The sequence below is a fragment of the Bos indicus genome, chromosome 13 (assembly GCF_029378745.1).
Source record: "Bos indicus isolate NIAB-ARS_2022 breed Sahiwal x Tharparkar chromosome 13, NIAB-ARS_B.indTharparkar_mat_pri_1.0, whole genome shotgun sequence".
Lineage (NCBI taxonomy): Eukaryota > Metazoa > Chordata > Mammalia > Artiodactyla > Bovidae > Bos > Bos indicus.
Genome location: NC_091772.1, coordinates 23,651,868 through 23,940,225, shown reverse-complemented (window position 1 = coordinate 23,940,225; position 288,358 = coordinate 23,651,868). Strand labels below are relative to the sequence as shown.

General features: G+C 42.1%; 1 protein-coding gene, 1 long non-coding RNA gene and 1 pseudogene across 4 annotated transcripts in view; 2 read left to right on the top strand and 1 right to left on the bottom strand.

Annotated features, from left to right (window-relative positions):
• Nucleotides 1–16,315, top strand: part of LOC139186456 (uncharacterized) — a 331,485-nt gene extending 315,170 nt beyond the window's left edge. For 2 of the 3 annotated variants that reach the window (XR_011570011.1, XR_011570009.1), the window contains one exon: nucleotides 16,103–16,315. This is a non-coding gene — a long non-coding RNA (uncharacterized lncRNA). Of the gene's footprint in view, nucleotides 1–11,348; nucleotides 11,393–16,102 lie in introns of all 3 variants that reach the window. The other variant, XR_011570010.1, reaches the window with a different exon arrangement.
• A 64,424-nt stretch (nucleotides 16,316–80,739) lies between these two features.
• On the top strand, nucleotides 80,740–267,377 carry PIP4K2A (phosphatidylinositol-5-phosphate 4-kinase type 2 alpha). Its single transcript, XM_019973034.2, has 10 exons — nucleotides 80,740–81,128; nucleotides 191,596–191,693; nucleotides 193,391–193,487; nucleotides 209,048–209,200; nucleotides 228,515–228,661; nucleotides 233,316–233,354; nucleotides 253,373–253,486; nucleotides 260,981–261,221; nucleotides 262,636–262,739; nucleotides 265,172–267,377. The coding sequence occupies exons 1-10, from the start codon at nucleotides 80,985–80,987 to the stop codon at nucleotides 265,250–265,252; spliced, it is 1,218 nt and encodes a 405-aa protein (XP_019828593.1). The 5' UTR covers nucleotides 80,740–80,984; the 3' UTR covers nucleotides 265,253–267,377.
• LOC139186688 (U5 spliceosomal RNA) lies at nucleotides 93,134–93,239 on the bottom strand (annotated as a pseudogene).
• Nucleotides 267,378–288,358: the final 20,981 nt, after the last annotated feature.

The window sequence follows — 288,358 nt, the reverse complement described above, 5'->3', positions numbered from 1 at the left end:
TAGGACCAACGGAAAACAAATGACCAAGTAGTAAATTTAAACCTAATCACATCAATAATAACAGTGAATATAAATCGTCTAAACAAGCCATTATTACATAGATCAAATCATTATGTTGTACACCTAAAACTAATATGTTATATATCAAGTATAATGCAATTTTTTTAAAAAAGCACTCCATTAAAAGACAGAGATTGTCAGATTGGATAAGAAAAATAGAGACCCGACTATATCCTGTCTAGAAGAAACTGACTGTAATATAAAGATATGAGCAGGTTAAAAACAAAGGGCAATTTTTAAATTATCTAAAAATTTTACAAAAGAGAGTAAAAAGATAAATCCATGCCACAGAAGCACTATGTAAATATCATCCACTGGCTATATGGTTACATACATTGTAGAAAACTCTAAGGAATCTACCAAAAAGCAATTAGAATTAAGTGGATCAGAATTTGTAAAGAATTCACAAAATAGTAATAGGACAAAGACAACCTGATTTTATAAATGGGCAAAAGATTTGAATAGACACTTCACCAAAGATATACTGGTGGCAGATAAACACAAGGGGGAAAACACCCATCATCGATCATATTGGAAATGCAAATAAAACCACAAAAGGTTATCACTCTCCATCCTCATAATAACCACAGTTTTTTTAGATGGGCAATATCGAATGTGGACAAGGATATGAAGCAACTAAGGCCCTCATACACAGCTGATAGAAATGCAAAGTGGTACAGCCACTTTGGAGAACTCTTTGTCAATTTCTCATGAAGTTAAATATAGATTTACCATATGACCTAGAATCTGCTTCTACGTATTCACCCAAGAGAAATGAAGATGGACATCCACATAAAGACAGCAATGTTCATAACTGCTTTCTCCATAATAGTCTGAAAACTAAAAACACACTACTTGCTGTCAACAGCTGACTAGAACAAATTATAGACCACTCCCTGGCAATGTAAAGGGACAAACTCTTGAGATGTGAAATGACATGCCACACTGAAATTGGGATTTGTTCTTGTTCTGTCACTGCCTCCCCACCATACACACACACACACACACACACACACACACACACTCACACACCCCTCTGCCACTATATACCCCTTGAGATCAGGAACTGTTTCCTCTTCCTTCTTATTCCCAGTGCCTAGCACAGAGCCTGACCTACAGTGATTGCCCAGAAATTATGTATTGAATGAAAGAATATTATTGCTGTTCAATGTTCATGATGTTCTTTTTTTAAAAAAATATTAATGTATATAATGGGCTTTTTCAAACTTATTTCTTTGGCTGCATCGAGCTTTAGTTGCGGCTTGTGGGCTCTGCATTCCGTCATGCAGGCTTCTCTCTGGTAGTGATGCAGGGGCTCAGGAGTTGTGGCTCACAGGTTTAGCTGCCCTGAGGCATGTGGGATCTTAGTTCCCCAACCAGGGATCAAACCCGGATCCCCTGCATTGGAGGGTGGATCCTTAACCACTAGACCACCAGGGAAGTCCTCATAATGTTCTTATTAATGCCAAGTCAGCCTGCATATTTCTGAGGGCTTTGGGCTCTTTTCTCGTGGATTCTGTTTGATGAAGCACACACTCCACTTTGACTTCCAGATGCCTGGTCGGCAGAGTTGACAAGGGCAGTAATGGAAGCTTCTGCACTCCTGCTCCAGCCTTTCCTCTTGATCCTCAAAGGGTTGGAGCCAAGGTTTCTTCCATTCCTCCTTTGGGTTCAGGCGCAGCGCCAGCCTCAGCCCCAGCATTTGAATCATATGCTCCTTTGGCCAAGTTTTAAGAGCCAACTTGCACTTTGGCTGTTGCAATATGTTCTGACTCCTTCGCGTGTGGTTTGGGCTCATTGATATTCAAGAACTTGCAAACAGGAGACCTGTCTCACCGGGAGGCTGGGCAGTGGATGAAGGGCCACTTCCTGGTCTCCCTATGGTGTTGGCCAGGCTGCTGTGCCCACTAAAAATAGCCCAGATGCTCCCAGAGGAATTCTTTAAGCCCCTGTCCAGATGGAACAGATCTTTCTTCATTGAGCTTTGGGTATTTTGGCCTCCAGAGATGAGTACCCAGAAGCCCATGTCACCCTGGAAGATACTAACTGCGTTTTCACTTCTTGGGGCCCCTGATATGTATTCGATTCAGTTAAAACTGTGTTCCCAGGTCCAGTGTTATACAGCAGCTGAGAAGGAACACCAGAGCAGAGAGTAATGTCCACGGTGGCAGAGGTTGCTGCAGTTCCATGGGCCAGCAGCCAAGGAGATTGCTTTTTCTTGGAATAGGTTAATATTTCTGCTTTTTATTTTCCTGGTTAGGTCATAGACTCATAGTACAAGCATGTCTTTGCTTCCCTTAGTTTAGCTAAGCCGTTTTCCAGAATAAGCACTCTAGCTCCTCAATTGTATACTGTTATGTCACATGCGTGTGTATATGTGTATGTATATGTGTGTGCAAATAATGTAGGGGTCTTACCTAGACCAGCCACACTTTCAGGGAGTTCCAACACATGAGGTCCCCCTGCTAGTTACCATAAAATCGGAGTACTGGAATTACTATCTTCAGATTTATAGTACATGCTATGTACTAGGCACTTTGTTTCATACTTTTCAAGGTTTATCTGCTTAAATCCTTATGAGGACCCTGTGAGATAGGCCAGTCTTAGCCCCATTTCACAGATAAGGAAACTAAGGTTAATCAAGGGAAGTAATTTGCCCAAAGTCACACCTGCAGAAGAGATGGAGCTGATTTTCTTTCCTTCTTTTTTAAAATGTATATTTGTCTACTTATGTGGCTGTGTTGGGTCTTAGTTGTGGCACGTGGGATCTTGCTTGCATCATGCAGGATCTTTCGTTGTGGTGCACAGACTCTCTAGTTGTGGCTTATGGGCTTAGTTCCTCTGAAGCAGGTGGGATCTTAGTTCCCTGATGAGGGATTGGAAGCACATCCTTTGCAATCCAAGGTGGGGTCTTAATGATTAGACCACCAGAGAAGTCCCATGATGAAGCTGATTTTCAACCTCAGCAATCTGGCTTCAGAACCATGATTTTTATTGCCACATGCAGAGACTGATGGGTCAGCCCTTGGAATAACACCATTAAATAAAGAGTGTGGACAGCAGCCAAGTCTAATTTTATATTGTTGGACATAGATGAACTCCCTTCTGCTCAAAGCTAAGGGCACAAGTGTCTGGACTCTGACTTACAGCGCTGGTTAATTTTGTGCCGATGAAACAGTTTGGTGTTTCTCCAACATCCTCCAACCTAGATGCACAGGAACTTGACCAAGGTTCCTTGATGTGGAAAGGTGGTAATGTTTTTTCTAGGAGATTGTGAAGAACTGTAACTCTGGTGGGAAGGTAGACCTCCTGACTTCTGAGAAAGCAAGGGTGGCAGCCATTCCTTTATTTGGTCATCAGATATTTTTAAGCACCTCTTTTGTTGGGGAGAGAAAGGCAGCAACAGACCCTGCCTTCATAGAGCCTACCATCTGGCAGAGAAGATAGCAGTTCAACGAGCAATTGCAGAGACGTGCCTTGAGAGCAAAGCTATAGACAGAGCTGGGAACTATGGGTGTGTGAGCCTGGAGGACACTGTCTCCCATTGAGAATTCACATCAAAGTCAAGGTCGGGAGACTGGAAAGGTACAAAGGCAAACTCCAGGATCAGCCCAATGATGAAGAGAGGTAGATTAAGAACACAAGGGGGCTGAGGAGTGCTTCATCTGTCCTCCTTCCAGGACATTTTAAGTGACCACCAAAATATGTTGTGAGCTCTCGTGGGCACCAGAGCAAAAGACCTGGGAAGTTTCAGGGTTCTGGTGTTTCTGCTGGTATGCTGCAAGGGAACACTCTTGCACTGTTGGTGGGAATGTAAATTGATAGAGCCACTATGGAAGACGGTATGGAGATCCCTTAAAAAACTAGAAATAAAACCACTATATGACCCAGCAATCCCACTCCTAGGCATATTCCCTGAGGAATCTAAAATTGAAAGAGACACATGTATCCCATTGTTCATTGTAGCACTATTTACAATAGCTAGAACATGGAAGCAACCAAGATGTCCATCAACAGATGAATGGATAAAGAAGTTGTGGTATATATACACAATGGAATATTACTCAGCCATAAAAAGGAACACATTTGAGTCAGTTCTGATGAGATGGATGAAACTAGCACTATTATACAGAGTGAAGTGAGTCAGAAAGAGAAAGATAAATATCATTTTCTAACACATATATATGGAATCTAGAAAAATGGTATTGAAGAATTTATTTACAGGGCAGCAATGGAGAAACAGACATAGAGAATAAACTTATGGACATGGGGAGAGGGGAGGAGAGGGTGAGATTAAAAAAAAAAAAAAAACACCAGGGTGCTGAGGAGTGCCTCGTCTGTCCTCCTTCCAGGACATTTTAAGTGACCACCAAAATATGTTGTGAGCTCTCATGGGCACCAGAGCAAAAGGCCTGGGGAGTTTCAGGGGTCTGGTGTTCCTGCTGGTAAGCATGAAGAGCCAAGACATTTCTTATTCTCATTGCTAACATCCACCACCCTGCTAATTGGCTTTGATCTGTAGAAACTTGATTACATCAAGCCATTGCTAAAAGAAGTTTCCTTTTTTCCCCTAAATATCAAAGTTTGTTTTTTTTTTCATATATTGGATCTGCCATCCTCCCAGGGAGAGTAATTCATTTTCCAGAGTTGACTTGTTCTAAGAAGTAAATTTTCATCCATTTTGAAAGCCTACCACAAAGTGACTTGGCAAAACCCAGAGAACAATTGCAATAATTAAAGACAGCATTTCAGGTTTTCTCCCAACTTTTCATCAAGTGCTCCCACAACAGAGGAGAGTCAAACCCTTGCCCCTGGGAAGTTTGGAACATCCTTACAGCTCTCATAAATTTCTTCGAAGTTTTTTGTTTTATTTTGAAATACCAACATTAATGAATTTTGCAATTAACTCTGTAACATATGCAATTATTTTAATATGAAAACAGTATATTGCAGATGAAATGTTGCCATTTGCAACAACATGGATAGACCTTAAAGGTAATATGCTAAGTGAAATAAGTCAGACAAAGGAAGACAAATACCATGTGATTTCGCTCACATGGGGAATATAAAAAACTAGTACATAAGTGAAAAAACCCAAACAAACATAGATACAGAGGACAGAGGAGTAATGGTGACCAGAAGGAAAGGGGAAAAGAGGGAGTGAGAAATAGGTAAAAAGGATTAACTGTACGGTGACAGGTAGAAAGGAAAACTTTGGGTGGTGAGCATGCTGCAGTGTATACAGAAGTGGAAAAATAATGTCGGACACATGAAACTTACATAATGTAATAAATCAAACTTACCTCGATAAAAGACAAGACAGACAAGCTGTATTTGCCTCCAAATCTTTGACTAGTTGATGCTCCAGAAAAATGAGCAGGCTGAATGCTCCAGGGCAAGAAAATCCTTCTCACTTATTTTCATTACACGGTGCTCTTTTTTATTTTTTGACCATAAAAACCACCAGTAAGTATAAAAAATTTATAGTGAAATTTGAAAATATTCCACAACACTTAACAATGGTTTCCTCACTACTTTGGGCTGGAGATCACAAATTTAACCCAGAAGGCTGAAATTCATCCTAGATCTCTTTGAATCTGTTTTTATTTATTTATTTGGCTGTGCTGGGTCTTGGTTGTGGCATGTGAGATCTTCGATCTTCCTTTCGGCATGCTAAATATTAAATTTTGGCATGCAAACTCTTAGTTGTAGCATGTGGGATCTAGTTCCCCGACCAGGGATCAAACCTGGGCCCTCTACATTGGGAGCGTGGAGTCCAGTTTAGCCACTGGACTGGTTCAACTTAGCCACTGGACCACCAGGAAAGTCCCCTGTTTTTGTTTTTAATCTTTACCATGGGGACAAAAATGTTTGCCCCAAAAGATTGTTACAAGGACTAAATTGAATCAGCATATGTAAAGTATTGGGAGATCAAACCAGTCAATCCAAAAGGAAATCAGTCCTGAATATTCGTTGGAGGGACTGATGCTGAAGCTGAAGCTCCAATACTTTGGCCACCTGATGTGAAGAACTGACTCATTGGAAAAGACCCTGATGCAGGGAAAGATTGAAGGCCGGAGAAGAAGGGGATGACAGAGGATGAGATGGTTGGATGGCATCACTGACTCAATTTTGAGTTTGAGCAAGCTCCAGGAGTTGGAGATGGACAGGGAGGCCTGGCATGCTGCATTCCATGGACATGACTGAGCGACTGAATGGAACCGAACTGAAAGTATTAGGCAATGGACTTCCCTGGTGGCTCAGACAGTAAAGAATTTGCCTGCAATACAGTAGACCTGGATTTGTTCCTTGGGTTGGAAAGAGAATGGCTACCCACTCCAGTATTCTTGCCTAGAGAATTCCATGGACAGAGGAGCCTGGTGGGCTACAGTCCATGAGGTCACAAAGAGTCACAGTTGCTCGGTCACAGGACTGAGCAACCACTTTCACTTTTTTCCAAAATATTAGGCAATAATGGATACCCCATAGAAATCTGTTTCTTTCCCGTAGGTACATCTCAGTGCAATTTAGACAAAATTCAAAGAAAAAAATCAGTCTTGCTAAGTCCAGGAAAGTCAAAATACTTAACATTTAAAACAGATGATCAAGATTGGGGAAATTTCATTTCTGTTTTCAACTCCTCTGCTAACAATAAAAAATTTATTCATTCTTCCTGTGCTGTGGCCTTACCATCCAAAAGTCACAGTGGGAATTCTGACTCCTTATGGAAATAAACGGATGAAAGACACTTTACACATACATCAGTGACTGCCCCGTGTATCATCCTTGACCATGGTTTTCTAAGTTTGATGGGCCCCATCCTGGTAGAATGAGAATTACTCTCCTTCTAGGAACAGAAGAGAAATACAGGGAAAGTGGGTAGCAAACCTGCCCCAGGTGATTAAGTGACCCCTGAGCTGGCCATGATGGGGACATTAACAGCCCTGACTTCCACATGTCACAGAGACCAGTCCATCTATGTAGGCTGATGCTAGGATGGAAATTTGGAACAGATAGTCAAAGGCTCCCTGAGCAACTTTTTTTTTTTAAATTATTGAACAAGAAGACTGAAAAAAGTGAAGGAAAAATGTCATTGGACCTCCAATCTCTAACTTATAAATTCTGTATCATCAAATGACATTTAAAAGAAGAATCAATGATCATATATGATTAAAATAAATGTACATGTTCTGTTTTTAAAAAGTGCTATGAGGCCTAAAATGAGTTATGTAATGCAATAAATGAATTCAATAGGACTGTGAATGAGATAAACCTTCCTATTACAATTTTTGCACAGTAACTTGTAATATGTTATTATTTTCTTATAAACAATCAGGGAATTTTTAATTATGTGGGTATAAGTTACTGAGAATTATTTTTAAAGCCATATTCCCTTAAAATAAATGTGCTAACTTTAACCATATTAAATGAAGGACTGTTGCAAAAGATTCATTAGACAGTGTTGCAAAAAACAAAGCAAAATCCTCTAAGGCACACTCCTCTTCTTACCTTGGTAAAGAGAGGAAAATATTGCATAAATTACTATGATGCCCTGAACAATGATTACATTTCTTTGATAAATATGATAGATGGAAATGGTCTAGAAAACAATAAGCTGAATATACAGAGTGACATTTTATTGTGCACATAGAATTCTCATTAGTTATGGGTTAGATGTATTTAGACCATACAACTGTCGTTGGCATTTTCCTTAATCTATTTTGCTCGTTTACTGCCTTCATAATAACCACAGCGCCCTGCAAGTAGAGTCTCACAAATTTAATCTTTTCCTATTCGATTGCGTTTTCATATTTACAAGGCTATTTGGAAAGAAGAAGACCAGAGGAAAACTTAGATGCCAGATTGTCACATGAAATTAAATCTGTGTCCTTAAAAATGAAATGGTGCAGTCAGCGCGTGGCTGTGCTCTTTGCAGAATTAGATCTAGCTTTGTTTCTGGTTTTTCATGTTACTACAAACTATTTCTCGGTGTCTGGAAACTGCCTTTCTCAAATGATCTGTGCCATATTTCATTTAAATTGCAAGACAGGATAATCGTCTGTAGCTCACTAACATTTCTAGAACAATTGTGTATATAGCTACATCGGCTTAAAGACAGAACACTAGCTCCTATCAGTAGTAAGAGACAGATAGAAAATGCACTATATTTCTGCATAGCCATCTAAGGCTGATGTTAATTATCGAGTACAGTCTTTTGTCTTGAGTTGAGCTGTTAACACTTGAAAATCTATTTCCTGAAATTGGCTTCTTGTTATGAATATCAAGGCAAGTGAATCTCAAATAAACATAGAGGAGACAGAACCATTTTAATTTCCTTAGAGTCACAATCAGATGGTTATTTTTCCCCATTTGGCTGCACCGGGTCTTCGTGGCAGCCTGAAGGATCTTCCAGTTGCAGCATTTGAATTCAGTTCTGGCATGTGAGCTCTAGTTCCCTGACGAGAGATCAAACCCAGGCCCCCGGCATTGGGAGCATGAAGTCTTAGCCACTGGACCACCAGGGAAGTACCCAGATGTTTCATATAATGTTGGGAATGATGTGAATTTGTTGAATGCCCCCTATGTGCCAGGCATTGTGGTCGAGATTTTTCATGATTTCTTTCCTTTAATTGGCAAAATTGTACAAAGTAAACACTCTTCTCCCCATTTCACAGATGAGGAAATGGAGGTTTTGTGTCATTGAACAACTTGCCCGAGGTTATACAGTCAATAAATGTTGAAACAAGGATTCAAAATGAGACATTTTGACTTCGGCTCTCACACTCTTAAACTGCTATTCTACCTCAAAAATGTTTTTTTCTGGGTAACTTTGAAAGATACATCCCATGTATTAAAAGAACATAAATTTAGAGCATGTGAGAAAGAGAACAGTGAATAGAGAACAGGAATGTCAATGGAGCCAAAAATTAGGCCAATACATGAAGTGGACAGGATTCATTTAGCTTGAACCACAGTTTTATTCTACACCTTCTAGCATTCTTTGCAGAGACCAAACCCAATGACGGGGCCTATATTATCAAACCAAACCAATCGATCAAGAGAAGCACAAGTGTTCTTAATAGTCAGATGATCAAGACAGGCTCTTAAAGATCCTCATAAACAGAACTCCATGTAATGAAATGAAGCCTATTTTCAATAGCATCCTTATAGTAAATGTGATGGTGCATTTTGCAGGACTCTCTCTCACCGGTCTGCCAACACGGGCGAATAGCACAATTCATTTAAAGCAATTCTCCAGAAGACCAGCACCACACAGTCCAGATATCCCAGGGCCATCAGCAAGACTGATGGGCACTCATGAACCAAGCAATTTGCTTTTGAAATAGAAAGCTAAACTGAAACACAAATAATAACTTTACTGCTTAGTTTTCCCTCATTAAAGATAACAGCTTTTTGTCTGTAGTTGTGATATATATACAATATTTTTCAAGAAGTACCAGTGATGAAGCATAGAATTGATATTTTAAGCAAGGGGGAGTTAAAAATAGTGTGTGGTCACTGGGAGTTCGATCCCTTGGTCAGCAAAGCCTCCTGGAGAAGGAAATGGCAACCCATTCCAGTAGTCTTGCCTGGGAAATCCCACGGATAGAGGAGCCTGGCGGGCTACAGTCCATGGGGTTGCAAAAGATTTGGACACAACTTAGTGACTAAACAACAACAACCTTTACAGGTATTCATGACTATTGTTGTTGTTGTTCCTTAGTCACTAAGTCACGTCAGACTCTTTTGCAACTCTTTCCTTCTCCAGGGGGTCTTCTAGGACCAGGGACTGAACCCAAGTCTCTTGCATTGGCAGGAAGTTTCTATACCGCTGAGACACCAGGGAAGCCCTTTAGAAACACCTAATTGTTTACACCTACTGCTACACATTCCTCTCTTCATTTGTCCATCTCTTCCATGTGACCATGGCAGGAAACACTGTGGAAAATCATACGGAGTTTCTAGAAACCTGAAGATACAGAAGTAGACAAAAAAGAAGTTATAAAAATCAGTTGAGGGTACTTCCCTGGTGGTCCAGTGGTTAAGAGTTCAACTTTTAATGCATGGGATGTGGGTTCGATTCCTGGTTGGGGAGCAAAGAGCCCATGTGCCTCATGGCCAAAAAACCAAACCCTAAATCAGAACTAATATTAGAACGAATTCAATAAACACTTTGAAAATGGTCCCCATCAAGAAAATCTTTTTTAAAAAAACAGTCAGTTGAAAAAAACCCTACTTAGGAGATTGTATCATAAGGTCAAATTTCAAGACAAAGCTGACCTTTTTAGTAATCTTTGTTCCCAGATTATTTTGCCCCACACTATCTGAATTGTTTCATGTTACCTTGTTAGACTACCAAAAAAAAAAAAAAAAACCAGGAGAAATGGTTTGGGGCTAGCAAGAATCCTCTTCTTAAAAACTACAGTTTCTTCTAGCTAAGTTAATGATTTTTGAGCCGTTCCTATGTAAATATGAATTAGTTTAATCAACAACAGTTCTATCACTTAGCAGAGGAGAATTTTCTGGGGGAAATACAAATACACAAGGTATTTCAAGGCCTCGGAAAGGGAAGAAGGCAGATGCCTGATTGTTTTAGGATTTTTCCCAAGGTAAACTATTCTTTTACCCAAGGGAAAGAGAAACAAATATTTTCTTCTATCATCCTCCTTTTTCTCTGCTAAGCAGCAAACACAAAAGTAATCTGAGTAAAGGTAGCATAGGGCTTCGGTCCCTCGCTTTTTGGAACCAGGGACCAGTTTTGTGGAAGACAGTTTTTTCACGGATGGGGGTGAGCGGGTGGTTTCGGGATGGTGCAAGCACATCACGTTTGTTGTGCACTTTATCTCTATTATTGTTACATCAGCTCCACCTCAGACCATCAGGTGTTAGATCCCAGAGGCTGGGGACCCCTGCCATAGGGGACAGATTTGCAAGTGACAGAACACATCTGTATCTTGACTGTGGTGGGTGTTACATGAATATATACATGTGATAAAACGGCATGAAATGAATGCACACATACAAGTGCGTGCAAAACTAGTGAAATCTGAATACGGTGGGTGCACTGTGCCAATGTGAATTCTCTGGTTGTGACACTGTAGTCTTACAAGATGTTACCCTTGAGGGAAGAAGTGGGGTGATGAATATAAGAGATCTCACTGTATTCTTTCTTATGATTGCATGTGAGTCTACAATTATCTCAAATATAAAGGTTTTTAAGAGAAAAAATAAGTTTAAATCTTCAAAATAGATTTTCTTCTCTTCCTTTTATTTTGTATCTTTACAAGATGATGGACATTCACTAAACTGTGGTCATCGTTTCACAATATAGGTAAGTCAAATCGTTATGCTATCCACCCTAAACTTATACAGTGCTGCCTGTCAATTACATATCAATAAAACTAGAAGAAAATTAATCTTACAAATGGATCTTTTTAAATTCCTGGTGCAGTTGTTGACCAAACTCACCCTGTGATTTCCCATTGCCTTTGTTTATCTAGTTTGTCTTCAATTTGTCTTCAATTCTCATATATACCTTTTTATTTTTTCCCTACCTGAAAAAAAAGCTTACCCTTTATGATGCAGCTTCAAAAACTCTTCTACAGATTTTTCTCTGACTCTGCTCACCTAACAGAATAAGTCTTACCTTTGCTTCCTTAGTACCTGGAATAGATTAATAAAAGCTGGTACATATTGAGCCCTTACGGTACACCAGGCACTTTAATCTTTACAACAAGTCAGTGAGCAAGACATCGTACTCTCGCCGTTTGACTGACGGAGGAATTGAGGCATTGAATTTGCCCAGTGTCACACAGAGAGCAGGTGGCAGAGTCAGCTTACGTAGCTGACCAGTCTAACTCCAGAGCCCACAGGGCAACTGATATGCATCCTGCCTTTTCTATGAACCACTGGTTATCGCTTAGCACATGGTATTGAGGTATTTAATTCTCAACTCTCTCCCTTCTTCCAAAGGAAGAGTTGCCCACACTAGCTTTCTCCCCTTCTTCATCCCCCATTCATTAGGATCTGGGTTTTGTTCCCATCACTCCCTTGAAACTAGAATTTGGCTCTCTATATCCACAAGATTCAACCAACCACGGATCAAAAATATTTGAGGGACTTCCCTGGTGGTCCACTGGTTAAAAATCCACCTTGCAATGCAAGAGACACAGGTTCAATCCCTAGCTGGGGAACAAAGATCCCACATGTGGTGGAGAAACTAAGTCCATGCACTGCAAGGAAAGATCCCACATAATGCAAGGAAGAGCTCACATGCCACAACTAAGACCCAACACGGCCAAATAAATATCTTTATATTTGAAAGAAACCCAGAAAGTTCCAAAAAGTAAGACTTGGATTTGCCACTCACCTGTGAACTATTCCCATAGTATTTACACTGCATTAGGTATTCTAAATAATCTAAGGGCTTCCCTGACAGCTCAGTTGGTAAAGAATCCACCTGCAATGTAGGAGACCCCGGTTCGATTCCTGGGTCAGGAAGATCTGCTGGAGGAGGGATAGGTACCCACTCAAGTATTCTGGCCTGGAGAATGCCATGGACTGTATAGTCTAATCAAATAGATTAATAAACTAATCTAAATAATCTAAGGATGATTTAAAGTCTATAATACGGTGTGCCTAAGTTATATCGGAGAAGGCAATGGCACCCCACACCGGTACTCTTGCCTGGAAAATCCCATGGATGGAGGAGCCTGGTAGGCTGCAGTCCATGGGGTCACTAGGAGTCGGACACGACTGAGCAACTTCACTTTCACTTTTCACTTTCATGCATTGGAGAAGGAAATGGCAACCCACTCCAGTGTTCTTGCCTGGAGAACCCCAGGGACAGGTGAGCCTGGTGGGCTGCCATCTCTGGGGTCGCACAGAGTCGGACATGACTGAAGCGACTTAGCAGCAGCAGCAGCAGCAGGTTATATAGGAGCACAGTACCACTTTATATAAGAGACTTGAGCATCTGTGGACTTTGGTATCCTGGGGGTTGGGAGTGGAGGGAGGGCTGGTCCTGGAGCCAATGCCCCAGGGAGACTAAGGAACAATTATATACTCACCATGGTCACCAGTGACCTAAAGGTTCTCAACACTTTTCTGTTTTCTCCTGACTTCTCAGTTGTGTCAGGCACTTCTGAGCCCTCTCCCTGTCTAGAAACAATCTCTTCCCTTGGTTCCCCTGAGCCCCTGCTTTCTGTTTCTTCTACTATTGGCTGCTCCCCCATCTCCTTAGTCTCCTTGGCTGCCAACCCTTAAACTTTCATCCCTTCCTTTCCCTGCCCCAGTTCATTCTTAATGTTCATCCCTTTTCCCTCTACATCCTCTTCCTAGGTAGTCTCCTCCACTCCCAATTATTTCTTCCAACCCAGATATTTCTTTCGACCTTAACATCCATAAAGCCAGGTGTTTCTACCCCCAACTCTATTTTTTCCTATGTAGACCTTTACCACAGCACCTCTTTTTTAAATTTATTTTTTCTTAGCACCTGGCATAGAGCAGGTGTTCAATAAATGTATTTTTTAATAAGAGAACTTAGGTAAAAACAGATTAGAGGGTATTTTGGTAAATCAGGCCAAAATGATGATGCTATAAACCATAAAACTCTGCTGGAGAAGAAACTGGATTTAAAGACAGAACAGGCCGGCCTTTGGGGACTGATTAAATGCAGAGCTGGAAGCGAGAAACAAACATTAACTTACATGTGTCTGGCTGTAAAGTGTGCAAAGAGAGAAGGTTGGCCCTCTTCTTTGGTCAGCTTTCCAGATAATTGCCAATATTTCATTTTATTTTGTTTTGTGCTGAATAAGAAAGATGTAGGGCTTCCCAGGTGGCGCTAAGTGGTAAAAAACCTGCCTGCCAATGCAAGAAACACAAGAGATGCTGGTTCAATCCCTGGATAGGAAAGATCCCCAGGAGAAGGAAATGGCAACCACTCCAGTATCCTTGCCTGGAAAATTCTATGAACAGGGGAGCCTGGCAGGCTACAGTCCATGGAGTTGCAAAAGGAGGAAGATCTTCTCCCTAAGCCGTTAGTTAACTGCACCAGCTCCACCAGCCTATAAGCTCCATGAGAACAGAGATCCTGGCTGTCTTGTCCGGGGACCAGGATATCCCAGGCATGCAACAAATATGTATCATCTTCTGCTGAGTATCTTCTATGTACCAGGAACTACACTACATGCTTTACGTATATTTTCTTTTTAAGAAATATTTATCTATTTATTTGGTTGTGCCAGGTCTTAGCTATGGCACTCAGGATCTTTGATCTTCACTGAGGCATGCGGGGTCTTTAGTTTCATCATTTGGGATCTTGTTCCCCGACCAGGATTGAACCCAGGTTCCCTGCATTGGGATTAGGGAGTCTTAGCCACTGGACCACCAGGGAAGTCCTTATATTTTATTTTCTTCTTTAATACTCTCTACAATTCTGACACCAAATTCTGATGTGTGGGGTTTTCATCCCACACCAAGCAATTCCTGAACACCAACCGAATGTCCTGTAATTCAACTCAGTTCTGACACTATCTCCTTGAAGATAGATAGTGTCAGACCCAATGGGTTAAGGGCTCAGTCTTACAAGACTGCCGCTCACTAAAACGCCCATGTCAAGCCCAAGTTATCACCTATGCTTCAGACTTGGGCTATAGATTCAAGGTCCTACAACTGCTCTTTGGTCCTCTTGATTTGCTAGAGCAGCTTACAGAACTTAGAGAAATATTTTACTCTGAGTTCAGTTTGTTATAAGAGGATGTGACTCAGGAAGAACCCTGTGGTACAGATGTTTAGGGCAGGGTACAGGCTAAGGGCACAGAGCTCCCAAGGCCTCTGGGTAGACTACTCTCCCTGAATCCCCAGTGTGTCCACCGACCTGGAAGCTTTCTTAACTCCATCCTTTGAGGTTTTTATTGAAGACTCATTAGCTGCTTTCCTGATGGCTCAGAGGTAAAGAATCCACCTGCCAAGCAGACATGGGTTCCATCTCTGTGTTGGGAAGATCCCCTGGAGTAAGAAATGGCAACCTGCTCCAGCATTCTTGCCTGAAGAATCCCATGGACAGAGGAGCCTGGTGGGCTACAGTCCATGAGGTCACAAAAGAGTTGGACACGACTTAGCAACTAAACAACAACAAGAGGCTTCATTACTCAGCATGATTGATTAAATCATTGGCCACTAGGAACTGATTTGACTTCCAGCCCCACTGCCCCTCCCCAGAAGTCAGGGACTGGGACTGAAAGTTCCAACTCTCCAGTCACGTGGTTGCTTCTCCTGGCAACCAGCCCCCATCCTCAGGTACAATTCAAAAGTCACCTCATTCATGTTACAGAAAACATTGTGCTTGTTCTCTCATCCCAGGAAATTCTGAGTGTTTTAGGAGTTCTGTGCCAGAAACTGTACAAAAACCAAACGTATATTTTTTACTATGCATCACAGTATCACACTCATCAAAAAAAAAGAAAAAGACTCATTTCAGGAGTGAAGATGGTTTGGAAGGTTTAGTTGGCTTGTTCAAGTTTGTACTGCAAGTAAAGTAGCTAAGGCAGGAGTTAAACGTAAATGGGCCTTTAAATCAACTATACCTCAATTTTTAAAAAATTGTTTAAGTGGGGGGGAAAATAGCTAAATGGGTCTGATTCCAAAGGCTGCCCTTTAATGGAATGCTATATATCCTTCGTGTGTGTGTGTGTGTGTCAGTCGCTCAGTCATGTCCAACTCTTTGAGACCCCCTGAACCGTAGCCCGCCACACTCCTCTGTCCATGGAATTCTCCAGGCAAGAATACTGGAGTGGGTTGCCATTCCCTTCTCCAGGGGATCTTCCTGACCCATGGATCGAACCCAGGTCTCCTGCATTGCAGGCAGATTCTTCCAGAGAAATAAATTTGTATAATAGGGAAGAAACTTTGTCTACTATTATAAGTTTATTACTAAAAGGATGTTGCCTATAAGCTTAAATCGTACATAGTAGCCCATCTCTGGGAACCCTGCCTCCCAGGTAATGATCTTTAAGCCAAATTACCTCTGTTTACTTCACAGGAAGATCCTGAAGAGGCCCATCTGTGAACGACTGCACAGAGGAAGAAACTAACAGATCCCCTCCAGAGTGTGGCCGGACCAGGACTTCATCCCTCCTCTTTTAGTGTAAAAGAAGCCTGAATTCTAACTTGGGCAAGATGCTCCTTTAGAACATGAGTTTGCCATCTTCTCTGTCTTCTGACTTGCAGAATAAAATTGCTGTTCCTTGCCCAACTCCTCGTATCCTGATTGACTGACCTGTCCTGCAGTGAGTGTGATGAGCTTGAACTTAGTAACACATTTTGGTGAGGCCAGCCAGGAGTCCTTCTGCTTGTGACCAGCTGGCCTGGCAATGAGGAACTCTCAGGTAAGGCCATAGCAGCTGCTGGCGCCACTTGTCGTAAGTATCTTCCCTTCAGAATTACCCAAAGCAACCCTGGCTGCCCCAGCGCTTGGCAACTGGAGCAAGGAATTGGCATCTGGGAGCCGAGGGGCTCCATACAGTAGGGTAAGTGCTCTGGTATGTATAGACAGAACTTTAATTTGCTTCTTTTGGGGTCTTTTCCCCTCCAGAATAAGCTGATTTGTTTTATTTTAGAGTGGGGTACCCTGTTGGAGAGAGAAAATAATTGCTGGGCTTTTACCCAGTTTGTGGACTAGTTTATTTGGATGCTAACATTTGTTTGTCTTGTATTTAGCAATGCTTGGCCTCGGTACCTGTTAGGATCTCTGCAAGAAGGTTTCGGCAGGGTTATCTGAGACCTTGTGTGCTGCGTAGCATCACCCTTGCTGTGTTAATTATGTCGTTGGCGGGCTCCTGTGTTGTTGGCCCAGTTCCAACAGCTCTCCAAAGAGTCATGTTGCAAGAGGGGTTGAGTTGATGGTTCTTGCGATATATAAAGCCCTCAGACCAAACTTGAAAGTTTATTCAGGATATTCTATTTTGTTCTTTGGGTTTGTTTTTTTTTATAATTTTGTTTTGGTACCATTTCTCCATTTACAGACTGATGTCAAGTGGAAGAAAGGAACTGCAACCAAAAAACCTGTCTGTTCTTGTCTGAATGTGGGACATTTTCAGGGAGAAGACAAAGATTCCACCTGGTTCCTTAAATCACCAAAAGACCCATCCAAGAATTCAGCCTGGTTGGTTGATGCCAAAGCAAAAGGGCTTCCATTTAATGGTTAGAGATGATTGATTGCTCTTTGTGGCTTTATGGTGGCCTTTGGATGGCTCTATAGCTATTCTGTGAAGAATGATGAAATCAATCCTCTAATGGGCAAGCATTTGAGCTATTGCATTAGTGTAGGAGGAGGTCAGACAGTCGTCACCTCGTGGTAAAAGGAACCCACGGGAAAATCTTCACACAGGAAGGAAGTAAAAGGAGTGCATGAGGGCTAAGTTGCTTCGGTCGTGTCCCACTCTTTGTGACCGCATGGACTGTAGCCCGCCAGGCTCTTTGGTCTATGGGATTCTCCAGGCAAGAATACTGGAATGGATTGCCATGCCCTCCTCCAAGGGTTCTTCCCAAGCCAGGGTTGAATCTGCAGCTCTTACGTCTCCTGCATTGGCAGGTGGATTCTTTACCACTAGTGCCCCAAAAAGGAAGCCCAAAAAAGGTGGGTGAGGCTGTATTGCTGCAACCTCCTGCTGAGCTGGCCGTCCCAGCTGCTCCAGGGGTTATGCCATCCAGCCCCAGTTCCCAACACTGGGGCTTGGGAAGTGCTTGGACTGGCTCTCTCTCCTTATCGGGATCAGCTGGAAAATCCTTTCTTAGCTCCTGGGGCACGGGGCCCTGGTCTGGTATCCCCGTCTAAGACCCAACAGAGCACACAGTTTGGGCCAGGAGCCATTCCCAGGGCAAGGCACTTTCCCTTACGTTGTATCCCGGAAGGCAGCGGTCCCCAGTCTTTTTGGCACCAGGGACTAGTTTCATGGAAGACAGTTTTTCCATGGGCCAGGAAGGGGGCAATGGTTTGGGGATGATTCAAACACATTACATTTATTGTCCACTTTATTTCTATTACTATTACATCATCTCTACCCCAGATCATCAGGCATCAGATCCCAGAGGTTGGTGAGCCCTGCCATAGGGGACCTAAATACAAACAACCAGCTGGCTGGGTGTCTATGCAGAGTCCTTTCTCCACCAATTGTTTAATTGGACAATCCTTCTTATGGGGAGGAGCCTCTCCAAACGACAGAATTGCTCTCTTCTACTTTTTTAATTGTTTTTTAAAAACTTTATATTTTGTATTGGGGTATCACCAATTAACAATGTTTGATAGTTTCAGATGGACAGCAAAGGGACTCAGTCATACATATACATGTATCCATTCTCCCCCAAGCTCCCCTCCCATCCAAGCAGCCACATGGCATTGAGCAGAGTTTCCTGTGGTATGTAGTAGGTCCTTGTTGGTTATCCATTTTAAAATATAGCAGTGTATATACATCAATCCCAAACTCCCCATCTTTCCCCTCTGGCAATCATAAGTTCGTTCTCTAAGTCTGTGCTTATTTCTGTTTTTGCTACCCACCACCCTTCATGGACAGACATACACATTCTTCTCAATGTAATACTTACAGGAGATGAAAAGAGAATGGTCATTGATAAGGCCAGGGAGTCAGCATACCAGCTCCACCTAACACACCCAAATGGTGCACCTGAAGCCCACTTGACAGTACCTACTACTCAACCAAACTGGGGCCCCCATGAGGGAGGGAAGTCCTTATTAGAGCACTACTGTAAGTGTATCTCACCAGGCTTTGAAAGAGTTTGAACAAGATTCAAGAATTTGAACAGAAACCAAATGAAGACCCCCTCTGAATTTTTGAAAAAGATTTATCAGGCCTACAGATGTTACACTGATGCAGATCCCAAGGTCCCTGAAAATACTGGAATGATAATTCAGAGCAGCTCAGATGTCAGGAGAAAGTTGCAAAGATTAGATGGCACATTCAAAATGAACGATTCTCAATCAGAGATGTTGCTTTTAAAGTGTTCCAAAGGGAAGGACAGAAGAAAGAAGATGCAAAATGGAGCACCATTTTTCTGGCATTGGATCCCCAGAAGGAGAGTAAACTCCATAAAGGCAACTAGGAGACCTCACCCTGAAGCATAGTTTCTTGTGTTTGCTGAGTGTTCTATCCCACTTTTGAGTTGAGATCTCCTTTGTAGAAAAAAACAAAGAGAGACCCAAAGAGTGGAGTTTCACTCTTGATCACACCTCGACTGGCTGAAAATGTAGGGCACAGGGAATTGTTTGGATTCTCGCAGCATTCTTGGCAGTGTGGTACAGCACATTCATACTAAAACACATTACAGGAGAGGTGCCACCTTACAGTGTATTCAAAAGTCTATAATGGGGTCTAACCTATAGAAGACTACCCAGCAAGGCACTCAGAAGTGCATGATTTGTGCTACAAATAACCCAAAGTCTGCTATCAAACCTCCCAGAAGGGACACAACACAGAGAAACCCACCCCACCAAGGACTGGCAGGTACTCTTCACTCAAGTGCCTGGAGGTGCAGGGAATCTCAGATACCTGCTAATGTTTGTGGACACTTTTCCAGGATGGACAGAAGCATATCTTGCCTGGACAGAAAATCCTCTGAAGTTGCTATAATCCTCCTTAAGGAAATTAGCCTCCGATTTGAATGAAAGCATTACAAATTACCCAATTTTGATGTTTTTTATTGCAAGAGTAATGTCTAAAAATGAGCCCACGAGATAAAAAAAAGATTATTTTTATCCTAAAAGAGTGAAATTGGAAAGCCTACTAAGTCATTTCCTATTTATATGATCTCCCCTTCTTTAAAAAAAAAAAAAAAAAAGGAAAAAGAAACCTGTTGTTTAATGTCCCAGAAAGTTTTAAAAAACAAGCAGTTTGTCCCTTCTTTTCTAAGCACCAGGCCAAAAATAGGAATTATTTGGCTTTCTCTTCTGAGGCAGATCTGTGTAAACCTAGCCTGAGAAAATCCTCCTTGCCCATTAACTAAGGGAGCTGTCACAATGGAATTCTGGGAATCATGATATGCATTTATACACAGACCGTCTGAACAGGAAACAAAGCTTGACCTGGTTTTCTTCAGAACCAGACCACACTTCTTTTCCTCTGCTTCCTTTAAAGATGAGAGGGGAAACAGCTTCAAACCAACACTGCTATCTTCTCCTAAATGCTATCAACTTGAGTCACCAAAGGGAAGATGGTCAGCTATCTGGTGAAGTCTGATAGTATAGATATATGGCCTCTTGATTGAATGAAAACATGTTGCTTATCAAAAAAGCACATTTACTAAAAATAGCTCATCTTTGCTGTGGGCTTCTAAGGCTCCTGGCCCCCACTATCCTAAGCACTGCATGTGCTATTTCATTTAATTTTCACAATCCTGTAAGGAAGTGTCATTTTACAGATGGCTAAACTGAGGCTCAGAGAAGTTGAATAAGGTGGTTACAGTTAGTGGCAAAGGCCAGTTTTAAACCCAGGCAATGGGACTAGAGCCATCACTCTTGGGTACTGGGCTCTAAACGTATGTTATGGAGCCAGAAAAAGAACCTACAAATATTTTTTTTTAATGTTTATGGAAGTACAGTTGATAAATAATATTATGTAAGTTACAAGTGTACAATAGAGTGATTCGCAATTTTTAAAGGTTATACTTCATTTGTAATTATTATACAATATTGGGTTTTTACCCCATGTTGTACAATATATCCTTGTAGCTTATTCTATACCTAGTAGTTTGTGCCTCTTAATCCCCTACCCATATACGGCCCCTCCACACCATTGGTTTGTTCTCTATATGTGTGAGCCTGCTTCTTTTTTTTATTATATTCACTAGTTTGTGGGCTTCCCTGGTGGCTCAGCTGGTAGAGAGTCTGCCTGCAATGTGGGAGACCTGGTTTTGATCCCTGGGTTGGGAAGATCCCCTGGAGAAGGGAAAGGCTACGCACTCCAGTATTCTGGCCTCGAGAATTCCACGCACTGTATAGTCCATGGCATTGCAAAGAGCTGGACACGACTGAGCGACTCTCACTTCACTTCAGCTTGTTGTTTTTTCTTAGATTCCACCTACAAATGGTATCTTATAGTATTTGTCTTTTTCTGTCTGACATAACACCACTTGGCATATGCTTTATGCCAAATCAATGGGATGAACAGAGCTACCTATACAGAGCCCAGAAAGAGGATGCTTTCCCAAAGTCCCTAAGTATCCCTCCCCGCCCTCCCCCAGCAACTGTAAATTTGTTTTGTAAGTCTGTGAATCTCTTTCTGTTTCATAAGTAAGCTCTTTTGTATCATTTCTTTTTAGATTTCACATATAAGGAATGTCAAATGATATTTCTTCTTTGTCTGACTTACTTCACTCAGTATGACGCTGTCTAGATCCATCCATGTTGCTGCAAATGGCATTATTTTACTCTTTTTAATGGCTGAGTAATACAAAGAAAGCTGAGCGCAGAAGAATTGATGCTTTTGAACTGTGGTGTTGGAGAAGACTTTTTTTTTTTTCTGTTTTCTTTCTTTTTTTTTTTATTTTATTTTTAAACTTTACATAATTGTATTAGTTTTGCCAAATATCAAAATGAATCCTCCACAGATATACATGTGTTCCCCATCCTGAACCCTCCTCCCTCCTCCCTCCCCATACCATCCCTCTGGGTCGTCCCAGCACACTAGCCCCAAGCATCCAGCATCATGCATCGAACCTGGACTGGCAACTCGTTTCATACATGATATTTTACATGTTTCAATGCCATTTTCCCAAATCTCCCCACCCTCTCCCTCTCCCACAGAGTCCATAAGACTGATCTATACATCAGTGTCTCTTTTGCTGTCTCGTACACAGGGTTATTGTTACCATCTTTCTAAATTCCATATATATGCGTTAGTATACTGTATTGGTATTTTTCTTTCTGGCTTACTTCACTCTGTATAATAGGTTCCAATTTCATCCACCTCATTAGAACTGATTCAAATGTATTCTTTTTAATGGCTGAGTAATACTCCATTGTGTATATGTACCACAGCTTTCTTATCCATTCATCTGCTGATGGACATCTAGGTTGCTTCCATGTCCTGGCTATTATAAACAGTGCTGCGATGAACATTGGGGTACACGTGTCTCTTTCCCTTCTGGTTTCCTCAGTGTGTATGCCCAGCAGTGGGATTGCTGGATCATAAGGCAATTCTATTTCCAGTTTTTTCAGGAATCTCCACACTGTTCTCCATAGTGGCTGTACTAGTTTGCATTCCCACCAACAGTGTAAGAGGGTTCCCTTTTCTCCACACCGTCTCCAACATTCATTATTTGTAGACTTTTGGATCGCAGCCATTCTGACTGGCATGAAATGGTACCTCATTGTGGTTTTGATTTGCATTTCTCTGATAATGAGTGATGTTGAGCATCTTTTCATGTGTTTGTTAGCCATCTGTATGTCTTCTTTGGAGAAATGTCTATTTAGTTCTTTGGCCCATTTTTTGATTGGGTCATTTATTTTTCTGGAGTTGAGCTATAGGAGTTGCTTGTATATTTTTGAGATTAGTTGTTTGTCAGTTGCTTCATTTGCTATTATTTTCTCCCATTCTGAAGGCTGTCTTTTCACCCTGCTAATAGTTTCCTTTGATGTGCAGAAGCTTTTAAGGTTAATTAGGTCCCATCTGTTTATTTTTGCTTTTATTTCCAATATTCTGGGAGGTGAGTCATAGAGGATCCTGCTGTGATGTATGTCAGAGAGTGTTGGAGAAGACTCTTGAGTCCCTTGGATTGCAAGGAGATCCAACCAGTCCATCCTAAAAGAGATCAGTCCTGGGTGATTGGTAGGACTGATGTTGAAGCTGAAACTCCAGTACTTTGGCCACCTGATGCGAAGAGCTGACTCATTTGAAAAGACCCTGATGCTTTGAAAGATTGAGGGGAAGAGGAGAAGGGGATGGCAGAGGATGAGATGGTTGGATGGCATCACTGACACAATGGACATGGGTTTGGGTGGACTCTGGGAGTTGGTGGTTGACAGGGAGGCCTGGCGTGCTGAGGTTCATGGGGTTGCAAAGAGTCAGACTGAGCGACTGAACTGAACTGAATATTCCATTGTATATATGTACCACAGACTTTGGAATTATTATGTACACACTGCTATATTTAAAATGGATAACTAACAAAGACCTAGTGTATAGCCACACGGAACTCTGCTCAGTGTTATGAGTCAGCCTGGGTGGGAGAGGATGTTGCGAGGAAAATGGATACTTGTATATATATGGCTGAGTCCCTTTGCTGTTCACCTGAAGCTGTTCAGCTGAAACTACCACAACATTGTTAATCAGCTATCTGTTATTGTTCAGTCACCCAACTGTGTCTATTTGTGATCCCCCATGGACTGCAGCACACCAGGCCTCCCTGTCCCTCACCATCTCCCAAAGTTTGCCCAAGTTCATGTCCATCGCTTCAATGATTCCATCTAGCCATCTCATCCTCTGACACCCTCTTCTCCTTCTGCCCTTAAGAATCAGCTATACCCCAATACAAAATGAGTTTTAAAGTTAAAAAAAGAAAAAGGATGCTTTCAGTGCAGCCAAGACCGGAGACTAGAAGGACTGGTTTCTGGCTGACTGGCTGTACTGATGCTTCCACCAGCGTCCTCCACCCAGGAGTGGTAATAAAAACCTCTTTGGCAGGCTAGGAAGGGAGTCATTTTTTTACAGACACTTTACATTGTTCTCTATGTGCAAAACCAGTGCAATGAACAGGGGTTCAATCCCAAGAGATGTGTGTAGAGAAAACATCAGTTTGCCATTGCAAACCTCTTTAATTCTCCCCCCTCTCACCCACTGGAGAGGCAGGTTCTTGGCCCTCAAGCCACTTCCGCTGTGGCCATGAGTTTTCTGGGTTGTCAGTTTCTAGTGAAGGAAAGTTCAAAATAAAATGTGACTGATTATATGCCCTCATCTTGAACAGAAAGAGGAAAGGGTCTTTTTTCTTCTCTCATTTAAAATTGTCATGTCTTCTCTGCAATTTTTGGCAGAACTTTCAGGAAATGTTAAGTTAGGCTAAAAATTCAGAGATTCCAGTAACTTTCTGGGCTACTTTTAAATATCCACTGTATTATGAATACAGTCTAAAATCATCAAAACATTGATTCTACATATTTCAGTAAATACAGCAACTACCTAGAATCAGAAAGGAGAACAGTAATCAACTAAGGGGAAAAAGGAATTTTTATGGGAGCTAAAATGTCTTATGTGATAGAACTATTTTAATAACTGCCAACCACCTTACCCCACACAAATACTGACTTCAAAGAATTCGCAACATTAAAATTTTTTACTTCCTCCTTGCTGTCCTACACAGAATATAGGACTTAACTCTAGTACAGTTAGATTTTTTTAAAGTGTCGACCATTTAACACAGCAACTGCAGCAGCCTGAATTGCAAATAAGGATTACTGCTGGGAGTGCACAGGCAGCTTGTCTTCAGAGGACAGATTTGGAATAAAAGAAAAGGAAGTGATGAAGACAGCTTCATCTTCAGATGTAGCAACAACCAGGGTGTAACCAAATGGGAATTTGAGGGAGTCTCATATTTTACACAATACATCACTTTTTGCTTTTTGGGGCCCATTTCATGCAAATACGGTAAGATGTCACAACTACAGGCAATTTACAAGTGAGGAAACTTTTCTCCCATCTAATTCAAGCCTATGCGAATCGTATGCTTCTCCTTCACCTCACCATTGATCAGACTCTGCCAGCCACTAAACTGTGATGAAACATCTCCTTTATTGAAATAACCTGTTAGCATTTCATGAACAAGCCCCAAATATTCGTGAACTATTTTCAGTCATACTACCTATGAAACTATTTAAAACCCATTACTCTTGCCATCTCTTTCATAAGCTGAGTAGTAAGCACAGGTTATTTATATCTTGGCCCTAGAGGCACTAGTAATTTTGATCTGGAGGATATTTGCCTTTAAGATACATCATGCAACTGGATCAGTTTATTTAACATTATGTTTACACTCTTAATCTGTTGGTAGCAATTCTAGTTAGTTCTTGTAAAGGGTTGTATAGAGGGAATATATCATGTCTTTATTTGATGGATGTAATTCAAGTGTCTTATGCTTCGAAGTAAGAATGGAGCGGTCTCTGGAGAAATCTGAGTTGGACATTTACTGTCAACCATTAAACCGGACCAGGAAGCAAATAGGACTTACCCCAGAACAAAAATTATCCTGAGTTCTTTCCCTTTAAAAAGAGTCTCAAACTTCCCATTCTGTGTGGAATAGATGGAGAACATGTTAGAACTGACATATACACGTCATAGAGAGAAAAATAAACATTTGGGGGCATCAAAAGGCCTATTAGCATCTGGTCCAAAGTGTTAAACACACGTTGTATTCTTCCAGTTAACTTCAAATGACACACCTGTGTGTGTGTGTGTGTGTGTGTGTGTGAGAGAGAGAGAGAGAGAGAGAGAGAGAGAGGTTAAATAATGCCAGCCTGAATGACGCTAGCCTCCTTCTCCATGGGTCTACTGTCTCATTTTTCAGAAGCTCTTGCCTGAGAGCACGTTTGGGCAGCAGCCTTAGTATGTGAAGAAGTTACAGTGATGAGTGTACAAGCACTTGAAAACAGTCCAGGACGAGTTAGTGTTCGGCAGAATTGGAAGTCCTGGTCTTAGAAGGTGGAGCTCCTGTTCCTGGTGCCCTAGTTATTCTCCTTGATTCTTCTTTTTTAAAAAACATTTTTGGCTGTGCTGTGTCTTTGTTGCTTTTTTATTTTTTTGCACGGACTTTCTCTAGTTGCTGTGAGAGGGCGCTACTCTTCGCTGTTGTGCCCGGGCTTCTCATTGCAGTGGCTTCTCTTGTTGCACCTCCCAGGCTCTAGGGCACATGGGGGCTCAGGAGTTGCAGCTCCCAGGCTCTAGAGAACAGGCTCAGGAGTTGCGGCACACAGGCTTAGTTGCTCTGTGGCTTGTGGGATCTTCCTAGACCAAGGACCAAACCTGTATGCTCTGCGCTGGCAAGCAGATTCTTATCCACTGTGCCGCAAGGGAAGTCCCTGTTTTCCTTGATTCTTGATCCTCAGAACCCAACCCCTCTCTGTCGTGGATCATTACCTGTAGCCATCGCCTTGGACTTCTTATTTTAGGCTTTTTTTGTCCATGCTATTATTTTGATTTGCTAATTAGGTCAAAACTGGCAATAACAGAGTGAATCCTAAGTACCAAAACTAAACCATACAAATGACCCTAGACCTCTTTCTCTCCCCACCTGTCACATCCAGTTTATCACTTCCTCCTGTTGAATGTACTTCCTAAGCCCTTGTGAAATCTGCCCTCAAGGCTCCATGATCACCATCAGTTCACCTTCGGGCCTAGTCACCCCTTACCTGGATAACTGCTCAGGGTCCTCTCTGACCATCTCTGTATGCTCCACCTCCAGCCCCTCCTCCCCGGAACGTCACGTGGGGAGATGCTCCAAAGCAAAACTGCGATTCTAACTATGCCTTGGATAGGATACAGAGCCCTTCCTCCGCTCCCATGGCACTGAGAAGGTGTTAATGCAGCCGGCTGTGCCCTTCAGCCTCTTTCCAGTCTCTTGGCCCCTCCTTCCTCTGACACCCCTAGACCACACACACCAAGCACCTTATACCCTAGGCTCCTGCGCGCCCACAATGTTGTGATAATTTCAGATGAAGGGCGAAAGGACTCAGCCATGTATATACAGATGTCCTTTCTCCCCCAAACTCCCCTCCCATCCAGGCTGCCGCATCACGTGGAGCAGAGTTCCCTGGGGCACTTGCTCTTTTGTACATGGCGTTCCCTGGGCCTTGGGATCTTGTTCGTCGTCCTGCAACTATGAGAGCATGCATCATACTGTAGAGTTATTGAGACACAGTAAAACTGGGTTGGGGGCGGGGGGACGCATAGCTAGTATACCTATTAGAAATCAGGAAGAAAACTCAGGGCTCCATCAAAAACATCTCATCCAAAGTGAATGCTGTTATTGTTTAAAGCAAGTAAAGGGATAAAAATAATGTTTTCAAAGAACTCGAACATTTGAATTCTAGCCTTAAGAATGGTTTTTCTGCTCAAAGGAACAACTTACTGGAATATCTCCCCAGCTCTTTGTCGTCTGAAAGGCCTCTCTAAGCCCGTAATGACTACAAGATAACAATGTGTAAGAATTTTTTTCACCTCAGTCAACCTGGGTTTGGTGGGTACAGCAAGGCCACAGTCACAGCTTTATATTCATTTTAAAAATGAATTCAGAATGGACAGACTTTCTCCCCCAGATATACAAGCAATTGATATCCATACAATCAATGAGCTTAAAGGGCATAAGAAGAAAAAAAAAAGTGTGATATTAAGAGGCATTTTGAGGAAATATCTAGTTGACAAGTCAGATAGATATCCTGGCATGTTCATCTCTCACCCTGGGAAGGGTTTGGTTTCAATTCCTCCTCTGCCCTCATCCCTGCCTCTCAATTTAGACTGAAACAAAGAAGAGATGGAAAGATTAAACAAATAGATCTTTGTGAAACAACAGAGAAGAAACAAAGAGGAACAGTGGGATCTTGGCGTGGGAGGAGAGGGTGGAGACTGTGTCTGCTTGCCTTCCTGGCTTGGGGCTAGGAGAAGAGACGCAGCTGCTCCCAGGAGTCAGAGGAGGAGTGCCCACCTCCCCCATCAGACCCTAACCTCAGCCTTTGGTGATGGGCTGCTCTTTAAATCCAAGAGTGTCCAATTTAGAGAGTCTTGGGCTGATACTACAGGGTGATTCTGATGCTAGGCTACCCAGGACAGGTTCCGAATCTCCACCTACCAGTTAAATGACCCAGGACAAATTTTTTAACTTTTTGGAGCCTTAGTCTCCTCATCTCTAACATGGACATGAAATCACACCAACCTCCTGGGGTTGCTCAGCTAGTAACAGAGTTAAGATAAACAGAAAGCATTCCGATGTTGGCTTCCCAGGTGGCCCTACTCGTAAAGAATCTACCTGCCAATACAGGAGACACAAGAGACTTAGATTCAATCCCTGGGTTGGGGAGATCCCTTGGAGAAGGAAATGGCACTCCTGTATTCTTGCCTAGAAAATCCCATGTACAGAGGAGACTGGTGGGCTACAGTCCGTGAAGTTGCAAGGAGTCAGACATGACCAAGGGCACACACATGTGCACATTGAGAAGATGAGGTCCAGGAAAAGTTAGCTATTACTATGTTAAGCAAGTTAGTTAATTATCCTGGGCCTTGATTTTTCAACCTATAAACTTGAATTTGTTTTTACGGACTGGTCATTAAAAAAATTAGAGTATTATGTAAAAGCTGGAAAAATATAAACTAGTATGTCAACTTGGGAGACGTACTGAGAAAGACTCTTAGTCACCAAAGTGTTTAACAAACAAGGCTAAAAAAAAAAAAAAAAAAACACCTGTTCACACTTAATCTTACTTCTTTCAAACACTTCACCCTAGAGATAGCATTCATTCTAGCTGCTCAACACATCAGCAATCAGAAAGGACAGCCATCTGCTTTGAAGAGATGAAAATGGAGTTTCTTCATCAACCCCTCAAGTTCCCATGAAATCCCAGTCCAGATGAGAGGCTGAGTTTGTGTTCTTTTGAGCAAACTGTCTGAAAATTTAGAAGTTAACAATGAGCTAGAATTTAAGTACAGACAGTCCCCAACTTGATGATGGTTTGACATTGAGACATTTTTGACTTTACAATGGGGTGAAAACAACCCAAGTTCAGCAGAGACCATGCTGTAAATTTTGAATTATGACTTTTTCCCTGGACTAATGATATGAGGTCCAATCTTCTGTCTTGATGCTGGACAATGGCCAGGGCTTCCAGTCAGTCACCAGTCACGAGGATGGACAACTAATACACTTAACAACCATTCCAGACCCAGACAGAAAGGTTTTTTAGTTTCTTTCTGTTTTTCAATTTCGGTACGGTATTAGTCACATGAGATAGTCAACAACTTATCATGGAATAGACTTTGTGTTAGATGACTTTACACAACTGTTGAGTACTGTAAGTGCTCTGAGCATGTCTAAAGTAAGCTGGGTTAAGCCTTGGTGTCCCGGAGAGTAGATGTAAGTGCATTTTCAACTTTCGGTCATGATCAGTTTACTGGGACGTGATTCCATTGTTAGTCGAGGAGGATATGTACATTTTATGCCAGATAATGCATTAGCTATATTACACGCCTACCGAGAGGAACCTTATAAGTAGAACTATAGTCTCCCATTTTACAGAGGAAACACTAAGGTGACAAAAGGCTGAGAATTAATAAATGGGCAGGTCTGTCTGACTCCACACCCTTTGGCTCAACCACTGTATTATACTGCCTCTTTTGCTCCTAAGTATCTAGATAATTATATATATACAAAAAATATATATATATATATATACTATATAAGTATGTTGGGAGGGGGAAATTTCCTTCTCTACCCTTCTTGAGTTTTTGTGGCTGGACTAATAATAAAATTCATATAAGACAGATTAACAGGAGGAAAAAACAAAGTTTCATTTGTGCAAACAGAGGTCTCAGGGCAATAAGACTTCTCAGGTGGTCCAGTGGTTACGAGTCTGCCTGCAATGCAGGGTACACGGGTTCAATCCCCGGTCCAGAAAGATTCCACATGCCTTGGGGCAACTAAGCCCACACGCTCTAAGGCCTGTGCTCCACAGTAAGAGGAGCCCTCACACCACATCTAGAGAGTGGCCCGGCTCACCACAGCTAGCAAAAGCCTGTACACAGCAACCAAGACCCATACAGTCAAAAACAAATAAGTAAATGTATGTATATATAATGTATATACTTATTATATATATTATATATTAATATATATTAAAGTGGTCAAAGCAGTCAGCTCTTATACTTTTTAGACAATGGAACAATAAATTTGTGAGAAATTAACAAAGAAACTTAGGTTTTGCGTGCCTAAGGAGTGAAGAATTTAAACAGAGTTTGGGCTTGGGGTCATAAATTAAAGAAGTAATTTAATTTGTTTATACAGCCTTCTTGGTCTGAATTCCTCTCTCTGGAGATAAGGGTACCCTTGCTCCACAAGATGCTGGGAAAGTACCTTTCTTATGGGAGATCGATTTCCTGCTTTCAGGGAGACAGAAAGGAGGGTCAAGTGTCCCTCTTGCATTAGTCATTTTTAAAGTAATTTAATTCAAAATAAGGAGAATGTAATGGCACCCCACTCCAGTACTCTTGCCTGGAAAATCCCATGGGTGGAGGAGCCTGGTAGGCTGCAGTCCGTGGGGTCGCAAAGAATCGGACACGACTGAGCGACTTCACTTTCACTTTTCACTTTCATGCATTAGAGAAGGAAATGGCAACCCACTCCAGCGTTCTTGGCTGGAGAATCCCAGGGACGGGGGAGCCTGGTGGGCTGCTGTCTATGGGGTCGCACAGAGTCGGACACGACTGAAGAGACTTAGCAGCAGCAATTCAAAATAATCAATATACTATTGTGGCATATTTTGGAGCAGCCCACCCTGAGCTCCAAGAAGTGCAACATTTGATATTACTAATTTTGAAGTATTTTTTGTTGCCAAATCCATATTCTGAGAAACATTTACAGATTTACTAAATGTGCTTTCCCAAGAAGGCCTGTTCTTCTAAGATGACATCTTTTGTACACATGTGGACTAAGTGCCCTTCTGAAACACGAAATAGTGGTCTCAGGCTGTGCTATAGTCATGAATGTTTCTGTCCCTTCAAAATTCATACGTTAAAATCCTAGCCCCTAACTTAATGCTCCTAGGAGGTGGGGCCTTTGAGAAGTGGCTAGCTCAAGAAAGTGGAACCCTCACAAATGGGATTTGTACCCTTATAAAAGAGGACCCACCTCCTAATACCATCACAATGGGGGTTAAGTTTCAACAGGAATTTTGAGAGGAAACATTCAGCTCATAACACGGTGTTTTGCATGCTTCATGCTAAGTTGCTTCAGTTGTGTCCAACTCTTTGCAACCCTTTAGACCATAGCCCACCAGGCTCCTCTGTCCATGGGATTCTCCGGGCAAGAATAGTGGAGTGGGTTGCCTTGCTCACCTTCAGGGGATCTTCCTGACCTAGGGATCAAACCTACATCCCTTATGTCTCGCATTGGCAGGCGGGTTCTTTACCACTAGTACCACCTGTGAAGCCCCATAACATGGCGTTAGTAGATAGTAAATTATCCTTCTTTTTAAAAAGAAAAAAACAAAAATAACTTCTTATGGATCTTGCCAATTATTTCTTTTAATTGACAGGCTATAAAACTATTAACATTGGAACATCCTTTGCAAAATCTTCACTAGTATTTAGATTGAAAACCTCATCTCTTTTTCATTGCTTTGCTTTCTGAAATCACAAGAACTTGCTCAGACATTTTATTAACATGTATGCTCATAATTTGATTTGAACAAACCAAATGAAAAAAAGATATTTTTTAAGCAACTAGGGAAATTAATTATGGACTGATTCACATGATGCCAAAGAATTATTGTTACTTTATAAGGTATGAGAATGGCATTGCTTTTCGTTGTTTTTTTTTTAAGTCCATAGTTTTCGGAGACAGATACTGATATATGTAGGGGTAAAATGACAGACCTGGGTGTTCCTTCAAACTATTTCAGCAAACTGGAAAAGGAAAAGGAAAAAGGGAGAGAGGACGCAAACATGTTGGTCTTGATGATCATTTAATGTGGTTGTAAAGAGACATTTGTGATTATTTGGACTTTTTCATAATAAAGATGAATATCCGTGTGTGTGCGCTAAGTCCTCCAGGGGATCTTCCCGAGCAGAGATCAAACCTGTGCCTTTGCCATCTCCTGCGATGGCAGGCAGGTTCTCAACCCCTAGCACCACTTGGGAAGCCCAAAGATGAATATAATCACGTGTAATTATTCAAATCCTGTTGTCAGGTGCCACTAATTGTTTTCTATTATTAGCTTTATGGACTTGAATGATTTCCTCTCCTTTAAAAACGAGGTGAGGGACTTCCCTGGTGATCCAGTGGCTAAGATTCCAAACTCCCAATGCAGGGGATCCAGGTCCCATCCCTGGTCAAAGAGCTAGATCCTGCATGCCACAGCTAAGACCCAGCACAGCCAATAAATAAATAAATAAATAAAAGTATTTTAAAATAAAATTAAAGTGTTGCTCAGAAATTAATTTTTAAGAAATTCTGAATCCTTTAAGAGTTTTATTTTATTAAAATTTTTGTCATAAGTATATTTTATTAGTTAATGTTTATACAACTAAAGTATAGCTCATTATGTTGCACTGGAAAATTCCTTTGACCTGTGTCACAATCAAATTGATTAAATTTCTTCTTAATTTAATACAATTTTATGAAATTCCTCTGAAATTGTGATACTGAAAATATAGCAATTTTTCTGTAGCAAAAAAGATAGGTTTCTCTATTACTATAAATTCTTAGTAATTTTTACAGGTGTATTCACTCTTTTATTTGTGTACTATGTTAAGATTCTTAATGAAATAATAAAGAATAATGTCTAAATTAGAGAAAAGATTTTGAAGGATGTGATGAATCAGAGTTGAAAGAGATATGTTAAGGAGAAAACTTATCCAGAAGGCATGTTTTTTTCCTAGCTTATTTCTCAGATCATCCTATTGATTATTGAGTGTAAATACAGTGTCATAAAAGGTACTCTTTTTTTTTTAATTCACAGAAGAACCAATATGTTGTCTATACTTTTGCCACATGGACATTTTTTTAAAAATTTCAATTAAGACCTAACATTTATCTTCACTAGCACACTCATGTGCCCAGACCCTTTTAAAGGGCATTGGAACAATTTCATAAGTTAAACCCTGTCAAAAATAACCTATCAAGCAGATGACAAAAGGAACCCTTGCTTTGAAGCTTGGGGGAAAAAAATTGCCTTTCACTCTGAAAAATCATCTGTCTTTAGGATCTGTTTCATGTTTCTTCAAACGTTTCGTGTCAACCTTTCCTCAGAGCAAAATTTGAGATGAAACTGCGTAATTTATTGTCATGCTTTAAACATATTATATTTATTCTTCCCTTTGATATCTTTTTTCTCTGAGGTCCTTGGAAACATTGAGATCACAATGAATTGACTCTTCCTGTGGATATTAGGAAAGGGAACAGGATTAGCAGTAAGTGAGAAGATGGCAGGAATAGGAGGTGGTAGACCAAGCATGAGGAGAGTGGAAGGTAAAGTTTCTGGGCCTAAAAATAGAAGGTCAACCCAGAAGTATACAATTACAGATATCAACAAGGGTATGGTCTTTGCATCTTCAAGAAACCAAGCCAAGTCCAATAGTCTGTTTCAAAGCAGTCAAAGGAGGAAAGGGCCTATTTAATGGGTGTCATGAACTGTGGGCAGTAGGTTCTTTCCGTGTTTGTCTTATGACAAACATCTTCATGACAACCCCATGAAATAGCTGCCCCTTTCTCCATACATAAATTAAAGACTGTGCTCAAAGCTCTTAAGTGACCTTTGTGCCACAGTAGAACTCCGTCTGCTCATTCTAAAGCGTGTGATTCTCTCCCAGCAGAAATCACCTTGCTGCAACATCAAAGTCCTATTCTGTCTATGACTTGTCATTTTACTCAATTGTGATCCCAAATCAATCAACAGAGTATGAAAGAATGGATGTAAGAAAAACCTGAAAACTGAAGTCTTTTAAGCCAGAAGTTAAAGAAAATCAATGAGGAAATGCATCCAAATGGAGTGGAAACAAAAATCAGTAAATTTAGTGAGATGCTTTAAATGACCCATTTATTACCTGAATTCATGTTTCTTTTTCTTTGTTTGGATCATAGGACCCTTGGAGATTCTGAGGACAGCTATGAAAGTTCCTACAAACTTTCATAGGACTTAAGGACCACCACTTAAGTTTATTTGTGTTAATAGCTCTATTTTATATTATTCAGAGTTTAAAATGCCTTTAAATATGATAATGTTTATGCATACAAATGAAGGACTTTGCAGATACTTTTACGTGCTCTGCAACACAAATTGCCTGGGCTTGATTATTGGTAATTGTATAGCTTTTGAATGGACCAGATGTTCAAGCTGGTTTTAGAAAAGGCAGAAGAACCAGAGATCAAATTGCCAACACCTGCTGGATCATCAAAAAAGCAAGAGAGTTCCAGAAAAACATCTATTTCTGCTTTATTGACTACATCAAAGCCTTTAACTGTGTGGATCACAATAAACTGTGGAAAATTCTGAAAGAGATGGGAATACCAGACCACCTGACCTGCCTCTTGAGAAACCTGTATGCAAGTCAGGAAGCAACAGTTAGAACTGGACATGGAACAACAGACTGGTTCCAAATAGGAAAAGGAGTACATCAAGGCTGTATATTGTCACCCTGCTTATTTAACTTATATGCAGAGTACATCATGAGAAACGTTGGGCTGGAAGAAGCACAAGCTGGAATCAAGATTGCTGGGAGAACTATCAATAACTTCAGATATGCAGATGACACCACCCTTATGGCAGAAAGTGCAGAAGAACTAAAGAGCCTCTTGATGAGAGTGAAAGAGGAGAGTGAAAATGTTGGCTTAAAGCTCAACATTCAGAAAACTAAGATCATAGCATCTGGTCCCATCACTTCATGGGAAATAGATGGGGAAACAGTGGAAACAGTGTCAGACATTATTTTTGGGGGCTCCAAAATTACTGCAGATGGTAATTACAGCCATGAAATTAAAACACACTTACTCCTTGGAAGGAAAGTTATGACCAACCTAGATAGCATATTCAAAAGCAGAGACATTACTTTGCCAACAAAGGTCCGTCTAGTCAAGGCTATGGTTTTTCCAGTAGTCATGTATGGATGTGAGAGTTGGACTGTGAAGAAAGCTGAGCGCCGAAGTATTGCTGCTTTTGAACTGTGGTGTTGGAGAAGACTCTTGAGAGTCCCTTGGACTGCAAGGAGATCCAACCAGTCCATCCTAAAGGAGATTAGTCCTGGGTGTACATTGGTAGGACTGATGTTGAAGCTGAAACTCCAAAACTTTGGCCACCGGATGCAAAGAGCTGACTCATTGGAAAAGACCCTGATGCTGGGAAAGATTGAAGGCAGGAGGAGAAGGGGACGACAGAGGATGAGATGGTTGGATGGCATCACTGACTCAATGGACTTGTGTTTTGGTGGACTCCGGGAGTTGGTGATGGACAGGGAGGCCTGGAGTGCTGGAGGCCTCAGTTCATGGGGTTGCAAAGAGTCAGACACAACTGAGCGACTGAATTGAACTGAACTGAACTGAATGGACCATTGGTGACTGGCCTCATTTTGGACCCATCAATGTCAAGTGTTATTTGAGATTTGAACCATAAATTGGTCCATCTTAAGGAAACTGCATTAGAAGGGGGCCATCTAAGAAGACTGCTGCTGGTATATAAAAACAGTATCACACCCCTCAAAGTTCTAGGGGAATATACCCAAGAGTGCATGGGAACTCAGTTGTTAATTTCATTTTCACCTGTTAGATGAAGTGACATCCTAATTATTTCATGTAAATTAGTACATGACAGGGCAGGCCTGACCCAAGAGTCTAAAACCTGGTAGTGACAGTCCCCAGGCATTGAATGTACTAGTTGGCTTTCTCCCAAAGGAGAAGGGAGTTGTGAGAGGAATAGGAACTTCACCGCCCACCACCACTTCTCTTCCCCAAAAAGTGAGAAGCAGCTAAAAAAGCACAGGAGAAAAGTAAGGCAGTAGATTGAGACAACAAGACAGTCTCCACACACAATGTTTTTTAAAAAGGATGGTGCTGGAACTTCCATGGTGGTCCAGGGGATTACGAATCCACCTTGAAATGCGGAGGATGCAGGTTTGATTCCTGATTGGGAACTAAGGTGCCACATGCATTGAAGCAACTAAGCTGGCACCCTGCAATTAGAGAGTCCCTGCTCCAAAACAAAAGATCCCACATGATCCTGTGTGCACAACCATGACCTGATGCAGCCAAATAAACAGCTTAATAATTGATTTTTAAAAATAGCTTCTTGCACTGTTGGTGGGAATACAATGACTATGAAGAACAGTATGGATATTCATTAAAAAATAATTGGAATAAAACTACCATGTGACCCAACAATCCCCTGAGAAAAAACATAATTCTAAGAGACACGTGTACCCTGATGTTCATTGCAATACTATCTACAATAGCCAGGACATGGAATCAACCTAGATTTCCTTCCACAGATGAATAAATACAGAAGTTGTGGTACATATATACAATGAAATATTGGTCGGCCATAAAAAGAAACGAATTTGAGTCAGTGGAACTGAGGTGGACAAACCTAGAACCTGTTATACAGAGTAAAGTAAGTCGGAAAGAGAAAAACAAATATTGCATATTAATGCATATAAATGGAATCTAGAAAAATGGTACTGATGAACCTATTTGCAGGGCAGGAATGGAGATGCAGACATAGAGAAAGGACTTGTGGACACAGCAGGGAAGGAGAGGATGAGAGAAATATACACACTACCATGTGTAAAGTAGACAACTAATGGGAAGTTGCTGCATAACACAGGGAGCTCAGCCTGGTGCTCTGTTTTGACCTAGAGGGGTGGGTGGGAGGGGTGGGAGGGAGGCTCAGGAGGGAGAGGATATATGTATACATATAGCTGACTCACGTTGTTATTCATGAGTCTGAGTGAACTCCGGGAGTTGGTGATGGACAGGGAGGCCTGGTGTGCTGCAGTCCATGGGGTCGCAGAGTCGGACACGACTGAGCGACTGAACTGAACCAACAGCAGAAACTAACACAACATTGTAAAGCAATTATCCTCCAATTTTAAGAACACATAAGGGAAAAAAAAAAAAAGGATGGTGGTGAATAAGGTGGGGCTTGTCAAACAGCTCTACAGTCATCATACACATTCTTAGGTTAGAAAAACTCCAAAAACTGGTTTACAAACACAGCACTTGAGGAAAATGAAACCAGCAAGTTAAATTAGTTTACCTTCATTCACTGTTATTACTCAGCTTCCCATGTTTTTACACAAAGCGTCTAGTATTTAATAGTACCACCAGCAGGGTGGTTTCTAGCTTTGGCTCTGCCACCAGTTTGCTCTGAAAACTCAAGAACTTCTTTTACACATGAAGGGAACAGGACTTTTCAGTTTCTCTAGTTGTTCTGAGAGTCTGTAGTCTGCTGCAGATACATACGGAAAATTTTCCAGTGGTACAACAAAAACAGGAAATAGGAAACTGCTGGGCCAATTCAGATGAAGATTATTCTCTGTCCCTCCCTGCCTGAACGAAGGGGACAACCAGAAGTTGGTTGGTGCCAGTGGGAGTGGGGTGGGGGCAGGAGGGCGGGAAATGGATGTGTGAATGGGTCATTTTTTCCCATCTAAATTAAAATTAAAGTCTTGAGACAAATTCTCAAAGTAGGCAGTTTATTCCCGGCACCACTCGACTCTCTGCCTCTCTGTCCCAACTTTGGAGCCCCTGGCTGCATCTTTTCTCCAATTCTTCCCACCCTTCCCCCATGAAAAGCATGGGAGCACTTTGCAGACTCAGCAAGCCCAAGCCCTCTGAAGTCTTCCAGAACCCCAGCAAACTTGGTACCCTGTATTTTTTAGATACTTTTAAAATGAGCAACCTTCTTGAGCCCATTTACATCAAGATATGAATGACTTAGAGTCTTGTAACATTCAAAGGTATTTGCATTTTTAAACACTATGGTTTAGACAGTAAAGAATCTGTCCACAATGCAGGAGACCCTGGTTCAATCCCTGGGTCAGGAAGATCCCCGGGAGAAGGAAACGGCAACCTACTCCAGTATTCTTGCCTAAGAAACCTGGCAGGCTGCCGTTCATAGTGTCACAAAGAGTGGGACATGACTGAGCGATTAACACTTTCACTTTTCACTTGCATTCTAGAGAGAAAGAGAGAGATGGAGAGGGAGAAGAGCAAGTCAGCTTTTCAACAGGTAGGATGTCAGGGAAAGTAAAATGAGATTTTAAAAGAGAAAGGCAGAAAGAGAAAAGTCTTTAGTTTGAGAGAGATCTGAGCACATGAATGTACCAGAGCTGAAGTATTAGATTCCTATACCTGCTTTACAGGGCTCCTTTTCTGAAACTGGAAAAACTAAATGCTCCTTCCTGACCCCACCCCTGCACGCCCACACCTCGATGCTTGACAGCTGAGGCTCCATCGGGTAGATAAAGAATAAACATTTGCAATTGTCTGTTATTTATAAGTTAGGAAATGTTTATATTTATAAGCGTTCTAAAATTCCACTTCCAAAATTGTGACTAATAATTCCTTTCTCAAACAGCATCTTAACATTCAAACAGCAACTCAAGGAGTGGAAAAGCATATCTCTTTGAGTCATTTTGCTCTTACACTGTTTCTGGTCTTCTGAAATAGTCAAAGGTGGAAGAGGGAAAAACACAGAAATTAAAAGAGATTCGTGGTGTCTGATTAGTTAAGAATTGACAAGTGCACAATTTGGGAAATCACCCAAATTGCAATGTTTATATGTCCCCTTGAGATTTATAAAAGTGATTTGGAAGCACATGTGTGTGCTCAGTCACTTTAGTCGTGTTCCAACTCTTTGAGACCCTATGGACTGTAACCCGCCTAGCTCCTCTGTCCATGGGATTCTCCAGCCAAGAATATTGGAGTGGGTTGGCATGCCCTCCTCCAGGAGATCTTTCCAACCCAGGAATTAGATCTGCGTCTCCTGCATTGCAGGCAGATTCTTTACTGCTGAGCCACCAGGGAAGCCCCATGTATACATATATATGTTTGTGTGTATATCCAGACACACATCTAAGTCTACATATTTTATCATCCAAATTATCCCACTCATATTAATGGATAACATAATTTTGTAATTCTTTGTATTAGAATACAAACATTTAAAAACTATTGGTCACAGAAGATGAAAGCAGCAAATATGCTGAACATTGGGCTGAAATGAAAATTCTAGCTTGCATCCTTACCACACAGTTCTATTAACATCCAAACCTTAAAACTATTATGTAAATAACTGTCAACAGAAATAAAATATGCAATTGCTATTGCTCGTGGCCTATTTTGAGATCTGATTCAATCTGTGGTCTAGCAAAGGTTATTTCTATTATAGGCCATAGGCACAATAACCAGAATATCAAACACATACAACTGTGTTTCCAAATATTTGGAATTGTCTTAATCTGAACTTTTAAAGGGCCCTTCTCTACTGGATCAGCAAAAAGTCAAGTTGCTAGACAGGAAGACTGTTTAGGTGGTAGAAACTTCATAAAAACTTAAGAGAAAGCAATATAGTTTTTTCTTTATTTTTTTGGTAAGATCTCATCCTCAATGATAGATGTATAAATTGTTACTAGTAAGAGAACATTTTTCCTACAAAAGGGCAAAGAAAAGTATAAAAAGTCCCTAGGCTTCCCTTTGTCTATGATAAGCTTTTCTTTTTTTTTCTAGTTATATAACCTTTCCCTTGACATTGGGCTAGATCACCATTTAGTGCAGTGACAGCACCCCCAACCTTTTTGGCACCAGGGGTCAGTTTCATGGAAGACAATTTTTCCACAGGCTGGGGGTGGGGGTGGGGGTGGGGGAAGGTGATGGTTATGGTGCACTTTATTTCTATTAATATTTTTTAATCTTTTAGATTTTTTATTATTTACTTATTATTTTTTATATTTGGCTGCACTGGGTCTTTGTTGCTTTGCATGGGCTTTCTCTGATTGCAGTGATCAGGGGCTGCTCCTCATTGTAGTCCTCGGGCTTCTCATTGCGGTGGCTTGCCTTGTTACGGAGCACAGGCTGTAGGCACTTGGGCTTCATTCCCTGCAGCACACAGGCTCAGTAGTTGTGGTGCATGGGCTTAGTTGCCCCATGGCATGTGGAATCTTCCTGGACCAGGGATTGAACCCATGCCCCTTGCATTGGCAGGCAGATTCTTATCCACTGAGCCACCAGAGAAGTCCTATTTCAGCTCCGTCTCAGGTCATCAGGCATTAGATCCCAGAGGTTGGTGACCCCTGATTTAATGAGTATATAGTCCCCTATACAGCAATCTGATGTGCTCTGAAGTTCACACTCTCAGCACTAGGAAGACACAGGTTTTCTCTGCACAATCTAGACGCAGGTTGGATCAAGGGTAGCAGCATCAGGTAGGAGTAAGCATCTGGAGTCAGAGATGGCTGAATTCAGATCCTGCTTTCTCCACTCATGAGCTATGTGACCAAATGCACTTCCTGAACCTCAGTTTTCTCATCTGTATAATGGGGATAAGAGCCTATCTCACGGGTTGCATGTTCATTAATATGCATGATGCACCTAACATATAGCAGTAGGGTGGCTGTCGTTCTTCTTAGAATGGCATGATATGATATAATGATACAAGAGCTCTAGTCTACCCTAATCTACTCTCTGTAATCTGTGAGGATTTCATGGCCTTTGTGCATAGGGCCATTCTGGGAAAACTGTCATGACAGAATAACTAAGTCCCCTGCATAGGCTCTTCAAAGAGGAAGCACAAGGAATAGGAACGGGACGATGTACTATTAAGTCTGAACCGTCACCTAATAAGTTACTTTAAAGTGCTAGCAAAATGGTGTAGCCAAGAGTATGGAATCTGTGCCCTCTTGATTGGCTCCCATTAGAAGTTCTGGATTTAAACCCAATTCCATCCACTATTAGCAGAGTAACACAGAACAAGTTCCTTTACATTTTAAAACTTCAGTTTTCTCATATGCAAAAAAAGCCTGCTATAAGCATTCAAATAAAATAGTATAGATACAAGAGCTGTGTAAGCATAGAGTTCTAAACACATATGATTACCTTTGTAGCAAAAATTAGCCTTTCCACAATGATATTCAAACCTTGCTATAAAATTACTCCCTAATCACAGAATTTAATATAAGCCAGATCTTTCTCAAAGCTCATCAAAGATAATTGATGTAAAGAAGTACCTCATTGACCCCATTTAAGGGGCTACGGAATATGGATTGGGATTATTGTATGGGAAGGCTCTTCTTATTTACCATACTGTGTGACACAAGTCTTTTTCATATTTGAATTTTAAAAGTAATTAGTACAAGCCCAATAATGAACTCATTGAATATGACTGTTAATTAAAATGATTGCCTTTTTAAAAATGCTTTTTTCTTTATTTCAAAAAGCATATGTATGTATATATATACATACACACAATTTTGGAAAAACACTTTAGAAGTTACAAATAAGCAAAGATTTTTAATCATTTGGAATCTCACTACTCAGAGGGTAACCATTATTAATATTTTAAGTTATAGATTTCATATCTTTTAATATATATAAATGTATTTAGAGAGATAAATATAGATATCAGCTATAGAGATAATTAAAATGTTGTCTGAACTTTATCTCATAATCTGACTTTTTTGTTCAAGAATATTTCCATACCACTGCATTACCATTTTAGTAGCTTTCTAATATTTCATTGAGGGCACAGCCCACAATTATTCAGCTTAGACTACACTGTGAAATGTTTTGTTTATTTTCATTTCTTTCTGTTTTGAACAGCAATGTCATAAACATTCTTGCAGCTATATTTTTCTTACCTAGTCTTGGTTATTTCTGTAGAAGAAATTGCGAAAAAAGAAATTACTGATTCAAAGTGTGTGTGAAATATTACAGCTTCTGGCAAGTATTGCTAAATTCCCCTTCTAAAGTAATATGCCAAACTGATGCCATCATTAGTGTTTTATTAGAGTGCCTATTGGAGAAGGCAATGGCACCCCACTCCAGTACTCTTGCCTGGAAAATCCCATGGACGAAGGAGCCTGGTAGGCTCCAGTCCATGGGGTCGCTAAGAGTCGGACACGACTGAGCGACTTCACTTTCACTTTTCACTTTCACACATTGGAGAAGGAAATGGCAACCCACTCCAGTGTTCTTGCCTGGAGAATCCCAGGGACAGGGGAGCCTGGTGGGCTGCTGTTTATGGGGTCGCACAGAGTTGGCCACAACTGAAGCAACTTAGCAACAGCAGCAGCAGCAGAGTGCCTATTTCTTCCTATTATCTCTCTCTCTTTTTTTTACCATTACTGTATATTTTTATAACATATTCATTGAAGAATGCTTCAGTTCAGTTCAGTCGCTCAGTCATGTCTGACTCTTCACGACCCCATGGACCACAGCACACCAGGCCTCCTTGTCCATCACCAACTCCCGGAGTCTACTCAAACTCTTCTCCATTGAGTCGGTGATGCCATCCAGCCATCTCATCCTCTGTCATCCCCTTCTCCTGTTTTCAATCTTTCCCAGCATCAGGGTCTTTTCAAATGAGTCAGCTTAAGCATAAGTAAACAGAAAAGATTAAAATTTTTATAATCTCAAGTACATGATTAACCACTGTTAACATTTTCCCATACATCTTTTTAGTCTTTAGAAATATTTATATTTACATTTATATTTCAATGTGTATATTGTGACTTTTTACTTCTTTGGTGTATTTATTTTTCTTGTGAATTCATAAAAGCCCTCTTATGAAATACAAGTTACAATTTTTTTCCTGTTTTTTTAATCCTCTAAATTTTGTTCATGGTATATCTTGATGTACATTGAGTTTTTATTTTCATTATCCATGTCTATCCTTTAACCTTTTGTGTTATGCTAGAAAGGCCTTCTATATCTGATAAAAGTTTCTTTTTTGCTAATTCTTTTTTTTTTTTAAGTTAGCTTCTTAATCCACCTGGAATCAATTTGACATCTAGTGTGAGGCTGAGAAACTTTAACTGGCAATCCACTCCAGTATTCTGGCCTGGAGAATCGCAAGGACAGAGGAGCCTGGTGGGCTACAGTCCATGGGATCTCACACATGAAGCGACACAACAGAAATGACTTAGCACATGAGGCTGAAAATCAATTTTTTTCTTAACTAGCTAGCCAGTTGCTGTAATGCATTGATTTTTTTATTTTAATCATCCTTTTGCGATCAGTGGAAAGGTCTTCATCTTCCTTGGACTTTTATGCTGTGTTACTCTGTTTAACTGAGCTTTCTGGCTAGTACTGTGCCAGTACCACTGGTTCAATTATTTCAGCTTCATCATAAAATTGTCTACAGGAACATAGCAAATTTTGCCTTGTTATTTCTCCTTGGGAATTTTTCTTAGCTTTGCCAGAATGCTAGTATTACCAATATAATAATTGCCTTTAAAAAATATTTTGACAGCATGTTTAGAGTCTTATGATGTCACGCTAATAGAAAAAACCTTTTTTTCTAGCTAGAAATAAGTGTGTCAAGTATGCTCTGTCCTCTGTCCTCCCCTGTGTCCTGTGTATGATGCTGAGGGACACCTGGTCTTTTGTTTTAAAGTTTCTTCACGTCGTCGTCTCCTCACCAGGATGACCTTCTTGTGGGAAAAAGACTTTACTTTGTTTCTGGTCATGAGTTCCCCACCACCTGGCACTTCTCACATTTTAGGCAATCAAAAAATTTTTAAGCTTGCTGAATAAATAAATATCTAAGTAGAATACATCACTTGAAAATATTTCATTACTCTCTAAGAGAGCTAACTTTGTATCATAAACTCCACTTCTATTTCCTTCCTTTAAAAAAATAGATATAAACACACACACACACACACTCGAAGGATTATACAGAAACAGAATTGAGGGCCTCAGGGAGTCACTCCAATTTCCCAAATGAAAAAAAAAAAAAAAAAAAGGCAGAGGGAAACAAAACTTCCAAAATATGTGGGAAACCAATTACATGTGGAAAATAGCCATTTTTATATTTTCCCTGATAATTTGCATCATTTATTTTCATGAAGATAGAAAACAAAGCAAGGAAAATCTGATCTGTTGTAACTCAATGGCTGATGATGCTTCAGTTGCATCAGCTCTGTCCCGCCCCCGTTCTGACAACCCCAAGCCTCTTATTGACTCAGGTTGCTACATGCAGTGTTGGCACTAATTGGCTCATAGCTTCCTTACTCTTCTTCAGTGGTTCTTACGATTTCTTTATCAGTAACTCTAATTTTTGAAAATTATTTTTAAAGAAATGATTCTACCCATTTTCCACCAAAAAATTCTAAGCATTTCTTCTCAATCCCACCCTCCATCCATCAAGTGGAATTCCAAATAGTAGAAGCATAGAATAATTTAGTATTTCATTTTCTTCAATAACTAATCATTACACATCTATGATTAATACATATTAGAGAATTATGCAATTTAAAGCCAGGATCCTATCCATAGTATGAAATCTCACCAAAATAAATGATGGATAATATCAAACAAAATTTACCTACCAAGTACAAAAAGGTTTTTTGCAACTCAGAAACTTTTTAAAGCTTTGATACTTAGATTTTTTTGTTTGAAATACAATATTATACATAAAACCAGCATTTAGGTAGTGTTTACCATGTGCCAAAAATTGTTCTAAGTGCTTTTCTCATCCTAATGACCAATGCTAAAAATGAATCCTAAGATGCCTGTACTGTCATTATCTCAGTTTTACGGATGAGAAAATTGAAGTGCAGAGAGATTAAATAACCTGCCCAAGGGCACACAGCTAGTCAGCATAGGCCTGGGGTCCAAATCGAGATAGCCAGGTCGAGCTTAACCATTACACTGTTTACCAGTTCTGGGTTTAAAATGCAGAAACACTCAGAGACCATGAAAGCAGGGACTTTTATGTGAAAATACTGCATTGTTGGCCTGAAGGTGATAATGAAACATGACCAATAAATTCGGAAATTACCTGAAACTCAGAGCTAAAACTTTTTCTCTCTTAATCTAGTGTTTTACTGAGAATAAAAGTAATAGGTTGGAAAATTGGAAATAATCGAGAAAGTAAAAATTGATACATATGGAAATGTATGAATTTTTGAGGTAAAATATTCGGAATAATAAAGACAGAAATGTCGCAGGGCATCGTCAGTGAACTCAATGTTCTTGAGTTTATTCAAAGAAATGTGATGAGAGATGGATGGCAGAATGCAAGAACAGCTGTCAATGTGTATAACACACACCCAGAAAATATCCCAGGCCACATTCAATAAAGCTCAGACTTTAAATGCAACATGATGTGACTGCTCTACAAGGCTTGACCTCATCGACAGCAAAGCAGACTCGATGTGAATTACGACAGATGGCCAGCCTAATGAAGGCAGTGCCAACAGGAGGGAACATTTTAGAATTAAGTGTGGCGAAGAAGAGCCAAGAATGTTAAATGAACATCGTCAATAGATGGGTCTAATGATCACAAGGATTTGTGAGACTATTTTAAAACCTAAAAATACTTTCAATGTTACTAATTGTATATACAATAAAATTTGCCCATCTGTAAAGAAATTACCAAATTTTTTAAGTAATTATATGTGGAATATAGGTATAAAAATGTTGTATACTTTATAAAAAAAATACATTGGACTTTATACTATATTTTATTAGCTGTGGCAGAGAAGTTTCTGGAGATTATTAGAACACTGGGAATTGTGTCAAAGACTTTCACACAGGAGTTCAGTGAATCCAGTGGTTGATGGATAATTGCTTTTCAGATTTGGGTTTATCCTTTGTTTCCAAATTTTTATTATGTGCTAACATTACAGAAATTCTTTCTGAAGAACGTCAAAATGAAACCAAAGATATTTTTCTTTGTCTTCTAAACCCGAAGCAATATTTTGTTGTTTATCACCTGAATGAAATGATGAATATTTTTAAAATCATTTAGAAGAGAATTGGTGAATAATGCCAAAATAACCTCAAAGAGTTTCAAAGTGAAATAAACCCTTTCAAAGGAAAAGACAAATTCTAAGAAAAATAGATAATGGCTATTTGTATACTTCCTAAGAAGAACAGAAAAAATTATTAGTCCTAACTGAGAACTGAGTGCTCTAGTATGGAATTTAAATATTTTTAGAAAGTAATTATAATGACATGAAATAAATTCGAGGTTTCACTACTTAAATGGAGTGAGCCATGAAATATAGCAATGACAAACATGTATAACTATTTTACAAGCATGAGGCAAATATGATCCTAGAACTTCAACTTGAATGCAGCTACCAAAAGCTCGATTTCTGCTGCCATAGTATCGGCCTAAATGACCCTGGCTGGTTATTTAACCCAATCTTTGTTATAGTGCTTTTGTGCCTGCTCAGAGTTATTATTTATTGCTTTGATTTGGCCAATCACCAAAGCAGATGCAACCCATTTTTAAAGCTTTTCTTCCTTAAGACCTATTTTGAAGATTTACAGTACAGTCAAGGAAATAAAAGTATTTCCATAAGGGCAGGGGCGGGGATGTCAATGGCAAGACTTAAGATTGGGAAAGTCCATGGCTACAGGCAGAAAGCTTTTGAAAGTTGTCACTAGGAGCTGGTGCTTTATCCTTAGAGTACTTTGGGATAGTGATATTGTCAGATAGGCATTTAAACAAAAGCACTCTGACAGCTGTCTAAAAAATGTATTGGGGGGAAAAGAAAACTAGAGGCAAAGAGGTAAATGAGGAGGCCAGAAATAGACCAAGAAAGGCGTGATGAGGGAATGGAAGAATTCAAGAGAAGTGCAAATGTTAGGCAGCTCCTAACAGTTGGAGACATAAGCTGAAGAGGAAATAACTTCTGAGTATTTAAGTGCATCGTTGTAAGGAAGAGTACAAAAGCCATTGTTTCCGTGTACCCCCAAATGATTTCAAAATCACTGGTTGCCAGGGGTTGGGAGGGGAGAGAGGATGAAGAGGTAGAGAACAGAGGGTTTGTAGGGCAGTGAAAATGCTTCAGATGATACTATAACGATAGATACATGTCAGTACATATTTGTCCAAGCCCACAGAATGTACAGCACCAAGAATGAACCCTAACATAAATTATAGACGTCGGGTGATTATGTTGTGTCTGTGTAGTCTTATCAATTGTGGAAACCATGCTACTCTGGTTAGGGGCGTGTTGATAATGGGGGAGGCTACGCGTGTGTGGGGGTAGAGGGCATAAAGAATCTTGCTGTAAGCCTAAAATGACTTTTTAAAACATAGATTCTAAGGACTTGCCTGGCAGTCCAGTGGTGAAGACTCCACGCTTCCAACTCAGGGGGGCATAGTTTGATCCCCGGTCGGGGAACTAGGATCCCACATGCCATGTGGCACAGTCAAAAAACAAAAATAAATAAGTAAATAAATAATAGATCCTAAAGCAAATTAAAACTTTTTAAAAAATTAATCATGATGCTCTTTAGACTGTATAGGTGTGAAAACACATAATTTGAAGAAAAAAAAAAAACCTAGCCATCACCTTTGATAAGCCCTTAGAAACCTTCGATTTGGAATATCATATCAGTTAGCAACAGGGACTTCCCTTGTGCTCCAGTGGTTAAGAATCTACCTGGGGCAACACTGAGGTCCAGTCACCATCCACCATCCTAGCATGCAATGGTATGATCTCTGGCCTGATTGCTGCAACACTTTCCCTGTTCTATTCTGGCCCCTTGAATCTGTTCTCCATGCTTTAGACAAATTACAAAACCCACATCTAGCTATGTATCCTTCCTGTTTAAAACCTCCCATTGCTTGTAGAATCAAGACTCAAGTCCTTAACACAGTCTCGCAGGGTGTGCACAGCCCCACCCCTCCCTACTCAGCCCCAAGCTGTTTCTGATCCATTCCCACCATCTTCTTTCAGTCTCCAGATCCACTGTGCTCCTGCTCACTCGGCTCATCACAGGACAGGTCAATAAATCCTGGAGATGAGGAGTTGAGGCAAGAGATATGGCTTTATTCCAAAAGTCTACTGACCAAGAGGATGGCAGGCTAACTTCCCAAAATAACTATCTTGTTGGAGTCTGGATGCCAGGTTCTTTTATAGAACAGAGAGAGAGAGGGGATGAGGAACTAATGTCAAAAGGCAGAAAGAATAGAGGGAGAGGCAGTGAACTTTGCAAAACATCTCCGGAAATAGCCAGCCTTTGGAAGAAATGTGTTCATCTCTTCTTTTCACAGGTGAGCAAGGTCCTCTGAGGCAGCCATTATGTATAATAACACCAGCAGCAAAAAGCGAGTCAAAGATACAGCTCCAACATGGAGTCAAAATTGGTTCATCTCTGCAACACTCCCTCCGCTCCCTGGGATTTGCACATGTGGTCCTCTGTCTATAATACAAAGCTCTTTGCTGGTTAATTCCTATCCATCTGTTATCAGCCAGCCCTTATGGCTGATAAATACTTCAAAACTCAGTCTCTTAAAACCACAAATACTTGATCGTGGCTCACATCGTTGGGTCAGCTGATAGTTCAGCTGCTCTGGGCCAGGCTAGACTGATCTCAGCTGGCTCACATCTGTGTGTCTGCGCTTGCTTAACAGGTCAGCCGGGGCCTGGCTGGTCTTGGGTGGCCTCATCCACATGTCTGGCAGTTAGCTGGTTGACTGGGCCAGGTGTCTCTTAATATCCAGGAGCCTAGCTCAGCTTATTCATATAGTGATGTCAGAATTTTCAGAGGGTGAACCATGAACCCCCTTAAGGCCTAAGTTCAGAACTGACTCACTGTCATGTCTTCCTCTTTCTATCAGCTAAGAAGCATCAGAGTCAGCTCAGATAAAGACAGTTATGGAAAAAATTCTCCTGATGGCAGGAGTTGCAAGTCACCTTGCAAAAGGACAGAAATAATTGGGACAATTTTGCAATCATCTCCCACATTATCTTTTAGATATTGGCTCTGGATAAGCTTCCTTGGGGGGAAAGCCCAGATTAAATCACACCATTACAAGCTCGCTCCAGGAACCACTGCCTCATTGCACTTGGCACAGTTGGAATTTCACATGTATTTGTGTGATTTCTTTCTTTCTTTTTTTTTTGCTTGAGATCTGTTTCTCCCTGTCTCTACCCTGCTTCTGCCTAGACTTAGAGACAAATGTCCATTTGTGCTGTCCCAGCACCTAGCACACAGAAGGTACTCAATAAATATTTGATTAATGAATTATTTTATTTCTCATTGTGCTCTTTTTAGAATAGATTCCCTGTCTCCTAATAAAATGTTTTTAAAATGTGACCTTTTGCTTATTTGGGAGAGAAAGCCAGAGGGTATTGAGTCCTGTCCACAGCAGACTCCCCACCAAGTGATAATGTGAGAATTATCACCTTTGGGGGGCATGTGGTCCAAAAAGAAAGAACTGCATGGGAAGCCGCTGGGGGCTATGAAGTAGTTTCAGAACTTAGTCTATTAAGACTCTCAGGTCTTCTCGTTTAAGCAACACACATGCATGGACACGTGTGTGCGTGCACACACACTGGAAAAGCAGCAGGTTATTGAGAAAATAAAATGAGTTTAACATGCCCAGAGAACATCCAGGAATTTAACACTCGGGAGAGAGCTCAAGATTAAGGAGGAGATTGGTGGGTTTACAGTGTGGACATTGGTGGTAATTGCAGATGGCAAAGTCGATGAATTTGGACGGGGAAAGAGAAGAAGGCTAAGGATGGATCCCAAAGGATGATAATATTTAAGAGGCAAAAGGAACAAGCAAGGAGCATGAGGGACACTCAGAGAAATGAAAGCAGAACTAAGAAACAACCAGTCTCAGAAGTTAAAGGAGGAAAGAGCCTCAAGAAGGAAGTGGCCTCTAGCTCCAAATGCAGTTGAGAGGTCACGAAGATAAGACGCAAGAAAGACTGGTTTCCAAACGACAACTGCTTTAAGGTTATGAATTCTCTTCCTTCAAAGGATTATTTCCATTGACGTTTATATTCTAAAAATCTTAAATGTTGTGTAAGTTGCAAGAAGACAATTTACAATCACTGCAATTCACATACTGCCATTTTGTGGACAGATTTCTACTTTCGATGATGAGATAAGCCCTGTTCAAACTCCTTTCCCCTTCCCCCCATGCTATTTGGCCTCTCATTGATATACATGGGTGAAATAAGTTATTTTGGAAATGTTCACGGCCCCTGTGGCAGTAAAAAATACTGGTGTAGCTTAAGGATAATTTATTCCCATATTCTACTTCGGTTAAATATCACTGTGGCAAAATATCTCTACGAACACATTTTTTTTTTTTTTTAAGAAAAGCAAGACTGTTTAATAAAGCAAATAGGACATGTCCCATTTCTACCCCCAAGTGAGAAGTCTCCTGCCAAACTTGATACAAATTCATTCATTTGTTTAATAAATGTTGGCTGTTGCCCTGTCAACTGAAAAATGTTTCCCTAAGTTCTGTCTTTTTAGAGAATTGCAGTACAATCCATGAAAAGAGAGGAAATAGTAAGAAATACTGAACATTCCCAGTATTAAGGAAGCCCATGTCTTCCTTTGTAGAAAGGTTTCTAACATTGAGCTAATCGGAACCACAACTGTTCAGCAACTTGTTTTAAAAAAAGGCTTTTTAGAAGTTTTATCAAAAGGTTTTCAAATGGGACTTCCCTGGTGATCCAGTGGCTAAGACTCCGTGCTCCCATTGCAGGGAGCCCGGGTTTGATCCCTGGTCAGGGGACTAGATCCCACATGCCACAACTAAGACCCAGTACAGCCAAATAAACAAACAAATAAAAAGGTTTTCAGATCTATTATTTCATTTTATTATATTTTTAAGTAGTATTGAGCTGTAACAAAAGAGACATGTAGTGAAAGGAAAATAGCCGGACTTCCATCTGCGATCAGGTAGCTACACAAAAATTTTTCCAGTCGTTGAGCCTCTAACCAAAGACTTTGCTATTTCTACTCTTAGAGAGACCTGGGTTTCGGTTTTGGCATAAATTTATTCCTGAAAAAAAAAATTTTAATTTCACTGTTGAAATAAAACCAGTGACTTTGTTCCCCAGAACATCCATTCTATAAAGAAACTGAGCCTTCACAGGATTAAGTGATTTGTCTAAAATTGCAAAGAGTACAGACAAAACTAAGATTAGCCCCAAGTCTTCTACCTCCTGGTTTCCGCACTCACCATATAAGGATTTATGCATGCATGCGTGCTCAGGCATGTCTGACTCTTTGCAACCCCATGGACTGTAACCTGCCAGGCTCCTCTGTCCATGGGATTTTCCAGGCAAGACACTGGAGTGGGTTGCCATTTCTTCTTCCAGGGGATCTTCCCGACCCAGGGATCCAATTCAGGCCTTCTGCGTCTCCTGCATAGCAGACAGATTCTTTACTGCTGAGCTGCTGGGGGAGCCCCATAAGTATTTATAGTAATATGTAAATAAATTTAATAAATCAAAAGTTATTTTAATCTAATAGGATAACATTATTTAAGAAGAATAACTTTTTAAACAAAGAAGACTTTTACAATGTTGCTATCTTGTTCTTGAGGTTGTTGTTACTTGTTTTTAACAATGTATATCGGTAAGAGATTACACAGTTTTTGCATTTCAAATAATTCATTAGAAAACATTTCAACATTTACACTCAACCAGAGACTCTGATAATATTATCTCACAATGAAAATGTTAATGAGAACTTGGTGCTACACTATGGTAAATAATACTTCCTAAATTCAGACTTAAATTGAAGAAAGTAGGGAAAACCACTAGACCATTCACGTATGACCTAAATCAAATCCCTTATGAGTATACAGTGGAAGTGAGAAATAGATTTAAGGGCCTAGATCTGATAGATAGAGTGCCTGATGAACTATGGAATGAGGTTCGTGACATTGTACAGGAGACAGGGATCAAGACCATCCCCATGGAAAAGAAATGCAAAAAAGTAAAATGGCTGTCTGGGGAGGCCTTACAAATAGCTGTGAGAAGAAGAGAAGCGAAAAGCAAAGGAGAAAAGGAAAGATATAAGCATCTGAATGCAGAGTTCCAAAGAATAGCAAGAAGAGATAAGAGAGCCTTCTTCAGCGATCAATGCAAAGAAATAGAGGAAAACAACAGAATGGGAAAGACTAGAGACCTCTTCAAGAAAATCAGAGATACCAAGGGAACATTTCATGCAAAGATGGGCTCGATAAAGGGCAGAAATGGTATGGACCTAACAGAAGCAGAAGATATTAAGAAGAGATGTCAAGAATACACAGAAAAACTGTACAAAAAAGATCTTCACGACCCAGATAATCACGATGGTGTGATCACTCACCTAGAGCCAGACATCCTGGAATGGGAAGTCAAGTGGGCCTTAGAAAGTATCCACTATGAACAAAGCTAGTGGAGGTGATGGAATTCCAGTTGAGCTATTTCGAATCCTGAAAGATGATGCTGTGAAACTGCTGCACTCAATATGCCAGCAAATTTGGAAAACTCAGCAGTGGCCACAGGACTGGAAAAGGTCAGTTTTCATTCCAATCCCAAAGAAAGGCAATGCCAAAGAATGCTCAAACTACTGCACGATTGCACTCATCTCACACGCTAGTAAAGTAATGCTCAAAATTCTCCAAGCCAGGCTTCAGCAATATGTGAACCGTGAACTTCCTGATGTTCAAGCTGGTTTTAGAAAAGGCAGAGGAACCAGAGATCAAATTGTCAACATCCACTGGATCATGGAAAAAGCAAGAGAGTTCCAGAAAAACATCTATTTCTGCTTTATTGACTATGCCAAAGCCTTTGACTGTGTGGATCACAACAAATGGTGGAAAATTCTGAAAGAGATGGGAATACCAGACCACCTGATCTGCCTCTTGAGAAATTTGTATGCAGGTCAGGAAGCAACAGTTAGAACTGGACATGGAACAACAGACTGGTTCCAAATAGGAAAAGAAGTACGTCAAGGCTGTATATTGTCACCCTGCTTATTTAACTTATACACAGAGTACATCATGAGAAACGCTGGACTGGAAGAAGCACAAGCTGGAATCAAGATTGCCGGGAGCAATATCAATAACCTCAGATATGCAGATGACACCACCCTTATGGCAGAAAGTGAGGAGGAACTAAGGAGCCTCTTGATGAAAGTGAAAGTGGAGAGTGAAAAAGTTGGCTTAAAGCTCAACATTCAGAAAACGAAGATCATGGCATCCGGTCCCATCACTTCATGGGAAATAGATGGGGAAACAGTGGAAACAGTGTCAGACTTTATTTTTCTGGGTTCCAAAATCACTGCAGATGGTGACTGCAGCCATGAAATTAAAAGACGCTTACTCCTTGGAAGGAAAGTTATGACCAACCTAGATAGCATATTCAAAAGCAGAGACATTACTTTGCCAACAAAGGTTCGTCTAGTCAAGGCTATGGTTTTTCCTGTGGTCATGTATGGATGTGAGAGTTGGACTGTGAGGAAGGCTGAGCGCCGAAGAATTGCTGCTTTTGAACTGTGGTGTTGGAGAAGACTCTTGAGAGTCCCTTGGACTGCAAGGAGATCCAACCAATCCATTCTGAAGGAGATCAGCCCTGGGTGTTCTTTGGAAGGAATGATGCTAAAGCTGAAACTCCAGTACTTTGGCCACCTCATGTGAAGAGTTGACTCATTGGAAAAGACTCTGATGCTGGGAGGGATTGGGGGCAGGAGGAGAAGTGGACGACAGAGGATGAGATGGCTGGATGGCATCACCGACTCGATGGACGTGAGTCTGAGTGAATCCGGGAGTTGGTGATGGGCAGGGAGGCCTGGCATGGTGCGATTCATGGGGTCGCAAAGAGTTGGACACGACTGAAAGACTGATCTGTTCTGATCTGAACATAATGATTTAATATATGTATATATAGTGAAATGACTAAAGTTTAATTAATATCTTTCATTCCACCTAGATATAATTTTTTTTCTGGTATAAGAATGTTTAAGATTTACTCTCTTAGCAACTTTCAAATAAACGCTGCGCTCTGCTGTCCTCAGTTGCCTCAGTCGTGTCAGACTCTTTGTGACCCTGTGGACGGTAGCCCACCAGTCCAGGCTCCTCTGTCCATGGGATTCTCCAGGCCGGAATACTGGAGTGGGAAGCCTATCCCTTCTCCAATGGATCCTTCCAACCCAGGGATTGAACCAGGGTCTCCTGAATTTCAGGCAGATTCTTTACCAACTGAGCCACCAGGGAAGCCCTGTCTTCTGTTAGTTTCCCCATATATTTACATTCCCAAAGTTTTCCAGGCCTAAAAGCCTAAACCTCTTTTCCTTTGTCTTCCCAATTTTCTCCACAAATGTATTATTATTTGTTAATATGATATATAAACCCCATGTTCTAATAGCACTTCGAATTTCTCATCATTAAATTTCTACCATGAGTGTTAGTTAATTGTTTTTTCTCTTGTTGATCTATTTTTGTCAGTTTAATTTGCTAGGATCCAGTCAAAACCTAGGAAGACAGAGGAAACTTTTTTCTTTCCTCTCTCCTATAGTGTATATATTTAAAAAAATACATATAAAATAATCCTATATATTATTTATGGAGACATATATATGTAAATAAAAATATAAAAAGAGGGATATTCACTATTGTAGTAAGGACAATTGTTAAGATAAATGGTTGTTACCAAGCCCCCATTTGGGTTCCCTGAGTCATACAGGAACAGAGATAAATAGGATAAGAAAAAGTTGCTGTACTTGTAGCATTTTATTTCTCAAAAACATAAGTAAGAACTGCTTTAATATAAAAAGAAACTTGACAAAACATTTTACAAGTAAATAGATTAGAAAATAAGTTAAAATATTGGGAATTAAATTTATATAATCAATACACTTAATAGAAGAAATACTGGAGGTGATCTGAAACAATTACAGAATAGTAATGGGAACACAGCTGTTATATAAGCTATTTTGATTTTTTTGTTCCATAATCTTTATTATAAACATTATTAAGCCAGGCTTCAACAGTATGTGAACTGTGAACTTGCAGATGTTCAAGCTGGATTTAGAAAAGGCAGAAGAACCAGAGATCAAACTGCTAACATTCACTGGATCATTGAAAAAGCAAGAGAGTTCCAGCAAAACATCTACTATTTATTGACTATGCCAAAGCCTTTGACTGTGTGGATCACAACAAACTGTGGAAAATTCTTCAAAAGATGGGAATACCAGACCACCTTACCTGCCTCCTGAGAAATCTGTATGCAGGTCAAGAAGCAACAGTTAGAACCAGACATGGTACAACAGACTGGTTCCAAATCGGGAAAGGAGTACATCAAGGCTGTATATTGTCATCCTGTTTATTTAACTTATATGCAGAGTACATCATGAGAAATGCCAGGCTGGATGAAGCACAAGCTGGAATCAAGATTGCCGGGAGAAATATCAATAACCTCAGATATGCAGATGGCACCACTCTCATGACAGAAAGCAAAGAAGAACTAAAGAGCCTCTTGATGAAAGTGAAAGAGGAAAATGAAAAAGTTGGCTTAAAACTCAATGTTCAAAAAACTAAGATCATGGCATCTGGTTCCATCACTTCATAGCAAGATGGGGAAACAATGGAAACAGTGAGAGACTTTATTTGGGGGGACTCCAAATCACTGCAGATGGTGACTGCAGCCATGGAATTAAAAGATCCTTGCTCCTTGGAAGAAAAGTTACAACCAACCTAGATAGCATATTAAAAAGCAGAGACATTACTTTGCCAACAACGGTCCATCTAGTCAAAGCTATTGTTCTTTCAGTAATCATGTATGGATGTGAGAGTTGGACTATAAAGAAAGTTGAGCACTGAAGAATTGATGCTTTTGAACTGTGGTGTTGGAGAAGACTCTTGAGAGTCCCTTGGACTGCAAGGAGATCCAACCAGTCCATCCTAAAGGAAATCAGTCCTGAATATTCACTGGAAGTACTAAGGCTGAAGCTGAAACTCCAATACTTTGACCACCTGATGCAAAGAACTGACTCGTTTGAAAAGACCCTGATGCTGGGAAAGATTGAAGGCAGGAGGAGAAGGGGATGACAGAGGATGAAATGTTTGGATGGTATCACTAACTGGATGGAGACGAGTTTGAGCAAGTTCCGGGAGTTGGTAATGGACAGGGAGGCCTGGCGTGCGGCAGTCTATGGAGGTCGCAAAAAGTCGGAAAGGACTGAGTGACTGAACTGAACTGAAATCTTTATTATATTAAAAATGCAGGGACTTCTCTGCTGGTCCACTGGTCAGGACTCTGTGCTTCCAGTGCAGGGGTCACAGGTGTGATCCCTGGTTGGAGAACTAAGACTCCACATGCTGTACAGGGTGAGAAAATAAATAAATAAATAAAACCTTTGAGAAAGTTGTAGGACTTCATTGTGCTTTAATTTCCTGTTTCATATAAAAAGTAGAAAATGCTTTTCTTTCCAATTTAGCTTTGTTTACCAAGCATTAATTTATCTCTGATGATTTCTGTTCTCTTTCCCTGTATGAGTTAGGTTTTGCTGGGTAACAAATCACACCACAACTTAGTGGCTTCAATTAGTTCACAGGTCTGTTGATTAGTAATTTGCACTGAGCTCAGTTCTACTGGTCTTGGCTGGACTCACCCATGGATCTGTGGTCAGTATCCCCGTATGCTGGGAGCTCGGTAGTCTTGGAGGCTCATCTCTTAGCTGGGAGTCACACCACCTAGTATCTCATTCACCAGGATAATATCCCAGGCTTTTCCACATGGTTGTGGAGCCTCCAGGAACTGAAAGAGAGCTGAATCTAAGGTACAAGTGCTTTTCAAGTCTCCACTTGGATCATGTTGGTTGATGCTACATTGCCCAGAGCAAGTCACATGGCCAAGCCCAGAGTCAAAGAGTGGAGAAACAGACTTCATCGCCCCAGCTGGAGAATCTATAAAGTCACTTCACAAGGGCATGCATGCAGGGAGGGAAGAATCCATGGCTATTTTCACAATCTATTCGTTCTCTAAAGATTCATATTACATTGATCAGATGAGAACAGATCAGTCTCTCATTCATGTCCAACTCTTTGCGACCCCATGAATCGCAGCACGCCAGGCCTCCCTGTCCATCACCAACTCCCGGAGTTCACTGAGACTCATGTCCATCGAGTCAGTGATGCCATCCAGCCATCTCATCCTCTGTCGTCCCCTTCTCCTCCTGCCCCCAATCCCTCCCAGCATCAGAGTCTTTTCCAATGAGTCAACTCTTCACATGAGGTGGCCAAAGTACTGGAGTTTCAGCTTTAGCATCATTCCTTCCAAAGAAATCCCAGGGCTGATCTCCTTCAGATTGGACTGGTTGGATCTCCTTGCAGTCCAAGGGACTCTCAAGAGTCTTCTCCAACACCACAGTTCAAAAACATCAATTCTTCGGCGCTCAGCCTTCTTCACAGTCCAACTCTCACATCCATACATGACCACAGGAAAAACCATAGCCTTGACTAGATGAACCTTTGTTGGCAAAGTAATGTCTCTGCTTTTGAATATGCTATCTAGGTTGGTCATAACTTTCCTTCCAAGGAGTAAGCGTCTTTTAATTTCATGGCTGCAGTCACCATCTGCAGTGATTTTGGAACCCAGAAAAATAAAGTCTGACACTGTTTCCACTGTTTCCCCATCTATTTCCCATGAAGTGATGGGACCGGATGCCATGATCTTCGTTTTCTGAATGTTGAGCTTTAAGCCAACTTTTTCACTCTCTCATCAAGAGGCTCCTTAGTTCCTCCTCACTTTCTGCCATAAGGGTGGTGTCATCTGCATATCTGAGGTTATTGATATTGCTCCCGGCAATCTTGATTCCAGCTTGTGCTTCTTCCAGTCCAGCGTTTCTCATGATGTACTCTGTGTATAAGTTAAATAAGCAGGGTGACAATATACAGCCTTGACGTACTTCTTTTCCTATTTGGAACCAGTCTGTTGTTCCATGTCCAGTTCTAACTGTTGCTTCCTGACCTGCATACAAATTTCTCAAGAGGCAGATCAGGTGGTCTGGTATTCCCATCTCTTTCAGAATTTTCCACCATTTGTTGTGATCCACACAGTCAAAGGCTTTGGCATAGTCAATAAAGCAGAAATAGATGTTTTTCTGGAACTCTCTTGCTTTTTCCATGATCCAGTGGATGTTGACAATTTGATCTCTGGTTCCTCTGCCTTTTCTAAAACCAGCTTAAACATCAGGAAGTTCACGGTTCACATATTGCTGAAGCCTGGCTTGGAGAATTTTGAGCATTACTTTACTAGCGTGTGAGATGAGTGCAATCGTGCAGTAGTTTGAGCATTCTTTGGCATTGCCTTTCTTTGGGATTGGAATGAAAACTGACCTTTTCCAGTCCTGTGGCCACTGCTGAGTTTTCCAAATTTGCTGGCATATTGAGTGCAGCAGTTTCACAGCATCATCTTTCAGGATTCGAAATAGCTCAACTGGAATTCCATCACCTCCACTAGCTTTGTTCATAGTGGATACTTTCTAAGGCCCACTTGACTTCCCATTCCAGGATGTCTGGCTCTAGGTGAGTGATCACACCATCGTGATTATCTGGGTCGTGAAGATCTTTTTTGTACAGTTTTTCTGTGTATTCTTGACATCTCTTCTTAATATCTTCTGCTTCTGTTAGGTCCATACCATTTCTGCCCTTTATCGAGCCCATCTTTGCATGAAATGTTCCCTTGGTATCTCTGATTTTCTTGAAGAGGTCTCTAGTCTTTCCCATTCTGTTGTTTTCCTCTATTTCTTTGCATTGATCGCTGAAGAAGGCTCTCTTATCTCTTCTTGCTATTCTTTGGAACTCTGCATTCAGATGCTTATATCTTTCCTTTTCTCCTTTGCTTTTCGCTTCTCTTCTTCTCACAGCTATTTGTAAGGCCTCCCCAGACAGCCATTTTACTTTTTTGCATTTCTTTTCCATGGGGATGGTCTTGATCCCTGTCTCCTGTACAATGTCACGAACCTCATTCCATAGTTCATCAGGCACTCTATCTATCAGATCTAGGCCCTTAAATCTATTTCTCACTTCCACTGTATACTCATAAGGGATTTGATTTAGGTCATACGTGAATGGTCTAGTGGTTTTCCCTACTTTCTTCAATTTAAGTCTGAATTTAGGAAGTATTATTTACCATAGTGTAGCACCAAGTTCTCATTAACATTTTCATTGTGAGATAATATTATCAGAGTCTCTGGTTGAGTGTAAATGTTGAAATGTTTTCTAATGAATTATTTGAAATGCAAAAACTGTGTAATCTCTTACCGATATACATTGTTAAAAACAAATAACAACAACCTCAAGAACAAGATAGCAACATTGTAAAAGTCTTCTTTGTTTAAAAAGTTATTCTTCTTAAATAATGTTATCCTATTAGATTAAAATAACATTTGATTTATTAAATTTATTTACATATTACTATAAATACTTATGGGGCTCCCCCAGCAGCTCAGCAGTAAAGAATCTGTCTGCTATGCAGGAGACGCAGAAGGCCTGAATTGGATCCCTGGGTCGGGAAGATCCCCTGGAAGAAGAAATGGCAACCCACTCCAGTGTCTTGCCTGGAAAATCCCATGGACAGAGGAGCCTGGTAGGTTACAGTCCATGGGGTTGCAAAGAGTCAGACATGCCTGAGCACGCATGCATGCATAAATCCTTATATGGTGAGTGCGGAAACCAGGAGGTAGAAGACTTGGGGCTAATCTTAGTTTTGTCTGTACTCTTTGCAATTTTAGACAAATCACTTAATCCTGTGAAGGCTCAGTTTCTGTATAGAATAGATGTTCTGGGGAACAAAGTCACTGGTTTTATTTCAACAGTGAAATTAAAATTTTTTTTTTTTCAGGAATAAATTTATGCCAAAACCAAAACCCAGGTCTCTCTAAGAGTAGAAATAGCAAAGTCTTTGGTTAGAGGCTCAACGACTGGAAAAATTTTTGTGTAGCTACCCGATCGCAGATGGAAGTCCGGCTATTTCCCTTTCACTACATGTCTCATTTTGTTACAGCTCAATACTACTTAAAAATATAATAAAATGAAATAATAGATCTGAAAACCTTTTATTTGTTTGTTTATTTGGCTGCACCGGGTCTTAGTTGTGGCATGTGGGGTCTAGTTCCCTGACCAGGGATCAAACCCGGGCCCCCTGCAATGGGAGCACGGAGTCTTAGCCACTGGATCACCAGGGAAGTCCCATCTGAAAACCTTTTGATGAAACTTCTAAAAAGCCTTTTTTTAAAACAAGTTGCTGAACAGTTGTGCTTCCGATTAGCTCAACGTTAGAAACCTTTGTTGTTCCATACACTCCTTAAACTAATAGAATGTTATATGTCAATTGTATCTCAATGAAATAAGAAGTTGCTCAGAATAATAAACTAGCAACCAAAGAGTTTTCCTCTTCCTGGTACTGGAAAGAGAGAGAGACTCCTCTACAAACAGAAGCGTATGCCCTGCTTTTAGCAGACACGGGGAGGGCAGATAGCCTTTTTTCCCCTGTCTATGTTTGCCATTTCTTTCTTCCTTTTTTTTTTTTTTTAAAGATTTATATATTTATTTTATTTTTTGGCTGTGCTGAGTCTTCATTGCTGCGAGGGCTTTCTATAGTTGTGGTGAATGGTGGCTACTCTTGATTGCGATGTACGGGTTTTTTGTTGCGGTGGCTTCTCTTGTTACAGAGCACTGGCTCTAGGCACGTGGGCTTCAGTAGCTGCGGTTTGAGGGGCTCTAGAGTTCAGGCTCCCTAGTTGCGGTGCCCGGGTTTGCTTGCTCCAAGGCATGTGGGATCTTCTCCGACCAGGATTTGAACCCATGTCACCTGCATTGACAGGCTGATTCTAAACCACTGGACCACCAGGAAAGCCCAACTGTTTCTTAATTTATTTAAATGTGTATCTTTCTGTGATATTTTCTAAATTCAAAATGCAGTGAAGCTATATCCCTTTATTTTTTTCCAGCTTTACTGAGCTATATTTTACAAGGGATATATCCATCTAAATACATAAGACAAGCTCATTAAGTTTAGCTACTGTGAAGTCTTCAGTTCAGTGATCCATTCTCTTACTGATAAAATTTACATTGCTTCTAGCTTCTTGCCATTACAGTAATTCTTCAGTGTACACCGTTGTGTGCACTTCTATGAAAGTGAAAGTCACTCAGAAGTGTCCAGCTGTTTTCGACCCCATAGACTATACAGTCCATGGATTTCTCCAGGCCAGAATACTGGAGTGGGTAGCTTTTCCCTTCTCCGGGGGATCTTTCCTACCCAGGGATCGAACCCAGGTCTCCTGCATTGCAGGTGGATTCTTTACCAGCTGAGTAACCAGGGAAGGAATACCTAATAGCATTTACCAGAGAAGTTCAAATGCTGAGACACAGGAAATTTAGGTCATCAGCTTCCCTAGGTATTGTCAAATTGTGCTAAGAAGTTACCCTAATTTACATTCCACCAATTTACATTGACAGGAATGCAGTGTATAAGATTTCCGATTTCCTTACATCGTGACTAATTCTTTGCATAATTAGATTTTTAAAAATCAGTGCCAATCTGATGGATGAAATATAGAACACTGAAGTTCAGAACCGATTTCTAGGTTGATAGTTAACTTTTACTCAGTAACCTGTTGTCATATGGCAGCTGATGTTGCAACTGAGAGACAGATATCAGCTTAACTGTCATCCTTTTTTAGGTGACATTTCTCTACCTTTAATCTTTGTCTTTGTCTTTGACATTAGGCAGTTCACTATCACATGCTTAGGTGCTGATGTTTTAATTCATTCTAGTCTAGACTAGGTGTCCTTCTTACATTAGAGCCTTTATAACTTATGATTGAAAATACTCAATCATTATCTTTTAAAAGATTGTCTTCTGGTTTCTGTTTCCAGAAATTTGGAAATTTGGTAAAATTTGGTGGAATCATCCAGGTGCCGAACCCTTTTTTAAAAAATAATTAATTTCTTTATTTATTTGATTGCTTTGGGTCTTAGTTGCAGCATTCAGGATCTTTGTTAAGCAGGTGGGATCTAGTTCCCTGACTAGGAATCGAACCTGGGCCCCCTGTGTTGGGAGCATAGAGTCTTAGCCCCTGGACTGCCATGGAAGTGCCAGAATCCTTTTTAAAGTGTTGGACAAAATATAGGAAAAAATATATTTCAAAAAGATGTATCTCTGCTGTGGAGAAAGTAAGGGAAAACAATCAGCCTGTAAAGCACTTGAAAGCACTATTTCAAATCACTCAAACCAGCATTTAACCTGAGGGCATCTGCAGATCCCTGATGGCCCAGAATCTGAAGGCCAAGCAGAGCAAAGGCCAAGCAGGTGGAGTCGAAGATGCCCATAAAAGTCAGAACCTTCACCAAAAAAGGATTTTGTAAGTGGATGAACTAGAAAAGATATACCTTGGAAAAAAAAGAGTATTTGTCTGTGTTGGTCTTGACTCTAGGTGAGGTATTAAGAGAGGACTGACAAGTCTGTAGCATTTTATCCACACTGTGTACTCACCCAGCTTGGGGAGCCAGAGTCCCATTATTTGTAAGGCAAGAAAGGTCCAAGTTGCATCCTTTCTAGAGAAACATACTTTAAATGTAGGTCCCAAGGAATGCCAAAATATTAATACTAGGTTTCAAACACACAGTTCTGCTAACACCTTGAGTTTAGCCCAGTGAAATCCATTTCAGTCTTCTGACCACCATAATCATAAGATAATAAATTTTGTTATTTTAAGCCACATTTGTTATGCACCTTACATGCCTAACCCAAGCTCTCTTGGAGGGTTCCCGGGTTTGGGGGTGGGATGAATTAGCCCCCTGACATGTCACAGTGTTCTGTCCGATTTACTGTAATTTGCACAGCATCAACAGGAAACTAAAAGCCTGGCAAAAAGCCTTAAGTTTTCCCATGGACACAGTACTGTAGGTGTGCAGAAAATAGCCTGCCCAGTACTTACTGAGATGCATGGCAAACTTCTTTGCCCCTTCCTTAACCAGGCAGAGGGGCCCAGTTCTTTCTAATGTCCTTTCCACAAGTGGGGCTGATGTTTGAGCTCAGGTTTATGCACACAACTCAGTTTTAGTTTTCAAACCTGTGCAGTACCCAGATCATGAGCCCTCAGATTTGCAAACCTTAGCACAGGGGTCACCAACCCACGGAACGGTACCTGTCTGCTGCCTATTAGGAAACTGGCTGCACAGCAGGAGGTGAGTGGTGGGCTGGGTGAACAGAGCTTCATCTGCTGCATCACTATGAACCATTCTTCCCCCACCCCCAACCTGTGGGAAAACTGTCATCCACTAAAACTGTCATGCCAGTCCTTGAGCCAAAAAGGTTGGGAAGCACTGCCTTAGCAGACCTGATGGGGAAAAGAGACCATCAGCCTTAGGAAACAGGGCCAATGGGTCATCATTCCCATCGACTTATAACACTTCATTCTTTATTTCTGGCATCTTCAGATCTCTTTTTTATTTCTGCTGAGTTATTTACTAAAAATATTTTTGTTCTTACATTTCCAAATAATATTAAATCAAAAGGACATGCAAAATAAAATTACCAACTTTTTAGAAAAGAGCAAAAATAAGGAAACTGTAAACCTGTGAGATGTAGGCGAGTGGTGATTAGAAAAAATGTTATGTACAATTTTTTTTTTGGCCGCACCACTCAGCTTGTGGGATTTTAGTTCCCCAACCAGGGATTGAACCTAGACCCTTGGCAGTGAGCACGTGGAGTCCCAACCACTGACCCACCAGGGAACTTCTGAAAAAAATTTATGGACATAAAGGTATATTTTAGAAAGGAAGAAAGATTAGAAATCAATAAGACATATCAATCATTCAATTTAAGATCTAGAAAAAAGAATAAAATAATCCACAGAAAGTAAGAAATTTAAAAACTAAAATTAAAACTATAAGATTAGCTTAATCAATAAAACCAATAAAACTTTTTTTGAAAGGAAGAATAAAAGCACCTGGAATTTTGTCAAATAAGGTAAAAAAAAAAAAAAAAAAAAAGAAAGCAAAAATATAGCTTGAAATTGTCATAACAGATTACTATGTAGAAATTTATAGCAATAAAATATAAAAACTAAGTGGTTAATTTTCTAGAAACATGTATATTATCAAAATTGAGCCCAAAAGATAGAAACCTGAACAGGAAAATAAATAACTACCCCAAAACCCTGAAATAGACACTTAGGACAAAAGGGTTTTGAGTGGCTTCTGCTATACCATAAATGAACAGATGGCTTATATTTTATTTTTATTTATATAAATATTATAGGAAAAACAAGTAAAGTTTCAAATGTGTCTATTACCAAAACTATGTAAGATTTATTGTTAGAATATTATCATAAGCAATTTCACTTATGAACATAGGTATAATAAATTGCTAGTAACTAAACAAGCAGATTGTTACATGCATAGTATAATATATCACTGAAAGAAAAAAAAATGGATTGCATTGACAAAAGGGAGGGAAATAAGCAAAATACTTAGAAGTAAAGCTAACAAGAAATGTATAAGTCCTATGTTTATTTGGTTGTGCCAGATCTTAGTTATAGAATGTGGTATCTAGTTCCCTGATCAGGGATTAAACTCAGGCCCCCTGTCTTGGGAGCATGAAGTCTTAGTCACTGGATGACCAGGGAAGTTCCTAAATGTAATTGTTTTTAAATCTTAAAAAGAAAGAGAGAGAGAGGTGTTCTTCAGTGTGAAGTCTCAGTGTTTTAAAGTTGTAATATTTCAGTTTAGTCTATACATTTAATGTAATCAATAAGACAAGTTTATTCTCAAGTTCATGAGAAAGAGAAAATGCTTAAGTACAGATAACAGATTACTGGAATTGCAGAATCAAAAAATGTTCCCATTTAAGTGAAAATTTTAATCCTAGGATGTATGTCCATTTACATCAGTCTATAAAGAAGAGTCTACTAAATATTACACATGATGTTGGACATCACCTCTTACCATGAACATAAATCCAGAGGAATTAAAGAGCTGTAGACATTTCTTTAAAAAACATAGAACTATTCAAAGAAAATATAAATATTTCTATAGACATGTATGGATGTGAAAGTTGGACCATAAAGGAGGCTGAGTGTCAAAGAATTGATGCTTTTGAACTGTGGTGCTGGAGAAGACTTGAGAGTCCCTTGGACAACAAGAAGATCAAACCAGTCAATCCTAAAGAAAATAAATTCTGAATATTCATTGGAAGGACTGATGCTGAAGCTGAAGCTCCAATAATGTGGTCACCTGATAGGAAAACTGACTCACTGGAAAAGACTCTGATACTGGAAAAGATTGAGGGCAAGTGGAGAAGAAGGCAACTGAGGATAAGACGGTTTGATGGCTTCACTGACTCAATGGACATGAATTTGAGCAAGTTCAGGGAGATAGTGAAGGACAGAGAAGCCTGGAATGCTGCAGTCCATGGGGTCACAGGAGTCAGATACGACTTATTGACTGAACAATTCAAAGAAAATGTAAATATTTCTATAATCTTGGAGAAGAGAAATGGACAAATTTGATTATCTAAAAGTGTAATAGGTCTTCAAAATAAATGACCCCTTAATGTTGAAAACCAGCAGGGGACTGAAATAAAATATTTACAACACATGTACTATTCAAAGGATTAAAGTCCAGAATAAAGTACCACTACAAATCAATTAAAAAAAAAAAAAAAAAGAAAGACTATGAACAGGCAATTCAAAAATTAATAAATATAGTCAGTGTAATGTGTGCAGTGCTATGTTCTAGTCCTGAAGGATTTATTTCCCCAGCTGCTGAGAGGGCTGCTGGCTGACTGCCCTCAGCTGTCAGTCTCTCTGGGAATGAGCCTCAGTGAAAAAGAGTGGTCTCATGGAAGGGCATGTGCCTTCCCAGGGCAGCCTCTGTTCAAGGACTGGGGGCACAGGGCTGGCCACTGTGCGCTAACTCAGGACAATTTCAAAGGGCCATCCCGGCGTCAGAGATCACCAAGAGGTCAGCTGAGGTTGTACAGCCCAACTTGTCCCTCTGCCTCGTACCGCCTTCCTCCCTTCCCCCATGCACCAGTGCCACGTCACTCAGTCGTGTCTGACTCTTTGTGACCCCATGGACTGTAGCCCACCAGGCTCCTCTGTCCATAGAATTCTCCAGGCAAGAATACTGGAGTGGATATTCCCCCATGGAGGGTGATCAAAAGAGCACTCCCTAATAACTTCCTGCTCCCAGATCTCCATCTCAGCATTAGCTTCCTAGGACTCAACCTGCATCAGTCAATGTACATGGAAAGATGTCTTGCTCCAGTTCTAATTCATTCAAGACATGAAAAAAAATTAAATAAAAAATCCTATTTTGCTCATTAGATTAGTAACATTTTTAAAAACACAGTATCCAGGGTCAATGAGGGTATGGGAGAAAAGGCATTTCATACACTATCAGAAAGTAAATTATCTTTGTAAAGCAATTTGCTATAACCTGTTAATTCTACCTTGTAGGTACCTATCTTAGAGAAATTCTAGTACATTCATATAAAAAGATATATATGTAAATGTTTCTTTGAAACATTGATAGCTTGGGATGAACACATGCCTTTTAGAAAGAGATGGGAAAAAAACCCTTTTGGTGCAGCTGGGAGATTTTCTTAGAGTAGGAGAGCAGCAGAATCAGTCCTGCTACGGGCCAGAAGTCCCATATCAGAGAAGATCTAGGCTTTAACGACTGGGTGTGTCCTGGGAGGCTGAGAGCCTCACAGAGAGCAACCACAAAGGGCCCTAGGCATGGAGCAGTGCTGATCGATTGAGGCTCCAGGGGGAAGGATTCTCTTGGGGAGGCTGGGTGGCTAAGGGGAGAAGGGCAGAAGCGAAGGGAACTGGAGTCAAGCTGGGAAGTTTCCTGAACCCAAAGGCCTGAGGAGAACTGTGGTCTTGTAGAGATCATCCTGGTGGATACTAGAAGGGGCCGCCCACAATCCATCAGTGGTCTCTATCGCCAGGCCACAACACATAAGACCCTGTCCCCATCCCAGGTCACTCCTAGGCAGAGGGCCATCAACTTTCACTGAGCATTTACCTAACAGAGACTGAGAATAACTCAGAGTTGACCAAGTTTATCTAGAAGGGATTTGACCAAGTTCTCTGCTGTTCAGCTAAGAACTGAGCTAAAAGCTTAATGAAGTACACAATGGACTAAAAAAAAAAAGGCAGTTTTGTATCCATGAGATTTGTGACAATGAGATGAGCCTGTTACTAACATAAGGAAAGATCTCCAAGGCATTGTGTCAAGTAGAAAGGAAGCAAGTCATAAAACAATATGTAAGGAATAGTCTCCTTTACTTAGTCTCCCCCAGCCTTATCCTCAGTTTTGTTTCTTGCTGTTTCAGTTGCTTATGGTCAACCTGGGTCCAAAAATGTTAAATGGAAAATTCCAGAAATAAACAATTCATATGTTTGAAATCATGCGCTGTTCTGAGTATCATGATGAAATCTTGCGCCATCCCACTCTGTCCAGCCCAGGACATGAATTATCCCTTTGTCCAGCATATCTAGCCATCCCGATTATCAGATGGACTGTTGCACATAGCAGTGCTTCTGTTCAAGGACCCATATTTCACTTGATCATGGCCCAAAGAGCAGGATTCGGATTATGCCAAGGAGAAGCTGCTAAGTAGCCTCCTGTAAGTGAGAAGGTGATCGTTCTCAACTTAATAAGAAAAGAAAAAATGTCATATGACCAGGTTGCTACAACCTACAGTAAGAACAAATCTACCCGTGAAATTGTGAAGAAGAAAAAAGAAATTCATGCTAGCTTTGCTGTTGCACATCAGACTTTAAGTAAGGACTCAGTGGGTGGTAAGTGCTTAGTTAAGGTGGGAAAGGCATTATATTTGTATAATAATATTTTTTGAGAGAAAGCACCGCCACATAACTTTTATTACAGTATATGGTTATAATTGTTCTATTTCATTTTTATTTATTTATTTACCTATTGATTTATTTCAAGTTCCTATTGCTCCACATCCTCACCAGCATTGTCTGTCAGTGGTCCCAAATTTTGGCCATTCTAATAGGTGTGCAGTGGTATCTTATTATTGTTTTAATGTGCATTTCCCTGATGAGATTTGCTAGGAGGCATCTTTTTATATGCTTAATTGCCATCTGTATATCTTCTTTGGTAAGGTGTCTGTTAAGGCCTTTGGCCCATTTTCAACTTGGGTGTCTATTTTCATATTGTTGAGTTTTAAGACTTCTTTATGTAATTGGGTAACAGTCTTTTATCAAATGTGCCATTTGCAAATATTTTCTCTCCAGGTTTGTTGAGATATAGTGACATACAGCATTGTAAAAGTTTAAGATGTACAGGATTACGATTTGGCTTATATATATCATGAACTGATGACCACAGTAAGTTTAGTGAACATCTATCATCTCATACAGACACAAAATTAAAGAAATAGAAAAAGATTTTTCTTTGTGATGAGAACTCTTAGGATTTACTCTTAATGGTCCTATAAAACACTGTTGTTTAGTTGCTAAGTCATGTGTGACTCTTTGCAATCCCATGGACTGCAGCATGCCAGGCTTCCTTGTCCCTTTCTATCTCCTAGAGTTTGCCCAAGTTCATACAGCAGCATCAATTATATTTATCTTGTTGTACCTTACATCTCCAGTACTTATAACTGGAAATTTGTACCTTTTAGCCACTTTCATCCAATTCTCCCTTCTCCCACCACCCCCCACCTCTGGTAACCACAAATCTCATCTCCTTTTTCTATGAGTTTATTTGTTTGTTGAAGTATAGTTGGCTTACGAAATTATGTTAGTTCCTGGTACACAATTTCATAATTGTGTTCCAGTGATTTGATAACTTGATAATTATCTATTTGATTTGATAATTCTATACATTCCAAATTGATCACCATAATAAGTCTAGATTCAATCTGTCACTGTACAAAGAAATTACAGTTACCACATTCCCTACACTGTACATTTCAAATCTGTGACATATTTAATTTGCAACTAAAATTTCTATTGTACTATTAGTTATTGTTCCTAATCCCTTACTGTGGTTGATTTATAAATCAAACTTCATCATTGGGATGTATGTGTAGGAAAAAGCATAGCATATACAGGGTTCAGTAGTCACCGAGAATTTGAGCATCCTCTGGGGGTTCTGGAACACACCCCCCAGCATGAGAGCACATCACTGTAAACAGATGAGAGCAGAAGGAAGTAGGAGGGGGAAGGGCATGAGGGAAGGATGGAGAAGGAGAGAGAAGGGGAGATGGGGTGGAGGGGTGGGAGAGGGACTTTCTCCTTTTAGTTCATGACTTTCTGTATATCTTAAACTTTTTACAGGACTGAACTTAACTACTTTTTGTTTAACTACAACAATGAAATGAAAAGATGCAGTGATTATGTTGCTTTTTTTTTTTTTTTCTGTTTTACTCAAGTACCATAATTTCAGGACCACCCTTTCTGGCTCTGACCACCCAATTTCCTCTCCTTCCTCTACCTGCACAGTCTGATCCAATGGTCTTCCTCTTTGTACCTCTATAGTCTTGCTATAGTGCATGTATGGTGTTGGAAATAATTGGTTCATGGAATTATCTTCTCTACTAAGCTCTGAGCTCCTCAGGACAAGGATGCATCTTAGATCCATTTGTTCCCAGAATTTTCTAGGACCTCAACACATATGTGATGTATGAATGAGGAAAAAAATGATCACAGACCTATTTCTGACTTCAGATTACGTCCTTGAGTTTTATTTCATCAAGTTTTAAAATACTACTATTAATTAATACTACTATTAATAATATTTACTACTTAAAATTTGAATGTGAAAGTCAAAGCAGAAAAAACCTAAATGAAGACTGGAAAAGCAGGAATCTTTATTGAAAGTTAGTTCTCTGCCAACTCTCTAAGTACAAGCCATGTCATATTTAAGATAAAAGCATGAATGAAGGGCATAGATATTATGATTGATCATCACTCTCCTATCTTTAAAATTCAAGCCTAGAATTTTATAATAATGATTTCATCTATAGCCTTATTTTAGTACAATGTTTAAATGTTAGCTGGCACAAAAATATTTAGGGGAATTAAAAGGTACTACTCTTCTGCGTCTAAGCAACCCAGGAAGTCCAACCCCATCTCTCTCAAATTTAGGAGACATGACTAAGGCCCGCTGGTGGTGACAGAATGGACACTAGATTTTGATGACAGAAATTAACCAGCACTGTATAGGCACCTAAAACCGAAACAGTGAGAAAACTCAGGCATAGAATCTGAATCTTTGTACAGGTGACAGAGAAGGTTCAACAGATTTGCAGACTTCTCTATAACTCTCAGGGGCACAATCGGGTGTGGAAATGGAGGCTCCTGGGTTTGGGAGAAGGGATGTGAGAACGTAGATGTGTCTAAGGAATGCCCATACAGTGCACCTCCCAACTCAGTGCTCTTGGCCTGCTTCTGCTTATGCAGGAAGCGGGAACAGCTAAGTTCAGGAACTGAGAGTGGCGAGGAGGAAGTGGAAACAGCCTGGGCAGGACTTGGGAATCTCTTAGGAGCCCCTTGTTCCTCTTCCCCACTTCAGTTCTTCCCCACGGGGGCTGGAGGACTAGACCTGCCTGGGGTTAACCAGCTCAGACCCAGGGGAGGAAGGCTTTTGTCCTTTGTTGACTCTCAAGGCTACTGTTTTCTATCTTCTGTTCAGTCCTCAAGAGCAGCAAAGACCATGGGAAGCATCCTATCTCCGACTCTTGTATACAGCGGCAGGAAGGCAGCTGTGATCATTTCCCTTATGCTGATTTCGGATTGCATTTCTTTGGCTGAGTTTCAGACATACACATCAACTCTTTCTCTAGATTTTCTTTAGTGTAGCATCAATACAGTAGATATTAGATGTGAGAATTAAAAATACGTTCATTAAAGCAGACTTTAGGGGAGATTTCTCTTTAGGTGCCTTTTCATGAAGAGCAGCAATCACTCAAGCCAGGGTGCCCTATGGTTGTAGGAATGTTAAAAAAAAATGAGGCAGTGACTGAGATCCCCTTTAAGCAGCGAGGCCAAGTCAGCACTTTCTGCATACTCACCGACGCTAAAGCACAACTGCCCCTCTTTGATGATTTGCCCAGTTTTCCCTTATCTTTATTGTCAAGACATTAGTCCAGGGACTTCCCTGGTGGTCCAGTGGAAGACTCCACACTTCCACTGCAGGGGCATGGGTTCCATCCCTGGTTGGGGAACTGAGATCCCACAGGCCACATGTACGGCCAAAAATACACATATACACATACTTATATACATTGGAGAAGGTGATGGCACCCCACTCCAGTACTCTTGCCTGGAAAATCCCATGGGCGGAGGAGCCTGGTGGGCTGCAGTCCATGGGGTCGCGAAGAGTCAGACACGACTGAGCGACTTCACTTTGACTTTTCACTTTCATGCATTGGAGAAGGAAATGGCAACCCACCCCAGTGTTCTTGCCTGGAGAATCCCAGGGACAGGGGAGGCTGGTGGGCTGCCGTCTATGGGGTCGCACAGAGTCGGACACGACTAAAGCGACTTAGCAGCAGCATACTTATATACATGAGTAGATTGAAGTATAAAATAAACATTCAATAGAGAGGATCAACAAGTCAAAAGTTAGTTAACTAAATCCAAATCCTAATGAAAGTAGAAACATCAGGGCTGGAAAATGGAACAAGCCTAAAGATGCTGCCAACATTAAAAAGATATCGTGAAACTCATCAAGTCAGATACATTAAAGTGTACAACAAACAATCATACCTCAATAAAGTGTTTTGTTTTCTTTTTTTAAAGATGTTAGTCCAAGCCCCTGTCAACTGTTCCCTGGGTTTTCCTATAATAGTTATCTCACTTGTCTCCCTACTTTGACATTTATGATCCTTCAATCTATTGGAGCCACGGAAATCTTTTTTATAAACAAATCCTCAGCTTCCCAAGGGCTCCCGTTACGCTGAGAATAGAATTCAAATCATTGCCAGGATCTCAGTGTTGGGGAGCCCTGCCAGCCTTGCCAGGCCTGCTTTTCATCCTAGAACAGGGGTTCTCAGGCTGATGGCCCCTCTGTCCAGGTTGCTTTTCACCCCACTGTTTCCTCATCTTTCAGGTTTAAGTATCTTTTCCTTGGAGAGGATCCCCTGACACTCTGCCTATGTTCCATAAAGGTGCTGGATTTATTACCTTCAGACCCCTCACCACAATCTGTAATTGTCAGGTTTTCTGTTTACTTGTGTCTACCTATCCCCTTGGACTGTAAACTCTATGAGGGAAGAAGTCATATGTAGTCCCTACAATGGTACCCGGCATTTAGTAGTACAATCAATAGATAGTAGTTTCATGAATGCATTTTTTCTGAAGTGTCAGTGAAAAAGTAAATGAGAATACCAACCGTCTTTAACAATGGTCAGACTTATCTGGTGCCCAGCCATAAGGGACTGGGACAGGCCTCCAGGGTTTGCTTCATAGTAGGGTCCTTGCCGGCCCCCCCACAATGGGGTCTCCTTGCTTTCTGCCTCTGGACACCGTGGACTTTTCCCTTAGCCAGGACCGAAAACTCAGGCTAAAATCTGATTCTTCTGGTCTTTTCATTCAGCCTTGACTCCTGAAGGTCACACTGATTGTGTGGCCCAGAGTTAATCAACAAAGAATGGAACCTCCCTGCTATCCCAAACATTAAGTGTCAGGCATTCTTATTTTTGGAGGCTCTACCTGCTCACTGTATCCAGCATACTAAAATGAACTCATATCTTACATTTAATACAATACTAATACGATACTCTTGCTGTAAAATACGTTGGAAAAATATTTATAATTTTGCTCTTAGAATTTTGGGCTATGACTGACATATTTGACTGGCTATTTAGTATCTTTTGAATCAACCGTATGTATACTTGTAACATGAAACCAAACTGACAAATAGCTTCTGTCATGTCATTTTTATATAAAATCTAATAAACTTGATAGTATTATGTTATGCATGGTACACAGTTAATAAAATCCTTATTAGAATATTAATTTTGCAGTTTCCTTTCGGAGTCCATATTTTTTCCTGGTTTCAAACTTCCTTTTTAATTAATTTTAAAATTTATTTTATTTCAGGCTGTGCTGGGGCTTCACTACTGTGTGCAGGCTTTCTCTAGCTGCAGTGTCATGGGCTACTCTTCGTTGCAGTGAGCAGGTTTCTCATTGCAGTGGTTTCTCTTGTTGCAGAGCATGGGTTCTAGGGTGCACAGGCTCAGTACTTGAGGCACACTGGCTTAGTTGACCCATGGCTCGTGGGATCTTTCTAGGCCAGGGACCAAACTTGTGTCCTCTGCATTGGCAGGAGGATTCTTAACCACTGGACTACTAGGGAAGTCCAGCTTCTTAAAAAGGATAAAAATTCATTGACCCTGCTGCTGCTGCTGCTAAGTCGCTTCAGTCGTATCCGAATCTGTGCGACCCCATAGATGGCAGCCCACCAGGCTCCCCCATCCCTGGGATTCTCCAGGCAAGAACACTGGAGTGGGTTGCCATTTCCTTCTCCAATGCATGAAAGTGAAAAGTGAAAGTGAAGTCGCTCAGTCGAGTCTGACTCTTCGCGACCCCATGGATTGCAGCCTACCAGGCTCCTCTGCCCATGAGATTTTCCAGGCAAGAATACTGGAGTGGGGTGCCATTGCTTTTTCCACATTGGGAATTGGATGTCTAATACATAGAAACAACACTATACTATTTTCCTCATATTTGTAGCCTTCTTTTCTCTTAAGGAGTCTTCATGAACTCAGAGAGGAGCTTCCCTTCCCCCTACATGTAGAAAGATGGCCTGTTCCACTAAGACTTATTTTAACAAAAACTGTAATAAATAACAAGGAGTAACTTACAAAGCTGTTCTCTTACAGAATTTAGGCTACTATGTTAAATGCCTTTACTGTGTTATTTATTTAATGAGGGAAGATGGTTGCATCTTTTAAAATTATTATAAAGACATGCAAATTTTAGAGAATGCAGACATATTTTAAAAATCATCCAAACTGCACCACACACACACACACACACACACAGTATGATGTATTTTCTTCTATTATTTAAAAAAAATATTTATGTATTTGGTTGTGCTGGGTCTTATTTGTGGCATGCAAACTCTTAGTTGCTTCTAGTATTTTACATGTATAAATATACAAACTCATTTTATAATATTAAAACCATATCTATAAACAATTTCCACTCCACTTTTCACTTATTTTAATATAATTATTTTATATCATTACATTTTCTGTGAAATTATCATTTTTATTGGTTGCACCGTAGTCTGCCATATGGATCTGCTCTAATTCATTTCATTGCTCTGTCAACGTTGGAAATTACTATTTCTGTTATAAATGTGTACACAGTAAAGATATGATGCTATCAGAGGTTGATTACTCTCCTCTACTCCGCTTCCTGTTCCTGACTACCGTCCTCATCTTCTGCTTGGGGAGTGGAGGGGAAGGTGAGCCAGGCTGAGAAGTGGTCACCTTAGTGTTGGCTTCTTTATATCCTGTCTTCTCCCAGTTCAGTCTGCCCAAGTCAGGCCAACAGAAGAGCTGCCAACCAAGAGGAAGATTCCTGGAATTGCTGCCCCTGTCCTGGAAGTTCCAGCCAGCTGCAGAAGCCAGAAGAATCACCATTAATATTTTAAATGGGTGGACAACCCCTGCCAGCTGGTGCCAAACCACAGGCAGCCAAAGAGGGGTTTGGATGCCACAGCCAGACCCCTAGAACTCCCAGATGGCAAGCTGTGCCACATCATGTCAACACCCTCCCCCCGAAAAGTAATTCATATGTTGCAGTTGAATTCTTGGATCTCATTTGGCCAGCTGGCATTTTGGCTGGGTTTGACTGTATATGCACTTTAATAATAGTCTTCCAAAATAACACCATTTTGAATGGCAAGACTCTGGATATCACTACAGAAGATCAAAGGGCATTGTCCCACATTCTGCTCTGATCTCTTCATAGAGCAGTGGAATGCATAACAGCTTCCAAATAGCACTAAAGAAGGTAATGAATTCCTTTTCTCAAGGAAGAATTCTAATTGGAATTATTCAACTGAGGAAGTATATTTTGATGAAAAAGGTAATAAAAAAAATCAGAGCACCTACACTATTTCAGCTTCCATTTCTGGTATTGCATACTTTCAGTCAGTTCACTCAGTTGTGTTGGACTCTTTGTGACCCCAAGGACTGCAGCACGCCAGGCTTCCCTGTCCATCACCAACTCCCGGAGCTTGCTCAGACTCATGTCCATCAAGTTGGTGATGCCATCTGACCATCTCATCTTCTGTCATCCCCTTCTCCTCCTGCCTTCATTCTTTCCCAGCATCAGGGTCTTTTCCAATGGGTCAGTTCTTTGCATAAGGTGGCCAAAGTATTGGAGCTTCAGCTTCAGCATCAGTCCTTCCAATGAATATTTAGGACTGATTTCCTTTAGGATTGACTGGTTGGATCTCCTGGCAGTCCAGGGGACTCTCAAGGGTCTTCTCCAATAGCATAGTTCAAAACCATCAATTCTTCCACACAAAGCCTTCTTTATGGTCCAGCTCTCACATCCATACATGACTATTGGAAGAACCATAGCTTTGACTAGACAGACCTTTGTTGGCAGAGTAATGTCTCTGCTTTTTAATATGCTGTCTAGGTTTGTCATAGCTTTTCTTCCAAGAAGCAAGCATCTTTTAATTTCATGACTGCAGGCACCATCTGCAGTGATTTTGGAGCCCAAGAAAATAAAGTCTGTCACTGTTTCTATTGCATACTTTAGTCAACCTAACATTTCCACTATACTCTTCTAGGATAGTAAATAAACTTGGTTACAGTAAAAGAAAGTTTTTGTTTTTTTTTAAAGAACAGCAATCAGAAGCAAGTCAGTATTGAGAAACTTTCCATCTTCCCAACATTTCCTTCCTTCTTCTCCATGAACTTGGCTGCTGGAGCATTTCTGGCACCAACAGCCCAACAGGCCAAATTCAAGGAGATGGAAACAGCCTCCCCCTTGACTGACATGACCACATGCCCATCCAAAATAGAACTTCCTTCCTCTTCTTTCTCTAGCCCCGCCCCTCATTAAGACCATTGTGGAATGCTGATGGTTAGGTGCTTCCCTCCTTGACTATAAAAGCAGACTGAATTAGGTGCTGAACCAAAGACATATTATTGTCTCATTATCACCCAAACTCCAAAGGAAAACAGTGATCAAACTGCTAGGTTGTTAAGTTCACGTGACTTTACTATTATCGGAGATGAGTGCAATTGTCCAATGGTTAGAACATTCTTTAGTCCTGCCCTTCCTGTGAATTGGGATGAGGACTAACCTTTTCCAGTCCTGTGGCCACTTATGGGCTTTTCCAGATTTTGATAGCATCATCTTTTAGGGCTTTGAATAGCTCTACTGGAATTCCATCACATCCACTAGCTTTATTGACCGCAATGCTTCCTAAGGCCTACTTGACTTCACACTCCACAATGTCTGGCTCTGGGTGACTGACCACACCATCGTGGTTATCCGTTTCATTAAGATCTTTTTTTTTTGTACAGTTTTTCTGTGTATTTTTTTCCATCTCTTCTTGATCTCTTCTACTTCTACTAGGTCTCTATGTTTCTGTCGTTTATAGTGCCCATCCTTTGGACAAAATGGTCCCTTGATATTTTCAGTTGTCCTGAAGAGATCTCTAGTCTTTCCCCTTCTGTTGCTTTCCTCTATTTTTATGCATTGCTTATTGAAGAAGTCCTTCTTGTCTCTCCTTGCTAATCTTTGGACCTCTGCATTTAGTTGGGTGTACCTTTCCCTCCAGTATTTTGGTCACCTGATGCAAACAGCTGACTCATTGGAAAAGTCCCTGATTCTGGAAAGACTGAGGGCAGAAGGAGAAGACGGCATCAGAAGGTGAGATGGTTGGATGGCATCACTAATGCCATGGACATGAACTTGGGTGAAGTTTGGGAGATGGTAAGGGACAGAGAGGTCTGGTGTGCTGCAGTCCATAGGGTCACAAAGAGTTGGACACAACTGGGTGACTGAACAGCAACTAAGTTCACGTACAGTAGTATTTAACCCTCAAGTTTAAATACTATGTCTAACCTAATTTCCTAATAGGTTCTTTCTTTCTTTCTTCCTGTAATAAACTGTATTTAGTTTAGATGAGTTTTGTTTCGTTTTTGTTTTGGTTGCACCCTGCGGCCTGCAGGACCCTAATTCCATCCACAGGGATGGAACCTGTGCCCCCCACACTGGGAGCAGAGTCTCAACCACAGGATTACCAGGGAAGTCCCCAATGAAGTATTTCTAAGTGCAACACTCCATACACCCTTTGTGGGTATAGACTCTTGTAACTTTGATGTGAGAGATGAAAATTTCTTTTCCATTGATTCACCAAAACTTAGCCATAGGTGCCATGAAAAAGCAAGTATGTTAGGTTCATTGGGAAGATTCCAGGGTGAGTATAACATGGATCCTGCCTTCAAAGAGTCTGTTGTCTCCCCCACAAGTCAGGAAATCACTTAAACCTGTCTAGATCTCCATTGTCTAATGTAGATAATTTGAGAACTGGGGTAGGTACTTTCTGAGGTCATTTCCGTGACTTGAGAACTCTGACACCACACACATCCTCCGTGGAGTAAAAAGGTCGTGTGAAAGGTCATTGGCAAAAGTCATCTCATGACCTATTTACAAATGGCATTACCTTAAATGCCATTGAAGGTGAGTTAAGTTACCAAAAACTCTGTTCCTTAATGATACTATATTAAAACTTAAAAGTTTCTAAGACAGTAAATCTTAAAGGTTCTCATAACACACTTACACACCCCCATACACAAGTGGTAATTATGTGTGATGTATGTGTTAACTAAATATATGATGGTAGTCATTTCACAGTATAGATGGGTATCAAATCATTGAGTTGTTCACCTTAAACTTATGCCATGTTATATGTCAATTATATCTTAATAAAGTTAGGGGGGAAATTCTGTCCTTTAAAAGCTACAAGCCTCCTCATTGTGCTATACGGAGTGGCTCGGGAGGTAAAGAATCTGCCTGCAAAGCAGGAGACCATGATTCAATCCCTGGATCTGGAAGGTCCTTTGGAGAAGGGAATGGCTACCCACTCCAGTATTCTTGTTTGGAGAATTTTGTGGACAGAGGAGCCTGGTGGGCTATAGTCCATGGGGTCACAAAGAGTCGGACTCACCTAAGCGACTAACACTTTCCTCATTATGCTACCTGAAAATATCACGTGGACGTACGTCTCCATACTATGCCACTGTGTGCCCCCAACAGGGATGACCCCTGCGCACCCATCCAGACCTTGCTGCCCTCTTGAGTGAGACCTCAGCTGACAGTGGTCACAAGTATCCATCTTTCCTTTTTGTAGGTTCATTCAACACTTTGTCATCACTAAATTCAGCTTTTAAGCCTTCACAGTGAGCCTATCATCTTGCATTATTAATATACAGTTAAATCCAATAGACCCATCATAGAACAAAGTGCTGTGGAAGCACTGAGGTCGAATGGATTAATTTCAACTGGGAGGACTGTGAGGCACCAGGGAAGAGATAATATTAGAGCGCAGTTGTTTCATGAATAGGATTTGGTAAAGGGGTTAATGTGGAGTGGTGATGAGAGGTAATAATCAATGATGATTCTAAGCTTTCATGACTGGGTCGATGATAATTTGTTAAACAAATGAACTTCTAGCTGGAGTAACTCAGTGACATGAATGCCATTTTCAATACAATAGAAAAATGAACCAATATATGAGATGGAGGACAATGTTTGACTTGGTTTGAGACAATTTTTTAGGTGTCTGTGGGCAATCGACGTAGAGATATTCAACCAAGTACTTCTCTGAGGCCAAGGGAGAGTTTATGGGTTATTCACAGGAACTCTCTGTTCCCTCTTGGTTGTATACAGTGCTGTATTAACAAAGAGTGCTTTCCACTGTCTTAGCGGCTCAGAGAGGATAACTGTTTTGCTCAACTGGTGGGAGAATGAGCAACACTACCTCTTTTCACTGCAAATTTAGGATTTGTTTGTTTAACCACTAAGAGAGATGAGGGTTGAGGCCGAGGAAGCAGATTACATTTTGGACAGTAGCATGAAACAAGAGAGAAAGAATAAAAGGACTTTAGGGCAGCCCTTATGTTGAAGGAACAGTCAAAGAAAAAAGGAGCAGATGAAGGCGACCACGTGACCTGTCACTTCCTACCCCACGAGGCTCATCAAGCTCCTTAAGGGATGGGGTCTGTCATCCTTTCTTTCCCTGAAAGCAGGTTACGAGAGTGCATAGTGGAAACCACTATACTCGAGAGGAGTAATAATGACAGTAGACATATAATGACTCTCCAAGTGGGCCGAGTAGGGTAAGTGCCTAGAACAGTATGATAATTGGGGAAGATGTAGGGACAGCAGGTTTTTAGACATGCTTGGAATGGCAGCTTCCTGAGGGTGGGTCATTAAGAAGGGTTAAATTTAGGTATACATGGGTGAAGACAATGAAAAGATTTCTTGGAAGGTGGTGGTGTTCAATCCCTCAGTTGTGTCCAACTCTTTGTGACCCCACGGACTATAGCAAGCCAGTCTTCCCTGTCCTTCACCATCTCCCCAAGCTTGCTCAAACTCATGTCCATTGAGTCAGTGATGCCATCTCATCCTCTGTTGCCCCCTTCTCCTCCTCCTCCATGGCATCAGGGTATTTTCTAATGGGTTGGCTCTTCACATCAGGTGGCCAAAGTGTTGGAGCTTCAGCATCAGTCCTTCTAATGAATATTCAGGATTGATTTCCTTTAGGATTGACTGGTTTGATCTCCTTACAGTCCAAGGGACTCTCAAGGGTCTTCTCCAATACCACAGTTCAAAAGCATCAATTCTTCCACACAAAGCCTTCTTTATGGTCCAACTCTCACATCCATACATGACTACTGGAAAAAACATAGCTTTGACTAGACAGACCTTTTTCGGAAAAATAATGTCTCTGCTTTTTAATATGCTGTCTAGGTTGGTCCTAGCCTTTCTTCCAAGTAGCAGGTGTCTTTTAATTTCATGGCTGCAGTCACCATTTTGCAGTGATTTTGGAGCCCAAGAAAGTCAAGTCCGTTACTGTTTCCATTGTTTCCCCACCGATTTGCCATGAAGTGATGGGGCCGGATGCCATGATCTTAGTTTTTTGAATGAGTGGAATGGATAAAAGGAAGGGGTATAGGAAACACTGCAGAGGATTTGAGGTAGAAGGTGATATTCAGGGTGTGATTCTCCTGGTCAAACCCAGGGCTCTGGATGAGGAATGCTGGGTCCTGTCTAAGGGAGGGTGTTAGTGGTGGTGGCAATGACAGCGCAGCAGCTTAGACGGGAGTCTCACTTCTGCAGCCTCGTGGGAAGGCCCAAGTTCGGGGTCCAAAAGGCCCGATGGGTAAAGGCACAGAAGGATCAATAAGGTCACTGCGGGGCCACTTTGGGAGGCGGCCAACGCTGTGCTCTTTCCCTCGGTGCTAGGGAAGCCCTGGTCTCCACAGCGTTCCAGGTCTCACTAGCTCTCCCCATTCCTGGCACGGGTAAGCGGCGCTGCACGGAGCCTCCTTTCTTCGCCTGACCACCGCCTCTTGGGGGCTCCTGTCCTCTGACCTCCCCACTCTCCCCACCCTTCCCTCTTTTCTCCAGGACGCCGCGCGGGGGTCCTCACCCTCCCCGCGTCGCACGCCCACCCCGCTGCCTCCTCGGCCCGCGGGGAACTACCGCCCCGAGCTCGCCTGCGCCCCCGGGGCTGCCGGGCCGCTGCTGGCGAGCCGGAGCGCAAGGGCGCAGCTTAACGGTCCCGCGGCCGCGCCCCGCCTGGCGGCGCCGCAACTGCTGCCCGCCCTCCCTCCCACCCCGTGCGTCATGACGCCGGCGCCCAACGCGGAAGCCGCTCGCGGCGCGCCTGGTCCAGCCGCGGGCTGAGCGCGGAGTCGCGGGCGGGCGGGCGCGGGAGCCGAGCCGGGGCGCGAGCCGAGCGCAGCCTTCTTCGCTAGCCGGGCCAAGCGGGCACCGCGGGCTGAGCGGGACGAGCGCACCAGCGGGCGGAGCGGGGACACGGCGCGCTGGGGCCGCCGCCGAGGGGGATGCAGCTGCCTCCCCGGGCCGGCGTGTAGAGAGGGCGGGTCCCCGGCCTCGGGAGCGCGGCGGTGGAGGGGACAGAGGCGGCGGCCATGGCGACCCCCAGCAACCTGGGGTCCTCCGTCCTGGCGAGCAAGACCAAGACCAAGAAGAAGCATTTCGTCGCGCAGAAAGTGAAGCTCTTTCGGGCCAGCGATCCGCTGCTCAGCGTCCTGATGTGGGGGGTAAACCACTCGGTAAGGACTCGGGCTGCGGCGCGCAGTCCCTTTCCTCCTCCTCTTCCTCCTCGCTCCCCTCCTCCTCTCGCTGCAGCTGCTGCGGGGCGGGGAGCCCGAGCCGGGCCCCGGCCCTCCGGCTGCTAGCCCTCCGGGGCTGCTCGTTCGCCGCGGCGCTTGGGTGCCCCCAGACCCGCGCGCTTCGCTCCCGCCCCTCGGGGCCACCCGGGCGCGCCTCCGGGATCCCCTTGGGACCCTAGGGCCGGATGCGGGACGGGAGGGTCCAATTTGCATTTGAACCCTGCGGCGAGTACCGGTATCGCTCCTCAGTCCGTCCGTCCGCTCTCTGGCCGATCTGTCCCCGCAGTCCGGGAACTGGGAAGTTTGTGCGGGGCACGACTCCGCCGGGGCTGTCACCCCTGGTGGCGGGGGCTGTTGGGGCCAGAGTCCCGGCGATCCCTTCCTCTGCGGGGGCGGCCCGGTCCTCCTCCGTCGGGCAGGTGTACCTGTCCGAGGTTGGGAGTGTCTGGAGCCTTTCCGCACGAGGAACAGGGACGAGAATACTGGAGATCGCGGAGCTTTGGGCAGCGGCTTAGTTCTTAGGTCCTTCCCCGCCCCCCACCCCCCTCCCCTTTAAAGGCGTTATTCTTGGACACAAGGAATCTTTCTGGCGAAGAAAAAGGCAATGTATATATGGCACTGGCGTTTAGCATCTTTCCCTACTCTCCTCCCGTCTTCGCCCTGCCGCTGTGCCTGCTGAAGAGCTGCTTGGCGGGGCGTCTGGCTCCGCACATCTCCTCCCCCACTTTGGGGAGCCAGGCCGAAGTCGCCGCCTGCGGAAGGGCGGCCTGGGGATGACCGCAGAAGGGGGGGTCTCGGCGGGCGCGGTGGAAGGCGATCTTGAGTTGACTGCACCCGTTTGGGGGGTTTATTTCAAAAGCTGGAGGAGACGGCCTGGGAAGGTTGGCTTGGAAAGGCTAGCCTAACACACAAGCCAAGGTGCTGAAGATGCGCGGCTGCGGGCTATGCGGACTGCGGTCTGGGGGTCCGAAATAGCCTCCTGCTGATCTTAACAGCGAGAAACTCTTGCAGTTTTAATCACCTTAGGATCAGGAAACCCGATAGGAGCTGTTGGCTGAGCCGTGAAAGTTTAAATGAGCCTGTGAATTTTGACCATGACCTACCCACTGCAGTCAGTCGGCGTCTGGGGATAAGTGTATGTAGGCTTGTCTTCCGTACTTTTGATTTCGATGGATGTCTATGGGCCCTTTACAGCATAATAGAAATGACGGAAAACCATGCTGGTCTTTTAAAAGAACATTCTCAATGTAATGAACTTAGTTGAAATGGTTCAAAACCATCGTATTTGTATTTTTCGTTCCCTAGCTGAGCTGGGGGAAAGGTGAAACTGTATTAGAATTGATTGTGTTTGCGTGGTGTGACTGTTTTTAAGAAGGTTGAAACATGATTATTTCTATCAAGCCTAATGCCTGATCCACTGAAGTTTAACTTCCTCACAACTTGTTTAGCAGGCTTTTGCAACAGCAGACACTACTACATCATCCTCCACCTCCCCCCCATTTTATTACAGTAAATAAAATGTTATTTTTTCTTATGTAATACATGCACAGTTCAGAGTTATGCTTTAAATTTGTTAAGCTTCTTAAAATTATGTTGTTGTTAGTTGCTTTTTTAAAAAAATTAATGTTAGTTCTGTATGTATGGATGCTTTTATCTCCTTTGAAGTGCTGGTGTTTTGGTCAGGAGAGTGTTTGTGTCTGAGAGTTTAACTTACTAAACTAGTAGCCATAACATGCCACTGGAAGAGCCTGCTCTCTGGGAATTTAGTCCCAACGCCAGTTTACTTTAGAAACCTTGTAATCCTGTGTGTGTTACTGTAACCACTTCTGTTGGTACTTTGTATTTTTTAATTGCTACATCTGTTTTAGAATTTCTTGCTAATTGGAAATATTTTGAAACTATGTAAAGTTTGTAAAAATAATGTGTGATTTGTAGATAGTGCATTTTCTTTTGCTTTCAAAAAAAGTTTGCAAGTCTAAGTGTAGTCATCCAGAGAAGTCAAGTTTCCATAGTATGAAATATAACCATGTTATTCATTCAACAAATATATATCATCAGGCATATTATGGTAGCTTCTGTACAAAGGACTGCTAAAAATGCTCCTCATGTTTTTGTCCAGGTATCTTTTTTTTTGAGGGTTCTGAGTTGACATAAGAAAGGTCTATTTCACAGCCTTCTTTTTAAAAATGTTTATTTTTTTTCTTTTTTTTTTTTTAAGAAAGGACGTATATATAAAGATGAAATCTAAGCGCTCAGATGCCATGTGTTTCTGGTTGATTTCATTTTAGGTAACAAAGTCTTAGATAAATGTTTTCATATGACCTTGTGTGCACCAAAGTCTACAGTATAGTATAAGAATGAATTTGTCAGTTGTGTTGTGTATGAATTGAGACTTTTGGGAAAGCCTGGTGGAGCAGGAAGAGATCATTCAAATCAGTCCTTCTCTATATTTCTTCTTCTTCTTCTTTTTATATAATTTTATTCATTTATTTAATTTTATTTTTGGCTGTGCTGAGTCTTCATTGCTTTGTGCGGGCTTTCTCTGGTTGCGTTGAGTGAGAGTTACTCTTCACTGGGGTGAATGCGCTTCTCATTGTAGTGGCTTCTCTTCTCACAAAGCGCAGGCTCTAGGCATTTGGGCTCAGTAGTTCCAGCTTGTACACCCTAGAGCACTGGCTCAGTAGTTGTGGCACATGGGTTTAGTTGCTCCTGGCATCTGGAATCTTCCCAGACTAGTGGTCAAACCCCATGTCCCCTGCATTGGCAGGTGGTATCTTACCCGCTGCACCAGGGAAGTCCCCTTCTGTACATTTATAATGTAATCAAAATTAATGGGAAAAGATGTCATGAAGATTGCAATTTCTTGCTTTTACAATTTGTATTTGGACCACTAAAGGGGAAACTACTACTCTGTAGTCATTTGCTACACTGAGGATCATGTAGGCATCTTATAATGTTGGGAATATCTATACACCACAGTAAAATGCTCATTGGATCTGTGTTCCCATTCTTTTTCTAACTCTGTTGATCTTGGGCCTATTAACTATTTTTGCATCGATATTTGTTCTGTGAAGTAAGGTTATTGGACTGGATGATTTCCAACTTTTTCCCCTAACTTTAGGATTCAACTACTTTTACAGTCAATTAGGTTCCTAGCATTGACTTAGGGTCCCCAGACTAGAAAGAGTAATATTGCATGACAAAAGAAAGAATAATGATAGAGTTGGACTATTATAGAAAAGTAATAGTACATAACAACAGTTACATGACTATTATAACCTTGCAAATGCAGCCACTCTCAGGGAATTTTCAAGGCCATGGCTAGAGGCTAGGAAATCTGTGGTGATGGCAAGAGATGTGTGAACTAAGAGTTTGTGGGATTGATTGTACGTAGTTGGACTGCACTGCAGTCTGTTATGTCCAAGTCTATTTGATCGAAATGTAGAAACTTGTAATTAAGGTGGAAAATTTCAAGTCGTCCATTGTGGTGATAATTCTCAGTGACAAGAAAAAGCTTGACTTTATGTGGTTAATTTGATATGTTACTGCTTTCTGACTTAGAATACCCATCAGTGAATGGACCACTGCCAATTTTTATTTTAAGTATTTTAAGTGGAGAATATAATTGAATACATAAAAGGAAAAGATGACTTAAGAAGGCAATTTTGTCTTGTTACATTTGGAATTAAACTAAAAATGATCAGGCAGTTAGCTTCTTACAGTATTTTTAATAGTGTGTGGAACATATAGAATGATAGGAGCCAGGGCTTGTTTTAAATAGATATTCTGAAAGATTTTTATGGGAGTGAAATAGCTTTTTAGAAATGAGTATTTAAAAGCCTGTTTAAATATCTATAGGAAGACCTTTTGGACAGAAAAAGTTTAAAGGATGTAAAACTTGCTTAAAACAAATGTAGTGTTTAGAAGTAATCAACATTAATGTTAATGTTTAGATTTTTTTTTTTTTCTTTTTTTTGGTTGCGAGCCATGGAAATGTGGATGAACAACAGGCCAAATTCTGAAATATTAGAGGGGTTTTGGAAGTCACAGTGGAAGGATGAATTGGTAAGCAAACCAGGAGAGCAGGGCTAGGCTGGGCATCATGAATAACTGGAGCCAGTGCTTGGGTGCTCTTGGGACTTTTCTGTCTGTTTTGGTTTTGTTCTTACTCATAGCTGTCAGGTTTCCTCCATGAGCAGAGAACTAATGCTTCTTGAATTTCACTGTTTGTAATCCTCCACTCCCCACAAAGGGGTTTTCTGTCTCTGATTCTGTTCATAAACATCCCATGGAAGGATTCTGACTGGTCCAGCTTCCATCAGTGGAGGCATTTCTTGGATCGAGCCGTTGTGAAAAGGTGACGGCTCTTGCTCATTGGAGTTGAGGAAGAACAGTTCCCCACAGAACAGGCAGGCAGCATCAGGCAGGCGTGCACCCTGGTACTGGAGCTGAGTGAGTGTCTTGGTGCCCAGGCCCCACGTTTGTGTGTTTTGGCAAATACGCCGTTATCTGAGCTGAGCGCTGTAGCCTTTGTTATGTTCTCATCAAGATCCTAGACTTGCAATGGTATTGCGAAATAGTGATGCCTTTTAGGTTCACGGGTTTCTATTTGGGCACTGAAAAAGATAAAAGAAGGAAACGGGTTTAAAAGTGAAACGAGTAACTGTGAAATGTTGACTAAATGGAATGGAATGAGGCAATTAAATGAAAACCATAATGAGCTAGACAATAGATCAAACGTGAATGGAACCCAAATAACCATTCATTGAAGAACTAGTCTCAGACAATTTTTTTTTCTTCTCTTTACTTTATAGAGAAAAGAATAATGCCAGGCACACACATGCAAAATGTATTATTAGGGAAATATTTTTATACCCTCTAAAACTTGGGATTATATCCTGAGGACAGAATACATTTTCTTCTCTGTTCATTGACTACCTCAGAGTGAACTTGAATATTCAGAATGATGCCCTTAGCAAGACAGGGATTTCTCTTTCTATGACAGGATTGTCTGCTACATTTTTGCTACAGCAAGAATTGTAATAAACAAACAAAACCTGCCTTATGTTGATTAGAAAATGTGGTCAACCAGAGTAGTTAATTCTGCCAACATACCTTTGGAAATACAAATTTTGGAATTTAAGAGAATTGGGACAATTTGGCCAAATGTCTTGTGCTCAGACAGATTAGGTTCAAGTCCTGCCTCCATCAATGTTTCTCCACTTGCGCCTCAGTTTACTCATTCTTACAATGGAGATGATGATGGCTATCTCACAGGATTATTTGGGGTCAAGTAAGATAATGTATTTAAAGACGAGCACTATAATTGGCAGTAATTGTACCTTAAAAATGAACACATTCAGATGCCATTAGGCTGGTAGCATATTAATCAGCATTAGACAAGTGCTTCTCAAAAATTTGTTGTGTGTTTGAATCATCTGAGGACATTTAAAAACTACCTCCTAGCTTATTTCCCCGTATATACTTTTATTCACGTTTCCTTTTGTGTGTGTGTGTGTGTGTGTGTGTGTGGGCGTGCGCGTGTGCCATGGACCACCCCCACCCCCCCACCATGGCAGTCCAATGAAGGCTATGGATCCCTTCTCAGATTAATGTTTTTGAACAAATGAATGAAAATGGATAGGGTACATCCTACCCTTCACAGATCTGCTGAATTCTATCCATGGACAACTTCAGGGGTTTGGAGAACCCAGTTAAGAACCATTCCAAGAGTAAGTTGAAGGTGGTGTGGGGTGGAAAGCCAGGAGAGCATGGAGCAGGCGGGAAGAATCATACATGGTAGGAACAGGCATGTATGAATGATTCCCTGCTGAGATCATAGTGCTAGGAGGTGGTGGGATTCAGCCCTGTACACTTAACCATGGAGCTGTGCTGCTGGGCCGGGGCCAGAACTAATAATTTCTTGCCCTCTTTAGTGATCTTTTCTTTCCTTCTTTAGCCTTAAAGGCTTTGACTGCTACTGCTGCTGCTAAGTCGCTTCAGTCGTGTCCGACTCTGTGCAACCCCATAAACGGCAGCCCACCAGGCTCCTCTGTCCGTGGGATTTTCCAGGCAAGAGTACTGGAGTGGGGTGCCATTGCCTTCTCCGAAAGGCTTTGACTAGGTATTGGCTAGTCATAAGGAGGAAAACAATTTTTCTTTAATAGAAAGAAAGTCATTACTTTTATTCAAAGCATCTAAGAAGATAGCATATGTAAAATTTATTCATGAAAAATCTTATAGGAAGTTTTAAAACAGGTTTGCCTATCAAGTGCTCCAGAGCCACCTATGGATGGTGGCCACTGAGTTGGAGAAAGACTTGTTTTGCCATCGTTGTCTCACTTTGTATTGGACAATGCTCCCTACTCTGGGGTGCTCCTTCTTGGGGCCATCTTCTTTTGTTTTTTTTTATTGTTTTCCTTCACTCCCTAGGTGCCTCATGGAGCTCCTCCTCTCCCCGTGCAGTCTCTCCATGTTGAGATGCCCTAGGATCTCAGTGTCTGCTTCTAGAACTTCAGAATGTGTTTCATCTGTGTGACCTTATTTGGCCCTGTGACTTCCCATGCTAATAACTGAGGAATGTGTATCTTCCCTTCTGACCTCCCTGCCAGCTCCATCTTCAGTGTCTTATTCGATATCTTCACCCGAATGCCCAATGGGCACTTCAGATGCGTCCCCACTAGGACTCTTCGTTTCCTCCCCCTGCCCTGTCCTACCTGCCCTGATCCAGTTTCTTCCTCATCTCAGTCAACAGACACCATCTACCCAGGTGCTCAAGCCCCAAACCCAGGAACCAACCTCCATCCTTCTCTCTGCCTCACCCCCGCCTTCGCGACTCCCAACTCCAAGTCCTAACTCTGCATATTTGTCTCTCCCCAGTTGAATTCTCTTCCTCTAGAACACACGGGAGGCTTTAGGTCTGCCTCTGGCCACCCTGCCCTGTCTCCATCAGGTTCTCAACAGCAATGGCAGGTCGCTCATCTTTCTGAGACGTCAACAGTGTCCTGTCGCTTCTTCACTGAAAACCTTCCAGAGGCCGCCCTATGCACATTTAACTGGATCACTTTGCTGCACACCTGAAACTTACAAAACATTATAAAGCAGTTATACTTCAATAAAAAATAAAAACAAACTTAAAGAGGAAAAGAAAACTGAACACTTTTCAAGTGGCTTGGAGATCTTACCCGCCTTGTCCCAACTTTCCCCTATGCCTTCTCCCTTCTAGCCACACTGGTCTTTTTCTGTTCCTTAAATAAACCAAGCCCAGAGCAGCCCACCCCTCAGCTTCCACACTGTGTTTCTTCTTCATCTGGAATGTTCTTCCCTGAGTCTCTGAATGGCAGGCCTCTGCTCCTCATTTTACTTTCTCAGCTAAAGGCTTGCCCTCTCCTAGAGCGTCTGTGACCTTATCTAGAGAAGTCTCTCCGCTCTCACACGGCTCTTAGTCTCTCCGTGACACTTGACACTGTGGGAAGTGGAGTTGTTTACATGTTGATTATTTCTCTCCCCCGACTGGACTGTGAAGCTGTTAACTTCAGTTCTCCAGCATCTGAGACTTGATCTTGTCACTGCTGCTTTCCACATCCAGAACGGTGCTCGTATGCAGTAGGCGCCCAATAAGTACTGTGGAATGAAGAGTGGAGCCACTGAGTGCTCCACAGGGGTATCAGGAGCCCTTCCGCCATGGATTTTCATCAGCACACAAGCTCCATTTTTGCTAGGACTGAGCAGAGTGTTTAGAGCAGTTTGCTGAGTGTGTTAAGCAATGCCCAGGGGCATGGGGGAGGCCTGCCTGCAAGCTGCTGATAAGAGATGTGGGGTAACCACAAGCTGATGACAAATCAAGGAGCCTGTGTCCACAGCTGCCGGGGAGAACTTTGCCTTGTGAACATGCCGGAGAATGTTCTGAGTCAACAGCCTCTCCCAGAACATCACCAACTCAACTGTGCTGAAGACCACGAAAGCACTGCTGAACAGTCTGAGACCCCGATGTGTAGAAGAGTGCACTTCAAGGTCATGTCTGGTCTAGCCCATGTGGTGGGAGTCTGTTAATGCAGGAGTCCCCAGCCTCCAGGATCGTTAATAGTGCCTGATGATCTGAGGTGGAGCTAATATAATAATAGAAATAAAGTGCACAATAAATGTAATATGCTTGAATCATCCTGAAACCACCCCCTCGCCACCCCATCCTGCCCACCTCATGGAAAAAATTGTCTTTGACGAAACCTATCCTTGGTCCCAAAAAGCTTGGGGGCTACTCTGTTAATGTCTTCCGATATGCCTCTAAAAGGTCTAGCATTCAGAAGCATGCCATCCATAAGTGAAACTGAAGATTCTACAAACGTTGTGAAATCAGTGATGATCCCAGTGTCTCGGATCTTCCTGGGTATCTTTCTACAGTATTACGTTTCTGCTGGTTCTTAGTCACAGTGCCTCCTTCCCATGTTCGCTTGGTAATTTTCGCCATGAGCTGCTCATTTGGACAATATTTGGGGAGGATTTTTGAGTCTTAGGGTGAAAGGGTGTCCCTCTAATGAGGATTGTTCTTGTTGCCAGGTGGCTAGGAGCACTCTGGACCAAGTCCATTTTAAACTAAACTCAGAGCTTGGGATTCTTTGGACTTGCTAGTGATATACGGAGAAGGCAATGGCACCCCACTCCAGTATTCTTGCCTGGAAAATCCCATGGACCGAGGAGCCTGGTGGGCTGCAGTCCATGGAGTCACTAAGAGTCAGACACGACTGAGCGACTTCACTTTCACTTTTCACTTTCATGCACTGGAGAAGGAAATGGCAACCCACGCCAGTGTTCTTGCCTGGAGAATCCCAGGGACGGGGGAGCCTGGTGGGCTACCGTCTATGGGGTTGCACAGAGTCGGACACGACTGAAGCGACTTAGCAGCAGCAGCAGCAGTGATATATGTTTGGGCTGTAGTCCCATGGGGCTAGAATGGGTTTATTTGGGGATCACCTTTCCCCTGAGGCTGTAACCCTTTTGGATCCTGGCCTTATGGAGAGAGAGTTTCCTGTAAGATCCCCACGTTGGGTGGGCTCTAGGCGCCGACCTCTGTTCCTCTTCACCCACGGGACCCTCAAAGCCTTCAGAGTGCAGTGGCTCCCATGGAGCTGACAGCTCTCGCATCCCATGTTCATTCGCTCAGATTTTGGCAAGGTAACTCCTGCCTCCTCAGTGCTTTGATGCCTTTAAGAAGATGTTTTAAAAATGTATATTTTATTCAGGATATTTAGTTGTTTTCAGTGGCAGATAGTTCCACCTTATCAGCAGATATGGAAATCAGCATCAAAGTTTCTAAAGAGAGGGAAGGCCAGGGTACAAGCGAGGGTCAAGTCAGAGACCCCAGGGTGCTTGGGTGCTTCTCTGCCACCCCAGGGATCAGTCAGTAACTCAGTGCCACCAGAGGAGACCCTGAGAAAGTCATTGTTGTCCTCCAGGTAAGAGGCAACCAGAGTCTGAACCAGGGCAGTTCCCTGGTGGCCGAGAGAGGGTGTCTCCAGAGATGTTTGGGAGGTTGACTTGGCTGGATTTGGTAACTGCATGAGGGAATGGATAGGAAGGCGTTGAGGGTGACCCTGGGTTTTCTAGTTTGGGCACCTAAATCATTCTCTTTCATTCATGCTCCATTACATTAATGGTTACCTTCTGGGCTATTAGCCAAAAAGAAGCCATATTATCTGCACTTAAATTGCTCTTTTGTAGAAATGATTATATTTGCAATTTTGATGTTTACATAAACCTTTACAGTTTATAGGTAAATCCAGCATTTGACAGATAATTCAGCATTTGACATCTTCAATCTTAATAAATTCCACCTCCACAACTAGGAGATGTGGTTTCATGGTCTAGTTTTAACTAATATATACTTTATTTTGTAAAAAGTGTCATTTTCATATCTAAAGTTCTTCTGTTAATAACCTGTAATTAGTCTAGGGTACTTTTTTTTTGGGGGGGGGGGTGTTTTCTTTAAGGCCTTAGAGGAAGAAGTATGAAAAAGACAGGTTTTTTGCTTGTAAGGAGTTCATAGACCTACTGGGAAGATAGGCATGTAATTATGTAAACAAGGTGCTAAGTTGGTGAATTAATGAAACTGCCTTCAAGGTTTATTTGGTTGTAAATGACAGTCATGAAAATCAGCTTAGCTAGAGGAAAAAACAGGGAGGGGTGATGGGGTAGCTCCTGGAACCATAGGGCCCTGAGAGCCACATGTAGACAAGGATCCAAAGTGTCTGCTTCCTCACTTTCTCTTGAATCTTTGCAAGACTTTTCCTGAATCTTTTCTCCAACAACATTGTCTTTTCTCAGCTGCTTTGCTTATTAGCTATGCTTATTTGCCCCTAGGTGCAAGTCCATTCAGATGGCTTTTAGTCTCCCTGCACCTAATTTCAGATTTCTTAACAGTGAAAAAAAGGGGGAGTGACAAAGAAGAGAGTCAGTGGCCATCAGAGCAGCCAGCTGGGGCCATGGGGTCTCCCACAGTGCAGGTTTGGTGCCTAGGTGGAGGGACAGTGACAATTCTCAAACCTTGGAGTCTTTCTGGGCGAGGGACCCCTCTCCCCTGGCTGTGTGCACAGATCTACAGATGACAAAGGCTTCATAAACTGCCCCTGGAGAGTTAGTGCTACGTGAGTTGGATTTTGAAAAATGTGTTGGAGTTCACCTGGTAGAGAGGCTGGAGGGGACGGTTATAGGCAGAGTAAGAAGTGTGTTGTTGCTGTTGTTGTTTAATCTTTAAGTCGTATTTGACTGTTTGCGACCCCATGGATGAGGCTCCTCTGTTCATGGGATTCTCCAGGCAAGAATACTGAAGTGAGTTGCCATTCCCCTCTCCAGGGGATCTTCCTGACCCAGGGATCGAACCGGGGTTTCCTATATTGCAGGCAGATTCTTTACTGTCTGAGAAGCGTGTACAAGAGCATAAAGCACCTGTGTCGTTTTAGGGACCTGCTGAACCTTTCTTCAGGAGCTGTTATGCTTCCCATCTTCTAGTTTTACAGTTTGGTTTCCATTCTCTCGCATGTGTTCCTGTTTAAATTCCTTACTGTTTGCATTGATTCTTTTGAGCTTGGTTATATTCAGATCCTGCCTGCAAGTTGCTGGACACCCTAACAATCAGAGCTTAGTGCTGTTAGTAATTGTAAAAACATACTTTGTTTTTGTTTCCACCTGCACATTGAGAAAAGCAGTATGTATTGTACTAATGGACCCAAGGATGAGAAGCCTGGATGGCACTCATCACATAACCCGCACAGAGATGCCCGCATGGGAGGGGCAGTACAGCTGCCCACATGCCCCCCCAGCCAAGGGCTGCAGCAGTCAGAGCCAGGCTCACTTTTTGTAATTTGCCTTCACAGAAAAAGCTCATCTTCTGATGTACACAGAGGTGGCCTGTGTGCCATCAGCCTTCCTGCTTTTCTCAGGTCAGGCATCCCAAATTTCATGTCGAATTCCTAAGGAATTCCTGGAGGAAGCCTTCAGGTGGAGATTAGGCTGGACAGAAGAAAAGAAAGCAGGGTTTCCTTTACAGATTTAAATCTACTCCAGAAAACGCATAATTACGCAGGATTTTCTGCTATGTGCAAGCTTGCATTGTGCAAAGTAGTTTGCACAAGTTTGGACGATGGTGAGTGATGGCCTTTGAGGCAGAAATTGGTCCATACCCAGTTGTTCTTTGGGCACATTACTGTTTAATGCCTCCAGGTAATAGGATGCAAAATTACCTGACATGACCAAAGGCAGCGGGCCAGAGACACTCTGTCCCCTGGTCCTTGCTCTTTGCTTGACTCAGGTGGCTAGATCCTCAGTGTTGGAAGAATGAATTTCATGGTTCTGTCCAGTTTTTGTGCATTTGGTTCTAGTCTGTATAGACTCAGTGGTTCCTTACATTCTTTCCATCACGTGATCTTCACAGTTGAATTTTTTTTTTTTTCAGCCTCGCATTAAGCAAGGCTTACAAAAAATTGGTTTAAGACTCAAAATTGTTTCTCTCCATGGAAATCTTTAGTAAAAGGCGAAAGATTTTTAAAGATAAAGTCCTTTCTGTATTTCTTAGAAATTAAGCACTTCTGAAGGTGGGTATGAAAGGCTTTTAGCAGTTTATTTTTTGACACGTTCTGCAGGTTTTGAGTGGCCTTCCTAAAATCTATATTAAGTGTGTAAATAGAATATAAAGTTTTTCAGGAACACATCTATCACAGTATAAATAGAAAGATTTGTCCTTACAGTTTATCTTGCACACCTGCATGCCCAGATTGGAATCCCCCGACTCCCAAACACAAACACCATCACTGTCATTGTTTCATTTCCGGGGATAACCAGGTGTGGATGGTATCAGAAGCCTTGCAGACCAAGTTATTCCTAGTCTTAAAAAACTTCAAGACACCGATCCAAATAAGCGGAAACTCAATGTCTTTACTCTTGAATTTCCCTGAGTAATTCTCCTCCAGCCCCACCACGTTGCCCCCTCCGTCTGTCATGGCCCCAGATGTCTGGGGTGTTCATGCATCTTTCACAAATCTGCCCTGACTCCTGATGTTTCCATGCTCCCAAAGGACTGGTTCCACTGTGCTGCTAATCAGCTTTACCTTTTAGAAAATATGCTCTACCTTTTTTCTGTGCCCCGGAGCCTGAGAAGAAACTTTCTTTCCAACTGACCCCCTCCCTCATAGAACCAAGACCCCAGGCTTTTACTCCATTAGGAATTGAAATATATTTCCACATCAAAACAGCCAGCCAGCCACCTTCCAAATGAATGCTTGGAACATTGAAACTCAACCCATTCGTAAAGTATTCTGCTTGCACACAGATGAAAAGTTCAAATGCTCTGGCATAGAAAGAACTGTTCAGAACAATTATGATAAATCCAGAAGGCACTTTTTTTTTCTTGAGCACCTTGAGCCAAATTAGGAGGATAGGAGAAAATTTAAGGGACATTTTAAATGAAGAATATAGGTTAGGATAAGCTAGTATATCCCTTTGACTTATTCACTTTTCTTTTGTAATTTTGGCATCAGATATTCACAAATTTAAAACATGTCAGTAAAGATTTGATCCAGTAAATAGGCCATGGTGAATATTTTTGTTTTGTGTTATATGGAACTTTTTTTTTCCTATGTCTGTTTAGGTGAACTAGAGTTGTTCATGGTTTCAGTTCAGTTCAGTTCATTTGCTCATTTCTTTCTGACTCTTTGCGACCCCATGAATTGCAGCACGCCAGGCCTCCCTGTCCATCACCAACTCCCGGATTCACTCAGACTCACGTCCATCGAGTCAGTGATGCCATCCAGCCATCTCATCCTCTGTCGTCCCCTTCTCCTCCTGCCCCCAATCCCTCCCAGCATCAGAGTCTTTTCCAATGAGTCAGCTCTTCGCATGAGGTGGCCAAAGTACTGGAGTTTCAGCTTTAGCATCAGTCCTTCCAAAGAAATCCCAGGGCTGATCTCCTTCAGAATGGACTGGTTGGATCTCCTTGCAGTCCAAGGGACTCTCAAGAGTCTTCTCCAACACCACAGTTCAAAAGCATCAATTCTTCAGCGCTTAGCTTTCTTCACAGTCCATCTCTCACATGCATACATGACCACAGGAAAAACCATAGCCTTGACTAGACGGACTTTTGTTGGCAAAGTAATGTCTCTGCTTTTGAATATGCTATCTAGGTTGGTCATAACTTTTCTTCCAAGGAGTAAGCGTCTTTTAATTTCATGGCCGCAGTCACCATCTGCAGTGATTTTGGAGCCCCCAAAAATAAAGTCTGACACTGTTTCCACTGTTTCCCCATCTATTTCCCATGAAGTGATGGGACCAGATGCCATGATCTTCGTTTTCTGAATGTTGAGCTTTAAGCCAACTTTTTCACTCTCCTCTTTCACTTTCATCAAGAGGCTTTTTAGTTCCTCTTCACTTTCTGCCATAAGGGTGGTGTCATCTGCATATCTGAGGTTATTGATATTTCTCCTGGCAATCTTGATTCCAGCTTGTGCTTCTTCCATCCCAGCATTTCTCATGATGTACTCTGCATATAAGTTAAATAAGCAGGGTGACAATATACAGCCTTGATGTACTCCTTTTCCTATTTGGAACCAGTCTGTTGTTCCATGTCCAGTTCTAACTATTGCTTCCTGACCTGCATACAAATTTCTCAAGAGGCAGATCAGGTGGTCTGGTATTCCCATCTCTTTCAGAATTTTCCACCATTTGCTGTGATCCACACAGTCAAAGGCTTTGGCATAGTCAATAAAGCAGAAATAGATGTTTTTCTGGAACTCTCTTGCTTTTTCCATGATCCAGCAGATGTTGGCAATTTGGTCTCTGGTTCCTCTGCCTTATCTAAAACCAGCCTGAATATCAGGAAGTTCACGGTTCATGTATTGCTGGAGCCTGGCTTGGAGAATTTTGAGCATTACTTTACTAGTGTGTGAGATGAGTGCAATTGTGCGGTAGTTTGAGCATTCTTTGGCATTGCCTTTCTTTGGGATTGGAATGAAAACTGACCTTTTCCAGTCCTGTGAGTTTTCCAGTCACTGCTGAGTTTTCCAAATTTGCTGGCATATTGAGTGCAGCACTTTCACAGCATCATCTTTCAGGATTTGAAATAGCTCAACTGGAATTCCATCACCTCCACTAGCTTTGTTCGTAGTGATGCTTTCTAAGGCCCACTTGACTTCCCATTCCAGGATGTCTGGCTCTAGGTCAGTGATCACACCATCGTGATTATCTAGGTCGTGAAGTTGTTTTTTGTACAGACCCTCGGGCGTGGGGTCCTCCTGGCTTCTGCCCTTGACCTCAGACGTGGGGTAGCTCCTCTCGGCTGTGCTAAGTGCGCCGGTCGCAGCCGCCCACACTAAATGCATTCACGGTTTCAGTGAAACTTAAATTCTAATACGAGGAGAGATGTGTGTATGTATGTATGTTTGTGTATGTATGTTATATCTTCTGTTTGAAAAATACTGACAAATATAGTGAAGAATTAACATGATCATTTTATCCAAAAGCAATCATTGTATATCTTTTTGAAAAATCTCTGAGATTATACTGTCTATATATTTCCTCATATCACTGTGTTCTTCACGGTGACAATTTTTAATTATTGCCTAATGAAATTTTAATAGTCTATATATTGGTTCCAGTTCTTTACCATAAATAATGCTGCAATCAACATTTCTTTATATAAAACTCCTTATATTGGATGATCTCCTTAGATTCCCCTTTGAGGGAGTTGATGAAAGGGTACGAATACATTAAAGCTCTTGGTCCATTTTGCCAGGGTGCGTCCTGTGAAGCCTGACCCAGTTTATAGTCCCAGCAGTGTGGGTGAGAGCCCTTTCCCACATCTCCTGCTCTGAGTATTTCTAAGTTGAGCAGAAAAAGACTGGAGTAAAATGATACCATTTTCCTTACATGTGTCATTTTAAGAGCATGCTTTAAATTCATTTCAAGCTCTGCTTAGAGGAGTGTTGTTGTTGTTCAGCTGCTTAGTCATGTCTGACTCTTTGCAACCCATGGACTGCAGCACACCAGGTTTCCCTGTCCTTCACTATCCCCCGGAGCTTGCTCAAACTCATGTCCATTGAGTCGGTGATGCCATCCAACCACCTCATCCTCTGTCTTCCCCTTCTCCTCCTGCCCTTTCCCAGCATCAGGGTCTTTTCAAAAGAGTCAGCTCTTCGCATCAGGTGGCCAAAGTATTGGAGCTTCAGCTTCACAATCAGTCCTTTCAATGGATATTCAGGGTTGATTTCCTTTAGTATTTACTAGTTGGATCTCCTTGCAGCCCAAGGGACTTTCAAGAGTCTTCTCCAGCACCACACTTCAGTTCAGTTCAGTTCAGTTGCTCAGTTGTGTCCAACTCTTTGTGACCCTATGGACTGCAGCACGCCATGCCCAGTCCAATGGCATTTATTGGCATACAAAACGCTTTGCCTCCAAGTATCCTAGTCAGGAATTTGTTGTTGTTTAAACTTGCTGCTTCATGTCAGACTTGACCTATGGCTGATTCAGATGCATCTGTCCAGAAGATATCATGGATGTCCACCAGAGTCCACAATCAGTGTGTGTGTGTGTGTGTGTGTGTGTGTGTGTGTATCACCCATCTGTAGTCCTGTCATTGGCTCGCAGCTTGGGTCTGTGTGCACCGCTCAGCTCTGACCCACCTTATCTGATGTAAACACATCAGTCACCTGTGCTGACCTTCCAGCCAACCTGCCGCCTGGCTAGGCCGGGGAGGGGAGGTTGAAGCTTCACTCGGTTTAAACTGTGAGCATCCAGCTCCCTTCTGTTTAGATAACTGGGATTTAGAAAGGAGAAAGCAAGGTAGTTTTTCCTTTCAGCAGAAGTAAGTGAGTATACTGTGTATTTTCATAACATAATAAAATTTCCTGTTTTAACTAACTCTTTTACACAATAGAAAAACTAACACTTCCCTTTTACTGAAGGAGAATTCCTGAGAACTTTGAAGAAAACTGAAGAAACAAAGGCAGAACTCATAGAAAGAAAGAGAAGCTTCGAAGCCAGAGCCACCCAGATCACCGTGATTTCCACTTCCTGTGGATGTGTTTTATGGTGACAGTAGCAGCTACAGTTGCCAATTTTCAGGCTGCCTAAATTACTATTTCAGATGGATGCAGGCTTTAAAATTAGCCCCTGGAGAATACATTTGTTTAAAAATTGAACCTTAATTGAATTTTTTTAAAAGCTTGAATTAAGTAGAAAATTAAGGGCTTTTTATAAGAGATGGTAATATATATTTAACTTGAGTGATCAATTACCTAAGAGAAATATTTCTGTCCTATTACTATTTTAAAATATTAAATGCTTGACACAAAAAGCATAAGATATTCTATCTTACTAAAGAAATCTCTTTAATTCATGTGTTAGGGGTCACAGACTCTTCTGAATAGGCTTCGGGACGTGTGTTGAATGAGAACCTAGTCACTGTGACTTCAGTTAAATAAACAATATCAATTTTTCATTAATTCAAAATGGGAACTTTTAGAATTATGAATATAAATCTTTTATACCCCTTCTGTTCTAAAGAAAATACATTGTTTCCTCATGTGAAAATTTTCTGTAAGAGTTTGAAAAAGTTTTAGTGCACAGTAATATTTTGAATGGAATTGTTATCTTCCACTTAGCCAGAGTGGCCAAAAATACTATTGTAGAACAAATTCATTCCCATTTCTGAATCTCCAAAGCAAAAGAACATTTAAGAATTCATTTCAACTTGGTTATTCATAAGAAGAAAAAACTTTTCTTATGGTATGTAGAATAGTCCTAAATAACAAGTTACAAGCTAGAAATATTTACTTAAAACTATTGGATATACTGAGAAGAGATCTAGCCTGTGTTTCCTTAAAAAAAAAAAACAAGACAAAGATCTTTCATAGTAAAACACAAATTGGAAATAATTTGACTATTCATTAGTGTGAAACTTGGGTTAAATGAAGTAAGATGTATATGCATGTTGAAATATGTTGTAATTCTTAAATATGTTTATGGAGATGAATGAAGTGCTATGGAGAAGTGCATATTGAGTAAGAAAGTAGCCAGTGAGTTTTAAAAATATTCAGTTCAGGTCAGTTCAGTTGCTCAGTTGTGTCCGACTCTTTGCAACCCCATGAACCGCAGCACACCAGGCCTCCCCGTCCATCACCAACTCCTGGAGTTTACCCAAACTCATGTCCATTGAGTTGGTGATGCCATCCAACCATCTCATTCTCTGTTGTCCCCTTCTCCTCCTGCCCTCTATCTTTCCCAGCATCAGGGTCTTTTCAAAAGAGTCATCTCTTCGCATCAGGTGTCCAAAATACTGGAGCTTCAGCTTCAACAACAGTCCTTCCAATGAACACCCAGGACTGATCTCCTTTAGGATGGACTGGTTGGATCTCCTTGCAGTCCAAGGGACTCTCAAGAGTCTTCTCTAACATCACAGTTCAAAAGCATCAATTGGGCACTCAGTTTTCTTTATAGTCCAACTCTCACATCCATACATGACTACTGGAAAAACCATAGCCTTGACTAGATGGACCTTGTTTGGCAAAGTAATATCTCTGCTTTTTAATATGATATCTAGGTTGGTTATAACTTTCCTTCCAAGGAGTAAGCATCTTTTAATTTCATGGCTGCAATCACCATCTGCAGTGATTTTGGAGCCCCCAAAAATAAAGTCTGACACTCTTTCCACTGTTTCCCCATCTATTTCCCATGAAGTGATGGGACCAGGTGCTATGATCTTAGTTTTCTGAATGTTGAGTTTTAAGCCAACTTTTTCACTCTCCTCTTTCACTTTCATCAAGAGGCTCTTTAGTTCTTCACTTTCTGCCATAAGGGTGGTGTCATCTGCATATCTGAGGTTATTGATATTTCTCCTGGCAGTCTTGATTCCAGCTTGTGCTTCATCCAGCCCAGAGTTTCTCATGATGTACTCTGCATATAAGTTAAACAAGCAGGGTGACAATATACAGCCTTGATGTACTCCTTTTCCTGTTTGGAACCAGTCTGTTGTCCATGTCCAGTTCTAACTGTTGCTTCCTGACCTGCATATAGGTTTCTCAAGAGGCAGGTCAGGTGGTCTGGTATTCCCATCTCTTTGATAATTTTCCAGTTTATTGTGATCGACACAGGCATAGTCAATAAAGCAGAAATAGATGTTTTTCTGGAACTCTCTTGCTTTTTCAATGATCCAGCAGATGTTGGCAATTTGATCTCTGGTTCCTCTGCCTTTTCTAAAACCAGCTTGAATATCTGGAAGTTCACAGTTCATGTATTGCTGAAGCCTGGCTTGGAGAATTTTGAGCATTACTTTACTAGCGTGTGAGATGAGTGCAGTTGTGCGGTAGTTTGAGCATTCTTTGGCATTGCCTTTCTTTGGGATTGGAATGAAAACTGACCTTTTCCAGTCCTGTGAGTTTTCCAGCCACTGCTGAGTTTTCCAAATTTGCTGACAAATTGAGTGCAGCACTTTCACAGCATCATCTTTTAGGATTTGGAATAGCTCAACTGGAATCCCATCACCTCCACTAGTTTTGTTTGTAGTGATGCTTCCTAAGGCCCACTTGACTTGGCATTCCAGGATGTCTGGCTCTAGGTTAGTGATTACACCATCGTGATTATCTGGGTCATGAAGCTCTTTTTTGTACAGTTCTTCTGTGTATTCTTGCCACCTCTTCTTAATCTCTTCTGCTTCTGTTAGGTCCATACCATTTCTGTCCTTTTCTTTTTTTTTAACTTTTTTAGCCGCACTGTCCAGCATGTTTGATCTTAGTTTGAACTTAATCTTTTTGTGTCTGTGATTACTTATATCTTTTTATAGCTTGATTTCCCCACCCCCACCATGCATTGCAGTACTTTCATGGTTAGGAAAACCAGACATGTACTAAGATGTGATGGGTGGAAAAAATATTTTACATCTTGAATTTGGTAAGGCAGAAATAACTTGTAAATTTTTGTTTATGAAATAGATATACTTCCTTGATACAAGAGATTATTTTCTTTGGATAGCTATCTCAGGAAACCCTTTGATTAAAGGTCTTAGTGACTATATTGAAGAAATGATTAAATAAATAATGATTCTAAAAGTTGTTACTTTTTGTGAGCTTAGAATAAACAAAGATAATCTGGCATGGTTACCACATACTTAATAGGTGTCCAAGTTTTTATTCTGGACCACATCAGTGAAAAAAATCTGAGCATATGCCCTTCATATTTGAATTTTTATTTACACATTTCATATGTGTACTACTATATTATTTTATGTTTTATAGTATGCAAATGTTTTAAAAGGCTGCACTAAAGATAAAATAAATTTTAACAGATAAGAACTTGCTCCAGTTAAAAATAAAATTAACATGTTGTATTTGTTTGTTTTTTTTAATGAAGGTACTATGGATGAATTTATATTATTGTTTTTAAAAATCGTGGTGAATTCTTTGCAGTAAAGCAATTTGAAAGTCTTTTCCTACATTCAACTTATTTTGCTGTTTGTTTTTAAAACTTAGAATAGCTGAAAAAAAAAAAAGGTTAGTTTACAAAAATTTATTGATCCAAATGGATGAAAAACATTATTGAAAAATTTTATTATCTAGTGATTCTCATTTTCAAACCATCTACCAGCTATACAAGAGTTTTGGTTAAAACCTATCTGATAAATTTCTATGGTCATAGGTATTAGAGTTTATATTAATAAAGATGGGGGGTTCAAAATAAAAAACCTTTTTGTATTTATTGAAAACGTTAAAAGAGATTAGAAAGTATTTGTAAGTTTTCTGTAGATACAGAAGCACATCTCTTTTCAAAATGTTTTCCCTATAGCATGGTTGTTTCTTTCCAAAAGGCAGCTATTTTCTTGCACTGGTTAAAAGCCTCATCTTTATCTTGAAGGGATTGATTTAGTAACCTCACTAATAAAGAAAAATCTGCCAGCCCACTTGTGATCATAGAATAGGTCAATAAATTTAGGACAAATTCTTCTATGTATTTTGCCACAAAGTAATTATAACACCTCTATTTTGTACAAAATGTTTTTGTGGTCACTCTTCACCTCATTGCTTAAAGGTTTTTGCTTTTTTTTTTTAATAAAACCACAAAGATGACATCCTACTGTAAATAAACCAAACGCCTAACATAGGGCCCTCTAACATGCAAACCCAAATGAGGGTGCTGATGTTGATATAAGATGCATTTCTTTCCTTTTAAGGTAAAAAGAACCATAAACTGATGCTCTGGTCTTTTTTTTTTCCTTGCACCAGTAGATTGTCTGCTCACTCCTTCCCCATACACATGTCTTAGGAGAGTCTTAGAGTCCCTTATGTGAATGAAAGAATGGAGGGGTACTCCAGATATACTCCTCTTTCATTAGCTTCTTTTCATTTCTTAGGTTCCATCTCAAAAATCATAAAATGTTAGAACCAGATAGAACTTGTGACTTTTTTCCCCCTAGTTACAAGGAATTTAGTCTTGACTCCAGTTCTGAAATGCTTTCAGCAGCTCTTCCTTTCCAGTAATTATTAGAAATGTGACAAAGAAAGCTCACTCATTTCTGAGACATTAGAGATGTGCTGCTTTGAAGTGTGTTCTCAAGTCACTTACGAAAGCCCTGTGGGTCCAGTATTTGCTGAGAACTGGGTTTCCCTTCTGTCAGGAGCGCAGAGCTGAAAACACAGGAAATAACATCCAGCAGTCAAGTCATGGACAAGCCCCCTCACCCTTTGTAGCACTGAGTGGGGCACACATCAGTAAGGAACAGTTCTAAGTCCCAGGTGGCACCAGTGGTAAAGAACCTGCCTGCCAAGCAGAAGCCATAAGAGGTGTGTGTTCAATCCCTGGGTCGGGAAGATCCCCTGGAGAAGGAATGGCAACCCACTCCAATATTCTTGCCTGGAGAATTCCATGGACAGAGGGGCCTGGTGCTACCATCCATAGGGCTGCAAAGAGTCGGACATGACTGAAGCAGTTTAGCATACACTATACTGTATTAGACTACTTGTATTTTGCACAAATGATGGTGTAGGGACATATTTGATGGTGAAAAGTAAGGAGTAAAACAATTTTAAAAACTCAGTATCCAAAAATTTCTGTAAGTCCTTCTGGAGGAAATAAAAGCCCAGCACCATCTTTCTCTTGTGACGATGCATCTACACAGAAATACACTGAGACAGAAATCAGTCATCCTGAGAAGGAGGAGAATGTGTGAGAGAATAAGGAGAAACTTGGGGCAGGGAGGACAGGACTTTCCTGCTGGTGCAGTGGTTAAGAATCTGCCTGCCAACACAGGGGAATGGGTTCGATCCCTGGTCTAGGAAGATCCCTCATGCCACGAGGCAGCTAAGCCTGTGCACCACAACTACTGAGCCCACGTGCCTAAAACCTAAACTTAGAGATTCAGTGAAAGAATCACTTAAGGGTTTATCCATATGTCTGTCTACAACCGCCTCCCCCTCTTCTGCTTTCTGGGCAAGGTTTTCCTTCTAGGAGAGTTCACAAGGCTGGGGTTGCTGGAACCCTTCCGGGGACTGCTAGGGTGGGGACCCCTGAGCTTGGGTAGTAGTCCCCCACCCCAGCTCACCACAACCAGAGAAAGCCCACGTGGAGCAACAAAGACCTAGCATAGCCAAAAATAAATAAATAAAAATATTTTTCAAAATCCTATTAGAAAAGAAGAAAAAGAAACCTGAGGTTCCATCACATATAGATGTGATGAAAAAAGTAACGGGTCTAGAAAAGCACTCCCAGTTCTTGACCTCTAAGCTCCTGGGAGACAGTGCAGGAGGGAAGATGACAAGGACGCAGGAGGGCAGAAGCTTCATGTCACCGGGCTGAGGGCAGGTTGGCCAGGATGGTGGGCTAAGCTGAATCATAGCCACCATCCTGAATGCTGGCCAGTGAACAGTGTTGTGGGCAGTGTGGACAGCTGCAGTCACCTGGGCACAGACACAAAGCACTTTTCATGGTATTCACAGAGGAATGCCTGTGTGTGTTTCATCTGAGGGATCAGTGACATTGCAGACCAATTGGCTTGTTGACATTTCTAGGTGGAGAGGCCTGAAGCAAGTGGGGGAAGGGAGGGGGAAGGAAGGACCCGGAGCTCAGGGGATCCCCATCCCAGCAGTCCCCTGAAAGGTTCCTGCAAGCCCAGCTTTGTGAACTCTCCTAGAAGGAAAACCTTGCCCAGAAAGGAGAAGAGGCTGTAGACAGATATAGACAGATAAATACATGAATCCTCAAGTGATTCCTTTATTGATTCTAAGTCTTGATTGTAATTAATTATTTGGAGATGTATGATAAATTATAACAAGCCCAGATCTTTTGCTCTGGATTCTGGGCATGCACATATGTAAGGAACTGAATGGAAATAGGAAATAGCTTTTGTGAGTAAAACACTTTCTGCTTTTTGTGACTGTGCAGTTTTCCCATCATATGCCAGCCCTACAACAGAAAACATATATATATAAATGCTGTAAGGTGGTTTTTAACTTTGTGCATGATATTTGAGACTGTGTATAGGTTGATTTGGTGCAGTCCTTCATCTTAAGTATGTACAGAATCCTATTCCCTATTGATAGCACATTTTAACTCTTTTGTGTTATGTGATCAATTTCAAATTTTTCTATTCAAATTGCTTCCTTAATGTAGTCAGAAAATTTTCTTCTTTAAGAATATTTCATATTATTTTAATTTTGGTGGGCCCATTTACTCGTCTCTAATAAGATGTGAACTGTATTCATTTTCAGATTTAAAATATTAAAATGGTATAAACCTACTCATTACCACACTGACCTTTATTCATGGATTACAACAGAAAGAAGAGCTGCTGGCTTCAATTATTGATTGGCTGTTTACTCTAGGATAACTGCCAGGAAGAAAATAGTCCTTTTTTACACCTGTTAATATCACTTTTCAAGTCTCTGAAAGGAACCCAGGAGTTCAGTGTCCTCTCCCTCCATTCCTTTGTGGGGTTTGATTAAGATATAAAACTATGTATAAAATAGGTAACTAATAAGAACATACTGGGAACTTTACTTAATGCTCTGTGGTGACGTGAATGGGAAGGAAGTCCAAAAGGGAGTTACATGCATGTGTGTTTGCATATGTGTATGTATATATATGAAAGTGAAAGTCGCTTAGTCTTATTTGACTCTCTGCAACCCCATGGACTGTAGCCCACCAGGCTCCTCTGTCCTTGGAATTCTCCAGGCAAGAATACTGGAGTGGGTAGCCATTCCCTTTTCCAGGGGATCTTTCTGACTCAGGGATCGAACCCACATCTCCCACATTGCAGGCAGATTCTTTACCATCTGAGCCACCAGGGAAGCCCATGTATATGTGTATGTACATGTATGGCTGATTCATTTTGCTGTACAGTAGAAACTAACACAATATTGTAAGGTAACTATACTCCAATAAAAATTAATTTTCAAAAAAAGATGTAATACTCGGAGCTGATTAGATTTCCTGCAGTAGATAAGAACAACTGTCTAGGAGTTCAAATTGTCCAAGGATGATGCAGTCAGCTGCCTGGGAAATAATGAATTTCTTATTCCTGAAATTCTCTGACTCTCTGCTGGATCAGCACATTTCAAAGTTTTACCCATGGTGGTAGACAAGATGTGTAAACATTCACACCCAGAGCAACTCCCACGGGCAGACTGGGCTTGGGCAGCCTTCCTGATTCCCTAGCTTTAAGCCTACCCCTCACCCCTCGGTCAAGAATGAGGCAGAGAGATACAGTGGTCTTGAGCCTACTTACGTTCATATATAAAAATTAATTTATTACAAAACCATGTTACAAAATTATTGTTGGTGTCAGATGACCAAGAACACAGTTGCTGACTGAATACTGTCCAGTTACCAACGTTGGAGCTGACAATGGCTACCCCCAAGGTCTGTCTTTATCCAGGAATGCCAGCACCAGGTGGGGGATAGGATTAGGTAGCTTTTAACTTTCTTTCTGTTTTTCTTTTTCATTAATGTATCGTTGATTTACATTATTACATTAGTTTCAGGTGTACAACATAGTGACTCAATATTTTTCAAGATTATACTCCATTTCAAGTTAATATAAAATATTGGCTCTATTCCCTGTTCTCTAACAATCTGTCCTTGTGTCTAATTTTATATATCGTTATTTGTACAACTTTTAGCTTTCTTGACCCTGAGGCTTCAATTCTGTTTCATGACCAAAAATTCACAAGGAAAATTTTATTTTAATGACTCACTTGTCTTCTGAAATTTATTACAGTTGACATTATGATTCAGAGAGGTAGACTGATATCCTCACCCATTCCGCCTGTTTACCTGTAAAGCAGTAAATACTTGACCCAATATTAAGTATAAAATCACTGGGTAAATAAAGTCAATTGAAGGATATGCACAGATTCTCTGTTAAAGCCCTCTTAAAAATTACAGGCATAAAATCTCTTATGCTGTGTAATTATACTTTTTCATTTTCATTCTACATCTTTTAACACTTTCAAATGAAAGCAGAACCTTAAGAATCAAAATCCTATGGAAAATGTAAACCTTAGTATTCCAGAAAAAAACATACCCATGGCTGATCTGCCATAGTTGACATGATATGACAAGAATGTCACCAGTAATGAGGGCTTTTTTCTTGGCATCTGTCACACAAGCATGAAAGTAATCCATCCTAACCCAGTGTTTTACTAGGCTGGACACTTGCCGAAACAGCCGACAATACGAGCAGTCAAGCAGCTGTACATGCTGGGCTAAAAAGAAACAGCTGCGAGCAAGACGGGTGTAAGAAATGCTCAAAGGACCCACCAGAGTACAACTTGAAATGATTTGGCCGGGCGGTGAAATGCTAGGAAACAGCAGTAATAGACTGGGCTTTTCCCCAGACTTTTTCCAAGAAGTTGAGGGGACTTTACAAGTGGTCCCTTGGCCGTCCGCCTGAGACATCATAACAGTTTTCAGCAGGTGTCTCTGCTTCCCAGGACGATGCCCCAGGGGACTGTGGTGTCTGTGGACCAGGGAGCTTGAGCTGGTAGTATATATTAGGAGGGAGCTTCTGGTTTTCTGATAGCTATAAATGGTGTTTCACTAATATGGTTTCCTTTTGAGGTAGGAAATACCTTTAAAGGGATAAGGAGAGCTGGTAGATATATATATATAAACATATATATATATGATTATAATATATATTATTGTAAGCGTATGCACACAGAAGAGTTTAATGACCCAAGCAAGTATCGTTCAAAGAATAATCGTAAACACACTGGATGTAAGCTGGGGCAGGGGGGTAGGCCAGAGAGAGAGACTTTAAAAGTTTTGAAAATAGTCTTTGATTCCATTTATACGAGGTACCCAGAGTAGTCAAATTCATAGTCAGAAAGTACATCAGTAGATACCAGGAGTCAGGGGTGGGGGTGTGGGGGGAGGGAAAATGGGGACATAGTGTTTAATTTAAAAGGAAAAAAAATTTCAACACCTTTCTCTGGCAAAAGATGTGAAGGGTCTGGCTGTGAGAGATGGAACAAGGGGCGGGACAAAGGATACTCAGTGTCGACTGTTAAGACCACATATGTTGATGCTGGTTTTTACCAAAAGAAGACCCGGTCTGTGCTCTCTTAGAGATTGCCTGAATGTACGTTTTGAGATTAAGCATTTACAGATAGGGAAACAGCAGATTAATGGGCAAGATGAAGCAAAAGATGATCTGCCCCAGATCTGAAACTGAAGGAGTGGGCAAGCCAGTCTGCTACCGCATGCGTGTACAGAAAATTGTGAAGTAGTGCATTTAGAACCAGCACAAAGAAAGAGTCTACATTATAAAAGCAAGTTACCGGGCTCCACACTTATAGTTCAGGATTATTCATACTGTTTCTAGCGGGCGTTTGGGTGATGTGCTGCCTGTTGTAGCTGATGACAGCTACAGGAAATACGGGGTGATTCTAGGACAGTTGTAAATACTTGAAGATCTTATGCTTTGAACCATAAGCACACTTACATGTGTGTGCGTGTGCACCGTTTGGTAGAGAGCTACAGAGAACTGGAAGGGGTTAAGAGGAACAACTCAAAGACAGGAGAAGAAAGTAAAATCAAAAAGTACTCTTCAGTCTGGAAAGACAAAGCTGTGTTTGCAAACCAAAACAAAAACCTAGGCTCAACTGACTTCTTTCCCAGCCCCTGCAGAAATGAACAAAACTTCACTTGTTGATACTTGAGGAAGAAGGTTTATGATAAAAGATAATAACTTCTGTTTTAACATTTACAAAGCAGCTGTACCTTTGTCACTGCTTTGACCTTTACACAGCCCTGAGAGGTCAGGGCATGGGTCATCATTCATGTTTGATGGTTGAGAAAACAGCCCAGAGAGCCAATTGGCTGAGTGACCCTGTTGGGGTGAGTCAGGAGCAAACCCGGCTCTGACTCAGGCCCCAGGCACTGGTCCCGCCTCTGTGTTTGAAAAACTCTGTCAATATGCCCCCTGTGTGAAGTCTGTTTCTTCAGAGACTTAAAATGGGACAGCAAACTCTAGGTAATGAAGTATACGTGTAAAACATGACTTGTATTAAGATCCTAAAGGAGAGCCTTGACTGTGCTGGTATCAGCATCACTTTGGAAAGTCCAGGGCGTAGACAGTAACCTGTCATCTCTTAGCTCCCCTGGTGAGAGGCTGGGGACTGAATAGGATAAGGTTACTGACTTGTTCCAATATAAAGTCTCCTCATTTTTATTTGTACTGTACTATCATATAAAATAAGCTTCCCCTCCAACCCCCCCGCCCACCTTGATATCACAGATGGCCTTTGCTAGGCCCCCCAAAAAAAGCTGAAGGATCCAAAAGATCAGTCTTGTGTGAAAAAAGGACCACAGGTAACGGGGAGATGATGAGATGCTGCGTGTTTCCTGGGGCGGGGGTGGTGCCAGTGTTTTCAGAGGCAGATCATGCATATTTAAAGATTATCAGACCATCTGTGCCTCTTCAGATGCCTGGGGAGAGGACCAAGTGTTCCGAACAAGGGTTAATGTGGTCCGTTGACCCCAGCGAACATCAAGTTAGAGTCATCACTGAATAAAGACTACGAGCCAAATTCAAATATGAGGAGTTTGCAAATTAGGCTTAACATGAGAGCAGATACCCTTCGTTTCGTAGAGGCTGTCTTTCTCTCTGTCCTTATCAGCTTGGTGCAGCCGCCACCACCACCACCACCAATAGCGTTTTCTGTTCCTTTTGTATGTTTTTAGCTAAACTGAGAAGTGTCTTGTTGCCTGCACTTTTTTTAAGGTTCCTGGATACTGTTAATGTGATCATCAACATTTTTTTCCAATTGAATAAAACACTACACTACGAATAAAACGACCAGAATATGTAGTTTTCTTATTCTTAGGTAGCTGGCATTTTCTAGTATGTGGGCTTACTTGAGGCTGGAAGGCTGGCAAAGGAAACAAACAGCACTTTCTGTTGTCGGTAACAAAACAAAATTGAAGTAATCCGAAAAGTCAAACAGAAGGTAAAGTGGTGCTTCCGTAGAGCAGTTTGAGGGCAGAGAGAAATTTGGTAGCTGCAGGTTGAATGTTCTACACAGGAAACGCATGTGGCTGTGTGTGTGAGGTACTCAGCAGAACATTTCCTCTCTGGGCATTTTTATTACATCTTTTGAATTAACTCTAGCCCAGGGATTGGCAAAGTACACCCTGTGGGCCAAATCTGGCCCCATTCCTGTTTTGTATGGCCCTTGAGCCAAGCATGGTTTCTACATAAAACCTAAGAATGGTTTAAAAAAAAATAAAAGAATATTTCATGATAGGTGAAAATGGTATGACATTCAAATCCCAGTTGTCCGTAGAAGTTCTGCTGGAACACAGGTACACTCGTTTTGTTTGTGTGCTCCCTGTAACTGCTGTTGTGTTAGGATTAGGCCAAGTTAGTGAAAACAGAGACTGTATGACCTAACCAGCCTAGAATACTATATGTCCCCATTCTAGCCAAATATTAGTAAGGTCAGAAAGTAGAGTTTTTTCCTCTTTTTTTTTTTTTCCCTGTGATTTTTTTTGGAATAGTTAAGTTTCAGCAAGCAATGTGATTTTTATCAGATGAAGGGGCCAACATGTTTTCAATAGAGTGCATCTCTTATAAGAACAGCAGAAAACAGGAACCGAACAGCGGCCTTTCACCAAACACAAAGTTTGCCTGTCGTGTTTCTTGCTCAGCAGTCGAGGGCTGACTCTTTTAGAAATGGGTTTCTTCTGGGCGTGTGTCCAGGCTGCCTATAAGGTGGGTCCCCCAGGTCTCTCCCCTTCTTGCGTCGCTGCTGCTGTCCTTGCAATCCAGGGTCTGCTGCTCTTCCCTCTGAATCTGGCCCTTCTGACTTGCTGTGACCAGTGGAATATGGGGTTTGTGATGCCGGGCACCTGCAGCCCAGTTTCGCCCTCTTGACTATCAGCTGCCAGGAAAAGAGGTCTTGGCTGGACTTCTCCCATGATGAAGAGGGACGTGGTGAAGGAAGGCCCTCTAGCTGACAGCCGCCACCAAGACCCGGAAGTCAGAGTGGGGTCACCTTAGGGTACTGAGAAGAGCCCTCCTTGAATTGTGAGCTGACGAAACTGGTGCTTTTAGGCCACTGTGCTTTGGAGTGCTTTGTTATGCAGTATTAGCCCATGGAAAAAGTCGGGGCATATATGTAGGCTTTTTACTATGAAAGATGAAAGGAAAAAAATATTCTCTAATATAAGATGCTAATAAAGGCTCTGCAGTTAACTACAATTGCATGCTTGAGTTCCTGGTACATGTGGGTTTGTCTGAAAAAGTAACTGTTTTTATGGCTGTAAAAATAATGTATACTTGTTGGAGAAAATTTAGAAAAAGGATAGAAAATCCTAAAGCATGATAATTAAATTACTCACCATTCTGCCATCTAGAGAGAAAATCCCTATTCCAGCTTTTTTTTTTTTTTTTACAATATATTCTTATTTTATAAAATTACATGTTGTTTTGTACTCTGCTCTATTTCTGTAATATTATACTACCATTAAAGTACTTCAAAAACATGACTTTTAATGACCACAGCGGCCTGTTTAAATAGATTATGAAAAATTCACATAATTCAAAGGTATTTACTGTAATATCTTCATTTTCTTTTCTAGATTTGCTAGAGAATTTTTTTCTTAAACAGCTATCAGTTCAGTTCATTCAGTTCAGTCACTCAGTCATGTCCGACTCTTTATGACCCCATGAATTGCAGCATGCCAGGCCTCCCTGTCCATCACCAGCTCCTGGAGTTCACTCAGACTCACGTCCATCGAGTCAGTGATGCCATCCAGCCATCTCATGCTCTGTCATCCCCTTGTCCTCCTGTCCCCAATCCCTCCCAGCATCAGAGTCTTTTCCAATGAGTCAACTCTTCACATGAGGTGGCCAAAGTACTGGAGTTTCAGCTTTACTGAGCTATAATTCCCATACCATACAAATGTACAACCTAAATACCATTTAAAGTGTACAGTTCAGTGTCTTTAGGATATTCACAGGATTCTGTAATCATTATCACCATCTAAATTTAGAACTTTTTATCTCCCCTGAAAGAAACACAACCTCATCACCCTCCCCACCCCCATCCCCAGCCCTTGTTGTTCAGTTGCTAAGTCATGTCTGACTCTTTGCAACCCCATGGCATGTAGTGCACCAGGTTCTGCTGCCCAACACTATCTCCCAGAGTTTGCTCAGATTCATGTCCACTGAGTCAGTGATGCTATCTAAGCATCTCATCCTCTGTCATCCCCATCTCCTCCTGTCCTCAGTCTTTCCCAGCATCAGGGTCTTTTCCAGTGAGTTGGCTCTTCACATCTGGTGTCCAAAGTATTGGAGCTTCAGCTTCAGCAACAGTCCTTCCAATGAATATACAGGGTGGATTTCCTTTAGGATTGACTGCTTTGATGACTTTGCAGTCCAAGGGACTCTCAAGAGTCTTCTCTAGCACTACAATTCAGAAACACCCATTCTTCGGTGCTCAGTCTTCTTCCCCAGCCCTAGGCAACCAGGAATCTCTTTCCTGTCTATACATTTATATAGCCTTTTGTGACTGGCTTCTTTCATTTAGCATAATGTTTTCAAGCTTCATCTTTGTTGTAGCCTGTTCCTTCTTCTGGTCAAATAATATAACTTTGTGTAGATACATCACATTTTATTTATCCATTCATCAATTGATGGTATTTGGATTGTTTCCACTTTGGGACTATTATGAGTAACACTGCTATGAACATTCATATACAAATTGATGTGTGAACATATGTTTCTGTTTTCAGGTATTAATCCAGGAGTGGAATTTTTGGGTCATGATTGTAACTGTCTAACTTTCTGAGGAATTGCCAAACTGTTTTCCAAGGCAGTTGTATCATTTTGCATTCTTGCCGCCAACGTATGAGTTTTCTGATTTCACTACCCCTTTCCCAACACTTAATACCATATCTTTGATTACAGCCATCCTAATGGGTGTGCAGTGGTATCATTGGGATTTTGATTCATACTTTCCTAATGGCTAATGATGTTGAGCATCTTTTGATAAGGTTGTTGGCCATTTTTATATCTTTTTTTTTAAGAAATCTCTATTCAGACATTTTGCCCATCTTTCAATTAGGTTGTCTTTTTATTACTAAGTTGTAACAATTCTTCTGAATAAGTCCCTTATCAGAGATGTACTTTGCAATCTTATCTCGAATTTTATGGGTTTTCTTTCCTTTTCTTGATAGCATTGTTTGCAACATTAATGTTTTCAATTTTGATGTTAGTCTGACTTACCTGTTTTTTGTTGTTGCTTCTGTCTTTGGTGTCATATCTAAGAAATGATTGCCTTCTAAGAAATGATTGCCTAAACCAAGGTTACACAGATTTCAGAGAATTTTATCCATTTATTTTCAACTTACAGCTAGTACTGCCAAGACTTTTGTTTTTAATGCTTACCCCTTTCAGAGCAATACATATGAAGCACATTCTTTTTAATTGCTGCATAATATTCTATGGAGGATGAATAGACTATTTTCCATAAAGCAAGAGAATGAAATTAATGCAAAAAGGTTTGGAAATAGCCACTGTGTGCCCCATCTTCCATTTGGATTTATTTGGGGAGATCACATAAAGATAGATGCACACCAGAGTATGTCCATGAATAAACTGATGGGAGTGCCCTGGGAAAGTGGAGCCCACACAGCTTCTTTGCTGAGGTTCCATAACTGGTATTTAAGTTCTTCTGTATTGTTGAAAAGGGGGTTGGCAGAGCTAAGAAGGATGTACCTGATGTTTTTCAGGCACTTGTGACAAAATGAAGATATTTTAAAAATGAAAGTCAAGCATTTAAAGTCAATTATAAGTTTTTGGCATCGTTTATTCCTACCAGTTTAAAAGGAATGAAAAACCTGGAGGAGTCTGAACTGACGTTCTAGCCCTGTAAAATCTATTTTAACATAATTACTGGTCAGCTTTTCATTTTAAAGAACTAGAGTGGCAGGGCATGTTTTAGTGTTTTTAGATTCTTTCAACAGTCCTTAGTGGTCCATCGTATTTGATTGTATGATGGAACACACTCGGCCTCCTTTTACTAATCTTCATATCATTGCTCTTGTTTAGACTCCCATGAGAGGGCCACTTTGACACCTTAGTGACTGATTGAAAGTTATATTCTCGCTTCATTAAAAGTTTTTTCTGATGGTTTTAGGATCTGTTATTCCCTGTTACATATGAGTTTAAGTAAGTACTTTGTAGTCAACTGGCAAGTAGAGGTGATTTTGAAGGTATTTTTAAAAAAACTTTCTATTAACGGAAACTTTAAGACTTTTCCAAAGTAAAGAGAACAGTGTACTGAAACCCCATGAATCTGTTCCTCATCTTTAGCATTTAGCATCTCAGACCCAGTTCTGTCTTACTGTTCTGTGCAGTTCATCCCACGTGGCAGCCCTGAGGACTGAACACGTGAACCATGGCAAGTCCAAGGTGAGAAGCACTGGTGTGCAAAACACCACTTACAGCCCCTTTGGACATTCTGCCCTCCCTTCTTGGGGCTCCTCAGGGAATCCTTCCCCACCCCCATATCTGAATAAACATCCCCCCAACCCTGTTCCCTGTAAACCCCTTGTTTGTTTCCTTTATAACCAAAACTTTACAACTGGTCGTTAGTTAATTATTTGCTTGCCTGGTTAAGTTTCAGTCTGATTTTCCACGACAATGTAAGTCCCAGGAGAGGCGGGCCTGGCATGGACTCGCTGGTGACTCGCCAGTGACTACCTGGTGAGTGAGCACACCCACCACGGCAGGAATGTGCAACCCAGGTGGCTCCCACACCTCCTATTTTGCAAAACATAATCGTCATCTCCTTTACTATCTTGGTGTAAAATTCACAGATTATAGAAACTGTCAACACACATAATTATTTTTAACAATGAACAGAATGCCCTAACTAGAATGTCAAAGAGAAATGTGAGTGATTTGTAATAAAATAAGGTACTTTTCTTTTTCTGTTTTTGATATTGGCAGTGTGACTTGTATCAGACTAACCCTCTGCCAGATATAGTTCTGAACTCTGGTTAATGTCCTTATAATATACATATGCACGCATACATACAGTAATGACAGTTCCTGAACTGCTTGATTCCTCAGTTACTTGCGGTCTCCCTGAAAGAGTTACCAGAGTCCCGTCATGTCTGAGTTCCTTATACAAAAGCATAACCCTCATCTGCCCTACCCTCTTACCTCAGCTTTTTCCCTGTCACTTAGTACCATCTGACATTCTCTTTTTAAATTTTTAAATTTTATTGTCTGTCTCCTCAACTGAGAAGCTCCATGAAGGCAAGAGGTTTTTCTCTCTTGTTCACCGTATACCCCCAGCAAGTAAGACAGTGCCCTGCAATATAGTAGGTGCTCAGGCCATTTTCATTGAACAGATGAGTCCTTTCCTTCTTGCTCTGTGATTTTTCAGCAAGAAGGGACTGTGAATAGCTGGACTGTGGGCAACTGTCGAGAAACAATGTGCCCCTTATCAGCCCATTTTTGAGCCCTCTGGCTAACGTCTCCTCTTTGTCCTGGACACTGGGAAGTCTCTTTCAAAGTGAAATGATGTATCAGATGGAGACTCACTCACTATTTTTCCTGCCACATTCAGATGTTTATAGAATACCTCTCTTGATGTGGCAGTGTGTGCATTCAGTGCCTTTGATTGAGGAAGTGAACCAGATGGCTGAGAGGTGATCAGTTTGATGGTTGACCTGTAGATTCTGATTCAGACTGACTGGTCCTTGACATCTAGGAGCCATCACATCACCTGTTGGGAACAATGCCTTGTTAGTGGAAAGCTCTGTTGGTGCTAGTTTCTGAAAGAGGGGGATATGTTTTGATTAATGTAGATGCGAACTTAACCTTTATTTGCCTTTTTTTTTGTCTGTACTGCATCTTTATTTCTCTAGTTGCGCGGAGTGTGGGCTACTCTCCAGTTGTGGTGGTGCAGGCTTCTCGGTGCGGTGGTTTCTCTTGTTACAGAGCATGGGCTCTGGGGCACACAGGCTTCAGTAATTGTGGTTCATGGGCTCAGATGCCCTGTGGCTTGTGGAGTCTTCCCAGACCAGGGACCGAACCCATGTCCCCTGCATTGGCAGGTGGATTTTTAACCGCTGGACCACCAGGGAAGTCCCTTTATTTGCTATTGAATGCCATTTAGTGAAGAATTTTATCAAGTGGAAGAAACTTTGGTGAAATGAAAGCACATTTTGTCTGGACCATAGTCTTTGAGCCGATACTGTCAGTGAAACAAGACATTGGGAACGTGCTGTACACTGAACCTCAGGAGGAAAAAGGAAAGGCGTGAAGAAGAGAAGGGGCCCAGCTGCACACGAGCGTGTCACAGAGCGTGGGGGTGGAGTGGTGGCGTGAGGTGCCACAGTCTGCCCATCTGCTTGTGAGTGGTAGTTGGGAATACTGACCAGCGTTCTCAGAGTATTTAAGTAAAAGATCATGTAAAATAAATTGTGTTATTTTACCAAAATGGAAATCAGTTTCCTTCTTCCAAGTCTTGAAATAAAGAGCATTCAAGGATGATGACCAAGACTTTAACATTGCTGGCCTCTCTCTTCTCTGGATAGCATGTAGGATAGACATGACAGCCCATCTATGAAATTATAGTTCTCGTGTCATAAGAAATGTATTACCGTGAGCTTTTAAGGGAACCCTCCTGCTTGTTACTTATGATGGCTTGTTTATTGGCCTGCCTTCTTTACTGTTTTTCTTCTAAGAGTTAAAGCAAAGGTGTCGGGTAAATACTTCCTCGTCATTGTGGCTCTTATATAAGAAGCCCATTTGCCTGTTATTTTCTCCACTCTTGTATTAGAACTAATGTTCCCAATAACCAGTGTATTAATCAACATTGTATGAATAATAAACAGTGTAAATTGTAAGAATGAAGGACCAGAGAGACATCTCATACCAATGATGACCATCCTGAGCTGTGTTCTCTTGAGGCAATGAAGTAAGTTCTCTTTGATTAATGGTTACAACCTTGGCTGTCTTTGAACAGCCCAAGTAAAGCATAAAACAAAACGTCTTAATAAAATAAAGCTGGTTGGTTGTCCCAGTAAAATTTTGTCCTGCTACAAGGAATCTGTAATTACAAAATTACATTTTCAGAAAATATTCACATCCGTCCATTGTCAGCCGAGGCTTAGAGTAAGAACTGCACCCAGCTTAGTGACTGGCACAAAGCAGATGCTCAGTAAGTGTTCATTGAATGCATAACTGAATGTTGGAGGAACAGAATTTGAGTAGCAGAAGCAACTAACTTCCCCTTCTTTTGCTTCCAGGTCTGTCTACCTGTCTGTCTGTCTTTGCTGTAGCATGATTCTTAGGAGTAGAGGTGTGTGAGAAACATGGAAACTGCTTTTAATTAATTAACTAACTTTTTTGGCTGCACCTGGATGCGGCCTCCTGGATCTCAGTTCCCCAGCCAGGGATAGAGCCTGCACCCCTTGCGGTGAAAGCACAGAGTCTGTGAAAGCAGTGGACTGCCCGGGAAGTCCCAGAAGCTACTTTTAAAGGGACAGTTCACCAAAAGAAAGCAGTATGAGATGAAAGGGATTACTAGGGAGACTAGTGTTGATATGGATGTCAGGGCTAGTTCACACTTTGTAAATACCCACCATGAGCAAGACAGTATCTGAGTTGCTCGAAGATGTTAGGGAAAGTGAAAGTCCACGTCCCTGTGGTTACATGTTTGGCTGTCAGCATGCACGAAAGAGACGCGACACCACGTTAGACACAGGAAGAAGCAGAAGTAAAGATTCTGTGTTGAACCAAGAGGGTGGAGTAGAGAAGGCTTGCTGGCACAGCACATTTCTGCAGAAAATAAGCTGGTTTTTTGGTTGGTAAGATGACTTTTCATTTGGCTGTACTATCCCTCTGGGATGGCTCTGTGAATTCAATAAAACAAAGCTAAAGAAAAACCTATTCTGTTTGAGGGAATATATAATTAACCCATAGAAATTAGTGCCATCCAGTATATTACTGAGGAAAAAGGATTAAATACTGGTATGAATAAAAATAGTGTCTATTATTGTTCTCCTTGGGATAAAATTACAAAGGCTGTCAATCATCCTGCGTAAGGGTCTAGTTTATTATTGGCTGGCTTGGGAACAGTGCCTTCTGTCTCCCTATTACATGATAGTCCACAATTAGGTGAATAGTGGGATTCCCCACCCCCCAGCCCCCTTTTCTTAAGGGTCTGGTGTGAGATGCTACAGGAACAGAAAAGGCAGTTGTGGTTGTTTTGGGATTGTCTTGGTATGTTTCTGTGCTGTTAGAATGATTTGTATACCTTTTAAAATTTCTTTGTGGGTATTACATGCTACTTTTGTGTTTAGTATGCCCTCGACTTGAAACGAGACCCCCCAGACCAGAACTGGGACACCTGGTTCTAGTTCCAGGTCTGCTTTTGACTTTTGTGGGTCATTTTAGTTAATTCATGAACACTGATTGCATTTTCCAGCATTACTTTCTGTAAAACAAAGGAATGGAACCCAGTTCCTGCCCTTAAAACCTCTGTTTAGTGGAGGGATCATCCACATAAATATGGTGATGATGTGTATGAACTATTATTTTGTGACATAGGGAAGGAACCCAAACCATCCTTGATGGGGAGCAGTGAGGAAAACTTCCTGAAGGAGGTGATGTCTAAGTTCGTTTGAAGTTTCCACCCTGGGGGATCAAGTGATCTGTAGGGCATTTGGGCTAGGATCTTCCAGTCTTGCTCTGCCCTGGTAGCTACGCCTAGAACTTCTCAAGTTGAAAACCATCCATACCATTGCTATTCTCTGAGCTATGACCTCCTTTCCAGCAGGAGCTTTGTCTCTTTCCACCACTAACCTTGTTCTAACTCAGTGGAGATGGATTATCCAGCCAGAATTGTCCTTTCTCCTTCTTTCATAACAATTTCCACTTTAGAAAGGTTTTTTTTTAATCATTTATGCAAATATACCTTCCCTTCCCTCTTTTTTTTGATCTTCAACCTCTCCTCTTTTCCTTTTTATTCTTTCTCTCTGTGTACCAAAAAGATCTCCCCTAATTATAGCTGAAAAACATTTGTTAACACTTTTGATACCCATCAGAGAATTTCAGAACTATACATTTTGAACTAAAGTGAGTTTTAAGCAGAGTCCTCTATCTTCAGAGCTCTTGAAAGCTGCATGAGTGCATGCGTGCATGCTAAGTTGCCTCACTCGTGTCCAACTCTTCGTGACCCCATGGACTGTAGCCTGCCAGGCGCCTCTGTCCATGGGATTCTCCAGGCAAGAATACTGGAGTAAGTTGCCATGCCCTCCTCCAGGATATGTTCCTGACCCTAGGATGGAACCCTTGTCTCTTACATCTCCTGCATTGGCAGGCAGGTTCTTTACCACTGAGCCACATGGGAAGCCCTGAAAGCTCCCTAGAAATGTTTAAATCGTCTTTCTCTCCAGTTAAACATGTTTTTCCTAAATAAATGTAAACTGATAATTTTCTATATAATACTAGTGTATTATCAACTAGCAAGAAAAGAGTGGGTATTGAAACCAGGAATGCTTCACTAAAAAATTAAATATATAGAACAGATAATAGAGTTAACAGAAGCTAGACTTGGAGAAGAAAATGGCAACCCACTCCAGTGTTCTTGCCTGGAGAATCCCAGGGACTGGGGAGCCTGGTGGGCCGCCGTCTGTGGGGTTGCACAGAGTCGGACACGACTGAAGCAACTTAGCAGCTTAGCAGCAGACTTGAAGATACATCCCCAAAGTATGCTATTAAATTTTTGCTATTAAATTATCTCATTCGTTTGTTTTATAAAAACAGCCCAAACTATGTTTTTGCTTCAAACACCAAGAGGAGTAAAAATTTCTTACATAATTTCCGTTAGTGTTTTGTTTTTGTTTAATGTTGAGTGTTGATGATAGAATGGGTATTGCAAAGGAAATTATTTTCTGATATTTTTCTGCCCTGAAACTGACATAACATTATTTCATTTAAAGATGAATTTCATTTGCATAGAATTTTGTGGACTAGTTTAGAAAACCAACTTCTGTTTGTGACATTAAATTTTAAAGAAAATGTATTTTGAATTGGGAGCTACCTAACTTGTACACCAACAAAAGGCTTTCACTTTCTACCATAATGAATGCAATCCAGAAACATCTAGTTCCTCTAGCAGAAGGAAAGCTTTTTTTTTTTTGGCTAATTAGCCAGGAGAGACTAATTTTCATTGAAATCAACCGATTGTCTTTTAATTAGTGATACTTGCTAATGAAAAACACCTACCGAGAAACTTTTAGGGAATTTTGAAAAATTTTAATGCAGAGATTTTAAAATAACAATTTAAAAATATTACTAATGTAAGTCCACTGACAACTTGAGGACTTTCCATGGCTAAGAGTCATATCAATCATGAAAGCATGACCTACTTTTAAAATATTTCAGAGGGGTTTTAAAACTGGTGTTCAAAGTTTTCTTCCCAGTGTTCTTTGTACAGGTGAGGAGAAGTGTCTGAAAGACACATGTATTTTCTAATTAAGAAATACAAGTAAAAGATTCGCTTTTAGAAGAGAGTTTTAATCATATAACCCACTCATATTAATGTTTTGGTGTGAAAATGTGTGTTCAGGGAAACACATGTAACATGAAAATTCATTCCTTTGTTAGGTGTTAATTGTTTTTATGACCGTTACTTTTATAAATGATCCTTTGTTTGTTGAAGAATGATTAAAATCACATCGATGTGACTTTCTCACTTAAAACTTTTGGATGAAAGCCAGCACATTCAAAGCCAAAGAGCTTATATTGAGATCTTAAGGTATTTGCTACCGTAATTGTAATTTCATTTTCTGTGAAATAATCACACAGTATTTCAAGAGTAGTATGCTGTATTTGAATACACACATCAAAATTTTCTTTTTCCTATATGGGAAATTTAATTTAAGGCCATTTAATGGAATGAAATTGAACTCTGTAGTTATTTTATTTTCCTTGCTACTTGATGGAGATCTTGCTCTTTCAAGCATTGTTTGAAACCATTAGTACCCACATTCTTACTTGGTAAAATAAGGTGTTTTACATGATGTGGAAAATATTATTCTGAATCTGATGAAGCATTTCTGTACCAATCACACAGTATTATTTTTTTTTTATTAATACAAAGTTACAGTCTGAGGGCTAGAAATAATTAGTATTTTTTCTTCTCGTTTTATTCAGTATAATTATTAATATTGTCAAAGTCTTTGTTTTTAATTGTCAGTTCAGTTCAGTCGCTCAGTCATGTCCGACTCTTTGCGACCCCATGAATCGCAGCACGCCAGGCCTCCCTGTCCATCGCCAACTCCCGGAGTTCACTCAGATTCACGTCCATCGAGTCGGTGATGCCATCCAGCCATCTCATCCTCTGTCGTCCCCTTCTCCTCCTGCCCCCAATCCCTCCCAGCATCAGAGTCTTTTCCAATGAGTCAACTCTTCGCATAAGGTGGCCAAAGTACTGGAGTTTCAGCTTTAGCATCATTCCTTCCAAAGAAATCCCAGGGCTGATCTCCTTCAGAATGGACTGGTTGGATCTCCTTGCAGTCCAAGGGACTCTCAAGAGTCTTCTCCAACACCACAGTTCAAAAGCATCAATTCTTTGGCGCTCAGCCTTCTTCACAGTCCAACTCTCACATCCATACATGACCACAGGAAAAACCATAGCCTTGACTAGATGAACCTTTGTTGGCAAAGTAATGTCTCTGCTTTTGAATATGCTATCTAGGTTGGTCATAACTTTCCTTTCAAGGAGTAAGCGTCTTTTAATTTCATGGCTGCAGTCACCATCTGCAGTGATTTTGAAGCCCAGAAAAATAAAGTCTGACACTGTTTCCACTGTTTCCCCATCTATTTCCCATGAAGTGATGGGACCGGATGCCATGATCTCAGTTTTCTGAATGTTGAGCTTTAAGCCAACTTTTTCAGTCTCCACTTTCACTTTCATCAAGAGGCTTTTGAGTTCCTCTTCACTTTCTGCCAATTAATGACGTGGTGATAGTTTCAGGTGAACAGCAAAAGGACTCAGCCATACGTATACATGTATCTGTTCTCCCCCAAACTCCCCTCCCATCCAGGCTGCCACTTAACATTGAGCAGGGTTCCCTGTGCTATTCAGTAGATCCTGGTTGGTTATCCATTTTAAATACAGCAGTGTGTACATGTCCATCCTGAACTCCGTAACTATCCCTTCCCCCCATCCTACCCCTTCCCCACAACCATAAATTCCTTCTCTGAGTCAAAGTCTTATACTTTTTAAAAAAAAATAAGTTTTCCTAAAACAAGTAGTGAATTGTATCCACCTGCCCTTTTTACAAAAGCTTCCTTGGTGGCTCAGGCAGTGAAGAGTCCACCTGCAATGTGGGAGACCCAGGTTTGATCCCTGGGTCTGGGAAGATCCCCTGGAGAAGGGAATGGCAACCCACTCCAGCCCTTTTTACATACGGCCCATAGAATGGCATCAGCCAACGATGAACTTTCTTGTAGAGAGGTGAACGCTGGTTATTCTGATGCTGTACTGGCATATCACCCACCCATCAATATAGAACTTTTAAAACCTTCTTGAAAGTTAATGGGAAAACATGTATCTGGGGAGCAAAGGAGTGCAAGCGACCACTTGAGAAGTTCTGTTTCAGCTGGGGCTTAAACTCCATGTTAGGGCCTGTAGAAAAGTAAGTGCTCGGAAACAGTGCAGTAAGCCCTTAGGTCCTTAAGAAGAACCACAGCTGGGGTTCTGTGGTGGCTGAAGCAAGCGTTTGATGATAAACCAGCTGCAAGATGTTGGCAGAAGGCTGTGTTGGCCTTTGGGTTTGGAGTTGCCTTCTGAGTAGGATTTTAGAGCTGCTCCTTGTCTCTCTCTGAGTATTTGATGATATCTTTTTGGACTGATAGAATTTCAAAACAGACTTACTCAATGAGTGCTTCCCTGCTGCATAAAAAAGCTACCCTTAGGTGAACTGGGGAAAGAGGCTTTGAAAGATCCTGGCTTCCTTTATGACTTCGGTATATATGTAGTTTTTTCCCTGCCTGTAGTTTAGATGGCCAGCATAAAAAACTGGTTGATAATCAGTAAGTTATTCAGTGTATTTTAAAGTCTTTCTAGCACTCCACATTTTTCAGATGTTCATTTTTAAATCAATGGTAGAAAGTTTTATTATTTTCTGTGTTCCTTAAGTAGTATGAATAATTAGATATAAGTATTAATGGGAAGCAAAGTATTAAAAATAGCACAAACAATATCATTAGGATTTGGGGAAAATGATTAAAATGCGGTCAGTGGGAATTTAGTTTTCTTCCTCAGGATATAAATGATGTCAGTCTTCACATGGTCAGGTTTATTACTGTCTCAAACATTATAAAAGAACGTTACATGTTTATAGTCTTTCTGGAAAATGATCTAGAGATATCTATCAACATTAAAAGTGTATATTGATCAAAGGCACGCTCCTAGACCCGATCATCCCTTCCCTAGAAATAAAAGCACTGGATAGGAAGGTTTTATAAATAAAATACATTTTGGCATCACTGTATATTGTGTCAAAATATTGGAAACAAAAAGTGAATAACCTTCAATCGTGGAATGGCCAAATAAATTGTAGTACATTCATACTCTGGGATATTAGGCAGCTATTAAAAGTGAGTTAGCCCAGTAGGGTGAACTCTGTGATTTATTTTAGGGAACGGAAGTGTCAGCAAAGTGTATATAATAAGAGTCCGCATTTTAAAAACACAAAGTATTTCTCTGCATTGCTTTAAAAAAAAAGTTCTTTTTTTTTTTCTTCTCTGCTTTGCTTTGCTTTGTCATATCTTCCAACCAAGCTGTCAGCATTGGCTGTGAGGTTTGGGAGGGGCCAGAAGGTTAGGGGGAAAAAGTGAAGTTTTCTTTTCTTTTCTTTTCTGATAAGACAGATACATAGTCAATTGTTTAAGTAAAAGTAGACATGTATGTTGTTGCTTATTTGCTAAGTTGCGTCCGACTCTTTATGACCCTGTGACTGTAGCCTGCCAGGCTCCGCTGATGGGATTTCCCAGGCAAGAATACTGGAGTGGGTTGCCATTTCCTTCTCCAGGGGATCTTCCTGACCCAGGGATCAAACCCTCATCTCCTACATTGACAGGCAGATTCTTTATATTGCTGAACCAATATAAACCCAAAACCTTTAATGAAATGTGCTACCTTTCAAAGAAATGCAGAAATACATTTCTTTACAAATGAAAATAATGTGTGGCCCTGGGATAGTAATTTGTGTGTATCGTAAAGCTATTTCCTCTTGTGTTAAATCTGTGACATTATTAGTACTAAAAACTAAAAAGGAAAAAATTTTAAATTGTAGAATTTTTATTTAAAAACACATAGACACCAAACCAAAAACAGAAGGTGAAAGACTTATATAATGTATACATGCACACAAATATGCATATCTCTGACCCCGTAATTCCACTCCTAGGAATTCATCATTATGTAGCTAATTAGAAACATCTTTCAAAATCATCATGTCCAGTGATATTTATTAGGCAGCTTTGTTTATAATGGCCAACTATGCAGATTATAAATGCACAATAAGAATGGTTAAATTATGATATGACTATACAATCAAGTCTTATTAATACTAATGATGTAACTATTTATATGGAAAATTAGTAAAAAAAAAATATTGCAAAATAATATATAGTACTATTTCCATTTTTATAATATATATATAGAGAGAGCATTGCCTGGAAAAAAGTCTGGAGGAATATATGTCAAAACATAATGACATTCCTGGAATGATGGAATTTTTTATCTTCTTCTCTGTATTTTTTTTTAGCATTCTGAGATGACCTCTAACTTTTGATGAAATAATATGTTCACTTTCTACAATGAACATGTATTACTTTTATAATTAAAATAAAATGACTTTGTTCATTTGATAGATTAAGAAAACACCAAACAGAAATCCACCCACATGGAAAATAAACAGAGTTCAAAGTTAGAGGAGAAGAGGCAGGTCAAAGTAATAAACATTTATTAAGCACCAAATGTGTGCTAGTTTTTTGTATACATTATTTCAGTTAAGTATTCTTTTATTTACTAACTTAGCAAATATATATTAAACACCTACTATTGTGTTACAGTCACAACAAACAGACCTCTTTGCAGAAACTGGCTCCAAAATTTATCCTTGGAGATCACACAGCTCGTTAACTGGAAAGCCAAGGACTTACATCCAACTAGAAGTGCCAGGATCCTCTCAATTTACTGCTGACCCAAACCTGGAATGGTTAATCTACCAGTGATCCTGGACTTTTGGTAGGACTAACAGAATATGCATCCTAATTATAGGCCGATCCCAGAATATTGGAGTTTACCAGCTCCCCCCATCCTCTCCTTATCCTGAACAACATATTCTGGATGTTGGAGAACCGCATGTGGGCTGACTACTCATGCTGGACCTTCCTCCATATGTGCATCCCACCCATGTCCAAGTGTGCAGATTCCTAGCATCCTCAGATGGTCAGATTTGAATCACTGTCATTAGACGTCCCTGCCACTGACTTTTAGCCATTAAACCTCCCCCACCTCCCGGCCCGAGTGCAGATATGTGTTGTGTTAGTCACTCAGTTGTGTCCATACTCTTTGTAGCCTCATGGACTGCATCCTGCCAGGCTCCTCTGTCCATGGAATTCTCCAGGCAAGAATACTGAAGTGGGTTGCCATTCCCTTCTCTAGGAGATCTTCCCAATCCAGGAATCAGACTTGGGTCTCCCACAGTGCAGGCAAATTCTTTACAGTCTGAGCCACCAGGGAAGCCCCTACTCTCTTACTATTATGTCTCCATTTCTTGTGGGGGCGCTGTGCGTTTCTAAGCCTTTCAAGTGATCATCAGATCAACCAAAGATTCCTTATACATCACTTGACTTCACATCTTGTCAAATAAGCTTTTAATCTAGCTCAGGAGTTTATTTTTCCCCTGGATAAACAATGATGTGCCTTGCATATTAAAGGGCAAAGCTGAACACTGGAGGCCAGAATCCTTAATTACATGCAAAATGTTTTCAACTGCATCTCCTGGCACTCTCACAAGTTGAGGTTGCCTTTTGGAAACCATGAGGCATAACATTTCAGAAATCTTCTTCAGCCTTGGGCAGAATCTCACTGAGATGTTGAACCCAAATCAGAGAGAACCCTTCTGATCTTACAAAGGCTCCTGGTTCTCTGGGTTATATTTAGAGAAGTGGAAAAAGGAAGGGTTTGAAGTGTGGGAAGAGAGGAGATAGAACTGATGGGACAGTGCAGTCTAATAGAAAAACCAGATCAAACAATTTCATCTGTGTATAAAAATCAAAGTGTGAAAGAGGAGATAAGAAGTAGTGCCGACCTGATATTGACCCAGTGTTGATCTGGTGCCTAGACTAGATAGATTTTCATTTCTGCTACCTCCAGTATAATACATGCTTACTTACTGGGGTTTTCTTGTTGTCATGCTTCGTGCCCAACTTTTCAGAGTCAGATGCTGTCGTTTCTATGAAAGAATTTTTTAAAAAATAATTTTATTTATGTATTTTTTGGCACTGCTGGTCTTCTTTGATGTGAGACCTTTCCTCTAGTTGCGGCAAGTAGAGGCTCCTCTCTAGTTGCGGTACTCGGGCTTCTCATTGCCGTGGCTTCTCTAGTAGCAGAGCACGGGCTCCAGGGCACATGGGCTTCAGTCGTTGGGGCACGTGGGCTCAGTAGTTGCTGCTCCCAGGTTCTAGAGCACAGGGCTCAGTAGTTGTGGTGCACAGGCTTAGGGGCTCAGCGGCACGTGCAGTCCTCCTGGACCAGGGATCGAACCTGTGTCTACGCACTGGCAGGTGGACTCTTCACCTCTGAGCCCCCAGGGGAGCCCAGTTATTAGGAATTTTATTCTCATACACCATGAGCTCCGTTCTGGCCTCTGACTGAATTGCATAGGAGTGTTTCCACATCCCATCCCCTTTCCTCATCTTCCCCAATGTTCATCTGTGCTTTTCCTCTTTTGACTAGTTCTGTCATTTCAGCCTCTTCTTTCTGGTCCTCACTCTAGATTCTGCTTCAAGTATCTGCTCAGAAATACCAATATACACACACACACACACACACACACACACACACACACTTGTTTATTGACTGATTCGTTCAGACAGCACTTGTTGTGTACATACTGCCTATTACCAGATATTGAGGACGGGGAAAATAGCACTAAAAAGCAAGTTCTTTGCCCTCAAGGAGCTTATGGTTTAATTTAAAAGCTTATGGTTTAATTTAACTTAAAGGTTTAAGTTAAAGGAGGGTGAAGGGAGGGATAGTTATTGAGTCTGGGATGGACATATACACACTGCTGTATTTAACGTGGATACCTAGCAAGGACCTACTGTGTAGCACAGGCAACTCTGCTCAATGTTATATAGCAACCTAAATGGGAAGCTGAAACTCCAATACTTTGGCCACCCGATGTGAAGAACTGACTCATTTGAAAAGATCCTGATGCTGGGGAAGATTGAAGGCAGGAGGAGAAGGGGACGACAGAGGATGAGATGGTTGGATGGCATCACCTACTTGACGGACATGAGTTTGAGTAAGCTCCGGGAGTTGGTGATGGACAGGGAAGCCTGGCGTGCTGCAGTCCATGGGGCCTCAAAGAGTTGGACACGACTGAGCAACTGAACTGAAATGGGATGGAATTTGAAAAAGAATAGATACATGTGTATATATATCTGAATCACTTTGCTGCACACCTGAAACTGTCACAACAGTGTTCATCAACTGTACTCCAATATGAAGTAAAAACGTAAAAGATTTAAACTTTTTTTTAATTAAAAAAAAATTAAAAAAGAAACACACATCAATTTAGGCCACTGATGTAGATGATTATAATGAGGTGCAAATAAAAGTGTTCTAGAATACGAAGGGCAGCGGGCTGCCTGCTTGCAAACCAGCAAGGGGGCAGCTGGGGAGAGAGAGAGGGCTGAGTGTCTGACGGCATTCTGTGAGCCTTGAGCTCGTGTCCAACTGTGATCTCCTCACCCTGTTGGTGGGGTTTTTCCCTTTCTGCAAAGGAATCCCTTTCCTGTCCAGGCACACTGCTTCTCTGTTTCCTCCTTTGTTTCATCAGCCCTGCTCTTCCAGTATTAGGGCACATCACTGTCTGCTCCCTCTTTCCTTCCGATTGAAACTTGGATTAAAATGGCCTCTTCCAAAGGCGTCTTGATTGGTTCTGCCTCTGGGATGGGGCGTGTCTGGAGAGGGGAGGGCAACCTTGATAATGGGCTTCCATAGCCCACTTCAGAACAGGTGACATTGCTTGTCTTTGTTCTCGTGTATTAAGAGCATCCATACAGATAGGTATAGCCTAATATACACAAATCGAAATTAAAAACAAGATGAGTTTGGAGAAAAACTAGGTATCTTCCATGGGAAAACTCCATCTGATTCATTTTAGGTGCTTGCACATACCAACGGAGAAGGCAATGGCAAGCCACTCCAGAACTCTTGCCTAGAAAATCCCATGGATGGAGGAGCCTGGTAGGCTGCAGTCCATGGGGTTGCTCAGAGTCAGTAGCGACTGAGCGACTTCACTTTCACTTTTCACTTTCACACAATGGAGAAGGCAATGGCAACCCACTCCAGTGTTCTTGCCTGGAGAATCCCAGGGATGACAGAGCCTGATGGGCTGCCATCTATGGGGTCGCACAGAGTCAGACACGACTGAAGCGACTTAGCAGCAGCAGCAGCACGTACCAAATGATTTTGTCATGTTGTGGTTTGTAACTGGAGACATAAAGGGTCTGTGAAGTTGCCCAGTCGTGTCCGACTCTTTGCAATTCTGTGGACTGTAGCCTACCAGACTGCTCCATACATGAAATTCTCCAGGCAAGAATACTGGGGTGGGTTGCCATTTCCTTCTCCATGGGATCTTCCCAACCCAAGGATCAAACCCAGGTCTCCTGCATTGCAGGCAGATGCTTTACCCTCTGAGCCACCAGGGAAACTTTTTTTTTTTTAACAAAGGGTCTAAGTTGTATAAAACACTCAAGTCATTAACAGTGTAGATTAACTGACGTTGGTGTCCAGATTCCATGGCATGTTTTTTGCTTTAAAAAAATCCTGCAAATTTTCTTGAATTATAGAGAGGTTGTCAAGTATATTTAATTATTTATTGTTGTCAGGAGACTGGAGGATGTCCAGATTATTAAAGAAAAATGTTAAGGAAATGCTGTCTGAAATTAAGATTAAAATTCTTGGAAATCATTAGCAAGATGAGTTCCAGGTTTGAATCTCCTTACTTTCAGGAATAGGTCTTTTGTACAAAATGAGGCAGGCCTGTATTTGGTGTGGGTTGAATGGGATCCTGTGAGTCATAAAGCATATAGATCACCTAGATTCTTTTCTCTCATCTGCCTTCCAGTCTGCCTTAAAAAAGAAAATTGAATATTCAGGTGAACATTTATTGACCACTGATTATGCGCCCAGCATTGTAGCAAGGATTGGATGCTGAGGATGTAGGGATAAGTGAAACCGTGTTCATGCCATCAAGGAGCTCACATCTTGCAGGGCAGACAATCATGGAAACAGCAAAGCTTGTGAGGTGTGATAAGGACGCAGCATGTGCACTTTGCAGCTGGGAGAAGCTGAGTTCTGCTGTGGGTGGGAAGTGTGTGGGCTGGAAGGGTGAGCTTCAGAAGACATGGGACGATTCAGCTGCAAGAGATCACCAGCTCTACCACAGCCTATCACAAAGCAGCTTCTAGAAGGATCCCCAATAGATCTGTCTGTTATGGTTTTCTGTCCAGTTCTGTCCATAATTGAATCATTTTGTGGCTAAAAAGTGTAGAGTGACATGTATTATATGTGAGTATATTGGGTAATGGGCTTCCCCAGTGGCTCAGCAGTAAAGAATCCGATTGCAATGCAGAAGCCACAGGAGACATGGGTTCGATCCCAGGGTCAGGAAGATCCCCTGGAGAAGGGCATGGCAACCCACTCCAGTATTCTTGCTTGGAGAATCCCATGGACAAAGGAGCCTAGCCAGCTACAGTCCATGGGGTCGCAAAGAGTAGGACATGACTGAAGCGACTTAGCACGCATGTAATATTGGGTGACATATGCTTAAGAAAATAAAAAGAAATCATGGACACCTGGTTGAAGCTAGAGCTCTCAAACTGAATTCAACTATTAGCATGAGAAGGAGCCAGGACTCACCCAGCCCAGCCTTCTTGGGAGCAGAGGCCTGAGGGCTGGTGATCTGGCCCTCTCCAGATCTCTGAGATTCTGGTTGGTGCACATTCCACAGTGCTGAGCTGCCCCAGGCAGCCTCCGGGAGCCTGGGGAGCTGCTCCGGGGCCTCCCTTCAAAGGGACCCGAAGAGCTATGGGTTTTGTTGCAGGATTAAATACGACCTTGTGATCTTGGGCGAGTTATTTATCTTTTCTGAACTGGATTTCCTCTTCTTTCAAATGGAGATAAAAATTCATATCTAATGGAATTGTTCCGCAGACATTATGAGATAATATATGTAAAATGCCTAAGATATTACTGGGTTTAGGATAGCGGCTTAAAGTTAATTAAAAAGGAAGACATTCTCATTTGCATTCCTTTGAGATCTTTTGCTACATAGCAACTCTATAACCCCTGTGGGTTGATGAGATAGAGGAGAGTTGGTACAAATCTACTGAACGAAGCTTCTCATTTTATTTTTTTTTAAACAGATAAGTATGGAATTTCTTCTAATTGTGGCTCTTGAATTTGAGTTATTTTATCTGTCTCACTGTATTTTGACCTTTCTGTGGTTTGAACCAACTATCCTTGTTTTTCTTCCATTCAACATAAATTTTATAAAGTTCTCAGATTTCTATTTGTATGCAAAATGTGAATGTATCATGGCTGATTTCTCCACCAGAGTATGGACTTCAAGTGTTAATGATGGTATTTTGTTGCAATTCCTTCTGGGGAAAAAAGAAAATCTTTCCTTGCACTTAATGTCACATTCAACAATTGGAGTCATTTTTCAGAACTTGTTGCATTTTCTAATTGGCACTATTTTTCTAAAAATGATTTCTATTGTGGCATGACATTTTGTTGCCATGTGTTCAACTTAGAGCAAACCTTTGAAAGCCTAATTCTGAAAAGATCAACAAAGGTTGACAGAAAACAGTTTCCCTCTAGGGTAAGTCAAGTATCGATATTTTTGCATTTCACTCATAGATGGTTGCTTAGAAAACAATTACATGTTTCTTTTTCTGTTTGTACTTTTGGTGCCACATATTTCTGTAGTACTGACCTCAGCATGGTTTGTAACCCCCAAAATAGGTTGATCCCTTTTGTAAGTCCATTTGAAAATGATTTCCCAGTAGTACCAGTTTATGGGACTTCCCAGGTGGCACTAGTGGTAAAGAACCCCGCCCGCCAATGGAGGAGACATAAGAGATATGGGTTCCAATCCCGGGTCGGGAAGATTCCCTGGAGGAGGGCATGGCAACTCACTCCAGGATTCTTGCCTGGAGAATCCCATGGACAGAGGAGCCTGGCGGGCTATGGTCCATAGGGTTGCAAAGATTCAGACACGACTGAAGCGACTTAGCATGCACATCAGCTTATATCCATCAAAGAAAAGAAAAAATACTGGTTCTGAAAGTTAGCATGATTGCAGCCATTTAAAAAGTCATAGTGGGCCTTCCCTGGTGGTCCAGGGGTTAAGAGTCCTCCTTGCCATGCAGAGGATGCAGGTTTGATCCCTGGTCAGGGAACTAAGATTCTACATGCTCTGGAACAACTAAGCTCACACTTAGGCCAAAATTGCTGGGCCTAAGAGCCATAACTAGAGAGTCTGAAGATCCTGCATGCTGCAACTAAGACTGGACACAGGCCAAAAAAGAAAAATAAAGACATAGTAATATTTCCATCTACTGTCTCCTGTCTCTTGCCTAGGCTTTTAGCTCTGCAGGTTGACAGGCCAGCTACGCTATATACCTTTCAAAGAGTCATAATGTGGTAAAGAACAGATTTCCAAAATTCAAGTCTTCTTTTCCTTGGTGGGTATATTCTGTTAGAACACATTTACGTAAAGAACAAAGAACAGAATGATTTAGTTCTAGAGATCTGTTTTACACCACTGTGCCTGTAAATTAATGATACTGTATTGTACACTTAAAAAGTGGGTAGATCGCATGTTAGGTGTTGCTTCCACAACAAAAAAAGAAAGGAAGAAGGACACAATGTTTAGCACTGTGGACTCTAAATTAGTTTTAGTTTTCAGCCTTTTTTGGTTTTGTTTCTGTAAAAATAGTCTTTTCAGTGATGTGATGGGCCTTTTTCTTTGCTTTGGAGTGTGGAGATCAAAGTCAATCTTTTGGGGGAGTGTCTTGGTGGTCCAGTGGTTAGGAGTCCATGCTCTCACTGCCGAGGATGTGGGTTCAGTCCTTGCTCAGGGAACTAAGATCCTGAAAGTGGAGTGGCCAATAATAATAATAATAAAGACATCCTTTTGGGATCCTTCAGGTGAAGAGAGAAATCTGAAATTGCTCTTGGAGGACTTGTTATAGCCACACAAAAATAAAAAAGAAAATTAAAAACGTTCCTTGAAAAGGCAAATAGTCCATTGAAATTTGGAGGTGTAAGTGGAAGACTGCTGCTTTGTTCCTAAAAAATCACTCATCGCCCTAAGTGATTTGGGGTTATTCTTACCTGTTCTTCCTGGATGTCCAGAGGGGTGGGCAGAGGACAGGAAGCCCAGCATTACCGTCAGCATTGTCTCCACCAGCACACTGCAATGGGAATGATGCTTAGGAGAGTGTCTCATTCCATTCGGAAGCCTGCATTCTGAAAAGTGACAAACAGATATTTGATGTGCCCATCGCAGTATTATGTGCTGGGACAGAAACAAAGCAGAATAAAACATGATCCTAATGTGTACATTAAGCATCGAACACCATTCTCGATGTTGTTGGTAACCAAAGGGCACTTATTTGGGCCCAGGGAGTTTAAAATCCAATTGGTAAATCATTTAGGACTCAAGATTGGTTTTAATAGCTCAAGTTGGCTTGATCAAGAAGGGAACTTACTGACCTACATGTACAAAATCCAGGTGTCATTCAGCCTCAAGGCTCCCAGGGTTTACCATTCCCTGCCATTTCCTTTTTGTCTCAATGTCACTCGCTTGGTGTTTGCTTTATCTTCACCCTCGTGGTGGCAAGATAGCTTGAATTACTCCAGCTCTACATTGTTCATCATTGAATCCAGCAGGAAAGTGTCTCTTACCTTAATACAAGTTTGAATAAAAGTCTTGGGCCTGACTGTCACTGGTTCAGACTGAGTCCCATTTCTGACCCTGATGGAGTTCACATGTTCCACTTTCCAGGCTGGGCTGGGAATCAGAGAGGTGCTGGTTTCCCCAGGTAAGGACACCAGATGTCGTCACCAGGAGCTGAATAGGTGCTGAGTGGCGAGAACCGCAAGTGTGACAGGACTAATCCAAGAGGAAAAGAAAAATAACATGACATTGAACAGTTAGGGGTGGTCCTGTCATTATTTCATTAAATGTGCTATAGAAGTTGAGAGCAGCACAAAGTGAGGCTAGCGTGATGAGTGCATGAGAGCTTCTTAGAGCAGATGCACATGAACTTGGTCCTTAGGACGGGCAGGATTCTCGGTGTGACTCTCCCAAGACTCTGATGAGGCCGATGGCAGGGATGTTCATGTTGTCAGAACTAATGGTGTCCCTGCCAGTCCTTTGCGAGTCTCCAGTGGAACCAGGCAACACTCCATAACAAACCCAGCCCTTAGCCTGATAAACGGACTGAGAAACCAGACCCTCCAGCTAAGCAAAGCACGGGTGTGACAAAACACAGGGATCAACAGTATTTTCTTGAGAAAGGAAAAAATAATGGGTTATGGTTCAGATGCATGTTAGAATATTTTCTAGCCATCTAGACACCTTTACCTGCAAATAGTTGCTGAGTACCTATGCACCCAAAATATTTTGAAGAATTTTTTTTCTTTTTTTAATTTGGCTACCTTGGGTCTTAGTTGTGGCATGGGGGATCTTTTCCTTGTGGTGCACAGACTCTCTAATTATGTCTCAAGGGCCCAGTAGTTGCTGCACACAGGCTTAGTTACTCCAAGGCGTGTGGGATCTTGGTTCCCTGGACCCGTATCCCCTGCATTGCAAGGTGGATTCTTAACCACTGGACCACCAAGGAAGTCCCCTATTTTAAAGAATTTTTAAAGGAGAAAAAGTAGGCTGCAGAATGGTTTACTGTAGGGGCTTAGCCATCTGCAAATGACCGAAACCAAAAAACCTAGAAGAAACCCATCACAGAGGTATGTGGTTGCCTCTGTTCTTGAGAGCCCCCTGTATCGTCAAAACAAATAAAACAGACTGCACAGCTGTGAACTGACAGGCTAAGGCAAGAGACGGTGGTGGCGTCTGAAAACATGGAGCATCAGGCTTCTGTAGAGATAGAGCAGGAACCACTGTGGTTGTGAAATTCAGGGCAGCGGTCACAGGCAGACCCTCCACCCTGTGAGGGGCTCCAGCCTGGAGGATGTCGTCCAGGTGTGCAGACACAGGTGCAGTGTTAGCGGACAGTGCCCGACCCGTTGGCTTAAGAACTCCTCTTCCCTGAGAAACTTAGGGAGCTCTGCTTCCTCTGTGTTGTTGTTCAGTTACCAAGTCATGTCCGACTCTTTGCGACCCCATGGACTGCAGCACACCGGGCTTCCCTGTCCTTCACGATCTCCTGGAATTTGCTCACTCATGTCCATTGACTCAGTGATGCCAACCAACCATTTCATCCTCTGTTGTCCCCTTCCGCTGCCCTCAGTCTTTCCCAGCATCAGGTCTTTTCCTCAGTGTTGGGTCTGATTATTTTTCTACCTGGTAGTTCCCCAAGACCTCCATCACTTACCTTGCATGTGCCTCATCTCCTCCTTCTCAGGAGGTACTTTTTCTTTCATCCACTCATTTTTTTCCCTCTGCCTTTTCCTCAGTGAAGCTCCAGACCTACTCCTGCCAGATCCTTCCTCTTTGGCTTTAATTTGAAGTGTCACAGGCTTAACCTTTCCTAGTTTTCTCACACAGCACGTCAGACACTTTGTGAAATAGCTGGATGGAGTTCTAACCCCTATTTCAAAGTGTGAGGAGAAGGTCAAGGGGTTTGCACCCTCCTGGAATTACCTAAGCAGGTCATGTGGCTCCAGATCACTTTACTTTCTGTGACACTGGGCTGATTCAGACTTTGGGGAATGCCTTCATCTCACCAATAGCAGGACTGGATTCTTTGCTGGAAATTACATGATGCCCACCCTTGCATCTCTTTATAACTTACTTTCTTTGAAGGCTTTGCTTCTCAGAGACAGCTGAACTAGCTCTGTTCAGTCTAGCTAAACCATCTTCCCTCCCACCATTGTTTTGTTCTTGTTGTTTTTGTTAAATCAAATTTTTTTATTAAGATGAAATTCACAAAACATAAAATTAGTCATTTCTAAGTATACAATTCAGTGGCATTTAGTGTATTCACAATGTCATACAAACAGCACCTCTATTTAGTTCTAAAATTTTTTCATCACCCCCAAATAAGACTATATCCAGTAAGCCATCATTTCCCTCAGCCCTTGACAACTAACCACTCTGTTTTCTGTCTCTATGGATTTGACATTCTGGACATTTCATGTAAATAAAATCATATGTGATCTCTTGGTACACATATAATTTTTATAAATTTCATAAATGTTGCTCAACTGCCTCCATAGAGCTTGTACCAATTTTTTTCATTTTTTCATATAATCTATTTAATTAAAAAAAAAAATTTTACTGGAATACAGTTGCTTTACACTGTTGTTTCTATTGTACAGCAAAGTGACCACCACCTTTTAAATTCTGAAATCTTAGTCCATGTCGAGAATGCCTTTCACAGGTGTAGTTGTTACTTGTTTAGTCGCTAAGTCACATCTGACTGTTTGACGACCTGCCCACCAGACTCTTCTATCCATGGGATTTCCCAGGCAAGAATACTGGAGTGGGTTGCCATTTCCTTCTCCACCCAGGAATTGAACCCAAGTCTCCTGCATTGGCCAGTGGATTCTTTACCACTTAGCCATCAGAGAAGCCCTATGTAGCTGTTAATAGAATTCTCTAATTTGTAAGTTTTTATACTTTGTGATTGGAATCATTTGGCCACTCTAAGGCTCTGCATTTCTCCATTTTTTCCCCTTACCTTCACACTGTAAATTCTTGGAAAGGGAGGGCTGTGTTTTCCATTTCCTTAATGGTTGATGTTTCTCCTAGGGGAAGTTCAAGAAGTGCTGAGTGACTGACCGGCTGACCTTGAGGAAATAAAATCATTTTCATCCTTCAGAAACGTTTTCATGGCATTTCTGGAAATAATTATGAAATTAAATTTTCCTGAAAAATTTACTGAAACATCTGTTTTCCAAAATTAAATTGGAAATGGGATGGCCGTGGGCATCTTTGCCCAGCAGAAAGTCATTTACCATTCCAGAACCCCCTAGCTGGGGGATTTCCTTTCTTCCCCATTATTAAAATCTATGGCCCTTGGCAAGAAGGGACACTGATGCGCTTGCCAAAAACCCTCCCTTTACAGAATGTACAGTCACTTCAGAGGCTACAGCTGATTGGTCTTGGCATTAATACTGACCTACATATCATTCTCACCTCCAGTTATTTGGATTGCAGACTTTCACCAAAGTCTCCACTAACTTTGGGAGTGTCACACTGATATCTGTTAGAGCGATTGTGGGAGTCTCAGAGAACTGCCTCCTAACAGGACTCTCAGCTGACCATGGAGGTGTCCGTGCAGGTTTATCCTCGGCCCATCTCTGACCACTGGATGTTAGGAGCTGCTGATGGGCACGCAGTATCTTCCCCTCTTCTCTCTGTCTCAGGGCAGCGTGCAGTTTATCTGCTGAACTGAGCCACTGAGAAAAGGTGAAGATCAGTGGATGGAACCTGGAGTGTGTTGGTGCTAACAGCTCACCTCCCCAGTGACCCTGGCCAGTGCAGAGAAGACAGGAGTTAGAAGTCTGAGAGTCAGTTTTCTCCATCAGCCTGGCTCAGGGTCTCAGGGGACCCCCTCACTGTGACTGGGTGGGGAGAACAAAGAGGAAGTGGCTTGGCTTTGCAGAACATCATCTGCCCGCCTACCCCTCCCTCTCCCCCCATGTCTGAGGCTAGAGGGAGGATGCCCCTCCCTTTCCATACCTTCTTATCTGAGTTTCCTCCTCAAATTTATCCTTGGAGGCATCCTGAGTTTCATTCACATCCGGTAAGATTCATACCCCAAGGCATGGCCTTTCTCATCAACATTTTAAAGCAGCATTGAAGTAAGGCGCAGAGCAGCATTTTCCACTGAGAATTATTTGTTCATTGTTCATTGAACCAAATATCATTTTCCATTTCCCTGTGCTGCACATAATACATATAACCTGAGTTCAGACTGAACTTAGACACAGTAATTGACTTTCTCTTTTCTGAAACAAAATTTTTATTGAAGCATAGTTGATTTACAGTGTTGTGTTAATTTCTGCTGTACAGCAAAGTGGTTCAGTTATATATGTGTGTGTGTGTATACATACAATGCACATTCTTTTTCATATTCTTGTCCTTTATGGTTTATCAAGGATATTGAATACAGTGCCCTGTGCTCTGCAGCAGGACCTTGTTCTTTATCCATTCTGTGTGTAATAGTTTGCATCTGCTAACCCCAGACTCCCAGTCCATCCCTCCCTAACCCTGCCTTCCCCTTGGCAACCACAAATCTGTTCTCTCTGTCTGTGAGTCTCTTTCTGTTTCACAGATAAGTTTGTTCATCCCATATTTAGATTCCACATGTAAGTGATATCATATGGTATTTATCTTTCTCTTTTTCATGGCATACCATGAGTCATATACCTAAATGAGAGACTATACTTTTGAGGCCAGAAATCCAGATTATTAACAAAATCCAACAAAATATGGCCTCACACTGATAGATCACTGTTGGAGTGTGTCATGATATATCACGGTCCCTATTTCCATTTTATAGTTAAGAAAACTAAGGCTGGAAAAAAAAGAGTGACCTGACAGCCAAACACTGACACCCACTAATAAATTCCTCTGTTGGATCGTCAGGTCAGGTGTCTGTCACCTGAGAAGGCCCCAAGTGATAACTTAAAGTACAGATAACTTAAAGTGAGACCAGGGCTGCTCTTTTCAACTTCCTGAAGCCAATACTGGGGACCTTTTGTGACCAGGTGGGAGCGGAGGGTGGTGTAAATGACCTTAAGGGAAACAGAAAAGAAGAGACTGGTGGTCCTTTGCTGAAGAAGAGATCTACTTAAGCATTTTGTTCTGGGCCAGCCCTCCCTCCTACACTGCACAAGCGGTCATGTTTTGTTCCTCTGATCAAGTTAATTCTGTGTTCCGTTGTATAGCCATGGGGTCCCGGGCCAGACAGGGTACCAGACGCAACATGGCACTTGCGTAGAAAAGAAATGGCAATTTGGCTCGTATTTTGGCTCAGAATATTTTCTCGCATTCAGCAGTGACTTCCTCTTTATGTGGAGCATGAATCATTTGAGAGCCAAGTTAATATTTTCAAAATGTGGACCTAACAAAGAAACTTTTCTTGAATCGAAAAATTATAGTCAAAGGAGAAAGAAACTTTAGAGACATCTTAGATTCATCTGATAGTAGAATACGGGAAAATGTTAAATTATTCATAAGTTGCTTGATAACTGGTGAATAAATGCATGACGGAACATTTAGAATTTGGCAAAGCCTTCTAGAGAATCCATTAAACAAATGCATGCATGCTCAATCTCGCATTTGCAAGAATTTCTGGAGAAATTTTCTGAAAAAAAAAAAAAATGAATGACATATAAGCTAAACTCCAATTAGTGCTATGAATGAAAATATTCCAGTGCCTATGTTAGTGTTTTTTCTTTTTAAATTCGGGGCTTTCTGACTTGTAAAAATGAGACTTCTGAGGGAAGTCAGATCGAGTGCTTCTTGATGGTAAGGTATTAATATAAAAAATGTGCTTGCTGCCCCCAAGCAAATATCTCTGGGCTACATTCTCATGATCAGAAACATCTCTCTGCTTTCTGATTTCAGGAATGCGTATCTCCAGCTTTTATTGGCCACATTCATCTCTCATAGACATTGTGGTCTGGCAGAAGCACTTCTTGCTAGTTAGTCTTGGAATAGGTTTAAATCATTACATTCAATTATATTTGTTGCCTTGAAGCATGGGGAGAAAACACGCCTGTTTCAGACCACAAAGAGCAAGAGATTTTTGTAATGTTTGATTGTGGTTAATCAGTTTTCTGTTCTTCCTGGAGATAAACTGTACTGGAAACAAAACAAAACAAACAAACAAAAAACAAACAGATAAGCGTTTCAGGGTCCCCTCCCATAAACTCTGAGAGATGTATGAAAGCAAAGAATCAACCCAAATTAATGAGTGTTTTTCAATATGCGGGGAAAATACTTAGAAAAGGCAGAGAGTTCATTGTCTGGAACAAGTGGTTAAAGATTTTCAAAGATATTCATAAAAATCTGAATGAGAGGAATAATGAAAAGAAGCTGTTCCATGGAAGAAATTTCTGTGGTATTTCTCTTCCTCTTCTTTGATACAGTAATAACCTGCCTGCTTGCATGCATGCCGGGTTGCTTGAGTCGTGTCCGACCCTGTGACACGTAGCCTGGGGACTGTAGCCCACCACACTCCTCTGTCCATGGGATTCTCCAGGCAAGAATACTGGAGTGGGTTGCCGTGCCCTTCTCCAGGGGATCTTCCTGACCCAGGGATCGAACCCATGTCTCTTATGTCTCCTGCATTGGCAGGCGGGTTCTTTACCACTAGTGCCACCTGGGAAGCCCAGAAATAACCTAAGGGGCGTTTAACGTTGGCTAACAGCATACAGACAGGATGACTGCGTTATGTTGAATTACCCCTTAATTTAAATGAGTGTTAGTTGTTGTGTTGTCTGAGTGTTTTCTATACATAGAAAATTTATCACTCATTATTTTTTGCCTAATTTTTTTTTCTCTTTACTCAGTCTATTTTAAGATACAGCCTTTGCAGAGAGAGAGAAAGAAAACTGTATTATAAACACACAGAAGGGTCTGTTAATATCCTGCAGAGGCTCAGTAGATGTCAGACTGGGACATCCCAGGATGGCACTGAGGTGGAAGAGATCAAATTTGACTACCCTTGGAAGATGGGTAAATGTAGGAAGGGATTCGGGAGGGTTTTTAGATAAAAATGATTCACCATGAATAAAAGATATGGTTGAAATGTTCCCCTTGATATTTTATTTTTACCTTCTAAATGTTTTTCTTGGAGCATAAATAATTCTTAATTATTTTTCTCACGTTGTTTTTGTTTTGTTGTTCTCAGCCCTCCGTTTCCAGGGCTGACTTTGCCGTACTACTCAGTGGAGGATTTATTGCACAAAATCCCAGAGGGTCACTCCACATATACTTGTTGTCAGTGGCATATTTTCATACGCTTACTCACTGGGGCTTAATTTGCCACCTGCCTCCAGGGACCCAATGCACAGAAAGTCTTCACAATCCCGTCCTCCGTGACCTTTCAGGGCAGTTCCCTGGTTACTTGGAACGCAGATGCAGTGGCTGATTGTGGGAAGAACCATTCTCACACCAGTCACTTTACTTTTTTTTCCCCCCTATAGTTGAAGACACTGAATACTTGCCATTTTTTGGTTTCTGTTATTTCCTTCACATTGTCTAGATCAGGTGGGTCTCAGATGAGGTTTTAGAGGGGATGTCTCAAACATGAACTCTCAGGAGTGCGTGTTTATCTCTAATGAAAACCTCCTGATGTTCCTTTCATTTTCTTGTCTGTGTCCCTGCCTCTGTCTCCATCCCAAACCCTTGTACAGTATAATGGCGCCTCTACTTTATGATCAAACAGGAAAATACATGCAGTGTTTAGACACTGAATTATCTGGAATAGAATAATCATCTAGATAATTATTTAGAATGTGACTCTCCCTCCTTGTGGGTGCTGCTGAGTGGAGAGTTTGGGAAACAATGAGAAGAACAATGATGGTGGGAGTTATGAAACCTTGTGTTTTGTGTATGTTCATTTATTTATGTATTTATTTTGGCCATGCCTGGAGGTTTGTGGAGTATTAGTTCCTGACCAAGGATTGAACCAGAGCCCTCAGCAGTGAAACCTTAGAGTCCTAACCACTGGACCATCAGGGAATTCCCCAAATCTTGTATTTTTTTTTTTTTTCTTTTGTAATTCTGCTTTTGCCAGAGAGCCATAGAGCCTCTTTTACAAAGTGGGTTTCGATCCTGGTTTGAAAAAACATTGTAGTGTAAGTTAACAATATTACAATATTGCTTATTTATTTTAAGGAGAGAAAACATCTATGAGGGTCAGCCGAGTTGACAACCTGGTCAACTTTCACCTCTCCCCCCTTTTTTTTTCCTGCTGATTCTTTTCTGTAAGGAGACTCAGTCTATATACATTGAAGTTAATAGTTAAAGAATATATCAGCCAATATATCTTGAGAATGATCTTGCTAGATAATCCTCATCTTTCTTTGATGTGTGCATCTAACCCTGGGATTGGTCCTCACTCTGCAGGGTGGGTTTTAAAGAGTAGCTTCCTGGCGATTCTTCTAGGGAGACTGCGTTGGCTCCCACCCCTCCCCGGGTTCAAAAGGGGAGGAAAACCTGTCCCTCATTAATTAAAAACTCAGTGTAGAGAGGGTAGCTTTTACTCCGATAAACAGATGGCATTCCCAACAATTATTCTCAGCAGAAGTTAGGGTGGTCTTGATTTCCTGCCATCCAAACTCCTCTGCTTCCTGTTTCTCAGAGCCCGAGGCTGATTGTAAGAAAAATGTGTGTACTTAACCCACCACCTATTAAATGAATGAAGGATACCTAGGAGCAAAATGCAAGCAAAATACAGTTCTTAGTTAAGTTCTTTTGTGTGAGGTGGAAGAATAAAAAACACAGTGTCAGACCATCTGAATTATTTTTTTAATTAAAAAAAATTGTATTGAAGTAGATTTACAAAGTTGTGTTGATTTCCTCTGTACAGCAAAGTGACTCAGTTACACACACATGCACACACACACACACGTATATATATTCTTTATCTTATCCTTTTCCATCATGGTTTATCATAGGATATTGAATATAGTTCCCTGTGCTCTACAGTGGGACCTTGTTGTTTGTCGAATTATTTTAAAAATAAGAATAGAATTGGAACTCCAAGAAAATCTTAAACCCTCCCTGCTCTTGGCTCTTTCTCCAGCTACATTTGGGGACAGGCCCTGTCTTCACTGAGAGAAATGTCATGACCCCAGAGGTGGGGCCCTCGTGACCAAGGAGCCAGCCTGCAGAAAACAGGGAAGTAGTTTCTTCATAGTGCCTATGGACAGCTGGCTTTCAGACGTGTCCTGTTTGTTGATCTGCTGTGCTCTGCCAGCGCTACCGATTTCTGAGGGGAGTTGATCATGAAATTAAAAGCATTTTACCTGGGTTAATGATTTCCCTAAATATTATACCCAGCTTACCCCGTTCTAGCTGAGCAGAAAGAGGGCTCCGTCACCAGGATACTAGGGTGCTTTCTGGAGGCCAGAGCCTGCAGCATGGTGGGGACCAGCGCTGCCCTCGCTGTGAGGACCTGTTTCATCTTCAGCTTCAGCCTCCTCTAGGCCGGATTATGGAGGACGATGATGGCCTCCATCCTTTATATCCTATCAGTCAGCTGTGGGGAGAGGCCAGGGTGAAGGTCCCCGGTCCAACTCAGGAAAGAAGATTCATTGCACCTGCCTGGGGCTGGGGCCAGCCCTGGACGGGCAGCTTTGGAAGGAGTAGAGAACTCTGATGACCAGGGAGTAGGGTCCCAGTGTACAGACTCCTGGGCTTCCCAGGTGACCCAATGGTAAAGAACCTGCCTGTCAATGCAGGGGACACAGGAGATGTGGGTTCGATCCCTGGGTCAGGAAGATCCCCAGGGGTAGGAAATGGCAACCCACTCCAGTATTCTGGCCTGGAGAATCCCATGGACAGAGGAGCCTGGTGGGCTACAGTCCGTGGGGGTCTCAAAGAGTCGGACACAACTGAGTGACTGAGCACAGACAGATGTAGAATCCTTACTCCTGTGATAACCCAGGTGGGTGTGGGGAGGGATGTAGGTGGGGAGCAGGGCATTCAAAAGAGAGGGCTGAGTGTGCGTTAAATGAGTAAATATGAGGTTTCTGGAAGAGAACATCCTCACTTTTAATGCCAGTGTCACGACCTTAATGTGATCTCTGAGGATCCATTTCTGAGACAGACTGTGTTTGTTGTGATAGAATGGCCTTGGTAATCTCAGGACCACTTCAAAAGGGCTGTAGGCAAAAGCAGAGGCCTCTGGGCAGCAGGAGCCTTTGGGAGAAAGCCTCTTTCTCCTAGCTTTCCCACAGATGCCCTGAGCCTGTTGTTTCATTTATAAAATGAGGTGGAGGGGTGGATAAGGGGGTCTTGCAGGGTACTAGGTACCCTCTGAGTCTAAAACTGCTTTTCTGCCTGCAGCATCATTTGCCATAGAATATAATTAATTTTACCATAAGATTTGACGATAAATTTTAAAAGCATTGCTGTCCTACAAGCATATGTTCCACTTGTTTATTGATGAGGTTTGATCATCTAAGACAGAGGCATTAAAATATTTTTTTCAAAATGGAATGTGAAACATGTTATGTATTTTTTCCCCCAAATCTTTCTCTTGCTTCCTGGAACTGTGTATTGCCGTTTTGCTTGATCATTTTTCCCTAGATCGCGTCGGGCTCCACATCTTTGGTACATGTTTATATCAAGTATTGAATATCATTCTCTTTCATCTAGCTACAACGGCTTGTCCTCTATCTCAGCTACACTTTGTTTCCACTTTGCATTAGGGAATAGGAAACCAAGCGGTGTTTAAGCAACTTAGTTTCAATCACTGGAGTCTAGATTGCTTTTTCCCACAGGCTGAATAGAAGGTAAATAAATTGGATCTAGCAAGAAGCCTGAATATTAGGATGTGCCCATAATTGTCTTTTTCAGCAGAACTCCATGAACAGGGCTGGCAAGTCCCCAAGGGGGCGCCCAGGTCACTGGGAGCGCTGCCTTATTACACAGCATCAGCGTAATCCACTCCCGGGGCCCTTTGCGGGGTAGGGGGTCCCTATCTGCCCGCCACAGCTGCCGTCCTGCCAGCCAATTCTGCTGCCCCTTAAACCCTTTCAGTGTAATTTTTATTCCCAAGAAAAAGACGTATTGGCCAACAAGCTGACAGATCTACGGCTTGAATCTCATTTTGCCCCACCCCCAGACCAGGATGCTCTTGTGTCTGTAGAAAGAGCTCTTGATTGTTGCCAAGGCTTCTTTTGGTCCTAAAATACCTAGTGCTGCTACCCGGGGAGAGACCGATGTCGTGAATTTCCCAGAGGTAGCACCGTCGTCATTCTTCCATGATTTATGAGTCCCCATTGTGTTAAGCCAAACAAACATTTTCTTTCAGTATTCTAGAACTAATAAAAAAAAATCCAGTGAGCTTCATGTAAAGGATTGTGTTTTAATAAAAGTGGTAATTCAAAACACCTGTTTAACTTGTGGCTCTCAATTCTAATCAAAGCTCTGTTAATCCTTTGCATGGGAGATCTTGATTTTTCTTTTGCTTTTTCTTTAAAAAAAAAAAAAAGATGACATACCCATTTGATTGAAATTTGATTCCTCTCAGTAAAACTGCCAGTTTTAATTAGGTTAGAAAATTGGAATACGACTGTGAGTTGGATGAAATTCAGCATAATAATTTCCTTCTCGTGTTCTGCTTGGAGAGACTATGGATTTGTACAGATGAAGACATTAATGTCTAATTGTTTCCTCTTCTGTGAATTAAATACAACTTTTTATTTCTTTTAAAATGTTATTTATTTATTTTTGGCCGTATGTGTCTTCACTGCTGCATGCAGGCTTTCTCTGGTTGTGGGACACAGGATTCTCCCTGCGATGGCTTCTCCTGCTGTGGAGCGTGGGCTCTAGGGCGTGGGCTCAGTATTGTGGTGCACGGGCTCAGTTGCTCCTTGGCATGTGGAATCTTCTCAGACCAGGGATTGAACCTGTGTCCCCTGCATTGGCAGGTGGATTCTTAACCACTGGACCACCAGGGAAGTCCCAACTTTTTAGTTTTGTTGATAGTCATAAAAGTTCTTTTGTGTGTATTGAAGTAACACACTTAAAAAGATGTTCAGTTTTAGGCTATAGTTACTACTTTTTGTGGCTATAGCAAATAAGGGTTTTGACTGGGAAAATTAAAGCAGTTTGGGGTTCTGAAAAATGGTGTCCTAATTTTAAAGACATTTTAGACAGGGTATTCGTCTGTGATGGTGCACACTTTGTTTTTAATAATTTGCACTCTTGAGTGTATTATCTGCTTCCCCCGCTGTTCATTTCCCAGTCTGTTTGGACCTGATAAAAGTTGAGGATATACATACTTCTTTAAAAAAAAAAGTTCTTCGTCATGACTCTTGAATGGTACAAGTAAGAGAAATGCATTTATTTCGTGCCTCTCAATTAATTAAAGTCTTGATTCTTTTAAAAACCTCTGTTGATTTCTCTTAAATATCAACAGGGGAGCCCAGGGCGGGTGTCTTTGGCAAGCTCATCTGTGATTTCTCCGAACACTTTTTGGTTTGCTTACTTTCATGGTAAAAGCCGACAATGATCTAAATGTGCTTCAGGTGTTATTTCCTGGTCTCAATGGATTATCTGTATTTGCCTTTTAGTTTACTTTTTTTTTTTTCCTCTGAAATCTTTGATTTGGAGGGTGTCCTTTTACTGAGGCTCCCCTTCCTTCCTGATCACATGTTTGAGTAAATTGTTTTCCTTATCAGTATAATCAGACTATTTATTTGTTTTTGAAGAATAGTTGATGTACAGTGTAGTATTAGTTTCTGGTGTACAGCAAAGTGATTCAGATATGTATATTATTGCAAGATATTGAATATAGTTCCCTGTGCTATCTAGTCATCACTGTCATTTGTCTGTTTTATGTATAATAGTATTTATCTCTTAATCCCATGCTTCCAGTTTATCCCTCCCAACACACACTCACACCTTTCTCCTTTGGTAAGTGTAAGTTTATTTTTTTTCTGTATATTAATCAAACTAATTTGATTTTGCTCCCTCTGATTGAAGGTATGGGCTAGTACCTCTGGCTCTTGCATCAAGAATATATTAATGCCTTCCAGCTTAACCATCCCATTAGTCACAGCACACCCTCAGAGTGCTGTTAACAAAAATACTTTATTTTAACTGGGTGCCAGAGAGCAGTCAAGATTTAAAAATGTGCATAGTGACAAGAAAGATTCTCACTTGGGTATACTACTGCTAATCTTTTAGAGAAAAACTGTAATAAATATTCCAAGACACAGTGATTTGTAGACCATCTCCTTTGAACGTCAAGGTCCCCCAAGTTCCTGTAAAACGAAAACCAAAAAAGTGTGTCAGAGAATTTCTTGTGATTGAATATAGAATTACATAATAGAAAAGTATATTTTCTATTAATAGAACATAATAGAAAAGTGTCTTTCCTTCCCTTAAAAAAAATCCTGTTCACTTAGGGAAATGGTAGAAGAAAATTTCTATTTTAAATGTTGACTTTTTAATACTTATATACTTAGTTGGCTGTGTTGGGTCTTAGTGCAGCATGCGGAATCTTGCTGCGGAACTTGGGCTCTAGAGCTTGTGCGATGGGTAGTTGCATGGTGGGTTTTGTTGCCCCAAGGCATGTGGGATCTTAGTTCCCTGACTGAGTCCCCTGAAATAGAAGACCCATTCTTAACCTCTGGACCACAGGGAAGTCCTTAAATGTTTATTTTGAAAAATATTTAGATGGATCAAGAGAAAGGAGGGGGAAAAAGAAAAGGGAAGGAGAGACAGAGGGTGTGGTGGACTCTTCCTGCCCTTCCTTTTGATTTCACACTGAAATATGGGATACTTTCAAGACATTCTTCAAGGATAATTGAAAGCAGGAGGTCAGGAAAAATGATTCTTGGAGAAGGGAAGAGAGACGTTACTGAGAGAGGTTGTAAGTTTAAGTCAAATTAACCAAAGACCATGGCCACCCATATATTGTTGTTGGTGCTGCTCAGTCTCTCAGTCGTGTCTGACTTTTTGTGACCCCAGGCTTCCCTGTCCTTCACTGCCTCCCAGAGTTGACTCAAATTCATGTCCATTGAGTCAGTGATGCCATCCAACCATATCATCCTCTGTCGTCCCCTTTCTCCTCCTGCCCTCAATCTTTCCCAGCATCAGGGCCTTTCCTAATGAGTCAGCTCTTGGCATCAGGTGGCCAGAGTATTGGAGCTTCAGCTTCAGCATCAGTCCTTCCAATGAATATTCAGGACTGATTTCCTTTAGGATGGACTGGTTGGATCTCCTTGCAGTCCAAGGGACTCTCAAGAGTCTTCTCCAACACCGCAGTTCAAAAGCATCAATTCTTCGGTGCTCAGCCTTTATGGTTCAGCTCTCACAGCCGTACATGACTATTGGGAAAACCGTAGCTTTTCAGCTTTTGCTACTCTGTCAGCAAAGTAATGTCTCTGATTTTTAATACGCTGTTTAGGTTTGCCATAGCTTTTCTTCCAAGGAGCAAGCGCCTTTTAATTTCATGGCTGCAGTAACCATCCGCAGTGATTTTAGAGCCCAAGAAAATAAACACATATATAGAAACTGTATATAAAGCTATATATACCTATAAAGAAATTATTCAAAGGAAAGAGACAATGGAGTTCATTTAATATGATGTGCTTTTAATATTCCTCCTCTGTAGTTCAGCTGGTACAGAACCCACCTGCAATGCAGGAGACCCCAGTTCATTTCCTGGGTCGGAAAGATCCCCTGGAGAAGGGATACTCACTCCAGTATTGGGCTCTCCTGGTGGCTCAGAAGGTAAAGAATCTGCCTGCAATGTGGAAGACCTGGGTTCAGTCCTTGGGTTGAGAAGATCCTCCAGTATTCTTGCCTGGAGAATCCCCATGGACAGAGGAGCCTGGCAGACTACAGTCCATGGGATTGCAAAGAGTCGAACATGACTGAGCAACTAAGCACAGCACACCAAATTTTTTTATTATATAGTGTTTTTAAAATCAAGACCTAATGCTTTTTATTTTAACTTATTCTTAACAAGTGCAGTCAACCAGGAAGATGAAACCTGATTCAAAACGCAAGTTATTGCTCAAAATGCAACCCTCCTGAAGCCCCATTGGGGATCATTAGTGCAAATTCTACTGTAGGTTTTGGTCCCCAGGGACCACGCAGGAGAGTGGTGAGGAGAGAATAAGGCAGCCAAGTTGCAGAGCACTGGGTCTCCAAAGGGCAGGTTTTCTGGAGGTGATGTTTGTAGATCCATCACCAAACTGCCTTCTCGCTTATTTTCAGATTATCCATTCAGGTCATCCTGTGAATGAGGAATGCCTGTTTCAGAGTGTTCTGCAAAGCCCTCTCAGGAAACAAGCACCGCACATCCTGGGACTCGGTGGGCATCAAGGCTGACTGTTGCAGCAGCGTGTTTGCGATCGCTCTGGTGCTGGTGGCGGCCGGAGTCCTGGGCTTGTCTCAGCCCCATGGTTACTGCCACCCTCTTGCCTGGAGTTCATGCTCCTTACCTGGATGATTCCGTCCAATCACTGCCCCTGACTTGACAGAGAGGAAAAGACCACGCACCCCATGTGCACTGGGGCATGAGAAAGGCTGACTTTCTCGAGGACAGTGAGTCTATGAATAGAGTCCTTACAGAGTGGCCTGTGCCAAGAGTGTGGCTGTGAGCAGGCTGGTTTGTACAGCCCAGAGCACATCAGGCTGAAGGGTGGCAGTTCTGCATTCTGGTTTTAACGTGAGGAGTAATTAGTTTGTGGTTCTTTAGAAATGAATGACTTCTTTGGTTTTAATTTCCTTGTCTTTTTGTCATTTCTAGGGCCTTTCTGCTCTTAAATTCTGAAATCTGTATTTGTAGATTATTAGGGGTGGAAACAACAGGTAAGAATGTAACAGTTTAAAAAGAGCCATCTGGGAATTCCCTGGCGGTTCCTTGGTTAGGACTTGGCGTTTTTACTGTCCAGGGCATGGGTTCCATCCCTGGGCAGGGAATGAAGGTCCTGCAAGCCCTGTGGCACAGCCAAAAAATAAAAATAATGAAAAGTAAAAAGCGCCATCAGGAAAAGGTGCTCAGAGGGATGAACCCCTATCTCAAATCTTGGGGCCATTTTCAATTTTCTGTGGGTAGAGAGTCAACTTTTCACTCTGAACCTCAGACCTCTTCCACCTTTGCTTTCTTGTTTGCCCACATGTACATGCTTTGCCCCATGTTTAAAATGTTCTGCAGCACTTAGTTATTGCTGTGCAGTAAATCACCCCATAACTTAATGGCTTAAAAACAACAACTCTTTATCTGGTCATGATTCTGCAGTTAGGGCCAACCTCTGCTGGCCAATGCTTCTGGTCTCACCTGGCTGGCCCTGAGGACCCACCAGGGCTGGCTGATCCCTGATGGCTCATCTCAGGGGTCTGGCAGTCAGCTAAGGCTGTTACAGTGCCAGCAGCCCAGAAGGAGAAGCCCAGGACCCAGAAACTTGTCTTGCGGGCTTGTACCTATGGTCTCATGTCTCCTCTGCTGAGGTCCCACTAGCTGACACAAGGCTGGTGCATGGCCAAGACCAGAGTCTACGTAAGGGTGTGGATGCAGGAGATGGGATTCACTGGGGATAACAGTATGCAGTCTCCCACACATTTATCCCCTTGTATTTTGGAAGTCTGTACTTCAGATTTGAAGTACATATCTTTATTCCTTGTTCTAGATATTAGTAAGCTTTCACAAAATAACAGTGTAGTTTCTGCTTAACAGATTATTGACCAGAGACGTAGCAATAGAGTGAGTGATACAATTAACACCACTGTGCAAAGTTGTTAGAGCTTAAAATTGATCTAGGGTCCATTATACAACAATGATTGTCATTATCATCCACATTTTGCTCCATTAGGTTTTGGTTCCAACCTTGTGTATATTATAAACGTAAAATTTTCAAAAACGATTCACTGCAAAATTTGAGGGAAGAATTTATCAGTGAATTTTCTGCAGATACTTTCTGTCATTGTCTGAGCAATGTATATACTAGTATCTCAGAGGGTGATAGTTCTTCAGAATTCAGACAGTTCTGATTCAGACAGTGTGAAGATAAAACCAACCAAAAGACAAAAACCTTAGTGATTGATTCTGATACGGAAAGTGAAAGTGAAACTCGCGGTGCTAGAAGATGCTCCTTTGCTTCTACAGACAAGTGGATGGAAGACAACATTTCACGAAAATTTGAAGACATTACAGGTGTGTCCAGTGCAACTATTGAATATAATAACCAGCAAACTGTTAGTTTAGTAACAGAATTTATTTCTGGCCAGCCAAAATAAAAATTGCTGACCATGGGCATTAGTTTCTGCTGAAGTCTCCCAGTCAATATTAACAATATATATGCTCTCCAGTGACATGGGGAGGGGCATAATGAATGATTTGTGATGGTAGGGGTGGATGTCTGAATCTCTGAGTGGGGCTGGGAGGGAGCGTGGGCTGCTCCTTCTGGATCCTCTGTCTCTAAATACTCCTTTTCAGACTCCTTTGCTAAGTCCTCTTCCTGAAGATTCTTTGACCATGTTCTTTTTTCCCTCGCATTGAGTCCCTTTGCAGCATTATCAATTTCTACAATGGCAGCTCTTCCTAAGGCTTTAATGACTCTCTCTCTCTCTGCAGGTTTACTTCGAAATATTTTTAGCCTCAGAACTGCATTTGTAGCTGCGTGCTAGACTTCTCCACATGAATAATCTGCACACACCCAAAATAAGACATCTTCTATGTACCCCAAATCTACTTCTCTTTCTGTATTTCCTATTTTCGGTAGCAACTTCACTGTTCTAGTCTCAAAGGCTCAAAACCTCTTAGGCATTCTGAGCTCCCTGCCTTCCCCCTTCTCTTCTGGGTCCCCCCACCACATCCTGTGCCCCAGCTCGTTGTCTCAGGCCCACGCTGTGGCCTCCAGGCTTCATCATCCCTCCAAATTCCAGTCCACGCAGCAAGGAGCTAAATCCCTAGATGACCCTCGTCTAACAAGCCCCAACTCAAGACCTTCTATAACACCTCACTGCACTCAGAACAGATACCAACCCTGTCCACCTGGCACTCAGAGTCTTGTCAGTTGGTCCCTTGAAGTCCTCCATGTCCCTGGTAGTCCAGTGGTTAAGATTCCATGCTTCCACTGCAAGGGGCGGGGGTTCTATCCCTGGTCAGGGAACCAACATCCCGCATGCCGCCTAACTCCAACAAAGATCCACGTCATTTCCCAGGTTAGTAACCTGTTCTCTTATCCAAACTCAAGTCCTTTCCCTCCTCCAAGGTCTGTCTCCAACATCTCCTTAAACTCTGTGGATAACAGTCTCTTCCTGCTAGATGTGGATAGCACTTTAAAAAAGTCATAGACTATATATTTTAGAGATGTTTTAGATTCAGATCAAAATTGAAGGAAAGGTACAGAGAGTTCTCAGCCCACCCCCCACCACCATCAACATCCGGCACCAGGCACACGTCTGTCCCAGTGATGAACCAACATTGACACCTCATTACCAGGCAGAGTCCATCGTTTACACTAGGGTTCACTCTGCATTGTACATTTTATGGGCTTTGACAAATGTACGATGACACTTATCCACCATTAATTATCATCTAGAGTATTTTTCCTGCCCCCCGAACCTCCTGTGCTCTACTTATTCCTCCCTCTCTCCCCTGAAAGCTGCTGGCAATTTTCACTCATCTTTCATAATGTCTGTTTTCATCACTTGGTTTTTGAACCCCCCTCATCTTAGTCTTGGGCTTCTCAGATGGCACTAGTGGTAAAGAACCCACCTGCCAAGGCAGGAATCATAAGGGACACAAGTTTAATCCCCAGATAGGGAATATCCCCTGAAAGAGGGCATGGCGATGCACTCCAGTATTTGTGCCTGGAGAATCCTGGGGACAGAGGAGCCTCGTGGGCTATGGTCTATAGGGTTGCAAAGAGTCAGACACGACTGAAGCGACTTAACACACACACACACACACACACATGCATACACACACATGTTAGGTCTTCATTACATAGGTCTCTAAAAAATATGGATACATAGATTACATATTTATAATCTCACTTAGGAACTTCCCTGGCAGTCCAGTGGTTAAGACTTTGACTTCCAATGCAGTGGGTGTGGGTTTGATCCCTGGTCAGGGAGCTAGGATCCCACATGCCTCACAGCCCAATAAAAAACCCAAAACAGAAAAAAATTTGTAACAAATTCAATACTTTTAAAAAATAAAATTTCACTTAAAGAATAGAATCTCAGTAAATATCTCCTATGGAAGGTCTGGGGTTTTACTCAAGTTAGAATTTTTTGATGGGGCTAGGGCAGAGGGGATATAGCACCGATTTTAAGAGGTTGCTTTTGGAAGAGTACAATGAACCTTAATAGTTAGGGAGACATTCTTCAGCTTTGTTCAGGTCAACAAGTATTTGGTGAAATCAAAGATGACTTTGGCTTCATGTAGCAGTTGTCTGTGCTCCTTCCTAAATGGTTCCTCCATAGACCGAAAAAAATCTGTACTTTCTAAAAAACTTTGTACTCTGCTGAATGTAGAGGCAGCGAGTTGGGCGGTAGGAAAGAACACTTCAGTGAATCCTTCTTTAGAGCCATCTCCTTTTCTGATGTAGAATAACTAACTACCTCTTGATTAGTTTTCTAAATTCGGACTTTTTAAGGGTGCTCTTTCATTTTAATTAAAAAGCAAGTACATGCCAAACAGGTTAGCAGTAAGGGACCACAGAGCATGATACTGTTGCAAAGAGCTCAACAAAATCGTACACAGTGTAAAGTTGTATGAACAGCTCTGTCAGCAAGTGTCTGTATGTTCTGCACATCTGCAACCACTAAGGAAATGAAGGTGCAGAGTAAACAGGAGGTGCTGTAGGAAAGGAAGGGGAGACACCAGAGAAAGACATCATCACGGTTTCTCAGAACAAAAGGTGTGACGAACTGTTGTCTTAGGTTTCCTAACGGTCTTGAAGGAAACGGGCAGCGCTGCTTCTGGAATATAGTCCTGTTCTGATCACGCCTCCTCTCCCCAACCCCCATCCTCTGGGGCTGGCTTCTTTGGTCCAGGCTGTAATTTGTGGCCAGATGTCTTCCAGGCACTCAGGGTTGCCTCGGACTCTCTGCTGCGGTGCATCTGCTCTGTGGAACGTTAGCTGTAGTTTCTCACATCAGTTGCAGGCTTATCAAGTCTCTGAGCCAAATAAGCATTTCTTTTTTCCCCCAGTTTTATTGAGATCTAATTGACATACAGCACTGTAGAAGTTTCAGATGACTTGACTTACATCATGAAGTGAATATCACAAGTTTTGTGACATTCATCATCTCACATAGATACAAAATTAAAGAAATAGAGAAAAGTTTTTTCTTGTGATGAGAACTCTTAAGATTTACTCTCTTGACAACTTTCATATATAGCATACAGCAGTGTTAATTATATGTATCATGTTGTACATTACATCCCTAGTATGTATTTATATGAATAATCACATTTTGATGTAACCACATTGTTTTAAATGAAAGTCAGCAAAGATTTACTAAGGGTTTTCTCTGGGACAGCACCCTAGGGATATTGAGGACAGTGACAGCCAGGCGTACTGACCCAGTGCCAGGCAGTGTTGTGGACTCAGTGCGTGCTCCCAGCAACCCCAAGCACATAGGGTCTACTCTAAACACTGCATCCGAGATGCCTTGAAAGATACACTGCCTTTGTGTAGGTGTGGAACTTGGGCTTCCTATGGCCAGTCGCCTCCAGGCTGGGGTAAGGGTTTGAGAAAACCAAGCGACCCTCAAGTGCTTAGGATCCACGTTTGTTGTCTTGCTTCTTCAGTTGTCACTCGTATGAAGTGTTGCTGGAATGTCAAATTATGAACTTCTGGGTGTGGCGTCATGGAATGACAGCCCAGTTGAGAAGGATTCAGCACCATCTGGGAGTGGGAAATAGCCCCCCTCCTCTGCTGAGCTCTTGTGGCTGCACTCAGAATAAAATTGACAGAAGACAGATTGACCAGAGAAACAGAAACACATTTTAATTCAAGGGCACAGAGATCTCATGGAAATGGGACCTTAGAAGTGGGACCAAAGCAGGCAGTTTTTACATGTTGTAGACAAATAGATTTTTGAGGAATTGATGGGACAAAGAGACTTAGATTTGGAGAACCCAATTAGTGAAGAATTTAGACAGAGTTTGGGCTTGTCAATTAAAGAAATAACCAGGCTTGTTTATGTAGGCTTCTGGTGTGAATCCCCTGTCTTTGATGATAAGGGTGACTATCTATCTAAATGCAGAGAAGGCACCTTTCACGTGGAATTGATTTCTTGCTTTCAGGGAGACAGGACAGTCAGAGTGTCCCTCCTCCTTTTATGTACATATGTATATAATTTTATTTACTTATTTATGGCTGTGCTGGGTCTTCATTGCTGCATGGGCTCTTCCCTAGTTGCGAGGAGTGGGGCTACCCTAGTTGCGGTGCACGGGCTTCTCGTTGCGGTGGCTTCTCTTATTGCGGAGCACGGGCTCTCAGACCGGTGGACTTCAGTGTTGTGGCATGTGAGCTCAGTAGCTGCAGCTCCCGGGCTCTAGAGCACAGGCTCAGTAGGTGTGGCACATGGGCTGAGTTGCTCTGTGGCATGTGGGGTTTCTCAGATCAGGGATCGAACCCGTGACTCCTGCATTGACAGGTGGATTCTTTACCACTGAGCCACCAGGGAAGCCTGGAATATCCCCCTTGGGCTGGCTATTTCTTAATTAACTTTAGTTCAAAATAATTACTATGCCTCAGAGGCACATTTTGGGATGGGCTACCCAACAGCACCCCTTTCCCCTTGGGCTTCTTGCCCCTATGTCCCTCTGCACCCCAGCTCCCCTCTTCTCCCAATATCCTTTCCTGCAGGCTCGGAGCAGCACCCAGAAACCACAGCCTATGCTGAATGATGAAGGTGACATTGTATTTTCCCTCTCAGAGCAGGCAAAGCTGAGGTTTCTTCCATGAAGAATTTTTACCGTGGGTGACTAGGTAAACCAAAAAGAGCTGTATAAACTTAAAGTGGACAGTTGTACTTCACGTGAGTGTTTGGTTTGCTTTATGTAGTAGTTATCTGCCCCTTAAGCAGTTTTCCTCTGGTTTCTTTAAGTAACTGGACAGGTTTTGTTTATTTTTTTCTTTTTAAAATCTATGTCCTTTTTATTTATTTATGAATATAAGACAAGCAGCAGTTGACTGCCGTGGCTGAGTGCCCAGGTTCTGGAGTTGCTCTGACCAGGTGAACAGAATCAGGCCACGCTGTGTAGAGGTCACTATGACCTTGAGCCAGTCACTGAACTGCTTGCAGCCTCGGTTTTCTTATTTGTTTAGGGCTGGGGAGTGAAACAGTCCTGTTCATTTCACAGGGTTGTTAAAACAGTTGCCTAAGAAAGAGTGTAAAACAGTTTGCAGACACCAGACTCGTTTGTCTGTTATTGTTTAGTCCCTAAGTTGTGTCCAACTCTTTTACAACCCCATGGGCTATAGCCCACCAGGCTCCCCTGTCCATGGAATTCTTCCCAGGCAAGAACACTGGGGTGGGTTGCCATTTCCTTCTCCAGGGAATCTTCCCAGACCAGGGATCGAACCCACATCTCCGGCATTGGCAGGTGGATTCTTTACCACTGAACCAGCAGGAAAGCCTTGAGGATGTGTTGTTATTGTTAATTTTTAGAAATGATGAATGCCAAAGACAATAACATGCTGCGTAGATAGAAAACCAAATAAATAAAACTAGAAAATAAAACCCAACTAATTTCCAAAAGTAAGGCATCCTCCCCCCCGCCCCACCCCCACTCTTTGGGAATTATTCATAAAACTTGATAATGTAACAGAGTCTAGAATATTTCATGTCCTATTCCCCTTATCTTTTTCCCCGTAATTTTAATTTTTAAAAAATAAGCCTTAAGGATTCATTCATTCATTCAGCACTGAGCCTGGTACCTAGGCTGTAGGTATATATCCTACCCCTGAGGGATATGCTTCTTGCTCATAGAGTAGAACAGATGGTACTCTTATCCCTATGGGGCATGAGAAAAATATTCCAGTTAATACTATATAAGATGCATATGTGGCATCAGTTCACTTCAGTCACTCAGTCATGTCCAACTCTCTGTGACCCCATGGACTGCAGGCACGCCAGGCTTCCCTGTCCATCACCAAGTCCCGAAGCTTACTCAAACTCATGTCCATCAAGTCAGCAATGCCATCCAACCATATCATCCTCTGTTGTCCCCTTCTCCTCCCAACTTCAGTCTTTCCCAGCATCAAGGTCTTTTCCAATGAGTCAGTTCTTCACATCAGATGGCCTAAGTATTGGAGCTTCAGCTTCAGCATCAGTCCTTGCAATGAATATTCAGGACTGATTTCCTTTAGGATGGACTGGTTGGATCTCCTTGCTGTCCAAGGGACTCTCAAGAGTCTTCTCCAACACCACAGTTCAAAAGCATCAACTCTTCAGCGCTCAGCTTTCTTTATAGCCCAACTCTCACATCCATACATGACTATTAGAAAAACCATGGCTATGACTAGATGGACCTTTGTTGATAAAGTAATGTCTCTGCTTTTTAATATGCTATCTAGGTTGGTCATAGCTTTTCTTCCAAGGAGCAAGCGTCTTTTAATTTCATGGCTGCAGTCACCATCTGCAGTGATTTTGGAGCCCCCCAAAATAAAGTCCGTCACTGTTTCCATTGTTTCCCCATCTATTTGCCATGAAGTGATGGAACCAGATGCCATGATCTTAGTTTTCTGAATGTTGAGTTTTAAGCCAACTTTTTGACTTTCCTCTTTCACTTTCATCAAGAGGCTTTTTAGTTCCTCTTCACTTTCTGCCATAACAGTGGTGTCATCTGCATATCTGTGGTTATTGATATTTCTCCGGGCAATCTTGATTCCAGCTTGTGCTTCATCCAGCCCAGCATTTCGCATGATGTACTCTGCATATAAGTTAAATAAGCAGGGTGACAATATACAGCCTTACAGACGTACTCCTTTTCCTATTTGGAGCCAGTCTGTTGTTCCATGTCCAGTTCTAACTGTTGCTTCTTGACCTGCATACAGATTTCTCAGGAGGCAAATCAAGCAGTCTGGTATTCTTAGCTCTTAAAGAATTTTCCACAGTTTGTTGTGATCCACACAGTCAAAGGCTTTGGTGTAGTAAATAAAGCAGAAATAGATGTTTTTCTGGAACTCTCTTGCTTTTTCGATGATCCAACAGATGTCGGCAATTTGATCAGTGATTCCTCTGCCTTTTCTAAACCCAGCTTGAACATCGAATTTCATGGTTCATGTACTGTTGAAGCCTGGCTTGGAGAATTTTGAGCATTACTTTGCTAGCGTGTGAGATGAGTACAATTGTGTGGTAGTTGGAACATTCTTTGGCCTTGCCCTTCTTTGGAACTTTAGTGAAAACTGACCTTTTCCAGTCCTGTGGCCACTGCTGAGTTTTCCAAATTTGCTGGCATATTGAGTGCAGCACTTTCACAGCATCATCTTTCAGGATTTGAAATAGCTCAACTGGAATTCCATCATCTCCACTAGCTTTGTTCGTAGTGATGCTTCCTAAGGCCCACTTGACTTCGCATTCCAGGATATCTGGCTCTAGGTGAGTGATCACACCATCGTGGTTATCTGGGTCATGAAGGTCTTTGTTTGTATAGTTCTTCTGTGTATTCTTGCCACCTCTTCTTAATCTCTTCTGCTTCTGTTAGGTCCATATCATTTCTGTCCTTTATTGTGCCCATCTTTGTATGAAATGTCACTTGGTATCTCCGATTTTCTTGAAGAGATCTCTAGTCTTTCCCATTCTATTGTTTTCTTCTGTTTCTTTGCACTGATCACTGAGGAAGCCTTTCTTATCTCTCCTTGCTATTCTTTGGAACTCTGTACTCAAATGGGTATATCTTTCCTTTTCTCCTTTGCCTTTAGCTTCTCTTCTTTTCTCAGCTATTTGTAAGGCCTCCTCAGACAACTATTTTGCCTTTTTACATTTATTTTTCTTGAAGATGGTCTTGATCACTGCCTCCTATACAATGTCATGAACCTCCATCCGTAGTTCTTCAGGCACTCTGTCTATCAGATCTAATCCCTTGAATCTATTTCTCACTTCCACTGTATAATCATAAGGGACTTGATTTAGGTCATACCTGAATGGTCTAGTGGTTTCCCCTCCTTTCTTCAGTTTAAGTCTGAATTTGACAATAAGGAGTTCAAGATCAGCCACAGTCAGCTCCGGGTCTTGTTTTTGCTGACTGTATAGAACTTCTCCATCTTTGGCTGCAGAGAATATAATCAATCTGATTTCAGTGTTGACCATCTGGTGATGTCCATGTGTAGAGGCTTCTCTTGTGTTGTTGGAGAGCGTGTTTGCTATGACTAGTGCATTCCCTTGGCAAAACTCTACTAGCCTTTGCCCTGCTTCATTTTGTACTCCAAGGCCAAATTTGCCTGTTACTCCACGTATCTCTTGACTTCCTACTTTTGCATTCCAATCCCCTGTAATGAAGAAGACATCTTTTTGGGGTGTTAGCTCTAGAAGGTCTTGTAGGCCTTCATAGAACCATTGAACTTCAGCTTCTTCAACATTTGTGGTTGGGGCATAGACTTGGATTACTGTGATATTGAATGGTTTGCCTTGGAAACGAACAGAGATCATTCTGTCCTTTTTGAGATTGCATCCAAGTACTGCATTTCAGACTCTTCTGTTGACTGTGATGGCTATTCCATTTCTTCTAAGAGATTTTTGCCCACAGTAGTAGATATAATGGTCATCTGAGTTAAATTCACCCATTCCAGTCCATTTTAGTTCACTGATTCCTAAAATGTCGATGTTCACTCTTGCCATCTCTTGTTTGACCACCTCCAATTTCCTTGATTCATGCACCTAACATTCCAGGTTACTTTGCAATAAGCATCCATCTTTACTTCCATTATCAGTCACATCCACAACTGGGTGTTGTTTTTGCTTTGCTCCATCTCTTCATTCTTTCTGAGTTATTTCTCCACTGATCTCCAGTAGCATATTGGACATGTAGCAACCTGCAGAGTTCATCTTTCAATGTCCTATCTTTTTGCCTTTTCATACTCTTCATGGGGTTCTCAAGGCAAGAATGCTGAAGTGATTTGCAATTCCCTTCTCTAGTGGACCACGTTTTGTCAGAACTCTCCACCCTGATCCATCCATCTTGGGTGGCCCTACACAGCATGGGTCATAGTTTCATTGAGTTAGACAAGGCTGTGGTCCATGGGGTCAAATTGGTTAGTTTTCTGTGATTGTGGTTTTCATTCTCTCTGCCCTCTGATGGAGAATGATAAGAGGCTTCTGGAAGCTTCCTGATGGGAGAGACTGCCTGAGGGGGAAACTGGGTCTTATTCTGATGGGCGGGGCCACGTAAATCTTTAATCCAGTTTTCTGTTGATGGGCGGGGCTATGTTCCCTCCCTGTTGTTTGACCTGAGTCTAAACTATGGTGTAGGTAATGAAGATAATTGTGACCTCCTTCTAAAGGTCCCATGGACACACTGCCCCCAACCCTGCAGCAGCAGGCCCACACCTCCACCAGAGACTTCTGGACACTCATGGACATGTCTGGGTCAGTCTCTTGATGGGTCACTTCTCCTTTCTCCTAGGTCCTGGTGCGCACAAGGTTTTACTTGTGCCCTCCAAGAGTCTGTTTCCCCAGTCAGTCCTGTGTAAGTTCTGGCGGCTCCGTGGTGGGGTTAATGGCGACCTCCTCCAAGGGAGCTTTTGCCATACCCAGGTCTACTGCACCCAGAGCCCCTGCCCTGGGTGCAGTCCACTGCTGACCCATACCACCGCAGGAGACACTCAGACACAGTTCTGGCTCAGTCTCCATGGGGTCTCTGGTCCTGGTGTGCACAAGGTTTGTTTGAGCCCTCCTAGCATCTCTGGCCGATTTGGGGTTTGATTCTAAACACAATTTTGACCCTCCTATGGTCTTGCTGGGGCTTCTCCTTTGCCCGTGGACATGGTTATCTTTTTTTGGTGGGATGCAATGTTCTCCTGTTGACAGTTGTTCAGCAGCAAGTTGTAATTTTGGAATTCTCACAGGAGAAGATGAGCACAGAACCTTCTACTCTGCCATCTTGGATATATCCTGGCTTTGTGGCATAAGGGCTGCAAATTGACATGTAAGACCAAGTTAATTTCAGTGAACAGAGTACAGAGAGGAACAATGATGGATGCTCTCTACTAAAAACACAATTTTAATTTTGTTTTAAATTTTTATTTTGAAATAATTTTAAACATATTAAAATGTTGCAAAAAATAATATAATGAATTCACATATACCTTTCATCTAGATGTTACCATCATACATAGCCAAGAATACATTAATAAACTCAGAACATTAACACTGATACAATATTACTATGAACTGATAGATCTCATTCACATTCCCCCAGTTGTCCCATTTATTTTGGTTTCCTTTCTGGTTCCAGGATCACATGTTGCATTTGGTTATCTTGTCTCCTTAGCCTCCCTTCATCTGGACCAGTTTCTCTGTCTTTATATATCTCTCTGGATCTTTGCACTTTTGATGAAGAATACCAACTGATTGTTTTATGGAACGGCTTCAGTTAGGGTTTGTGTCCTAATGATTGGGTTCAGATTGTGTGTTTTTCATCAGAGTGCCAGATTATCAGAGTGGTTTCCATCTCAGTGCATCATATCAGAGGACTCATGATGTTGATTTATCTCATTAGTGATGATGTTGACTTTATCTCTTGATTATAGTGGTATCAGCTTCCTCCACCCTATGGTTATTTTTCCCTCTGTTCTTAATAAGTATTTTGTGGGGATATACTTGGAGACTGTAAATATCCTTTTTCTTACCATATTTTTGCTGATTAATTTTAGCATCCATTGATGATTCTTGCCTGAAATAGTTATTACTGTAAATATTTTCCAGTTGGCGATTTTAAATATTGTCATCATTTCTTCTACATTTATTAGTTGGAATTCTATTGCAAGGAATCACTTCCTCTCCTCTTCTGCCTGTCTTAGCATGAACTCATAGGTTCTTATTCTATGGATTACAATCTATTATTACCATTATTTATAAAAAGGTTAGTAAAATCTATTTGGGAACTGCTGCTGCTGCTGCTAAGTTGCCTCAGTCGTGTCCGACTCTGTGCGACCCCAGAGATGGCAGCCCACCAGTCTCCCCTGTCCCTGGGATTCTCCAGGCAGGAACACTGGAGTGGGTTGCCATTTCCTCCTCCAGTGCATGAAAGTGAAAAGTGAAAGTGAAGTCGCTCAGTCGTGTCCGACTCTAGCGACCCCATGGACTGCAGCCTACCAGGCTCCTCCGTCCATGGGGTTTTCCAGGCAAGAGGACTGGAGTGGGCTGCCATTGCCTTCTCTGCTATTTGGGAGAGGGATTATCAATACCACATGCAAGTGCATGTCTGTAGGACCACACCATGGTCTTACTGTGCTGCTTTCTGGACAGCATACACGACTTGGCTCCTGACCTGTGAGAAGTTGGCATCTTAGTTCCTGCCAACGTTCCTACCATTCACTGGTATTTACTCTTGTAAAAAGAGTGAGAGGGTTGATGTGTTAAACTTGGCCCAAGTCTTCTGGCTTAACTGGGATGGAGGGCAGAGGAAGGTGAGAGGACTCAGAACTCAGGTACGGCACAGTAACTGGCAGGTGATGAGTCAGACCTCAAATTTGCACATCCCGTTTGAGTTTTGGTGGCTGTTGTGGTTTCTGAAACTAAGACTTGTAGAACATGAGTTTTCTGTTAGTCATTTTGAGTTTTTTACTCTCCTCTCTGGCTCATTCTAAAGTTGCTGATAATCACACACTTGCCAGTGTTTTAAAAAAGAACACCCCAGTCATTGGGGTAAAGTGAACAAATACAGCAATTCTAGAAGCTGCTGACTCAGTGGTCTCACATTTACAAGGTAAAGCAGTTTTGCTCTCAGAGCCCTATTCCATGTTATCAAGATCAACTCTATCCTGTTAGACTTTTAACAGTCATTTAGTAACTCTGTATTTTAATATCTAATATCAGTGTGTAACATATTCCAAAATGGCTACAAGATAGAGCATTTGAAACAATCTTTGTAGCATCACAGTGTATAATACAGTCTGTCAGGACTCTCAGTTTAGTGTTCTTTGTCAGGATTGGAGGAAAGAATATAAGCTGCATAATTAAACCATTATTGCAATCATCAGCGTACTGTAAGTCATTGTTAAAATTGGCAGTTGGTGGAGGAAGTGGTATGGTATCGTTAACAGCTTCCTATCAAACAAGAAGGTGGTCTGTCCTCTAGATCCGATTCATGCTGTGGCCTCTGGTTGGAAACCTACCCTAGTGGGCAAGCAATTAGTCAGGAAGAACCTGCTTATCAAGTACAGAGCATCATGTACATGGTCCAATCAACTGAAAGGTCAGACTTTTGGGGAGAACATCTGTCTCAGTCCATCTGGGCTTCTAGATCATAACACCGTAGACTGCATGGCTTTTAAACAGCAAACATTTATTTCTCGTGTTCTGGAGGCTGAAGCCCAAGATCAAGGCACAAGCATGGTCACATCTGGGTGAGGGCACTCTTTCTGGTTCATAGCTGGCTCCTTTTCTCTGTGTTCTCAGTGGGCAGAAGGATGTGGCCAACTCTGTGGGTCTCTCATAAGGGCAGCAGTCTCATCCATGACAACTGTGCGCCTCCCAAAGGTTCACCTCTACTACCATCATATTTAGGAAGTAAGATGTCAACATATGAATTTTGAGGGGACACAAACATTCAGACTATAGTAATACCTAACACCTCTGTTTTCCATCATTTAGTGAAAGTAAAATATCTTTTTAAAATCCCACTTTGAAACAAATCTTTCAGAAAGGAAGGTTTTCCCCCTACTCTCTAGAACTAAGCATATTTATCGCTTATCATTGGGTTTCCCAGGTGGCTCAGTGGTAAAGAATCTGCCTGCCAATGTAGGAGACTCAGGAGATGCAGGTTCAATCCCTAGGTCAGAAAGATCCCCTGGAGGAGGAAATGGCAATCCATTCCAGTATTCCTGCCTAGAGCATACCATGGACAGAGGAGCATGGCGGGCTGCAATTCAGGGGGTCACAAAGAGTCAGACACGTCTCAGTGGCGTGCGAGCACACACACACACACACACACACATTGCTATCGGTAACTACAGGCTCTGTCATCTTTGTTGTGAAGTAATACTTTACATAGGAAGTATATATCCTTCTCGAGTATTTTAGCGGAGAAGGCAATGGCACCCCACTCCAGTACTTTTGCCTGGAAAATCCCATGGACGGAGGAGCCTGGTAGGCTGCAGTCCATGGGGTCGCTAGAGTCGGACACGACTGAGCGACTTCACTTTCACTTTTCCCTTTCCTGCATTGGAGAAGGAAATGGCAACCCATCCAGTGTTCTTGCCTGGAGAATCCCAGGGACGGGGAACCCTGGTGGGCTGCCGTCTATGGGGTTGCACAGAGTCGGACACGACTAAAGCGACTTAGCAGCAGCAGCAGCAGAGTATTTTAAAAAAAGATGAGTGAAAATAGTAAGACTGGATTAACAAATCAACAATTTGGAAAATGTCATTTTCTAAAGCTTTGGTGAGGGGAGGCCTATCTTCTCAGTGAAAATTGTAAATCACCTCAAATATCATATTTGGCTATTTTATTATTTGTATTTATCTTCAGCACTGTTTACATATTATCTAAAAGTCACCCTTGCTTTTGGAAATAAATCATAGAATGTTTTTCTTTTATTTATTTTTTTAAATGTTTATTTATTTATTTAGCTATTTTGGTTTCAGCTGTGGTGTGTGGATCCCCTGACCGGGAATCAAACCCAGACCCACTTGTATTGGGAGTGCAGAGTCCTAGCCACTGGGCTGCCAGGGGAGGTCCCTGTTTTTCTTTTAAACTGGCAGCCTATTTTATAGTTAATTTGGTTGATATTTTGCTTTCCTTGAAATAAAAAGTCATCTGCTTCTAGCTTACTGCGTCATTTGGAATATCACTGTCCTTGTCTTTGAGTCATTCTGGGTCTCGGTAGCTCTTTATGAATTCACATTTTTAATGAACACTAGGTAACATTTAACCCCCTGTAAGTAAGTAAGGTCCATAGTGTTTGTTTAGAGATGGTGAGATTAAAGGTGCTTGTGTATTGAAACAATACGTTCTTAAGCTTTATTGAGCTAAGTCTGATTACCGTTCTGTTCTGTTTCATCGGCTGTGATCAAATTATATGGGAGTGGAAGAAAGGCTTTGTTTTGTCAGTATGAGGAGTTATTGTTTCCTTAGTGTAGAGCAGCGCTTTAAAACACTCAGGATATCATTGTTTTTGTGGTTTCTGGGCCTTTGGATGGTGTCAGAGTTTTGATGATTTCAGTAAGGAATATGGACATTCTTTGTAAACTTGAAATGCTACACAGATGTACAAAAACAAACATCATCTTCTCAAGAATAGCTCAGCTGGTAGAATTAAGGGCCACTCCCTAGATGTTTTAGGCTTCCCTGGTGGCTCAAAGGTAAATATAGTGTTAGAGAATATTTAACTTACTTTATTTAATACCAGTCAGTTAATCTTCCCATAAGTCATCTTGCATGCTATCAGCCCAAACTTTGGTAACTTGGTAAATAGGAATTTAGTAATTGGCTTTGTAGCTTTTGGTGTTTTGAATGATTGATACAAATATCAGGATTTATCTTTGCTGGATAAAATAGTCAAGTCCCTTTTAAGTTTATAAGCAAAGGATTTAGCTTACAATTTGTTTCACAATTGTTTCTTGTTATTGGTCCCTTTGGTGGGCAGGAATAAACAAAGATGAATAAAATCTAGTTCCTACTCTTAACATGCTTATAATCTATTAGGGGAAAAAAAGATAACTATAGGCCAGTTTTTCTTATGAGAAATTTTGTTTTATTCTTTTGTTACAGCAAATGCCTAGAGTCTCCTAGTCTCCTTGGTTTGTCTTTAGATGAAGGGTCATTAGTGCTCTGGAATAACTGCTATCAATGAATATCATGGGGATTCTTTTTGAAAAAATATGTATTTACTTTACTGTATTTTATTTATTTGGCTGCACTGGGTCTTAGTTTCAGCATGCAAGATCTTTCTGTCTTTGTTGCAGAATATGGAATCTTTAGTTCCAGCACACGGGATCCAGTTCCCTGACCAGAGATTGAGCCCATGCCCCCTGCATTGGGAGTGCAGAATCTTAGCCACTGGACCACCAGGGAAGTCCCTCACAGGGATTCTTAAATTCAACAATAAAAGGCCTTGTTTGTAGTTAAAGGGCAGCTGTGGAAGCACAATTTGTCAGGTATCATAGTAGGGCTTTACATGGCTTTCCTTCTTTTTGTCCACATATTTGACTTTAGTTTAAAAAATGCAGGTTTATTTAGAATATTTTTCAGTTCTCACATCCTTGATGGGCAGAAAAAGGCAGTGTGGTAGCTTTAGACTGCCTTCCTGTTCATGGTCTACCACAGAGAATCTGACTTTTGTTTTCATTTTTATCTTGAATTGGTAGCAGTGAGCATCAGTAAAAGCTCTCATTCTTCACTTTTCAAAGGTATAACTGGTTCCTGTGTGTCACCACTGAACATTTCCATCAGGTCAAAATGACTTATTCGTGACCAAAAGTGTCCTTTCCTGCTACTGAGTTGTTGTTTTGTCCAACTCTTTGCAACCCCATGGACTGCAGCACACCAGTCTTCTCTGTCCTTCAGTATTTCCCACAGTTGGCTAGATTCATGTCCACTGAATCGGTGATGCTATCTAACCCTCTCATCCTCTGTCACTCCCTTCTTCTTTTGCCCTCAATCTTCCCCAACATCAGGGTCTTTTCCAGTGAGTCAGTTCTTCACGTCAGGAGCCCAAAGTATTGGCTCTTCAGCTTCAGCACCAGCTCTTCCAATGAATATTCAGGGTTGATTTCCTTTAGATTGACTGGTTTGATCTCCATGCTGTCCAAGGGACTCAAGAGTCTTCTGTAGCACCACAGTTCGAAAGAATCAATTCTTCAGTTCTCAGCTTTCTTTATAGTCCAATTTTCACATCCATACATCCTAGGAAAAACCGTAACTTTGACTATATGGACCGTGGTTGGCAAAGTTTGATGTCTCTGCTTTTTAACAAGCTGTCTAGGTTTATCAATGCTTTCCTTCCAAGGAGCTACTGTCTTTTAATTTCATGTCAATAGTCACTATCTGCAGTTATTTTGGAGCCCAAGAAAGTAAAATCTGTACTGCTTCCACTTTTTTCCCTTCTATTTTCCATGAAGGGATGGGACCAGATGCCATAATCTTAATTTTTTGAATGTTGAGTTTTAAGCCAGTTTTTCACTCTCCTTTCACTCTCATCAAGAGGCTCTTTAGTTCTCTTCACTTTTTGCCATTGGAGTGTTGTCCTCTACATATCTGAGGTTGTTGATATTTCTCCCCACAACCTTGATTCCAGCTTGTGCTTCATCTAGCCTGGCATTTTGCATGATATACTCTGCATAGAACTTAAATGAGCAGAGTGACAAGACAGCCTTGTTGTACTCCTTTCTCAGTTTTGAACCAATCCATTGCTGCACGTCTGGATCTAATTGTTGCTTCTTGACCCACATGCAGTTTTCTCAGGGGACAGGTAAGGTGGTCTGGTATTCCAGTCTCTTTAAGAATTTTCCACAGTTTGTTGTGGTCCACACGGTCATAGGCTTTAGCATAATCAATGAAGCAGAAGTAGATGCTTTTCTGGAGTTCTCTTGCTTTCTCTATGATTCAATGAATGTTGGCAATTGGATCTCTGGTTCCTCTGCTTTTTCTAAATCCAGCTGGTGCATCTGAAAGTTCTCGGTTCATATACTGCTGAAGCCTAGCTGGAACGATTTAAGCATAACCTTACTTGCATGTGAAATGAGCACAATTGTATGGTAGTTTGAACATTCTTTGGCATTGCCCTTCTTTGGGATTGTAATGAAAACTGCTACTGAGAAACATAGGCAAATTCAGGTCCTTTGGTCTCTCCCAAGATACAGAGATGACATGTGACAAAAGAAGAAAAAAAAGAGAGCATGAGAAAAAGTAATAATTAACAGCAAAACAATAAAATTTTGGTCTTCCTCTACTAGAAATAAAAAATATTCATGATTCTCATCGAGTTTCACACAAAATCTCCCTGGTTTTACCTTAAACGGGTTCAGAGGTAGAAAAACACAAGTCATCAGGAATGAACTTACTCAGAGCTGACAACACATCCATTTGGAGTTATCTGTAAGTCACATTTCTCTCTCCTAAGTGTACCTTCTACCTGAGAGGTGACTGCTGAGAGGCGACTGATAAACTTTGGTCAGGTCTTTAAATCACGTTTTCAAAGGCAAGCGTGCTTCAGACACTGAACCTTTAGACTTCACGATCAAAGAGGAAGATATATCTGAATGCAACAGTGGACTCCTGAAGTTAAGGTAAAAAAGACATTCCTGGGAAAATATTAAGATATTAACACACTATTTAAGACTCGCCTTACTGCACACCTTACCTTTAGGGGAGCCCTGTGTCCTGTATTGTCCCTGAGAATGTACTTGTAATGCTGGCCCAAGGAGAGGGTTAAATGCTCATCCACAGTCTATTCCTTATCAGACTGAATACTAGTAGCTTCAAACAATTGAGGAAAAAAAAGATGATTGAAATATAATGATGGAGAATTCCCCCACATTCCAGTGGTTAGGACTCCATGCTTTCATCTCCCTGCTGTGGGCCCGAGTTCAATCCCTGGTCGTGGAACTAAGATCCCACAAGCTCACCTCCTGGCCAAATTTAAAAAATCGAAAAAGAAATATAATGAGGAAAGAAACATTTGGATTTTTTTAACAGCTAAGAGTACCATTTCTTGTGCAGCCTTTTAGAAGTTTCCAGGTTTAAAACCCAGTGAGAAGTGCCTAGATTAAATCTGGTGTGTTGCAACCTTAATTCATGTTTATAGCATATTAACATTATTTGATCCAATTAGGAATTAAGATTCTCTGTCATCTAATTCTCTGGAGGTTTTTACGTATCTGTTTTTATACCTGGTAGAGTACATGGTCTGTCGTGGGACGAGGTGGGGAAAGGAGAGATTCATTTATGCAAAACTTATGTGATGGTGAGTGCTCTTTCTCCTAAAATAATGAAAACAAACAGCATTTTTTTGTTCTTTTGATCACTTGTGAATTAGGAGTATTTCTGGATAGGAGAGCTATACTCATTGGTATGACATCTTTTTCAAAATTAATGAATGATGAAATGGTGACAGTTCTTTTTTAAAACCAGGTTTTTAAAAGTGCTTGTTATTTGCATTGTTTGTAAAATACTTCAGGACGTTTACTTGTGAGTATATATGCATCTAAGTCAAGGATTTAAAAGATCCTCTCAGCCATGACAAAGAAATTAGCCTAGCTAAAGACTATTTTTTAAACCACACCCCTGTGCCTTATAGCAAAATAGAAAATAAATTCATATGTGTACAAAAAAGTGATTTTCTGCATTTCAGTGTGATGGAAGTGTAGGAATTTTAACTGAAATCTAAGTTGAGCTTATCCTCAAATTTCAGAAACATTTTCAGTGACAAAAGAAATTTATGTAAGAAATGTAGCTTGGTATGTCTCAGAAACAATCTCCTCTTGTTCTGAATAAAATAGCTTTGGACTATTGTTTGCTAAACAATTATTTCTCTTTTGGACAAAACTTGAGTTGCCTGTTGGCTTTCATTTTTTAGAAAGTGCATTCATACATGCTTGAAATAATCTTTTAGGCTAAAGAATGTAATTCACCAGGAAAACATGACTAATTCAGCATATCAGATAAAAAGGCTCAGAAACAAGTTTTGGAACAAAATGTGTTTTAGAAGTAGGGGAGGGAAGGAGAAATTAAATTAGATACTTAAAGTGTAGTTAATCCCTTGCAATCATTTGATATAAATTTATATTCCCAACTTTCAATGGGCTTCCCTTGTAGCTCAGTCGGTAAAGAGTCTGCCTGCATTGCAGGAGACCTGGGTTTGATCCCTAGGTCGGGAAGATCCCTTGGAGAAGGAAATGGCAACCCACTCCAGTATTCTTGCCTGGAGAATCCCGTGGACAGAGGAGCCTGGCAAGCTACAGTCCATGGGGTCACAAGAGTCGGGCACAATTTAGCGACTAAACAATCACCAACAACTTTCAAAAGTTGATTCCTGGCATGCCACCTCCCACCTGTATTAACGTGGTGCGTCCTCCTGTAGACCCGCAGCATGGAGCTCAGCCAGACCCCTGCTTCCTTGTAAACTATGGGCCACAGGGGACTGAAGTGTCGTCACTTTCCATAGGACGCCCCCTTCAGGACTGCAGTGCCCAGTGTCAGAACTGTGTGTGATGTGGATGCAAACATAGGGCTTATTAGCACAGAGGAGTCAGTAACTGCCTTTTCTCATGATCTAAGGGAGGCTGTTTAATGTCTCTGCTGAGTTATTTAACTTTATTTCTCATCTGCCCAGTGAGAATAATTCTACATCATTGTTATGAGGGAAATAGCAGGTATCTAAGAAAGTACTGGGGGTAGGGACAGTTTTTAAAATCGGCTATTGCCCTGGCTAAATGAACACTGTATGGTATGACCACCTCTGGTAGCATGAATACATGAGGATGAAGTTTCTTCCTCAGCAGTGGCCACTAAGGGCTTCCCAGGTGGCACTAATGGTAAAGAACCCACCTGCCACTGCAAGAGTCAAAAGATACGGGTCTGATCCTGGGGTCAGGAAGATTCCCTGGAGGAGGGCATGGTAACCCACTCCAGTATTCCTGCCTGGAGAATTCCCATGGGCAGAGGAGCCTGGCAGGCTATAGTCCATGGGGTCTCAAAGAGTTGGATACAACTGAAGTGACTTAGTGCGCGCGCGCACGCACACACACACACACACACACACACACACACACACACGCTGCTGCTGCTGCTGCTAAGTCACTTCAGTGGCTCCCCCATCCCTGGGATTCTCCATGCAAGAACACTGGACTGGTTTGCCATTTCCTTCTCCAGTGCATGAAAGTGAAAAGTGAAAGTGAAGTCGCTCAGTCATGTCTGACTCTTCGAGACCCCATGGACTGCAACCCACCAGGCTCCTCCATCCATGGGATTTTCCAGGCAAGAGTACTGGAGTGGGGTGCCATTGCCGTCTCCGACACACACACACACACACACACACACACACACACACACCACTAAATGTTCTGAGCAGCAGAGGGCACACTGGCTCCCACACACACACACACCACTAAATGCTCTGAGCAGCAGAGGGCACACTGGCTCCCTGGGGCAAGGTTGGGGGAGCAGATGGAGAGAGGATTCATATTGAGGTTTGACAGGAAACAACAAAATTCTGTAAAGCAATTATCCTTCAATTAAAAAATAAATAAAATTTTAAAAGATACCTGGGGACTTTTTAATTCTCCAAAATAAAACACACAGCCAAAATTCCTGTTTGCCACCACAGGGCTAATAGATAGGGTATAATGCATGCATTTTGAAAAGTTTCCCATAGAATGATGGACTCCAATTATTTTTGATCACACATCATGTGGGTGAAATTTAAGCATGCTAACATGTATGAAAAATGGTAAGAGTAAGTATTTTAAAATAATTTTAATAACTATAAAAGTCTTTTGCCCTCATTAAAATGATGATTACAAGTATTTTCTTGGGTTCCAAAATCACTGCAAATGGTGACTGCAGCCATGAAATTAAAAAATGCTTGCTCCTTGGAAGAAAAACTATGACCAACCTAGACAGCATATTAAAAAGCACAGACATTACTTTGCCAACAAAGATCCATCTAGTCAAAGCTGTGGACATAGCTTTCCAATAGTCATGTATGGATGTGAGAGCTGGACCATCAAGAAGGCTTTGCACGGAAGAATTGATGCTTTTGAACTGTGGTGTTGGAGAAGACTCTTGAGAGTCCCTTGGACAGCAAGGAGATCCAACCAGTCCATTCTAAAGGAAATCAGTCCTGAATTTTCATTGGAAGGACTGATGCTGAAGGTGAAGCTCCAATACTTTGGCTACCTGATGCAAAGAATTGACTCATTGGAAAAGACCCTGATGCTGGGAAAGATTGAAGGCAGGAGGAGAAGGGGACGACAGAGTTGGTGATGGACAGAGAAGCCTGGCATGCTGCAGTCTATGGGGTCGCAAAGAGTTCAATATGACCGAGCGACTGAATTGAACAAATGATAAATTTTTTAGTGAGAGCACTATGCTTTGTGTATTTGAAGAAAATTTTGTTTTAATATTAATTTTTTTAAGCTACTTGTAAGATTCTATATATTTTGATTCTTGGGTTTTTAAAAAAATTTATTTTGCATTGGAGTATATAGTTGATTAGAGCTTCCCTGGTGGCTCCATGGTAAAGAATCCACCTGCCAATGCAGGAGACAATAGTTTGATGCCTGGGTCTTAAAGATCCCCTGGAGAAGAAAATGGCAACCCACTCCAGTATTCTTGCCTGGGAAATCGCATGGCCAGAGGAGCCTGGCAGGCTAGAGTCCATGGGGTCGCAGAAGAGTCAGACACCAACCACCAAGAAACTAAACAGTGACAACATATGGTTGATTAACAATGTTATGTTAGTTCCAAGTGTACAGCAAGTGAAGTAGTGATTCAGTTATACATGTAGGTGTATCTATTCTTTTGCAAATTCTTTTCCCACTTAAATTATTACAGAATATTGAGCAGAATTCCCTGTGCTGTATACAGTAGGTCCTTGTTAGTTATCTGTTTTAAACATAGCAATGTGTACGTGTCAATCCCAAACTCCCAATCTGTCCCCCGCCACTGATTCTTGGTTTTAATGGCTTTTGTTTACTGGCTGAAAACTATACTCGCAAAGATTTATAAATATAAGTAGAAAAAGTGTATCAGTGGCCACTTTTACTAAATCCTCATACGCCTCTTCTCAGCCCATCCTGCCAGTTTCAGCTGACTTAACAAAACTTTTAGTTCGCTTTCAGATGGTAAATTTTGGTGGTGGTTTAGTCGCTAAGTCGTGTCCAATTCTTGCAATCCCATGGACTGTAGCCTGCCAGGCTCCTCTGTCCACGGGATTCTCCAGGCAAGAATACTGGAGTGGGTAGCCATTTCCTTCTCCAGAGGATCTTCCCGACCCAGGAATTGAACCCACGTCTCCTGCATTGCAGGCAGAGTCTTTACCGACTGAGCTATGAGGGAAGCCCTCATAAATTTTAGTTTTCCTGAAAACGTCTACATTTACTGTAAGTTATTGTTGTTTTTAAAGTTTCCATGACTGGATTCAAAACCCAGTAACAAATGAGCTTTGAAACTCTTTCATGAGATTTCTGATAGATGAGAATATTCTATTTCTGAGTGTTTGAGTGTGCTGATATAGGAGTTTTCAGATGACACAGTTACACTGTTTTTGGCTAAAGATCACAAAACAGTGGATACATTCCCTGACATGTTTTCTTAGAATCCTCTCTTTTCAAGGCTTTGGTTTCTCTTAAAAAGTAGTGATTTTCTTACATGATGTTGAGTCTCACCTTTACTTTGAAAGGAAGCTTAACGTGTGTGTGTGTTTGTTTTGCTGCTCAGTAGCATGCTATTGACAATCACCTCCGACCCCGCAAAGGTCCAAGAATTTGGAACACTTGTGTTTTTTGAGAAAGAAAATTACATGCCTCATGTTTTAAATTCCACAACTTTTGAAGTACTTGGGCTCTTCTTCCATCTCAGCCATACACAGTAGTTCTTTGAATATGTGGGATAATTTAGCAAATACATAATTCTAGAAACATGATAGAATCCTCTTCACTTTGATGCAACTATAAAGCCAGTCACCTAGGCTACATAATTTCTTCTCAACCTCAAGTCTTCAAATGTTGACCCATGTTTTCTATGTATCTGCCAGTAGTGTTCACTGACAAAGAAACTCATTTGAATTTGGTGCCATATTGGTTTTTCATGTAGTTTTGGCTATTTTTACTTTAAGTGGGAATAATGAGTGGTTTTTGATAGCTCAGTTGGTAAAGAATGCACCTGCAATGCAGGAGACCTGGGTTTGATTCCTGGGTCAGGAAGATCCTCTAGGGAAGGGATAGTCTACCCACTCCAGTATTCTTGGGCTCCCTTGTGGCTCAGCTGGTAAAGAATCCAACCTGCAATGCGGGAGACCTGGGTTCGATCCCTGGGTTGGGAAGATCCCCTGGAGAAAGGAAGGGCTACCCACTCTGGTATTCTGGCCTGGAGAATTCCATGGACTCTGTAGTCCATGGGGTCGCAAAGAGTCAGACACGACTGAGCGACTTTGATTCATTCGTTCGTGTGGTTTTTAGTCCTTGGCTGTTGAAGGAACCTAGAAAGAAGTGTCTGTATGTTAATCATTAAATTAGTAACATTGTGTGGAGTACTAAACAGGTAATTTAGTATTACATGATGCTGAACATCACTGAAAAAAACTATAGCGGTTTGATTTTGGTTGAGTGCTTCGTTTTTAAAGGACGTGCCCATTTTGATAGCTGTCCTCCACGCGTCAGCAGCTAATGTCTGAGGGTACAGTGTCCTAAGACTCAGGGAAGTGTACTCATTTCAGTTAATCAAAATGGATGGGAGTCCATATTTTAAAGTCTTCTCAGTAATTTCAGTTGTTCTTGAACTATTCTTGTCCTATCTGACTAAATCATCAGTTCTTTGAGAGAATGTATTAATACTAGAAACGCAGCTGTTAGTACTGCTGTATTCTTGTTAACTGGTGCTTATGTTTTTAATATTAGCTTCACTTGGTGATTTCTTTTCAGATATCCTGTTAAGCACGGGTCCATTTTTCGAGGGTTGATTTATTAATAGCTTAGTCAAGTCCAGATGGCAGCTTCTGTAAATCTTCCCAGGTGGGGACATGTAAAATGCAAGCCATTATACACACCAGGCATAGACAGAGCTGGGGCTGTTTTCCACTGCCAGCCCCTCCAAGACGCAGGTTCCTACTATTTCTTCAGGTTATCTCCCCTACAGTATGGAGCTCAGGACTGTTTGACATATGAACTGCTGAGGCCGTATGTCAAATTGTATAATAAGTTTTGCAAAGTTTAATTTTCTTAGATATATGATAGATAAAAATAGAAATGCTCCTATCTCCTTGCAGAGGAACATGTACTCCTTACTGGGAACCATTCACTTGAATTATATGATATGCCTCTGAGGTAGATACTTCTTGAGTGCTTTGGTTTTCACCTCCATCATTATTATGACAATAAATGTATGAAGAACTTTACCTCCACCCCAGGCCCCCAAACCTGCTCCTCCAGCTTTTAGGTACTTCCTGCAAGTTTCCATATACAAATATATGTATACTGCTACTGCTGAGTCACTTCAGTTGTGTCCGACTCTGTGTGACCCCATAGACGGCAGCCCGCCAGGCTCCCCCATCCCTGGGATTCTCCAGGCAAGAACACTGGAGTGGGTTGCCATTTCCTTCTCCAATGCATGAAAGGGAAAAGTGAAAGTGAAGTCACTCAGTCGTGTCCGACCCTCACCCTCCCCATGGACTGCAGCCTACCAGGCTCCTCCTTCCATGGGATTTTCCAGGCAAGAGTACTGGAGTGGGGTGCCATTGCCTTCTCGAAATGTATGTATACATAACATTAAAAAAGAAATGAAGTGGGAATGTATTAAAGATCTTGCTCTTTTCACTTCATACTGTTTCTTAAAGAATTTTTCATAGTAGCAAACACAGATATACATAATAGTAATTTCCCCGGTGTTTAACCCTGTATTTCTAGGTAATAGGCTTATGCTGTTGTTTATGAATTTGTTAATTATAGATATCACCTGTTGAGTTTCTGCCCTGATCTATGATGCTATATAGCTTTACTACACCTTTCCATTTCTCCTTTCATCCCTCCTTTTGGCTAAAATAATAAACAGCTTTTGGTTAAAGTAATAAATGTTCACCTTACTATGCTGCAGGGTTTTTTGGTTTGCTTTTTGGCCACACTTTGAGGCTTGTGGGATCCTAGTTCTCCGACCAGGGATCGAACCTTTGCCCCCCTGCAATGGAAGCACGGAGTCCTAACCCCTGGACTGCCAGGGAAATCTCTGCCTCAGTTACTTCGACTACTTCGTGAAGTACTGAATTTGGTGATTTAATATTATGTGATGTTGACTATCACTAAAAATTATAGATTTCATTCAATCCTTTTCTTCCATATTAGAAACTTTCCTCGCGCTTCTGCTGGTTCATTGTCATCCATTCAGATTTCAGAATGAGACGTGGGAAAACAGATCCTGAGCTCTGGGCACATGGAGTGCTCGACCTGCTGGGCTTCTACCTGAAGGCGGGTGGGGAGGGCTAGCCTGTCTCTGGGGCCTTTCCTCCTGAAAGGTGTGCTCCAGTTGTCCCCACAGGGAGTGGCCACAGCTGCCAGTGTTCCTGGGGCAGAGAGGAGGGTAAGGGCTGCAGTCCCAGGGGTGAGAGGGGAGATCTCCACTCCTCCAGTGCCCCAGCGCGGCCGTGCTCTGGGCCTGCTGTTCCCAGCTCTGAAGCCCCATGGCTTTGGTTCTCTAAAGAATCCATCCTGTGTGCGGGGTCAGTGGGGAGAGGAGTGGTTGGCAATAAGCAATGTGCTTTCTATTACCTGAACCCCAGATACCAGGCCTCTGCAATGCTGAGGGCGAAGTGGCCACAGTGCTGAGTAGCACCTTTCTCTCCTCTTTTATTAGTTAATAATCATCTTTTTTTTTTTTTGTCTCTTAAAGATTCATTGAAATTTCTCCTCTTCTATTATCATGGGCTACAATTTTCATTGTCTTGACTTTTTTTTCCCTTTCATCTCAAGCTTCCTTGATTGTCATTTTAGCAGAGTTACTGGAAGGGAAGGAGATAAAAATGCATGGTCAATTCATCATTTGACACAGGAATCTGGGAAAGTTACATAAACTGCATAAGGGTAACCTTCCTCACATTGTTCTTCTTTGTGCTCTAAAACTAGCTGCCCCTCTGTTCTGTCGATGGAAAGGAAAACACAGGTTCAACTCTACCTGAATCAGGAATTCAGTGCTTCCCTTCTGGAATATTAATATAGGTCTCAACTGCTAAAAAAAAAAAAAAAATCCTCTTTAAGAAAATTAAAATACTGAACTATACGTGTTCATCCCCTTCTCTGCCATCTGGTAGGCATGGCGATCTCTTGTCGATTCTTCAGCAGCTGTGGTCCCCTGGGTGTGCTGGGGAGATAGCTGTCTTCCATACTGGACTCCTCCCTGTCTTCTCCGTAGCCAGCCAGGCCCCGCTCCTGGAAGGCTGTAGGATTTAGGGCCTCCTGCCAGAATTGCTGCCAGCATTGAGTCCTCCAGTGCCCTGTGGAAGCCTCTCTTTCACAATCCACTTGGGGACTCTCTGTTTATGGTGACCTCATTGTAGGATGAATATACAGAAAGCCATCAGGAAGCATTCAGTTTTCGTGGCATGTTAGATCTCTGACTGTGAAAAGTCAAGTCTGTTCGTTTGTAACTTGGAAGGTCAGTGTTGTGTCCTTGCTGCTAGCATTCATGCCCCTCAGAGGAAGGAGGTTTGTATTCATTCTCCACTAAGTGTTGGGGTGTTATAGTTGGATGTCTTCAGTGGTAAGTGTCAGAAACCTAACCCTTGGCTTAGAGGGTGGACTGATGTGTGTATCTGAGAAGGATGCAGGGCTAGACTGGCCTTAAGATCCACTGGGTCATCTCCACGTGGCTTTTGTCTCTCTTATTCCAGCCTTCCTGTATGTCCACCTTGACGTCCCTCTGGAGATATAATCACTGGCAGTTGCAGGCGTATATCTGTTTAGCATCCCTTCCACGTCTTTATGTTGATTTCAGGGAGGGCCCAAGATCCTGCCAGGCCCTTAATTATAACATTGGAGCTGTGGCTTCGCTTTCTGTGTTGTCTCCGCCCTCCTACAGCTATATTTACACCACACTTCACAAGGTCACCTGTTTCTTACAGGAATTAAGAGAATCTCTTCCGACAGTTGTTTCATGATTCACTTCTATTTGGGAAACTGTCTTCTGTACGCCAGGCACTGGAGCTCAGGGGTGTCTGAAACACGGAAATGAGCAAAGACATCAGACCCAAGACTGTAGGGAACGGTGGGGCCTGTTCCCAACTAGAGGGTACATCCCCACCGCTACTCAGCACCGGTGAGTGGGGCCAGGCAGAATGCCAGGTCTTTCCATTTTTCAGAGGAGCCAGAAATCTAAATCTGTATGTAAATTTTCTCCAGTCTGAAAAAAAATTGGTAATTAATTCAGGCATTTTCTAAATCACAGTCTAGGCTAAATAATACATTGTTTGCAATCTCTTTATCTTCTCCAATTCCTTTTTTTTTTTTTTTTATAGTATAAAGCGAAATCAAGAGAGCTGGAGCAACTCACTCAAGGGTAGGCTATGATGAAGCAGCACAAGCCCTAGGGCTCTGTCTGTCTCCTGACTTCAAACAGTATCCTTCTGAATGGACCGCTTTCACGTTGTTTTCATCACCAAATTTTTCTTGAATTTTCTTTAAAGCCTGTATTACCTCTGTAGCAGCCCATAAATCTTTGGTTTATTTCAACCATTTCTTGTCAGATTCTTTGGGAGGTAAAATTTTAATGCGACTTCATTCTTTTGGTTGAAGTTGGCCAGAGGCCAGCCAGTGAGAAACACCCATCAGGAGTGTCTGATTGAGCTTGAAGATACCAGGTTGACAGATGGTCTCCAGTAGAGTATATGTCTGTGTTACAAATTAAAGATTCTAAGCAAGAGTTTAAGTACTCCTGATGATGTTTTAATTTTAGTCAAGTAGCCATTAATCAAAAGATTGATTTAATGATCCTTGTTCAACAGAAAAGTCCCCTTAAGGACATTAACTTGGGCTTTTGAGTGTATCATTGCTGGAACCGCAGATCTTTGTGTTCAGATTCTCATCTCCATCCAGTTTTGCTATCAGAACACTTTTATTTGGCTCATCAAAATAAAACATTCATTTTCTAGACATCTCAAGGTAGCTCACATTTCTAAAGACGGATTTAATTAAAATATACTTGTTTTGTCTTATCTGCACACAGAAAGATACTGACTTTTAAAATACGGTCTTAGAAAATGAGTGTGATGGAGCAGGTGTTGAAAGTTGACCCCTTGCCTCAAGACAGATAAAAATACAATTCACAAACATTTCAACTGCCTGTTTTTTCCTGTCTCTGTAATTGGTTCTAATTTGCCATGCCTGCCCCTCTGAAACCTCAGAACTTTCAAATTGCTCTTCAATTTACAATCTAAGTTGTAGTGAGGGCCACACCATTCCAAGAGCAGGCTTTGTGCTAGAATCATCGAGACATCAGCTTTGAAAATTTTTATTATTTCAGCCTATATATGTTACAAGATTACAAAATTGTTTCCAAATAAGAGCCAATATTCGTTAATATATATATATATATATTAATATAAGGAATAAGAAAATAGATATCAGATAGTAAAAATCAGATACAAGTTTTAGGTGATCTTCCCCCACCACCACAAACTTGCTAAGAAAATTAGTAGAAGATAGTAAGAAAAAAGGTATACTGCCTCTATCATATTCTTTATTATTAGAACGTTAGGTTGCTACCACCATCATAAAATATGAACTTAAGTATATAAATTGGAGCAGTATCCCCATTTTATAAATAAATTGATGTAATACAAACAGTTCTTAGAAAGCTTGTTTAGAAGGTACTTGAACGGGGTGGTTATAGGTATTGCACCTAATTTGGACAAATCTGTATACTACAGGCAGTCTACCTAATTTCTTTCTTTAAAAAAAAAAAATCTTTATTTTTTAACTGGGTGTTTTTAATTTTTATTTATTTTTTATTTATTTATTTTGACCATACCAAGAGGCATGCAGGATCTTAGTTCCCCAAGCAGGGATCAAATCCATGCCACCCCTACCCCCTTGTCCCCCCACCACAGTGAGTGTGGAGTCCTAACTACTGGACTACCAGAGAAGTCCCTACCTAATTTCTTAAAGTTTATTATTTTAACCTTCAATGTTATTATATCTCTTTGCTTCCTGGCTCCCCGCAAGCTCTCACTCCCCACCCTTTCCAGAAATAGCAAGATCTGGACAAGAGCATGAAGAGACTTGTACAATCTTCGTGACCTATTCTGGCTCACATTATGGAAAATATTTTCTTAGAAGTGTGCCTGAGGCCATTTTGTACACCTCTGGGGGAGAACCAGGGAAAGTTCCAATTCGCATTTAAACGGCCCCTGCAGTAGACTGTCCAGCTGTGATTTGTCCCAGTCGATCCTGGAACACCCTTAACTCTTATCTCATGGTGGTAGTAATTTTAGTTTTTGACTCATTCACTTTCTAAAGCCAATGAACTCTAGGGCAGAAATGTGCAGAGTAAATTATTGGGTGGGAGGAATCCTATGCTTATCAACCAGAGAGTCACAAAGGAATTTTTTTTAAAGGATGAGTCCAGTAAGTGGAAAGAATCTATTTTCAGACACTGATATGAGAGGAGGGGGGAAAAGAGGCTGTTTTGGTTTTTTATCATTAATGGTGAATTTGTATCCCTTTTTTTTAAGTTGTAAAGTCAGGATCCTTTTGTAGAAGCTGAAGCAATTGCAAAACTTGTTAAGTCTAGGGGATCTGGTATGACATAATTATTGTTTGGTTTCCCTAAGAAATTAATTAAAGTTAAAATAGTATCCAGAATTACATTCGTGTCGAGTCACGCACTGCAGTTCTTTTACCCCTTGGGTCTTTACTGATCTTGAATTCTGTGCGCTTATCTGGCCTGTTCTCATTGTTCAGCCTATCCACTTCATTGTTATTATAGTTGAATTGTGTTTTAAAATATGCACTCATATTTAAGTGGTAGGAAATGTTCAGGAGATAAACTAAGTCCTCTTCAATCTGTGTCTTGAGATTTTGAGGAGGAATAAATAGGTCTTTTAAGATAATTCCCACTCCTGTCATATCCAACTTGCTCCAGTCTGGGATGTCATACCTCCATACCCAGCACCATGCCCTGTGGCTTCATGTTCTGGGTGCCTCTTTTTTCATCTGAATATGGCATAATTTGTGTTAAGTTGTCTCTATCATAATCAGATTAAATATTTCAGTGTCTATACTACATGTGTGAGATTTCCTCATCTGTGTTTTTTTCAGTCCTTTTTGTTTAAGCTTGCCTGAATGAAAACCCAATAGAATTCTGTATTCATCTGGGGACACAGACAGTATTTAGAGTGAAATACATCTAAATTAATGAAGTGCCGTTAATAATGCCTCACAATTTGTAAACATATTCTTGACTCAAAAAAAAGCCTTATGAATTTGTGAAGTTGATGCTTTAAATGTCTCAGTGTGGAAATGCTGTGTGGGGACATGTCTGTATGCCTTTACTTTAGAACCATTACCAGCTGGGTCTCACTTATTTATTTCTTGTCCAGTAGTTGTTTATTATTCTCCTTTTTGCAGCTTATCTGCAACTTGGTTTTCTTGCCAGTATGAATTCAGTGTTACATCTGCAGGAATGACACCCATTGCAATCAGCAGATTTAATCCACAAAACAAATAAGAAAACATACTTCACAGTGTCCAAGGTAACTTGACTGGGATAGAAATTTGAATGTTTTGCTGAAGACAGTGATCAAGATACCTTTTCTGAGTGGGGTCATATGGTTTGTTACAAAAGGAAAAGTCACATGACTCTTACTGTACCATGTGTTAATCATATTTTTTCATAAGGGAAAACTCAGCCATTTGCTTTAATACATAATTGCTTGAGAAATTGATTTTGTATCCTTTAAGGATACTCTTTAGGATTCATTAAGGTTTAATGGAACGTTGAGGAATATTTATTTTCCTTTTTTTTTTAAATTGAAGTATAGTTGATTTACAATATTTCCTTTTTTTTTTTTTTGAAATGATAAGGAATGTCAGAGAAGTGAACTTCTCAGAAATACAGGTCTTTCCAAATTTAGATTGCACTTATTAAAATTACAGCTGAGGTTAATTGTAGGTTGTGGTGCATATTCAATTAAACATGCATTTAATCATTTATTCTAAACATCTATGCAATTACTCCTTAGAGGAAAAACAGGACAAGACTCCTTTAGAAGCTTTTAACACAGTGAAGACTTGAATTGTGGGTGGACAGCTTTGTCACTTGCTCAGAGGCCATCAGAATCTCCAAAGGATCTTAGGGCCCGCCAGCCTCGCTCTCTGATTTGCATATTTGAGGTAGCTCATCTGAGTTGCCTGACTGAAGAGGTTTTAGACAGGACTAGTTTACCTAATCTCACTAAGCCTCAATTTTCTTATCTGGAAAATGGAGACAATACTAACAGCACCTACTCCATTTGGTTGAAGACTGGGTGAGCTACTGTGTCTGCTGCTGCTGCTGCTGCTACTTCTGCTAAGTCGCTTCAGTCGTGTCCGACTGTATGCGACCCCATAGACGGCAGCCCACCAGGCTCCACTGTCCCTGGGATTCTCCAGGCAAGAACACTGGAGTGGGTTGCCATTTACTTCTCCAATGCATAAAAGAGAAAGTGAAAGTGAAGTCGCTCAGTCGTGTCCAACTCTTTGTGACCCCATGGACTGCAGCCTACCAGGCTCCTCTGTCCATGGATTCTCCAGGCAAGAGTACTGGAGTGACTGTGTCTAGAGTGCTGAATGTGATGCTTGTCAGATGTCCACGAAGTGTGAGCAGCAAGGTTAATGCCAAATATTAACAGGAGTCAAGGTCAAGGGGAGCCTAGACCTCACCAGCTCCTCCCATCCTCTCTCCACCCCCTCCATGTCAAAGGTATCTTTCCCCTCTACACACTCCTCCCGACACCACCCCCTCCCCATCGTCCCCACTTCACCCCCTGCAGAGCTATAACACAATCAAGAACATTTGGACACTTTGAACTGATCCTTTCACTCACCCTCCCATCCCCGCTTTGCCCTTGTGTCTATTGAGGTTCACAACAAAGCCGCTTTATTTAATGTCTGATGCTGGGCCCCGGCACTGTCCACGCTGATGCCCGATGGCTAAGCAGAAAGTCTGGGCAGGTCCACACCAGCCTGTTTACTACACTGTGCCTGGCACAGTGTAAACATGAACAAGAGGCCCTTCCCAGGGCACCCAGAGACCCAGCCTACTGCTCCTCTGTGAGGGTATCTGCAATAAACTTTTATGATCATAAGCTTTGTAGGACCATGGACGTGACTGTCATTACAAACAGAAAATGAAAACTATTTTCCTAAGTAATTTGACAACTATTAAGTACTTCACAAGAATAAAGTGATATTACACCTTTGTTGTGAGAGTTTGTTCAATATTTGTTACCCAAAGGAACCGTAAATGTGGCCTTAATAATAGAACTTCAGTTTATTATTTAAGTAACCTAATAAAAGTTAAATAAGTAAACTCCAAAAGTACTTTTATCTCCATAAATTAAAAACCATTTAGATTTCATGATGTGTGCCTCTTCCTATGGGGGTGTGTTATTTTTTCCTCCAAAGTAGTAATGGTTAAACCAAATATTTTTTATTTCTTTTATAAATATTATATAGCATATATAAATGAAACTATGTGTTTGTGTTTCCAGTATCTATGGAATAGCTATAAAGCAGAAAGAAAAGTATAACTGCTTTGTTAAAATACTGATGCAACCTAATGATGATAAACCATTATCTGCCAGTTTCCAGATAGGCTATATAGAATGGTTAGACCAGGTAGAATGCCAAACTGAAGATTCTGAAACCCAAGAATATTGTTCTAAAGTCAAGATCACAGTCCCTCACTCTACGTGGAATACAGAAGAAATAGAATCAACCCAACCTTATTCAAGTTGATACAGCTCATTGTCAACCTGCATCAGCTCATTCATGTGAATCAGAGACAAGAATATATTTTAGTTTGTGTGATGTCACAGCAACAGGTTACAGGAGAGAATTATCCAGGCCTTTCAATGATCAGGCAGTGCTGTCATGAATATGTCTGGTAAAACTGATGAATGACTGGTGAGTCCTGTACATAAAAAAATAAAGTGTGCTTGTAGAAAAAAGAGGGGGCTCAAGGATACACTATCGAAAAGTATCATTTACTAATTAAGAGCTTCCTTTAAGCGGTTGGTCCTGTGGTTTGTGAAGTGTTTGTTTACACGTCATTAAATCTAGCTACTCACCTGACCGAGGGGTGAGGGGAGAGGATTTATGGGGAAGGAGAAACTTGAAAGAAATGTGAAGGCATCGTGAAGGAAAGGCAGTCTGGACAAGATGCCCGTGGAGTAGCTGGTAACTGTCTAATATTATACAAGTCAGTGTCAAATCCTCCTTGATGATGAAGGCCAGGCTGTACCAGGATATGCTGTCATTTGCACAGTGAGGCTTAGACTGGAGGACTAAGGGTATCTCTTAATTTCATCATCTCATTATTTTTTTCATATTTATTGATTTGGCTGCACCAAGTCTTAGTTGGAGCACATGGGATCTAGTTCCCTGACCAGGGAGGGAACCTGGGCCCCCTGCATTGGGAACTCAGAGTCTTAGCCACTAGACCATCAGTTCAGTTCAGTTCAGTCGCTCAGTCCTGTCCGACTCTTTGCGACTCCGTGAATTGCAGCACGCCAGGACTCCCTGTCCATCACCAATTCCTGAAGTTCACTCAGACTCACGTCCATCGAGTCGGTGATGCCATCCAGCCATCTCATCCTCTGTCGTCCCCTTCTCCTCCTGCCCCCAATCCCTCCCAGCATCAGAGTCTTTTCCAATGAGTCAACTCTTCGCATGAGGTGGCCAAAGTACTGGAGTTTCAGCTTTAGCATCATTCCTTCCAAAGAACACCCAGGACTGATCTCCTTTAGGATGGACTGGTTGGATCTCCTTGCAGTCCAAGGGACTCTCAAGAGTCTCTCCAACACCACAGTTCAAAAGCATCAATTCTTCAGTGCTCAGCTTTTTTCACAGTCCAACTCTCACATCCATACATGACTACTGGAAAAACCATAGCCTTGACTAGATGGACCTTTGTTGGCAAAGTAATGTCTCTGCTTTTCAATATGCTATCTAGATTGGTCGTAACTTTTCTTCCAAGGAGTAAGCGTCTTTTAATTTCATGGCTGCAATCACCATCTGCAGTGATTTTGGAGCCCCCCAAAATAAAGTCTGACACTGTTTCCACTGTTTCCCCATCTATTTCCCATGAAGTGATGGGACCAGATGCCGTGATCTTAGTTTTCTGAATGTTGAGCTTTAAGCCAACTTTTTCACTCTCCTCTTTCACTTTCATCAAGAGGCTCTTTAGTTCTTCTTCACTTTCTGCCAAAAGGGTGGTGTCATCTACATATCTGAGGTTATTAATATTTCTCCCAGCAATCTTGATTCCAGCTTGTGCTTCTTCCACCCCAGCATTTCTCATGATGTACTACTCTGCATATAAGTTAAATAAGCAGGGTGACAATATTCAGCCTTGATGTACTCCTTTTCCTATCTGGAACCAGTCTGTTGTTCCGTGTCCAGTTCTAACTGTTGCTTCCTGACCTGCGTATAGGTTTCTCAAGAGGCAGGTCAGGTGGTCTGGTATTCCCATCTCTTTCAGAATTGACCACCAGGAAGTCCCAAATTTCATCATCTTATGATTCTCCATAAACCAAGCTATAAGCACAGTCGGCTTTGATTTCTCGTCTCTTTTTTCCTCTAATAATGAGGGCCAAGCGTTCCCTCCTTCGTGGGGGGAACTCCTGGTTTGTGAAGATGGAATTTGTCTAAGTGTATTGAAATGAAACACTAGTAATGCCTCTCCATCCTTCAAGAGCCACGCTGGCTTCACGGCCTCCCAGAAGCCCTTGAGCACACCTGCCCCAGCCCGCTGCCCTGAGTTCCCGGGACAATTAGTGTCTGGACTCCAGCTTTCCCCTCTCTGCTGCTTCGTCCTTCACTCTGTGTGCTCGTGGCTCCATCAGCTGCAGCAGGAGGCTCTCTGTGGTCAGGGAGGAGGGTTTTGTACTGACTTTCCATTTCCAAGTGATTATCCTAGAATTAACTCCACTGCTCATTCCAGCTAGCAAAAACCTCAAACCCGAAGAAGCCCAGTCCTCCCTAATCAGCACCAGCTCCCTGCAGCCCAGCTCTGGGGAATGTCACTCCTCGGGTTCCCCTGGCGCCCTGTGCATTGACTATCACTGTGCCCCAAAGCCCAGCCGCGTTTCTCCCTTCAGACTTGTTCTCCCACATTCTGCAATCACTTTTTCCAGTTCTCTGTGTTTCCTCTAAGCTGCCACATGCCTCCACCCTCAGCCGCCACATGCCTCCACCCTCAGCAGAGCCTCAGGGCTCCTCCTCGGAGAAAAAAGGAACCCCTCTCCGCTCTGGTCAGCTTCTGCCACTTCTTCACGGCCCCCTTTCCCTCTTCTCCTTTTTTTTAGCAAAACAATGGGATGGCCTTCTTTATTGTAAAACACTGTTGGCCACAGATCAGTACAAAGTTAGTGAATGTAGGAAAAGCGGGAGAGGGATTGAGGAAAGGAATTGAGAGTCACTGGTTTGTTTTATAAAAGGGGTGGGCAACATTTAATTTTTTTTATGGTGGTGGGGGAAAAGTAAAATGAATGTGGAAGTGCTATCAAAAATCTGTGATTCCAATAGCAGAATTAGTTAGTTACTGTTTTGACATTGTTGCTTAGATACACTTTGCATGTACCTGTTGGCTGTTTGGAGGGGCTGCCTCCCCAAAGCCCATTTCCTTCAGGCAGGCTCGGAGCCCAGTGCCCCCAGCCTCCCCAGGAAGGAACATGCCTTCTTTTGACTCAGCCCCTCTCTCCATCCTCACCATCTCTCTCCTTCCAGGCCTCTGAGAAACTAGCCCTGTCCAGGGCGGCCTTCTCCCACCTCCGCTCCTCAGTGTCCCGGGCCTGGTTTCCGTTGCTGTCCTCCACCAATCCCCCTGCCCAAGGCCCCCCCCCGACACCTCCAGCTGCCATACTCCAATCCTCGTCCTACTCCACTTCATCCCTTCATCCTCAGGGCCTTGCACCCTCGACTCCGCCTGCCCCCTCCTGCTCCCGGCTGGCGCCTCCTTCACCTCCACCCCCGCCCTGGTCCTGCCTCTGTCCTGCTTGCTCATGGTCTGATGACCTCCTTCCTCCCAACACCTATCACTGTTGGAACTTGACAGTGGGCACTTCTTCCATTAATATGTGGGCCTCTCTGGACACAGTGTGAGAATGAACAAGGGTCTCTGCATGGCAGCCAGCAGATTGGATGCTCACATAAAAAGGATGGATGTGGAATACATATCAGTGAGGGAAATTCACAGATCACACATTCCTTTGGGGCTGGAAGGTTGTCATGCTTTTACCACAAAACATTTTTCTGAGCAGGAACCAGATAGAGCAAAAAGGATCCCCAAAGTCTCTCTTCCTGCTGCCTTTCCAAAGAGATACTGTTACCAACACATATGTCAGCAGCACGACGGAGGGAGGAATGGATTTCTATGTTCCCACTTCCAGACTGGATTTTGCTTTCTCAGAAATTGTTAGAAGCAGAGATGTGATAGGAATCATTATGTTCTCTCCAACTTCTATTTAATTTGGTGAAAGCAATATGAAGTTGGTTGCTCCTTCACTTTTCCTTGTAACCCTATAAATTTCCTTTGCTTTTATTTATTCTCTTCTATTTCTCTTCTATATTGAGAAATGGATTTAATTGCTATCCAGCTTTATTCTAACTGTGCTTGTCACAAGACTTGGTTTTCAGTTCTGATTCTTTTTTTTCCCTCTGAACTTTGACAGTCCAGTGCTAGCATCAAGATGTATAGATATTAATTTTTCACAAATATACTCTGTGAAATATTTAATATATTTAATATTATTAAATATTAAATATTTAATAATATTATTTAATATTATAAGATACTTGAGTAAACTGAATGGGAGAGATTATATGATTTTAAGTTAGTCTAGTGTCTTGATTAAGTGGAAGTTTCATAAGTTTTTATAGGCCATAACACAAAGGAGATTTTAATAGTATAGTCTGGAATGGGCTAAACTGATACCTGATAAAGTTATTGCCATAATTTCATAGCAACAGAATTGTAATTTGGCTTTGCACAAATACAGTTGACACAGCGTTATCCCAAGAAAACGATTTACTTGAAAAAGTTATAGAGATCATCAGTTTATACGGGCTAATGGTTAAGGTTGTTTGGGGTGAATATAAAGGAGTTATAGGTTGTAATGCAGTTACAATGCATTTAGGGGATTATTTTGATTATCTTAGAACATAAATATTCTCTAAGTATATTTTATCATTTGCTGTTTTAAGCATCTGCTGCTGTTTATACCTGTGGTCCCCAAAACACACCAAGGTGCCCAGGGCACTGCAGCAAATTCCCCAGGAGTGCCCTGGGATATTTTAAAATTTCAAGGGAATTTTATGAATTCCCTTGAATGATCTCAGCATCTGCAAGACACCATGCAAACTACTAATTTGAGAGAGTTCACAATTTCAACTTCATACTACTTCTTGTAGTACAATGATAATCTTTGGGAAACTGGAATCTCAATGGTTATGTTAAAAAAAAAACAAACAAAAACAAGTACCACTTGAAAGTCAGCATGGATCCAGAAATGAGGGTGGTGGTATCCAATCCAAAAATTCATGCAGGGCTCAACATAATATAATTCTATCCATGAGATTTCCCAGGCAAGAATACTGGAGTGGGTTGTCTTTTCCTTCTGCAGGGAATCTTCCTGACTCAGAGATCAAATCGATGTCCCTTGCATTGGCAGGCCAGTTCTTTACCACGAGCCACCAGGGAAGACACATTAAGTATTATGTGAATATAATATATATTTTATAACTATTGCTGATAGCTTGCATGCACGTTTTGCCATAGGGGTTTTTTTTAAAAGTATTAAAGTACTTAATTTTTAGAACAAGCAATTTTTCAACATGATTCAAAAATCAAAAAACATAAAAAGAGGACATCCCTGGTGGTACAGTGGATAAGAATCTGCCTGCCAAGGCAGGGGACATGGGTTTGATCCCTGGTCCAGGAAGATTCCACGTGGTGAGGAGCAATGAAACCCGTGAGCCACAACTTCTGAGCCTTTGCACTCTAGAGCCCTCGAGCTATAACTACTGAGCCTACGCGCTGTAACTGCTGAAACCTATGCACCCACAGCCCAAGCCCCGCAACAAGAGGCCACTGCAGTGAGAAACCGGAACCCCACATTGAAGAGTAGCCCCCCACTTGCCAAAACTAGAGAAAGCCCAAGTGCAGCAACGAAGACCCAATTCAACCAAAAATAAATAAAATGAATTTTTTTTTAAAAAAGGCACAAAAAGGAACACAGTGAGAAGTCTCCCCATCTTGGTTGATGGCAGCTCCATCTTCTGACTGTTTAGAGCCTTTTAGACCAAAGTGTCTTTCTGACACTCCCCCATCCAGAACTACAGGAAATCACGTTGTCTCTACTTTCAGTAAATACCCACAATCTGATTCCCCATCTCTAACTACACTGCTGTCATCATGGTCAAAACAGCCTATTACAGGAATTCTCTGGTGGTGCAGTGGTTAAGACTCTGGGCTTCCACTGGTAGGGGCCTGGGTTCCACTCCTGGTCAGAGAACTAAGATCCTGCATGCCACGCCAAAACAACAAAAATGGCAACAACAAAAACCAGGCTGGTACTACACTTCCTTGTAACTGGTCTCCCTATTTCCATGCTTGTGCCCCTGCCCCACCACCATGATCTTTTTAAACCCCGAGTTAACTGATTTCATTGCTTTATCACCCAGAAGCTGCAATGGTTCCCATATCTCTTAGAGTAAAAGCCAGAGTCTTTCTAGTGACATGCAAGGCCCCACAGAAACCACTTCCCCTTACCCGTAACCTCAGCTCTTACTGTCTCTCCCCTCATTAATCTGCTTCAGCCACACTGGCCTCCTCGTCCCAAGCATTCGAGGCATGTCCCCACCCCAGGGCCTTTGCACTGCCATGTCAAATCTCATCTTCTCCAAACCTTGGCCTACTGGAATCCACGCTGTTTTAAATAGTGCAGTGACCCTCCCCGTGTACTGATGAGCATTCCCTAGTTTTTCTGTCCTGTCTTTCTCCTTTTTCTATAGCCTTTTAACCTAGTAGATCACTCGTTTCTAACATGGTAGTTTACCAAGTTTATTGTTTTATCTTCTGACTCTTCCCACTAAAACAGAAGCTACAGACGGCAGGCATCTTAGTCTGTTTTGTTCCACCACGTAACCCAAGCGTCTGGAAGAATAATACTTGGCAATAATAGGTGTGCAACAAGTACCAAGTGAATGATATTCAGTACGTTGTGTAAACCCCTAACTTTCTTCATTTGTGTCTGTCTGAACTATATCAATAAAAGCGTATGTAAATGTGCCTCTTTAATAACGGATTGCCCATTTTCCCTGAGGTTCTAACAATTTTTGCTCTATACTCTCAGATTAATTAGGTCCTTATACCATAGGAATCTTGTCTTCCTGGCTAGTTGAACCTTTTATCACTGTGTCCAGACCTTCTTTGTCCTCAGTAATGGTTTTGTCTTAGAGTTATTCATTTATTTGATATTAATAAAACTAGGCTAGCTTTCAAGCAATTTTTAGTACTATGTAATATATTTTTTCTATTCCTTAAGTTTTGATGTATTTGACAACTTATGTTTTAAGTTGTCTCATGCACATCACTTATAGTTTTTAATTCATTTTGACAACCTTTAGTTTTAACTGCTAGTTTATTTATGCCTGTTGTGATTATGTATATATCCAGATTTATTTCTACCAGTAACTTTCTATTTGTCCCACTTTTGCTGTGCAAAAATTTTTTTTCTTCCTGCTTGTGTTTCTTTTTTTTTAATTGAGTTTTTTCTTACTCTGTTTTTCTGTTTGGAAGTTATATACTGTGTTTCCTATTCTTTTAATGTTTGAGCTTAAACTTATTGCATAATACCTAACGTCTACAGTTAATATCTTACCTCTCCTCCTGAATAAAACATGAGCACTATAACCACTATTCTTTATTTATTTTTAAATTTTTGACTGTGCCACACAGCATGTGGGATCTTAGTTCCCTGTCCAGGGATCGAACCCATGCTCCCAGAATTGGAAGCTCGGAGTCTTAACCACTGGACCACCAGGGAAGTCCCTTCTTCACACACTTTATACATAGTCTTAATTTTCTATTCTGTATTGATTGTTCTACTAGCTGAAGTCTTGAACATAATATCAAGTTTTCTGTTAACTCTCATTTCTTTGTGCCCCCAAATTTGATTGAACTTCATCTGTGGGAATCCTGAAGGACTGTGTTAGGAGTGCTTTCTTCCAGGCACCATTTGCATTTATTTCCTCTGGGCATCGAGACCACTTTTGCTTCCTTCAAGAGTTCTAGTTTAGTGCTGCAGTCTTGGGTTGAGCTCCCCAGCTATCCTTTGACCCAAACTGTGAAATTGGCATTTATCTTCACAGAAGCCCCTCCTTTCAGGCTTACTTAATGGTCTCCACATGCCCTATGGATTAAACTCACTTTAGGGGAAGGAGCGGGCCTTAACGATTTCCTGTACTTTCTATGAACCCAGCAATGGGTTAACAACTGTGATGTATCGAGAAACTCATTTTGCTTTTTGTTTTTGTAACTAAGAACCCCTGCCATGCATCTTCCATTTACTTTGCAAAGATATTACTTTGCTGACAAAGATCCATAGAGTCAAAGCTATGGTTTTTCCAGTAGACATGTACAGATGTGAGAGTTGGACCATAAAGAAGACCAAGCAACGAAGAATTGATACTTTTGAACTGTGGTGCTGGAGAAGACTCTTAAGAGTCCCTTGGACTGCAAGGAGATCAAACCAGTCAATCCTAAAGAACATCAACTCTGAATATTCATTGGAAGGACTGATGCTGAAGCTCCAATACTTTGGCCACCTGATGCGAAGTTGACTCATTGGAAAAGAACTTGATGCTGGGAAAGATCGAAGGCAATGAGAAGAGGGTGGCAGAGAATGAGATAGTTAGATAGCATCACCGACTCAATGGACATGAATCTGAGCAAACTCCAAGAGATAGTGAAGGACAAGGAAGCCTGCAGTCCATGGGGTTGCAAACTTAACGACTGAACATAAACCTTTAAGATGATTTTTATTACTAGTAACCAGGGAATTATCACTTGGGAGCTAAATACAGAAATAATTAACCAAGAGAAGGTTCAGCTTTTTCAATCAAAAAGTGTCAAAAGCTGTCCCAGCCATTCATGGGAATGTAAACCGAGATGGATTAACCTCTTGTTCTCTGTAATCACATAAAGATGTGCCTTTGTCTTGACCCCTGTCCAACCCACTTCCCTGTCATCTAACCCCATGGCCATGCGTTTCTTTTCTTTTCTTCCTGAAGGTTCCTCTTCTGGTAAATTCATGTCCCACCCTAATATTTATTTTAAAATTAGGTCCCATAAGAAAGGTAAAGACCGTATAGATAACAGTGTGCCTTTTGAGTACCTCTGAAGTATAAAGAAATAGTCATATCCACTAATTCAACAAATTCTTTCTTTATGTGGCTATGCCGGGTCTTAGTTGCAACAGGGTCTTCGATGTTCATTGCAGCAGGTGGGTTCTAGTTCCCTGACCAGGGGTCAACCCAGGTCCCCTGCATTGGGAACAGGAAGTCTTAGCCACTGGACAACCAACAAAGGAAGTCCCCCCACAAATATTTATATCAGAAATTAAAAGGCTCTCTTTCTCAGATAGTATTTACAGAGGGACGTTGCCCTGGACATGTGATCAAAGGAGCTGTGGGTTGAGGCTCTGGAGAGGACGTGGGAAGATGGATAGAGAGGAGCTGGGATAGCTGGCTGTGAGGGTTCACCCTCCAGAACCCCTCTCTTGCCCCTGCCATCCTGGAGGCCGGTGCCAGGCAGGGATGAGCAGGGGAAGTCGGAGCTGGGTGTGAGGTGGGAGACCGTGGTGGTGGTGGTGGTGGTGGCGGCGGCGGCTGCCGAGGAGAGGGTGAGGGAAGCAGCTGCACGATGGGAACAGGGAGGAAAGTGGTCTGGGAAGTGCGAGCATCCACCAGGTTTCCTTGGAAAATGAAGTGTTCAAGATAAGTGCCTCCCACCTAGATGCTAACAACCTGTGCCATTTATTCTGTTTTCCTAGATCAATGAACTGAGCCATGTTCAAATCCCTGTTATGTTGATGCCAGATGACTTCAAAGCCTATTCAAAGATAAAGGTGGACAATCACCTTTTTAACAAGTAAGTACAAGCACGACCTTTTGTAGAACTAACGTGGCTGCCAGGAGTATGGTTTTTGTGAATTTCTATAATCACATTATTTTTCAATGGGTGGGAGTAAAGTTTTGCTGATGAAGTTAATCCTGTGATAAACATAGCCATCTGTCATTTTCAGAGAAGCAACAGCAGGCCCTCTTGGGTAATATCTTTTTGCCATATGGCATATTGTTCTCTATGAATATCTTATATGTTAAAAGTGATATTCTCATTACAATTTAAATGTTTGAAGCTGTAAATTGCTTGGAATTTTTTTTTTAGCAGCTATAGACCTCAGCTATAGACCTTACACAAAAGTCTGCTGATGATTCCTTCATGAACAGAAATGACTGCTTCCTAGAACAATAAGGAATTAAGTTGCATTTTTATAAAATGTAATTGGAAGCCATGTTGGGCATTGAGACTATTTCTCCCTCTTTTGAATGTCGTTTTAGACATCATTAGGGAGCACCTTCTGTGGCACTACACTGTGAGCTGGACATACAGGGATGGATAAGAAATATCCTGCCCTGAGACTTCCCTGGTGGCCCATGGATGGGACTTTGCCTTCCAATGCAAGGGACACAGGTTTAATCCCTGGTCAGGGAGCTGACAGTCCTACATGCCTCAAGGCCAAAAAATCAAAACCTAAAAAAAGAAGCAATATTGTAACAAAATTCGGTAATTTTTTTTAAAAGACTTTAAAAATGGTCCACATCAAAAAAAAAAAATCTTAAAAAAAAATTATTTTTTTTAAAAGAATACTCTGCCCTCAGGGTGTTCAGTCAGGCAAGTGATTAAAAATGGACACATGTACAAATTACCATCATTTCCTATCGTATGTACAGAGTACCATGATAAAGGGGTGTGTGTATGTGTGCATGTGTGAACAAAAAGGAGGAAGCAATTCTGAATAAGTGGGATGAACCCCAGAGAAATCTCTCTCACGTGAGGATCAACTGTGAAATTTCTTAATAGGGCCATTGTTCTAACGTGAAGCTGCTGTGTTAATTATTCTCATAATACTCTTTAAAGGTTGACCTTTTGAGGGGGATCTTTCCATGTGAATTTAGAATTCGATATTTACATAAAAGATAAAACAGGTCTAGCCAGGAGTGAGAGAAGGTCTTGTTTTGTAAGCTTTAGTCAGAAGGTAACCTATTAGAGGGCTTCCCTTGTGGCTCAGCTGATAAAGAATCTGCTTGCAACGCGGGAGACGTGGGTTCAATCCCTGGGTTGGGAAGATCCCCTGGCGAAGGGAAAGGCCACCCACTTCAGTATTCTGGCCTGGAGAATTCCATGGACTGTATAGTGCATGGGGTCACAAAGAGCCAGATGAGACTGAGGGACTTTCATTTCACTTCAACCTGTTAGGAGTGGGGAGCATGGTTTGTACTCTGTCTGCTGCCCTTCCCTCCCTCTGCAAGCCTTTTGCTTCTCTTTTATTGTCCCCCCTGAATGTCTGTCCCTTCTGCCCCCGGATCTTACTGTGGGTTGCAGCAGCTATAGACCTCAGTTCTCTAACACAATCGCGTTCAAGCAAGTTCTCTTCTCGCTCGAAGCCCATCTGTGCCTGCTGTGGGTGGGGCGCTCCAAGCACATCGTTGGCTGCAGGTGAGCAGGATGGTGGCAGATTCACTGTTTGTACATCTGAACTTTATTCCATGATCTGATTGTTTCAGAGAAAACATGCCGAGCCACTTCAAGTTTAAGGAATACTGCCCCATGGTTTTCCGTAACCTGCGGGAGAGGTTTGGAATCGATGATCAGGATTTCCAGGTGAGTTGCTTTCATAACATTTATCTCAAATGGGTTTCACTCATGCCTTTTGCTCCGTAAAATAGAATTCACGTTTTTTTCATGTCAAGTAATAGTAACTTTCATTTTCTAGAAGAATTTTTAAGTGTGCTTTCTGAAATAAAAGGTTCTTTCAGTTAGGGCCCGTTATCAGTATGATCTCATTGTAATTTCATTGCATTTTTTCCCCGAGGCCCCCGTAGGGCCCTGCGGTGCAGAATGGCTTAGTGACAGCCGCGCCGCTGTCGCCAGCCAGAGCCCACCGGCCTGCGGGACACTTCTGTGTTTGCGCCCTCCTGCTCTTGCGCCCCACCACGTGAAGATGTGCCCTGCTGCCTTCCTCCCCATGTTTGCCCGGGAGTCAATTTTGACTTCTAAAATTGAGTCATGGGCTGTTGGACCTGCTGATGCATGGCCATTTCTCCTGAAATGCACCTGGCGTCAGTTACCTGATTTTCAGAGAGCCGGCCAGATTCGTGAAGGCCAAGGATTTTTTTTAAGAGCAGAAGTCTAAGTCAGGAGATACCAGGGCTGCTTCCTGGTCTTTTGTGACAGTCTAGTCATTTTATTGTGTGAATACTGACTTGTTTAATTAATTAATTAATTTCTACTTTTTGGCCACAACACGTGGCTTGTGGGATCCTAGTTCCTTGACCAGGGATGGAACCCCACCCTTGGCAGTCAAAGTGTGCGGTTCTAAGGACCGGACTGCTGAGAATTCCTGTACCGATTTATTTTAAATCTAGTAAACACTTTCTCTCATTTGTCCCAAACCAGAAATTCTAACTTATCCTCCATCACGTTTCATATTCCCTGGGTGACCTTGCAAGGTGAATATTGCAACAGCTTATCCCGTACTTTCTCTTAAAGAGTAAGTCCTCAAGGCAAATCAAGCTTAGTTAACAGACTTTGCTATACATCTGTGGCCTCCCCGTCCTGTCCCACTGTTGAAAGTTTTCAAGAATTTCTCATAGGCTCATTCACGCCTGAGAAGCCTTCAAACCACCATGTTTTGAAAAAGGATCCCTAGGCTGGGAAAGTCCCCTGGACAACCTACTCCAGTATTCTTGCCTGGAAAGTCCCATGGACAGAGGAGCCTGGCGGGCTAGAGTCCATAGAGTTGCACGGATTTGGACACAACTGAAGCGACTTAGCACACACACACACATGATGCTGGCCAGGCTGCGGGTGACATTCCCTCCTCTGTGGACCAGGCCCAGGTTCTGAGCAGAGACTCCAGTGTGCCCCAGAGAGGGTGGAAGGGAAGCCTGCAGGGAGGATGTGGTCACGAGATTTGCTTTTAAAAACTGAGGTGGAGCCAGCATTCATGTGTGGGCTTCATGTGTAAGAGAGAAAGAACGTCAGTCACACTTGGACTTAACGTTTACTGCTGCAAAAGCAAGTCACCTTTAAAGGATAAATTTTGGAATGGTAATATATTAGAAGATATATATAGAGAGAATATATTTCATATAAAATAAAAAGGAATAATTCTCTATTATGTAAGAACTGTTAACTACATTTCAAGAGGCCATGTGAAAATAAACTATGTACCTTAAAAAGAATAACAACTGATAACTGACTTCCTAAGAAAATCTACTCTCTCTGACACTGCATTCAAGTGTGTTTCTTCCTTTGTTCACCTTCCCCTCTTTAAAAAAATTTTTTTTTTCAAATAGCTACACTGGCGTTTCACGGAAACTGACTTTCAGGGCCAACGCAACAGGATCTTGTTAGATTCCTCAACTTATTACCACAATGAAGTCATATTTCTTCCGAGAACCAGCCCTGTTAAATGAGATCTAAAAGGGACCCATTAGATCCTTAGTTGCTGAAATATTAGGACACCAGACTGGTTTCCCTCTCTCTTCTCCCTAAAAACAAAACCATGTAAGTTGACATTTAAGTAAGGGCAAATAGCTGAGTACAAACTTTGAAGGCAAATTAGGCAACTGGAGGGTGATTCACATGTAACTAATTGGCAAGTCTGTTAAGCTCTTAGCCTGAGAGATCAGTATAAGGGAAAACCAGTGTGAGTGTAATCAATCATTTGAACACCACTCCTTCCCTCAGCCATGTTTGGTGCTTTTGGCATTTAGATTGCTGCTTTCTCTTTGGCAACTGTATTTTTTTTTTTAAGTGGGTGTTTAAAGTAATTTCCGTAAACCAGACATATGCAGTTCCTCCGCACCCACGGATTCCACCTACTGCGGGTTGAATTGCGGTTGGTGGAATCTGCGGTTACGGAATCAGCAGGTAAGGAGGGCGGAGAGTTCAGGCCTCCCTCCCCGTTTCTGTGTTCCTTTCTCAATGTCTATACCTCTTAAAATACATTCAGCCGGGGCAGGGCCCCTATCTGAAGACAAGATCTTATATGTGAGGCTCAACCCACTTTATTGCCTACTCGGTTTGGAAAAAGGGAGGAACTTGTGCCAACTCTGGCTCTGGGTTGGTGCCTCCGGGCGCCTGCATACACCTAGCCGGGCACGCAGAGGTGCTGCGTGCACGTGTGTGTGGGGGCGGGGCGGTGGCACCGCGTGCACGTGGGTGGGGGTGGGAGCGGCGGCACTGAGTGGGGCCCAGACCGGAGGGGAGGTCGTGTCAGCTCCTCTGTTGTGGAGTCACTTCTCCTGGGACACTTCATTCGTTGTGGCCAGAACGGGTAACAGTTATCAATTGTCACCTAGTATCAAGTTGAACCCTCTTTTCCCAATCTGATTTGGAAAGTGGGATCAATGATCCGAAGTCTCCTCGTCTTTTGGAGACTCTGGATTGCTCGAGGGGCCCAGGCCCCTCCATGTTTCCGTTGCCTTGCTGTGTTTATTTTCCTGAAGTGCTTACTTTCTGGACAAAGGACTTTTAAATCTATGTGTAGTAAGGGAGCCCACCATCCAGTTCACATTCAAAGCTTCATATTAAATCAAAGGCGTAAATGTTCACCACCTGCTTTGCGTTTGTAAATGCCGTTTTGCTGCACCTGGAAACAGGTCAGTGTCCATCCATCTGACCAAAGTAGAACATAGTGATTAAACAACTGACCTCCTCAGCCAGCTTCTAAAACTGAGACGCTTCCCTGCTGTCTCCATAAACATTTGTTGTCTTTCCTTTGGTTTTGATTCCTTGAATGTCTTTTAAAAAATAGAACTCCTTCCTGCTGTTAAAGTCAAGCAACTGTTTCAGTTGTTATTAACTTATTATTAACAAGCGTATCACTTAACATACATATGTAAACCTGTGTGTGTGTGTGCATGTATGTATGCCCAGTGCTTCCAGATTCAGAACTTTCTCCAACTTGTCAGTGCTTGTTAAAATTACTTTGGTTTGTGATATGCTCAGAGTTGACATGTATTCTTCCGATCATTGTTGGGACAATGTCTTTCCATGATCATTCTTTTAAGATGTCTTTCAAGATGAATGCTCCCCCGGAAGCCTCCACCGTTACTGTTGCTATAGTTTTTGTCTCTTTGATCTCTGCCACTCTAGTCCCCATAGGTGGGTGTTTTCATGCACAATTATCAACTCAGTGTGTTTATTTGCACCTACTGTGTGTCGGGCTCTGTGATAGACATAGGGAATGCAGAGGAAGAGAAAGGATGAACAAATTCCTTTTGAAAAAACATTACATGACAGATTCTATAATGGATGCTGATGAGATTTACAGAAACCCAGATGTCTTGATTGTTAATGTTCTTCAAGAAAGAAGAACAGCATCCCTCTTTGCAGTCTCTGAGTACCGGAGCGTGTTAATGACAGGCCCGGCAAGTCAGCTGGAGACTTCAGTTAAAATTTCTGAGCTGCAGAAGAGGATTGCCCAGTGGAAATCAAAAAGTTAGGCAGGGTTGCAATGGTGCTGCTGCTGCTAAGTCGCTTCAGTCGTGTCCGACTCTGTGCGACCCCATAGACGGCAGCCCACCAGGCTCCCCCGTCCCTGGGATTCTCCAGGCAACAACACTGGAGTGGGTTGCCATTTCCTTCTCCAATGCATGATAGTGAAAAGTGAAAGTGAAGTCATTCAGTTGTGTCCGACTCTTCGCGACCCCATGGACTGCAGCCTGCCAGGCTCCTCCATCCATGGGATTTCCCAGGCAAGAGTACTGGGTGCCATTGCCTTCTCCGAGCAATGGTGCAATTAATGTTAAATACACCACATAATAGAAACCAGCCCTCTGGCTCTTTGTGAAGGATAATACCAGGCTTGCTTTTCCCCTGCTGAGTCTCCTGAATTAGAATCTCTTTTTATTCGCATTTGATGCATTTTCCTCTTTGTATTGGTAACAGAGGATTCTAATTTTAAAATAATTTTAAAAGCTAACGTTTTATTAAACTTTTGATGTTCTTGTTTCCAGTTCAAAAATTCTCAAGTATCAGAGACCTTTAGTATGTACTAAACTTGGGGAAAAAAATTCTACCATTATCTCTAAAGTCTATCATGGTGTTTGTAGTTTTCCCAAATATAACTGAAACTGTCTGAAGGCGGAAGCTGAGTGTAGCTTGTTTACCAGGGTTGCAGGTACAGGGGTGAGCACCAGCCTGGCTCTGGACAGTTAAGAAACATTTGAGGAAGAAAGGGAGGAAGGGCTGAGGGGACATTGCTGGGAGAAATGAGCCTCTGAACCAGACTGCGGAGGCCAGAGCCAGATGGTGGTGGGCTAGCGGAGAGAAAGGAGGGAACTCAAAGTGGGAACTGGGGAAAAGACCTCCACTGGATTCTCCAGCCCAAGAGCAGCCCTGAGGGTTTTTCTTTTTTAAGATTGACTTATTTTGTTTGGTCCGTGGTGGGTCTTCGTCGCTGCACCCAGGCGTTTCTCTAGTTGCGGTGAGTGGGGGCTGCTCTCTAGTTGCGGTGCGAGGGCTCCTCATTGTGGTGGCTTCTCTTGTTTCGGAGCTGGGGCTCGGTAGTTGCATTGCATGAGAGCTTAGTTGCTCTGTGGCATGAGGGATCTTAGTTCCCCAGTCAGGCACCAAACCCATGTCCCTTTCATTGCCAGGCAGATTCTTAACCACTGGACCACCAGGGAAGCCCCAGCCCTGTGGATTTTGCACAGGGGAGTAATGTGATGACATCTTGATTTTCTAAAAGCAAATCGAGGCGGTTATGTGTAGAATGCATCAAAGGGAGGTAGAGAAATTAGGAAGCTACGAAATACCCCAACGAGTGAAGAGGCCTGAACCAGGGCACTTGGCACAGACAGGGTTGAGCTGAGAGCAGCTTCCCAGGATGGGGAGAAGGGAAAGCCCAGGATCAAAGGACAGGAGCCAACGTGTCGGACCCTGAGAAAGCAGGAGCGTGGGGGTGCCACTCACCAGGGGAGGGAAGTGTGGGCATGGGGGAGGGGAGAGAGGAAGTTGAGTTTTTTGCCTGTGAATGTGGAGGTGACCTGGAGGTGCCTGGGTGAGGCTAGTCAGCATGTAGTTGGGCGCCCCGGGATTGGGGTCAAGTGCAGAGGCCCAGATCCGGGGCTGATAGACACAGTGGTTCTCGTACTGTCTCCACTCCAAGTTTGCTGACTCGAGTCAGGTAAGCTCTTTGATTCCTGTGTAACTGTCTGTCATCTCTTGGGTTTGCCCTGCCCGCTCTTTCACAGTTTCTCCTCGCATGCATTGGCCTCTCAGCTTAGTTACCATGAACTTCACAACGAACATCGGACAGAAATTCTGCCTGGGCTGAAAATCAAAGGGCGCCCATCAGCCCTCAGTTTAGACAGGTCTCTGAATAGACTTTTGGGAAAACTCCCTCCCAGCCCGCCAGCATTCTCAGGTGTTTTTCATGTGATTTTTCTGTTGCTGCTTAAGTGTTGAACCAATTCCTGCCCCATCGCAAATTGCCCTACCTGGCAACTCAGGCTGGCTGTGAGCCCTCGTTTTCCGTTCCTGAATTCATGTTGGGTGAAGTCTTTCGATTTTCAGCCAGGCGCTGACAGTCACTTCAGCCCAGGGAGCTCCTGTCCAGGTCGGACACTGCCTCGGACACAGGCCTCTTGTATTTCAGTCTCAGGCAAGTACCAACCCGAGCTTTTTAAAGGCAACCTTACGGCATGCAGACATTCCTGTAACTCTTTGTCTTTCTCTGCCGGTCATTACCATTCGTTTCTGTGTCCTTCTTTTCTGCTTAGTTGTTTCATTATTAATAAGTGTTCAATTGCACTGCGTTTCACCCGCCTCTGCAATGAAAGCCATTCCACGCCTGGGATCACTGCTCAGACTTTCTTTGAAATTCCCCAGGAGGGTAACCCAAGGATTTAAACCCAGTGGGCTTTTAATCCTTGATGATGATGTTCTTGTTTGAGTGTTGGCCTTGCCCTCCCTGATGGGGTCAGAGGACCATCTGCTTACTCAGACCATCAAATGCAAAGCCAGAAGGCAGTCCGATCTGGGCTCTGGCTCCTGGCCCCTGGCCCGTGTGATTTGAGGCATGTAATTATAATTCTGAGTTGTCAATGAGGCAGCGACCGCCTTCCAGGTGGCAGGTCCATGAAACAGGTAGCCCGGCTCGGGAGAAAGAACGTTTTCCTGGAAGCTGGGAAGCTGGTTTGCATCTTGGCTCTTCAGATGGATTAAGTCTTGCTGTGACTTAATCCATCCACTCGGCCCTGGAGCTCTCAATTTTCTCATCTGTGAAATGAGGGGGAAGAACGCCATGCTCTCTGAGGCCAGTAGGTGACTGTCACTCGGGGTCTCGTGCACGGTATTGCTGTGTCCCCTCTGTAAGGTGCTGCCTTTACACGTTTGAGCGTGGCAAAATTGATTTTGTAAGTGGCTTTCCCATTGACTAAACAGAAAAACTTTTACACATGCTTTTTAGCAGAAATTACAAGCTCATGTCAAAATGGGGAAGAAAAAAAAAACCAAATGTCTATAAGACTGTTCAAGAGAATTAAATGTTCAAAATGCTTGGGTATTTAAAAATTGGATAGGGGACCATAATGGTTGGTAAATCACGACATTTTTATGAGATGTCTAGAAAGATTGGTGGTAAAGATGAGCTAATTAAATTGACATTTCCTCCATCCCCCCTGGGGGCCCCAGCGATCCTGGGCCTCCTACTGTGGAAATAAACATCCTCAATGCAGACTTTTAGAGGCTTGGGGAGGAAGGCAAGCACCATTAATCCCTTTCTTTAGGGAAAGGAGAATGAATTTCCAATTATAAATGTAAGCAGTCCGTTCAAGAGTGAGTTTTCATCTCTCATCTTCCTTTATTTCCTGATGAGTCTGCCATGGCACTAGAGCTTCAAATGCAGCTCTTGAGATTTGAGATGGAGTTTTGCAGTGCTACCAGCCAGGGTTCTCGGACTCCTTAATCTATGGAAATTGGAGGCCAAATGCAGGCAAGATGTTATTGGGACTCCTGTTGCCGCATGAGAAAGTGAAACAAGCAACAGGTGCCTTTGCTTGCTCCCTGAGAGCACAGTGAGCTGGGCCTTGAAATGGGGGGAGGGCACAGGCAGGACCAGGTCCAGGGTTCGGGCTGGAGGGTTGACTGGTGGTTTGCCCACACCTTGGTGGTGCTTTGTGCAGGGCACATGGGTAGTACCCTGGTTTTGCTCCAGACACCTCAGAAGTGGCAGTTGGGTTTTTGGCCCTTTTGTATCTTGTTCGTAAATTGTCAGAACTCCTCACAGTTATTTTTTAGTCCCTTATAGTTTCTTTGTATCTGTTGCTGGAGGAGATGTTTGTTCAGATGCAGGCACTGCAGCAAAGGGTCCCAGATCCCAGCCCATCTCCTTAAGATATGTGATGTATTTGGCTATGGAAAACGGGAGTGGTGGAAAGTGAGTTTACTTATCTAGTGGCAGGATCATCCTGAAACACAGACTAAGTTATCCTGTTCTTACATGCCCTGCATGTAATAGCTTTACTCTGGAACTTTAATTTTTGTCAGTTTATTTTATCCCTAGCTCCCCAGCAAGCCTGGCAGCATCCTAAGAAACAGCATGGACTTGCTGTCACATCTTCACTGCACTGGACTGAATAGAGAGCACCGGCGATGCCGCCTTGCTCACCCAAACACAGCCCTGGGTCTACCACCAGGCCCTCAGGGTGATAGGTGTGCTCAGGGGACTTGCAGGGAGAATGTTTGGACCAGTCACAAATGCCTGCGCCCTGGATGATTGTGTTATATGAAATGTCCAGAACAGGCAGGTCTCTAAGAAAGTAAATGAGTGGTTTACTAGTTGGCTGGGCAGGGGGCAGAGTTGGCAGGGCAGAGGGCAGGAATGGGACTGACTGCTAATGGCTACAGGGTTTCTTTTTGAGGTTGATGAAAATGCCCTAAAATTCATTGTGGTCATGGTTTAACTGTATAATTGTACTAAAAACCATTGATTTGTAGGCTTTAAGTAGGTGAATTTTCTGGTACATGAATTATATCTCAGTAAAGCCATTAAGGATGTTTGGAGTTTAAGATTAGTTTATATTTGGTATGAGACCTTTTTCTCCTCCACCATTGATTTTGGTTGCCTTTTTCTTGACATATGGGGCTTGTGTTAAAGTATTTTCATTTAGAACAAGTGAATTTAAGGTATTACATAGTTTATAATATACAGCTATCAAATGTATAGAAGAAAAGGGTAGCCAGTGAATAAAAGCAGTTTGTGTGCATTTATCATTGAAAGTGAAAGTCTTAGTTGCTCAGTCATATCCAACTCTCTGCGACCTCATGGTCTGTCCATGGAATTCTCAGGCAAGAATACTGGAGTGGGTAGCGATTCCCTTCTCCAGGGGATCTTCTGTACCCAGGGATCAAACCCAGGTCTCCTGCATTGCAGGTGGATTCTTTACCATCTGAGCTACCAGGGAAATCTTATCATTAGATTCCCCCCAAACTGAAAGCAAATCATTGTCCATTTCCTGGTTTCTGCAGACTGAAAGCAGAAGCACATTAATGAATCCTCGTAGTAGAGCAAGAAGGAAACCTAGAGACAATCAAGTCTGACTGTCTGTCTTAGCAGATAATCGAATAACAGAGTAAGGAGCAGGAGGGGCATTGATCGGAGGGGGGCCTAATGGCCCTTAACTTCTCACTGCTTCTCTTTCTGCCACACATGCTGAGACCTGAAAACCTGAAGAGGAAAGAAAGGTAATCAAGAAAGGCTGGGAGCCACTACTTGTGCAGACCTTTGCAGATTTCTATTACATATGTATTTTCAACATTGAATTAAGCCTTTTAAGGCTCTGCCTTGAACTGGATTTTGTGGTGGCCCAGCATGTTCTGTAAATGACTTCCCAGATCAACACCCCAAGATTGCTCTTCTAGACCTCCTCCTCTCCCCTTAAGCTCTCATCCAGCCTGCTCCTTGTCACCCTTCTTGCCCTGGCCACCACCTCAAGATCACCCAAGGACAGTCTGTCTGGCTCCCTGACATTCCCTGTCCTGTACCTTCCACTTGGTTGGCGTCTTCAGCCAGCCTGCTTTGCCCCCCTCCTCCTCAGGCAGGGGTCTCCCCAGCTCCCATGCTTGCTCCATCCTGTAGAGGATCAGCCCACTCCTCCACTGTCCTTCCTGTCCTTTGGTTGGAGAGGATGCAAGAAGCAGAGCAGGAGCCATGTATAACCTTTCAGGGTAGGAATTTTCAACTTGAAACTTCTTTGTGTAAAATGTTTTAAATTCTCTTTTTCAAATTGCAACTGGTTCTAACAGAGGGCTGTAGAAAGTAAGCCATGAAATGGACAGTATGAGAGTGGCAAGAATGTGGTTCTTGATTGTCACTGGGTATACAACCAAAGGCTTGGCCAGGGTGGAATCGAGAGTTAACTGGAGGGACTTTCCCGGCAGGCCAGTGGTTAAGGCTCCACTGCTGGGGGCATGGGTTCGATCCCTGGGTGGGGAACTAAGATCCCATAAACTGCAGCCAGAAGAAAAAGGAAAAGCCAACTGGAAGAGCCCATTCTATAAGTCTTTCATTTTTGACTTACCAAATTACAGAATAATTTGTTGTTATTGAGCTGTATCTCTAAATGTCTTCCAGGTTGAAATTTGCTGTTTATAATAATAGCTACCATTAAGGAGTACTACTCTTCCAGGCACTGTTATCAAAATTTTTGTCTTACCTCATTTAACCCCCAGGAAAACTTTTAATGGTGATGATTCTGTCATTATTACCTTTCTACAATGGAAATTGATGCAAGGGGGTTAAATGGTGCTTTCAGCTAGAACTTCACTCTCCCACATAAATCTTGTCCTGACTTGCAAATTTTTTCCTTTTATTTTTTTCCTATTTGCTTGTTTTAGTATTGTAGAGAGTGACCCAGAGCATCCCCAGCGTGAAAGACTATTCCTATTCCATTCAGCCTTGGCATTCTTGGCATTGTGGTTGTAAGCAGGGAAAGGAGGAGAATGGGACAGTTTTCTAAAGATTAAGCCACTGATCAAGAGAGAAAGCAGACCTCCAGCAATTCTCAGAACATGTGAATTAATTAAAACAGACATGATGAACTGTGCCACATGGTTGGAAATGTGAAGAGTTCATAGGACTGACGTTGTCACCACCGTCTACAGGACCGTAGGACACATTACTGAGCGCCAGCCCTGTCTCTCTGCAGCAGAGATTGACTCTCAGCCCGGGGCTCAGCGCACATACTTCTCCTGGCCTTAAGCCTTGCTTCCAAACACATCTGTCTCAGCCCTTGCTGAGAGAGAAGACAGCCCCCTTTCTATCTCTCGGATAAAGCCAAGTAATGATTGTCCTAGAAGTCAGGAGAGGTTTGTACGCATGTTAATAAAAGCATAAATTGAGGATTCTGGGCTGCATTAGCATTGAGGCTGTTACTGATGGTATTTTTACACATTTTACTTGGCAAATTTGAAGAACAAAGACAGGTTTGGCCTTGTGCCAGCTGGCTCAGGCGTTATATTATAGTGAGAAGGTGTTTGTCACCGCAGAGAAATCTATGGTAACAGTCCATCCTAACGCCCTCCAGATGCATGTTCAAACAGGAGGCAGAGGCCTCTGCAAGGCCTCCACGGACACTGACCCACTCAGGTCTCAAGCAAGTGGTTTCTGCTCTCTGGGCCTCTGTTTTCTGCTCTGTAAACTGGGTGGTTTGGAACAGTCTCCAAGGTTGCCCCCAGCTGTCATGCTCTGCGACTATGAGGTTTATTTAAGCATAAGGAGACCCTTTGGGTCTGGAGGTTACTCCCTGGCTGTTTCTCTCAGGTCTTTCTCCTCTTGGCTTCCCAGACTTGTCCAAGTGTATGGACAAGTATGATGCTGTGGTTCGCTCTTCCTTTGTGACAAAATAGAGGACACTGAGGAATTTCAGTTTCTAGATAGCAGGCTGTTCGGTCTATGTACCATGCCTGTCCTCTCGTTCTTGTGAGAAGTCCCAAGAACAGCCGCCGCCTCTGACGCCTTATTTCTGTGCTGCTCTGAGAACTGTTATCGTCTCCCTTCAGTCCTGGCCCGGGTGTCCTGAGCCATTATCGTGCCCCTGCTGAGAGGGCAGTTGGACTCTCCTCTCACTGGACTTTTGTTGGGAGACATCAAGTCACCTTGAGGCCTGTGCTCCCCTGCACGGCCTAGAGCCGTGTGCCCTGTCTTCCTGGAAGTACATTTTAGAGTTGTTGGAGGTCCAAGGAGAGACCACCACCCCGGCTTACCCTCCATCACTTTACAGGCCCGGGAACCGATGCTCAAAGAGGCTTACTGCCTTTGGGTATCGAGGGTTGATGATGGAGAGAATGTTCTAGGGCCCAGACCAGCACCTGCCTTAGTACTGCCCTCCCCAACAGACATATTTCTCCCTTATGTTAGAGGTTACAGAAAGTCAACGATCATGGTATTAATTAATGGCAAAATTTAGCCTTGTCTTTGTAAATTGCCCCAAAAGGTTGCCTCAGAGGTTTTAGGCAGGGGCCTTGGGTGTGTCACTTGGCTCCATTGTATCCCAATTTCATTATGTTCAGTGGGAAAAGGCACCTGGCTCTTTCTATCCCATAGTAATGCTGTGGAGATAAATATGAATATGGATTTTTCCAAGCCTTAAGAGTCATTCTGAGGGCCACACATTTTGTGTAAAATTGCATTTACTCTTCTGATTGCTTGTCTAAAGCTTTTAATAAATCCGACTTACACATTTTTATATTCATAGCGATTATAAAAAGTACATCCCAATTGTTGATAAAGTGTGCTTGTCCCTCATTTCACTGTTAGAAAACTAAGAGCCTTAAAAAAATCTTCCAGACATTGGAAGCAGATATTGTGGGTTGGGACTACTTATGTGATTATTAAAATATTAAGACAGAATCAAGATTAGAATTTGTGAAGTTTTATATCCCAGGCCATTATGAGAGGGCCAATATCCTTATACAAAGTCTATAATAAATAATCATCAGTGTCTTTGAGACTGAAAGGAAAGGCAAAGAATTTGGAAGGAGGTAGCATCTGTGCTAAGGAGTTAATACTTTTAAAAATATTTTTCTTTTTATTGGAATATCGTTGCTTTATAGTGTTGTGTTAGTTTCTGCTGTGCAAGGAAGAGAATCAATCAGCTATATGTGTACATGTATCCCTTTCTTCTTGGACCTCCCTCCAACTCTGCCCACCCATCTCACCCCTCCAGGTCATCACGGAACACCAGGCTGAGTTCCTGTGGTTGCAGGCTCTCACTAGCTGTCTGTTTTACACTCTGCAGCATATATATGTCAGTGGTACTCTCCCAATTCATCCACCCTACCCTTCCCCCACTGTGTCCACATGTCTGTGTCTCTACTCCAGCCTTGGAAATAGATTCATCTGTACCATTTTTCTAGATTCTACATATATGCATAAATCGGAAAGAGAAAAACAAATATCAGTAACGCATATATGAGGAGTTAGTACATTTTTGATTCTGCCTTTTCTAGCCCTTTACTTTGTAAATCCATACACTGAACATTGTATTATTAGACATTTCATTAGTGAATTAATACACTGAATGCAATGAATCATTATTCACTGTAATGTTTTGCATTTTAACCAAACCAGAGTTGGACGGACTATAGTGGGACGGGCATTCAGGCAGGCATGTTTGTAACACACTTACTACACTAGACCCACCATGCTCTGCTCCAGACAAATCCCATCAAGCCGTGGTTCAGGGGACTCTTGGTTCTCTCGTGTGATCTGCAGACCCGCTGTATCAGCATCATCTGTGCTTCAGACGCTGCACCCCACACCTGCTGGGTCAGAATCTGCACTGTCACGAGATGCCCAGGGGACTCCATTGCCCATTAAAGTTTAAGAAGCACTGACTCGGCAGCTTTCAATCCTGTTCTCTCCCACTAGTCAGTGATAGAACGTTAACACTTTCATATTCCATACACCTAAGAAAACAGTCCGTGAAACTGATGCTGCTGTTAATTCTGTCCTTTGCTGAATATGAGTATCCTTTGCTAGCCTCTCTTCTCCCTCAGAAGTTATTCTACATGTATTGTCAGTTTTATAGTTTATAATCTGGTCTGCCTGTCTTTCATTAAGTTCATTATTCGTGCTTTGATTTTTATGCCTGAAAGTAATTTGTAATCTTACAATTCCTAGTGTTCTTGTTTTATTTGGAATAACCTTTTACAAATGAATGTTCAGGAAGAAAAAGACCACTAGCCAAGAGCAGTGATTGCTTTTTTTGGCCAATGTTTAAAACCTCCAAACAGGACATTCACCTTGATTTCCTTCCCTTTTAATTCTTAGTAGGAAGTGATAAAAAGGGGGGTTTTTATTTTCCAGGGGAAAAAAAAAAGAAAATATAAGAATCAAACTCTTGTTAATATAACCGTTTTCGTCCCCCAAATCCTTTTCCTACTTCTCAGTCCATCTGATGAATTTCAGCTGTCTTCATCGTTTAATATAGCCAGATCCTTCTATTTAAAGGCATTGGGAGTTACTGTTCACAAGTTTTCTAATATGCTATGGAAAGCAATTTTGATTAATTGGCCAGGGAGGCTCTGCCCTTGCCAGGTGTGCCTGGTGGCATTCAGATCAGGCTGTGTGGTCTCTGGATGTAAAGACAGAGACCTTGGGGCCAGGGCAGGTGCTGGGAGTGAGAACGCACTCACCTCCGTCAGCCCAAGACCGGGCAGCCCCTCCACGAGCTGCTGCAGCTCCGCAATGTCGTTAGACCTCTGAAGACTCAGTCCTGGATTTCATCTAGAAAAGGAAAGGTTAAGGAAGCTTATATTCTAGAAAGATGGAGAAGTCGTGATGCAGTGATCCCACCTGCCTCTCTGAAGACACCTGCGTCCCCCTAACCAGACAGACTTTGGATCACTGGGGCCTTGGAATGCCCACTTGGGAAGAGGAAGGCGGAGTGACTGTCTTTCCCTGTGAGTCCCTCACAATCCATCCAGTGGAGCTGGGCAGGGAGTGGAAGTCAGTTCTCAAGGGCACAGTGAGCAGAGGTGAAGACCAGACTTCCTCAGATGCTGGGGGTTTGCTGATCCCAGTAAGCAGTGTAATATGCTTGGGGAAAAGGAGGAGAGTTCCCCGAGGCTCTGAGAAAAGAGATTCAAATGGGAGTCACCTGAGAGAGCAGCAGGGACTTAGCTAGTGGGAGGGTGGAGAGCCTGAATCTGGAATGAAATTCTAGACACTGGAGTGAGATGAAGCCAGGAGAGCCCCACTCACAGCCCCACCTCATCCCCTCCAGAGATGAACTGTCCTCAACAATGACTGAAGTGGGGTTGGGGGATGGACCAGGTCAGAATCTTCTAGAGCTGTGTTATAGCATACCTGCCCAGGCCAGCCCAGGGCAGCCACAGACCCCAGAGTTCACTAATTGAGTCATTTCCTACTTGAGTAGTTGACTAGTTGAGAACTTGGGTTTGGCGCCAGCCACATTGCAGATGGAATTTCCAATCTTCCGCTTGCTAAAGCTGTGTGACCTTGGCTCAGTTATTTTACATCTCTGATCCCTATCTCCTCATCTGTAAAACAACAGTGATATAAATAGTAATTGTTCCATAGGAATGTTATCAGAATTGGGAGAAGTGCTCTGTGCGTAACTCTTGGCAGAATACCTGTTTGTATAAGGAAACTCTCAGTGAATGTAAAATGTCCTTCCATGGCTGGAACCTAACTTTATTCAGAAGGAAACCTGAGCTCTTGTTCAACTCAAAAGAACAAGGTAAACAGAGCAACTTTGATTATAATTCTAGATGTTAGAGTCACTGTTTTAATTTCATTTGAAGGACTTGCCATTTGAGTTACAATGAATAGAAAATGTCTTCCTCCTTATCAACTTCTTCCAAACAGAGATTTTGTGTTTTTTTTTTTTAAACTTTTTATTTTTTAGTGGGGTATAGCCGATTAACAATGTTATGACAGTTCTGGGTGAACAGGGAAGGCGCTCAGCCATACATATACATGTCCCCAAGTTCCCCTCCATCTAGGCTGTCAGATAATCCTGAGCAGAGTTCCCTGTGCGATACAAGTCGGGCCTTGTTAGTTACCGATTTTCAATATAGCAGTGCAAACACATATGTTTTTGAAAACTTGTAACGACAACAAATGACCTGGAAACTGGTCTTTAACTGGTTCTCTTCCTTCCTCCCCCATTGCCCACGGGAAGAATTCCCTGACCCGCAGTGCACCTCTTCCCAACGACTCCCAGGCCCGCAGTGGAGCGAGATTCCACACATCCTACGACAAGAGGTATATCATCAAGACCATCACAAGTGAAGATGTGGCCGAAATGCACAACATCCTGAAGAAATACCACCAGGTAATGTTTCTTTATTTTTACTTGAAACTCTGAGGTGATCAATATTCATAATGAATTATCATCAACGCCCAAGATTTAAAGATATAGGTAGGTCATGATGAGAACACATTTGACGCAAAAATTCCCTCTAGCCGTGTTTGTAAAAATTATTATATCCAGATTACAGACAGTTAACATTTAGGAATGGTAGATTGTTAGTTATATATGTAACTCTTCTAATCTAAACACCCTTCTGTTCAGTAGTTTCAATGATTACCATTCTGATTTTAAAATCACTGAGCTTCAGATCAGATCAGATCAGTCGCTCAGTTGTGTCCAACTTTTTGCAACCCCATGAATTGCAACACGACAGGCCTCCCTGTCCATCAAAAACTCCCGCAGTTCACTCAGACTCACGTCCATCGAGTCAGTGATACCATTAAGCCATCTCATCCTCTGTCGTCCCCTTCTCTTGCCCCCATTCCCTCCCAGCATCAGAGTCTTTTCCAATGAGTCAACTCTTCGCATGAGGTGGCCAAAGTACTGGAGTTTCATCTTTAGCATCAGTCCTTCCAAAGAAATCCCAGGGCTGATCTCCTTCAGAATGGACTGGTTGGATCTCCTTGCAGTCCAAGGGACTCTCAAGAGTCTTCTCCAACACCACAGTTCAAAAGCGTCAATTCTTCAGCAATCAGCCTTCTTCACAGTCCAACTCTCATATCCATACATGACCACAGGAAAAACCATAGCCTTGACTAGACGGACCTTTGTTGGCAAAGTAATGTCTCTGCTTTTGAATATGCTATCTAGGTTGATCATAACTTTCCTTCCAAGGAGTAAACGTCTTTTAATTTCATGGCTGCAGTCACCATCTGCAGTGATTTTGGAGCCCCAAAAAATAAAGTCTGACACTGTTTCCACTGTTTCCCTATCTATTTCCCATGAAGTGATGGGACCAGATGCCATGATCTTAGTTTTCTGAATGTTGAGCTTTAAGCCAACATTTTCACTCTCCTCTTTCACTCTCATCAAGAGGCTCTTTGAGGTGGATGAAACTGGAGCCTATTATACAGAGTGAAGTAAGCCAGAAGGACAAACACCAATACAGTATACTAACGCATATATATGGAATTTAGAAAGATGGTAATGATAACCCTGTATACGAGACAGCAAAAGAGACACTGATGTATAGAACAGGCTTATGGACTCTGTGGGAGAGGGAGAGGGTGGGAAGATTTGGGAGAATGGCATTGAAACATGTGAAATGTCATGTATGAAATGAGATGCCAGTCCAGGTTCAATGCACGATGCTGGATGCTTGGGGCTGGTGCACTGGGACGACCCAGAGGGATGGTATGGGGAGGGAGGAGGGAGGAGGGTTCAGGATGGGGAACACACGTATAATTTTTTTAAATTAAAATTGAAATTAAAAAAAAAAAAAAAAAGAGGCTCTTTAGTTCTTCTGCACTTTCTGCCATAAGGGTGGTGTCATCTGCATATCTGAGGTTATTGATATTTCTCCCGGCAGTCTTGATGCCAGCTTCTGTTTCTTCCAGCCCAGCGTTTCTCATGATGTACTCTGCATATAAGTTAAATAAACAGGGTGACAGTATACAGCCTTGACGTACTCCTTTCCCTATTTGGAACCAGTCTGTTGTTCCATGTCCAGTTCTAACTGTTGCTTCCTGACCTTCATACAGATTTCTCAAGAGGCAGATCAGGTGTTCTGGTATTCCCATCTCTTGAAGAATTTTCCACAGTTTATTGTGATACACACAGTCAAAGGCTTTGGCATAGTCAATAAAGCAGAGATAGATGTTTTTCTGGAACTCTCTTGCTTTTTCCATGATCCAGCGGATGTTGGCAATTTGATCTCTGGTTCCTCTGCCTTTTCTAAAACCAGCTTGAACATCAGGAAGTTCACGGTTCACGTATTGCTGAAGCATGGCTTGGAGAATTTTGAGCATTACTTTACTAGCGTGTGAGATGAGTGCAATTGTGCGGCAGTTTGAGCATTCTTTGGCATTGCCTTTCTTTGGGATTGGAATGAAAACTGACCTTTTCCAGTCCTGTGTCCACTGCTGAGTTTTCCAAATTTGCTGGCATATTGAGTGCAGCACTTTTACAGCATCATCTTTCAGGATTTGAAATAGCTCAGCTAGAATTCCATTACCTCCACTAGCTTTGTTCGTAGTGATGCTTTCTAAGGCCCACTTGACTTCACATTCCAGGATGTCTGGCTCTAGGTGAGTGATCACACCATCGTGATTATCTGGGTCATGAAGATCTTTTTTGTACAGTTCTTCTGTGTATTCTTGCCATCTCTTCTTAATATCTTCTGCTTCTGTTAGGTCCATACCATTTCTGTCCTTTATCGAGCCCATCTTTGCATGAAATGTTCCCTTGGTATCTCTGATTTTCTTGAAGAGATCTCTAGTCCTTCCCATTCTGTTGTTTTCCTCTATTTCTTTGCATTGATTGCTGAAGAAGGCTTTCTTATCTGCATTCAGATGTTTATATCTTTCCTTTTCTCCTTTGCTTTTCGCTTCTTTTCACAGCTATTTGTAAGGCCTCCCCAGACAGCCATTTTGCTTTTTTGCATTTCTTTTCCATGGAGATGGTCTTGATCCCTGTCTCCTGTACAATGTCATGAACCTCATTCCATAGTTCATCAGGTACTCTGTCTATCAGATTTAGGCCCTTAAATCTATTTCTCACTTCCACTGTATAATCATGCTGCTGCTGCTGCTGCTACTACTACTAAAGTTGCTTCAGTCGTGTCCGACTCTGTGCGACCCCAGAGATGGCAGCCCACCAGGCTCCCCCGTCCCTGGGATTCTCCAGGCAAGAACACTGGAGTGGGTTGCCATTTCCTTCTCCAATGCAGGAAAGGGAAAAGTGAAAGTGAAGTCGCTCAGTCATGTCTGACTCTTAGCGACTCCATGGACTGCAGCCTACCAGGCTCCTGCGTCCATGGGATTTTCCAGGCAAGAGTACTGGAGTGGGGTGCCATTGCCTTCTCTGGTATAATCATAAGGGATTTGATTTAGGTCATACCTGAATGGTCTAGTGGTTTTCCCTACTTTCTTCAATTTAAGTCTGAATTTGGCAATAAGGAGTTCATGGTCTGAGCCACAGTCAGCTCCTGGTCTTGTTTTTGCTGACTGTATAGTTTCTCCATCTTTGGCTGCAAAAAATATAATCATTCTGAAATCGGTCTTGACCATCTGGTGATGTCCATGTGTAGAGTCTTCTCTTGTGTTGTTGGAAGAGGGTGTTTGTTATGACCAGTGCATTTTCTTGGCAAAACTCTATTAGTCTTTGCCCTGCTTCATTCCGTATACCAAGGCCAAATTTGCCTGTCACTCCAGGTGTTTCTTGACTTCCTGCTTTTGCATTCCAGTCCCCTATAATGAAAAGGACATCTTTTTTGGGTGTTAGCTCTAAAAGGTCTTGTAGGTCCTCATAGAACCGTTCAACTTCAGCTTCTTCAGCGTTACTGGTTGGGGCATAGACTTGGATTACTGTGATATTGAATGGTTTGCCTTGGAAACGAACAGAGATCATTCTGTCGTTCTTGAGATTGCATCCACGTACTGCATTTCGGACTCTTTTGTTGACCATTATGGCTACTCCATTTCTTCTGAGGGATTCCTGCCCACAGTAGTAGATATAATGGTCATCTGAGTTAAATTCACCCATTCCAGTCCATTTTAGTTCACTGATTCCTAGAACGTTGACATTCACTCTTGCCATCTCTTGTTTGACCACTTCCAATTTGCCTTGATTCATGGACCTGACATTCCAGGTTCCTATGCAATATTGCTCTTTACAGCATCTGACCTTGCTTCTGTCACCAGTCACATCCACAGCTGGGTATTCTTTTTACTTTGGCTTCATCCCTTCATTCTTTCTGGAGTTATTTCTCCACTGATCTCCAGTAGCATATTGGGCACCTACTGATCTGGGGAGTTTCTCTTTCAGTATCCTATCATTTTGCCTTTTCATACTGTTCATGGGGTTCTCAAGGCAAGAATACTGAAGTGGTTTGCCATTCCCTTCTCCAGTGGACCACATTCTGTCAGATCTCTCCACCATGACCCGCACATCTTGGGTTGCCCCACGGGCATGGTTTAGTTTAAGGGTTGGCAACATTTTGGAAGTTATTTCGCACATGCCTATTGGCAGTGAGATGTTGACCCCTGAGTATTTAACCAATTACGCCTTTTGAGAAGAGGCTCTGATTTTAGGACATGGGTGTCTGTCGACTCACTACCTGCTTTTCAGAGCCCTCATCATTGTCCCTTCATAATCTCCTGGGAGTAGAATGAAACTACCCGGGGAAACGTCCATCTCTTTCTATCGTGTGCCCCCCACTGCTCTCTTTCTTGATAAATTCCAGCACAAGTGCCTGCAGAGCATGCTTGCTGCTGTCCTCTAAGCCCTCCATAAGTGGCAGTGGTCATAGCATCATCAAGTTCTGCAGCCATGACCAGTAACAACTATGTCACCTTGAGGAAGTGTAGTCTTAGGGTGTGAATATGGCACTGTTGATGGCATTTTCAAAGCAGTCACCTTGAGAACTGGTGTTTAAACCACACACTGCAGCACATACCCACACAGGCACACACACATACTGTTGCTGTTAACCAAAGGCTCCTCAGAAGTGTTTATATCATCACATCAAGCACCAGCCTCACAAAGTGACTTCTTCAAAGGCACTGTTTGGTTGGATCTGTGGGCGCTAAGTGTCTGTGAAAGTCAGCTTCCTTCCTCTATGGTCCTGCTTTCTGCTCTAACATCGGAAAGTGTTTCTTGCCAGTTGCTTACTCTTCTCAAATGTGATCGACTGCATTTTGCTCCGAGTGAGGTCAGTGAAACTCCTGAAGCTCCCTAACTCCTGTTTCTGGAAACTTGGAGCTCCCGTGATTTGTATTTTTAAAAACATTAGTCAGCCTCTAAATTCATTTAACATCTATTCAATCTTTATAACACTGATTCCTTTTGAAATCCATTCTACAATGCTTGCGCCATTGCCAATTATGAAGGAAATTTTAAAGTGCTAGGTTAGTACCTATAAGGGTAGACACTCAGGCATTGGCTTCTGAATGGATGGAATTCTAGGATGCAGCTCTTAACCAGTCACCCCCGCTGGAACTTACTGTCATGCTGGTGCATCTTTTTCTACTTTCCTTAAATTGTCTTAGAACTTTCAAAGCAGTGTGGTACCTCAGTGACCAATGAAAACATATTATTCCGATAAGTGAGACTGTTCAAATGCAGTGTGAGATACAATTCAGATACGAACTTCTCGATGACATCTCTGAGTTCAGATTTTTTTACTTTTACAGAAGACACAGTTTGAAAGGTTTCCTCTGGGGTGGTTACTGTAACGAACGTGCAAGATTTGACATATCAGCAGTATTACATAAAATGCATTGCGGACCAAAATATAAGTCTATTAACATGCTCCAGGGGCTGTCACAGCACTAAATATTTCCTTTCACTTCACTGCTACAAAATGGCTATTTTTGTAGTATGTTCTCTATCCAGAAAAAGCTCATTTCTCACTTCTTCATCATCTATGTTTTTCCTCTTGTAAAAAGTCCTTTTACTTCTACTTTTGGCTGCGCTGGGTCTTCATTGCTGCACACGGGCTTTCTCTAGTTGCGGTGCACCAGCTTCTAACTGTTGTGGCTTCTCTCGTTGCGGAGCTCTAGGCATGCAGGCTTCAGCAGTTGTGGTGCACAGGCTTATTTGCCCCATGGTATCTTCCCAGACCAGGCACTGAACTCTTGTCACAGGTGGATTCTTAACCAGTGGCCCACCAGGAAAGCGCAAAAAGTATTTCAAATATAATGAAAGGGTCTTAGTACTAACCTTAAAACAGAGTGTTGTGAGTCAATTATTCTTCAAAAACAAAGACACTTATAGAAAAAGGGATCAGATATGAGGCTACCAGAGGTGGGGGAACTGGATGAAGGCAGTCAAAAAAGTACAGACTTCCAGTTACAAGATAAATACTAGGGCTGTAATGTATAATATGATTAATATAATTACCACTACTGTATGTTATATTTATGAAACTTGTTAGGGAGTAAATCCTAAGAGTTCTCATCACAAGGAAAAAATTTTTCTTTTGTAACTGTATGAATGATGGATGTTCACTAAACTGTGATAATCATTTCTTGATGTATGTGAGTCAAATCATTATGCTGTACACCTTGAACTTGTACAGTGCCGTATGTCAATTACATCTCAGTAAAACTGGAAGAAAACAATCTTTAAATAAATAGAGGTGAAGGGTCTTCGTGACTGAGAATCACCATTGCTGATACAGTTTGCTCGGTGGAAGGTCAGGAGACCTAGGTCATAGCTGGTCACAAACGGGCTAATTCAGGGATCTCTGAACCTCAGTTTCTCCATCTGCATTTCATTCATTCATTCCTTATGCATGCATTCACTCTGTTTCTATTGAAGTATGGTTGACGTACAATATTGGATTAGTTTCAGGTGTGTGGCACAGTGCTGTGATATTTTCATGAATTAGGTGCCACACAAGGTTTACAATATTATTGACTATACTCCCCATGCTGTGTATTTACTCGACGTACTTCCATACAGGAGGTAAGCTGGCCTAGACTACTTTTAGGATTTACCACTAGTCAGAATTTTTTTCTTACTTTGGTGGAGACTGTCATTTCTTCTTTTCTTGCTTTTTATTGCTTTTACCTTCTAATGTGCTTCTGAACCAGCAGTCTGGTCTGGACAAGTCCTTAGGCTTGTTCAAATCCTGCTATCAATAGACAGGACAGGCTCTCAGGGAGGGCAGCTCCTACGGAGTACATTGGATGGGCTTTCTGACAGCGTTGGTTACTCTGTGGCTCTTCTTCTTCTCTTTTCTTTCATTGTCCTTTTTTGTGTTTAAGTAAAATATATCCAGAGGTGCAGCTGTATTCTGGAAGGTTAAAATTACAGAGAAGGCAATGGCGCCCCACTCCAGTACTCTTGCCTGGAAAATCCCAAGGACAGAGGAGCCTGGTAGGCTGCAGTCCATGGGGTCGCTAAGAGTCAGACATGACTGAACGACTTCACTTTCACTTTTCACTATCATGCACTCGAGAAGGAAATGGCAACCCACTCCAGTGTTCTTGCCTGGAGAATCCCAAGGACGGGGGCAGCCTGGTGGGCTGCCGTCTATGGGGTTGCACAGAGTCGGACACGACTGCAGCGACTGAGCAGCAGCAGCAGCAAGGCCAACCTCTGAAGGAGCAGCACAGTGCTAGATGTTGAAAGAAATTCCTCCTGATTTCCTGATGAGGCAGCCTCACCAGCAGTGCCCGTGTGGCAGGTGGTTCAGAACATGAACTCCGGAGCTGACTACTTTGCCCCCAGCCTGCTTTATGACCTTAGGCAAGTTACCTAACCTCTCTGTACCTGCTTCTCTGTCCATACATTTTGATGGTAGTGTCTCCTCCATCCCGTGTTGTACAGGCTTCCCAGGTGGCGCTAGTGGTGGAGAATCTGCCTGCCGTGCAGGAAGACTTCAAGAGACTCCTGGGTCAGGAACATCCCTGGAGAAGGGCATGGCCACCCACTCCAGTATTCTTGCTTGGAGAATTCTGTGGACAGAGGAGCCTGGCGGGCAACAGTCTCCATAGGGTCACAAAGAGTTGGATGCGACTTAAACGAGCTAGCAGCAGCACCACCCTCCTTCATCTGGTGGTGTGCTAATTAGCGGAACTGCTATTTATAACCTGCTCAGGACAGTGTCTGGTGAATAACAAGCACTATGTAAATGACTGAATAAGGTCTTTCAGTACTTCTCTTCACATACTCAGTTGCATGTCCCAGTGTTGAAATCATTAGCTTTTTCAATCCACTAGGGGGCCTGGTTTCTGGCAGAGTGTGGCACAGATGCAGAAAAATTTGAAGATTCAAACTGTAAGAAGTTAGCTTTCTTCCAGGCTCCAGCACGCTGCCGTAGTTTTTATCTGCTGCCCAGACCCCACCCTGATTTTCACTGTGAGCTAAGAAAGCACAGCAGCGTCTTTCAGACCAGTGGAAATTTATATTAAGCAGAGCAAACCTTTATGTTCCTTTTGTTTTTCTCTTTTTTATAGTTAGGAAAATAACTTAAGTGTTTTGGTGTAAATACCCTTTTCTTCTTTAGATTTCTGTCAGGTCAGGACAAACTCGGGTCTTATAAATGATGATCATTGACTGATTAGCTAAGCAATGCTGGAGCATTCAAAAAGGAAAAAATGGTCAAGAACCTTCTTGAATACCTTATTTCTCCTGCGTTGACTGATTTTTTTTTTAAACTGACCTAAATTCATTGGAAGTTTTGGAATCATGTAGCTTCTTCAGCTTTAATTAAAATGGAGTCAGTGTCAGTAAAATTTTAAAAATTTTAGGGGAGGGAACAAGTTCCAATGTAGATAATCAAGAAATGCCTATGAAAATAGCATTAAGAATATCTTTTATGTTTTTGAAATGTAGGGTTTAAATTTGTTTTTTATTTCAAAGTGACTGAACTGACAAATTGACCAAGTAACCCAAAAATCCTTTCTTAACTTTTGTTATCCGGGAGACTGTTAGTAACTTGAGCTGAATCTAGAAGTTACGCCTTAAAACTCGAATCATTGTTGAAAAAGCTACCTAGTATGTCAAGTTTCAGTGTAGGATGAGGGGGTGACTGCTTGACTTTTTTGGATCTTCCTTGGAATACATCTTTCTATCCTCCCACGAAGGACAGTGGTGGTGGCCACAAACAGAGAGAAACTGAGAAAACAGGCCCCATGAAAGCCAAAAGTTAAAACTAAAAAAATTAAGGGTTTGATGCCCAAAGAGAAGTTAGACACTCCATCAGCATTTCCCAAATTACTGACTGGAGACACAACCCCCGCACCGCTTGTAAGAATTGACGTTCTGACTCGGTAGGTCGGGGTGGACCTGAGACGCCGCGTGTCACGGGCAGTGCTGATGGAGCCCATGTAAATGGCAGTGCGGGCCCCACCCCCTGGAGCAGGAGAAACATTTCGAGTCTGCTTGCTGGTTCTTTTTGTTCTCTGTGGAGGAGAAGCCGATGGAAATGTGAAAAGCACAGTCAAGTTTTACGTGTAAACAGCTGGAACTGTGAGGTTCACAGCAAGTAGCAGCAGGGCCTGTGTCTTCAGGAGCTGCACACACTCTCAGGAACACCAGGAGGGGCTCCTGTGGCTCAGGGAGCACCGCTCCAGCTCCGCTCTGCAGACGGGGCATCGCTGTCTGCCCCCAGGTTCCGGCAGCCGCACGGCCCACTTGCTGGCACGCGTTTCCTGCAGCAGGTGATCTCCAGTTTCTGGAAATCCCGTTGCTCTTTTGTGTTTGGATACGGTCTGTCTCCCCACCTCTCCCCAACATCTGTGGACTGGACATTCTCATTCTGGCCTCCACGGCTCTCACTTTTCCTTTCCCCTTTTCTGTCTCCAAGCATCTCTGCTCAATTTGGGGTTAATTCCTCAGCTGTGTCTCCCACTCCTCATTCTCTCATCAGCTGTTTTAATCCGTGGTCTCCCCTATCCAGTGATTTTTTTTATTTCAAAGATTGTATTTTTTCTTGTAGAAGTTCCATATTAAAAAATCCACCTATGCACTCTTGATCATTTTTCATTATATACTCATTACTGAAATTGTATCCTTTTATTTCTTCAAATGCTTTTATACATAACTCTTCCAGTTCTATTTCCGGTAGTCCTAACCTCTGCCATTCCTGGGGTCCTGAGTTTGCTGTCTCTTGTGTCTGCTGACTCTCAGGAGTGACTGACTGGAGTAGAAGGCCCTGCAGAGTGTGAGGTCAGGATACTGATGAGAGAGGGACTCCGGTCCAGGGAGAGGAACGGAGGAGGATTGGGCGGAGGAGGAGGGCAGGCTGCCAGGCAGGCCCTACAGGCCACAGTCAGCCAGTGGGGCCCTTCAGGGTCCCCCGGGTAGCACTGCCGTGCTGGGCCCAAGGAACAGGAAGGTGGACCCAGGAGGAGCTGCCAACTGAAGCCCGCTGACCACACTCCGCAGCCGGACAGCACGGCTTCCCAGAGTGCATCACACCATGATGCTTGGGACAGCCCTTCTCCATTTCAGTTGTAGTCACTGAGTAAATGCCAACTTCTCTTACGGTAAGGTGTTTGTTTTTAGTTGTTTTGGTTTTTTGGACATGCCGACCAGCTTGTATCTTAGCTCCGCAACCTGAGCCCTCAGCAGTGAAAGCTCAGAGTTCTAACTGTTGGCCCACCAGGGAATTCCCTGATAAGGTGTTTGCTTGTTTGTTTTTCACAAGGTCACCTCGTCTCTCATGATGATGCTGTGTATGGGTCTTTACGGTCATATAATAAACTGAGCTCGGAGCACCAGTGTCGGCATGTAGATATATTCTGCAGTATATCAGTACTAAGAATGTTTGTAAATACTGCAGAGAAATGTTTATTCCCTTTAAGCCTGATTTTTATTAAGTTTAAAAACAGTAAAATTTTGTACTTACATTAGATTAAATGGAGTCATCCTTACATTCTTTTATGACTCTTGAAACCAAAATATAGTAACTAACACAGACCATTCTCCCAAAATATCAACTCAAGAAATGTTTGGATTATTTATTTGTCTGGTTCTTCTGAAACAAACCAATCCTTAGTTTCAGGCTGGTTTTTTCTTTCTTCCCTCCCTCCCTTTCTTTCTTTCTGTCTCTCTCCTTCCCTCCCTTGCCCCGGGCTCATGTAAAGAACATTGTTGAAGTGATCTATAAACACAGGCAGAAGCACAATAAGAATTACAGATAATTTAACCTTTCAAAAACATTAACTGAAGCAAGACTTTACATTGAAGTATTAATTTGATGCTATATTAAATTGTCACTTCAAGCCCCTTAAAAAAAAAAAAGAGTGAAACATGATAATAACAGCAATTTTCAAGAGCTGGAGCCCAGGTTCACACTCTCATGCAGAGATATAAATATTTATCCATTCCAGTACATCACTTAGAATCCTCTCTGCTGAAACCTTCAGTCAGCTGTGAATCTTTTAATGGCATTTCATTTTGCATACGAAAAAGCAACAGACCGGGGGATTCATAAGACTTGTATTCTTGTTGACTACCCAAGAGCAAAGGAAACTGAGACCCTGTGGCTGTTGCGTTTTGTATGTTTTTAAAATTCCAATTTCACCATGTCAGTTTATCATTATAGTTCTGACAAGCTGCTGTACAGGAAAAAAGTTCTAGGGGAGACTAATGAAGAGGTAAAATTTGCCTCTATTGATGACAACAAGGAGTCATATTAAAGAAGACTGTTTTAAGAGAAGACAGAAAACAGTAAAAACTGTATGGGTTACAGATGAACATTGCCAGCAAATACAAGTGTCTGAGAAGCACTCTAGAAAAAAAACCAAAGTCGCAGCATGAAAAATTACAGTCCGAGGTGACATGAGGCATCCAGCTATGAAAATGCTAACATGGAAAAGACTTAATAAAAACAGTATTTTTAAAATGCAAACGTAGGTAATGCAGCAAGTTTAACACTGAGAATATGGACACTGACTCCAAGAATACTTGGTGATGGTTTTAGTTCTGTACAGTAAGCATACGAAGAATTAATGATGATCAGGGTCAGTTTTTTAAAAATTTGGGACTGTTCCGTACCTTATTTAGATAGAAGGTCAGTGTCCTGGCTGAACTGCAAACATCTATCAGTTCAGGTGCCAGACAAGACCTTCCCTGTTTGATAGGAGAGAATGTGCCCCAGGGACCGAGTGGTGGAAATAACTGGCCAGCTTTGGGCCACAGATAGGAAGGCCTCTATCAGGGTGGGATCTGAGGAGCCATGGAAAGGAAGGCTCTGCAGGCTTGTGTATCCACGGCTGGTACTCCCCTAACAGGCGTCACCCTCTGTGCATGCCCTCGATTCTGGTCCACGCTGGATGACCAGTGCTGCTGTGTGTGGCCCATCTGTGTCCATTTCCTCCCTTGGGACCTCAGAGTGGCAGAGGACAGACGTCCGCACTCACTTGGGACCTCAGAGTGGCAGAGGACAGACGTCCACACTCGCCTGGCCTCTGGATTAGAGTCTCCCGGGCAGCAGTAGGGCACGGCACCGGTCAGAAGTGGTTGAGATATTAAAGCGGCAGATAGGGAACACTGTCCCCTGCCAGTGAGGAGGGCTGCCTTGTAGCCACATCAGGATGCTGATGGAAAGTGAAAGAAATATCCTCCCCTTTCTATTATTTTTTGGTTTTGGCTGTGCTGTGAGGCTTGTGGGATCTTAGTTCCCCGACCAAGGATCCAAACCGGGCCCCGGCAGTGGGAGCACCAAGTCCTAACCACTGAACCAGCAGAGAATTCCTCTGCACCTTTTTAAAGAGTGACCCTCAGGATTAAGTCACTATTTCTCCATGCTTGTAGTCCCTATTTCTCCATTCTTCCAATAGGAATTGGAAACTAAGTGTGTAAAAGGGAGGAAGCAAAGATTCATTGTTAGATTGTCTTGTGATCGAATCAACAATGTTAAAAAATTAATAGATGCTGAGGCTGTTTTTAACTATTAAAATAAGGGGTGCTCGTGCCCCCCACAAAAAAACCAATCATGAGACTGTAGTGCCCCAGTACACATTTTTAAAATAATTTTTGAAGCATTTATTTACAGGTTCTTTTGTTAATTTGTCAGTGATTAATCTTTTGAAGGGGAAGTGCTCAGAGTTCTGATCCTAAAAGCAACATAAGTGAGAATTATGATTTTTAGTGTTTTCTGTATTTACAAAAGTATTATCATACTTTATATTAAAAAATGCACACACATAAACATTATTCATTTTTGGAAAGTCTGTTCTGTGGAGATATGCTTTAAATTGGGAGTCCCTAGCCTGCATTTAAATAGAACCCACTTCTCAGGGAGCATCTGAGGAGCACGTCAGGTGAAGCCTGCCTCTCCCACCCCTCGCCCCAGGGTCTGGATTTCACCTGGCTCCTGCTTGAGCCATCGCAGTCCCCCCAGCGCCGTTTCCCTGATCTTCATACCCTTCACAAAGCCCCTGTGCTCTAAGTACTGTTATTGCACCTCTTCTCCAAATGCAGAGACACAGAGAGGTTGAATAATTCCCAAAGGTCACACAGCTAGTGCTCATGGTGCTGGCCCAGGAAGGCTCAAGCAGCGGGATTGTGGCCGTGTGTTTACAGCGTCCCTAGATGTGGGATAACCTCCAGGAGTTTGTGGGGTGGGGGAGCCGTCTGAGATATGCCCACTGGTGTTAGGGTGTGTGCACAGCATTTAGTGGGTCAGCAGGTGAAGAACCCAAGGGGATTACTATCTGGGCCTCTCTGTGTCAACTCCCACATGCGGTGACCCTCATGCTCCAGTTCGGTGGTCTGCCAGCCCAGGTGCTCACAGACCCAGTGGGACGTTCCTCCACTGAAATGAAACAGGGTCGTCTTTTCCCAGTGCTCCCACCCAGAAACTCAATTCATGGGGGAGGTTTTCGCTCCTGCAGTTTGATGCGGGAGTGCTTTCTAAACCTTTGGGACCAACTGCTGCTTGTCAATACTGGAATCTAACATGATAGGCTTTCTGGGGTTGTGGTTTTGTACATGATTACAAACTCAGGAGTTTTAAGTTTTTTAAATCTCTGTGCTGCAGTGTGTTCAACAAAGCCTCATAGGTGAGCCTTGCTTTTGAGTATAAGACCGTGTAGAAACTTTCTGATAAGATAAATCAAATTTGATCTTTGTTTTCAGTTCAGTCGCTCAGTCGTGTCCGACTCTGCGACCCCATGAATCACAGCATGCCAGGCCTCCCTGTCCATCACAAACTCCCGAAGTTCACTCAGACTAATGTCCATCGAGTCAGTGATGCCATCCAGCCATCTCATTCTCTGTTGTCCCCTTCTCTTCCTGCCTCCAATCCCTCTCAGCATCAGAGTCTTTTCCAATGAGTCAACTCTTCTCATGAGGTGGCCAGAGTACTGGAGTTTCAGCTTCAGCATCAGTCCTTCCAAAGAAATCCCAGGGCTGATCTCCTTCAGAATGGACTGGTTGGATCTCCTTGCAGTCCAAGGGACTCTCAAGAGTCTTCTCCAACACCACAGTTCAAAAGCAGCAATTCTTCGGCGCTCAGCCTTCTTCACAGTCCAACTCTCACATCCATACATGACCACAGGAAAAACCATAGCCTTGACTAGACGGACCTTTGTTGGCAAAGTAATGTCTCTGCTTTTGAATATGCTATCTAGGTTGGTCATAACTTTCCTTCCAAGGAGTAAACGTCTTCTAATTTCATGGCTGCAGTCACCATCTGCAGTGATTTTGGAGCCCCCCAAAATAAAGTCTGACACTGTTTCCACTGTTTCCCCATCTATTTCCCATGAAGTGATGGGACCAGATGCCATGATCTTCGTTTTCTGAATGTTGAGCTTTAAGCCAACTTTTTCACTTTCCTCTTTCACTTTCATCAAGAGGCTTTTTAGTTCCTCTTCACTTTCTGCCATAAGGGTGGTGTCATCTGCATATCTGAGGTTATTGATATTTCTCCCGGCAATCTTGATGCCAGCTTGTGTTTCTTCCAGTCCAGCATTTCTCATGATGTACTCTGCATATAAATATTATTTTATTTAATCTTAAAGATAGAGGACTTGCAGAATATAATGTGTACATGTGTTTCTCCCTGGGGTGGGGGTAGGAGGGAAGCGCATCAGTGATTTCCTGTGTAGTAGTCAGGTGTCTTTCACATATTCGTCAGTACGGATAGTGGTATCCACGCTGATCCGGGCATTCCATGGCTCTGTACAGATTTGGATCAAAGGGACGTGTTCTGCCAGCGGGACTTTTAAAAGATAGGCCATGATGAGACTAAACTGAGCAGAACAGTACAAGGGGTGGGGTCCCGGGGGAGGGAGCCGAATGGCCAAACTGAAACCTGTGTGCCCCCCAGGGCAGGGGGCATGTCGCATGGGCCCTCAGATCACCTCTGCAGAGGCTCCCTCTGGGCAGACTTCACAGCACATCTGTGACTCAGTTTGGAGCACAGAGCATACGGGCTGACACTGAGATTCCTTACCGGAGTTCTGAATGTCAGGAGTAACCATGATCACCGTCCTCTTCAGCAGGAGAGAGAGCAGCACAGAACACTGGCCTTGTTGGGGTGTGCTGACACCCTGCCACCTGTAACCCTCACCCTAACCTTCTTGGTAGGAGTTACGGTGCTTGTTTTCTAGAAAATGACATTGAAACACAGGATGGTTTAGTAAGCTGCCCAAGACCTCACAGCTGGTAAATGGAGGCACCGGGACGCCCCTGCATATCATCTCTCTGGCTCCAGAACCTACATCCTTCCTGCCGAACTTAAGCAGCTAGACTCCCCCAGCCTCCATGCGGCCAAGGCCCAGCCAGCCGGCCCTCCTCAGAGGCACCAACCAATCCTTTTATTTCTTTACATCAGATGTGAGAAATCTTCTTTTCAGCCAAGAGCTCTTTACCACCTGTTTTGTATTAGCAAGACTCAAGTTTATTGTTTTTTGAAAGGCGAGAAATAGAAAAGTTTCCTCTGATCTGACTTCAGATTAAGAACAAGTTGGGGGTGAAACTCTACTCAGAAAAAGCCATCGTATTGAAATATGTAGCTCAGTTATGTAAGATTTTTTTTTTTTAAGGGCAGAAGCATCTTTAAAATCTTCCAAACTTTGGGTGGCAAAAATCAAACTCCTACACTGATGCTGTACTTCTTTTCTTTAATGATGAAAATTAAAGGCTTTAAAAAAAAAGTCTTACGATGGCTTATTATTATCAGAGTTGATTATTGCAGTGTCTACCTCTAAAGTGTGTGACAGGGCATCCTGATTACTTTCTTTTATAAAAGTGCATTGTACAACTGAAAATTTTGAGGATTGTTTTTTTTTTTTAAATGAAGGAGTTACCTTAAATGTCACCATTACCATGATGACTATTCTTCCAGCCATCTGTGGTAAACAGGTACAGTAAGTACAATTTTTACAACAGTAGGTACAATTCATGCTAAGTTATCCTAGCGATATCACATACATCAAAGGCATAAAAGAACCTTTTGAAAATTTTCTTTCCCCCTCGTTTTAAAGAAAGGAAAACCTAACTTTGGAAAGTACAGTGGGACCCAGTTTGTAAGGATGGTCTTTTGAAAAGTGTCTCCATCTGGTGGCCGTTTAGGGTATGGTCATTGAAGAGTGATGGACATACGTTGTGTTTTTGCAACTCTCTTGGAAATGGTGTCAGTGCTGGGATTGACTTGTCCAGTGATGAATCCAGTGTGGGGCCAGAGAGTGTCCATCTGTCTGCAGAGCTTCACACCACTGCTCTGGTGGGCAATTTTTTATTTCTTTCACTGACATGAATTTTTTATTTAATGTCACTTGTAAATCTACAAAGTAAGCATTTTAACATATCCAAAAAAGTATTAATTTTTCCATATTCTTTAAATTTTATTGAAGTAAAGTTGATTTACAATGTATTAACTTTTTATCTATAGCAAAGTGATTCACTGATACATATATATATATTATGTGTATGTGTGTGTGTGTGTATATATATATGTATGTAAAATCTTGAAACCAAGCCTCCTGTGTCTCCTGATTGGCAGGTGGATTCTTTCCCACTGGGCCACCAGGAAAGCCCATATATATATGTATTTTTTCACATTCTTTTCCATTATAGTTTGTCACAGAATATCAAATATAGTTCCCTGTGCTATACAGCAGGACCTTGTGGTTTATCCATCTTCTGTGTAATAGTTTGCATTTAGTAATCCCAAACCACCGTTCTTTGCTTCCTCCATCCGTCCCCCGCTCAGCAGCCTCAGGTCTGCTGTTTTGTAGATGACGTGTATTATATTTCACATCCACATAGAAGCAGTATCATATGGAATTTGTCTTTCTCCTTCTGACTGACTTTGCTTACTTAGTATGATAATCTCGAGGTCCATCTATTTGCTGCGAGTGGCATTATTTCATTCTTTTTCATGACTGAGTAAATATTCCATTGCCATCTTCGTGCCACATCATCTTCGTCCGTTTATCTGTTGAGAGACATGTGGGTGGCGTCCATGCCTTGGCTGCTGTGAGCACAGGGGTGCGTGTACCTTGATGAATTATATAGTTTTGTCTTTGTCTGGATATACACACAATATGTAGTGGGACTGCTGGGTCACGTGCTGATTCTAGTTTTAGTTTCCTGAGGAACTTCCACACTGTTTCCCACAGTAACTTCACCAACTTACATTCCCACCAACAGTGCAGGCAGCTTCCCACAGCCTCTCTACCATTTGTTATTTGTAGATTTTTTAATGTGATGGCCACTCTGACCAACATGAGGTGGCACCTCAGTGTAGTTTTTTGATTTGCATTTCTCTAATAATTGTTTAGTAGCAAAAATGGCAGTGAATCTAACTAGGCTGATGTCAGATTAGTACTGTACTGAAAAACAATTTAAAAAAAACTGTGAAAGTCAGTTATATTCCAGTTGATCTTCACTTATCAAAGACCCGTTTGCAGAGCTGAACCTGGATGTATTATTTCCCAGGTCAGAGTTCTAAATTCGTCCTTCTATTTTTCCATATTATTTAAAGTACTTAGTAGTGTGTCTTAAAAATAATATTGCATCTTTAATAAGAATGGCTACAGGTAAAATGTTGTAAGTTACACAGAGAAACCAGTGTTGATACTACATAAAAGTTAGAAATCTAAGTAGAAAACTCTCTCTACTTCAAGAGAAGTTTTAAGTAGATTAAGTAGTACTTAATCATTTAAGTAGTGGAAATGATTTGTTGTTGTTCAGTCGCTCAGTCATGTCCGATGCATTGAGACCCCATGGACTGCAACGCACTAGGCTTCCCTGTCCTTCACCATCTCCTGAAGCTTGCTCAAACCTCACGTCCATGGAGTCGGTGATGCCATCCAACTAACTCATCCTCTGTCATCCCCGTCTACTCTGCCTTCAGTCTTTCCCAGCATCAGAGTCTTACATTAAAATGTTTTCCCAAAATAAGTGCAGTTATGTTAACAATAAAGTGAGATCAAGGATTTTCATGATAAGGCCTTGAGAGGTTGAAATAACATGTCTAAGAAAGGAAAGAAGAAATGTTCAAAAGTTTACATCACATTTATTATGCAGCGTTGTGAGTAAAAATTGCAAAAGTTTGTGCTCTTTACTGTTTTTCATTTTTTAAGGAAACACCCTTATGGCAGTTACGATTTATATTTAAACACACCTAGATTGGATGTTATGGGTTGTTTTTTAATGCTCTTTATACTTTAGGATGAAGGGCCTCTGGGGGGGAGTCAGTGGTAAAGAATCAGTGGGATTCTTAAGAATACATGGGATCAGTTCCTGGGTCGGAAAGATCCCCTGGAGGAGGAAATGGCAATCTACTCCAGTATTCTTGCCTGGATGAAATTCCATGGACAGAGGAGCCTGGTGGGCTACAGTCCATGGGGTTGCAGAGTCAGAAATGACTGGGCACACACATACATACAATAATATGTGATTTAAGCATCTTTTCATGTACCTGGTGGCCATCTGTGTTTTCTTTGGAGAAATGTCTACTTATGTGTTCTGTTTTTTTCGATTGAGTTTATTTTGTTGAGTTGTATGTGCTATTTGTATATTTTAGAAATTAAGCCCTTGTCGATTGCATCGTTTGCAAATATTTTCTCCCATTCCATAGGTTGTGTTTTCATTTTGTTTATGGTTTCCTTGGCTGTGCAAAAAGCGTGTAAGTTGAATTAGCTCCCATTTGTTTTTATTTCTATTGCTCTGGGAGACTATCTGGTGGCAATTTAAACATTAGAGTCCCAATAAGAAACAGAAAACAGAGCCTGACTCTCCCAGCTTCTAACACTGAGCTCTCTCCACAATTTCCTGTGTAATCTCAACTTTAACACTATCAAAGGCATTGATCATAGTGGCCAGGTGATGCTGCCTGAACCTCGTAAAGTCATCATCAAGGCTTCTAGGAAGGAAGATGGAGACCCCAGGTCATGATTTCACTTTAAAGGAGTTATAGAAAGGACTAGTCACTTGTCCTCTCGCCTAGTGCCATTATATACAAATTAGTTGGGAATGTTAAGAAAAAAGTATCTCTGGAGATAGATTTTCTTATCTGTCTGCATGGTGCACTCAGACCTGGTCTTCAGGTGTATAAACATGGTCATTTTCTGTAAAGAAGACATTAATGGTTGTATAAGTCATTATCACTTTGTAAAACACCATAGGCAGAGGAGTTATTTTTTATCTGAACAAACAGCTTTTGACTGGATCATTTCCTCCCCCTCTTTTTCTTTCTTTCCTATGCAGTATATAGTGGAATGTCATGGGATCACCCTTCTTCCCCAGTTCCTGGGCATGTACCGGCTTAATGTGGATGGAGTTGAAATATATGTGATTGTTACAAGAAATGTGTTCAGCCACCGTTTATCTGTATATAGGAAATACGACTTAAAGGTAAGATTTTTACTTTTTTGTTCATTAAGCTTGTTCATCCATGTTGTGTGTAACTGAGCAGGCTGTGCACTTAAGAGGCACCCAGAGCTCAAAGCACTGGGCAGCCAGCAGTGCACTTCGTGTTAAGTGAGGATCTGGTGGCTCAGACGGTAAAGCATCTACCTGTGATGCAGGAGACCTGGGTTTGATCCCTGGGTCGGGAAGATCCCCTGGAGAAGGAAATGGCAATCCACTCCAGTACTCTAGCCTGGAAAAATCCCCTGGCTGGAGGAACCTGGTAGGCTATAGTCGATGGGATTGCAAAGAATTGGACACAATTGAGCAACTTCATTTTCTTACTTTCTTATTGTACCTATGAGAGATACCACATCTAATTTATTGAGCTAGTATGTATGGAACACCAGCTATGTGCCAGGCCCTGCTTTTAAGTGCTGGGAACAGCATGATGAACAAAACACACCAAATCTGCCCTCAACGAGCTGACATTCTGGTGGGCAAAGACAGATAAGTAAGTCACATGGTGTGCTAGGAACTGATGAATGCCATGAAGAGAAGAAAAGTCAGGAAGGATGGGGAAAGGATGCAGTTTGGAATCAGGAGGTGAGGGACAGGCTGTTTCAAAGATTTGGAGTGGGAGGTAGACCACTGGAAATTCTGACTGTGGAGTGAGGGGCGCTGACTTCTGAGGTCACTGATGTAGACAACATCCGGGTCAGAGGCTGGCGTACTACGACCTGCCTGCATGGCAAGTTCAACTTGGCCGTTTTTGTAAATAGCTTTATTGGAGTCCCACTATGCCTGTGGTTTCTCTATCATGTGTGGTTGCACTATAATAGCAGGGTTGAGTAGTTACCATAGAGACCATTTTGGACCGCAAAGCGCAAAACACTTACCCTCTGACCCTTTCCAGAAAACATCTGCCAACCTCTGGTCTTCATCAGTCAGTCTCAAATTTTTTGATCTCAGACTCCTTCACACTCTTAAAAGAGGACCCCCAAAAGCTGCATATGTAGGTTAATACTAATACTTACAATGTTAGAAATGAGAAACATTTTTTAACTTAGTTTTTTAAAATAGTAAAACTATTAATGTTAGCATATCTTTATGAAAAGTATCTTTCAAACCGAAACGTTTAGTGGGACAGGTGGCATTGTTTTACATCTTTGCAAATCTCTGTGATGTCTGCCTTGGTGAGAGAGCTGAAATGTCCTGTCTGCTTCTGCTATCATGTTACTTGAAGTGTATGAAAAAAATCAGACCTTACACAAATATGTAGTTGGAAAAAGGGAGGGGTTTTTAACTTTTTCAGAAATTTGTGGGTGTTTTTCTTGGATGGCATACCTAGACCTGACAAGTGGTAATTTCTCAAAGCTGAGTTACAGTGTGGAATCTGAAATCACATCAGTGAACTTTATAAAACCCATCAGTCTGTTTGCACGCATTGATCTGAGGGCATCATGCTTTCGTCATTCTGAACAATGGGTTTACCGAGTTATGAGCTCTTCCAAATACTCACACGTTTCATTAAACAGTGTCAAGAAGCCACATTAATATCACCACCTGCCTCATTAGAAACGCCTTTATATATTGAGAAGCTGTCAAGCTCAGAGTGGTGGATACAAGTTTTTAAAAGTTTTCATTTTCACTTGAAAGCTTAAATTTTACCAGTGGGTTTCCTGTGAAATGATAGCACAAAGCTGAGCCAGCAGCTTCGTTCCTCTTTGAGCAAGTGCCTGTCAGATGCCCAGAATGGAATAAACAGGTTCCAGTTGTCCTTTCATGTAGAAATGATTTCTGGAAAAAAAGTAACTAGTTCAGCTCATAACTCAAAACCATCACCAAGATGACTGTCCTTAAACTTACCTGCTTTATAAACAAAAGAGCTTTGGGCATACTCCCTATGCAGAATATTGAGAAGGTACGTCATCCAGCGTCAAGATTTAACAAAACAGATGCCATTGCTTCCTCAAGGATACTCATGTGTCGTATGACAGACTCAGTACTAATACCATTCGGTGCCACTGCTGGATCTGTGCTAACCTGCCAACAGTTTCCCCACCGTTGTTTTTGCAGTATCCATGTAAATGTCAAGGCAGAGACTGTCTCCACATTATTATAAAGACACTTTTGACTTTGCAGCACCCCTGGGTGCTCAACTATGCTTTGCGAAATGTTGGTCTAAGGGAGGGGAGATGTTCCGGGCTTATCTCTTACCTCTGGAGTCTGCTCTTACCTCCAAGTCGCAGCTGTTTTGTTCCCTGGAAATCCCAGCAACCCTCAGGGCTCTTTGGAACCCTCTCTCTCACAAGGCCCTCTGAAGTGTCACTAGCTCGTCCCGTTGAGTACTAGGTCTGTCTGTTGGTCTGACTCCCACGTCAGGAGCCCCATGTCCCAGTCTTACTACGCGTTAGCTGGGTGCGAGATGCTGAACCTGTAGGAGCCACAGTTCCTTCATCTGTAGAACAGAGATGGGTTTACGTCCCTTGCTGGGTTGAGAGGATTAGTGTGATATGTTTGTGTCACGTCCAGCATAATGCATACAAGAAGAGGTGGATGAATTTTCGTTCTCTTCCGTTCTACTAATAAGTTTCTTAAAGACAACTGTTTTGGGTCCCACTTTATCCCCCTGAAGTGCTTCAAAGAGTGCCTCATTCAAGCAGACATCTAGTCAGCGTATCTTGATGTAAGTTACAGACTGGCTATTATGGTTTTAATTTAACCTTGGATGTCCTGGTTTCATCTCCCTTTTTAGCTTATAGAATAAACTCTGTTCTCACCAGTACTTGCCATCGTGAGTGGTCAGGGAACCTGGGCGCCTGGCATCATTTCATGGCTCAAACTCGTGGCTTTGACTGACTTCTCTAATTTTGTTTTTTTAATTCTGAATGAATTTAAATCTGGATGAGTTTTCCAGGCTAATGATCTGCATTTACATAGAGATGAAGCATCACTGAGAATCAGAAGCAGAGTAAATTATATTGTAAGGAGGGGGAAAAAAACACAAAGACTAAAAACTTGGTTAAAGATACAAAAATAATTTCCTCCCTTTGCCCATAGCATAGGAACTGCTCAAGTATTACAATGCAGTACCCAGGTATTATAAGTATTTAATACTCGAGTATTCACCCCTTCCTTCTTTTAAAATAAAGGAACATTCTTTATTAACAGTCATTGTGTAAAGGAAGATATTGTGGCCTGAAATCAAGACCCTATAAAGGAAGGAAAACAAACCATTGCAAGTGACAGCTGCTGGGCTTGGCTGGCCACAGGGCTCTCCTTCACGGACAACTCACAGGGTTCATCCTCACTTGCTGGGGCAGCTTTGTGCTTCTCCAACGTGTCCTTAAGAAGCTTCGAGCAGCATCCAGGGCTGGCCCAGCAGGGTCTTTTAGATCCACCAGACCTGGGAACACTGAGCGTGGGGATGATGATGAACTGGCATGGGGGAGCCCCTGGCTCAGGCCTGGCCCCTTTCCCCTGCAGGAGGAGTGTCTCCATCTGTGAACGACAGGTGACACACACCCTAACTAATGCCTGAGCTACTTGAAGGCAAGATGGTCACAGAGTAAAAATGTTAAGAGTGGCCAATCTAGAAGCTACTTGAACATTTCCCAAGTCACATACACATTTTCTTAATGACTGGCTAATGCAAGTATTCCAGGCCAATAAATGTGTATTTAATAAACAGACAAGCAAGCAGCTTGTGCCACTGACCTCTGGTCATAGTTTGGGTGTCTGGTGCTGGGCTGTGATCCTTCCCCAGCCATTTACCCGGCAAACGTGGGCGCTGCTGCATGAGACACTGTGACGGCCACCAAGGAACACAGAGGAGGAATGCTCATTGTTGTTTAATATTACCAAAGTTAGGGACTTACTGGCCATTCATTTCCTAATCTTTCTTTTGCATTAAGATCTTTCACAAACAGAGGACAGTCTCTGTTCTTAAACTCTACCCTAAAGCCCTACCACTCCATCAGCATCTAAGACAGACTTGGTCATGTTGGACAACACAGAACCAAGGGCATTATTTGAAAACCAGTGCAGTAGAGTAGAACTACTGCAACGAAAGCTGTGTTTTCTTCTACTTATACTTTTGTGCTCACCCTAGAGGCACAAAAGGGTGTGAGTAAAAATGTGTTTGAAGGAACCTCCAACATGAAAGGGGCCAGAAAGGCCCACTGGGTCTTAGGGTGAGTGAGGAAGTAAGGTCATCAGGAACCCTGAGCCAGAGAGATGGGCTGTCAGGGGCCAGGATGCCCCACCTACAGGACGCAGTATGGGAGACAGGCCCTGGTGCCCAGTGGTCACTGCAGCCAAGTGATGGCCCACTGTACTTTGAAGACCCTCAAACCAACCATTTCTGGTGACGTAAGGAGGAAAGTGTGGTCTGACCCTGAGTTTAGAAAGGCATCGTTCACATGACTGTTGGGTTTTTTTATTTCCACCAGGAGGACAGGAACCAGGGGAAAGACAGCACAGGTGATACCAAGAAGGAAAGGGTTGGAGCCAGAAACCCCTACAGAGGGTGCAGTGCACACTCACTCAGGGAGGGGACAGAGCACAGTCAGCGCTCGGCGCTCTGCCCTGGGGTGTTTGCAGGTTTCACGTGAAGCCAGTGCCTCGTGTGTGCTTATTTTCATCATCTCTGTTTCAGGGCTCTACAGTGGCCAGGGAAGCAAGTGACAAAGAAAAGGTAAGTGCCTGGCGTCTCTCACCTTGGTCCTCGGCGTGGGGCCCAGCACCTCTTAGTTCTGTCTTCTCCTCCTCCCCTGAGCTTCTTGTTTCCCCTCAGCTATGGTGGGAAGCTCTTCGTCGATCTGAGGAACACTCTCCTCCAGTTCTCTCCCTCAGGTTAGCTGCCCTGTTGAACCATGAAGTATTTATTAGTTTGAAGTGTGGGTGAAACATTTCCCACAGCTGATCTTGAAAACACAGCCATCATCATGATCCAAACTAACGGGTACAGCTCAGCACCTGGGTCCTAGCCCCACTTTATGACTGACAGGCCAGGTGTGACCCTGAGTCCGTTTCCTTGCCTCCCTGAGCCCGTTTTCTCACCTGTAAAATGACGGTGTTGAGCTTCATAGTCACCTGTAAAATGTTGGCTTAATGAGCTTCAAACTCCTTTCCAACTATAAAATGTTAAGACCCATTAGAATATTTTTTGTGTATAAGGACTTAGGGACAGACAAGGAGACTCCTTACCTTTCTCTGAGACACTGGACTTTAGGTAATACTTGAACCACATTTTGTCGATTATGCAGGACTCTAGACAGATTCAACGGGAATCAGCTTAAGAATTTGGAAAGCGGCTTTCTGTGCATGAACCTAAGCGGCCTGAAATCGGGGCGTGTTTACATGGACGGTGCCTCTGTTCTCAGCTATTCCTCATCATGCTGAGGCGCCTTTTCTTGACCAAACCTTTTGGAAGCTGGGCTCAAGGTTTTTGTTTCTAAATTCTTTCAGTCTGGTATCATTCAGTTTAGGTCTGAATTTTACAGATTTAAAAATCTTTTGCTTATTCATCTAGAAGTTTGTGAACATCTACGGTTACTGTCCCAGCTTAAGGGGCTAAAATAATGAACCACACAGACATGTCCAACAAAGCGACACACACGTTAAATAGGAACTGACCGTAGCAAGTGCTAAGTGCTTTGACAGGAAACACGTAGCAAGGGACCTAAATCTGGCTTGGTGGTCGTCTGGGAAGAGCTGATTGGAAACCTGAAGAACGGGTAGGAGTTAGATAGAGGAAGAGGAAGAAAGAGCAGTGTGAGCAAGGGCACACAGATGGGCAGCACTTGGTGCTCCTGCTGGAGGATGAGGTGAGGCCACCTTGCAGGACCATCTGGAGAGGCTGCTGAAATAACCCAGAATAGATGGTGGCCTGACCTGGGGTGGGAGAAGATAGAGAGATTTAGGAAGAAGAATCCACAGACCTCAGAGAGTGAACAAGGGAGGTGAATGGTGCCAGAGAGTGTATGTGGAGGGAGGGCGGGGTTAAGGCGACTCCCAGGTTTCTGGTTTGGACAGTGGGGTGGGTGGGAAAAGGGAGCAGATGGAGTAGTTGGAATTGTCATCTCAGCATCAGAACAGACGTCCAGTCGGCATAAGAGGCTGTAGAGAGGGCTTCAGCTGGGAAAGAGGGCTTCAGCTGGGAAAGGGGGCTTGGGAACCTCCTGGGAATGATGATCAGAGACAGGGCAGCGTTGATGAGGTCATGCAGGACTAGCCTAACATAAGAAAGGAGACACTCACTCAAGCCCAGGAAGTACAGGGAGTCCTGTACAAGATAAACCCAAGGAGGAACATGCCGAGACACATGGTAACCAAGCCAACAAAGAGAAAATATTAAAAGCATCAAGGGAAAAGCAACAATTAACACCTAAGGGAACCCCCATAATGTTATCAGCTGATTTTTCAGGAGAAACTGCAGACCAGAAGGGATCCAGCAATGTTCTCATTCAGATTTGATAGAGAAATCAAAAACTTCACAGACAAGCAAAAACTAAGAGAAACTGGCACCACCAAATGGGCTTTACAGCAAATCTTAAAGGAATCTCTAGGCAGAAAAGAAAAGGCAACTAGAAAAGAAAATTATGAATGGGAAACCTCACTAGGAAAGGCAAACATAGGGTAAAGGTAGGAAATCACCCACACACAAATATGACGTCAAAATCAGCAACTATAGCAGAGAGGAGTACAATGCAGGATATTGGACACACACTAGAAATTAAGGGACAGGCAAGTTAAAACAATCTTGTATTTATATATAGACTGCTATATCAAAACTTCTGGAGACTGCAAACCAAAACTCTACACTACATACACAAAAAAAGAAAAAGCAATCCAAACACAACATTAAAGATAGTCATCAAATCATAAGAGAAGTGAACAAATGGGGAAGGGAAGAACAAACACAAATGCAAAACTATTAACAAATTGAAAATAAGAACATACATATTACCTTAGGGACTTCCCCAGCAGTCCAGAGGTTAAGACTCCACCTTCCAATGCAGGGGACATGGGTTTGATCCCCAGTTGGGGAACTAAGGCCCACATGCTTCAGGGTGCAGCCAAAAATTAAAAATAGTAATAATTACCAAATGTAAATGGATTAAATGCTTCCACCAAAAGACATAGACTGGCTGAATGGATACAAAAACAATATCCATATATATGCTGTCTATAAGAGATGCACTTCAGATCTAGGAACACACAGAGACTGGAAGTAAGAACGGACAAAGGTATTTCATGCAAATGGAAATCAAAAAGAAAGGTAAAATAGTAATACTCATATCACATAAAATAGACTTTAAAGACTATCATCACAAGAGACAAGGAAAGATGCTACATAATGATCAAGGGATCAATCCAAGAAGAAGATATAACAATTGTAAATACATGTATACCCAACATAAGAGCACCTCAATATACGTAATAGCCATATAAGAGGAAACTGACAATAACACAGTAATACTAGACGACTTTAACACCCTATTCTCATCAATGGACAGACAGATCATCCAGACAGAAAATCAGTAAGGAAACACAGGCCTTAAATAACACATTAGACTTAATTGATATTTATAGGACATGCCATCTGAAAGCAGCAGAATACACTTTCTTTTCAAGTACACATGGAATATTCTCCAGGATAGATCACATCTTGGGCCACAAGTCAAGCCTTGGTAAAGCTAAAAAAATTGAAATGAGGTATCTTCTCCGATCACAATGTTATGAGATTAGAAATCAAACACAGGCAAACAACTGTTAAAAAAAAACAAAACATACGAACACATGGAAGCTAAACAATATATTACTAAACAACCAATGATCACTGAAGAAATCAAAGAGGAAATAAAAAAATACCTCTAGATAAATGACAACAAAAACGCCACAATCTAAAACCTACAGGATGCAGTGAAAGCAGTTCTAACAGGGAAGTTTATAGTAATTCAGTCTTGCCTCAGGAAACAAGAGAAATCTCAAACAACTTAACCTCTTACCTAAAACAATGAGAGAAAGAGGAACAAATAAAACCCAAAGTTAGTAGAAGGAAAGAAATCATAAAGATCAGAGCAGAAATAAAAACAATAGAAAAGATCAGTGAAACTAAAAGCTGGTTCTTTGAAAAGATAAACAAAATTGATAAACTTTAAGAAGAGAAAGGGAAAGGGCTCAAATCAATAAAACTAAAACTGAAAAAGGAGAAGTTATAACTGATACCACAGAAATACAAAGAATCATAAGAAATGAAAAGAATCATAGACAACTTATATGCCAATAAAATGGACAGCCTAAAGGAAATGGACAAATTCTTAGAAAGGTACAACTTTCAAGACTGAACCAGGAAGAAATAGAAAATATGAGCAGACCAGTCACAAGTACAAAAATTGAAACAAATTTTAAAACTTCCAACAAACTAAAATCCAGAGCCAAATAGCTTCACATACATTTAGAGAAGAGTTAACACTTATCTTTCTAAAACTCTTCCAGAAAATTGCATAAGGAACACTCCAAGTCCATTCTCTGAGGCCATCACTCTGATACCAAAAACCAAATATGCCACAAAAAAAGAAAATTACAGGCCAGTATCACTGATGAACATAGATGCAAAAATACTCAACAGAATACTAAGCAAACCAAATCCAACCATACATTAAAAGGATCATACACCATGATCAAGTGTGATTTATCCCAAGGATACAAGGATTCTTCAATATCTGCAAATCAATCGGTGTGATACACCACATTAAGAGACTGAAGGAGAAAACCATATGATCACCTCAATAGATGTAGAAAAAGCTGTTGACAAAATTCAGCAGCCATTTATGATTTTAAAATGGGCATTGAGGGAAATGAACATAATAAAGGCCATATACGACAAATTCTAATTTCTTCAAGAAAATTAGATACACCAAGAAGGGAACATTTCATGCAAAGATGGACACAATAAAGGACAGGCACTGTAGGGACCTAACAGAAGCAGAAGATATTAAGACGAGGTGGCAAGAATACATAGAAGAACTGTACAAAGAAGATCTTAATGACCCAGATAACCATGATGATGTGATCACTCACTTAGAGCCAGATATCCTGAATTGTGAAATCAAGAGGGCCTTAGGAAGCATCACTACAAACAAGCTAGTAGAGGTGATGGAATTCCAGCTGAGCTTTTTCAAATCCTGAAAGATGATGCTGTGAAAGTGCTGCACTCACTATGCCAGCAAATTTGGAAAACTCAGCAGCGGCCACAGGACTGGAAAAGGTCAGTTTTCATTCCAATCCCAAAGAAAGGCAATGCCAAAGAATGCTCAAACTACCACACAATTGCACTCATCTCACACGCTAGTCAAGTAGTGCTCAAAATTCTCCAAGCCAGCCTTCAGCAGTACGTGAACCGTGAACTTCCAAATGTTCAAGCTGGTTTTAGAAAAGGCAGAGGAACCAGAGATCAAATTGCCGACATCTGTTGGATCATAGAAAAAGCAAGAGAGTTCCAGAAAAACATCTATCTCTGCTTTATTGACTATGCCAAAGCCTTTGACTGTGTGGATCACAACAAACGGTGGAAAATTATTAAAGAGATGGGAATACCAGACCACCTTACCTGCCTCCTGAGAAATCTGTATGCACATCAAGAAGCAACCATTAGAACCGGACATGGAACAACGGACTGGTTCCAAATTGGGAAAGGAGTACGTCAAGGCTGTATATTGTCCCCCTGCTTATTTAACTTATATGCAGAGTATATCATGTAAAATGCCAGACTAGATGATGCAAAAGCTGCAATCAGGACTATAGGAAGAAATACCAATAATCTCAGATATTCAGATGATACCATCCTTATGGCAGAAAGTGAAGAAGAACTAAAGAGCCTCTTGATGAAAGTGAAAGAGGAGAGTGAAAAAGCTGGCTTAAAACTCAACATTCAAAAAACTGAGATCATGGCATCTGGTCCTATCACTTCATGGCAAATAGATGGATAAATAATGGAAACATTGACAGACTTTATTTTCTTGAGCTCCAGAATCACTGCAGATGGTGACTGCAGTCATGAAATTAAAAGGTGCTTGCTCCTTGAAAGGAAAGCTATGGCCAACCTAGACAGCATATTAAAAGGCAGAGACATTACTTTACTGACAGATATCTGTAGAATCAAAGCTATGATTTTTCCAGTAGTCATGTATAGATGTGAAAGTTGGACCATAAAGAAAGCTAAGCACCAAAGAATTGATGCTTTTGAACCGTGGTGTTGGAGAAGACTCTTGAGAGTCCCTTGGACAGCAGAGATCCAACCAGTCCATCCTGAAGGAAATCCGTCCTGAATATTCTTTGGAAGGACTGATGCTGAAGCTGAAACTCCAATACTTTGGTCACCAGATGTGAAGAACTGACTCATTGGAAAAGACCCTGATGCTGGGAAAGAATGAAGGCAGGAGGAGAAGGGGATGAGGATGAGATGGTTGGATGGCATCACCAACTTGATGGACATGAGTTTGAGCAAGCTCTGGGAGTTGGTGATGGACAGCCCAGCATGCTGCAGTCCATGGTGTCGCAAAGAGTCAGACATGACCGAGCAACTGAACTGATGACAAACTCACAGCCAATACCATTCTCAGCAGTGAAAGCTGAAAGCATTCCCTCTAAGATCAAGAGCAAGACAAGGGTATCCACTGTTGCCACTTTTATTCAACACAGTTTGGAAGTCCTAGCCATAGCAATCAGAAGAAAAAATAATACAAGTAATCCAAATTGGAAAAAAAGTAAAACTGTCACTGTTTGCAGATGACATATTACAGGAAATCCTAAAGATGCTGCCAGAAAACTACTAGAGCTCATCAACGAATTCAGTCAAGTTGCAGGATACAAAAGTAATAACAGAAATCTCTTGCAATCCTATATACTGTCAACAAAAGAACAGAGTTTAAGGAAACAATCTCATTTACCATAACATCAAAGAGAATAAAATACCCAGGAATAAGCCTACCTAAGGAGGCAAAAGACCTGTAATTTGAAAACTATAAGACTGATGAAAGAAACCTAAGACGATACAAACAGGTATACCATATTCTTGGATTAGAACTCTTACAGGAAAACATAGGTAGAACACTCTGGCATAAATTGTAGCAATATCTTTTTTGATCCACTTCCTAGAGTAATGATAATAACAAAAATGAAAATGGGACCTAATTAAACTTAAAAGCTTTTGCACAGTAAAGGAAACCATAAACAAAAAGACAACCCTCAGAATGGGAGGAAATACTTGCAAACAAAGCAACTGACAAGGATTAATCGCCAATGTATACAAACAGCTCATGCAGCTCTATTAAAAAGAAAAAAAAATCAAAAAATGGTTTCTCCAAAGAAGATATACAGAGATGACCAAAAAGAACATGATGAGATGCTCAACATCACTAATTAGCAGAGAAATGCAAATCAAAACTACAATGAAACATCACCTCACACCAGTCAGAATGGCCATCATCAAAAAGTCTATAAACAGTAAATGCTGGAGAGGGTGTATAGAGGAGGGAATCCTCCTGTACTGTTGCTGTGAATGTAAATTGGTTTAACCACTATGAACAAGGAACTTTATGCAGGTTCCTTAAAAAACTAAAAATAGAACTACCATATGATCTTGCAATCCCATTCCTGGGCATATATTCAGAGAAAACTGTAATTCGAAAAAATTCATGCACCCCAGTGTTCACTGTGGTGCTAGTTACAATAACGAAGATGGAATCAACCTAAATGTCCATCCACAGATGAAGATAAGGCAGATGTGGTACATATATACAGTGGTATGTTATTCAGCCATAAAAAAGACCAAAATAATGCCATTTACAGCCATGTGGATGGACCTAGAGATTATGGTAAGTGAAGTCAGTCAGAAAGAAAGAGACAAATACCGTATGTTATCACTCCTGTGGAATCTAGTTTTTTAAGTGATATAAATGAACTTATTTACAAAACAGAAACAGACTTACAGATTTCAGAAGTAAACTTGACAGTTACCAAAGGGGAAATGTGGGGAGGGACTTATTAAAAAGTTTGGAATTAACATACACACAGTACTGTATATAAAATAGATAACTGTTAATAACAAGGACTTACAATATAGCACAGAGAACTACTCAATATTCTATGTGGGGAAAGAATCTGAAAAAGCATGAATATATTTATAACTGAATTACTGTGCCATAGTCCTGAAACCAACACAACATTGTAAACCAACTGTACTCCACTGAAGTTTTTGTTAGTAAATAAAAATGAAGTGAGGCAGAGAAAGGAAACGCTGGCTCCTTTGAGAGTTTACATTGTTACTGTGCACCTGTGACTCTCTTTCCACACTTCCAGCCTCTGTGTAAATCACCCTGAAGGCACCAGCTTTGACCCAAAGCAGCAGAAATGACGGACTGTTGGCCTCCGTGTTGCTGTGTAAACGTTTCTTCCAGGTGCTGAAGACTCAAGTGGGTGTTTAAGTTTTAGTCCATGAGAAACTCGGAGACTCACTATTATTGGGATCTTCTGCTAGGAGAAAATAATCTGGGCTGTTTAAAGGACCACACACTAGCATTGAAAGAAGGCTTTCTCAGCATCATCAAAAGAAGCCGGCCCCCAAGTAAGCTATGGATGCGATGCCATGCGCTACACCGCAGGGACTGCTCTGCTTTGTTCCCTAGTCTCCTGTGACCACAGCCAGCGGTCTCCGCACCACCACCCCAATTTTGATCTCTTCAGGTTCTAGCTCCAGGGGCTTGCTTGGTCTACTCTGACAATAACCAGTGCCAAGAAAGACAGTTACGGCCAATGGGGTGATTGCCTCAGAATCCCAAATCCTAAAACAAGAATGCATGTGAAGGAAAGCCACGGTATTTGACATGGCCGTGACGGTTCATCGTCTGTCTGTCCCTCCCCATCTCTAGGACCACACGCTTCCCAGGCACCCCTGGCACCCACCACAGCCCCACTCCCTCCCTCAGCAGCCTTTTATTGGTGTAGGTTCCTGTGACAAGGCAGGAAATCACAGAATGTGTTTAACAGAAACCCGGTTTTCTGAGGATGCTTCTTATCATACACTGAATGTATGCAAACTATTCCTCAAAACATCTCCCCAGAGGTGGACATCAGAGACAAGAGGGACCTTGACCGTCAGAGTCCGGTTCCCCCACCTCACGTGTGACAGATCCAAGACCCGGGAGCCTCTCTTCTCACACTGCATCACACAGCTGGTGGCAGAGGCAAAACCTTACCTGGGCGGGGGGTAGTGAGGGGTGTATTTTTTTCTATTAATCTCAATATACTGGGATTTAGAAAGGTACTTAATAGTAACCAATGTTTGTTGAGCATATACTATATGCCAGACCTGTTTTCAATTTTACACAAATTTGGTCATGTCATCCTGATCACTACCTTTGAGATGGGGGCTATTGCTACTTCCTTTGTGTAAATGAAGTTACTTGACAGACAAGCTCTAACCTGTCCCACAGTTCTGACATGACAAAGCCAGGTTTCCAGTCTACAGTGCACATTCCTAACCTTCTAAATGTTTAGGGCTTCCTTAAAAAAAAAAGAAAAAGAAAAAGGGATTTATTATCAAAAATTCATATTAATCCCATGAAGATGAACAAGGAGACATTCCACCACATTTCACTGACAAAAGCACATAACGCAAAACCATGTGGTGCTAAGACAATTCATTGAGTCTTGATTTAAAAGTTAGAAAAGTAATGAAATGACTTGAAACCATGTTGGCAAAAACAACCAATTCATATTTCCTCCATTTGAGACGTATAGTTACTTCTGTACATATAGTCTGTCTTACTGTATCTTACACTATATAAACATTAAGACTGTTTATACAACAGCCCCAAGGAAGACGTCAATGCTTTCTGCTCCTTTTTAGGCTTGGGGTTCCTGATAGCTCTTCCTCCAGGAGCAGCAGCTCCAAAATGCCATCCAGCCCCGCTTCTAGCTTATAGGCACTCACTGGGAAAGGCTTAAAGACACGGGATGTGAAAGTAATTAAAATTGGTAATTGATGGAGACCGTGCGTGCTTTGACAAGAGAACATCATGCCTCTCTGATAAGGCAGTTTGTTTATAAAAGCTAGCAACAACCAAAGTAATATTTACTAAACTGTAATACATAAAGATAAATGAAATGAATCAATGGAGCTGAAGTCTTAAAAACTTTGGATTTTTAAACTCAAAAAAATTTTTATTTGCTTTCTTTTTTCTGTCAATTTTCAGGTTTTCTTTCCATGATCAGTAAATATTTTTGACTCTTCTGAACAGCATGCTCTTGCCTTTATAAATTATCAAAATAATCACTTATCTCTGGTTAGAAATAATTGGAAAAGGCTGAAAATATTTTCTACAGTCTAGCCTTTATAAACGAAATCAAATGGTTTGCAAGAATATTTTCATTGCAGTCATATAATCATTTTCTGAAAAATTGCAAAGAACAATTTTCATGGAGAATCTCCACTGACGTGGCTTAGTCATCTGGATTCCTAATTTTTCGTTCATTTGCATCATTGTAGTTGTTTTAATTTCCCATACTTTTCACTTGTTGATGACAAGTTTTCAAACTGTCATTTCAAATATTTCATGATATAGGTGCAGACAAGTCTCATCCCTACGATTTGAACCTGACATGTAATTAGTGTGATCTGCATTAGCATAATAATGAATATGGAACTGAAGGAAATAAAGAAGCTATTTTCCAACAATAATGGAATCAGTTTCATGGCAACAAGTATCAGAACATGCATGTACAGATGTCTTGAATTTTTTTTTTAAAGCAGAATGGTGCTTTAAAAAAAAAAAAACCGTTGTCAGATTCTGACAGCTGCTATGACTTGTTTTATTCTTTAATTCTTTCCTTTATTAATGGAAGGGCATCTTCCATTCATGGCTCCAGCAGTTTTGCCCCCTCTAAATGAGACAGAAACGCGAATCTCCCTGGTGGTCCATCTTTTCACAGCTGCGCTGCAATTCCAGTGTGACATCAAATTAGTAATTATAGCTGAGCAGACTGCTTTTTACAAATGACAGTCTTAGCATGCTGCCAGCAAGCAAGCTACCCAGCAGGGAACCCGGACAAGTAAAAGAAAACATAACTGGACTCACTTGATTTCTGGGGGATTTGACCTGCCTCTTTAAAACGCCCATGTTCTTGAGAGAGTGAATGAGGCCTGGGGATTTACACAAATGTGCATTTTGTTCATCATTCTGCACAGTTCTTCTCAAAACTCATGTCTGGTTTTATTAAGTAAAGCCAAGCCTGTGTAATGGAGTCATTGGGTCACAGTAAGAAGATTCCTTTTAACATCTAACCTTCTCCCTGGAACCTATTTGAAAGAAAACAGCTGCCCTGCAATTGGCATTTGTATAACTATATTGGCAATAATCACTGTTGACACCTTGATAATGGGCTACAAAAAGCCGCCTGGTCGATTCTTAGGAATTGTGAATTGTGCTAGCAATTAAGTGACTGTCACCATCTCTGACATTGTACCTATTATTGACTGAAGGTTCAGGAAAATTCATCATTAATACCCTCACACACACACACACAAAAGCTTTCCTAAACCAGTTTTCAGCATTTCTTTTGTGATCTTTAACTTGTAACAAATTATAATTAATTACCACCTCCAGCTGGTTCTTTGGGATGAGTGAAAGGCAAGGTAACAAAGACAGTGAGCTCAGAGCAGAACAGGAGCAGCAGTGCGTTCTTCTGGGAATCTTCCTTTGCTATCAGTGAAAAAGCGCTTCCTTTTCCGTGTCAGTGAATGACCAGTTAAAGGGAGGTTGTCAAGGTTTTCAGGTCCTCAATTCAGCTAATGCTTTAACCTTCTGTAAAATTTCTTCTCTCTCCAGATGGAAGTGAATTATTTCCTTTGCCAGGGCTAGATACGTCTATCCCAGCACCCAAAGTGCAGGGGAAATTTTCCCATCGGGCAGAAGCAGGGCCATCTGCCTGTCTCCTGGCCCTGAAATGCTGTATTAATGTAAAAGGGGGCTTGGAAGGGAAAGGCACCAAACCAGAGCCTTAGCCAATCTGAGTCCCAACCCCTGCTCTGGCATTAATGGAAGTTTGGGGATAAATCATTTGACTTTGTCTTCATTCGTAAAATTAAAGGATCTCATTGGTCCTCATGCTTTATCGTTTGCGAGAATCTCTTGTTTCAGGTGACTCTTTCCCTCCTGCAAAGGTGCACCGCAGCCGACTTGACAATCACCAAAGTCCTGTCTGCTCTGGCCATGGGTTATGGTGATTGCTATTACTAATGGAAAAAATGTTCTAAATTGTTACATAAGTCTGCAGATGTCTGAGCAAAGGCTTAAGAACCCTATAATGTAAACCATGGGGGTTATTCTGGGAAGTGGAGTTTTAAAGTTTGATTCCTTTGGAATTTGGTAAGAGTGGCATGTGAAGAGGAAAGATAACATGCAGTACAATTCCTGGGAGCTTCTCCCAGATGACAGCATGAGAGTGCTAAGGCCAGTCTGGGCTTATGGCAGTGTATAAACACAGCTTCACTGAATGCACTCAACTCAGATTATCCCAAGCACACAGAAGCAGTGCTGTTAGATGTGGAAATTTCTGACAACTTATGCAGTTGATTCTAGAAAGAGTTGGAGCAGAGATACAACTTCCAAAATGTAATATGGCTTGAATTTAAGCCAACCTGCTGCAGATGTATAATAAAACAATGAACTTCTAATGTTCACTAGACTGGTATTAAACCAAAAACTATACAATTTATACTATACAATACATTTTCAGACTTTGACATTTTTTAGACTGTCACCAGAGAAGGCAATGGCACCCCACTCCAGTACTCTTGCCTGGAAGATCCCATGGACAGGGGAGCCTGGTAGGCTGCAGTCCATGGGGTCGCTAAGAGTCGGACATGACTGAAGCAACTTAGCAGCAGCGGCAGACTATCAACATCCAGGCCACAGAATCTCCCAATCAGATGGAAACACATCAGTTCTGTAAGGCTTGCACGTGCTTCATCTGTCACATCACAGCTCACAGAGGAAAGCCAAACCATCACCATGCCACTTAAATGGCCCTTCTGAGAAGTCTGACAGTATTAGGAAAGGAGTAAGTTTCACTTTCTTAATATCAGCTTTTAGGGAAAATAAATAACCAACAGCTGGGTCCTGCCAGTCTTAACAGTTCTAAATTGTAGAATTACGACAGGGCTTATCTGGTTTTGTGCTTCCTAGTTGCAGTGCTATTTCTCCAAGTATATTGAGGTATATTCTCTTTCTACATTTACACAAAGAAGTCCAAAACAAAAATTATGTGAGACTTTCATATCCAGATTCTGGTCACAAATATATACATTCTCAACGTGGAAACAGCTAGTTATTGACATGTTGGATCATTTCCCAAGCTATGAACTTGTGTAGACGTTCCGCTTATGTTTTTAAAGGTTATATGTACTTTCTTGTGAGAAAACACCTGTTATCTTTACTACTTGTTTGAACTTTACGCATATTCACTAATTTGCTTTTTCATGTATCAAATTTGTGACTTGGATGTTTTGAGAAGCAGAACTGATTTTATTATAAAATCTTTAATCTCTCTTACTACCCCCAAATTGATACCACATATGTGATGTTATTCAGGCAAATTATCTTTATCCCAGCTCCAATATAAGGATTATCTAAAAAGTCTCTCCCTTACAGAAATATTTCTGGAGTATATCTTCAGCCCTACAGACTCTGATTCTTATGCCATTACTTTGGCAAGCCTGATGAAAGGGGGTTTATTCTTTCTTTGCAAGTTTATTTTCATTTAGATGAGCTTGGACTAACAAGTAAATCAGAAGCATCAGCAGTCCCTAACTTGAGACAGTAACTAGTACATATTTTTTATGTTGTGCATTCAGTTCCAAGTGTAATATGGCTCATCAAAGGGACACCGGACAGCAATTTTAGACACCAAGGCTTACAATTAGACTTTTTAAAAACAGGTTGCCAAATGAGCACGTTGAACAAAAATTCATTTCTTTCTGAAATACAAGTCCTTTAATCAGAGAGTGCCATGCTATGCATCATTCTTTTCATTGAAACCTTCTGGTGCCAGAATCCTGTTTGCAGTAAACACTCGAGTGTGATAGAAGTACATTCCATCTTCCTGTTAAGGTTTCCATCCTCAAATGTGACTGTATATATACTTTTGGCTCTGAACATTTTAAGTACATGTATTTTTAAATTTTTCTGTTAGTAGCAATTTAATAGACTCTTTGTAAAACTTAATTGTAGAATGATGTTAAAAGCCAGTATATTTTCATTTGAATTCTGTATTTGAAGTTTTTGTCTGTAAATACAGATTTTAAATATTTGATTTTAAAAATGTTTGAGTCATCCAAAAGACATTTTAGTGACATTAAAAAGCTAATGAAAATTTCCATGTAATTTCTGGCTTTACTAATAACTCTTAACATATCCAATATTATTAAACTCCACACGAATGACAGCAATCATGCACCAAGTTACAGAATCCAATGAAATATAACTTATTACTAACAGGTTAACTCTCAAATATAAAATTTAAATCCTTTTAGTAAGCATATTTTTGTTTTTGGAGAATGTGCAAAATTCAGTAATTTAAAATTTTAAAGTTTATTAAAAGTGCTAAATATTTTTATATTAGAAGCAAATGCAAAGTGCAAATGCCTTGCATTTTCTAAAACTCTTTCTACCATCCTAATGGAAGGAAGCAGAGCCCTCTGCTCCCAGGATCCATGATTTCTCTCTGGCCACCGCCTTCTGCTAAGCTGGCTACAGAGGCACAGTTCTAAAAACAATGCTCTGGACTTTGTAGCTCTTAGTTATGAATACTTTTCCCTTTTTCACCTCAAACTGCTGGCCAAATGTGTCCTAAGAGATCATTTACATCTTTTATTGGATCCTAGGGAATACTTACATATTCAGAAGTGTTTATACATTTAGAATACTGTCCACACATCAATTCTCTTTAAGCCCTGATGCCCATAAAGCATCTTTGACAATGACCAATATTGTTAACAGTGTGTTTCTTACTATTTAAGAGTATGGACTTGCTGAGTGACAACCTATAATACTGTAGTTTGAAAGAAACCAAGAACTGGCACTCTCCTTGTGGCCCAGTGGTTAAGACTCAGAGCTTTCACTGCCAAGGGCCTGCATTTGATCCCTGGTCAGAGAACTACAATCCCACAAGCCGTCTAGCATGGCCAAAAATAAATAAGAGACTTTTCGCCCAATAGTGTAGTCACAAAAAGCAAAGGAGGGAATGTTTATCAGGAAACAGTTTTCTTTCTACAGCCCACAGCAAAAAAACCCACTTTAGAAAGTGTTCCCAAGGAGCTTGCTACTCTCTAGTTTTTGGGGGGTGTTTTCTGGTTACTGAGATTTCAATTAGTGAATCTTTGCTTTAAGTCAGCAAAATCGCATTCACTAAGTTACCCAATATTATCATTTACTCTCTGAGAAAAATGAAACCCATGAAAAATTAAGACAAACTTCTGTCTTTAGCCATATATATAACTATTTTATTCCATATTAATAAATGCCATAAAATATACTTTATCAGTCTAAAATTTTAACTTACCCAGTTACTGTAAAGCAACATTTTATTCTCACTTGGATTTCAGTGAAGCTTTCTGGCTAGGGAGAGCTTTTGCAGTGACCAGAGGTCTTTCTGGCCAGGAGGATTCAGTCCCGGTTTGGAGAGCAGCCAAGGCAGGGGCGTGCACAGCCTCTACTGCACCTTGTGTGACTCAGTGAAGTGAAACAGCCTCGAGACAGTCACGGGAGGTGTTCGTGCCTAATGAGGAAACCTGAAAACGCAGGCAGTTGTAAACATGGCTTACTGATATCCCAAATTTAAAGAGCCTATTTCTTCTAGAAAATCAGGAAGGACAGACGCCTATATTCATTAGTAGGAAACACTTAGTAACACCATTGGTCATGGTCAAAACTGATGGGAAACTAAGGTGCAAACTAATACCCAGTGAGTTCTCACTGCCAAGCACTGTGTTTCCTGGCTTTTCATTCAGTCACTAACCCTACTGGATAAGTGTTGTTAATATCCCATTATATAGACGAGGAAACTGAAGCTTGAACGGATTGAGCAGCTGGGTCTAAACACCCCAGCTGTTATAAAAGTGTTAAATATGCCAACTTTGTATTTTAAATCTTGCTCTGGATTTATCGCTGATGAACTTTTCTCTAGATTCACACACCATACTTGAGAATATGACCAGCAAATAACAAGAATATGTATATGTAACTCCACGTGGCAAGGAGAGCCCTAAGCTTTTTAACTGTACAAATGAGTGTAATACTCACAACAGTGTTGTCTGCTAATCCCCATTTAAAGATGAGGAAGCCAAGCCACAGAGAAGGTCAAATAACTCGCTCAAGTCACACAGCTAACTGGAGGAGCTGAGATGCAACCCAGGTGGCGCAGTTCCAGCCTATGCTCAAAAGCGCATGCTTCAGTCTGTGTCCCAAGTAGAAACCTGGGCCATACTGACTCTAGCTGCGGGGGATCACCTGGCAGGAAAGTACCAGGAATAGTCACCGTGCCAATTGCATCCACCCAGCGAACGCAGGATAGCTTGCTTGCTGGGAGACCAGTGTCGCTCTGCTTATGCCGTTAGCTGTGTTTGTACATTTACACATCACATCAGTAGAGATGAATGCCATTTTGAGTCCAGCCCACCCCAGTACAGTCACTTCCTGCAAAAGGGATGTAGATGTGAGCTGTGCTGGCCTGGGTTTTACACACCTCACTCCCTGGCCAGGCCGGGCAGACCAAGGAGGGCAGCGTAGGAAGGGCAGGGCACCTCGTCCTCCTTGGCATTGCCGCTTCTAAGCACCATGTGAGGTACTGGAGGCTCCCAGTCTACACAACACCAGCTGGGAGAACGTTAACGCAGAGTTAATAAATGAAGACCTAACCTACAACCACTTCAAAAAAGGTGACTGACCACTAGCTGGGAGCCAGCCTCCGAGTCCACAGTTCACAAGTGTTTCTGAGCTGATGTCTTTAGCCCTAGTGGTTTCCTCCGCCCTCTAGCTAGTTCTGCATTGAGTTAGAAAGGCTATGAAAGATGCCTGTTAAAGAACCAGACCCAGAGACTTCAGCGCTTTCAAAGCTCCCCTAAGTGCAAATAATCTGGTGCTGCAAAGCAAGGGGTGGGATCGGTTGCTGCCCACAGTCATTTCTGTGCTGCTCTGTAGACATCATCTTTGTGGACACTGTTAACACCAAGAGTTTATGATATTCATTAATTCACAGCAAAATAGTTTCCCTCACATTAAAAAAAAAGGTGCATCTTTACTATAGATGCTGCTCATTGTTAGAAGGATATATTGAAATTTATAAGAAGTCAAGCACCAGGGTTTTCTTGAGGGTGTCTTGTTGTCAGGTGACTTCAGTTTTGTCCTTCAGCGCTTAGTAGAAAACAGTGAAGCTCTATTTTTAAGGAAAATATTTTCTCTCAACCTATAATACAGTTTTAAACCCACACCAGTTACTGAATGCTCCCAGCAATGACAACGACAGTAAGTGCCACTCGCCTCACTATCTAAACGTCACACAGGTTTTGGCCAAAATCTCAGTCATTCTGCTACAGGTAGAGTGGTGCTGAGGAGGGCATGGCAGCCCACTCTGGTATTCTTGCCTAGAGAATCCCATGGGCAGAGCCTGCTAGGGTACAGTCCATGGGGTCACATGGAGTTGGACACGACTGAAATGACTCAGCATGCACACTCAGAATTGCACTAAGAGTCAGGCAGCCCAGGTTCCCACCTTAGCTCGGAAACTAGCTTACCAGCTCCACTTACCAAGCTGGGAGACCTTAGCTGTGTTATCTCACTTAACCCGGTTGCTCTGTCTGTAAAAAGGACGGTGAGAATTAGGGTGGTTTTGAAGAGTAAATGAGATGATGCACTTTAATAAATGGATGCACGTCAAGGTCCAGAAACTGGCCCCTGGCTAGTAAGGGAAGGATTAAGGCTAGGAACCTCAGAATTCATGTTTCTAAACCCTGGTGCTCCTAAGCAGTCTGCCATCCTGCTTACACCGGGGGGTGGGCATCTGTGGATCAGCATTGGGTTCCTCTAACCACTGCTCTAAGGATCTACCTACACCTCTTGAGCCTTTCAGTAAGCCCTTAAGTCTCTTAACCAATCTGGTTGCCCTCTTTTGAACTTCATCCAATCTAAATACATCCGTAGTGCCTGGAAATTTCACAAGTAAGCCTCGTAATATAGTACAGCGTGTCCAGAGTTTTATGAGGTAGGATTATATTCTCCCTGTCACATGAGGTAGTTCTGCTCGGGTGACCCTAAAGCGGCACTCATTCATCTCCATGAATGTGACCAGTACCCCCAACACAGACTGTGTGTCATTCACTGCCTTGTCCGTAGCCTGTCAGCCCTGCCTTCGGGTTTCTCGCTCACAAACAAGAATCCCTCTCCTGTTCTTTGCTTACACTCATAAAATGAGTTGTGGAGTTTAGGCAGATCTGAATCCTTAATGCCCCCCCAATACACACACACACAGCCATCCCCTAAATGTAGACAAATGCCCATGATGTCTACTTAAGGAATCCTGATCCTTCTGCGTCTCCTATGTTTGTACATAGGTCTGGCTTCAGCGCTTTCTGAAGCACTCCAGTTTTTCACCTTTCCTGATGCTTAGCTTCTGACAGGCCTCTGAGTTTGTTAAAACTTCAGATCTTCACATTTCATTCACTGTGAAATTTCATTGTTTCAGTTCCAAGAAAATAACTTAGGGTCCATGTAATTGACTCAAACATTTAATAATCTTCACATTGAGAGTTTTCTTTCACATTTTACATGTTTAAATGATAAATGACCAACTTAGGCAGTTAATCTATCTGGACCCTGGTAAGTTTTTATGATGAAGGATATTTCATTTCTTTAGACTGACTGAGCATAAAAGTATTTGAAAGTAGATCAGTCCTCAAGAACCATATTATTTATCTGTATGCCTTATGCACTGCCTTGTTTTCTTGCTTTCAGTGTCACTCATACAAAATTACAAACTCCTTTAAGGATAGAAATGTTCACCTATTCATTTTTACACTCCTGTATGTGACAGTCATTCAGCAACCACTTATTGAATGGAATCTTTGGATTTCTGAGCTTTGCAAAGATAATCTGTTTAGCAGTAGTTATATCAAAATCAGAACTCACAAAACTGCAGATTTTCTCAAAGTTAAAATGAGTAGCAAAGCTACTGACTTAGAACTGCATAATACACACGCATGTGTGTCTACCGATAGACATGAGTAGTTTACACACATGTGTATACCTTACAAAACAGGAAGAAAAAGTTGAGCAGTTCAGAGATTTGGAAGGTGGTTCAGCTTCCCTGGTGGCTCAGATGGTGAGGAATCTGCCTGCAATGCAGGAGACCCTGGTTTGATCCCTGGGTTGGGAAGATCCCCTGGAGAAGGGAAAGGCAACCCACTCCAGTATTCTTGCCTGGAGAATTATTCCATGGACAGAGAAGCCTGGCAGGCGCGACTGAGCAACTAACACCTTCACTTTTTTTTTTTTTTTTTTTCAGTAAACATATGTACCCAGTGAGTGTTTTGTACCTCTGAATGCGGGGAGGCAGTGTGGGGACCAGGATGGAGAATATTTTCTTTCCTTGGGGTTTTTTTCCCCCATTTGGTTCACACTTAGGGAAAGGAGGCATTCATTAGTATACTAAGAAAGGCAAGGTATTATGCTGAATTCCTTTCAACTGGAAGAAGAGGAATGGTTGTTTTTCACAAGGTCAGTCAAAAGGAGGGAGGAGGGGTTTTGAACTCTCCCAGAATGCAGGTTGCACAGAGGTGAATGGTACACACTACTTTAAAGCTAGGCTGTTTTTGTTTTTTTGCTTGCAAACCATATTTTGATAATCACGCATTACTTTGTGTTGGTCAGCATAAGTATAGTTTAGTTGCCAGCTCACTACCATCCTGTTTATTTTTAAAGGGTAGACGTCTCACCTTAATATGCTTTATGCCAGAAGACATTTTTCTTCAATATTATCCAAATGAAAAGAGGACTTCCTTCTTGGAGTGGTGTGCCGGAAGGTTTAGAAGGGCAGATGGCCAACCTCTGGCTGCATATTCTCCCCAACTTAGATTTGTACATGATTATGGGTGGCGCTTTTCCGAGCAAGATAACATTTTATCTTGAACCCAGATGAACATGAACCCAGCAAAGGCTACCCCAAAAGAGTGTGTTGGGGGAGGGGGTGGGGGAGGAGTTGGGTTGAACCAGTAAGAAAATTGAGGGTTCCTGACAAAGAATTTCAAGAATACTAATTCTGTACTTAGAAGACTTCTTGTGAATCCAAGAAAGCCGTCAGGTTCCTTCTTAGGAAACCATGAAATCTGTTACAAAAGCCTCATAATATGGAGTATGCCTGACTCCATTCCTAGTGGGAATGCTTCCAGTGGTCATAGCTCACTGGCGCCCCCTTGTGGCACGCAAGCCACCTCACATGTTGTTGCCTTGGGTAAGACCCCTCAGGGAGCAAGGCAACTCAGCCTCCGGGGTGGAAACTTAACCTCCAGGATTGGAGAGCGTAGGAGTCCTTCAGATTTTTGTCAAGCTCCTTCCTTATTCTTTTTCTCAATTTCTCAATTTTTTTTTTTTTTTTTAGGCCAAAGAACTGCCAACTCTAAAGGATAATGATTTCATTAATGAGGGTCAAAAGATTTATATTGATGACAACAACAAAAAGGTATTCCTGGAAAAGCTGAAGAAGGATGTAGAGGTAAGGAAGAAAAAAAAGAAAAATCAATATAAGGGATGGCCCCTTATATGAATGTCAACACTACTGGGTTTTTAGAAGCTTTTAAAACCATCTATTTGTATCTGAAACCAAGGCAAAAATATATGTTGTACATTAGACAAAGCAGCTATAAACAGGTGTAGCTCATGTGTGATCTGATTTAAAAGAGAAGTGTGCTGATTCAGCAGCTCCCTCCTTCAGAGGACAAACGAAAGCAGGCACATGGTGTCTTCTGCTGGTGTCCCCTCCCCCAGGGTCCCACCTTCTTGGTTGTGGGGATAGCCTGTGCGAGGTTACAGCCCCTTCAGACCCACCGCCTTTCCCCGCCCACCGGCAACCAGGGCCGGGGTGGAGGGGACTGACTGCATTCTGTCAAAGACCAGAGCATGTTGACAAGTGTATGGTGACTGTTTGAATTTGGGGTTTTCTCCATCTGAAGCACATCTGGGTGTTAGGAAACACCAGCCTCAATAATACTGCCACCAGCCTCTATGAAGTCAGCATCGTTGGGCCCATCAAGTCAGCCTTGCACAGCATGGGAAGAGCACAGAGGCAGTTTAGGACACCAGGGTCAAGGGGGATGCTGTGAGAAAGAAATGTGGAAATGGCCTTTTAGTCTATAAAGGAGTTTTCTTTGTAAATATTGTTTTAAGTATTAAAAATACACCTTTCCCTATCTTTTATTTATTGTAAAGGCAGTGCAGTTCTCCCAATGAACTTCTTTATATAAATCTACTAGAAATAAATTCAGGAAAAAAGTTCTTTTTTTGAAGTTTGTTAGGTTACAAAACAGTGCAAAGAGAGCTCTAATTTAGACAGTAACTAAGCTACAGTATTCTTAGCTGTGACTTTTGTTCATGTGTGCATTTTTTGTTTTTGTTAACTTGGAAATACAGTTCCCCACATACCAGTGCACATCTGCTACTTAGAAAGGCTTTGTGAAAAGATTCTTTCTTGTGTCATTAAAGACAAAATGACTTGGGAATTCCCTGGCCGTCCAGTGGTTAGGCCTCAGCGCCTTCACCACCAGGGCCCAGGTTCGATCACTGGTCAGGGAACTAAGACCTGGCAAGCAGGGCAGCATGGCCAAAAAACTGAAATGAAACAAAAAATGACTTAAGCCAAGAACAAACAAATGTCATGGATTAGATTATATCCCCCATGAGGGCAGAAGCAGTATTATAATTTTCTTTCTAATCTCCTAACATCTTTCATTTAAAGACACATAGACTGACCGAATTAGTTCATGATTATTTTTAGGTTACAAGTTACTTTAAGGAATTTTTTTTGCATTTTAACCTATATCATATATATGCTTTGATTAGAACCTAGATATTGGTTATCTGTAAAGAGGACCACCAAGTGTCTTGTTAAAAAGTAGTTTTTCTACAGTTTCTCATTGTTCAGCATTTATTTTTCCTCAGTTGTCAGCAGTTTTTATTAAAATGCATATTAGTTAAGTATTTCCCTTTTACTTTGGGATCAACTTGATCTGATAACTAAGAGGGCGGTGGCACCCCACTCCAGTGCTCTTGCCTGGAAAATCCCATGGACGGGGGGACCTGGTGGGCTGCAGTCCATGGGGTCGCTGGGGGTTGGACATAATTGAGCGACTTCACTTTCACTTTTCACTTTCATGCATTGGAGGAGGAAATGGCAACCCGCTCCAGTGTTCTTGCCTGGAGAATCCCATGGATGGTGGACCCTGGTGGGCTGCCGTCTACGGGGTCACACAGAGTCGGACACGACTGAAGCGATGCAGCAGCAGCAGCAACTTGATCTGATAACTAAGTGCCATAGGTAGACATACTATTTGGGAGTTTTATTCATTATCCTGAAAGGCTTTGATCCTGAGAAGTAATACTGCTTTAGCAGTTATAGTAAATAGCCCTTAGGGATATCTCATCTGCTTGCAAAAATGTTTTTTATCTTTTTTTCCTCTCAGCTGTATATCACTCTGATTTTTAGACTCCAGAAATTATGTAACTGAAGCCATTCAAATTTACAGTTGAATTACACAAGGATTCTCTTTGCCTTTTCATTGTCTCTAATAGTGTTGTTGATTAGAAGATTTGGTTAATTTTAATCCCATCCATGGCTCTCCCACTTAGCTGTTTTGTTTAAATGGAGGCAGGCCATAAAGCAGTCTTTCATTTTAATAAAATTCTCAATGGTTGGTAAGTGTCTAGTTTTGAAAATCATGCAGAAGCATTATTAATTTTTAAGCAGGTAATTATGGTAAAGTAGCTTGACATCTGATAGAATGTAATCTAGCTGCATTTTCCATCAGTTCCATGCTTGCTAATTTAGCTGGCTGGCCTGTTTAAGTACAGGATGGGGTGGGGAATGGGGGTGGTGACTTAATGTTTTAAGTAAAAAATGAATTCATTACAGCTCAAATATTTCTGTAGGAAAATAAGAACCTAGCCAGCTTTTCTCTGCATTTGAAATTCTGTTCTATTTATATGCTGGGCAAAGTAGCAAAGTACGTTAGTCCTGATAGCTTCACACGTGAGCATATGTGAGCCCTTTTCCCCAAAGAAAGCACTTGATGGAGAATGGAAGGTCACTTTTGCCCTCTGACTCTCTTCCTGTCAGCTTTGACCGTGGCCATGGAGGGCTGGTCCTCGTCTCTCATGGCCTCACACTGGGATCCAAGTTTCACACACGAGACTACACCTTGTGTCCCATGGCATCCACCCCATCACAGGCCATCTCATGCCTCACATTTTTTGGGGGGGAGTGGCGTGGAGGGGAGGGAGCAGCTATCAAACCACCCATGACATTTTCCACAGAACTAGACCAAATAACCCTCTAAAATCTATATAGAGCCTTTAAAGACTCAGAATTGCCAAAGTAATCCTGAGGAAAAAGCACAATACTACAAAGCTTGTTGTTCAGTCACCAAGTCGTGTTCGACTCTTCACGACCCCATGGACAGCAGAACGTCAGACTTCCCTGTCCCTCATCATCTCCCGGAGTTTGCCCAGGTTCATGTCCATTGAATCCAAAGCTACAGTAATCCAAACAGTGTGGGGCTGGCACAAAAACAGACATACGAATCAATGGAATAGAACAGAGAGCCCAGGGGAAAAACCAGCACACCTACGGGCAAAGGAGACAAGAATACAAAATGCGAAAAAGATCATCTGTTCAGCAAGCGGTGCTGGGAAAGTTGGACAGCCGCATATAAATCACTGAAGTTAGAACACACCATCAAGCCATGCCTAAAAATAAACTCAAAATGGCTTAACAACTTAAAGATATGACCATAAAACTCCTAGAAGAGATCATAGGCAAAACATTCTCTGACATAAATAGTACCAATGTTTTCTTAGTCAGCCTCCCAAGGCAATAGAAATAAAAAAACAAATGAGACCTAATCAAACTTACAAGCTTTTGCACAACCAAGGAAACCATAAACAAAATGAAAAGACAGCCTGCAGAATGAAAGACAATATTTGCAAATGATGCGAACAAGGGCTTATGTATTTCCAAAACAAGGGATTATGTATTTCCAAAATACATAATCAGTTCATACAACAACAAAAACACAAACAACCCAATCGAAAAATGGGCAGAAGATCTAAATAGACACTTCTCCAAAGAAAACATACAGAGTTTATTAACAGCTCTTTGGCCATACAGTTTTCAGTAAGTGTTTGTAACAGGGCTCGTAAAGGGAATACTAGCTCAGATTTGGCATAATGAAGAATGAATTATGAGGGAAGCAGGTTAGGTGGGATATTCTGAGGGACAAAGAAGCTGATCAAGGTCCGGCGGACAGTTATTAAGAAGTTGGAAAGCAGGGGAACCTAAAGATTTTTAAATCTTCATGGTTTGAAATTTTATATATTTAAAAACACTAATTTGAGTTAGAAGTTTAAAGGAATGAGCAGAAAACAGTAAATGTGTTTAAGTTCCAAATATTAGCTGGAGACAGACCCTCCGGGCAGCCCTGAATCCCTCTTCTTCTTGGGCCTGTCATCTTCAGCCCACAGTAGTTTCGAGATGCCCTACAGCGACTTTCTCCAGCAGGAATCTCAGGTCTACTGCCTACTGTGTTTCCCTCTACTTTAGAAGAGATTTTAAACGACGTTTTGTGATAAGAGCTGGGGCATCAGTACAGGCTGTTCAACACGTCTCCCCTCTTGGCGCATGTCTGTTTAAGTTATATACTTGATGGAAAAAAGGCTTTTACCACAGCAACAACAGGGACAGTTGTAAAAACCACTTCCACTGCTACATGCCAGGCACTTCTCATTGCCCCCACTACGTTCTCTCTAATCCTTTCTCCACCACTGTGAGTTTACTGGTGCGGTCCCATTTTATAATTAGAATAACTGAGGTTCAGAGTAGTGAATTCATCATCAAGACACAGAGCGAATAGGTTCATCAACACCATCTTTCATGGAAGAGAGGCGAGGATGTGGAGATCAGACTTGTGGACACAGATGGGAACAGACAGGGTGGGAGGAACTGAGAGCGCCGCACTGACATATATACACTGCCATGTGTAAAACAGACAGCTAGTGGGAAGCAGCTGTAGAGCACAGGGCGCTCAGGTTGGTGGGATGGGGCGTGAGAGGGAGCGAGGCTCACGAGGGAGGAGATACATGTATGCATGTGGCTGATTCATGATGCTGTACAGCAGAAACTAACACAACATTGTAAAGCAATGATACGCCATAAAAAAAAATTCCATAAAAGATGGAGCAAGTAACCTAAGATTTAATTGCCCATCTGACTCCAAAACTTAAGTTTTATTTAAGATAATCTGATACTTCAGTGGGTCACCGTGATCAGCTAAAGCTATACGTTTAACCCCTGTGCTGTCCTTGGTCTTCTTCATTGGTCTCAGTCACACGGATTTGAAGACTTACATAATCCCCCTTTCTTATATAATCCCCACTTGGGGCTGCAACTCACCTCCTTAGTCTTGGGTATGTCAGAACAACTTCTTACCAGGAGATGCATTTTTCATCTCACTGATACTTTAGTGGGTGATGCCGGGAGCTAACTTCGCTTTTATTATTGAATACAAATGTTTCCTTTCTGGGTAAGGAGTCCAAGCAGTGGTCAGACCACAGATCAGAGACCCAGGAAAGGAGCTCTGGGCCGGGCTGACATTGTGAGTAGCACAGGTGCCAGGGGAAGATATGGGCCTGCAGACTCACTCTACTTCGAACGGCAGTAAAGCCCCGGCTGTTACCCTTTCCCTGCCTGACCTTTGGCACGTTAATTACAGGCAGCCCCTTTTGTACTCTCCAAAACACTTGAAAGTGGATTTGTACCTCATCCATCTGAAAGTCAAAGGGACCTATATGTACAGAGAGACTCTGCTCTGCAGAGCAAAGATATGTTGTAAATGACCTCATTTTCTTCCAATGGGTGCTGCCTCTTGCAGGCTCATAGAAAGGTTTTTTGTTGTTGCTTTATTCTTTTTATTTGGTTTAGGGGGTTCTTTTTCTTAGAGGAAGGGGTCAGGGGAAGTTAGAGGAAAGGGGTACAGGGGAAGTAGCAGCAGGCAGTCCATTCACTTGTTCAGTAAATATCGAGTAGCTACATCACTTACCTGGAGTCAGGAGGGCAGTGATGGCGTCACCGAACCAGGTTCGTTTGTGCCCAACCTGGAGCCAGCCAGACGCCGAGGTCTAGCAGCAGAAGGTTTATTCGCGGGGCAGCCAAGCAGGAAGAGCAAATCTCCAGTCCGCCTCCCCAAGCTAGGGGCTCGCTCGAGCGGCAGGGCGGTCTGAGGCATGGAGCGTAGGGAAAAAAGATTGGGAAAAGGTGCGCGAATCCTCGTTCGGCACAGGCGTAAACCAGGCTACTGACCTCTGCACGATCCAAGGGTGGGGCTGGCCATCCTCGCACGTGTGAAAGACCCTCACGCATGCCCAGTTGGAGGGTCCGCGGGTCTATCCAGCCTTAACCCGCTCAGCTGGAACTCGACAGAGCTGATTCCGAGTTCCTAGAAAAGAACAGGCAGACAACATTGTTCGGGCTACATGCCCCTTGGGGGACCTGTGAGTCTTAAACGACCTTGATTAGTGAAAGCAGGTGAGATGATCTGGCTAATCATAATGCAGTTTCAAGGGCAAAACCTGCCAGAGCCCCTGCCCCTGGGGGCCTGCAGTGTTTGGGGAAGATAGAGAAGTTTCTCAAATAATTTAATAAAATGAAAAAAAAAAAAAGTGAAAGTGTTAGTCACTCAGTGTTGTCCGATTCTGGATTCCATGGACTGTAGCCCTCCAGACTCCTCTGTTCATGGAGTTCACGTGTGCAGCTAAGCCAGGGGTCCTTAGGGCACACATATGTGCAGGGCACCCATGCCCAGGCAGGAGTTGTGACAGGCTTCGGAGAGCAAGGGCCCTGCAGCCGTGACCTCACGGTCCTGTGGGAGGTAAAGGACCAGAGGCCAGAACAGGATGCAAGACGGCCTGAGGGGTGATGAGACCAATCTAGGTCCCATGGACCACGTGAGATGTTGTTTCTACCCTTTGAGAAATGAGACCCCATCAAAAGGCGTGACAAGATGAAATGCTTCCCCCGCCAGAGGACCAGAAGGGGAAGTTCCGACAACATGCAGTCCTTGCCACTTCTCAGGGACCTTCCAAGGGCCAGAGGAAGCAGGGAGAGGGAGAAGGGGGCTTGTGCCTTGTCACCCTACAAGCTGAGCAGGACCAGGCCCGGCCAAGCCCCACTCACCCTGCACCCACTACACACTTTTGGGTAGGAGATGTTGCCACCGGGCAACCCACATCTCCAGCTGTGCCCACACCTCTGGAGGGCATCCAGGGTGGGCACTGGGGGCAAGGGGAACAGGCCAGAGAGAGCTCCTGGATAAAAGGGCATGGGAGGGGGTGACGGAGGAGCCTCCCCAGCTCCCGCTTCCATCAGGACACCCCCAAGCAGGAATGAAGGAGGGTGTTGTTCACAAGAGCAGTGACAGAGGCATTTGCTGGTTGATTGGGACATTGGTGCTTTTACTTATTTGTGATGGACAGCATAATACTCAGCTTCACTGAGTGCTGTTTCCAAGTGCTTTCACAAGCCAGATCTGAGAGGCTCCCCTGGCAGCGACGTTGGAGGTCCCTGGGTTCCCCATTAAGCCAGTCTTCATCGTTGGGAGAAATCTTTTCTTCCCTGTGTCCTCCTTGCCAGTCGTGCTCTCTGCACTTTGGTGCAGTCATTGATGTGATGCACACATCCCTCTCAGCTTCCAGCCCTGCAGTTCAGGGAAGCAGTCCTGGCTCTGAGCCAGCCCTGAGTGGGAGGCTGCAGCTCTGCCCGAGAAGCTGCCTGGGAGGAGACTGCCCCATTCGAGAGGCTCCTGGCCGCTCTACAGGAAGTCCTCTTCTCGCCTCTGCCTCCCCAGGGCTCACAGCCTTCTACGTGTGCTTCTGTGAGCTTGCTGTCTTTAAATCTGGGGCTGTATTTAAGGCATAAACGATCGTGTCGTTTCCGCCCCTCCAGTTTCTTGCCCAGCTGAAGCTCATGGACTACAGCCTGTTGGTGGGAATCCACGACGTGGAGAGAGCCGAGCAGGAGGAGGTGGAGTGTGAGGAGGACGGAGAGGAGGAGGGAGAGAGCGATGGCGCCCACCCTGTGGGGACCCCTCCCGACAGCCCTGGGAACACGCTCAACAGCTCGCCACCCTTGGCTCCGGGCGAGTTTGATCCAAACATTGATGTCTACGGAATTAAATGCCATGAAAGTAAGTGGCGATACCATCCACTTTTTTTTTTACCATTGGTTTGATTTTTTTTTTTTTGCACTGTTAGTCTACTGGTAAACATGAACCCAGTTAAAAGCATGCTGTCCTGTAAGACTCCTTCTCAAGAGTCCTAATCAATTGATTCCGGGACAGAGTATATTAAAGGTAATTGTAATCTCTGGTTTTGAAATGCAATGTGATGAAATCCTTGAATTGTGGGATGTTGAGGGAACAGGTGAAACCACACAGCAGTGTGTTCTGTGTATATAACACCCATATGCATCTGCTTGTGTAAATGTCCGTACCACATATAAGAAATATTTTTAAATACTTTTTTTCTTAGCCAACTCTCTTTTATGTGGATCGCAAATCACAAGTCTGTCCTGAGCTAGCCACATACATGGTCCACGCCAGACCTCCTGTGGACACTGTGTAGGGCAGGTATCCTTCCTTCTCAAGAAAGGAAGCTGAAGCTAGCCCAGGTGTGGGAAGAACATCTCCAATTTGCTGCTGCGTATCTGTCCTCTGCTCTTCCCCCATTAAGGGGTCTGTGGCTCGCTCTTCACGAAAGTGAGATTGATTTTAATCCTCAATAGCCGGGTGATTGGATATTTATAGGAATATTACATGCTATGTTAGCTACTTATACATGAAAAAATTTGAGATAAACGCAGGCCTCTGGGGTTTTTTTTAGTAATAAAAATTAGTGGTTCAGCATTGTTAAAAAAAAAAAAAACATGTCATGGCAAAACAGCCAGGTTGAGTTTGAGTTCTGCTTTTTATTTTGCTCACCAAAATGGTTTCTTCAACACAGAAAATTAGAGTCAAGTATACTTGAACAACAGTTCATAATTGAAACAGCAGCTTATTTGTGGAAATATGTAGAAGACAGGTATTGTAGATGACGTATGCCTTTATCCAGTTCTCATACTAGAGCCAATGAGCATTAGGAACAGTTACAGGTAACAGTAGAAAGTGTAAGCATATTTACTTCAGTTGGGTTAGCCAAAAAGTTAGTTCAGATTTTTCCATAGCATCTCATGGAAAAACCGGAATGAACTTTTTGGCCAACCCAATTCTTGTTTTAAACAGTATTTCTTTAAAAAGCACTTTTCTTTCTACCAAAGTAATATACAATCACTAAAGAAAGTGCAGATTAATAAAAAACATACAGTCTCACCCTTGGACCTCTGCTGGTAATATCCTGAGGTTACATTCTTTTTTACTTTTTAAATTGAGAGAGAATTGGGAACAGAAAGTTAAGCTGTTTCTTGGGGATGCACAAGACTTTCTCACAGCCCCTGCTGCCTTTGTTTTCAGACCTTGAACCCCTCACCCCTCCCCCACAGCAGCGCAAACTGTCCCAGGCGTTGTCACCATCTGTCCCACAATCCTGTCTCCCATCCCTTTGCAGATTCGCCTCGGAAGGAGGTGTACTTTATGGCAATTATTGACATTCTGACTCATTATGATGCGAAAAAGAAAGCTGCCCACGCTGCAAAAACTGTTAAACATGGCGTAAGTATCTCCGTTTGGTTTCCCTCTCTGCTCCCTGCTTCCTGTCGTGCAGGGGCCAGCACAGGTCCACTCCTTTCCTGGGAGCTGCCCAGTCCCTTCCATGGCTCGAGGTCTCTGCAAGGGCTGCACTCCAACGCAGAGTCAGAGCTCCCAAGGCCTCTGGCAAGTCACTTAGACCCTGCATGGCTCTTCTGTTACCCACTGGGGTTATTAACAGACACACGCATCATGAGAATATTACACAAATTATTTGTTTGAAAAATGCTTCAAAGACTAAAGCGCTGAATGACGACAGCCGTTTTAATATGAAGTGCTTAGAACTGAAGCACTTAGTCTCTGCTTAAGATGCTTCTAAGATACACAGTATCTCTTTCCACACAGTGGACTGTATTTTTTTCTATTACAGAAGATTTTTGAGTGCAAGATCAAAGTTTAGTGATACGAGTCCCTCGCTTTTATTGTCCTTACCCAGAATTCTCACTGTTCCCGGCATACGTTAACTTGTGGAATCCCATGACAAGCCTTGATAAGGATAACTAGTGTGCTCCTTATCAGGTGAAGGAGCTGAGGATGAGCATTTACGGAGTAACTTGCCAGGATCAGGTCACTAGGCAGGGTAGAGAGGAGTGCTCCCCAGGACCCAGCCCCAGCCCCCAATAAACCAGTGAGGCCCATTTGCCGGTTGTACTTCACCAGTTGTGAATCCCCACTGGGCCTGCGTTGTAGGACTCCATTTGGCTTTCCAGGTGTGCTGAGAAGGCCGCAGAGCCCACCACACGCGGATGGACTTGTGCTCTAACTCGTTCACACTGCCCCAGTGTGGAGTCAATCAAGATCCACCAGAACATCAACATCTTTTTCTTTATTTTAAAATCAAACAGGCTGTCATTCCAGCGATGGAACCAGCCCAACACCATATCCCATTTGCCACAGAAATGTTTCCGTCACATTGCCAACTAGTTACAGTGTTCCAGCTTTGTGCAGTGCCCAAACCAGGACCTCGCCCTACCCTTGAACACACGGGAAATCCTCTGTCAGAGAGGAGGGTACACAGCAGTTCTCACACAAGGGTGGGCACTGCAGCCTTCTGAGAACCATTTTAAAGTCTGTGCCAGCCAGATGCACCAGCCCTTCCCTGGATTCTGAGTCCAGTTCAGGAGGCTAGTGGGGGAGGTTGACTCTGAAAGGCTCTGGTAACTCCGATGCTCATCTCTGGTTGAAAAGCCTGGCTGTATTGCAGGGACGGAACTGGGCCCGAGTCCCTACCTCACCTCTCCAGTTGTGTGACCTGGAGGAAACGCCCTGGTGCCCCAGTTCCCCCAGCTGCTGACAGGGCCCTAACGCCTTGCTGATGAGGCTTTGTGGTGAGTGGGGAGAGGCTCTGTTTGTTCCCAGCCTTCCTCAAACCTGTATGATATTCTAGACCAGGTGAAACTGGAAATGTGCCAGGGCAAACACGGCTCCACATGTGCCTCCCCTGCACGTCACCAGCTCAGCTCCATGGTATGGCACCCAGCCTAAAATCGGGTGCAGTTTGCAAGAGCAAGACATTACTCTCTGCAAAGGAACGTTGTGTCAACCTGCTGCTGGGAACCATTCTCTGCCTTCAAAACCGGGGCTCCTCCGTGGAGATCCCGGCGGCCCAGGCCAGGCATGGAAATTACAGCTTCCTCTGTGAGCTGCTGGTATCAAAATAGCACCTGGTGACTTGGTAAAAACGCTGGTCCTGCCCTTTGCAGCTCTGAAAGCTGGCCAGTAACTACCGAGGGTCTTCTGGTCTGCACTGTGCTCGTCACAGGAAACCCCACTGAGCCTCTTCGAGGGGTGGCTTCCCAGCGCCAGGCAGGCCTCTGAACGGGGACAGTGGCACCCCTGTGCCTGAGCTGCGAGGACCAGCCCTGGCCCCTCAGGGCAAGTGCATCACAGCTGATGCCACCCCTGCCACTGCCGCTCCTTACTGCTGAGCACCCAGCAGCTTTTTTGGTCCTAAAAAATGAACACGGCCCTTGTGTCCTTGTCATCGGAGTTTCCCTTTGGCCAGACGTTGCTGTTTGTGTCATTCTCAAGGTGTCTCCCATCTGCTCTCCTGAGAAACAGAAGTGGTGTCCCCGTGGCTTCTGAATGGAGGCCACACAGACGCCACATTTGACAGGAACATCTCAAACGTGGTTGGATTTTTTTTTTTTTTTTTGGTGGCAGCAGTCACAATGTATATGACACCAGCCTGTTTTTCCTGAGACTGCCTCATTTTCACACCCAGATTCTTAAGTCTTGGTTATTCAGACCCATATCCAAGATATTCTGAGTTACGAGTAGAGGCTGCACAGGTTTGAAAGTGACTGGCTTCATATTCAGCTGCAGTGGAAGCTGCTGTAGGTGCTGATCAAGTAGTTCTAACAGTATCACTGTTCCTCTTCTCCCACACTGCCCAGGCTGGCGCGGAGATCTCCACCGTGAACCCAGAACAGTATTCCAAGCGCTTTTTGGACTTTATTGGCCACATCTTGACGTAACGTCCTGCACAACTGTGGATGGACGTGAGCACGGGAAGGATAGAGGTGGCTTCAGCGCAGGAAAAACGAACACCAAACTCAGTGAAGCACACCTCCTCGTTTACATCTTCAGGCCAAGATGACTGACTTGGGGGCTACTCGCTTTAATGGCTACCTGATATTTCCCAGCATCATTCTAGCTATTTCTGACGTGTGTGTGTCTGTGCGTGTGTGCATCTTAAAAATTGATTGATTAATGGACACTGACCAGCTTTGGTTAGTGTGTGTTTGGGGTAACAAACCTCTGATTCCAGCTGTGGACAAATGAATGAATGAGTGAGTGAGTGAGTGAGTGAACAAACCCAAGAGGGGGGAGGGGGAGAAGGCAATGCATGTCAGACCAACCAGGTTGGCACCACACGATAAACTGTGGATCAGTTTATTTTCTGGAGTTGAAAGATGTGAGACAGTATTCGTAATAATAATGAAGATAATAATAATGATGATAATAATAATGATGGTGATTAAGAGGGAAAAAAAAAACTTACTGCAGATGTTACACTTCTACCACGCACGCTGACACTCCTTAATAGTTGTACCTGGGCGCTGGACGAAGGAGGCTGGCGTCTCCCGCGCCTCCTGGTTTGGGTGTCGGGACTCCCCGTGTCCCGACAGGCGCCCCTCCTCCAGCAAGAAGCTGATGCCCCTAGTGACTCTCTCTGTACATTTTCACCTCAGTAAATATGTCCAGGAAAACTGCTTACTTCTCTTTTCTTGCCTGGAGCTTCTTCACTGATAACACTCTTTCGTTGCAATACAGCAATTAATGCTACAAAATAAAAATAAAAGCTTATCTGAAAAGTGCATAGTTTTGGGCAATGGTATCTACATCTCCCATGGTGGGAAGGTGAGCAAAGCATTTAGAACTCTCAATTCTCCTGCTGAACAGTGGTATTTTGTTATAAATTTGCCCTTTAACTGAAATCCTCAATATTACTGTTTACATTATTAGGAAAACAGGGATATTTTTGAATCTAAAAATTTAATGTACAGCACGTGATTTTTGAAGTTTACATGTAAAGTCATTTTACAGTGTAGGTGAAATAATGTTTGTCATATTTTGAAATGTATCCTGCAGTCACGTTTTGGAGTGAATGTTTTATTCAAAGTACCAGGTAGACAGTCTTTTACAGTTAAAGGAAAAGGGTTGTTTTCCTCCAGATGTACATTATCAGTCTAATGATTTTTTTATTTTTAAAGAAAATGTTTAACCCAGATCTGGTTATGTAAGTTCATTGCCCTAAACTGTGCTGACTGTGTCTAATCAAGTTATAAATTTCCAACATCGATCATGTATTTACCACCTTCCTGGCATTTTCTGAAAGGTGTCAAGCTAAAATATTAGACTTGCTTAGGAATACGTTATCAACTTATACACTGTGCTAAAGCTGTGCCTTTGAAATTCTTTGTTTAAAATGTGAGATGATTTTTGTAGGCAGGTTCAGGAAAGAAGAAAAAAATCCACCCTTTAATAATCACTTGCAACTCAACACACAGTCCCGCCACACTGCCTCTTCCAGTAACTTTACTTCAGGGCTTATCAAGTCTGCAACTGTGCCCAAAGTATATAGGTTTACTTCAGAAAATACGAGGTGACGGCAGCTGGAATCTGGGGGGCAAGGCCATTCTACCCCATCTACTGACTTCACTCAGAATTGTTATTCTCAGCAGACGACGTTGACAGCACTGTGATCTGACTGTCCAAATCTGTATTTCTTGTGTCTAATTGAAATGGTGATTTAATATGCCCCCACCCCCACCCCGCCATTCATTCTGGCATCGAGTCCCTTTCAGTGCTCTGAAGTTAGGCTGCAGTTTCTTTAATCCAGGATTACAAATGTGAGACCCTGAAGTAAAGAGAAGGTACCCACACATTATTTGAGTAACTGTTCCTTTGTGGCCCATCTGTGTATGCTTTTAGAAGTTTACAAAATGCTTTATTTTTGTCTGTAACAGTCTGTGTCATCCATCCTGTTATCAAATCTTCGGACAGAGTGAGGAAGTTTGCCTTGTATCTTCTAGTGCTAACAGTACACTCCAGTTACGAGCCGGGCTTTACAAAATAAAGCACTTTGATGACTCACAAGGTGCAGTCTTCGTGCTTCTCTCTCAATTGTGTGTCTCTTTATTGCAAACAAAATTTAAATACTCAGTACTAAGTGTCTTTAGCTGATCCTGAAGAAGACTAAAATTGAATCTTTTCACAAACAGAAGCTTTGCCTTCAACCTGTGAACTATTTCACTAGTAAATAACAGAAACGCGCCATGACACACATGGCAAAATTGGCTTGTTGAAAGATGGGCAGAGAAAGGAACCTCTTCAGTGAATACCCTTTAAAGTTACACACTTTTATTCTTTATATCTACCAACCATAGTTCTGTGGCTCACTCAGCATTTTTTGAGACTTTACTGGAATGCCATTGGTGGCTTCTAGAAAGCTAGAAGGCTTTTTAAAGCATTCCCTTGTCATTGTGCCAGGTGAGCAAACACAGTTAAGCTAGAGTAGCACTTGTTTTGAAAATGTGTGATGGTTCTAATGGGAGAGATGTCAGGGGATCATTTGAGCATCACGCACTTTTCACATCTGCTGTGTGCACGCTGCTTCTCATGGAACATCAGCTGAAAACAGAAGACTGCACCCCAATTAACTGCACCGGTAGGAACATGCCAGGCATACCCTCACACAATGAGGGTGAGCTCAACATGCTGGGGGCACACGGGCCAGGGCCTGCTGACCTCACCTCACTCTCCTTCCCTTACTTTCAACAACCCAGCAGCTGCAGCCCTTCTGATGCCCACTACCCATGACCACAGGCATCCTCCATGTATTTTTCAAGATACTGTGCCGCATTTATTGTAGTATTTATGTATTTCCTGACCATTTAGTATGTAAAACTGTGCTACTGTTTGTATTGATAGGCTCCTTTTTCACCAGTGTATCAGTAATGACACTTTTGGGTGTTGTGCCCCCAATCTCATTATTCCCATGAGCTCTGTGGTTTTTACTGTGTGATTTTGCACAGAGCAGGGATTTTTAGGAACGTATATGCTACATTACAGCAGAGCTGACTGTGGTCAGCAGGGAGCTTAAATTCCATTTTCTTTGTGGAACAGAGACATTCATTTTCATTTTGGTTATTTAATTTCATGGGCAGAATTCACATTAGTCCCAGAAAATTGGTTATTGCTAATTCACAGAAAGACCAGAGTTGGTCTGAAGCATGAATCCTTCGTGCAGCACTTTTGGAAATAGTGGGTAAGGTTAAATGCAGGAGATTAGGAACTGTATGTAATAATAATGAAGTGGTAATGCATATAATATATAAGTGTATAAAACGAAGTAGGGGAGTGGGAAGAAGGCAAGGCTGAGAGGTTCAAGTCCAGAGTTCTTAGCATCTGTGGACTTGAGGCCCCAGGACCGCTGCACACGGCCTCTCCAGAAATTCTGTAATCAGCGCAAAAACAATGGTTACAGTGCGTGTTGTGCGTGTGTACAGCCTTCCAGCTCTCAAAATCACGCCCTGTCTCTTCCTCTCTCCCTATTTCAAACAGAACTTTATTCAGCTCCAGTCATGTGACTGCTATGTTAAAAACAGAAAAGTTACCCTCTGAAGGGCAGAAACCTGCTGCTCCTTTTGGAGTCCCATACACAAGCATTACCCAACTCCCCTCCTCACACACAACTGGCATGGCCCTGTAACCAGCCTGGCACAGTGAAGTGGCCCAGAAGACCGGCGGAGTGTCTGGAAAAATCGAGTTGACAGGTTCTCCTGAGTGATTATTGAAAGTTCCTTCATAAACGGAAACCCCATCATCTAAACCAAATGTCCTTCAGGAGTTCAGTCCTGTTTTTGTGATTCTATGAAAAATCCTGCCAAAGGGCTGTTAACATGCCATAGTCGGTGATTTTCCCACTCTTAAACACTTGTATTTAGTTCAATTTCATAAGAGAGGGGCAAAGGTTAGAATTTCTCCAAAGCCACTGTGAGATGTCTGTGTTTTATAGAATCCTACCCGTGCTGCTGGGGGAGGGGTCCCAGAAGAGCAAACCTTGGCCCGGAGAAACAAAGGGGCTTGTCCAAGGTCATGTGACAGTTCATGGCAAAGCCAGGGCTGGGGCCTGGCTCTGGCAACTCGGCTGAAAGCTGAAAGCATGAGTGAGGGACCTGGTACCCCTGGGGCTCAACCTCACAGCCACTCCTCCGTCAAACTTCTTGACCCATCTGTTCTGCTGCTTCTGGAAAGGCCTGCTGGGTATGCACCCTCCAGAATTTTAGAGCAAATGATCCACATATTTCATTTTATGAGAGTCAACCTATATTATTCCATTTTCCTATCATTTTCTCCTAGTTCTACAGCATTTTATATTGTCAATAGACTTTTTAAATCAAAGGATCTCACTAGAAAATATAAAAATATCCCTAGGCTACTGAATGGCAGTCTCTGCATCTATAACTTAAATGCTTCCCAGGTGCTTCTGATGAATGGCCCCCATTTGGAAAACACTGTCTTAAGCGATCAACCCCTCCCACTAAACTGAGCATGAATTTTAAATATTTTTCATAACATGCTTCCCTCCCGCCTCCTTCCTACCTCTCCTCTTCCCCCCTTTTCCGTTCCTGTAATATATGAACAAGGCAGCTTCTTACTGATCAGAGCAGCAGTCCACCAACCACAGCCTAAGGGTCAAATCCAGGCCACCACATGACTTTTATAAATAAAATTTTATTGAAACACAGCCACACCCATTCATTCACATATTTGCCATATTTCCATTCACAAATCATGGTGGCAGTTTGTAGAGTTGTGATTAAGACTGATGACCTACTAGGCCTAAAATGTTACTATGTAGCCCTTTTCAAGAAAGTTCACCGACCCCTGAAAGAGAGCCTCATTTCAGTATCACAAAGTAGTTTCTGCAATGGACTTCAGGATTGCTGTTTTATCTACAGAAAGCTTTCACCTCCCATCTGGAGACAATGAGATTTCTTTCATTCTTTTACTAAAAGCTGTGATCACTGCCCTTGGTTTTTACTGAAGGCACACAAATTGAAGAAAGTAGGGAAAACCACTAGACCATTCAGTTCAGTTCAATTGCTCAGTCGGGTCCAACTCTACGACCCCATTAATCGCAGCACTCCAGGCCTCCCTGTTCATCACCAACTCCCGGAGTTCACCCAAACTCATGTCCATCGAGTCAGTGATGCCATCCAGCCATCCCATCCTCTGTCATCCCTTTCTCCTCCTGCCCCCAGTCCCTCCAGCATCAGGGTCTTTTCCAATGAGTCAACTCTTCTCATGAGGTGGCCAAAGTACTGGAGTTTCAGCTTCAACATCGTCCTTCCAATGAACACCCAGGACTGATCTCCTTTAGAATGGACAGGTTTGATCTCCTTGTAGTCCAAGGGACTCTTAGGAGTTTTCTCCAACACCACAGTCCAAAAGCATCAATTCTTCGGTTCTAAGCTTTCTTCACAGTCCAACTCTCACATCCATACATGACCACTGGAAAAACCATAGCCTTGACTAGACGGACCTTTGTTGGCAAAGTAATGTCTCTGCTTTTTAATATGCTGTCTAGGTTGGTCATAACTTTCCTTCCAAGGAGCAAGCGTCTTTTAACTTCATGGCTGCAGTCACCATCTGCAGTGATTTTGGAGCCCCCCAAAAATAAAGTCTGAAACTGTTTCCCCATCTATTTCCCATGAAGTGATGGGACCAGATGCCATGATCTTCGTTTTCTGAATGTTGAGTTTTAAGCCAACTTTTTCACTCTCCTCTTTCACCTTCATCAAGAGGCTCTTTAGTTCTTCACTTTCTGCCATAAGGGTGGTGTCATCTGCATATCTGAGGTTATTGATATTTCTCCTGGCAATCTTGATTCCAGCTTGTGCTTCATCCAGCCCAGCATTTCTCATCATGTATTCTACATTTAAGTTAAATAAGCAGGGTGACAATATACAGCCTTGATGTACTCCTTTTCCTATTTGGAACCAGTCTGTTGTTCCATGTCCAGTTCTAACTATTGCTTCCTGACCTGCGTACAGGTTTCTCAAGAGGCAGAGAAACCATTCTTTCAGAATTTTCCAGTTTATTGTGATCCAGTCAAAGGCTTTGGCATAGTCAAGAAAGCAGAAATAGATGCTTTTCTGGAACTCTCTTGCTTTTTTGATGATCCAGTGGATGTTGGCCATTTGATCTTCGGTTCCTCTGCCTTTTCTAAAACCAGCTTGAACATCTGGAAGTTCACGGTTCATGAACTGCTGAAGCCTGGCTTGGAGAATTTTTAGCATTACTTTACTAGCGTGTGAGATGAGTGCAATTGTGCGTTACTTTGAGCATTCTTTGGCATTGCCTTTCTTTGGGATTGGAATGAAAACTGACCTTTTCCAGTCCTGTGGCCACTGCTGAGTTTTCCAAATTTGCTGGCATAGTGAGTGCAGCACTTTCACAGCATCATCTTTCAGGATTGAAATAGCTCAACTGCTATTCCATTACCTCCACTAGCTTTGTTCGTAGTGATGCTTTCTAAGGCCCACTTGACTTCACATCCCAGAATGTCTGGCTCTAGGTGAGTGATCACACCATTGTGATTATCTGGGTCATGAAGATCTTTTTTGTACAGTTTTTCTGTGTGTTCTTGCTTCTGCTTCTGTTAGGTCCATACCATTTCTGTCCTTTATCGAGCCCATCTTTGCATGAAATGTTCCCTTGGTATCTCTAATTTTCTTGAAGAGATCTCTAGTCTTTCCCGTTCTGTTGTTTTCCTCTATTTCTTTGCATTCATCGCTGAGGAAGGCTTTCTTATCTCTTCTTGCTATTCTTTGGAACTCTGCATTCAGATGCTTATATCTTTCCTTTTTTCCTATGCTTTTCACTTCCCTTCTTTTCACAGCTATTTATAAGGTCTCCTCAGACAGCCATTTTGTTTTTTTGCATTTCTTTTCCATGGGGATGGTTTTGATCCCTGTCTCCTATACAATGTCACAAACCTCCATCCACAGTTCATCAGGAACTCTATCTATTCAATCTATTCCCTTAATTTCTCACTTCCACTGTATAATCATAAGGGATTTGATTTAGGTCATACCTGAATGGTCTACTGGTTTTCCCTACTTTCTTCACATTAAGTCTGAATTTGGCAATAAGGAGTTCATGATCTGAACCATAGTCAGATCCTGGTCTTGTTTTCGCTGACTGTATAGAGCTTCTCCATCTTTGGTTGGAAAGAATATAATCAATCTGAAATTGGTCTTGACCATCTGGTGATGTCCATGTATAGAGTCTTCTCTTATGTTGTTGGAAGAGGGTGTTTGCTATGATCAGTGCATTCTCTTGGCAAAACTCTATTAGCATTTGCCCTGCTTCATTCCGTACTCCAAGGCCAAATTTGCCTGTTACTCCAGGTGTTTCTTGACTTCCTACTTTTGCATTCCAGCCCCCTATAATGAAAAGGACATCTTTTTGGGGTGTTAGTTCTAAAAGGTCTTGTAAGTCTTCATAGAACCATTCAACTTCAGCTTCTTCAGCATTACTGGTTGGGTCATAGGCTTGGATACCGTGATATTAAATGGTTTGCCTTGGAAACGAATGGAGATCATTCTGTTATTTTTGAGATTGCATCCAAGTACTGCATTTCAAACTCTTTTGTTGACCATGATGGCTACTCCATTTCTTCTAAGGGAGTTCTGCCCACAGTAACTCAATGAAACTAAGCCATGCCGTGTGGGGCTACCCAAGACGGATGGGACATGGTGGAGAAGTCTGACAAAATGTGGTCCGCTGGAGAAGGGAATGGCAAACCACTTCAGTATTCTTGCCTTGAGAACCCCATGAACAGTATGAAAAGGCAAAATGATAGGATACTGAAAGAGGAACTCCCCAGGTTGGTAAGCACCCAATATGCTACTGGAGATCAGTGGAGAAATAACTCCAAAAAGAATGAAGGGATGGAGCCAAAGCAAAAACAATACCCAGTTGTAGATGTGACTGGTGATAGAAGGTCCGATGCTGTAAAGAGCAATATTGTATAGGAACCTGGAATGTTAGGTCCATGAATCAAGGCAAATTGGAAGTGGTCAAACAGGAGATGGCAAGAGTGCACGCCAACATTCTAGAAATCAAGGAACTAAAATGGACTGGAATGGGTGAATTTAACTCAGATGACCATTATATCTACTACTGTGGGCAAGAATCCCTTAGAAGAAATGGAGTAGCCATCATGGTCAACAAGAGAGTCTGAAATGCAGACCATTCAGGTATGACTTAAATCAAATCCCTTACGATTATACAGTGGAAGTGAGAAATAGATTTAAGGGACTAGATCTGATAGAGTGCCTGATGAACTATGGACAGAGGTTCGTGACATTGTACAGGAGACAGGGATCAAGACCATCCCCAAGAAAAAGAAATGCAAAAAAGGTAAAACGGCTGTCTAAGAAGGCCTTACAAATAGCTGTGAAAGGAAGAGAAGTGAAAAGCAAAGGATAAAAGGAAAGATATACCCATTTGAATGCAGAGAATAGCAAGGAGAGATAAGAATACCTTCCTCAGTAATCTGGAGAAGGCAATGGCAAGCCACTCCAGTACTCCTGCCTGAAAAATCCCATGGACAGAGGAGTAGGGTAGGCTGCAGTCCATGGGGTCGCTATGAGTCAGACACAACTTCACTTTCACTTTTCACTTTTACCCACTGGAGAAGGAAATGGCAACCCACTCCAGTATCCTTGCTTGGAGAATCCCAGGGACGGGGAAGCCTGGTGGGCCGCTGTCTATGGGGTCGCACAGAGTTGGACATGACTGAAGTCACCCTGTTTATTTAACTTATATGCAGAGTACATCATGAGAAATGCTGGGCTGGAAGAAGCACAAGCTGGAATCAAGACTGCCGGGAGAATATCAATAACCTCAGATATGCAGATGACACCACCCTTATGGCAGAAAGTGAAGAGGAACTCAAAAGCCTCTTGATGAAGGTGAAAGAGGAGAATGAAAAAGTTGACTTAAAACTCAACATTCAGAAAACGAAGATCATGGCATCTGGTCCCATCACTTCATGGGAAATAGATGGGGAAACAGTGGAAACAGTGTCAGACTTTATTTTGGGGGGCTCCAAAATCACTGCAGATGGTGACTGCAGCCATGAAATTAAAAGACCCTTACTCCTTGGAAGGAAAGTTATGACCAACCTAGATAGCATATTCAAAAGCAGAGACATTACTTTGCCAACATAGGTCCGTCTAGTCAAGGCTATGGTTTTTCCTGTGGTCATGCATGGATGTGAGAGTTGGACTGTGAAGAAGACTGAGTGCTGAAGAATTGATGCTTTTGAACTGTGGTGTTGGAGAAGACTCTTGAGAGTCCCTTGGACTGCAAGGAGATCCAACCAGTCTATTCTGAAGGAGATCAGCCCTGGGATTTCTTTGGAAGGAATGATGCTAAAGTGGAAACTCCAGTACTTTGGCCACCTTATGCAAAGAGTTGACTCATTGGAAAATACTCTGATGCTGGGAGGGATTGGGGGCAGGAGGAGAAGGGACAACAGAGGATGAGATGGCTGGACGGCATCACTGACTCGATGGATGTGAGTCTGAGTGAACTCCGGGAGTTGGTGATTGTCAGGGAGGCCTGGCGTGCTGCAATTTACGGGGGTCGCAAAGAGTCGGACACAACTGGGTGACTGAACTGAAATGAACTGAAGTGACTTAGTAGCAGCAGCAGCAGCAGCCTCAGTCATCATTGCAAAGAAATAGAGGAAAACAATAGAATGGGAAAGACTAGAGATCTCTTCAAGAAAATTAGAGATACCAAGGGAACATTTCATGCAAAGATGGGCTCGATAAAGGACAGAAATGGTATGGACCTAACAGAAGCAGAAAATATTAAGAAGAGGTGGCAAGAATACACAGAAGAACCATACAAAAAAGATCGTCATGACCCAGATAATCACGATGGTGTGATCAGTCACCTAGAGCCAGACATCCTGGAATGTGAAGTCAAGTGGGCCTTAGGAAGCATCACTATGAACAAAACTAGTGGAGGTGATGGAATTCCAGTTGAGCTATTTCAAATCCTGAAAGATGATGCTGTGAAAGTGCTGCACTCACTATGCCAGCAAATTTGGAAAACTCAGCAGTGGACACAGGACTGGAAAAGGTCAGTTTTCATTCCAATCCCAAAGAAAGGCAATGCCAAAGAACGCTCAAAGTAACACACAATTGCACTCATTTCACACACTAGTAAAGTAATGCTCAAAATTCTCCAAGCCATGCTTCAGCAATACGTGAACTGTGAATTTCCAGATGTTCGAGCTGGTTTTAGAAAAGGCAGAGGAACCAGAGATCAAATGGCCAACATCAACTGGATCATCAAAAAAGCAAGAGAGTTCCAGAAAAACATCTATTTCTGCTTTCTTGACTATGCCAAAGCCTTTGACTGTGTGGATCACAAGAAACTGTGGAAAATTCTGAAGGAGATGGGAATACCAGACCACCTGACCTGCCTCTTGAGAAACCTGTACGCAGCTCAGAAAGCAACAGTTAGAACAGGACATGGAACAACAGACTGGTTCCAAAAAGGAAAAGGAGTATGTCAAGGCTGTATATTGTCACCCTGCTTATTTAATTTAAATGCAGAGTACATCATGAGAAACACTGGGCTGGATGAAGCACAAGCTGGAATCAAGATTGCCAGGAGAATATCAATAACCTCAGATATGCAGATGACACCACCCTTATGGCAGAAAGTGAAGAACTAAAGAGCCTCTTGATGAAAGTGAAACAGAAGAGTGAAAAAGTTGGCTTAACGCTCAACATTCAGAAAACGAAGATCATGGCATCTGGTCCCATCACTTCATGGGAAATAGATGGGGAAACAGTGTCAGACTTTATTTTGGGGGGCTCCAAAATCACTGCAGATGGTGACTGCAGCCATGAAATTAAAAGACGCTTGCTCCTTGGAAGGAAAGTTATGACCAACCTAGACAGCATATTAAAAAGCAGAGAAATTACTTTGCCAACAAAGGTCTGTCTAGTCAAGGCTATGGTTTTTCCAGTAGTCATTTATGGATATGGGAGTGGACTATAAAGAAAGCTTAGCACTGAAGAATTGATGCTTTTGAACTGTGCTGTTGGAGAAGACTCTTAGAGTCCCTTGGACTGCAAGGAGATCCAACCAATCCATCCTAAAGGAGATCAGTCCTGAAGGTTCATTGGAAGGACTGATGTTCAAGCTGAAACTCCAATACTTTGGCCGCCTGATGTGAAGAGCTGATTCATTTGAAAAGACCCTGATTCTGGGAAAGACTGAAGGTGGGAGGAGAAGGGGATGGCAGAGGATGAGATGGTTAGATGGCATCACCAAATCAATGGACATAAGTCTGGGTAAACTCCAGGAGTTGGTGATGGACAGGGAGGCCTGGCATGCTGCAGTACATGGGGTCGCAAAGAATGGACATGACTCAGTGACTGAACTGACTGACTGATACTGCATTCTGACTTTGTTTTTTAGTAAATTGCTGTGGTTATTTAAATTAACATCACAGTTACCGGTGGAGCTGAGAAACTCATTTATAAAAGGGTTATAACTTTAAGTCATTCAATCAGTTTGTTAAAGTCTTGTGAAAAAAGAGGCCTAAGTTCTTCAACATACGTGATATTTTCATAAAAAACAACTTTAATATCTGTATATATACTTAAAAGTGTTTTTTGGTCTCACACAGTATTAGATAAAGGTTCTGTGGCAACAAATACGTGCTATTTTTACTTAATTTTACTAAACCTGATAGTACTCAATTATAAGAATTTGGTTGGACTCTGTTTACCTAATTGTTTTTTCCCCTTAAGCTTCTTGGTGGCTTGGGGTAAGTTCCTTAAATGACCTCAGATAGTTTCCCCCAAAATTCCAGAAAGGATCTTCTTCTTGCTTTGGTTGTACTTATACAGGATTTGACCAGACAAAATAAGGGAGTTTTCCATTTCAATTCTAATAAATGAACCCATGGGCTTCCCTGGTAGCTCAACGGTAAAGAACCCACCTGCCAATGCAGGATATGCAGATTCAGTAACTGGGCTGGGAAGATTCCCTGGAGAAGGAAATGAAAACCCACTCTAGCATTCTTGCCTGGGAAATCCCACGGACAGAGGGTCCTGGCAGGCTCCATTCCATGGAGTCGCAAAGAATCAGACACAACATATTTAACTTATACACAGAAAACACCTTGTGAAATGCCGGACAGGATAAATCACAAGCTGGATTCAAGAGTGCTGAGAGAAATATCAACAACCTCTAGATATGCAGATGATATCACTCTGATGGCAGAAAAAGAAGAGGAACTAAAGAGCTTCTTGATGAGGGTGAAAGAGGACAGTGAAAGAGCTGGCTTGAAACTCAACATTCAAAAAACTAAGATCATGGCATCCGGTTCCACCACTTCATGGCAAATAGATGCAGAAACAATGCAAAAGTGAGAGACTTTATTTCCTTGGGCTCCAAAATCACTGCAGATGGTGACTACAGCCATGAAATTAAAAGACGCTTTCTTCTTGGAAGAAAAGCTATGACAAACCTAGACAACATTTTAAAAAGCAGAGACATTACTTTGCTGACAAAGATCTGCCTCGTCAAAGCTATGGTTTTTCCAGTGGTCATATACAGATGTGAGAGATGGACTATAAAGAAGGCTGAATGCTGAAGATTGATGCCTTCAAAATTTGGTGCTGTAGAAGACTCTTGAGAGTTCCTTGGTCCGCAAGGAGATAAAATCAGTCAATCCTAAGGAAATCAACCCTGAATATTCATTGGCAGGACTGTTGCTGAAGCTCCAATACTATGGCCACCTGATGTGACGAGCTGACTCATTGGAAAAGACCCTGATGCTGGGAAAGATTGAAGGCAAAAGGAGAAGTGGGCAGCAGAGGATCAGACGGTTAGATAGCATGACCAACCCAATGGACAGGAATTTGAGCAAACTCTGGGAGATAGTAGAGAACAGAGGTACCTGGCATGCTGCAGTCTACAAGGTCGCAAAGAGTCAGACATGATTTAGTGACTGAACAACAACTCATTCTTCTCCCACCATACCCTCCTCTCCCCAACCTTGACTGTGGAGTTGATTTCCTGAAAATGAGCACGTCTTTCTAAGTCTCTGAAATAAATGAATAATCAGAGTGAATAGAACATGTTTCTGCAGTGAATGCAGATGCAGTGCTGGGCACGGAAACCAAAATATCCTCACACTGTCAAACACAAAGTCCCCCAAATCAAACACTGAGTGTTTAACACTGAAATAATTTTTTTCTTTAATATTTTCCTACATGAACTTTACTTAGTTTTTAACTAAACAAAATGCCATAAACTAAGCACTGCCTCTTTCAACCAAAAACAAGAAGCAGCAAACAATGCTAAAAATACACAAGTGAATTGTCAAAACTGATCACAGCTCTAGAGACCAACCTCAGGGGCATCTGGGATTCACTGATGGGCCTCACATCCACTGTTTCCATGTGGGTGGAGGATATCTATGCCATCACTGTGTAGATGCTATCAGTTTTGTCCAGTCTTCTTGACTATTCTAAATAATGTTATGTAAAATGGTGTTTACATCATCAGTGTGCTGAAACTTAGTAATTCTGATGAATTTGGTGTTTACATTATGAATCAGGTGTTTACATTATGCTTTACAGTTCATAAAGCATTTTCCTTCACTTTCTCTCATTTAAAGCTCATACCCAGGGTTTTGCTATTATTACTATTCTCCTTTCACAGCTGAGAACACTGAAGCTCAGACAGGTTGGGAAGCTCTGAGGTACTGAGTCACAGAAGCCAGGTGGTCTTTGCGTTCTCTGCACTGCATCCCATCACTGCTACTAGAAGTCCTGTTCAATTTCCTTCCATTCAGTGCATGTGGATTCACTGCTTCCTATACCTTTATACTTCATCTAATTCGGGCAGTCATGGTCGGCTTGCCTTGTTTGTATTAATAGCTCTTGAAACCTGTGGCCTTCTGAGACTCACTCCCATGGCTTCCCCAGAGATCAGATAAAAACAATCAAACACTAATCCAGGTGTTGCTGTGAAGGTAATTTGTAGATGGGATTTAAGTCTATAATCAATTTACTTCAAGAAAGATTATCATAGACAACCTGGGTGGGCCTGATTCAATTAAGCTGAAAGACCTTAAGGGCAGAACTTAAGTTTCCCAGAAGAAGAAATTGTATCTGTGGACAGCAGCTTCTGCTCATGCCGAAGAACTCTAGCCCATCCTGCCTGAGACTCTGCCCTGTGAGTTGTGGACTTAGCTAAACAGTTTCCACAATCGCAATAACCAATGCTTGCAATAAATTTAATATATAGCTCCAACTATTTATTTTTTCTAATGGAAGATCAGATCTGATACAGATCTTCCAGAGCTTTTTCAATAACAAAGGGAAGAAGCACTTCTGGAATGGTGGGATGAAAACCTCTGAAAATCTACTCCTCCAGGAAAGCATCAGGACTAGCAGAAACAGCCATACTCTTTTTCTGGACATTAGCCAAAAAGCATGCAGCAATCTGAAGAGTCTTTGTTCAAGAAAATAATTGAATTTTGGAAAGAACAGTGAACTTTTTGAGTTTCATCTTGGTTTATATAAACATTAAACGAGGTTCTTTGAGCTGAATTGAGAGTGAAGTCAGCAAAATGGTGGCAGAGGAAGCCCTAGAACTTCCTCCCCAACAAACACACCAATTCATCAGCAGTTCACAGACAAAGTTGCTTTATGTATAATTCAGAAACTAACCGAAAAGCTCCCACACCTGGGAGAACCCAAAACTAGATGCAACAGAAGTGAGCAGGGAAATTCAGGGCTCCCTCTCGCTGAAGTCCCTGCATCCGGCACAGCACCGAGAGATCAGGAAGAGACCCCCTCACCCCCTGCTTACTGCAGGGAAGGAAGGGCTTGGCTTACACATTCAACACCTCAGCTCTTACAAGCGACCTCCTCAGAGGACTAGCTGCTGCTTTTTTTTTTTTGGCCATGAGGCTTGCAGGATCTTAGTTACCCCATCAGAGGCTGAATCAGGCCCACAGCAGTGAAAGCCTCCAGTCCTAACCACTGGACCAACAGCAAACTCCTGACTAGCTCTGTTTGCCAGTCCTGGAGCTCTGACACATCTGGAACAGTTTAGCTGCCTGGGGAAAAACAGACATGGGGGCTTGGGCTGGCAGATGCCACAGACCTGCCCTCTGCCTAGCAGAGAATGAGTAGATGAGAAACCCCAGAGGTCAGCACCCTCTAGGGAGGGAGAGAGTTGATCTGTGTGTCCACAGACCCAACTTCTCCAGGACTGCCCAAAGCATTAGCATCAGTCTTGATCTCTGACAGGTGCACACAGTCTAGCTGCCTGGCAGAGAACAGAGACAATGGTTTGGACTGACAGATGCCGTAGCACACCACCACCTCCCACTCAGCTGGCAAAAACAGCAGCAAGCTGCTTCCCCCTGAGGAGGGAAAGAGTTGGTAGAGACCCTCCAGAATCTCTAACTGGGCTGACTGATGGGAGTTTTCTCCTTTACAAGACTAGCCCATGAAGACTGGAAGAGGCGCCTGTTTTGTCCAATGTACAGATACCAACACAAAAAGTCAATAAAAATGAACAATCAGGCAAAAACGTTCAAAACAAAGGAACAAGACTTGTATCAAGAATTCATCAAGAACTCTTACAACTCAACTTATTAATAAAAGAGACAAATTTTTAAATGAGGAAAGAATTAGAACAGGCATTTCTTCAGAGAAGATACACAAATGGTCAACAAGCACTTTAAAAGATGCTCAATATCATTAGTTATCACTTCACCCCTGACTAGGATGGATATAATAAAACAAGACAGACAACAGCAAGCATTGGTGAAGATGTGGAGGAACTGGAACACTCAAAACACTGCTGGTGGAGATGTAAAATGGTGCAGCCACCTTGGAAAACAGTCTTAGGCACGGTTCCTCAAATGGTTAAACATAGGTTACCATGTGACTCAGTAATTGTACCAGTCCTGGAGAAAGAAACGGCAACCCACTCCAGTACTCTTGCCTGGAAAATTCCATGGACAGAGGAGCCTTGTAAGCTACAGTCCATGGGGTCGCAAAGAGTCGGGCATGACTGAGCGACTTCACTTCACTTCACTTCATTCTAAAGGAGATCAGTCCTGGGTATTCTTTGGAAGGAATGATGCTAAAGCTGAAACTTTGGCCACCTCATGTGAGAGTTGACTCATTGGAAAAGACTCTGATGCTGGGAGGGATTGGGGGCAGGAGGAGAAGGGGACGACAGAGGATGAGATGGCTGGATGGCATCACTGACTCGATGGATGTGAGTTTGAGTGAACTCCGGGAGTTGGTAATGGACAAGGAGGTCTGGCGTGCTGCGATTCATGGGGTTGCAAAGAGTCGGACACAACTGAGCAACTGAACTGACTGACTGACTGACTGACCCAGGAGAAGGGCTGCATTTCTTCTGGAAGCCCCAGGGAAGAATCCATTTCCTGCTTTTCCAGTGTCTAGAGGCTGCCTGCATAGTGGGCTTATGGTCTCTTCATCTTCAAAGCCAGCAGGGTAGCATCTTCAAATTAATCTCTCACTCTCCTTCCTCTCTCCTTGTCTTCCCCTCCTTCCCTCTCTCTCTCTCTGACTGATTCTGTCATCAAATCTCCTTTATTAGTGATCCCTTCTGTACTTTTTTCCCAAAGGACCAGAATTTTGATTAACAGATTTGATCTACTATTTTTGTTTTCACTCTCAACATAATCTCTGCATTTATCTTTTGTGCTTTCACTTAGCTTATTTTATTGTTACTTTTTCCCTAGATTTCTGAATTGGGATCTAATTCATTTATTTTCATTCAAAATGTTTACTTGATATAGGTGTTTAGGGCTATGAATTTTTTTCTGATCACTGCTTGCTTCTTAAAATAGAAATATATGCTCTCGATTTATAGCCTTTTCATTATCATAATTTTTCAGAACTTCTGTAGTGTTTTTCCTATTTCCTCATTAACCCAAAACTTGTCTAATAGAATTTTTTTTTAATTTTCAGGTGGAAAAGTTTTTGCTGTTGTTTTTAGTTTCATTTTTAATTTCTAGCTTTCTTGTGCTGGGTTCAGAAACTGTTACTAATATTTAAGTTTGATGAAGCCTATCTATGATTTCTTTATGCCCTAATATATGATATTTTTTCAGGAATGTTAATAAGTACTTTAAAAGCAGGTGGTCCATCTAGTCAAAACTATGGTTTTTCCAGTAGTCATGTATGGATGTGAGAGTTGGACTATAAAGAAAGCGGAGCACCGAAGAATTGATGCTTTTGAACTGTGGTACTGGAGAAGACTCTTGAGAGTCCCTTGGACTGCAAGGAGATCCAAGTGGTCCATTCTGAAGGAGATCAGCCCTGGGATTACTTTGGAAGGAATGATGCTAAAGCTGAAACTCCAACTTTGGCCACCTGATGCGAAGAGCTGACTCTTTTGAAAAGACCCTGATGCTGGGAAAGATTGAAGGCGGGAGGAGAAGGGGAGGACAGAGAATGAGACAGTTGGATGGCATCACTGACTCGATGCACAGGAGTTTGAGTAAGCTCCAGGAGATGGTGATGGGACAGGGAACCCTGGCGTGCTGCAGTCCATGGGGTCACAAAGAGTCGGACAGACTGAGTGACTGTGATATTCTACATCAACAAGGAGTAGTGTTTGATATGGGCTTGCCTGGTGGCTCAGTGGTAAAGAATCCACCTGCCAATGCAAGAGATGTGGGTTCTATCCCTAGGTCCCGAAGATCCCCTGTAATAGCAAATGGCAACCCGCTCCAGTATTCTTGCCTGGGAAATCCTATGGACAGAGAAGACTGGCGGACTACAGTCCATGCAATCGCGAATGAGTCGAATAGGGCTTGGCGACTAAACAACAATAAAGTGTCTGATATACATCTAAAGGATGCTAAGACTCGGCATGCACAATCCATTCTTTCGGGGGTACTGTCCGAATTGTAGTCCACAATAACTGCAGGTCCCAGTTTTTGTTACTTTGCTTAAGTTTACAAACACTTTCAGATGACCAGTAGCCCCCACCGCCATCCCACACGATCACCCTTAGCTTCAGTCAGATTGGCTCTGCTATTAAATCAGTGGCAAAGTTTTCACTCACCTCTTTCTGATGACTTACAATTCGAATTTCCTGTAGTCTTTAAGGCCACAATCCTGGCGAGTGTGCATGACTCCTAAACAGTTTGTGCTCTGGAGGAGGCTCAGGGCGGCACGGAGCTTCCAGCCCGGCGGCCGGCAGTTCCCCGCCAGGCCGCCATCTCCCTGGACTGACCTTTGACCTGGCGTGCCATTGCATCAGTGCCCACGCATGCTCACTCTATCATTTAATAGGCATCTTTTGACTCCTGTTACTTACACAGCAACATACAAGCTTTCTCTGCTTTCCTGTCTTCTCTTCTCATTTTGAGTTGCACTCCACTCTCAGACCATACATATGTTTCTATATTCTTATACCCATAATTTTTACCCATGGATTTGCAACTAAATATAGGACATGCTCACCGTCAGTCCTTTTACACACGTTTTCTCAATCATCTCTAATTAGGTGAATCTCTTCGCATTGAGCCTCAGGTGAGACCCAGGGCTGACAACTTAATTGCAGCTTCATGAGAGACCTTTAGGCAGAAGTACCCAGATAAACTGCTGCTGGATTCCCGACCCACAGAATCTGTGAGGTCCCACAGAATTGCTATTTTAAGCTGCTAAATTTGGGAGTAATTTGTTCTACAACAATAGATACCAAATACCCCAGGATATCTCAAAATTGATCATACCAGGTTCATTTTGAGTGTGCCCTGTTCCCTTTTTTTAAAATGTGGTAAAATATACATAACATAAAATTTTCCATCTTAATCATTTTTAAGTGTAGAGTTCAGTAGTGTTAAGTAAATTCACATTCACACTGTGTATACCCTCCAGACTCTTTTCATCTCACAAAACTGAAACTCTCTACCTATGAAGCAGCTGCTGGCATATCCCTCCCCTCCCTGGCAACTACCCTTTCACTTTCTAGGAATTTGACTACTCTGGATTCTTCATATTAGTGGGATCATAAAGTATTTCTTTTTCTGTTGACTGGCCTATCTCACTTAACATAATGTCCTCACGTTCACCCATGTTTTAGCATATGTCAGAATTTTCTTCCCTTTTAAATAGAGTATTCCACTGTATGTATATACCATATTTTATTTATTCATTCATTCATTGACAGACTTCCATCTCTGGCTACTGTAAATAATGCTATGAACGTGGGTGGCAGTAGCTCCTTTTAATAGATTTGGGGTTTGTTGGTTTTTCCCAGGAAGTTTTCATCCATTTTAATTTTAAATATCAGTTTAGTTCCACTGCTTTGATCTTATGCAGGGTCTCCAAGTATAAAAATACTGGACCACCTTAGCCCTCCATTTCAACCACTTTTTCTGTAATCCATTTCACATCTATATTTACCTAGTTTTCTATCTCTTGATTTTTTTTTCTCCATGTTTTTCTTCAATATCCTTTATTAAAATTTCACTAGAAGCTATTCTTCCTTGGGTATTTTGTAATTGAACCTTCATTTCTGAGAAGATTTTTTCTTTTCCTATTGCTTTTCTGAGTTCTATATTCCCTTGTCTTATTTCTTACCTTTGTTCTTTTCATTTTTGCTCTTCATTTTTATATTTCTGGTTCAAGATGTTTCATCAAATCCCCAAATGCTATTTGAACATATTTTGAAGTATTACATTATAGTTTTCTTCAGCTTCACAGTCGTTGTTCTGGAGAGAATTTTCACTGTCAGACTACTGTATGTTTTGTAATTTTACAATAGTTTTGTATGGATGTGGTCTGGCCTTGTTTATTTTCTTGCATTTCTTTAACAGGGTGGGAGGAGGCATTGGCATGCCTTTTGTTTCTGCAGGATCCTTAATTTTCTCCTCTTGTTTCTTTCTTTTCCTCACTACCACATCTCCAATAAGTACCTTCCTTCCCTATGTAGTTAAGTCTCCCCCAGAAGCAGTGCTTCTCCAAGAGGTGACTTCCTTTCCTACACACTTTCAAGCTGCTTTCCTGTAGCCAGTGCTATGAATTTCCGAGTCCCGACTTGCATTCAGTATTTTGCATTGGACTTTTTTTTATAGAGGTAACTTTTCTGTCTGATGTACCCCTCTGCCCTCTCTCCTTTTTTAATTGGGTCTCTTAAGCTTCCTTTCCTCCACTGTCCACACCCAAAGGTTTGCAGTAGTGAGTGGATGAGGTGATGATGGGAGCTACTGGAATTTGGAATTTTCTATAGGTCATTTGAGCATGATGATAGTCTCTGTCTCTTCATACTGCTGAAGAGGTGGGTCATGTGTGGTTTTATCTGCTCTCCTTATTGGATTTATAGATATTTGGGGAGGGGAAGTGGGAAGATTCAGAATTAAGCAGCCACCATTGTCCTCCAAACCTGAAAGTTCTAACTGAGCTTTAAATGGTTTCCTTTGGAGGCTGGACCTGAGTCCTCTGCTCACTGTGTAAAACCACTTCTAGTCAACCTCGGCTACTTTCATGACTCCAGTACAATTTTATCAATTGTACATCATTAACTCCCACATACAATCTCCTACCCAAAACTTTAGCCAATTGCCTAATCATCCTCTACATCTGAACTTTTCAAAAGCCCTTAATTTACAGATTTTGAAAGTACCAAACTAAAGTCATGCTATTATCTTCCCCAAACCCAGGCTTCTTTTGGTGTTTCCTATCTTACTACCTCCGTTTTGGCATATAAGCCAATGTCTTAGGAGTCATTCCTTCCCAACCCCAGTTCCATCATCCCTACCACATCCAGGAATACCACATCCTCCTCATTCTCCCTCCTTAATGTCCCTCAAATTCACCTACTTCCTCCAAATCCATCCACCCTGTTTAAGTTCCAGGCTTCATCCAGTTGTTTAATCCACAAATCTGGTAACCTCTGTTATTTCTTTCCCTTACTACCATATTCCACTAATTAGCAGATCCTGCTGGCTTTTCCTTCACAATCTCTCATTCCATCAACTTTTCTGTTTCCACTGTTACCCATCATTCCTCCCTGAACATCCTTTTGCTAAGTTATATTCTCTTCTTCCTAAATGGTAAATTGAAGCACGTCATTCACATATATAAAAACTTTCAGTGGCTCTTATTGTACTTAGAATAATATGCCCTCCTGACATGGCCTGCCATGCCTTAGATCATATTCCCCCTGCCTGGGTTTTTTGTTATTTTTCCTTAAAACTTATTATTGTCTTATTTCTTCAAAAGAATGATTTATTATTAAAGTATAATTGACATATAACATTAATTTGATTTCAGGTGTACAAAATGTTTTGATACTTGTATAAACTGTATCAATATTCTATACACTATATTCAATACATGTATACACCCTGAAATGATCACCACAGTAAATCTAGCTACCATCCATCTCCTTGCTGCTGCTGCTGCTGCTAAGTCGCTTCAGTCGTGTCCAACTCTGTGCAACCCCATAGACGGCAGCCCACCAGGCTCCCCTGTCCCTGGGATACTCCAGGCAAGAACACTGGAGTGGGTTGCCATTTCCTTCTCCAATGCATCAAAGTGAAAAGTGAAAGTGAAGTCGCTCAGTCGTGTCCGACTCTTTGAGACCCCATGGACAGCAGCCTACCAGGCTCCTCCATCCATGGGATTTTCCAGGCAAGAGTACTGGAGTGGGGTGCCATTGCCTTCTCCAATCCATCTCCTTACATAGTTACAAATTCTTTTTTTCTTGTGGTGAGAACTTTTAAGATCTACTCTCTTCCCAGTTTTCAAATATACAGTAAAGTATGAATAACTTCGTTGTTGTTTAGTCACTAAGTCATGTCCGACTCTTTGTAATCCCATTGTCTGTAGCCCTCCAGGCTCCTTTGTCCATGGGATTTCCCAAGCAAGAATACTGGAGTGGGTTGCCATTTCCTTCTCCTGGGGATCTTTCTGAACCAGGATTCAAACCCCTGTCTCCTGCTTGGCAGGCACATTCTTTACCACTGAGCCTCCAGGGAAGCCTATGATTAACTTTAGTCACCAGCAATTTGTTCTCAGACTGATTTAAGGTTTGATTTCTCTGAGCCTCCTCTGGAGTGAGGCTGTGGTCAGGTGTCTGTGCTTCAAAGGGCTCTCAGAGAAGACGATGGGACCAGAGCTGTCCACACAGCAGTCCAAGCACACGGTTAATTCTCCTTTCTCCTGGTGGCTGTAAGCCTAGATATATCTGCTTGTGCTCTAAGCAGATAGGGTGATGCATGGCAGCTTTTAAAGCACTTTTGTTTACAGAGAAAGTTGTGGATTTACCTTGAGCTAAATTCTCACATCCACATTCTCCACACTCTCAAGTAGATTTTATAAGTCTGATAATACCTAGGTGCTGATTAGCTGGGCCTTATTGGGGCTGAATTAAATCACACATGTCAGGGATGGTACCAGATGCAGATTCACCTCCTCATTATTCTTTGAATGAATGTCAGTTCAGCATTTATAACTTTTCTTGTGAAAAATAGGATGTGAATCCCCATCCTGCTCCTTTCTCCTTTTTTATTTCCTCACTTATTTTCATGTATTTGTCATTCCCCAGTCAGAATTCTCACAGAGGCAAAAACAATTGAGACATGTGAATCAGATGTCAACAATAAGCCCTGAGTTTGTGCAGGGACCAGCCTTAACAGTCAGCAAAGGAAGGGAGAGGTCTGTGTGGGCAGACAAGTTCCCAGACACTTATAAAATCAGGCCTGAGACTTAGAAAGTGCTGCCAAGAAACAAGATCTCTGGATGAATGGAAAAGGCCTCCAGGATTTGATGATACAGAATTGGCATCATAAACTCTCATCTAACAAATTGTATGGAGCTCCTGCTACGTGCTAAGCTTCATATGAGCCACTGATGATGTAAAAGTAAGTGAACTAAATCAAAAGGCTTTCAGGCTAGCATAAACGATAACTTCAATGTTCTGCCAGCACTGGAGGGCTAGGGCTCCCCAGGAGA

Bases quoted from the DNA above. Each gene is read 5' to 3' on its own strand.
- PIP4K2A (XM_019973034.2), top strand. From the start codon at position 80,985: ATGGCGACCCCCAGCAACCTGGGGTCCTCCGTCCTGGCGAGCAAGACC. The intron at 81,129-191,595 runs GTAAGGACTCGG...CTGTTTTCCTAG, and splicing joins TGTGGGGGGTAAACCACTCG to ATCAATGAACTGAGCCATGT. The intron at 262,740-265,171 runs GTAAGTATCTCC...CACACTGCCCAG, and splicing joins CAAAAACTGTTAAACATGGC to GCTGGCGCGGAGATCTCCAC.